Source organism: Mobula hypostoma, chromosome 12 (genome assembly GCF_963921235.1).
Source record: "Mobula hypostoma chromosome 12, sMobHyp1.1, whole genome shotgun sequence".
Lineage (NCBI taxonomy): Eukaryota > Metazoa > Chordata > Chondrichthyes > Myliobatiformes > Myliobatidae > Mobula > Mobula hypostoma.
Window position 1 is genome coordinate 75,573,318 of NC_086108.1, and position 288,358 is coordinate 75,861,675.

General features: G+C 41.6%; 3 protein-coding genes across 8 annotated transcripts; 1 reads left to right on the top strand and 2 right to left on the bottom strand.

The window, feature by feature from the left end:
- Positions 1 to 72,301: 72,301 nt before the first annotated feature.
- Positions 72,302 to 119,996, bottom strand: mutyh (mutY DNA glycosylase). 2 transcript variants are annotated; one of them, XM_063064424.1, is made up of 16 exons: positions 119,884 to 119,996; positions 114,473 to 114,590; positions 106,594 to 106,712; positions 106,428 to 106,467; positions 105,496 to 105,569; positions 105,358 to 105,399; positions 98,574 to 98,645; positions 98,017 to 98,130; positions 93,316 to 93,413; positions 82,104 to 82,248; positions 81,005 to 81,092; positions 80,267 to 80,458; positions 78,225 to 78,370; positions 77,694 to 77,861; positions 76,971 to 77,009; positions 72,302 to 73,999 (listed from the first exon to the last, which is right to left on the bottom strand). In XM_063064424.1, exons 2-16 carry the CDS (start codon positions 114,582 to 114,584, stop codon positions 73,868 to 73,870), a joined length of 1,581 nt encoding a protein of 526 aa, XP_062920494.1. In that variant the 5' UTR covers positions 114,585 to 114,590; positions 119,884 to 119,996; the 3' UTR covers positions 72,302 to 73,867. The 2 variants fall into 2 exon arrangements, with proteins under 2 accessions (XP_062920494.1, XP_062920495.1); XM_063064425.1 differs by having other exon boundaries at positions 119,757 to 119,890.
- An 81-nt stretch (positions 119,997 to 120,077) lies between these two features.
- On the top strand, positions 120,078 to 141,816 carry toe1 (target of EGR1, exonuclease). Of its 2 annotated transcripts, XM_063064427.1 has the most exons (8): positions 120,081 to 120,283; positions 120,975 to 121,147; positions 121,231 to 121,271; positions 121,718 to 121,814; positions 124,926 to 125,084; positions 126,613 to 126,872; positions 134,599 to 134,770; positions 136,380 to 141,816. In XM_063064427.1, exons 2-8 carry the CDS (start codon positions 121,037 to 121,039, stop codon positions 137,064 to 137,066), a joined length of 1,527 nt encoding a protein of 508 aa, XP_062920497.1. In that variant the 5' UTR covers positions 120,081 to 120,283; positions 120,975 to 121,036; the 3' UTR covers positions 137,067 to 141,816. The 2 variants fall into 2 exon arrangements, with proteins under 2 accessions (XP_062920498.1, XP_062920497.1); XM_063064428.1 differs by lacking the exon at positions 124,926 to 125,084 and having other exon boundaries at positions 120,078 to 120,283.
- A 143-nt stretch (positions 141,817 to 141,959) lies between these two features.
- tesk2 (testis associated actin remodelling kinase 2) lies at positions 141,960 to 233,406 on the bottom strand. 4 transcript variants are annotated; one of them, XM_063064422.1, is made up of 11 exons: positions 233,386 to 233,406; positions 206,975 to 207,263; positions 202,175 to 202,296; positions 190,854 to 190,902; positions 179,547 to 179,693; positions 173,345 to 173,424; positions 169,945 to 170,029; positions 167,549 to 167,632; positions 166,793 to 166,879; positions 162,380 to 162,518; positions 141,960 to 148,058 (listed from the first exon to the last, which is right to left on the bottom strand). In XM_063064422.1, the coding sequence occupies exons 2-11, from the start codon at positions 207,191 to 207,193 to the stop codon at positions 147,031 to 147,033; spliced, it is 2,040 nt and encodes a 679-aa protein (XP_062920492.1). In that variant the 5' UTR covers positions 207,194 to 207,263; positions 233,386 to 233,406; the 3' UTR covers positions 141,960 to 147,030. The 4 variants fall into 4 exon arrangements, with proteins under 4 accessions (XP_062920492.1, XP_062920490.1, XP_062920493.1 ...); XM_063064420.1 differs by lacking the exon at positions 233,386 to 233,406 and adding an exon at positions 232,303 to 232,391; XM_063064423.1 differs by lacking the exon at positions 233,386 to 233,406 and adding an exon at positions 232,265 to 232,318.
- Between the last annotated feature and the right edge of the window lie 54,952 nt (positions 233,407 to 288,358).

The window sequence follows — 288,358 nt, forward strand, 5'->3', positions numbered from 1 at the left end:
TTTAAATATACCCAATGACATGGTCTCCACAGCCATCTGTGGCAATGAATTCCACAAATTCACCACCCTTTGACTAAAGAAATTCCTCCTCATCACTGTTCTAAAGGAACATCCTTGTTTTCTGAAGCTGTGAATTGAAGGAACTAATGTGCTGTGCCTAAGCAATAATCAGCAACCAATTCATCAAAATTGCAATTTTCACATGCTTCCACATCTTCTATTGTCAAATCCATTTTCTCCTCACAACTAATTCAGACCTTAACTTCTCAGAAAGAGCTGAGAATATTCACTTAATGAACCACAAACGTATTTCTTAAGCCTTGCCTACTGCTGTTGAAATACACTATAGTCACAAGTTTATGACAGTGCCATGTTAGAGTCATAAAGGCATACGGTTCAGAGACAAAACATTCAGCCTAATTACTTCTTACCAACCAAGTGCCCATCCATGCCAGTCCTGTTGGTCCACCATTGGCCCACATCCTAAACATATCCTATCCACATGTACGATCCAACTGTCTTTTAAAAGTTGTTATTATAACCTTCTCAACCACTCCCTCGGGCAGCTCATTCCATAACATCCTCTGAGAAAAATGTTTGCCGCTCACGCTCCAATTAGAATTGTCCCCACTCATCTGAAACCTATGCCCTCTAATTCTTGATTCACCAACTTGTTTAAAACACTGAGTGTGTTCACCCCATCTATGCCCCTGATGATTTTATATACCTCTATAAGATCACCTCAGTCTCATTCACTCCAAGGTAAAAAGTGCAATAAGGATGAATTTCTGATCTCAGACCAGCTCATCGTGGTCCTTACACTTTATTTATCTACCTGCATGGCATTTTACGTGTAACTAATTGTAACATAACATTCTATATCCTGTTTTTATTTTTTTCTTTGTATTACTTATGGTTGGAATTTCTGTATAGATAGCTTGCAAAACAAAGTTTTTCACTGTATGTCCATCCATGTGACAATACTGAACCAATTATCAATTAGCAGTCAGTCTATCTTTTGCAAGTATGTTTATTCAGTTACATATGAATATCTTTGCTCCCTGTCTTCTACATCATTTCTACTGGTGCTCAAATTTCTGTATTTTTTTTACAATAGTCTTATTACAAACAATAACTTTGACCTGATTCTTTTTAGTGTTATCAAAGTGTCTCCCTTTTTCTTAGTATCAAAACATTAAATAGACCAGCATAATCAGTACCTTGTAACTTGAATGAGGCAACTTTGGTGAGATAATAGGTAAAAGTGAACCTAGATTTGATAAGATTTGAAGAGAAACTGATGCATGGTCATGATCACCATTTCATGCCATGTTAGTAACAGCATTTTCTGGTATAACTTTGCAGCGATCTTCCTTAGCACCACCACTAAAGCCAAGAAATTTGAGCGATAAGAAAGCTGGTAAAGCCAAATTCTTTGTCTAATTTCCAATTTGTTACATTCTGGAAGTTAATAATACTGAAACATGTGGGATATGCACTGTGGACATGAGTTCATTTGTTAAAGGGCAGATCATATCTCAACAAATTGGACTGAAATTTTTACCTTTTTGATGAAGGCAAAGCAGTGAATGTTTTATACAGGGTATTTGATATGGTCCCTCAAAGTAGACTAATACAGAAGATTAAGACAAATGTGAATTAGTAAATTGGTTACAAAATTGGCTTGGTCATCGAAGATAGAGGATGGTCGTAGAGGAACAATTTTGTAACTGGAGATCTGTAACCAGTATTGTTCCACAAAGATCAATGCCATTATAATATATGTTAAGGATTTGGATGAAAACGTAAGTGAACTGATTGGTAAGTTTGCAATGACACAAAAATTATTGGAATTGTGAATAATGAGGAAGATTGTGAAAGAATACAGCAGAATACAAATCATTTGGGAATTTGGGTAGACAAATGGCATGGGGAGTTTAATCTGGACAGGTGAGAACTGTTGCATCTTGTGAGGTCAATGCACGAAGAAGGAATACAATAAATTGCAGGACATAGGACCATTGATACTTGATGTGCATGTCCATCACTCCCTGAATGTGGTAACAGAAGTGGAATTGAAAGTAAAGGATGTATATGCCATGCCTGTTTTCATCAGTTTAAGTTGTTGAGTACAAAAGTTGGATAGTCTGAAAGGGAGTTGTTTACTCTGGAGCGTCAGAGGCTGAGGGGTGACCTGATTGAAGGCATGGACAGAGTTGAGTCTTTTTTTTCCCTACAGAGTGGAAATGTCAAAAATAAGAGGGCACAAGTTTAAGGTAAGAGAGTTAATGCTTAAAGGAAATTTGCAAGGCATTTTTTTTTCGCTACAGAGTGATAGAGGCCAGGAACACACTGCAGACATGATATCAACATTTAGAGACAGATGCATGAACAAGCAGGAAAAGAGGAATACAGACCATGTGCCGACAGATGGATTTTGTTTAACTTGGCATAAGGATTGCTGCAGTCAAAGTGGGCCAAAGGGCCTGTACTTTACTGTGCTCTGTGTTCAGAGTAATTATTTCATTTTTGTTTGTATTTCAGTCTTATTCAATAAAGTCAAAAATGTAATTTTAAATGAGAAGCATCATGTGGATTCCATCTGGCTTCACGAGTTACCCTGATATGAGTTATGCAAGATACATTGAATGCTCCCAAATGAATGGAACATTGATATATCAGTACTGGTACTTACAGTGATAGATTATCTCAATGTATTTGTTCAATGAACTCAAGGAGGAGTTGATAGCTGACTAATGCCTTGCATCATATTTTGACAAGAGACATCTCAGTTTATATAGCTTTGATAAATTATAAAACAACATGGCACTAATATAGACTCATATCTGCAGTGTCTTAGTTCACATTTCAATAGATATCACCAGCAGCAGACAAGACTTGAGAAATATATATGTGCTTTATTAAATGAAAATGTTCTTTGAAATATTATTTGTAGAACCTGAACCAAACTATTTCCCAAAATAAAACATAGAAAAGAGCAAGCTTCGAAGAAAAAGAAGAATATTTATGCATGAAGGCTATTCTTTTCTAATATATTGGTAAATGGGTTTATTATTGTCACATGTACTGAGGTACAGCGAAAAACTTGTCTTGCATAGTTAAATTCATTATAACAGTGGATTGAAGTAGTACAAGATAAAACAATATTAGAGTGCAGAATAAATTAACACACACAAAATGCAGGAAGAACTTGGCAGGGCAAGCAGCATCATTGAAAAAAGTAAATAGTCGTCGTTTCAGGCCAAGACCCTTCATCAAGGCTAACCAGTCCTGATGAAAGGTCTCGCCCAGAAACTTTGACTGTTTATTCATTTCCATAGATGGTGCCTGACCTGCTGAGTTCCTCCAACATTTTGTGTGCGTTGCTTTGGATTCCCAACAGCTACAGATTTTCTCGTGCTTGTGCAGAATAAAGTGTTGGTTACAGTGAAAGTGGAGTGCAATTAGACATTTATTTATTGATATCATAGCACCAAAAAAAAACAGCAACAAACAATTGCTCAAATAAATGAATAATAAGCAACCAGCAGAAAAAAGGAAAATAATAAGTAAATTATGATTTGAAAAGATTTTGAAATTATTTATTAAGCTGTAAAAAATACATTGAAAAACCAGACAATGGAAGAAAATAGGACTGTGAATGATCACAATACCTTTACTGTGCAGCAATCTTGTATTGTCATGCAGGGGTTATTGGAACCCAAGTTACAGGAGTTTCACGTTACAGTCTTGAAACTAGAAGTGACTGTATCGGCAGTGCACTGGTAAAAAGATATTGGTGTTCCATTATGGAATTGTAATAAATTATTACAGCCACTTAAACTAATCTGTAAAATTATTATTGAGACACAGGACCGCTAAGATTAACAAGTTTTAAAAACTATCAGCTTGGAAAGCTGATTAAGACTCATACAAAGTCAATACTTTTGATCCAGGAAATTGCTGCATGTTCTGCACTGTTCATTCATTTTGTGATGATCGCTGTGCTAGTTAGTAGTTGGTTTGTGGTGTAAGTAATATTGCTTCCAACTGATTGGATTGTGTGGGTGTTGGTAATATAGAACTGCATTCCTGAGACCATACTCTGATTGTGCAAGGTCATCATTGTTTTCTTCCTTTAATTCAGTAACCACTTCCATTCTATGTACAAATTTACCCATCTGGAGAAGAAGGGTGCTTATGTGAGAATGCTGTTCTTGGACTACAGTTGAGCATTCAACACCTTAGCTCCATCCAGGCTCGACAAGAAGCTCAGGGACCTCGGCCTTGACCCTACCTTGTGCACCTGGATCCTGGACTTCCTGCCAGATCGCCAGCAGGTTGTAAGAGTGGGCTTCCTCACCTCCACCCCTCTGACTCTCAACACAGGAGACTCTCAGGGCTGCATACTGAGTCCCTTCCTTTACTCCCTGTATGCCCATGACTGTATTACCACCCACAGCTCCAATCTGCTAGTTAAATTTGATGACAACACCACATTGATTGGCCTTCTCTCAAGCAATATCTAGGTGGCCTACTGGGAAGAAGTCATCTCTTTGACACAGTAGTGTCAAGAACACAACCTCTCCCTCAATGTTACAAAAACAAAGGAGCTGGTTGTAGAATGGAAACGGGCTAACCCCTATTAACATCAATGGATCTGGGGTTGAGAGGGTAAACAGCTTTAAGTTCCTTGGCATCCACATCACTGAGGACCTCATGTGGTCTGTACACACCAGCTGTGTGGTGAAAAAGGCAGAACAGTGCCTCTTTCACCTCAGATGGTTGAGGAAGTTTGGTATGGGCCCCCAGATCCTAAGAACTTTCTACAGGGGCACAATTGAGAGCATCCTGACTGGCTGCATCACTGCCTGGTATGGGAACTGTACCTCCCTTAATCATAGGAGTCTGCAGAGAGTGGTGCAGACAGCCCAGAGCATCTGTAGTTGTGAACTTCCCATGATTCAGGACATTTACAAGGACAGGCGTGTAAAAAGGACCCGTAGGATCACTGGGGACCCGAGTCACCCCAACCACAATCTATTCCAGCTGCAACCATCCAGGAAACCGTACCGCAGCATAAAAGTCAGGACCAACAGGCTCTGGGACAACTTCTTCCACCAGGCCACCAGATTGATTAACTCACACTGATTTGAGTGTACTCTATATTACATTGACTGTTCTATTTATTATAAATTACTATGATTGCATATTACACATTTAGACAAAGACACGACGTAAAGATTTTTACTCCTCATGATGTGAAGGATGTAAGAAATAAAGTCAATTCAATTCAAATCAATGAAAAACAATGAGCATTTCCTGATGAGTCTGATGACGAGTACAGAGGCACTATATATTCTGTTGTTTAATTACTATTATTTATAATCTATATAAATTACCTGCATGCTAAAGCCAACAGGAAACTTGCTGAGTTTATTGATGACAGTAGATGACAGTAGCCAGTACAGCTAATTATTTACAGATGTGTTTAGATCCACTGTGAGATTGAACAGTCAAATGAGAAGTTCAAATTAACATTTGAATGCAAAGCTGAAATCATGACATATACAAAAAAAAGGAATTGCATTTGCTATTTTCCAAACTAATGGAATCTTCCCCAAATAAAGGAAATATTGGGGAATTAAACACAACAGCAACTATCACATTAATCTCTTCTTTTACGAACTGAGAATTACGTACAGTACTCACGGATTTATAAACCCACAGCTCCAATAAGTTGCTCAGTACCACTACCCTGATGATTATAAATTTTTTGCATTCCTCCTGCTCTTCCAATTCATGATTTACAGCTTTGCTGGGATGTTATATTTTCTGTAGTGAACAACCTGACCGCTATCTACGACCGTCGCTTTCTCTTGCCCACACTACAAGAGAGTATGTGGATCCTGGATCAACCTCTACAGCCATCTGAGGACCCACCAATAGCCAATCCCTGAGGAGAACATCCTACTCAACTCGTGTGATCACACTACCAGCAGATCTTCTGTGGTGAAGCCTGACACAAAATACTTGTTTAATTCATTTGTCAACACACAGAAAATACTGGAGGGACTCAACAGGTCAGACAGTATCTATGGAGGGGAATGAATAGTCAATGTTTCGGACTAAGACCCTTCATCAGGATTGGAAAGGAAAAGCGCAGAAGCCAGAAGTGGGGGGGAAGAGCTCAAGTTGGCAGGTGATAGGTGAATCCAGGTGAGAGGTTGGAGGAGGGGTAAAAGAGAATGATATGAGAAGCTGGGAGCTATTGGGTGGAAGGGTCAAAGGGCTGGAGGAGACAAAGAAGGAATTTGATAGGAGAGCACAGTGGATATTGGAATATAGGGAAAGAGGCAGGGAATCAGAGAGAGGAAGGTGAAAGTGTTGGGCAGGTTGTTAGGATGAGGGAGAGGAAAGAGAAGGGGTAAAGGGGCCAGAGGAATAAGAGAAAACAAGGGGTGGGAAACAGAAATTAGGAAAATCCTAATTCCTCCAGTCTGTGTGTGGCCACAATGTGGCAGTAGAGGAAACCATGGACAGACATGCCAGTGTGGAAATAAGAAGTGGAATTAATATGGCTGGCCATGGGTAGATCCTGGCTGTTGTGGGGAACAGAGCAGAAATGCTTGGCAACGCGACCTTGTAGCTGTGTCAGGCCTCTCTGACGTAGAGGAGGTGCACCAAGAGCACCGGATGTAATAAGTTACACCCATGGAGGCGCATGTGAAATGCCGCCTGACATGGAAGGACTGCTTAGGGGCCTGAATGGCGGGAGGGAGGAGGTGTAAGGGCAGGTGTAACACTTAGCACAGTTGCAGAGATAAATGCCTCTTCTCTTTCCTCTATCCTGCCCTCATGTTACCTGCCATCACCTTTTCCTTCATCTGGTTCCACACTTTCTTCCCTTTATCCCATGGTCTATTATCCTCAATCAGATTTCTTCTTCTTCCACCCTTTGCCTCTTCCAACTCCCAACTTCTCAAGTCACTTTCTGTTAGCTTCCTTCCCTACCTCCTGCTCCTCCTTCTCACCTGAATTTACCTACCACGTGTCAGCTAGTGATCCTCCCTCTCTTCCCCCCCACTCTCTCTTTTATTCTAGCTTCTATGTTTCCAGTCCTGATGAAGGGTTTTGGCCTGGAACATCGACTGTTCATTTCCCTCAATTGATGCTGCTTGACTTGCTGAGATCCTCCAGCATTTTGTGTGACTTGCCCCAATTTCCAGCATCTGCAGCACCTCTTGTGTCTCTGTAGTTCATCCGCCAGCTCCTTGCTATCCGTTGTTAATTCCCCAAAGTCACTTCCTGCATTCACAGAAGTTCCTATTTTTTATATTTATTTCTGGATAGCATTATCTTATACCTAAAATTTTCATTCATTATTAATCTTCTAGCCATTCATTGTTTTCAATTATATTCTGTCCAATCAGTTCTGGCACGCTGATGACATTTTCTGTCACCTTCATCAATGACAGCATCAGATGGCACCTACAGTAGCCAGTGAATCTGGTTGGGTTGTGCTAGTGTTGAGAATGTAGAATTATAGGAGGAAAGACCATCTAGGCTTTTTACCGTGAAACACAGGAGTGTGAGGAGAAAGTTAAAAAAGCTAAAATTATGAGGAGAAAAGGATGAGCTGAATAGAAGGGATGTAGTTCCCTAAGTAGAAAAATCCACATAGAAACATAGATTTTAAATTATTATTGTGATGTTAATTATAGAATCTGAGGGGATTTGTTGAGAATATGGAAAGAACTTTAAAAATGCCATCCTTGCAAGATGAGAATAAACGTGTTGGTTCAGGTTTGTTGGACCAAAAGGCTCATTTCTATGCTCTACAACTCTGTGGTTCCATGACTTCAAGAAATGATCGCTCAAAGACCCAAAAAGTAGTGAGGTCTGGAACTGTCTAAAGTGATGATGGAGGCAGAAAAACTCATTATATTTTTAAAGTCCCTCAATTATCATTTCAAGAGTCATCACTTCCAGAGCAAGGCCTGGAAAGTAGGATTACCAATACCTATTCAGTCAATGTGGGCCCAGCGAGGTGAATACACCTCTTCTGTGCCATATATTTCTATGATTCTATGGACTTTTACAATATCTGTTACAATTTTCACAAATCTGTTTACAAATTATGAAAGGAAAAATGAATTTAACGATGTTAGCTATGCTTGGCCTAGTTCCTAGATGGTGAAAGTCCTTACCTACAAAAATGCCAGAAGTTCTGTTCAATCTGACATATTCTCCCAGAAATTATACAATTTAGGTCGAAACTGATGTGAAGCATTAGCTTTTCTGGGGCTGGAAACGTGATAGTGTGGGGCATGTGGAAGAAATTTTACTGTTTCATTAACCCATACCGACTCAAAATACAAAAATAAATGCAATCTAATGTCTCTACGGCCAATGAGGTTGCTTGTTAGTTCAGAGCAAAGTCGCAATATTAACAGGTAATCTTTCCAATCTTTTGAGCACTGATTTTTATGAAGTCCAGATTTTTCACCCTCATGCGTACCAAACCTTACTTTTTCCAGAGATTTACTTTCAGGTTTCAACTCTGTATTTTGCAGTGGATTTAGCAAAGCCTACCTTCAGAGGACTTTTTGATCTCTTGCTGAAGAGTTTGGCAGTGAATGTGGGATTAAAAGGCATAGAAACCACAATTTTGAGAAACTATCATGCGACATGACTAACTGCACATTTAGTGCTGGGAAGCAAGAGATTTGTGAGATGTATAATTTGACAAGTCATCAAAAATTTGAAATAAAGGACCAAATTTGTTGTGACTGATCACAGATTACTTGAATGTTCAGGAGATACAAGTTTGTCACAATAACATAAATATTGGAACAACCAACATGAGAAAACAGATGCTCCTTCCTTGCTGTCCAGAAATGAAACTAACATTACAGGTTCTTCCCCTTTCCTGAAGATGTCATTAGTGACCTTTCAAGCGTATATATCTTTCTCCCTACTGGATCTTGCATCTGTTCCCAGCTGGAGTTTGGAAAGATTCAAAGTTGTATGTATTTTCTCATTCACTAGCAGAGCTGTTCAGACACTTGATTTGAGTTACAGGTCATTGTACAAAAGCTGAATTGCTGAATTTAACTTAGTAAAGAGCCAGCACCTTCTCCAACCTCTCATAAGCTCACCATGTCTAGAGATTTGTTACATGATACAAATAAATCTCATACATATGAGAAAATAACCACATTTTAGTTATTCATGACAGAAGATGTTAATTATACAATAAGATGGACCTTATTTTTGAAAACTTGCAACAGCAGAATGAAGTATTCAAACGGCTTGAGTTTTCCATATGGCAGTCACATTGTACAATCATGTTCACTTCGGGTGAGTGCAGGCAATTATGACATCACTTTTGGAACTGTTTCTAGACTTTAGTTTACTTTATACGTCTTTATGCAAATCACTTATTTTGTTGTTTAAAAAGGGTCTTCAACTTACGGCATATGTTTCAGTTACAACTGATACTTACGTGGGTGCATGGTGTACACCAAACTGAAGTAATTTTATTGAAAGCAGCCACAGATGTGGTTGATTATAGACTTCTGCATTATGCTGGAGTACTTTATGGAAAGTGTTCAGAGAAACTGTGTAATTTTCTTTGTTTCCACAAAATACAACTTCTGGTGAAGTAAGTCATGTTAAACAAGCAAAGTACAGATTTTTCGGTAATAACACACAAGTGTGTAATTGTCTTCTCAGTCCTACTCCACTTCAAGCTATTGATTCTTAGCAAGAGCTCAGTCAAGGGAAAACATATTTGATCATGCCGCACATCTTCTGATACTGTAGCAACAAATAATCTGTGAGTGTCCAAAACAAGAGGGAAAAAAAGTTCTTGGCAGAAAAAAACTAAAATTGAAGAAAGTGAAATGAGATTTAATTTCATTAGTAGACAAAAAGGAAATTCAAAGAGCAAATATAAAATCTGATATATACAAGATTACAAAGATCAAAAAAAGTTCAAGGCTTGAGTTTAGTTGGCAATAAAGTTGAGAAATTCTGTATATTCTCAAAAACAATTAAGTTCTTACATTTTTCCCAGTGCCCTCAACTATCAGGCTCTTGAACCAGAGACAATAACTTCAATCAACTTCACTCACCCCATCACTGAACTGTTCTCACAACCTATGGACTCACTTTCAAAGACTCTTTATTTCACATTTCTGATATTTATAGCTTTTTTTTTGCTTTCTTTTTGTATTTGCACAGTTTGTTGTCTTTTGCACATTGTTTGCTTGTTTGTCCTGTTGGGTGCAGTCCTTCATGGGTTCTAACATGTTTCCTGTATTTACTATGATTGCCTGCAAGAAAATGAATCTCAGGGTTGATTATGGTGACATATATGTACTTTGATAATAAATATACTTTGAACTTTAGTGTTGTTTAATCAGATGAATCATCTGCAGCTCAACATCAGTAAGACAAAGGAGATGGTGATGGACTTTAAGTCGTCTAAGCCTGCATTGCTCCTTGTTACTTTAAGGCCATAAGACATAGGAGCAGAACTAGGCCCTGTTGTTGTCAGTACAATCTTTTATGCAGTGGTATGTTAGGGCAATGGCATCAACACAGGTGATGCCAACAGGCTCAATAAACTGATTAGAAAGACTGGCTCTGTTATAAGAGTCAAACTGGATACACTGGAGGCTACGGAAAATCCTGGCAATTCTGGACAATGTTCCACACCCTCTGCATGCCACCTTGGTTGAACAGAGGAGCACTTTTAGCAATAGACTAAGACAATTGTACTGCTCCAGAGAGGGCACTATGAGGTCATTCTTACCCCAGCCATTAGGCTCTATAATGAGTCAACCTGTGGCGGAGAAGTGATGACCCTCTCCTGTTAGACTGTTTGAGGTAACTTATTTTTAATTCTTTTTACTTCTCTTCTAATATTTGTATATCCATGCACTTGTAATGCTACTGTAACACTGTAATTTCCTTTGGGATCAATAAAGTATCTATCTATCTGTCTCTATCAAAGCCCTATAGTAGGAATAGGTGATTAAAGAAAGTTAATGGAAAATGCTTACAGTTGTGGTCTTGGAAGATCTGGTGGATTTAGATGCACAAAAATATTTTCTTGTTTTCTTCTGGACTGACTTGAATTAACTAAAGCTCCACAAAAGTCTGCTATTGCATCTGCTTTCTGAGATGAGTTTTCGGCATACAACAAAAATGCATAATGGTTATTCTTGAATTAAAGCACCATTACAGCTACATTCCACCATTTTATATCAGTCCAAAAATTCAGCAATAAGAACAAAACATAAAGCTTCATTTATTTCATCTTATACCTATCAAACTTTCTCAGGGTACTAATGCTTGAAACTACACAACATTTACTCGGCTCTGCACTGAACTGAGACTAAGACTGTGGCCTGCTCCAGCTACTCCGGGCTTCGTGACTATGGACTCACTTTTGTTTTGAATGCTATTTGCTTGCTTGTATTGTTTGCAAGATTTTGTTTTCTCTCTGCACATTGGGTGTTTGACAGTCTTTTTTTTAATGGATTCTTTTGGGTTTCTTTGTTTTGTGGCTGCCTGAAAGGAGATGAATCTCAAGGTTGTATAATGTAAATGTACATAATTTTATAATAAATGAACTTTGAGCTTTGCTTTAGTTGCAGAATTAATACTTATTTACTGAGTAGCAGTTGTTGGGAGTACTGACTGTACGCTCTTACATCAGGGAAGATGATCAGGGAAATTGGTAAAGCCCACATAATGTGAACCATATTTCCAAGAGTGATTTACAATTATCCCTGGAATAGTCAGGCTGGTGGAGCTGTTGATGCATAGTCAGTGCCTATGATGATCCAACTGCCTATGGATGTTGCAACGAACAAGGCCAACTCAAACACAAGACACAGGCACAGAGATTGAGTTAGGATGCAGACGAGGACATGAGCGTTGAATGGCAAGCAAGAGGGAGTGCAGGAAAGCAGGAGGTAGGCAGAACTTATTTTGACACAGAACGTAGAAGGGAAAATGGCAGACAAAACTTTTCTTAGCAGGAGAGACGGAGTTACACAGGTAAACCTCGGTGCTGCAGTAAAACTTAGAAAACTTACCTTGACACGGAGAGACTGAGTTTCACAGGTAAATCTCGGTACTGAAGCAAAACTTAGAACACACATTGTCGACTTCCACAATGAATTGGTGAGAGGGGTCAGGTTAGACCAGGATGGGAGTGGATGTGAAACGCCTCTTCAGCTCCGAGAAGGCTGAGTCCGTTTCGGGGATCCAGTGAAAAGGGGTCGTAGGAGAGGTAAGTTGAGTAAGGGGCGCTAACACCCGGCTGTAATCCCTGATGAAGCGACGGTAGAAGTTTGCGAACCCCAGAAATCGCTGGAGTCGTTTGAGCATCATGAGTTTTGGCCACTCTGCCACCGCCCGGATCTTTTCAGGATCCGCCCTCACTTGCCCGCTCTCAGTGATATACCCTAAGAAACTGACAGAACGGGCATGGAACTCACATTTCTCTGCCTTAGCGAATAGTTTGTTCTCCAAAAGCCTCTGAAGAACCTGACGGACATGGTAGGTGTGTTCCTGAAGACTACAGGAGAAGATTAGGATGTCATCCAAATAAACGAAAATGAAACAGTTAATAAAGACTCTAAGGATATCGTTTACCAGGGCTTGGAAGATGGCGGGGGCATTGGTGAGACTGAATGGCATGACCAGATATTCGAAATGACTGGGGGGGGGTGTTAAAAGCTGTTTTCCATTCATCTCCCTCCCTTATCCTGACCAGGTGATAGGCATTCTGTAGATCCAACTTAGAGAAAATTGTGGCTCCGTGAAGGGGCTCGAAAGCAGAGTTGATAAGGGGCAGGGGATATTTATTCTTTATGGAGATGCTGTTCAGGCCACGGTAGTCAATGCAGGGGCGTAATGAGCCATCTTTCTTGCCCGCAAAGAAGAAACCAGCACCTACAGGGGAAGATGAGGGTCAGATAATGCCAGCCACAAGAGAGAGTCATTTAGGTAAGCCTCCATTGCTTCCCTTTCTGGCCGGTACAGGTTGTACAGCCAACTGGTGGGTAGACGGGCTCTGGGGAGAAGGTCAATTGCGCAATCGTAAGGCGATGTGGAGGCAGGGAAAGAGCCCGTTGCTTGCTAAACACTTCTCCCAGATCGTGATACTCTACTGGAACCTTGGATAAGTCAGGAGGCTCAGAGGCGGACGAGGTCGCAGTGACCTCCACTGGGGAAAGGGCTGATTGCAGACAAGTGGAATGGCAGAACAAACTCCAGCTGACTATCTTCCCGGCAGACCAGTCGATGTGGGGGTTATGACGGCTTAACCAGGGATAACCAGGAACTATAGGGGCTTGAGGAGAGGAAATTAAGTTGAATCGTACCTGTTCTGTATGGTTTCCGGAGAGCAGGAGTAGCAGAGGTTCCATACAGTGTGTGACTCGGGCCAGGAATCTACCATCCAGTGCCCAGGTGTCCAGGGGTGGGCGGGGGGGGCACACAATGGCTCACAAGGAATCCCGGCTTGGAAGGCTAAGTTTTCATCCAAAAATTTTCCCTCAGCGCCAGTGTCCACTAGTGCTAACAGAGGCAGGGACTGGTCGTTGTGACACAGAGTGCTTGAAGCTGCATCCGGGGTCAGGGGATGGAAGGAAATGTTGTCTGGCTCACCAGGGTCCCCCTTTCTACTGGTGCCTTCCCTTTTTACCGAAAGGGAACAGATAGCACGGAAGTGGCCGGACTGGCCGCAATATAGACACTCACCCGCTCTCATTCTCCGGAGTCGTTCTGTGGGAGAAAGGCAGTTCTATCTCAGCTGCATGGTTTCCTCTCCCGGGGCGGTGGAAACAGCAGGGCTGGGAGCTACTCTGGGAGCAGAAAGAGGAGAGAGGCTTGTTCTAGCAGGAGATGGTAATGAGTGCCAAGGAGTGGCCGAAGATGGTGGACGACCAGTTCCTTCTCTATAGTGTTCTCGGAGACGATTGTCCAGCCTGGTGGCTAGGGAGATCAAAGAATCCAGGCTGTCGGTGTCGTCTCTTGCCACCAACTCGTCTTTCACCATGTCGCCGAGACCATTCAGAAATACCCCTTGGAGTGACTCATCGTTCCACCCCGAGTCAGCCGCTAACATCTGGAACTCCACGGAATATTCGGCAACACTGCGTGAGCCCTGGTAGAGAGTGAGTAGATGCTGGGTGGCGTCTTTACCACGGACGGGGTGATCAAAGATCTTTCTCATTTCCGTGATAAAGGTGGCAAAGGAAGAGCAGATATCCGGTTGGTTATCCCAAACTGTTATGGCCCACGCTAAGGCAGTTCCCCGCAGTAACCCCACGATATAAGCAATCTTTGACCTATCTGTGGACTGCTGTTCAGACACCAAGGAGCACTGAAGAAGGAAGGCCTGGCACTTCCCCAAATCTCCAGCGTAGTGCTCCGGTTCAGGTACATGAGGCTGCCTGGGCGGGTGTGTTGGTGATACGCAGGGGGTTGCTGCTACAGGATGTCTGGGCTGGTTAGACAGGGTTCCAGGAGTGGGTTAAGTAAAGTGAGTGGATACACAGTCCACCTGGTCACCGATCTGCGTGACGTGAGCAGACAGGGAACGGAGATTCTCCATGACCTCCTGGAGGAGTTGGTCGTGCTGTCCCAGTAGGAAACCCTGGATGGTGAGGGTTTGTTGAAGGGTGTTTGTGTCTGCTGGGTCCATGGTGGCCAGATCATTCTGTTGCAATGAACAAGGCAAACCCAAACGTAGGACACAGGCACGGAGGTTGCGTTAGGATGCAGACACGGCCGTGAGCGTTGAACGGCAAACAGGAGGGAGTGCAGAAAAGCAGGAGGCAGGGAGAACTTACCTTGAAATGGAGCATAGAAGGGAAAACGGCTGACAAAACTTTTCTTAGCACAGAGAGATGGAGTTACACAGGTAAACCTCAGTGCTGAAGTAAAACTTAGAATACTTATCTTGACACGGAGAGACTGAGTTTCACAGGTAAATCTTGGTACTGAAGCAAAACTTAGAACACACAATCCTAAGCAGCCGGGAGACGTTAATTACCACACAGGCAAAACCAATGATCTGGCAACTAGTGGTTGCAAAGTCGGGGTTCTTATGCTGCAGGTCTTGATGCAAGCCAAGTGTGCCACCATCAAAGGAAATTAGGAGAAAATGGGGAATTAACGGTCAGGATCGTGACAATGGATAAAAAGCTAGGCTCATGAAATTCCAGAATTCAGATGTGTAAAACATGTTCAAGCTATTGCATAGGAGCTCAGGATAGCTTTCACCAAATCTATCCATGATTCTTTCAAAGTGTAGTATATACTGTGCCTCCTGAGGCTGTTTGCATTCTATAAATTCAGATTTAGATATATCTATCACATGTATTTGTACTTCAGAACATACAGTGACATTTATCAATTGCATTAACAACCAACACACACAAGGATGTGCTGGGGGCAGCCCACAAGTGTCACCACACATTCTGGGCAACATTGCATTCCCACAATCTTTGGCAGAACAGCACAGAGCACAGCAAAACAGAACATACCAATCAGCAAAGCAACAACAGCAAAACTTGCCACCTTCTTCTCTTCCTCTGTCTCCAAGACAGCCATCTTCTTCCGCTTCCAGTGGACTCCTGGATTCATAGACACTAAGCCCCAGCTTCCCAATAGTCTTACAGAGATTCATGGAGCCCAGCTCCAACCAAGAAGCCGTGAGTTCTGGACTTCTCTTTGACCTTTAAGCTTTGATCTGGACCTCTGATCAACTTTTGGCTTCAATCCAGCCCACCAATTGACCTACAAGATTTGATCTGGACCTCTGATCAAACTTCGGGCTTTGATCCAAACCTCTGATCGATCTCTTATATATCACATTTTCATATCTTCATATTTTAAACTCAGCTGAGAAACAAAGAGAACCAAGACAATGCCTAAATGATTTATACAACAGTCAAGGAAAGCACTACTACAATAGAAAAGCAATTTTGCTGAATTGAGGAGTATATTTTACAACCTCTCTTTGAGCAACACAGTGGCCAGAATGCATTTGTTTTGCTTCTGGGTTCAAATCCAGGACAAATGTCTTTTATTTCTCATAGCCCAAGAATTATAAGCAAAAACATTCAAGCAGCCTTAATCCACTTCCAAGGTCACAACCTGATTTTAGCTACACCTGGACATTTTTTCAGGAATGAAAAGACATATATCAGAGTGCAATATGCAATACGACTGTAGAATCAAAAGACAACAAATTCTAGGAGGACTAACTAGGTCCCATTGAGGGTTGCATAGGTTACTAGATGTGTTACTGTTTCTTCAACTCAGATTTGCTTTGTATCCAGTCCAGATGGAAATCCTCCTTCCTCTGCAAGTCATAGAGTCCCAGGTGAAGTACATTTATCAGACTTTGAATAGATCCCAGTGCTACATGTCATCAACATTAAGCTGTCAGCATTTTGGCATAAGTTAATATACTTAGGCAAGCAAAGATAGGTCCATGGTTGGCTTTTCACAGAAATTTCACACTGTGTTCTAAGCTCAAATTTAGACAGAACTTGGCAGCAGGAGACGGCTCAGTATTTCAATGTGGTTTACCTAATCTTACAACAATCAACAGGGGCATTACAGAGCACCCATTGTACAAATACTAAATAACTTCTCATGCCTCCACAGTGTAGTGCAGACACTCAGTATGAAGAAAAGAATGCTCCTATCATACTGAAACAAATGAAATAATTAGCTTCTAACATCCACAGGTGCACTACGCATCAGATCATATGCAAGTTCAGATAAGGTTAAGTTACCTTGGAAAGCTTGCCTTGAGATAGCCAGAGCTGGCTGAACCTACAACAAGCAGATTTAAATGGGCTAATATGAATAGATTAATTATGACCAGCTAAGTATTTAAGATGCTCTTAAGCACAAGGGATTCTGCAGGTGCTGGAAATTCAGAATGACATATAAAATGCTGGTGGAACTTAGCTGGTCAGCTGCATCTACTGTATGGTGTAGAATAAACAGTCTATATTTCAGGCCAAGATGCTTCATCAGGTCCTGATACATCGACTGGTTATTCCCCTCCATAGATATTGCCTGACCTGCTGAGGTTCCTCCAGCACATCGTGTGTTGCTGTAAAATATTCCTTCTTGACTGTGGAACTAGCAAAAACAGAAATGCTCCTCCTCACCCAACATCTAAGATCACACCTACTACTGCAAACTGATCCATTTTCTGCAGTTACTGGAAATATTCATTCTAGTTAAGTCCTTTAAGTGCTCAAGATTAATGAAAATGTTGAAGTCTTGGATACTTAAAACTATTGTTTTGACCAGCTATTTTATTTACAGTTCCTCAGAAGTTCAAAATAAATCTTTCAAGACCATGATTTCAGTTGGAACTAAGTGCACGAAGAAAATGAAACCACTCACCCAATAGCACTGTGGGTCACATAGCTTTAAGATTTCCAGGTCACCTGAATAAACAATGCAATTGAAAGATATGTAAGATAGAAAAAACAATTCTCCTAGTAAAACATCTGGTATGAGTACAAATATAAAGTGATGAATAGTGCCCTCGACCAGCAAGGTAAAACAGTCCAAAGTAGTTTTCTGAAAGGTAAACAATAAACATGTAATTCAGAGCCTACAACTGTATGCCTTACCTTTAAGAAAACATATACAAAATAATTTCGTAGGCCATGATGCAGCTGTCAAAGTGATCTGACATGAGAGGTGATCTCAGTGAGAAAAATAAGGTTTCACAGCTCCAAGCAGGTCTATCGGTTCAGCAGACAGATTTGCTATATTTCCAGACACCATTTGTGTAGATGTTGGCTGCGTTGCCACAGAGTTGCTAGTTTTTCTTGACAATTTCAGTCTAATGCAATCAGTGAATCTGTTACAGTTCTGTCCATAAGACCATAAGGTATAGGAGCAGAATTAGGCCATTTGGCCCATCGAGCCACTTCATCATGTCTGATCCAATTTTCCTCTCAGCCCCAGTCTCCCACCTTCTCCACGTATCCCCTCATGCCCTGACTAATCAAGAATCTATCAACCTTTGCCTTAAATATACTACATCACTTGGCCTCCACAGCCGCCTGTGGCAACAAATTCCTAAGATTTACTGCTCTCTGGTTAAAGAAATTCATCTCATTCTATATGTCCTCATTTCATTCTAAATGGACATCCCTCTATTCTGAAACTGTGTCCCTGGGTCTTAGACTTCCTCACCATTGGAAATATCCACTCCACATCCACTTTATCAAGGCTTTTCAACATTCGAAATGTTTCAATTAGATCCCAGCTTATTCTTCTGAATTCCAATGAGTACACTGGAAACATCACTCCATTCTTTAGGAAGGGAGAAAGGCAAAAGAAAGGAAATTATAGGCCAGTTAGTCTGACTTTAGTGGTTGAGAAAGTGGTGAAGTCTATTACTAAGGATAAGATGTCGAGGTACTTGGAGATTAATGATAAAATAAGTCAAAGTCAGCATGGTTTCTGTAAAGGGAAATCTTGTCTGACAAATCTGTTACAGTTCTTTGAGGAAGTAACATGCAGGTTTGACAAAGGAGAGACAGTGGATGTCAGTTACTTGGATTTTCAGAAGGCATTTCATAAGGTACCACACATGAGGCTGCTTAACAAGATAAAATCCTATGATGTTACAGGAAAGATACTGGCATGGATAGGGGAATGGCTGACAGGCAGGAGGCAGCGAGTGGGAATAAAAGGGGCCTTTTTTGGTTGGCTGCCAGTGACTAGTGGTGTTCCTCAGGGGTCAGTATTGGGACTGCTGCTTTTCACATTATTTGTCAATGATTTGGATAATGAAATTGATGGCATTGTGGCAAAGTTTGCGGATGATGCGAAGATAGGTGGAGGGGTAGGTAGTGCTGAGGAAGCAATGTGATTGCAGCAGGACTTAGACAAGTTGGAAGAATGGGCAAAAAAGTGGCAGATGGAATACAGTGTTGGGAAATGTATGATAATACATTTTGGTAAAAGGAATAATAGTGCAGATTATTATCTAAATGGGGAGAAGGTTCAAACATCAGAGGTGCAGAGGGACTTAGGAATCCTCGTGCAAGACTCCCAGAAGGTTAATTTTTAAAGAAGGCAAATGCAATTTTAGCATTTCTTTCAAGGGGAATAGAATAGAAAAGCAAGGAGATCATGCTGAGCCTTTATAAGACACTGCCAGGCTGCACTTGGAGTGTTGTCAACAGTCTGGGGCCTCAAATCTTAGAAAGGATGTGTTGACATTGGAAGAGAGTCTAGAGGAGGTTCATGAGGATGATTCCGGGAATGAAGTGGTTAACATATGAGGAGTGTTTGGCAGCTTTGGGTCTGTACTCAGTGAAATTTAGAAGAAAGCAGAGGGATATCATTGAAATCTACTGAATGTTGAAAGGACTAGAAAAGATGGATGTGGAGAGGGTGTTTCCTATAGTGGGGGTATCCAGAACTAGAGGGCACAGCCTCAAAATTGATGGGCAACCCTTTAGAACAGAGGTAAGGAGAATTCTTTTTAGCCAGAAAGTAATAAATCTGTGGAATGCTCTGCCACAGACTGTAGTGGAGGCCAGGTCTGTGGGTATATTTAAGGCCGAAGTTGATCATTCCCTGACCAGTCAGGGCATCAAATGATATGGCGAGAAGGCAGGTGTATGGGTTTGAGTGGGATCCAGAATCAGCCATGATGGAATGGCTGAGCAGACTCGATTGGCTGAATGGCCTATGTCTTATGGTCTTATGATCTTATAGCCTCAGAACCATCAAACACTCGCCACATGTAAGCCTTTCAATCCTGGTATCATTTTCGTGAACCTCCTTCGTATTCTCTCGAAAGTGAGTACATCCGTTCTTAGATAATTTGCCCAAAACTGCTCACAATACTCCAAGAGAGGCCTCACCGGCACCTTATAAAGCCTCAACATTGCATTCTTGCTTTTATATTCTAGTCATCTCAAAACAAATGCTAACATTAGAGTTCCCTTCCTCACCAACTCAACCTGCAAATTAAATTTTAGACAATCCTGCACGAGGACTCCTAAATTCCTTTTTAACTTAGATTTTTGAGGTTCTTTCCCCACTTAGAAAATAGTCTACACTGTTATTTCTTTTAACAAAGTGCGTGACCTTACACTTCTCAACACTGAATTCTACTTGCCACTTATTTCCATATTCTCCTAATCTGTCTAAATCCTTCTGTAGCCTTTCTGATTCCTCAACACCACTTGCCCTTTTATCTACCTTCATATCATCCTTAAAGTTGGCCCCAAAACCATCAATTCCATCATCCAAATCATTGAAATATAACGTAACAAGAAGCAGTCCCAAAACAGACCCCTGTAGAATACCAGGAATCACTGGTGACCAACCAGGAAAGGCTCCTTTATTCCCACTCCTTGCCTCCTGCCAATCAGCCAATGATCTATCAATACCAGTATCTTCCCTGTAATATCATGGGCTCTTAATTTGTTAGGCAGCCTCATGTGTGGCACCTTGTTAAAAGCCATCAGAAAATCCAAGTACACAATATCCATTGATTCTCCTTTGTCTATCTTGCTTGTTATTGCATCAAAGAATTCTAACAGATTTGTTAGGCATGATTAGACAGATTAGGCAAGATTTTCCCATAAGGAAACCATGCTGACTTCAGCCTATTTTATCACGTGCCTCAAAGTACCTCGAAACTACGTTCTTAACAATCGACTTCAACATCTTCCCAACCACTGAGGTCAGACTAGATTAAGATTAGATTAAAGTCTGTCACGAGCCTTGTGGCCCATCAGGCTGGTGCTTATGCCGGTTTCCATGGCGTGAAGCGACTGAAAGTATGAGACTCACCCCCCGCCCCCCCTGATAGGACGCCAGTTTATTGCGAGGTTAACCCCCATCATTTTTGCTGGTACCCATTCTCAGCTGGGTAGACTGGAGCATTGTGTGGTTAAGTGCCTTGCTCAAGGACACACACGCTGCCTCGGCCGAGGCTCAAACCCACAACCTTCAGATCGCTAGTCCAACGCCCTAACCACTTGGCCACGCGCCACACTTCGAGGTCAGACTACCTGGCCTGTAATTTCTTTTCTTTTGGCTCTCTCCCTTCTTAAAGTGTGGAGTGGCAGTTGCAATTTTTCAGTCCTCTGGAACCATGCCAGAATCCATGGATTCTTGAAAGATCATTGTTAATGCCTCCACAATCTCTTCAGTCACTTCTTTCTGAACCCTGGAGTGTAACCCATCTGGTCCAGGTGTCTTACCTACCTTCAGACCTTTCAGTTTCCCAAGCATCTTCTCCCTAGTAATAACAACTTCATTCATTTCAGGCATATTGCTAGTGTCTTCCACAGTGAAGACTGATGCAATATACTCATTCAGTTTGTCTGACATTTCCTTGTTCCCCATTACTACCTCTCCAGCAACACACACAAAATGCTGGAGGAACTCAGCAGGCCAGGCAGCATCAATGGAAAAGAGTAAACAGTCAATGTTTTGGGACAAGACCCTTCATCACACCTCTCTACCTCTCGAGCATCATTTTCCAGCAGTCTGATATCTACTCTCACCTCTTTTACACTTTATATATCTGAAGAAAATTTTAATATCCTCTTTAATATTATTGACTAGTTTACCTTCATATTCAACCTTCTGCTTCTTTGTGACTTTTTAGATACTTTCTGTTGGGTTTTAAAAGCTTCCCAATCCTCTAATTTCCCACTATTCATTGTTCTATTATATACCCTTTCTTTGGTTTTTATGTTCGCTTTGACTTCTCTTGTCATCATCCTGCCTTTAGAATACTTCATCTTATTTGGGATGTATCTATCTTGTGCCTTCCGAATCGCTCCCAGAAACTTCTGCCATTGCTGTTCTGTCGTCATCCCTGCTAGTGTTCCTTTCCAATCAATTTAGGCCAGCTCCTATTTCATGCCTCTGTAATTCACTTTACTCCACTGTAATACTGACACATTTGTCTTTAGCTTCTCCTTCTCAAATTTCAGGGTGAATGTGATCATATTGTGATCACTGTCTCCTAAGGATTTCTTTACCTTGAGCTCTCTCTCTTTCCGGTTCATTGCACAACACCCAAACCAGAATAGCTAATCCCCTGGTAGGCTCAACCATCCGGTGCTCTAAAGAGCCATCTCGTAGGCATTCTAGAAAATCTCGTTTCCCCGTCCCCCACTTAGCATTCAGCACCAATCTGCCTGCAAATTAAAATCCTCCTTGACTATCATGAAATTGCCCTTTTGACATGCACTTTCTACTTCCCAGTGAAATTTGGGAACCACATCTTTGCTACTGTGTTGTCTGTAACTCCCATCAGAGCCTTCTTACTTTGCAGTTTCTTAGCTCTACCCATGATTCCACACCTTCCACCTCTTTCTAAGCATCTGATTTCATTTTTTACCAAGAGAGCTACACCACCCCATCTGACTACCTGCGGTCCTTTTGACATAATTTGTATCCTTGGACATGAAGCTCCCTGCTATAATTTTCTTTCAGCCACGATTCAGTGATGCCCACAACATCATACATGCCAATCTATAACTGTGTTACAAGTTCATCTACCTTATTCCATATAATGTGTGCATTCAGATATAACACCTTCAGTCCTGTATCCATCACTGTTTTCGATTTTGTCCCGTTTTACATTCCAACATCCCATTGACTGTAATTTTGCCCTACCATCAGCCTCTCCTTGCTAGCAAGACACTGCCTCTGTTTATAAACTAACTACCTCATTTTCAGCACTAACACTCTGGTTCCCATTCCACTGTCTAATTAGTTTAAACAATTCTGAACAGCTCTATCAAACCTGCCTGCAAGAATATTGGTCCCTCTCGGGTTCAGTTGTAGCCCATCCCTTTGATACAGGTCATATATTACCAGAAATCTGAACCTCTGCCCCACTCACCATTTCCTCATCCACATTTTCATCTGCCAAATCATCCTATTCTTATCCTCAATGACATGTGGCATGGGCAGAAATCCAGAGATTTTTATGCTGAAGGTCTTACTTTTCAACTTTCTACCTAGCTCCCTAAAACTCTCTTCAGGACCTCCTCACATTTCCTACCTACGTCATTGGTGCCAATATGTATCCAAGACTTCTGGCTGCTCACCTTCCCCCTTTAGAATGCCGTAGACCCAATCCAAGACATCCCTGACCCTAGTACCTGGGAGGCAACCTACCATCTGGGGCGTGTCTGTCGCTTCCACAGAATATTGTCTCTATTCCCCCAACTATGGAATCTCCTATCACTACTGAAGTCCTCTTCATCTAGTTCTGTCAAAAGTTCAGTCACTTGTAATGTCATCTAAGCCATTCGGCTTTATTTTCAGATTTTTTTATGTTTTTGATGTTTAAATACTATTAAAATTGTTTTAAAAAGTTGAAACAAATTTTAAAAAACCAAAAAAAATTAAGAAAATTAAAGAAAATACACAAAAATGTTATATTTCCAAGTGACGTGGAGAAAAGCTATTTAGTCCATTCAATCCATAATGGTTCAGAGTGCAAATACATTCCCAGTAAATTTATCAGTTACGCAAACAACAGGAATTCTGCAGATGCTGGAAATTCAAGCAACACACATCAAAGTTGCTGGTGAACGCAGCAAGCCAGGCAGCATCTGTAGGAAGAGGTGCAGTCGATGTTTCAGGCCGAGACCCTTCGTCCTGATGAAGGGTCTCGGCCTGAAATGTCGACTGCACCTCTTCCTACAAATTTATCAGTACGTTCTCTTCATCTCCTCTCAGATTCTACCACTCATCTACATAATAGTAAAGTGTAAGTCAATTTTACTACAGAGCAATTTAGGGCCTTGTAAATTGGCCGTAAATGTACAGGGCAATTTACAATACCAGTTAACCTACCACAGCACATGTTTTTTTGGGATATTGGAGGAAACTGGAGCAACGGGAGAATTTACAATACCAGTTAACCTAACACCGCACGTTTTTTGGGATATTGGAGGAAATTGGAGAAAAATCCGCCCCATCTCGAAAACCCATGTACAGATTTCACTGTAGATATGCCATTGAGTTACCCATAGATTCTGAATCTCTAGGTCAGGAGGCCCCTTTTCAAAAATACTGCTGACTACTATTGCTGGCATAATAATGGAAAACCACATACCCAGCAAGACAAAGCTTTGTCACAACAATGTTGCAGTGTGGTCAATGCACTGGCATCTGTAATTCAGCAAGTCCAAAACCTGAAAGAGAAGTTCCCTGAAACTTGTCAGCTACCTTCAGAAATGTGGGTACAGCCAACTCAATACTGCCGTCTATCTGTTGAACTGTAATATACTTGTGGATACCAAATTGTGCCTTTCTAATAAAATAGTGGGGGAAATGCAAACTCCTTTCTATTTTTCAAAAGTAGATTGGAATTTTCTTCAATGTCAGGAGAAATGGATGTATTTTGTGACAATTCATGACCCACAAATTAAATTGTGGACTTGCCTAACACAAGCATGGAGTAGCAATTGGGGGGAATTGGAAAATGTACACTCAGCCAGGAAATTTGATCCATTAGTGCACATGTTTTATGACAAAAAATGACTTAACAAAGGGTAGATCACACTAGTGATAATATCTAGAAAAAAGTTGCTCCCATCAGGAAGTTGGCAATTGCACTTGAAATTACCTGGTGTTTTCCCAAAGTAAGTCACACACTTAATGATGTTGTAGGGTGTACTCCACAGTTTTTCTTCCTTTATAAGCATAAATTTCAGTTTTTGGTTGCAATTTACGACTTACGTTGAAAAGTCACAAACACTAGGAGGACATTGTGCTGTGTTAGTGTTAGTTTATTATTGTTACGTGTACCAAGATACAGTAAAAAGTTTTCATTTGCATACCATCCAGACAGCATGTCATACAGAAGTACATCAGGAGAGAAGAAGGAAAAACAGAATGCAGAATACAATGTTGCAGTTATAGAGAAAGTGCAGTGCAGGAAGGCAAATAAAGTGAAAATCAAGTAATGAATTTCCACCTCTATGGTTTGCCTACAGCAAGCAAGAGAAAATCTGCAGATGCTGGGAATCAAAGTAATACACACAAAAATGTGGAGAAATTCAGCAGGCCAGGTAGCATCTATGGAAAAGAGTAAACAGTCGACGCTTTGGGCTGAGACCCTTCATTAGGACCGGAGTTCCTCTAGCATTTTGTGTGTTTTACCTACAGCATCTGTCAGCCTCAGTGTTTGATCTTCAGGGTAATTGAAATCTAATCACTAGTTGCTGTTTCTTTATATTACACACATCAGAGCTAGCTGCTGGAATCTCTACATCATTACTCATCCAGTACCTTGCAGTAGTGTGGTGCCAGGGCAAGTAGACACATGAAGGGTGCCTTCAAAGAAGACCCTCCTCATTTCCCTTCTCTAATAATTTCTCTCATCTCCATGGCAGCCTTTTATACAGCTGTTGTGTGGTTTTTGTGAACAAGTTCCTTTCATCTCTGATACATTCTCCAAAATAATAACCGAGAAAATGAGAGAAAACCCCAAAGCATAATAAAGCAACATTTTCAAGGATGAGGTGTGCCAGCTGGAGGCTCGTTACAATGCCACAAATTGGAAAACCAAAGCCAAAGATCCTTAGATAAAGAACCTATTTAAACTAAAAATGAGTGTGCATGATGCGTATCAAGTAAATCCTTTAAATGAAAATCAGGATAAGTACAGTAAGTTGAAAGAGGAAATGAGGAAAAAAATACAGGCAAAGATAGAATATCGAACAGAATAGTGGCTACATAAAGGGGGACACGAGTTCTTCTACCAACATGTTAATGTAAGCAGGTAGGAAGAGGCAGAACGGGACATTTTAGGGTAAATAAAAGGGGTGTATGCTTACAAGTGCAAGTCAGATCTTGAATACTTAATTGCTATTTTTTTATTGGTGTTTATTAAGGAAGATGATTCTGATAAAATGTTTAAATTCATATAAATGGTAGAGGTAATGGTTTGGAGTGAAAATAAATATGCAGGATATTCTAGAGATGGTAGCTATGGTTAGAATGTGTATTCCATGGGTATCCAATGTTCCTAAGAGGAGTTAGAATGGACTTGGTGGAACACCGTACCATAACCTTCCATTCTTTCCACGATAAGGAGAAATACAATGAGGCTCAAAAATGTTCAAGAAAGATTGTAAGATCATTCCTGGTAATCATGGGCCTTCTACTTTAGCATTGGTAATAGATAAATTATAGAAATATTAATTAAGGAAATTATTGGAGAGGCTTGAGTTAATTAGTAAGAGTTAGTAAAGATTTGTAAAAGATAAATTATGTTTAATTAACCTAATTGAAATATACAGCCCTTGTGATTTGATAGTTATGGGATTTAGCACAGGTGACACAATTTATAGTGGTACTTTTCCAGTTAGCATAGGCTGTGATTAGGTGAAGAACTTCCAGGTGGTGGTGTTTCATACGCTGGAAAACTGCAGAGCATTTTTGTTGATGATTCATACCGCTGCTACTATATACATGGGTGAAGACAATGAGTGTTTAGGATAGTTGATGGGGTGCCAATCCAGGATCTGCTTTGACCCGCATGGTATATAGATCTTTGTGTTGTTGAAGCTGCAATTACCTGAGTGTGAAAACTGTTCCATCCCATTCTGACGATTGTCCTGCCACTGATGGAATGGCTTTACTGAGTCAGGAATGAGTCACTCACCACAGGATGCCAGTCCTTTGATCTACTCTTGTAGAAACTGGTGTTATAGAAACATAGAAACATAGAAAATAGGTGCAGGAGTAGGCCATTCGGCCCTTCGAGCCTGCACCGCCATTTATTATGATCATGGCTGATCATCCAACTCAGAACCCCGCCCCAGCCTTCCCTCCATACCCCCTGACCCCTGTAGCCACAAGAGCCATATCTAACTCCCTCTTAAACATAGCCAATGAACTGGCCTCAACAGTTTGCTGTGGCAGAGAATTCCACAGATTCACCACTCTCTGTGTGAAGAAGTTTTTCCTAATCTCGGTCCTAAAAGGCTTCCCCTCTATCCTCAAACTGTGACCACTCGTTCTGGACTTCCCCAACATCGGGAACAATCTTCCTGCATCTAGCCTGTCTAATCCCTTTAGGATCTTATACGTTTCAATCAGATCCCCCTGCAATCTTCTAAATTCCAACGAGTACAAGCCCAGTTCATCCAGTCTTTCTTCATATGAAAGTCCTGCCATCCCAGGAATCAATCTGGTGAACCTTCTTTGTACTCCCTCTATGGCAAAGATGTCTTTCCTCAGATTAGGGGACCAAAACTGCACACAATACTCCAGGTGTGGTCTCACCAAGGCCTTGTACAACTGCAGGAGTACCTCCCTGCTTCTGTACTCGAATCCTCTCGCTATAAATGCCAGCATACCATTCGCCTTTTTCACCGCCTGCCGTACCTGCATGCCCACTTTCAATGACTGGTGTATAATGACACCCAGGTCTCGTTGCACCTCCCCTTTTCCTAATCGGCCACCATTCAGATAATAATCTGTTTTCCTATTTTTGCCACCAAAGTGGATAACTTCACATTTATCCACATTAAATTGCATCTGCCATGAGTTTGCCCACTCACCCAACCTATCCAAGTCACCCTGCATCCTCTTAGCATCCTCCTCACTGCTAACACTGCCACCCAGCTTCGTGTCATCCGCAAACTTGGAGATGCTGCATTTAATTCCCTCATCCAAGTCATTAATATATATTGTAAACAACTGGGGTCCCAGCACTGAGCCTTGCGGTACCCCACTAGTCACCGCCTGCCATTCTGAAAAGGTCCCGTTTATTCCCACTCTTTGCTTCCTGTCTGCTAACCAATTCTCCACCCACACCAATACCTTACCCCCAATACCGTGTGCTTTAAGTTTGCACACTAATCTCCTGTGTGGGACCTTGTCAAAAGCCTTTTGAAAATCCAAATATACCACATCCACTGGTTCTCCCCTATCCACTCTACTAGTTACATCCTCAAAAAATTCTATGAGATTCGTCAGACATGATTTTCCTTTCACAAATCCATGCTGACTTTGTCCGATCATTTCACCGCTTTCCAAATGTGGGTAACCTAATTACATTTCTGGTCAACAATAACCTAATGTGGGAGGAAATCTGCAAAAGGAATGTCACTTAATGTCAAGGTCAGGATGTTTAGACTCAAGTTGAAGACAACCATTATCTCACATTTGTATGCAGTGACTGTTCTTTGCCACTTTTCAGCTTGTTGAGGTCTTGTTGAATGTGGGTATTGGCTGTTTTATACCTGAGCAGTACTAGCACCCTCCACAACATGGTGATCAAGCTATTTTAACTTTTGCCAACAGATGTTGAGTAAAAAAAAAGGATGATCTTGTCAAATCCATTCAAGCAGGGCATTGCAGATTCTAACCACCATCTGCTTTCTCAGATCCCTTCTAAGTCTCTTTCCCCTTGCCCTAAACCTACGCCCTCTGGTTGACCAGAAATGTAACTGGGCTAGCTGTTTTATAAATGAGCAGTACTGGCTCACCTTTTATATCTGAGCTGTACTTGGGCTTCTCTTTGTTGAAGCTTATGACTTACACTTACAACTGTTTGGTTAAGCACAGATCCAATGTCATATTCAAGTTTACTGACAGCACCACTGTCGTAGGCCAAATATAAGATGGTGATGAATCAGCATATGAGGGAGATTGAAAATCTGGCTGAGTGGTGCCATAACAACAGTCTCTTACTCAATGCCAACAAGACCAAAGAGCCAATTATTGACTTCAGGAGAAGGAAACCAGAGGTCCATGAGCCAGTTCTCATCAGAGGATCAAAGGTAGAGAGGGTCAGCAACTTTAAATTCCTCAGTGTTATTATTTGAAGACTTGTCCTGGATCCAGCACAGAAGTGCAATTATGAAGAAAGCATGGCAGTGTCTCTACTCCCTTGAGAGTTTGCAGAGGTTTGGCGTGACATCTGAAACTTTGACAAACTACTACTGTATAGATGTGTAGCGGAGAGTATATTAACAGCTTGGTATGGAAACACCAATGCCTTTGAATGGAAAATCATACAAGTACCAGTGGATATGGCCCAGTCTATCACAGATAAAGTCCACCCCTCCACTGAGCACACCTACATGAAATGCTGTCTCAGGAAAGCAGCATCCATCATCAGGGACCCCACTACACAGATAATGCCCTCTTTCGCTGCTGCCATCAGGAAGAAGGTATGGGAGCCTCAGGACTCACAGCACCAGGTACAGGAACAGTTATTATCCCTCAACCATCAGCCTCTTGAACCAAAAGAGATAACTTCACTCAACTTCACTTGCCCCGTCACTGAACTGTTCCCACAACCAATGGACTCACTTTTAAGAACTCTTCACCATCTCACACTCTAGTTATTTATTGCTTATTTATTTATTATTATTATTTCTTTGTTCTTGTATTTTACAGTTTGTTGTCTTCTGCTCTCTGGTTGAATGTCCAAGTTGGGCTGTCTTTCATTGATTTTATTATAATTATTATTCTATAGATTTTTTGAGAATGCCCACAAGAAAATGAATGGTGACATATATGTACTTAGATAATAAATTTACTTTGAACCTTGAAATCTCAGTGCAGGGGACTTCTACATCACAAACCTTCTCCCTTCTCCACACAGAGTCATTGATTCTTCCAGCTCACTTTGTCCATGGTGACCATCAATCAGTCGGCAGCTACCCTTATCCCACACACTCATTTGGTCACAGCCTTCCATGCCTTGGCAATTTAAATGTTCATTTATGTACTTCTTATAAGTTGTGAAAGTACCTGCTTCCATCATCAACTCAGGCAGGGCATTCAAAATTCCAACCACAATCTGCCTCCTCAGAACCCTTCTGCCTCTTTCCCTTACCCTAAACCTGCGCCCTTTGTTTTTTGACACTATCATCCTCTTCCTTTTATTCCACCTCTGTTGGCAAGAGTTAAGTTGGCTTGATCGTCATATTGTAGAGGATGCAGCAAGCAACCATGAAAGCTTACCAGAGTGTAGTATAACGTAGACAATTGTATCAGCACACTAATAATCTTCTCAATGATATTATAAGAGCTAACATGATTTCCCCTTGTTTTCAGCTTTCACCTCAATGAAGAACTTGGATCATGAATACTACACTTCCCCAGACAGCCACCCACTGGTCTAGTGAGGGCATAGCAAACAGGTGCATGAGAAAAGCAATCTGAGGGCAGCCTAGATGTTGTGTGTTGGTCATTGTGACTTTCTGCAAATGCTCACAGAAAGATTTTACACCAAGGGTATGAAACCCCTTTTGGTCACAGTACTCGTTCCCATATTTAAGTGATAACTTCAAAGTCAATGTCATCTTGTACTAAGAGGCAATCCAGGCAAACCTAAATATAATAGTATAGCACATTTTATGATACTCTTTACGCTTAGTTCAGCCGAGGATTCACATTTAAACTAAAGCAAATAATTACTGCTGCAAATTAGTAGAAGAATACTATAAATATGTTTTATGTTCTTGTATGCAAATAGAGCCATCAATGATTTAGAAGTTATAGTGAATACTTACTTGATCAGTCCCAAAGGCTAAACATTAAAATCATTATGAGGTCTAGCTTGAAAGAGACATCATTCTCAAATAAACAAATGGAAAAGACTTCCTTTTAGCCACTATACCAAACTTCTTTGTCAAAGGAGGAACTAATCTTGATAACCTGAAGTATCTTCAGTTTCATTGTCTTGGCCTATTGTTCAAGTTTGCAAATAAGCTTTTTACTAAAGGCTGGATTCTCCTTGACCATCGCTATCATACTGTCACCTTCCGCCTTGTCATGCTCAAAATTTCACACAACCCTCTCCAATTCTGGTCGAGCCACAATCCATTTGAGTTAGTGCTACTAAAGTGCTGGCCATCACTGTGAAATGTTTTTATTTTCCTTATAACTTTATTTATTCTTTGAAGTGTCAAACTTGAAACAGTCCATTTTCATATGTTATTGGAATGAGCAAGGCATTGAGGGATATGGAATTAATGCAGTTAAGTGGAATTAGTACACATAGGCCTGATGGTTGGCATACACACAGTGATCCAAAAAGCCTGTTCCCCTGCTGTGTGCAATTCTATGACTCCATTTTATTTATATCTCTGTGACTGTATGGCTAAGAACAGCTCCAAAGCCATATTTAAGTTTGGTGATGACAACACTGTTATTGGCCAAATCAAAGGTGATGACAAATCAGCATATAGAGGGAGACTGAGAATCTAGCTCCATAGTGCCACAACAACAAGCTCTCACTCAATGTCAGCAAGACCAAGGAGCTGATTATTGACTTCAGGAGGAGGAAACCAGAGGTCCATGAGCCAGTCCTCACTGGGGGATCAGAAGTGGAGAGGGTCGGCTACTTTAAATTCCTTGATGTTAACATTTCAGAGGACCTGTCCTGCAATCAATCGCGGGGAGGGCACAACAGCACCTCTACTTCCTAAGAAGTTTATGAAGATTCAGGGTATCTAAGATTTTGACAAACTTCTTTAGATGTGTGGCAGAGAGCATATTGACTGGTTCAATGCCCTTGAATGGAAAATCCTCCAGAAAGTAGTGGATGTAGCCCAATCCAACGTGGGTAAATCCCTCCCCACCATTGAGCACATCTACATGGAGCACTGTCGCAGGAAAGCAACACCCATCATCAGAGACCCTTCCTCACCACCCAGTTCATGCTCTCCTCACACTGCTGCCATCAGAAAGAGAGTACTGAAGCCTCAAGACTCACATCACGAGGTTCAGGAACAGTTATTACCCTTCAACTATCAGGCTCTGAACCACTGGGATAACTTCACTCAATGTCTCTTGCTCCATCACTGAACTGTTCCCATAACCTATGTCAGGATTGGTCTCCTTTCAGATTAACAGGGTCATGGCGTGAACGTTCCTGACTGGGGTCGAGTCAGGAACATTCACGCCGTGACCCTGTTAATCCAAAAGGAGACCAATCCTGACATTACGTGCCAGACCAAGTGATCCAGTGGGTGGTAAAAGGATAAACCCTCGGCCCACTGGAAATCATGAAAATCGTTAGCCACAACATCGAAGGCTTCAGCCACAGTAAAGCAGAAATCCTAGCAAACTTAAAATCGGACATCTTGTGCATACAAGAAACTCATAGGCTGAACATCTAACCCTATACTCCAGGAATGCACTTGGCTATTGACACCCCTAGCCAAACTTATGGAAGTGCAATCTTTGTTAACGATAAATCTATAGTAATGAGCACAGCAAACATCCAAGCTGGTTCAATGGAACTTCTGAAGGTTGAAACAAAACACATAAATATCATCTCGGTCTACAAACCCCCTAATGAACTCTTCATGTGGCCACCTAACCTAGATCTCCAAGACAAAATGGACCTCATTTTTGGTGACTTTAATAGCCATAGCACCAACTGGGGATACGAAGATGATGTTGCAAATGGAGAAGAAGTTGTATCACGGGCTTTAAACAACAGTCTTGAGCTACTATATGAGTCAAAGGACCCTTACCTTCACAGTGCCAGATGGAGAAAAGGATACAACCCAGACCTTGCCATTGTTACCTCGGCAAGCTTCAACCTCTTCACACAAACAGTCCTCCAACATATATCCAAATTCCAACATCGTCCAGTCCAGGTAGAATCCCTTCCAGTTCTAAGACCTGTACCATCAAAGTACCTACCAAGATTTAACCTGAGAAAAGTGAATTGGACATCTTTCGCAGAATCCCTTGATCAGCTTATCGATACCATACCACCAGAACCTGATCATTATGATGAATTTGTCCGACTAATCTGGAAAGTAGCACAGCAGAACATACTTAGAGGCTGCAGAATCAAATATATTCAGGGATTGACTACTGATATCAAGCAAAGTTATGATGAATATAGTCATAGTCATAGTCATGGTCATAGTCATACTTTATTGATCCCGAGGGAAGTTGGTTTTCGTTACAGTTGCACCATAAATAATTAAATAGTAATAAAACCATAAATAATTAAATAATAATATGTAAATTATGCCAGGAAATAAGTCCAGGACCAGCCTATTGGCTCAGGGTGTCTGACCCTCCAAGGGAGGAGTTGTAAAGTTTGATGGCCACAGGCAGTACTCCTGTGCCCAACCGGTCCATTATGTAGTGGATGGGAGGAGACATTGTCCAAGATGGCATGCAACTTGGAAAGCATCCTCTTTTCAGAAACCACCGTCAGAGAGTCCAGTTCCATCCCCACAACATCACTGGCTTTACGAATGAGTTCGTTGATTCTGTTGGTGTCTGCTACCCTCAGCCTACTGCCCCAGCACACAACAGCAAACATGACAGCACTGGCCACCACAGGCTCATAGAACATCCTCAGCATCGTCCGACAGATGTTAAAGGACCTCAGTCTCCTCAGGAAATAGAGACGGCTCTGGCCCTTGTTGTAGAGAGCTTCAGTGTTCTTTGACCAGTCCAATTTATTGTCAATTCGTATCCCCAGGTATTTGTAATCCTCCACCATGTCCACACTGACCCCCTGGATGGAAACAGGGGTCACGGGTGCCTTTGCCCTCCTCAGGTCTACCACCAGCTCCTTAGTCTTTTTCATATGTCAACTTATACGACCAAGACCCGTTTGGTCAAGACACAATTGAAATGGGAGAGTCAGTTCTGTCCCTACTGAGCCAAGAGAGACAACAGCATTGGCAGGAACTGATAGAAAACACAGACATGACCAAGAATAGTAAGAAGGCATGGGCAACTGTTCGGAAACTAAGCTCAGACAATAGACCACCACAGAGAAGTGCTGCTGTAACACCCAATCAGGTTGCTCACCAACTAATACTAAGTGGTCGACCAAAAAACAAAGAACAGAGGCAAAAGAAAAAGCAACATCAGGAGATGGAGTCAGCTCTCTCGAACGGGAATAACAACTTCCCACCTCTCACCCTAGAAGAATTAAAAGATGAAGTATCACAGCCAAAATCCAACAAAGCTGCTGGCATAGCTGGTATTCTTAATGAATTCCTTAAACATCTTGGACCTAAAGCATTCCACTGGCTTCTGTCCCTTTGTAACTGTTGCCTAAGATCATTAAAAATACTTAAAAATTGTAGAAGAGCCAAAGTTGTTGCTCCCCTAAAACCCAATAAAGACCCCAATATTCCTAAAAATTACAGATTAATTTCCTTGCTCTGCACCCTCTATAAACTCTATGAGAGACTCATACTGAAAAGAATATCCCCCTTAGTCGAAGATCTTCTAACACCAGACCAAGCCGGGTTCAGGCCAGGCTGCTCTTGCTGTTGTCAAGTCCTGAATTTAACCCAGTATATTGCCGATGGCTTTGACATGCGACAAGTCACAGGGGCAGTAATCATTGACTTAACAGCAGCATACGACATTGTGAATCACAAAGGCCTTCTACTGAAATTATCTAAAATGTTAAAGAATGAAACCACAGTCAAAGTAACAAGAAGCCTCCTAGAAAATCGCAGATTTTATGTAGAAATGAATGGAGTCAAGAGGTGGCGTCCACAAAAGAACAGACTACCAGAGGGATCAGTCCTGGCACCTCTACTATTTAATGTTTACACAAATGACCAACCAACCTTTCCTAACACACGCAGGTTTATCTATGCAGATGACCTATGCATAGTAACACAAGCTAACTCCTTCCAAGAAGTTGAAGTACAACTTACAGCAGTCCTCGAAGCAATGAATCAGTATTATGAAAAATGGTCTCTGAACCCAAATCTATCAAAAGCTAAAGTGTGTGCTTTCCACCTGAGGAATCGAGAAGCAGCTCGGAAACTCAAGATCTTCTGTTGTAGGAAGGAGCTCGAACACTATCCGACTCCAATTTACCTGGGCGTGACACTGGATAGGACGCTCTCATTTGCCACCCACATCCAAAAACTCCGAGGGAATGTTGGCTCTTGCAATTCTCTCTTGAAAAAATTAGCAGGCACGAAATGGGGAGCTAATGCTCACACACTTAGATCAACTGCCCTAGCACTCTGCTATGCACCTGCAGAATACTGTGCACCTGTGTGGGGCAGATCAGCCCATACGAAGAAAATAGACCCGTTGCTTAACGAAGCCTGCCGAATAATCACGGGCACACTGCGCCCCACACCCATTAACATCATTTACAAACTTGCAGGCATTGCTCCCCCAGAGATCCGAAAACACACTACAACAAAAATTGAAAAAGGTAGACAGAACTCAGATACACGTCACCCACTACATCATCATGTGCCAGTTTCCAACCACCTAAAATCAAGGAAAAGTTTTGCTACAGTGGAGGAACTACCACACAGAGCATCCCCCCCAAACATACAGGATTGACCTCTGGCAACAAACAGAAGCCAGAACCCCACCAAACAATACAGTGCAAGACTCCACAGAAATGTTGACAGACGGGGCACTGCTTGACAGACGGAGGTGGTGCACTCTCAACAGAGCGAGAGCGGGAGTTTGTAGGACGGGAGACAATATGGCCTGCTCAACATCAACCAAACAACACTAGAGTGGCTGGCTGTCTGGTGTGACAAGCTATGATGATGACCTATGTACTCACTTTCATGGCCTCTTCATCTCACGTTCTTGACAGTTATTATTTATTTATTATTATTAGTTTCTTTTTTTCTTTTGTATTTGCACAGTTGGTTGTCTTTTGTGCACTGGATGCTTGTCACTTTTGTTGGGTGTAGCCTTTCATTGGTTGTATTATGGTTCTTGAATTTACTCAGTATGCCCACAAGAAAACTAAACTCAGGGTTAAATGGTTACATACCGTATATGAACTTTGATAATAAATTTACCTTGTACTTTGTGAAAAAGCTGAAAATCTACATAAAGATTTCACTTCTCTATTATGACTGTCTGGAAGTAACTGGGATGTAAGAACTGATACCACATAAACAAAACCAGGTAGTATCTCACAATCAAGACACATTGCTGACATTCGCACTTGTCTTTTATGTAACATCAACAAGGGAATCAGTGAGAAACAGCATTAACCTTGAGAACTCCTTTGTGGCTGAACCAAGCACCTTGGAAATTCCAACACAGTGGGAGTGCAGAATGCCGTCACAGGGACCCCCACTTCCATCAGCAAAGTGTTCAGAAATATTTTCTCAAGTTGATTGAAACCATTCCTTGAGTACTCTTGAAACATTCAGCTGCAATTCGCTGAGAGGGCTGAAGTAAGAACATACTGGAGCTCTAGCTCTGCTTTCAGAACTCCTAACCACAAGGATCCAGTAGGACAAAATGACTTGATTTGTCTCTGAGTCATGCTGAGATAAGCTGCAACAGATTATTTGAATGTTGCTAGAAGTTCTCTCACATTGATCAATTTTGTTATTTCTTTATGTTAATCACATGGACAACACTTTCATTTGAATTGCTATAGTGCTGGAAATGTCTTCCAAATGCGCTATCAAACCAAGGCTCCATTTTCCACTTTCCAACAACGGGTAAAGTGTTATAATAACTCATAGGTACTATTCAAAGAGGTTGAGTTCTTCCAGAACCCTGACAATCACTTCTCCCATTGCCAACATAACAGAAACAGATTTTCATTCATTATAATAAATACAGTGGTTAGATTGGCGTGCCTTTATCAGCTGACTGGACCTTTGATCTGCAGACATGAGTTCAAATACCATTGCAGCAAATGAAAAATATGAATTCAAGTAACTAAATAAATCTAGAATTTAACAGTTGGTTTCAATAATAGTTACCACAAAGTTTTGGGTTATTGTAAAAGCACAGATATCTCACCAACAGGCTTTTGGCAAGGATATATGCTATCCTTACCTGGTATAGTCCACAGCCACAGTGACACATCTCAAAATATTTCTATTCAAAGACCAGCAGATCCATTGGACAGTCAAATAAACAGACAAAGACTACATGGTTAAAATTTTGAACTGCTACAAACTAATACCTCCCTTTTCTTTTTAGTCCCAGTGAAGGACCTTGGCACGAAACATTGACTGATTATTCATTTCCATAGATGCTGCCTGAAGTGCTGAGTTCCTCCAGCATTTTGTGTGTGTTGGTTTGCAGTTCCAGCATCTGCTGACTTTCTGGTGTTCATACTTTGCACTTTTACCTCTTTCAAGGGGATTGCAAGTGTAGTGGTTTAAAGGTGTTATAGTAACACTGTTGTCTTTGTCAACGTAACTAGCACTTTTGCCATCATTATGTGCAGTCCTGGTCAGCCCATTACAGAAAGGACGCACAAGTTCTGGAAGGAGAGTGGAAATCTTCTCAAAACTCTCACTAGTCTCACCTTGAAGGGCATTAGTGAGCCAGATCTTACAGTTTCTGAGGAGTGTGAAGAAAAGTGAAACATTTTATTGAACTGTTCTCATTCATTCTTCATTATCTCAACTTGAAATTATCCAAAGCCCTGCTACCCACATTGCAACACATTCCACCCCTTTATCCATGCCTGCTGACCAACTCAGTTAAACAATAACTCAATTTTAAAATTCCCAAATTGGTCTCCTCCATAATTTTACCCCTCCCTGTATCTGAAATACCCTCCAAACCAATATACCTCCACAGTCCTGTTGTTACTGATTTTGCTGGATTTAGCCTCTCCAACATTGATGGCTGTTTTCAGCGTGGAAGGGTAAGTATGAGAATACTAGGGCACATGTAGGAATTGAATTTGCCAAGTGTTAGGAACCAAACATCTGGAACAGGCCACTTACCAGTTGCAAGTCGTTAATGATTACTTCCCAGTAAGAGCCAAGGAGAAGGAAGCCAATTTCAAAGATGCTCCTTTGAGGCAAACATATCTTGTCAGCGTGGAGTGAAATGGAGGTGGATCAAGTTTTTCTGGAGGAGATATTATGAGATGTCATTGTGTCAAGCTTGCATGAAATTGCACCATAGCTTGGTGACTCCACACATACAACAAACGGACATCCATGGTCAGCATATGGGAATTATCCTCAAAGAAAAACAGTGGTCACAGGCACTCTCTATTGGTCAGGGGTTAGTAATAACAATGACTACAATGGCTCTGTCTGTCTAAGTAGACAATGGATGCACCCGTTCCGGGGCGTAGACCTGGGCGATGAATATGGAGATCCTGGGCTGCCCAGACATCAAGATCCCCCTCTCGGCCTCGCGGATGTGGCCCAAAGGAATGTGAAGCAGTACATTTGGCATCAGCTTGGCTGCAGGAGCTGCTGGGAGGTGACGTGATACATCATCCAACCGCCTTAGGGGCTCCACTCCGGATTTGTGTAGGGTTTACTCCTTAGCTTTCTCTTCTCCCGAAGATACCCACAAGGCAGTGGGATCTGTAACCCTGGATAGGGGCCCATACCGGGTACTGTCAGCCGGAGCTGGCTGAGCCTGGGACTCGTGTAAGGCAGGGTCGTCACGCCCTGTAGTAGTGACATATGGAGCCACTACCCTCTACCTCAAGGGGTTAGTAAGGACACTGAATATCTGGTGTAGTCAGGATTGCAGGCTGGAGCTGCCCACCATTATGGTACAAACGTGCAAGGAACCAGTTTGTTTTCTGGGTGTATTTGTTTTCTTTAGGAACAGACCATTTCTTCTGCCTGGTTGAGAGCCACTCAAATATTCTAATCTCCACATGCTATCCAGCATTATTGGCAAGGCTATTTGACTAGTCCAGACAGTGTGGAAAGCAATATAGCAGCAAGGGGTCCAGATGGCTAAAGTTGCTTCTGACTATGTACAGGAGCATCTGCACTTCACCACAGGGTATTCCCCTGCCAAGATGCTGATGAGACATTGCTCATGAGTGTGGTTAAAATTGGGTCAGTCTCACCAGGCCAAGGGGGATTGTCGAGGTGAAGTTAAGGGCAGAATATGCAGTCAGGAATTATATTGTGAAATATAAGGGGGCAAGATTTTGGATGGGATCATGCCCAACAGGATACTGAGTGAGAACAGGATACAGAAGGCAAATGTGGAATTTAAGTACCGGAGTGGTTCCTCTAATGCAGCCATTGCAAGATTATACATTAGTATAATGCAAGATTATACATAGTAGGTCAATGAAAGGTCCAAACCAAGTGGATGTAGGAGGAACAGATTCCCCAGAGCTCAGGTCACCTGGAGTGGATATATCATGGATAACAAATGCACTTTTGCAAGAGCAAATATTTCAGAGGTTATGAAGTCAACAGATGGAGAGAATTTATAACTTAGAACTGCATATTAAACATATTGTATAAAAGTATATGTACAAATAGCTGATAGATTACATCATTTATTTTCTTTCTAAAGAAGAAAACTGTGTAGATGTATATAACATGTTTTATTTGTACTAAACACTGTATTTTAGCTGAGAATTTATCGCCTTTGATAAAAGGATGTTCTCCCAGTGGCCACACATTTTAATTCCACGTCCCATTCCCATTCTGATAAGTCTATCTATGGCCTCCTCTACTGTAAAGATGAAGCCACACTCAGGTTGGAGGAAAAACACCTGATATTCCGTCTGGGTAGCCTCCAACCTAATGGCATGAACACTGACTTCTCAAACTTCCGCTAATGCCCCACCTCCCCCTCGTACCCCATCCGTTATTTATTTATATACACACATTCTTTTTCTCTCTCTCCTTTTTCTCCCTCTGTTCCTCTCACTATACCCCTTGCCCATCCTCTGAGCTTTCCCCCTCTCCCTTTTCTTTCTCCCTAGGCCTACTGTCCCATGATCCTCTCATATCCTTTTCACCAATCACCTGTCCAGCTCTTGGCTCCATCCCTCCCCCTCCTGTCTTCTCCTATCATTTTGGATCTCCCCTTCCCCCCCCCATTTTCAAATCTCTTACTAGCTCTTCTTTCAGTTAGTCCTGACGAAGGGCCTCGGCCCAAAACATCGACTGTACCCCTTCCTAGAGATGCTGCCTGGCCTGCTGCGTTCACCAGCAACTTTTATGTGTGTTGCTTGAAATTCCAGCATCTGCAGATTTCCTCGTGTTTGTGTTCTGTTAGTGGTTCTACCTCTGTTATCTGCCTTATCGAACAGTAACACCAAAGAGCTTGCAGCCACGGTGTAGCCATAGATACATATTAATACATAAGCTTTAAACTGTGGATTTCTCAATGCCTTTCCTTCTCAACCTCTCTTTCCGCAATATGATACTCTTATAACCTGCCACTTTAAAAATACTGCGTCATCCGCTCTGGCACTTCCTTACATGTATCAGTGTCAAACTTTGTTTGTTGTTCGTCCTTCGTAGTCGACGATGACCATGGCTTCAAAGTCAAATGGGAGATTGGTGGCTGTGGGTCCGGAGCTGACTGATGAGGCCAATCCGGGCCCTGAAGGCTCGCCCACATGTGGGACACAAGTGGGTGGGTGCTGTCGTGGCAGTGGATGCTGCTCGGGCCTTGCACACAGCACGCTTTCGTTGCCCCTCGATGATGCGCCTGACTTCAGCTGCACGGGCTCCTGTGGTGATCTTGCTGCGCCAAGCTGGACGGTCGAGGGCAAGCGTCTCCCACGTGTTGATGTCAACACTCAGGCCTTTGAGGGACGCTTTGAGGCAGTCTTTGTAACGTTTCTTCTGCCCCCTGACTGAGCGCTTGCCCTGACATAGTTCTCCGTACAGCAGCTGCTTAGGCAATCGGCTGTCTGGCATTCTGACCACATGTCCAGCCCACCTGGCTTGGGCTTTCAGCAGGAGGGTGTAGACGCTGCAGAGCCCAGCTCGTTCCAGGATTTCCGTGTTGGGGACCTTGTCCTGCCACCTGATGTGGAGGAGTCTGCGGAGACAGCTCGGGTGAAAATGGTTGAGCTGTTTGGCGTGTCTGCTGTAGACAGTCCAGGTCTCGCTGGCGTAAAGGAGGGTGGTAAGGACCACTGCACAGTAGACCTTCAGCTTGGTGGTAAGGCTGAGTCCTCTCCGCTCCCAGACGTTCTCACGGAGTCTCCCAAAGGCTTTGGCAATCCTGTTGTTGACCTCAGCGTCTATGTTCACTGCGCGAGAGAGTATGCTGCCCAGGTAGGTGAAGTTGTTGGCTGCCTGGAGGTTCTGGCTCTTCACCGTGATGCGCGGCTCCTGGTATGGCTTTCCTGGGGCAGGCTGGTACATAACTTTGGTCTTTTTGGTGCTGATAGTGAGACCGAAGTTGTCACAGGCTTGTGAGAAGCAGTCCATTTCACGCATTTTACAGATGGCACAAAGGTTGGTGGAGCTGTGGATCGTATAGAAGTTGTCAAGGGTTACAAAGGGATCTTGATAGGATGCGGAGCTGGGACGAGAAGTGGTAGTTGGAGTTCAACCCAGAGAAGTGCCAAGTGTAAACACAAAAGATTCTGTAGATGCAGGAAATCCAGGACAACCCACACAAAATGCTGGAGGAACTCAACAGGTCAGGCAACATCTAATGAAATGAACAGACAGTTGATATTTCGGGCCAAGACCCTTCATCAGGACTGGAAAGAAAGTGGAAAGATGCCAGAATAAAAAGGAGAGAGGAGGGGAAGGATGACAAGCTAGAAGGTGATAGGTGAAACCAGGTGGGTGGCAGAGGGGGATGAAGTAAGAAGGTGGGAGTTGATGAGTGGAAAAGGCAAAGAGCTGGAGAAGAAGGAATCTTATTGGAGAGGACAGTGGGCAATGGGGGAAAAGGAAGAAGGGGGAGGATCAGGGGTAAGCGATAGGCAGATGAGGAGAAGAGACCAGAGTGGGGGATAGAAGAAGAAAGGGGGAGGGGAAAATATCACTGGAAGGAATAATCAATGTTCATTCCATCAGGTTGTAGGCTACATAGACAAAATAGTAGGTGTTGCTCTTCCACCCTGAGAGTGGCCTCACCATGGCAGAAGAGAACGCTATGCACTGACGTGTTGAAACAGAAATGAGGATAAGAATTGAAATGGTAGGCCACCTGAAAATTCTGCTTTTTGCAGATGGAGCAGAGGTCCTCAACAAAGCGGTCCCCCAATTTATGTCGGGTCTCACCAATATGGAATAGACCACGTAGAGAGAACCAGGCAGAATAAATCCCAACAGATTGGAAGGTGAAGTGTTGCCTCACCTGGAAGGTCTGTTTGGGGCCCTGAATGCAGGTAAGGGAGGAGATGAATGGGATATGTACCAGGAGGGTGATTATTGGGAAGGGACAAATGGACAAAGGAATCACAAAGAGAGTGATCCCTGCAGAAAGCTGAGAGTTGGTAGGGGGTGAGATAAAGATACATTTACTTGGTGGTAGGATCACACTGAATTTGTGGAGAATGACGTGTTGGAGGCAGAGGCTCATGGGGTGACAGGTGAAGACAGGAGGAACTCTATCCATGTTAAAGTGGCAGGAAAATGGGGTGAGCGCGGATGTCCGTGAAATGGAGGAGATGCGGATGAGGGCAACGTCAATGGTGGAGGGAGGGAGACCCCGTTTTTTGAAGAAGGAGCCACCTCTGATGTCCTGGGAAACAAAGCCTCATCCAGGGAGCAGATGCAGCAGAGACAAAGGAGTTGAAAAAAGGGAATGCTGCAGCTGAGACAAAGTGATTCACTTTGGAAAGTCAAACTTGATGGCTGAATACAGGGTTAATGGCATTGAGGAGGAGCAGAGGGACCTTGGGGGTCCATATCCATAGATCCTCCAAGTTGATAGGCCTGTTAAGAAGGCCTATAACGTGTTGGCCTTCATTAGTCAGGGGATTGTTGTGAGTCACAAGGTAATATTGCAGCCTTTAGACCACACTTGGAATATTTATTGTATTCATTCCTGGCTGCCTCATTATAGGAAAGAAGTGGAACCTTTAGAGGGGATGAAGAGGAGATTTGCCTAGATTGGAGGGCATGTCTTTTGACAATGGGTTGACTGAGCTAGGACCTTTCTTTTTGGGGCAAAGGAGGATAAGAGGTGATCTAATATCTAAAAGTGTTGCAGGTACTAGGGTAGGTAGTGGATACAGAAGAGAGGAAACTGTGTGGACTAGGTTAAGGCTGGGGCACTGTGCATTAAATAAAACATTGAAAATGATAGGGAAACACCAGACAGGATTGTGTGAGGAATGTCAGGAAGAGGAGTCAGTAGAACACTAGTTCTGAGTTGCAGGAAGTATAGGATACAGAGAGAGATGATGAGAATTAATCTAAGGGAATTCACATTAAAAGGGTTGCTGGGCATGGGTCAGAGAGCACAGGTCAGGGTATTTTTAGCTTTCTTAAGGGGTACAGGGGTTTTTTATAGGATATGATGGATAAGCAGGAATAAGGTACAAGGATGGCCAAAGATGGGAGGATAAAGTGAAGGTGAGGGGGTGTGTGTGTGTGTGAGAGAGAGAGAGAGAGAGAGAGAGAGAGATTGGGTGAAGGGATTTAGAATGTAAATCTATTGCACACTCAGGAGCAGAAGATGGCGGTAAAGCAGCATTAAACTGGGTGCCAACTGCCGTAAAACAAGACAGAGAAGAAGCAGAGAAGAGGTGACCTGAAATAGGTGTACAACAAAATAAGAGGCATGGATCAAGTGGACAGCCAGAGACTTACTTCAGGGCAGAAATGTGAGGGGGCATCATTTTAAAGTGAATGGAGGAAGGTATGGGGTGATGTCAGAGATATTTTTTTACACAGGGACTGATGAGTGTGTGGAACATGCTGTCAGGTGTAGTGGTAGAGTCAGATACATTAGGGACATTTAAGAGACTTTTAGATAGGCACATGGATGGTAGAAAAGTGGAGGGTTATGGAGGAGGAAAGGGTTATTAAGGAAAATTAATCTTAGAGTAGGTTAAGAGATTGGCACAACACTGGGGGAGGGGTAAAGGGCCTGTAATGTGGATGTGTTATGTTCTATCTTCTTTATTGTTATATAACAATGACAGTATTTCACAGCAATTCAAATAAACTTCAAATAAGATAATCGATCAGATAATCTACTCTTTGAATAGTGTCATGGGATCTGTCCACATGCACCTTCCTGTCAACTTTGGTTTAATAGCAACAGATTTGCCTCCCATTTAGAAGGTCATAAGTTCAAGCTCTAGTCCAGCATAGGTAGAAACAAATTAACCACATTTATTTGCAATCTGAAACCTTACATGCAGTAATCAGGTTATGATTTACTGCTATTGAGATGAAGCAGGTGTTGTTAAATGAGTTCGAAATGCATTCCTCTTTTGTTTTTTAATGGAAACATTACTTTTTTAAGTGTTAATGCTTCAGAAAATGTCATTTTAATGTATGAAATTATTGTCCAATAATATTGTCAATTGTGATTCCAGCACTAAAACTTCTCAAAATGTTCTCTCAAACACCATAAACAGCTGTAATGCAATGTTGTCTTGGTGTCTGGATATTGTTTAATGTCTTTCATCAAACTTCGATAAAAGGTTACTGTGTTGCGGAAAACCTGAGGCTATGGCACTAAAAGGCAAAAGTCTATGTCAGCATAGGTCTCTGCTAATTAACAAGAAATTTTGGCAAGCTTAAAAATATACGTACTTTCATTTAAGTTACCTATATTCTTTTCTGAAAAAGAAAGACATTGGTTGTAACTAGGGGTCATAATTATAGAAACAAAGACATATGAGGCAGCATATGTTTCCATTAATGTATATGCCTGTGGCCTCTGTGAGCATTGTGCATTTCTTTTGCAACAAGCCTAATGCAATTTTTAATTGAAAACACTGTTGAACTCTCTTTAAATCTGAATGCTTTATTATGCTGCCTTTTTTAAATTTACAACAGTGTGGCTGAAATTCACTGACAGATACTTTTTATTAGGCGTTTCACAGGGACTGCCAAAAATAAATGTAGGAACTCTCCCACTCAGAACAATGGGAAACAGGCACACTACTCTGAATTTCTAAAGCTTGAGAAGGGGGCAGGGTTATAGCGGTGGTGGTGGTGATTGAAAAGCAGCTTTTGGAAACAAAGGCATACTATAACCACAATTGTTCTTATGAAAGTTTTGTGGTATAAATTGCTTCTCTTTAAAGATTTCTTTTTCAAAAGATCAAAGCCAAAAATATGTTTTTACTTATTTTTTTGATTAGGTTTGTGCTCATTTCATGAACAACTGTAAAGAACCAAGAAAAATGGACATGCATTTTGATAAACTAAGGGAGAGAGAATTAGCACATCCAGGGCCCCGAACAGGACAAGGCCATTGGATATATTCCTGCCGTCTCTTAAATAATCCGTTCTCTATGAAACCCCTTACCTCCATGATTACTTTGTAAATTCTAAGAACTTGTTAATAATTCTCCTCCATTCTGAGCACAAAGCAAACCCCTATTTGTAAATTAAATGATATACATGCTATAGGAAAACAAAACTGAGATTCACAAAGATATTGCCAGGACTAGAAAGTTTCAGTTATGAGAAAAAGATTAGAAAAGCTAGTGTTGTCTCCTTAAGAACAATAAGGAATGAGGAGGGATATAACCGAGTTGCTTAAAGGAGGCCTATTTCTCTTAGCAGGGTAATCAGGGTGATCAAAAGAAAACAGGCAGCAAAGTCCTGGAAGGGTATAGCTTTAGGAAATAATTTTCACCAAAAGTGATCGGAAATTTACTGCGTGAAAGGCAGAAGCACTCATTGTATCTAAGCAGCACTTAGATATGTCGTTAAAGAGGTGACACCCTACTGGAAGATTTGGTAAGACTCTGCAGTTCCTACTCAACAGACACAATGGACCCACTGTAAATTATCTATGGTTCTATCAAGGTCTAAAAGAGACACTTCATTAAAGAACTCAATGCAGAGAAACACCATATAGTAAATAGCATTTTAGCTAATATAGTTAATAGCAAAGCACTCTCAAGAATGCTTGAAACATTGGATCAACCCATCAAAATTATATCAAAATCTAGGATCCTTTACTAAGGATGTAAAGTATTTTAAAATGTTACAGTGTCATTTAGTTAAGAAGGGTTTGGTGGTAGCCACTTGCATTAAGTTGACTTGCCTACCCTTAGCCCAGTGGCAGGCTGAAATGCTCTGCGTGCGATGTTGAATATAACTATCTCTGATTTAGTCCGTCCAACATATAAAAGTAGACATTCACTTAATCAATAACTGTGACAGCATCAGCAAAAAATATATTGAAATGAAGCAAAAGATGTTCTTTTGCCCATTGAGGGGAAATGAAAAAAGGAGAAATTCGTAAAAGGAATGAAATTTAATTAACCAATCACCTTCTGCAAGTTGACATGAATTACATTTCCTACATAATATGTTTGGTTTCTCTTTACCTAAAAGAAACAGATAAAATCTATAAACGTATAAATGCACTTTAACTCTGAGATCTCAAATTAATTGTTACACACATCGTGTGTATTTTATTATACATCTCAGCCTCAAAAGGAATTTATCATATTACTCTGAGTAAATATGAATTAAGATAATTAATAAATGAAGACATAAGGAACACAACCCATTATTCAAATGAATTGATTCATATTCTTATTAAATCAATTTAAATCAGTATTAGTTGACAACTGATGGCTTAGTTTAAGACATATTGAAAGTAATTTAACTTCATAGGTCAGGGATTCTATAATTTCAGTCCAACACTTATTGTTTGAAGGTTTTTTTGAAACAGTACAGGAGTAAGAATAGCTAGTCACCATGTTATGAAATATCTGATGTGTACTGATGAATAATGGTGTAGTCATGCTAATACGTGACGAGTGAAAGCAACGCACTGAGTTGAGCAGGGTCTGGTTGGACCGTTTACTGTTTGAATCGGTGCACACTAAAGTAACCCGCTCCCAGCAATCCCCGCTCTTTGCGGGGTGGAAGTGACATCAGCTTCCGGGCCGAGGTCTGCCCCGCACTCAGAGCCCTTTTGGTTGCCACTGGCTGCAGGCTCGCCGGCAACTGCTGGAGCCAGTTTGCTTGCTGCGTGGGCCAGCTGCCACAATGGATGTATTTATTCTCACCACTATTAATTGTTGTAGATTTTCTCCAAAGCAGAATTATTGTAGTTGTCCTCTATTTGTTAGGCATTTGAGTCAGAAATTAACACCAAAATCCCTGTGAAGACTAACTTCCTAACTGACAAGGACCTTCCACATCCTTAAACTCAGATTAGGACAATAGAAGCCATCAATCTTGGAAAAAGTCAGATCTCATCCTAGGATTTCATAGAAGGAAGCGCAGAACAGAACAGATGAACGTGGGAAGGATTGGTTAGATAATTGGGAAGTACGTTTGTATAAAGGTTGAAAGTGCTTATATGAGATAGTGGGAAGAAGGAGGATCTAATGTCAAAGCACATGATATTCATAGAGACATAGAGTAATACAGCATAGAATCAGGCCTTGCTTGGAGTACCTTGTCAAATGCCTTGCTGCATTTGACAGTTTTGAGCCCCTTATCTTAGAAAGGATGTGCTGAAACTGGACAAGGTTCAAAGGAGCTTCACAAAAATGATTCCAGGATTGAATAGTTTGTCATATAAACAGTACTTGATGGCTCTGGGCCTGTATTCATCGGAATTCAGAAGAATGAGGGGTGACCTAATGGAAACCTATTGAATGATGGAAGACCTTGATAGAGTGAAGATGGAGAGGACGTTTCCTATGGTGGGAGAGTCTAAGACCAGAGGACAAACCTCAGAATAGAGGACATTCCTTTTAGAATGGAGATGAGGAGGAACTTCTTTAGCCATAGAGTGATGAATCTGTGGAATTTGCTGCCACAGGCAGCTGTGGAGGCCAAGTAACTGGATATTCAAGGCAGAGGCTGATAGATTCTTGATTGGTCAGGGTACAAAGAGATACGGAGGAAGGCAGGAGATCAGGGTTAAGAGAAAAAATGGATCAGCCATGATGAAATGGCAGAGCAGACTCAATGGGCCAAATGGCCTAATTCTGCTCCTATATCTTTATGGTCTTATGGTCTTTATTTCATGTGACCTAAACTTCCAGATCAGCCTGCTATTTGGGACCTTGGCAAAAGCCATGAAGACAACATCCACCGTCCTACCTTCATCAATCTCCTTAGTTATCCCCTCAATTTTAAAAGATTCAGCAGACTTGACCTCCCATGAACAAAATCACACTAATTATTCCTGATCCGGTCTTGACTATGCAAATGATAGTAGAACTTGTCACTCCAGTATCTTCCCTACAACTGAAGTCAGACTTACTGGCCTGTAGTTCCCAGGCCTGTCCTTGCTACATCCCATAAATAATGGAACAACATTAGCCACCCTCCAGGTTTCTGGAACTTCACCAGTGGCTAATGACAAAGTAAGGGGTAAGAAGTATAGATCAAGTGGACAGCCAGAAGTGAAATGGCTTCCACAAGAAGGCATAATTTTTGAGGTGATTGGAAGAAAGTATAGGAGGGATATCAAAGGTAAGTTTTTTTTTACAAAGAGTGGTGGGTGTGTGGAACACACTGCCAGGGGTAGTGGTAATATATTTGGGACATTTAAGAAACTCTTGGATTGGCACATGGATGACAGAAAAATGGAGGTCCATATGGAAGGGAAGGATTAGATCAATCTTAGAGTGGGTTGAAAGGTTGGCACAATATCATGGACCGAAGGGCTGTATGCTACTGCAATATTTGATGTTCTATGTTCTAACTACCTCTACAAGGGGCTCTGCCATTTCATCCCTGGCCACCCTTAAAGTCCAGGGGTACACTCAGTCAGGTCCTGGGGATTTACCCACTTTAATGTCCTTCAATTCTGAAATGACTTTTCTCTTGTAACATACATATGATCCATATACATATGCTTATTACCATAATTTCTTTAACATGATATTTTCCTTTGTAAACACCCAGGAAAAACAGACATTAAAAATCTCAGTCATCTCCTGCGCCTCAGACGGTTGAGGAAGTTTGGTATGAGTCCCCAGATCCTAAGGACTTTCTACAAGGGCACAATTGAGAGCATCTTGACTGGCTGCATCACTGCCTGGTATGGGAACTGTACTTCCCTCAATCGCAGGACTCTTCAGAGAGTGATACGGACAGCTCAGTGCATCTGAAGATGTGAACTTCCCACTTTTCAGGACATTTACAAAGACAGGTGTGTAAAAAGGGCCCGAAGGATCATTGGGGACCCAAGTCATCCCAACCACAAACTGTCCCAGCAGCTATCATCTGGGAAACGGTACCACAGCATAAAAGCCAGGACCAACAGGCTCTGGGACAGCTTCTTCCACCAGGCCATCAGACTGGTTAATTCATGCTGATCCAGTTTGTATTTCTATATTATATTGACTATCCTGTTGTACATACTAATTATTACAAATTTCTATAAATTGCACATTGCACATTTAGACAGAGATCTGATGTAAAGATTTTTACTCCTCATGTATGTGAAGGATGTAAGTAATAAAGTCAATTCAATATGCAGCCCTGATGGTCTTTAAGAGACCTCGTCTCTCCCTAGTTACCGTTTTACTGTTAACTGAAGAAACTCCTGGGATTATCTTTAACCCTTCCTGCCAAATCTATCTCATCCCCTCTTTCTGACCTCCTGATTTCCCCCTTAAGCCTGGTCTTAAATTTTTTATATCCGTTGAGGGATTTATTTGTACCCAGCTGCCTAAACATGATGACGCTCTGTTCTTTTTCCTTACCAGAACCTTGATATCTCTTGTCATCCAGGATTATCTGAACTTGGTATGTCTACCCTTCATTCTAATGGAAACATGCTGCTGCTGGGATCTTGATGTGGCCTTTTAATAGTCTCCCACTCACTAAATGGTCCTCTGCCTTTAAGCAGAGTCTCCCAGTTAACCCCAGCTAGATCCTCCCTAATGCTCTCAAAGTTGGCCCTACTCCAGTTCAGAACTTTAACCTGTGGACCTGTTGTACTTCTTTCTATAACCACTCTAAAACTAATAAATTGTGACCATAGGACATAAAGAGCGTCCCAACTGCACCTCTGGGTGCCCCAGTCAATACCAAGAAAATGGAAATGTCCCACTGGTACTACTGCATTCTTCTCACAACTATGTGCAAATTCTTGACACATTTTCTCCTCAAGTTCCCTCTGACTATTGGGTGGTCTACATTATAGGCCTATCAAGGTGACCATTCCCGGCCCTGTAGTCTGTGTATTTTGGACCTCCGCACTCACATGGGGAAATAATCAGACAATGTGACAGTAAAATAAAGGATCACGAAGGTCTTGACAGGATGGATGCGGTGAGGATTTCCTCGTGTTGAAGAACCTGAAGCTAGGAGTCATACACTTAAGCTAGAAATCATGCATTTTTTTTTAGACACGGGGGGTCTCTGAGTCTCTTCTGTAAAAGGCAGCTGAAGCAGGATGTTTGAATACTTTTAAGGCAGAGGAAGGTGAAAAGTAAAGGTTAAATGTTATCTCACTTAGACAGGAATGTGGAATTGAGGTTACAGTCAGGTGAGTCATAATCTTATTAAATGTTAGAGCAGACTCAAAGGGATGAGTGCCATATTCCTGCTTCTAATTCACATGAAAATTTGCCGGAGAGAATACAGACTACTGTGGTATTGTGCAAAGCACTGGGAGCCAGTGTTTTTACTAGAATCAGAAACCAAACAAGGTACTAAAATATCAAAAATAAAGCCAGGTCTAGCACTACATCATGAATGACAATTAAATGTTTTGGAATCTAAAGTTTCCAGAGGCATGGGGAAGAAAGCAAATGTGTTCAGAAATGTTAACCACACACAATGCAGAAAGTTTCAGTGGCATGGCAAGGGTAAAATCTATTTGGATTCCACTGAAGTGGTGAAGAATGTGGCTGGCATGTTTGCCTTCATCGGTAGAGACGGTGAGTGTAAATTTGGTATTATATGTGATTAAGATAGAGGGGTTGCAGAAAAGGATCACGAAAATATTACCTGGACTGGACGGCTAGAGTAGTTAGATAGATTGAATAGTCTGGGACTTCTTTTCTGGAGCGAAGGAAGCCTAGCAGTGACTTAATGGAGAGTTATTAAATTATGAGGAGCATAGATAGGACAGATAATCAGAGTCTTTTTCCCAGAACTAGATTGTCTACAACTGGAGTACATTAGTTTAAGGTGAGAGGAGAAATACTTAAAGGACATCTGAGGAGCTTTTTTTTTTACAGAGAAGGAGTTGGGTAAATGGAATGAGAAGCCAGAGGAGCTGTGGGAGGCAAAGTTTAAAAGACATTTGGACCGGTGCATGGATATGAAAGGTTTAGAGGGATTTGGGTGAAATGCAAGCAAATGGGATTAGCTTAGAATCCTTAGACACCTTGGCCAGTGTGGTTGAGTTGGGCTGAACGACTTGTTCTATTACTCCATGAATTTATAAGTCATAGAAAAAAAAATTTAGACAATGATTATAATCAGCAGCTGGTCAATATCACGTGTTGTACATTACTGCCAAAATAAAATTTTCACTTAATATCACTGAAAAGAGTATGAAGCTTATAGGGGAAGCTGTCCAAACCGAACCTTTGTTAATTGAGCTAAAGAAAGGATAGATATTAATCGCAACACACAAATGCTGGAGGAACCCAGCAGATCAGGCAACATCTATGGAGGGGAAAACACAATTGACTTTTCGGGCCGAGACCTTTCGTCAGGGATAGTCCTAGTGAAGTGCCTCGGCCCAAAACATCAACAAGTATTTTGTCTGTGTTGCTCGGGATTTCAAGCATCTGCAGAATCTCTTGTGTTTAATATTAACAATAATGCTAGGAAAGTGTAAAAAGAACTTAAAGGATGTAATATATAAACAAAATAGAACATTTAAAACAGTTAAAAATAATTAAAATATTAAAGCAAACCAGGTTAATTCAAACCTTACCTTACAGACATTTTTCTTCCTTTAAACAAATAGACTCACTTTCCTTGCACCAGGTCTACCATGACACAGATCCAATGGGCAGTGTAACAGCTGGAGAATTGCAGAAGGTGTATGCACCATGGAGAACGAGAAGGCAAGTGGGTGAAGTTCAATGCCAAAGTACAACCGGCGAAGTCCCAGCACATAGCAGTCTAATGGTTTAGTACTTTCACATTCAAATGGAATCTTAAACTTACTGGTCTTCATGCTAAAAAATGACTGTATGGAAGTGCTGGCACTCCCAGCATGTTCTGGCCTATAACTCCACCAATGCTTGTTCTGTCCTACACCATAGCTTTCCAAATTTAAATCACTGGAGTGAAACTTAAACTCAAAATGTTCAGATCAGCTAGCACCCACAGCTGATACGTCTAGAGCCAAATGCAGCCCAAAAATTATAGAATACGTTCTTCTAGCTGATCTTTCAGACTGAAATGGAATTCAACATTTTTGGCATTTCTGTTGATACTTCATTGTGCTGAGATTCAAAGTAAGTGCTGAGAAAGCATTTTTTAGGGAATTAACGGAAGTCCTATGAAAACATATTTAATTCCTATGTTATCATAAGTTTTCGAAAATGATGATAGAGTCAGAACATTAGGCTTTACATCTGTCTCTAACAGGCTTATAGAGAAGCTAGTTTATTGATCAAAGCATTTTTATTTTAATGTCTTATATTTCTTCCTTCAGAGATGTTACTGAAAACTATGAGCTAAAAACTGCAAGCGCATGGAGGTCCGCCAGTGAGAACAGCAGGAAGAGTTTAAAAAGAAGACAGATTTATACAGCTGGCATCAGAGAAGCAGGCATCCAAGTAGAGGGAGACAGAGTAGGAAGGCTTTGGCTCAACGGGGGCTTTGGCAATAAAGGGTCGAGGCAAGGTAGGTTATCTGTGTAGAATACAGACAGAAAATATGTGTGTGAAGCCGGTTTTCTGTTCTCAGTGTCAAATGTAGGAGGTCCTGAAAACTCCCAGCCTTCCGGATGGTCACATCTGCACCAGGCGCGTCGAGCTGCAGCTCCTTAGGGATCACGTTAGGGAACTGGAGATGCAGCTCGATGACCTTCATCTGGTCAGGGAGAGTGAGGAGGTGATAGAGTGTTACTATAAGCAGGTTGTCACTCCGGGGCCCGGGGAGACAGATAAGTGGGTAACAGTCAGGAGAGGGAAGGGCAGGAGGCAGATGCTAGAGAGTACCCCAATGGCTGTCCCCCTTCACAATAAGTACTCCTGTTTGAGTACTCTTGAGGGAGATGGCCTCACTGGGGGAAGCAACAGTGGTCATGCCTCTGGCACAGAGTCTGGGCCTGGGGCTCAGAAGGGTAGGGAAAGGAAGAGGATGGCAGCAGTGATAGGGAGTCAGACAGGCGATTCTGTAGATGCAGGAAAGAAACACAGATGGTAGTTTGCCTCCCAGGTGCCAGGGTACAGGATGTTTCTGATCACGTCCACGATATCTTGAAGTGGGAAGGAGAACAGCCAGAGGTCATGGTACATATTGGAGGATGAGAGGTGACCTGATAGAGGTGTACAAGATAATGAGAGGCATTGATGGTGTGGATCGTCAGAGGCTTTTTCCCAGGGCTGAAATGGCTAGCACAAGAGGGCATATTTTTAAGGTGCATTGAGGTAGGTACAGAGGAGATGTCAGGGGTCAGTTTTTTACACAGAGTGGTGAGTGGCTGCGGGTGGCGGTGGTGGAGATGGAAATGAAAGAGACTCCTGGATAGGTACATGAAGCTTAAAAAATAGAGGGCTATGGGTAAGCCTAGGTAATTTCTGAGATAAGGATACTGTATGTTCGGCACAGCTTTGTGGGCTGAAGGGCCTGTATTGTGCTGTAGGTTTTCTATGTTTCTACTTTAGTACTGAATGATAAAAGTATCTGTGGAGGTTAAAGAAGACTGAATTTTAATATGGAACCTCCAAGTAACATTGGTGATATTGCCTCATCAATCAGTATATTTTTCAGACAGCCATCTTATTCTTCACATTCTCAATGCCAATTATTAACCAAATAGACTAACAGAGTGCCATTGATTGTGCTGATCCCATTAAGAACCATCTCAATGAGTGTGATTGGAAATCATATAACACCCAGCCACCATATGCAGTAAATACCTTGAACTTAACCCCCAACTAATAAGGGCAATACAGCTTTGTAACAACTCTATCAACTTGTGTGTCAACCTGTATTATCAGCAGATAATCAGAATTTTTAAGGGATCAATCTATCTTGAACATTTCTAAAACAACATGATTAAATCAAAATGATATGAAAGTCAGGAGGTATTACATCCAGAGAAACTTGGCTATGTGGATACAGAATTGGCTTGCCCGAAGAAAGCAGAGGGTGGTTGTAGGTGGAGCATATTCTGCCTGGAGATTGTTGAGCAGTGGCGTTTCACTGGAATCTGGTCTGGGACCTCTGCTCTTTATATGACTTGGATGGGGAAGGGGAAGTGGAAATGTGGGTTAGCAAGTTTACAGATGACACTGAGGTTGGTGGAGTTGTGGATAGTGTAGAAGGTTGTCATAGGTTACAAAGGGGTATTGATAGGATATGGAGCTAGGCTGAGAAGTGGTAGATTGAGCTCACCCAGAAAAGTGTGAAGTGATTTAATTTAAATGGTCAAATTTGAAGGAAGAATATAGGGTTAATGGCAGGATTCCTAGCTGTGTGGAGGAACAGAAGGATCTTGGGGTCCATGTCAATAGATCTCTTAAAGCTGACACACAAGTTGATAAAGTTGTTAAGAATATGTATTGCCCTTATTAGTTGGGGGTTAAGTTCAAGAACTGTGAGATAATGTTGCAGTTTCATAAAACCCTGGTTAGACCACAATTCATATATATTGTGTTCAATTCTGTTGGCTCATTGTGGGAGCTTTAGAGAGGGTGCAGAGCAGATTTACCAGGATGCTGCCTGGATTAGAGGGTATTCTTATGAGGATAGGTTGAGCACTACAGAACACTACAGAACCATAGAACACTATAGCACAGAAAACAGGCTGGGGCTTTTCTCTTTGGAGTGAAGTATGATGAGAGGTGATTTGATTGAAGTGTATAAGATGATAAAATGCATAGACTGAGCAGATAACCAGAGACTTATTCCCAGGGAAAAAATGGCTGATGCAAGGAGGCACAATTTTAAAGTGATTGGAGGAGAGTGTGGGGGGTGTGGTGGTTGTCATAGGTAAGTTCTTTACTCAGAGGGTGGTGGGTGTGTGGAACGCACTGTCAGTGATGGTGGTAGAGGCATTTTAAAAGGTCTTAGGCATATGGATGATACAAGAATGGAGATCTATGAAGGAAGGGTTAAATTTGCTCAGAATAGGTTAAAAGGTCAGCACAACATCATGGGCTGAAGGGCCACAATTGTGCTGTGATGTTCTATGTAAATCTGCTACCTTTTATTCATACAGCCTGATTTTTGCTCTCTGGGGAAGCTAATAAAAAATGAAAAGCAGAGAAAATTATACAGGCAACCAGTCCGATCAGTCTCCCTCTGTATACATCAGGTTAAAACTACCATCCTTGCTTAAAATGTCTTGATAGATTTGGTGGAACCCAGTCGCACAGCGCAGCAAGGGTATAAGAATAATTGTGGCCAGCTGTATGCTGCATTACAATGCAAATCGGGAGGGTTTAGTCCTTCCAGATGTAGAGCAGAATGATGAAGAGGAAGAAGGAACAGGCCCACCATTTCTGGATAATGATGTGGTTACCCAGGAGGGAGATGAGGTGTTTCACAAAAGAAAAGTGCCTGCAGCTAAAGAGAGATTCTAGGAAATTATTACCAACTGCTTTCAATAAAGCTAACTCATGTAAAATAGTTAAGCTTATGGCCCTCTGGGTAAGGCCATTGCATTGGAGAGTTAAGAACACTTCTCGCAAACTTTTAGACAGTGTCCCTTTCAGGAGTAGCAAGTTCCTCAATGCACAACCAGAAGCAACAGATGTCTTTAAACTCCTGCAGTTGGGTGAAATAATAGTCATTGTTTCGTCAGAACTTACCCTGATAAATAGAAGCAATGAGGAGGGAGTGGAGGGGGGTGAGGAGTGCAATTTATCTCAGTGAAGCTGATCTTCCATAGGGACCTGCTTCTGAATGGATCACTTTGCACTAGAAGGTGTTGCCAGGTTGTTCAAAAACCACTAACCTTAGAGTTACATTTCATAGCAGAACTCTGAAACATGAACACAAGCTTACCTCAGCCATTAGTCCTCCAAGACCTATAATACCAAAGATCCTCGCAACTGTGTTGGCACGTGGCCAAGTGGTTAAGGTGTCTGTCTAGTGATCTGAAGGTCACTAGTTCGAGCCTCAGCTGAGGCAGCGTGTTGTATCCTTGAGCAAGGCACTTAACCACACATTGCTCTGCAACGACACCAGTGCCAAGCTGTATTCCCTTGGACAGCATCGGTGGCATGGAGAGGGGAGACTTGCAGCATGGGCAACTGCCAGTCTTCCATACAACCTTGCCCAGGCCTGCGCCCTGGAAACCTTCCAAGGCGCAAATTCATGGTCTCATGAGACTAATAGATGCCTATATATAAAGCATCTCAACTAAAGGTTTGATTTCCTTTGCTCTCCAGGAGTCCTGTATGTCGATAGATTCTTCCAATCCTTCACCATTTAAACCAATCTCCATCTCAGGACTGAGATTTTTTAAAATCCTTTTTTTGTTTAAAACCTTACAGAAAAGGCAGCTGAGATCAGATACCCTGGACTTCAGACAGTCTGTTCCCCTATCCTCCAAATAGCAGTGGGCATAGTTATTAACCCCACCTTCCCCTTTCACTCTTCCTCTTTCACTCTTCCTCACCAGATTTATGATTAGATTGGTTTTATTTGCCACATGCACATTGAAGCATCGAAACGTGCAGTGAGATGTGTCATTTGCGTCGATGATTAACACAAGGGCATGCCAGCAAGTGTAGCCATGCTCCAGTGCCAACATAACATGCTCACACTGTACTAACCCTAACCCTAACCCTAACCCTTACGTCTTTGCAATGTGGGAGGACCCATGCAGTCATGGGGAGAAGATCTTTACAGACAGTGGCAGGAATTGAACTCCAACTGGTGATTGCTGGTATTGTAAAGCATTGTGCTAATGGCTATGCTATCGTGCTTCCTTACGTCAAGATACACTCAGCGCAACTTGATTAAGTCTAATTAAATCCTCTTGGGTGGGTGTACCTCTGCCAGCTGGGCAAGGGCCATGATGTCATTGCCCTGGCTTGTTCTGGCCTATCCAGCTAGAGGGACCAGGTCGCTCCTGAGGCCAGATGCCTTCTTGATGGGTGGGGAATATTTGTCACATATGAGTGAATATAAAACTGAGGAATGATAGGTATGCAGATGAATTTGAGATTGTAACTACTTACCACTTGCAGGTAATCACTGCCATAATCACCCATACCGAGCAGCTCACGTTACATTTCCTCATTTCTCCCTGCTTTCTGTGTACTTCTCTTGCGGAAATAAAGATAAGTTTTTCACTTGAGTTACTGGTTGCCATTCTTGCCCATATTTTTATTGACCTAGTTACTCTGACTTCAGCTTGAAATTTTTATACCCAATATGCCTTCATAATACAGCTGTCAGGATAGGACAGATGGCAGATATCCCAGAACATGCAAGGAAATCAAATAATAGCATTGACACGTCTACCCTTCAAGTGAATCTCTCAGCCAACATCTGCAGCACTGAGGCCTTAGTTTTACTTTGCCAGCTCTTTTGGGCAAGACACACTGTTCACACGCCCGACAACTGATTCCCGAAATAGATCCTCTGTCACAGGAGGACATTATCAATCAGACAGGGGGAAAGATTCCAGGAACAGAAAACAACACTCGGGAAGAGCTCATCTGGTCAAGCAACATCTGTGGAGAAAAAAGGCAGATGTCAACATTTCAGGTCAAGACCCTACATCAGGACTAAGAGGAAACAGGAAAAACTGCCAGTACGTAGCAGCCCTAGTCAGTGATAGGTGGAGGGTGAATTGAACTGTTGGGCAAGGAGAAGGTGGGAGGAGATGACAAAGATGAACAAAGGGAGAAAAAATCATAAGTGGACAAGTGAGTGTGTTTGGCAGCAGAAAAACCTCCATCTACATCTGCTATTTAATGCTGAGTTCTTCTGGCATTTTGTTTTTGGCTCCAGATTTCAGCATCTGCCAACTCATTTGTCTGCAAAATACTTAAGGAAGTGTTTAAAGCTTCTTTGAAGAAATGTATCTTCCCATTGAGTCCTAGGAACTTCTGATTGCTTAAAGTGGAGAAGGAGTATTCAGAATGTAATGAAAACTTTGGATCCATGTAGTAGGAGCCCTGCTTAAGTTGACTCCATCAATCAACTAAAACTAAGTGGAAGCTAGTCATGGTTTAATCTAGTTTATGATCTCAGGTTTAGGAACTGCATATCTCAGCGAAAACTATTTCATTGTAATTGGTTGAAGCATAACGCTGTTGCCAGTTGTGTTGAGAGATGCCATGGGTCGATTGCAGAGGGCAGCACACTAGATCAGACACCAAATTAGAATAAGCCTAAGCACTAAAAGTCTATGCTAAAAATCAAATTTCTTTTGTGACATAAACACAAAATCCCACTGTTTTGCAAAAAATGTCTAATTTACAGAGGGCCAGCATAGCAAGCATTGCTAATCAGCATTTAATGTTTCTTCTAAAAATGCTAGCAGTTGCCCTGGTCTCATTCTCTGCACATTTAGGTTTTCCATGACAAGCGCACATGCGGAGAACTCACCAGCCTGTAGGTAGGAAAGGAAAAGGAACAGTAAAGAAGAAAATAGGAGACAAAAAGAAAAACAACGATTAGAGTGTATCGGTAGGAAATGTGCAGAAAGAAGGAAAAGTAAGCAGAGAACTAAAATAGTAAAGCCACAGACATTGGAGGAGAGAAACGAGGATTGACAGACAGGAAACAAGTAGCCAGAAGCAGTGATTTCCCAGACTGTAAAATGTGCAAGATAGTTGAAGCATTTAAGCATGGGGGTATAAATACTGTATGTTCATGCATCGTATTTTGTAATGTGCTACAGATCTACATGTTTACACACTTCTTTTTTTTATATAATTTTTATTGAGTTTTCAAAGTGACACTTCTGACTGCACCTAAGTGCCTCACGTAAGTTGTCATAATGTCCCATGTGATTCTGTACTTGCACACACCTGATGCACACAAACTGTGCAAAAGTAACATCAATCGTTGTGCAAAGCTTATTTGATATGTCCTCTGCCACTATGTCCCACTTGTACACATAAGGTAGTCCATGCACAGGAAATCAGCGTGAGGCAGCAGGAAGAAGACTAGAACCATACAAATAAATCTTCAATTATTTGCAGATTGCTGGGGACTCACTTTCAGAAAAGTTTACTTTATACTTTGATCTGTATTTTAGAGCTGCTCATCACAGAAAATGTTTCCACTCAGTGACACGAAAGTACTGCATCTCCTCATGGAAGCTTGTTTCAGTGGTGTCTCTGTTGGGTCTTTAGCCTGATGAGGAGTTGGTGGAGGGGATTTAAACAGAAAGCTCACTTACAACAATTGCTCAGTGGAGGAGGGAGAAGACTGCTGATCAGGAAGGCTCAATCCCCAAGAGCCGTCCATGGGAACCATTCCAATATTGACATGACCAAGAAGCAATGTACACTAAAGTTAAGACTGATAGAAATTGGCGTGAGAAACTTGGTGAAAATTTGATAATATGCTCACTGAACTTGACCACATCTTGTACTGCAAGAAGATGGTGCCAGTGAAAATACAACCAAGGGCGTCATCCTGCAGACAGATCATGAAACTACTTCTTCTATGTCTTCTTTTCCTTTCAAGTGTGGTTCTGCTACTGTTGGAGCCTGTGATCTACGACTTGATGGTGTGTTTTTGGGCTGATTGAGTGATCTGGCACTTTGTTGTCTCCAAGGGGATTCTGAGGGGTGCCTAAGACAGACATCCCACCCTACAAAAACTCATTTCAGGGAGGTAGCACCATCAATTTGTGGGAGATTCCCACAACTCAGGAGAGGTGGGATGTCTGCAATAGAGTAGCTCCTTAGCAGCTGGCCAGCTAGTTTAAATAATGTTAGCTATGCTAATGAACGAATGACACCTGTTAAACTCACCTCAACATGTCTTTTACAGTCTTAACCCACCATGGGCAATAGAAAAATCACTGTTGCAAAGAGCGCAGCGAGCAACACCGTCATTATTTTTGATCCCTATTAGGCAGGGGTACACTTTAGTGTAGTCTGGGGTGACGTATGTTTTATATTTTCTTTTTTTGGAACACTCTGCATTGGCGCTCTCTCTCCCTCTCTCTCGCTCGCTCGCGCTCGCTCTCTCTCGCACTCCCTCTCACTCGCTCACTCTCAAAAAAATCAATTTCTGGGATATTGTATATAATTTGCGGGCATCAGGGAGCCACTATCAATATGCAGGAGACTCCCAGGAGAGGTGGGATGTCTACTAAGAAGACTGGAGATGGGGCACGAGCCCATGACTGTCTCCATTTCTTGCCGATCTCCCTGATTAAAGAGCCAAAGAAGATTGAAATCAGAGGCGTGCAGAAGGTGAGAGAGTGCTCAGTGCCATCTACCAATCTGTCCTCACTGCTGCCAGAGGAAGGTGTCTGGATGTGATGGCCTCTCTCTCTCTCTCACTCATTGCTCCCGGAGGAAGACCTCTGCGCTTGCATGGTCTCTCTCTCTCTCCTTCAATGCTGTCGGAGGATGGTGCCAGAGTTCTTGGTAAAGTTTAATCACTGTGGTTTGTGGATTGGACCCAGTATTTCACGTTACGATGTGTTTCTGGTTTCTGGTCATTCTTCTTTCTACTGTTATTCTGGATGACTTTGAATCGGGACGGCCTGCAGATAACAAAAATGCTGTACTGAATATGCCTGGACTTGGTTTTTTACATTGTGTTTCTCGCTCTTTTTTTTGTTGCTGGTTGCACGATTTGTTTTGTTGTTTATATGTGGTGGGGGGGAGGGTTTGATGTTTTTTTGAACGGTTCCCTGGTTTTCTTTGTTTCGTGGCTGTCTATAGGGAAGATGAACTCAGGGTTGTATACTGCATACGTACTTTGATAGTAAATGTGTGTTGAATTTGATGTATGAAGTCTTAACGTATTGACTCCACTTCTAAAGACATATCTCTGACCAGAAACCTGCTGCCTAGGTAATCTTCTTCATCATCACTTTCTTCTTCTTTTTCTCTTTCTGATTTTTTCTCACTCCCCACAGATGAGGCTATACTTTCTGCTTCAATTTGTTTCTTATTTTTTTCTTTTCTGTCTCCAGCTGCCAGTTAATAAAGGAATTGTTACCTTTATCAAATTAGGCACACTGATGACATTCCCTCTTTGCTCTCCAATTCCCCCTCTCTCTCTCTGCAATTAAAAACACACTTGTCCTTCTTGTGTTGATGAAGGGCCTTTGATCCAAAATATAATAACACAAATTTAACATTGGTCCTAAAGGCTTGACTTCCTTTGATCAGTGGATTCAGTTATCCATAAATAAAATAAAGTAGACTGGATTTTCAAAATCCTGAAAATCCAACTTGAATAATATTGCTAAAGTAGCAAACTCAGCTGCTTACATGATTTTCATAAAGTATCCACACTGGAAAATTCACATCCAAAGATGTAAAAAGATTCATATGTAACGTATACCTCAGGAGTTTTAAGCATGATGGAAAAGTTGAAAACTCAGGACTTAAAAGACTGACACCTGGCTGTGTGGGTTTTCCAAGTACTGGACAGCCTTGTGGTAACTGCTGTTACTGGACGGCTTGTGGACCGAGAGAAGCTGGTGTTCTTGCTTTTCGCCAGTGGAGCTTCTTCTCTGCAATCAGCCAATGCCCCAACACTGGACACCTCCCTAGAGTGTGGACATGCACAAGATCTGGGCCTCCACCTCCCAGCACAGGACACCGGATGGTACTTCATGACCTCTAGCAGCCATGGCTTTTTCTAGAACTGTACCCGCTAGACAGGGAACCAAGACCGTTTATTAGTCTGGCTTCTGGGCAGAGAACCGGTGGAAATAAGGTGCACAAAATACAGATAAACCTTTCCAGAAAGGTAGGTCTTCTGAGCTTTGTGATGAGACTCCTACATCCCAGTCACTTACTCAATTCTGCACTAGCACTACAAATTTTCCCAGGGTCTTATCCGATCTGTAGTGCAGCATGTTTGGGACAGTTTGCCCGATAATGCTCAGGACTTCGAAGAAACAATTCTCATCTGTGCTTAGCAACTACCATTGTTGTTTATTTAATATTTCAGTTGCATTTGAGTAGGATTGTGAAAATATTGTATGATTAGGCATTCTTGTTCATTTAAATAATTCATTACAGGTTATATGTAAAAATAAGTGAATTGCATACGTCATGACACTACCACATGATATTTGCACATTTCACTTAAAGTAAACACAAAGCTTGGCTCACACTTCAGGCTCTCGTCTTTTCCTAGTGTATTATGCTTGAACAAGGGAGGCTACAACAGGATGAGGGAGGAGTTGGCTGATGTGGATTGGGAGCACAGGCTATTTGGTAGGACAGTTGAGGAACAGTGGAATACTTTCAAAGAGATTTTTCACAGTGCTCAACAAAGGTATATTCTGGTCAAAAGTAAGGACAGTAAGTATGGGGAGAGCCAGCCTTGGATAACTAAAGAAATAAAAGATTGCATCAAATTAAAAGCTCAAGTGTACAAAGTTGCAAAGACTAGTGGGAGACTGGAGGATTGGGAAAACTTTAAAAAGCAACAAAGAACAACTAAACAAGAAATAAGGAAAGGGAAGATAAAGTATGAAAGTAAATTAGCGCAAAATATAAAAACAGATAACAAAAGTTTTTATAAATATATAAAGCAGAAGAGGGTGGCTAAAGTCAACATAGGTCCCTTGGAAGATGAGAAGGGAAAATTGCTATTGAGTGATAAGAAAATGGCTGAGGCATTGAACGACTATTTTGTGCCGGTCTTCATGGTGGAGGACATGAGTAGTATGCCAAAGAAGGATGTTATGGACGAAATGGGAGGTGAGGACCTTGATAAAATCACTGTCACTAAAGAGATAGTGATGAGCAAACTAGAGGGCCTGAAGGTAGATAAGTCCCCTGGTCCTGATGGGATGCATCCCAGGGTGCTGAGGGAATTGGCAGAGGTTATAGTAGACACGTTGGTAATCATTTACCAAAACTCTCTAGACTCTGGACAGGTCCCGGCGGATTGGAAGACAGCAAATGTCACGCCACTTTTAAAAAAAAAGGATGTAGGCAAAAGACAGGCAACTATAGGCCGATTAGCTTAACATCTGTAGTCAGGAAAATGCTTGAAGCTGTCATTAAGGAAGAAATAGCGAAACATTTAGAAAGGAGTGGTTCCATTAGACAAACGCAGCATGGATTCAGAAAGGGCAGGTCCTGTCTGACAAATTTACTGGAGTTCTTTGAGAACATAATGAGTACAGTGGATAGAGGGGAACAGGTGGATGTCGTATACTTGGATTTCCAGAAGGCATTCACTAAGGTGCCGCACAAGAGACTTATAAATTAGATACAGATGCATGGAGTCGGAGGAAGTGTATTGGCATGGATAGTGGATTGGTTAACCATAAGAAGGCAGAGAGTTGGTATAAATGGGTGTTTCTCCAGCTAACGGTCAGTGATGAGTGGGGTGCCGCAGGGGTTGGTGCTGGACCCGCAGCTGTTTACCATTTACATTGATGATTTGGAAGAGGGGACTGAGTGTAGCATAGCAACATTTGCTGATGATACTAAACTGAGTGGAAAAGCAAATTGTACAGAGGATGTGGAGAGTCTGCAGAGGGATATGGATAGGTTAAGTGAGTGGGCCAGTTCTGGTCTCCATACTTGAGGAAAGGTATATTGACTTTGGAAGCAGTGCAGAGGAGGTTCACCAGGTTGATTCCAGGGATGAAGGGGTTAACCTATGAGGAGAGATTGAGTCGCCTGGGACTATTCTCTCTGGAGTTCAGAAGAATGAGAGGGGATGTCATAGAAACATGCAAAATTTTGAAAGGGATAGATAAAATAGAAGTAGGAAAGTTGTTTCCATTGGTAGGTGATACTATAACTAGGGGACATTGCCTCAAGATTCAGGGGAGAAGAGTTAGGATGAAGATGAAGAGAAACTGTTTTTCCCAGGTGAATCTGTGGAGTTCTCTGCCCAGGGTAGCAGTTGAGGCTTCCTCACTAAATATATTTAAGAAACAGTTAGATAGATTTTTACATAGTAAGGGAATTAAGGGTTATGGGGAAAAGACAGGTAGATGGAGCTGAGTTTACGGACAGATCAGCCACGGTCTCATTGGATGGAGGGGCAGGCTCAGTGGGCCAGATGGCCTACTCCTGCTCCTATTTCTTACATTCTTATAAGGATTAGGGCCCAAATTTCTATACATCATATTCGAAACAACGGAATTGAATTTTGGTAAAAGCATTTTCTCTTCCATTACCATGAATGCTTGTAACAATGATTAGTTCTTTTACAGACAACACAAAAAAAATGGCAGAGTTGTGGATTGTGAGGAAGATTTCAAAAGGATTAAGAAGGATATAGACCAGCTGGAAATGTGAGCAGAAAATTTATGGAGTTTAATGTAGATAAATGTGAGCTCTGGCATTGTGGATGGTCAAATGCAAGAGAAAATGATACAGTAATTGACAGGACCCTTAGGAGTACTGATGGGAGATTTTGGAACACAAGTCCATAGTTCCTTGAAAGTGGCCCACAAGTAGATAGTAGTAAAAGCAGCCGATGGCATATTTGCCTTGATCAATCATGGTGTGGAGTATAAAATTGGATAAGTCTTGTTGCAGTTGTATAAAACTTTGCTTAGACTACAATTTGAATTTTTGCTGCATTGTAGGAATTATATGTAGTGGCTTTGGAGACAGTGCAGAAGAGGCTTACCTTGATTATAGAATACTAGCTATTAAGAGAGGATGGACAATCGTGGATTATATTCCCTCAGGTGTTGAAGGCCGAAGGGTGACATGATAGAAGCATGTAAAGTTATGAGAGGCATAGATAGTGTGGAAAGGCAGAGTCCTTTTCTCAGCGTGGATATGCCAAATACCAGAGGGCATAGCTTTAAGGTGAGAGAGGGAAAGTTTAAAAGAGATTTATGAGGAAAGTGTTTTTTTCACACAGAGCAATAGGTGCCTGGAATGCACTGGCAGGGGAGGTGGAAGAAGCAGATGTGATAATAATGTTTAAGAGGATTTTGGACAAGCATATGAATAGGCAGGAAATAAAGTGATACAGATATTTCTTGCAGGCAGATGGGATTAGTTAGATTAGCATGGTCAGCACAGGTAACGTGGACTGAAGGGCCTGATATTCTGTGTTATAATGCTATTCATCGCAATCAGTTCTGGCCAAATATAATCCTGCCTCTTGTGAGCTGCCAGCAGCATTGATCAGTTGAGAAAAGAATAACTCCATGTTTTAGAATCGTGCATCCCTCCTCCGTCAGAGAAAAGGCTGCTGAATTTTCCAGGCTTCACTTCCAAGGCTGGTGAGGTTTGTCACTGTGCATCGGGAGGTTTTTAAAAAGAGAAACAGTGGTAGCAAATCTAAAGATTCATCATACTTATTTGCATTAGTCTTTTAAAATGGTGTCATTTTACTAGAGGGTAGTTAAATTGTTGTATTTAAAAAAACTTAATAGTACCTAAATAAGCCAAAATGAAACTCATTGACAAAACTGACACTTTAGCCTCTTATGATATATAAAAAAATGAAAACAGATGGTGGTGAGTGTCAAAAAGCACTCTTGATAGGATTTATACCTGTGAGACAGGATCACAGCCTCCACGGTGCACTTAAGCAAGAATATTATACAGGGGTTTGGATGATGCTAACAACCATTGAACAAAAACAAATGCATTTTGAGGTTGCTCGCTGAAATGGATTACTACAATATTAACAGAACAGAGCACGTTCATACAAAATTCTTTCCAGAGATTTAGGATCAAGAGATACTTGGAATGAAGAGATAGAAGTTGCATTCTCTCAGTGCAGTGAGAAAGAATAATAAAAAAAGATTTTCTTTCATTTAAGTCAAAGGTCTGCCTATAGACAAGAGAGATGAGACCACAAGACATAGAGGCAGAATTAGGTCATTTAGCCGAGTCTGCTCTGCCATTCCATCATGGCTGATTTATTATTCCTCTCAACCATTCTCCTGCCCTCTCCCTGTTAATGTTTAACACCCTTACTAATCAAGAACCTATCAACCTCCACTTTAAATATTCCCAATGACTTGGCCTGCACAGCCACCTGTGGTAATGAATTCCAGATTCACCACCTTATGGCTAAAGAAATTCATCCTTTTTTCTGTTCTAAGGCTGTGCCCTCCAGTCCTAGGCTGCTCCATTACAGGAAACATCTTCTCCACATCCACTTTATCTAGGCCTTTCAATATTCAGTAGTTTTCAATGAGATCTCCCCTCATTCTTCTCAACTCCAGGGACTGCAGACCCAGAGCCATCAAATGCTTCTCATACTGTACGTTAACACAAAGCGTATATCCTTGGGATGACGCAGAAGAGGAACACCATCTCACTTAGTATCACATAACCAGCTTTTCAATCTTGGAATATTAGTACAAATCAGCTCTTTATTATAAGGTGTTTTCCACAGTAAAATTACACTCAAACCATAACCTATGGTACTCATTACCTATACCAAGATCATTGGATGGTGACATCTTCAGTGCAGAGGTACAACTTTCAAGGTGGATTTTGCAGTCAATGGTTGAAGGGTGCAATGCACTGCTAACCAACATAAAGCTTTCCTACCACAATAGAAGGGGCTCTTGTATATCAGTCTCCCTTATCTTGTCGTGGATTTGAACCTGCAGCTAGATTCAAGGTGTTTGTTTTGAGCAGCAATCGTGAAATCATCAAGTAGCTTAATCAGTCAAGAATGCAAAACCTACATAGGCAGCAATCGAGGAAGTAAAATGCATGATCTTGTTTCACTTCATAGCTGCTTTACCAAAACGGAAACAAAGATCATTCTTCCTGAGGGTAAACCCACAGAAAGCAACTGGCCCAGACGGTTCTCTACCCATGAACTTAGATCCTGTGCAGATCAGTGGTGGGGTATCTACAGACATTTTTAATCTCTCACTGTTTCAATCTGAGGTTCCCATCTGCTTTAAAAAGATTACTATCATCACAGTATCTATGATTAACAAATTAATGCCCCTTTATGACTACTGCCCAGTGGTTCTGACTTCCACCATCATAAAGTGCTTCAAGAGACTAGTCAATGTACCATTAACTCCAGCCTTCCTGACCCTTTGCAATTTGCCTACCACCAAAACAGGTCTATGGCAGACAACTTCTCTCTGGCCCTACACTCATCTGTGGAGCATATAGACATTAAAGGCACCTATGTTAGTCTATTGTTTGTTAGACTACAGCTCCACCTTCAATACTATAATTCCAACAAACGCACCTCCAAACTCTCAGACCTTTACCACTGGACCCTCGACTTCCTGACCAACAGATCACAATGAGCAAGGGTACGAAAGAACACCTCCATCATAACACTGATATCCACAAGGCATGTCCTCAGCCCCTTGCTCTACTCCCTATACACAACTACATGACCAGATTCTGCCATAACTCCAGTTATAAAATTGTCGATGGTAGTAAGCTGTATCCAAATCAAGTCAGAGTACTGAAAGGAAATAGAGTACCTAGTGACATGGTGTCATGACAAGAACCTTTCCCACAATGTCAGCAATACAAAAGAGCTGGTCAGTAATTCAGGAAGAGGGCAGTACACATGCTCTATTAGACATTAGTGACGCTGTGGTTGATTGGGTTGAGAGCTTCAAACTCCTCAGAGTGAACTTCACCAATAGTATGTCCTGGTCCAACCACATTGACACAGATGAAGAAAACTCACCAACTTGTCAACTTCCTCAGGAGGCTAAAGAAATTTGGCATATTCCCTTTGACCCTCACCAATTTATAATCAATGAGCTATATAAAGCATTTTATTGGGATGCATCATGGCTTAGTATGACATCTACTCTGCCTGTGACCACAAAAAAACTGCAGGAAGTTGTGGACTCAGCTCGGCACATTGTGGAAATCAACTTCCCCTCCTTGGACTCTGTCTACACTTCTTACTGTCTCAGTACAGCAATGAGCTAATCACACCCACGCCACCCATCAGACAGAAAATTCAAAAGCCTGAAAGTTTGTACCACCAGATTCAAAGATAGTTTTTACCCTACAGTTATAAAACTATTGACTGTTTCTCAAGTATGATGAGATAGACCTTAAAATTTACCTCCTTGGGACCTTGCACCTTACCATCTACCTACACTGAACCTTCTCTGTACTGTACCACTTTAGTCTACGCTCCGTTATTGTTTTGCCTTGTACTATCTCAATGCACTTTTGCAATGAATTGATCTGTATGGATGGTAAGACAAGTTTTTCCCACTGTACCTCAGTATGTGTCAATAATAAACCAATTTACTAATTTAATTTACCAATTTACAGAGAATAAAACGAACAGAAATACCATAAATATTTTTTCTTTATGTTTAAAACATTCAAACATTCTCCTGATGGAATGCCCACACCGCACTCACAAAATTAACTTCTCAGTTGTTTTCAAGGACTTGGTATTCTGTTAAAAACTCAGTTACACATTACTCAATAAGACTGAACATTTTAATGGTTTTTAAAAGCGGAAGTTGTTTATTTCAAACCAATGGATGTATTAATTATGTTTTCAAAGACTGAAATGTCAAAATGTGCAAGAGCAATGCATCACTGATAATATCTGTACTTCCATGTTCAACTGTGCACATGTAGACAAGAATATGAAAGGATTCTGCAGTTGTATGTAAATCACCAGGCTTGGCAAGAATAGAGCCTGGGCTGTTAAGGGAAGGAGGAAATCGCAGTTTCTGGCTTTTGTTTTCCAATTATTTCTGGCCACAAAGAAAAGCAGATTAGTTGAAGATTATGACCAATTTACTGATGTTTAAAAAGGATAAGAGAGATAATAATTGCAAGCTTTGGTGGAGGTCAGATTTCTGGGGAACAATATATATTATTAGTTAGAAAGATGCTGATTAATCATTGAGTTTCAGCAAGGGAAGATTGCATTACTGGAGTCACAGAATGACATAGCACTTTGGCCCTCCTGATCTGTCATCTAGACCCATTTACGATAACCCCATTAGATGTTCCCCACATTCTCATCAACTCCAAATCCCTAGATTATAATTCTGACCTATTCACTAGGGGCAACTTAAAATTGTCAATTTGTATCTTCTAACCAGCACCTGAATATGATGCAGGAGGGAAATGGATCATTGGGAGAATTTGAAAACTCCACTCAAATGTATCCAATGCAAGCATTGAACTAAGGACACCAAAGCCATGAGGCAACATACCTGCTGGCTTTGATAACACTCCAGAGGGTTATAGTCAATGAGTGTTTTGAGACTCATGTGCTACCTAGGTCCCTTCCTTTTTATGCTACACACAGATGCCTTAGACCACCATGTAAATTTTGCAAATAACATAAAAACTGTGTGGTTAGCATAGAATAGTGAGAAGAGTGGTTATGAGAAAAAAGTTGGTAGACTGCAGAAAGATATCAGTAAGGGCAGAAAACAGAATTCATAGCAGAGGAGCTTAAGGAATTACTTACTTTCCCAAAATGTAAGACAAAACAAACATATTTCATGGCAAGATAAAGACAAGATGCAAATCCACAAATCTCTAATGGGAGCTAGCATATGGGAATCCTTATTTTCTGGGGAGCAGGGGACAAAGATAGGATTTTTATTTTAGGGTTGTTAGTAATTCTACCATAAATAGACCACAGATAGACTGTCGTGTACAGTTCTGGTCTCTAACTTAGACGAACTGTATTAGACTGCGTAAAGAATATATTTACAAGGGTGTAACAATCCAAGAGATCAATAGTTTTTCCTTGGAACAAAACAGGCTGAAAGAATTGATATAATATGTTAAGGGCCTAGACAAAATAGATTGGAAGGTCCTACTTCTCTAGCAGACAGTTCAATGACCAGATAACAGAGATATCTGGAAATTGGGAAAAGAATTAGAGAATTGTTATGGGGTTTGGATATTGCTAACACTAAATATCCTCTAAGTGAATATGCAGTATATTTGCAATGGAGGGCAGCAAAGCATTGGAGAAAGGACGTTTTCAAAGTCGATCGAACCTTAGTCAGAATCCAAGAACATTTTTCAGAAATCTGTCATGTGTTTGTTTTACTTGGTGGAACAAAGTGGAAAGAACAAAACAGTTAACCACAATTTCACAATAATTATTGTCCCGAATGCCTCCCACAGCAAAGTCTTTAATCTAACCAAACTGCAGAGTTCTCAGCTTAGATCATCTTCAGTCATGTGGTGAACTTCACTGGTTTCCAGGTCACAACACACATCCATTTATTTCACAACTTGGAAACTCTCCATAAATGTTGCATAAAGTTTGTTATATAACAGTACCATCTAGTGCAAGTGCAGAGAATTGCATCTCAAGAAGCTGTCACCAAGGAGTTTTATCAAAACATTTTATTCACATATGATAAAGTAGTACAGAATATAATGCTTAACCAGTGAAAATATGTCAGAATCAAATCAAAATTGAGGCATAAAGTTATGGATTAAAATCCCTCATCACAAAAAATGCCTCATCCCAATTATTCACTTTCTATATCAATGATTTAGCTGAGTGAAACAAATACCTACTTTTACCAAATAGAAGTAATTTATTGGTTTATATCACTTTGGTTTCCCTAAAATACTTAAAAGATTATATACAATGCTGTCAGTTTAAAAAAAAACAGAATTTAATTAATACAGTCCCACTAAACCTTGGTGGCATTGCAAAATATTGAAACTGAATTTAATATTTTGCAGAGTATTCTTACCATCCTCTGTACCGTGAAAAATACTAAACCACACAGAACTCTGCCTATTGCAAAACTTATCCAAGATTTCTTCCAGTTTACAGATATATTAATACAAGCCAATTGACTAGGCTGAGTTTTGCAAACTGATTCCAACCTGTGCATGAAGTCCCTACAGCTTCTATCACGAGACCAACTTCTGTACAAAGGAAAATTACCGCCAATGCTGCAATATGAATAAAAATAGAAAGTAACAAAATTTTTTGACAGGTCAAGCAGCATCTGAGGAGGAGGAATGGGTGTTAATTATTTATGGCAATAACCCTCTATCAGAACTGAAAAGTTAGAAATTAGCAAATAATAACTAGTGGTGAAAATGGAAAGGGTAAAACAAAGGTAGAACAAAAAGAAAATCTATAAAAGGTCCACTGAAGTGATATATCAGATGAAGAGACAACAATAAACAAGTGTAGTGAAATGAGTCTGAATCAAACAGTTGTGGAGAGAGGAGGTGCCATTATTTGAAAATATTAAGACTGAAAGGCTGATATCTGCCTGGCTGGAAGATGAAGTGCTCTTCACTGAATTTGATTGAAACATAGAAAACCTACAGCACAATACAGGCCCTACAGCCCACAAAGCTGTGCCGAACATGTCCCTACCTTAGAACTACCTAGGCTTTACCCACAGCCCTCTACTTTTCTAAGCTCCATGTAGCCATCCTGGAGTCTTTTAAAAGACCCTATCATTTCCGCTTCCACCACCACCGCCAGCAGCCCATTCCACGCATTCACCACTCTCTGCGAAAAAAAACTTACCCCTGACATCTCCTCTGTACCTACTTGCAAGCACCTTAAAACTATGCCCTCTCGTGCTAGCCATTTCAGCCCTGGGGAAAAGCCTCTGATTATCCACATGGTCAATGCCTCTCATTATCTTGTACACCTCTATCAGGTCACCTCTCATCCTCCATCGCTCCAAGGAGAAAAGGCCGAGTTCTCATAAGGCATGCTTCCCAATCCAGACAACATCCTTGTAAATCTCCCCTGCACCCTTTCTATGGTTTCCACGTCCTTCCTGTAGTGAGGCGACCAGAATTGAGCACAGTACTCCAAGTGGGGTCTGACCAGGGTCCTATACAGCTACAACTTTACCTCTTGGCTCTTGAACTCAGTCCCACAGCTGATGAAGGCCAATACACCATATGCCTTCTTAAACGCAAAACAGATGATAAAAGGGAACATGGTGGCTAGACAAGAAAGTGGACTTGGTACACAGGGTCTCATGGAATAGCAAGGTAACTTCAGAGCATCTAATGAGCCTACTTAGATTGGTTTCATTATGCTTGGCACAGACTTTGGGGGCAGAAAGGCAATATTCTATGCTCCAAGCAACATACATCAAAGTTGCTGGTGAACGCAGCAGGCCAAGCAGCATCTATAGGAAGAGGCGCAGTCAACGTTTCAGGCCGAGACCCTTCGTCAGGACTTCTTCCTATAGATGCTGCTTGGCCTGCTGCGTTCACCAGCAACTTTGATGTATGTTGCTTGAATTTCCAGCATCTGCAGAATTCCTGTTGTTTTTGTTTTTAATATTCTATGCTCTATTATTTGAAGAGTAAGTTGGAATTTGGTTCAAATCCCAAAAGAACCACTAAACTAAAAGACATCTAATAGTTTGACTCCTCCTTTCTCAAAACTATGAATTTTAAGATGGCAATGAGGTATTATTTAAATATAAAATCCACTTTCTTTCTTGTTTCCTACTGTGCATCCTGCCCAATAATTAATAGGCTTCAGACTGCAAATTTTAAAAATCTACTTCAGAGCATTTATTTAGAAAACTGTTAATCATTAAAAAAGATACAAAATATTTGTCATCAGGTAAAACAGGTAAAAAGATGTTCCACACTCAAGTAACGGTACTTAATTTCTCTCAGAAACAATGACTGACATCTTACGAGAAGCAATAATTAAAGCAAGATGGCACTACACAGTACAACCAGTAACAAATTGCAGTCTACATATGCACTTGAGGTTACACAGGCTTTTATAAACACAGAGCTGAAATCTCCAAAATCAATATTAGTATAAAAATTCTCTAAACATTACTTTTATCTTGCCCTAATAGCACAACATATGATGGTAGGAGCTCCCATTGACACTATAGATTTATTGGATTCACAAAAAATTGAATTTATTAAAAGCCTCTATGAAAATACATTTTCTGTTTGATCAAAACATAAAAGGAAAATTATAAGCTAAATGAATACCATCTTAAAATATATTGCCAGATTTGGATAACTATTTTTATTTCTTTTTACCAAGTTATCCAGTATCTAAGAACTGACAGGGTAGAAGGTGACTTACTACAAGAACCTGGCCATTTTCTCAGAAGGCAGCCATCAGTTGATCACAAGTTACTGTATATAGATTTGGATGGAAATAATTCAGCCCGTGATCAAGCCTGCCTTCCTACAAAGTGAATGGGAAGGATATGGTCTTTATTTCACAATTCTTATTAACAGTTCTACTCCGATCATGGCAAGTTGTAGAGGGGGACACGGTGCCTTGTTCAAACCACCTGGTGATTTTACACACACCTAACTACTGAGACAAATGGAAAATATCAGTACAAAAGTCAACAGAATGAGTGAAATAGTGACTGTAGGTTATATATTAATGAAGAATTAAGTTATTAAGTTGTCTGAGACATGATCAATGATTACACAAATTCTTACCTTTACGAATTTCTGTTAAAAAATCTTTTTGAAATGCAGTATAAAATGAAAACAATTTATAAAAACTACAGAAATTATGTAAAACTTTGGCATTTGTTCTCCATGAGCAGATGAACTCCAATGGGCATAAATTAGTTGCGAATTTTACAAGGCAGTGAAGATATATGATCAAAAGATTGACTTTAACAAAACCAAATCCTTAGCGATGAAACAAATGTTTGGCCTTGATCTGAATTATCTGTAGATGTCAAAAAGTGAATGGTGAATGATTATCTGACATCAAGCCAACTATGATGGCTTAATCGGAGCAGGACGTAAAAAATTATCCATTGAGAGCTGTCGTCCACTCAAGTCTTTTGGTGCTCTGTGTTTCCTTCCATTTCGTTCCTTTCCAAGATTTTTCATGCCACACTTGCCACCCTGCAGAGAGATTAAGGTGCAAGTTGTACATTACATTTGACTGGAGGTGGACATTCTAAATTAGATGGAGATACAAAAGACTGAGTGTGCTGGAATCTAGAGCAAAAAAAAAACTGCTGAAGGAGCTCAGCTGGTCAGGCAGCAACTATAGAGCGAAGTGGTCAGTTGGCATTTGGGGCCAAGCCCTCTTACCTGGAGAGGAAGAGCAAAGAGCATAGGGTGATAGGCAGTTTAAAGAGGTGGGGGGGCAGGGGGAAGAGCTAGCCAGTGACAGGCAGATCCAGGTGAGGAGCAGTTGGTTGATAGATGGAGAATAGCAAAGGCCATCTAGGACTCATATTAATTTCTCCTACACTGACTTGTCTGTCTACCATCTCCTCCACTGCCAGTCTGAGGCCAAATGCAAACCGGAATGACAGCATCTCATATTTTGCCACAGTAGTCTACAACCCAATGGCCAAACACTGAATTCTTCAATTTCAGGTAACTCACTCCCCTTCTGTCCACTTCTCTCTCCTTCTGATCTACCCAGATTTTCCCACACACCCTTCTTTCTAAACACTCATCCAATCCACTAAGCCCCCCACCCGCTGTCTTTCTCCTTCCCCACCTACTCCATCTGCCCTTTACCTACTCACTTCTCCCCTCCTTTCATGACTGTGACCCCAACCCACACTGTTCCCACCTTCCTACCATACCCCTCTTATTTGCTGTCTTGAGGAAAATTAAAGTGGATAAATCCCCAGGACCTGACAGGGTGTTCCCTCGGACCTTGAAGGAGACTAGTGTTGAAATTGCAGGGGCCCTGGCTGAAATATTTAAAATGGCGCTGTCTACAGCTGAGGTGCCAGAGGATTGGAGAGTGGTTCATGTTGTTCCGTTGTTTAAAAAAGGATCGAAACGTAATCCGGCAAATTATAGGCCGGTAAGTTTAACATCGGTAGTAGGTAAGTTATTGGAGGGAGTACTAACAGACAGAATCTACAAGCATTTGGATAGACAGGGACTTATTAGGGAGAGTCAACATGGCTCTGTGCGTGGTAGGTCATGTTTGAGCAATCTATTGGAGTTTTTCGAGGAGGTTACCAGGAAAGTGGATGAAGGAAAAGCAGTGGATATTGTCTACATGGACTTCAGTAAGGCCTTTGACAAGGTCCCGCATGGTAGGTTAGTTAGGAAAATTCAGTCACTAGGTATACATGGAGAGGTGGTAAATTGGATTAGACATTGGCTCAATGGAAGAAGCCAAAGAGTGGTAGTAGAGAATTGCTTCTCCGAGTAGAGGCCTGTGACTAGTGGTGTGCCACAGGGATCAGTGCTAGGTCCATTGTTATTTGTCATCTATATCAATGATCTGGATGATAATATGGTAAATTGGATCAGCAAATTTGCTGATGATACAAAGATTGGAGGTGTAGTAGACAGTGAGGAAGGTTTTCAGAGCCTGCAGAGGGACTTGGACCATCTGGAAAAATGGGCTGAAAAATGGCAGATGGAGTTTAATACAGACAAGTGTGAGGTATTGCATGTTGGAAGGACAAACCAAGGTAGAACATACAGGGTTAATGGTAAGGCACTGAGGAGTGCAGTAGAAGAGGGATCTGGGAATACAGATACAAAATTCCCTATAAGTGGTGTCACAGGTAGATAGGGTCATAAAGAGAGCTTTTGGTACATTGGCCTTTATTAATCAAAGTATTGAGTATAAGAGCTGGAATGTTAAGATGAGGTTGTATAAGGCATTGGTGAGGCCGAATCTGGAGTACTGTGTTCAGTTTTGGTCACCAAATTACAGGAAGGACATAAATAAGGTTGAAAGAGTGCAGAAAAGGTTTACAAGGATGTTGCTGGGACTTGAGAAATTCAGTTACAGAGAAAGGTTGAATAGGTTAGGACTTTATTCCCTGGAGCGTAGAAGAATGAGGGGAGATTTGATATAGGTATATAAAATTATGATGGGTATAGATAGAGTGAATGCAAGCAGGCTTTTTCCACTGAGGCAAGGGGAGAAAAAAACCAGAGGACATGGGTTAAGGGTGAGAGGGGAAAAGTTTAAAGGGAACATTAGGGGGGGCTTCTTCACACAGAGAGTGGTGGGAGTATGGAATGAGCTGCCAGACGAGGTGGTAAATGCGGGTTCTTTTTCAACATTTAAGAATAAATTGGACAGATACATGGATGGGAGGTGTATAGAGGGATATGGTCCGTGTGCAGGTCAGTGGGACTAGGCAGAAAGTGGTTCGGCACAGCCAAGAAGGGCCAAAAGGCCTGTTTCTGTGCTGTAGTTTTTCTATGGTTTTCTATGGTCACCTTCCTTTCTAATCAGATTTTATAAACTGCTTCCCTTTACTGCTCCACCTATCACCTCCTGGCCTTTACTGCTATGTCCACACCTGATTCTATTTGCCTGTCAATCCCTCCTCACCTGGATCCACTGATCACTTCCCAGCTCTTCCCCACCCAACTCCTCCTTTCATCACCCCCTGACTCTCCATCCAGATGAACAGTCTCAACCAAAAATGTTAGCTGTCTATGTCCTCTGCAGATGCTGCCTCAGCCACTCGTCTCCTCCAGTAGCTCAGCTTTTTTTTGCTCTTTTAGCTAAATCAGCTGCTGATGAAAAGCTGAATGGCCATTATGTGTGTGTAAGTCTACCAGGAACAGTTGGACATTTGGCTAAATAGATGTCAAATCCAGTATTCATTCAATATCCACACAGAAGGTGCAGATCAGAATAATATTCCTTCTCTCCAGGTTACGTACTGTGCCACAAACCAGACAGTGAACCACAAATATTCCTGAATTGGATAATTCAGATTATCGTATGACAAACCCAGACAATCAGAATAAAACCTTTTGAAGCCATAGCAACTGACTTAAATAATAAACCATGATGGACAGGCAAATCTGCCTGTCTAAAGCTTATATCAAAAGAGTAGAGAGCAAATGCCAATATAATTGCATCACCTACCTTCTCCATCACACTTGAGTGTTTAAACAAACGAAAGACCTGTAAATATTTTGAAAAGAGTTAATACAGTGAATTCCAAGTTCCGATGCAAAAATGTAAATCATTTCATGACAAGAAATACATTGTGTCAGTGCTCCACTGTGCTGGGCCAAGGCTATAATTGTACAAATAGCTCACTTCTCCCCTCAGCTATGCCAATATACTGAGTAAAAATTGGACCCCACTCTTATACCATTCAGGAGAGCTAACAATGGGCCTCCAGCCCATCCTCTCAGATTTACAGTACTGTGCAAAAATCTTAAGCACATATATATATATATATATATAACTAGAGTGCCCAACTTAAAACAATTCTGAGCACAAATTAAGAAAGACCACACAGCCTTGTTTGTCCCCACATTCAGTACGTATACTGACGAGTTTCAGTTTTCTCTCCTCGCCACCTTGCTTGGTTTCAATAATCACCCTTCCACTGATTCTATAATGCAAAAGAAAGCTTTAACCTCATGGAATCTGCAACAACTCTTTCAAAGAACAATATACTTAAACCAAGCAGTTAATTTGACAGAAGCATTGTATCATGATGGTGAAGACTAATGTCACTCAATTTGAACTTAGCTGCTCAAGACATTAGCCTGGAGTCTAAAACTGTACAACACCGTAAAACCCAGTACCTCCTGCTTCAGTTTAGTGACTTCGTATCTGAACGACCAGAATATTCACCTTCTTCATGGAAGTAGGAACAGCTGATTGAAAAAATTCAGCCTCAGTAACCCAACGGCAAGAAGGTTGCTCCAGGTCCTCTTGCTTCACAGTATCACCAGTCGTGTCATGAAATAAATTACTGTACACAAGATAGGTTTGATGAATATGAGAAAAGATGTGTACTACCTATATAAAAAAAAAGAAAATCCTGATTTAAAAGAGTGAACATTGGCTACTTCGTATTACTAGAACACAGTTAAGGCAATGGTGTTATACTTTTACTTAATTTTATTTAAAGTTAAAGCACAGTTAAAGGCTCTTTAGGCCCAATGAGTCAGTGCCGCCCGCCCAATCACACCAATGTGTCCTACCATCCTGTACACCGTTGGAATGTGGGAGGAAACAAGAACATCCGACGAAGCCCACGTGGTCACGGGTAGAACATACAGTGGCAGAATTGAACCCGGGTTGCTGGTGCTGTAATGGCATTACACTACCAAAGTGCTACCCTGTTGTCCTTACACAATTCAATCACATTAAACAGCTCACCTCCCCAACGTACTGCACATGTGTACTTGTAACAAGATTTCCTGTTAATTCTGTGAGCCGATCAGAAATCATTTGCTTCAGCTTCTTTTCTTTCACTTCAGTGTCCAATAGAACACTAGGGAAGTCCCACATTCCAGCCAAGAGTCCTGACAATCAAAAGGTTACAAGACACTGAATGAATGGATCAAAATCACCAGTTTCTTGGAAATGACAAAGAAAAGGAAAACTGGGTTACAGTTATTCTGGAAAATATAATACCCCAACACCTTGTAAACTTTCAATGACTCATTTAAGACAACCCATTAAGACCTCAAGACATAGGAGCAGAATTAGGCCATTCGGCCCATCAAGTCTGCTCTCCAGTCCGTCGTGGTTGATTAGTTTCCTCTCTCAACCCTATTCTCTTGCTTTCTCCTTGTAACCACTGGTGCCCTTATTAATCAAGAACCTATCAATCTGCTTTAAATATATCCAATGACTTGGCCTCCATAGTCACCTGTGGCAATGAATTCTACAGATTCACCACCGTCTGGCTAAAGAAATGTCTCCTCACCTCTGTTCTAAAGGGATGCCCTTCTATTCTGAGGCTGTGGCCTCTGATCCAAGACTCCCCCTCATAATGGAAACATCCTCTCCACATCCACTCTTTCCAAGCCCTTCAATATTTGGTATGTTTCAATGAGATTCCCCCCTCGTTCTTCTGAACTCCAGCGAGTACAGGTCCACAGCACTCCTTAAAGTTAACCCCTTCATTCCTGGGATTATTCTCGTACAGCTCTTCTAGACCTCCTTTCTTATATATAGGGCCCCAAACTGTACACAATACACCAAGCATAGTTTAAACAATGCTTTAAAATGTTTCAGCATTACGTCCTTGCTTTTATATTCTAATCCTCTCAAAATGAATACTAGCATTGCATTTGCCTTCCTTGCTACTGACTCAACCTGCAAGTTAACTTTCAGGACTCCCGACGCCCTTTGCTCCTCCAATTTCTCAATTTGCTCCCTAGTAAGAAAACAGTATATACCTTTATTCCTTTTACCAAAGGACATGAGCAGACTGCATTTCCCACTGTAATTCCCACTGCATTACATCTGCTACTTCTTTGCCCATTCTCCTAATCTGCCCAACTCCTTCCTGTTTCCTCAACACTACCTGCCCCTCCAACTATCTCTGTATTGTTCACAAAACTATCAATTCTGTCATCCAGATCATTAACATTGTAGCACACCCAACACTGACCCCTGCAGAACACCACTAGTCAACAGCAGCCAACCAGAAAAGGCCTCCTTTATTCCCACTCTGGGCCTCATGTGAGGCAGCCAATCACCTGTGCACACTAGTATTTCCTGTAATACCACAGGCTCCCATATTGTTTAGTAGCCTCATGTGCGGTACCTTGTCAAAGACCTTCTGAAAATCCAGTAAACAACATCCACTGACTCTTCTTTGTCTGTCCTGCCTGTTGTTTCTTCAAAGAATTCCAGCATATTTGTCGGGCAAGACTTCCCCTTCAGAAAACCATGCTTGACTTCGACCTATTTTATCTTGTGCCTCCAAGTACCCTGGAGTGAAGCCACAAATTTGCTGTTTTCTAATAAATGTAAGCTTCCTATTCTGGAAAGTTTTATCTGATGAGCTATTCTCTTAGCTAAACATTTACTTGCATTCATCTAGCTACATTGCAACATTGGTGAATATTTCTTTTGGAGCTCCAACAGACTCTCAAATATTTTCCCACAACTGGAAAGGGCACTGATCCCAGAAACAGGGTGCATAAGCAATTTCTGTCTTTTATACAACTGTTAGAATGCTCAGGAGAGGTGGACAAGTATCATTGCTTTGAAATGCAACACCAGACAATAGCTTTAAATAACAGTCCCGCTGGAACCGTATTTTAGAAGCAGTGTACCAGTATAAACACACTAACATATAGAACATCTTGTGTAACTGACTGGGGATGAATTATAGACAAATAATTTCTCTCTCCTCCATTCCCAGTCCCCAGCTTGCCGAATAATTTTCAGTTGACGATAGATACCAGTGCTGGGTCTCTGAACAAGGAAATACTCCTCTGCATCTTTGTTATCCCTCTTCCGTGTCACCACACAGGTCAGTGTGCGCTCTATTCGTGGAGGCTTTTTTGTAGGTTTCCTTGGATAATTCATAACTCCAAGATCGCTGTCCCAGGGTTCTTTGTCAGGCAAACATAGAGGGCAGTTTCCTCCACCACCTGCAACGTTAGGCAGAAACACTCATCTTACTTTATCTGATATTCACAAAAGCCCTGTTTTGCAGCAGTATTGGACACTAATGTCCTCTGACACAAACTTGTAGGACTGAGGGGTGGGAGGGTGGATCAAAGTCAACCACATTGCCAGGGCTTGGACCAAGCAACAGAAAGCTGCCTCAGAAAGTGTTTAATTCAAACAATTCCTGCCATCCTTGCTCCCAGAGTTGTGAAGATTGTGTGCCAATGCTTTCACTCCCACAGAACAACATGGAGGGATCTGCAAGGATAATTTCTTTACAATTCTCCAACTGTTGCATTTTTGATCTGTGTCTGAATAAAAAACCCACAGGATTTTCCTCTAAGTAGAGAAAAAGAATATTTGAAATTACAATCAGAGGACAAAACAAACACTTCTTATGTCTACAATATTTGTGGAGGTGATAAAATATTTATGAAATGCAATAACCTCATCTCCCACAATCCCCAATGCATTGTCAATCTAATAAACTGTACATCATTTCTGGACTAATTACTGATAATTCTTACCACACTCTTCAATGTCTGGGGTGGAGGAGGTCTTTGAAGCAGTGATACCTGGCAGTTTCTTTGAGACCATTTCCTGTTCCTTTATAACCTGAAAAGGGCACATATGCCAATGATAAGGAGACCTAATGCACCCTCAACTTCCCTTTACTGACCAGCTTTCTCAGATTTAGGACATCTTTCAGCATTTTACAACTATTTTACTACTTCTGAACTTTGGTTACCATTGTAATGCAGGAAATTACAACATAGTGGTAACTACGCTGCAGCAGTCCATGGCATTTCCTATTCACTATTAATTATTTTCCACCTCTCCCTGCCTACCTCGTTGTACACTTTTAGAAAACAATAGTTTCCCTGAGGATTTTAAGCAGCTTAGAGTTTCAAAATTTTGTTTTCACATGGATCACTAACCTGTGCAAACCTAAAGGTCAAAGCTGCTCAAAGCTAGGAAATGGACAGATTTTCAACTTTTTTGTCCAGGAATAATTTTAATTCAGGGTTGCTGCTTTGTAGAGGTAAACGCCAATGTCCGTCAACTGTACGAATACTGAACCCCACTCTCAGCAATTCATCGACACAACACATCAGACTGAGAAACTATTAACACTTAGCTTAGCCACTTGGATAATTGTATCATTCGCAGTTTTTAAGAACCCAAAATAAAGTGGAAGATGGATGTATCAAGAAGGCAAGTTGTATCAAGGATAGGAAGCTGGGTCTGCTGTGAGATTTAGCAAGTTTTGAAGGTTATGTACGGCATTGGGAGGAATTATTTCAGAATGTGGGAATATTAGAAAGGGCAGGCTGATCCAGAAGGAAATATCAAGCCTGACAGAGATAAACGTCAGCTGCAGTTGAGATGAAGAAACACTGTGAGATGGGGCTGGGTAAAGCTGGATGAGAAACTGGTTGAAGGATATGGTGGCAGCATCAACATTTGAATTACGCAGGGATTCTTCAGCTGTATTGAGTTGATATTAACACTCAAGCTTACAAGTGCCTACAGTTGTCAACCAGCTGATTATATATAATAGTTCTTCACATGCTGTTTATCTACCACTGTCAAACCAACCATCTTTATCACATACTCAAAACTTACCTGTTGGTAAGCTCTACAGTAGGTCTGAACAGGGCACTCTGCACAAAGGGGAGCTTTGGGAGTGCAGACAGTCGCTCCCAGCTCCATCATAGCCTGGTTAAAGTCTCCTGGTCTAACCAAATCCACCAAGGTATTAGCCAATATCCTATAATGCAACAATACAAAGATGAACGCATTTCAGATATATATATTTTGTGCCTTCTCTACTGTGATACAATCTTTTACAGAGTGGCTAATTTTTCAAAAACTGTTAATTTTTTTTCCAAACACCTAAGATTTGTGCAGTCTTAGTCTGAATTACTGGCCGAGTGTTTTTCAACCAGTTTCCAAACTAAATAATATGACAGCACTACAGTTGTCGCCACTTCAGTGCTCCGTGGACTCCTAACTTCAGGCAGCGTCTGTGCAGAGCCCACTCTCAGTGTAGGATTCCCCTGGCACTGGGTTTCCTGACACGTGCCAAAGATGCACAGGGAGATAAACTGGCTCCTGAAAATTTCTCCTTAATGGAGCTTAGTGGCAAGGAGAATCAAAAGGGAGTTGATGGGCATGTGTGAGATAGAATAAACTGCAGAAATAAAAGGAGGAGCACTGAGACTAATAGATAATGCGCACAGGAGGCAGCTTGGGCCCAATGGAACAAATAGTCTTCTAGAGGACAAGTTAAGTTGATTTGAAACATACAAAATGCATAATTGGTTCTGTTAAACTCATGAACCAATTTAGTTTATTCTGACCCTTTTCAAGGGAAGTCAATTGAGAAAATAACTGCAAACACTTGACCCTAAAGAACTTCTGCGACTGATCTCCAACAACAGCCATTGTGATGAGTTAGGCTCCAGCCGCTATAGATTTTTTTTTCTCTGATCCCAATTAATATTTTACCCATGATGCAATCAACTAGATGCTTTCATGATATTAAGGCTGTGATACCCACCTACCTCTAGAATGCAAGTTTGGATTAAAACTGGAACAGGGATATATTCTGAATAGCCTTTGCAGAACCCAGGCTGAGCAACTAGTGACCGGTTTATGCATGGAGAACTGAGAATTACTAGATAGTAAGCTTTACCACTGCTATAAACATTTCACTGCCACATTACCAGAGCTTACCCAAATTTCATGACAATCATAGATAGTATGGAAACTCAGCCTTCACCCAAGAACAGGAACGCTGGTTGCTCTTAAGTCTTAGAGGAAGTTTTAGGGCAAAAGTTTCAGAGCAAAGTAGTTAAAAAAAAATTAAATGCATCTCAGGTCTCACAGACATACAGACGGCACACCAGAGTACCAGATGGAACAAATGATACTGATGGATGTGTGCCCTCTCCAGGATCTCCCTTATCCAGGCTTCACCCCATCTCAATACTTGCCGCCATCAGTTTTTGAATTAGAGATGCAGCATGGCAACAGGCCCTTCAGCCCAACAAGCCCGTGCCACCCAAGTACACCCACGTGACCAATTAACCAACTAAACCAAACATCTTAACAACACAGGAGGAAACTGGAGCACCTAAAGTGAACTCACACGGTCACGGGACAAATGTATGAACTCCTTACAGACAGCAGCGAGAATTGAAACCGGGTCACTGGCGCTGAGAAGCATTACATAGAAACATAGAAAACCTACAGCACAGTACAGGCCCTTCAGCCCACAAAGCTGTGCTGAATATGTCCCTACCTTAGAACTACCTAGGCTTTACCCACAGCCCTCTATTTTTCTAATGTAGCCAAACAAGTGTCTCGAAAAAGACCCTGTTGTTTCTGCCTCCATCATCGCCGCCAGTGGCCCTTTGCACGCACTCCCCACTCTCTGTGTAAAAAACTTACCCTTGACATTTACTCTCTACCTACTTCCAAACACCTTAAAACCATGCCCTCTTGTGCTAGCCATTTCAGCCCTGGGGAAAAGCCTGACTATCGACACGAACAATACCTCTCATTATCTTGTACATCTCTATCAAATCACCTCTCATCCTCTGTCACTCCAAGGAGAAAAGGCCGAGTTCACTTAACCTATTCTCATACGGCATGCTCCCCAATCCAGGCAATAGCCTAGTAAATCTCCTTTGCACCCTTTCTATGGTTTCCACGTCCTTCCTGTAGTGAGGCAACCAGAACTGAGCACAGTACTCCAAGTGGGGTCTGACCAGGGTCCTATACAGCTACAACATTACCTCTCGGCTCTCAATCCCATGATTGATAAAGGCCAATGCACCGCATGCCTTCTTAACCACAGAGTCAACCTGCACAGCAGCTTTGAGTGTTCTATGGGCTCAGACCTCAAGATCCCTCCGATTCTCCACACTGCCAAGAGTCTTACCATTAATGCTATATTCTACCATCATATTTGACCTACCAAAATCAACCACTTCACACTTATCTGGGTTGCACTTCATCTGCCACTTCTCAGCCCAGTTTTGCATCCTATCAATGTCCCGCTGTAACCTCTGACAGCCCGCCACACTATCCACAACACCCCCAACCTTTGTGTCATCAGCAAATTTACTAACCCATCCCTCTACTTCCTCATCCTGGTCATTTATAAAAATCACAAAGAGTAGGGGTCCCAGAACAGATTCCTGAGGCACACCACTGGTCACTGGCCTCCATGCAGAATATGACCCCTCTACAACCACTCTTTGCCTTCTGTGGGCAAGCCAGTTCTAGATCCACAAAGCAATGTCCCCTTGGATCCCATGCCTTCTTACTTTCTCAATAAGCCTTGCATGGGGTACCTTATCAAATGCTTTGCTAAAGTCCATACGTCTACTGCTCTACCTTCATCAATGTGTTTAATCACATCCTCAAAAAATTCAATCAGGCTCGTAAGGCATGACTTGCCTTTGACAAAGCCATGCTGACTATTCCTAATCATATTATGCTTCTCCAAATGTTCATAAATCCTGCCTCTCAGGATCTTCTCCATCAACTTACCAACCACTAAAGTAAGACTCACTGGCCTATAATTTCCTGGGCTAACCTTACTCCCTTTCTTGGATAAGGGAACAACATCCGCAACCCTCCAATCCTCCGGAACCTCTCCCGTCCTCGTTGATGATGCAAAGATCATTGCCAGAGGCTCAGCAATTTCCTCCCTCGCTTCCCAAATTAGCCTGGGGTACATCCTGTCCTGTCCAGGTGACTTATCCAGGTGACTGATGCTTTCCAAAAGCTCCAGCACATCCTCTTCCTTAATATCTACATGCTCAAGCTTTTCAGTCCACTGCAAGTCATCCCTACAATCGCCAAGATCATGTTCCGTAGTGAATACTGAAGCAAAGTATTCATTAAGTACACCGCGATTTCCTCTGGTTCCATACACACTTTTCCACCGTCACACTTGATTAGTCCTATTCTCTCACGTCTTATCCTCTTGCTTTTCACATACTTGTAGAATGCGTTGGGGTTTTCCTTAATCCTGTCTGCCAAGGCCTTGTCATGTCCCTCCTGGCTCTGCTAATTTCATTCTTAAGCTCGTTACTGCTAGCCTTAAAATCTTCTAGATTCCTATCATTACCTAGTTTTTTGAACCTTTCGTAAGCTCTTCTTCTTGACTAGATTTACAACAGTCTTTGTACACCACGGATCTTGTATCCTACCATCCTTTCCATGTCTCATTGAAACGTACCTACTCAGAACCCTATGCAAATATCCCCTGAACATTTGCCACATTTCTTCCGTACGTTTCTCTGAGAACATGTTTCCAATTTATGCTTCCAAGTTCCTGCCTGATAACCTCATATTTCCCCTTACTCCAATTAAACGTTTCCCTAACTTGTCTGTTCCTATCGCTCTCTAATATTATGGTAAAGGAGATAGAATTGTGATCACTATCTCCAAAATGCTCTCCCACTGAGAGACCTGACCCCTGACCAGGTTCATTTCCCAATACCAGATCAAGTACAGCCTCTCCTCTTGTAGGCTTATCTACATATTGTGTCAAGAAACCTTCCTGAACACACCTAACAAACTCTACCCCATCTAAACCACTCGCTCTAGGGAGATGCCAATCAATATTTGGGAAATTAAAATCTCCCACCACAACAACCCTGTTAATATTACACCTTTCCAGAATCTGTCTCCCTAGCTGCTCCTCGATGTCCCTGTTACTATTGGATGGTCTATAAGAAACACTCAGTTATTGACCCCTTCCTATTCCTAACTTCCACCCACAGAGACTCCACAGACAACCCCTCCATGACCTCCTCCTTTTCTGCAGCTGCGACACTATCTCTGATGAACAGTGCCACTCCCCCACCTCTTTTGCCTCCCTCCCTGTCCTTTCTGAAACATCTAAAGCCTGGCATTTGAAGTAGCCATACCTGCCCCTGCACCATCCAAGTCTCTGTAATGGCCACAACATCATAGCTCTAAGTGCTGATCCACGCTCTAAGCTCATCCGCTTTATTCATAATGCTCCTCGCATTAAAACAGACTCATCTCAAACTATCAGTCTGAGTGCGTCCCTTCTCTATCACCTGCCTATCCTCCCTTTTGCACTGTCTCCAAGCTTTCTCTATTTGTGAGTCAACCTCCCTTTCCTCCGTCACTTCAGTTCGGTTCCCACCCCCCAGCAATTCTAGTTTAAACTCTCCCCAATAGCCTTAGCAAACCTTCCTGCCAGGATATTGGTTCCCCTCGGATTCAAGTGCAACCCGTCCTTTTTGTACAGGTCACACCTGCCCCAAAAGAGGATCCAATGATCCAGAAATCTGAATCCCTGCCCCCTGCTTCAATCCCTCAGCCATGCATTAATTCTCCACCTCATCCTATTCCTATACTCACTGTCACGTGGCACAGGCAGTAATCTCGAGATTACTATCTTTGAGGTCCTGCTTCTCAACTTCTTTCCTAATACCCTGTAGTCAGTTTTCAAGACCTCCTCCTTTTTCCTACCTATATCGTTGGTACCTGTATGTATCACGACCTCTGGCTGTTCTCCTTCGCACTTCAAGATATCGTGGACCCCTGTATCCAGCTCGGCTGAGAGTCTTTTACGACGAAGGGACAAAAACTTACGCTACGGTGGAGGAGGCAACGTCGGACCTGGCGGACCGGGGACTACCTATTAAAGTTATCACCGGAGTCGCTAGTGGAGGGGATTCGGCAGAAGTCGTGGCAGTTAGTGGGGCGAGGACGCTCCACTCGAACCAGAGTGTCAAACTACAAGGAAAAGCTGCAAATATTCAGACGCGAATGTACAGACAATACAGATTAATTAAGAGAAATGACTGAAAAGAGTAAATCGGACTTAAAAGTAAAATGAAAACTGGTAACTGAAAATAATCTAGGCGGAATAACTTGAATGATAGCAATATGGTCGAGACATAAATAGGAGAAAATTCTCTATGATTATTCAAACTGCTGAGGGCCCTCTAACACAGGGTGAAGATAGAGGTTATCCCTCTGAACTGAGGCGGGTCGGTGCTCAGGCCTCACTGTGGGAAGTCGGGAAAAATTTTCAAATGTTATACGTTCAGAAATGTCTAGGGTGTGGTTATATGTCTTGGTTTACTGTTGAGAAGGGATTGCTTACTGTTTGGTTAGAAAAGGAGAGTGCTTTTTTTCTACTAGAGAAAAATGCAAACTGAATTGGTAAAAATAATTTCCTATAATGTTAATGGGGTTTTGAATCCAATTAAAAGAAATAAGATTATGTCTAAATTGAAAAAAGAGAGGGCACAAATAGCTTTCCTCCAGGAAACACATATGAGCCAATCTGAACATGGAAAATTAAAAAGAATGGTCTTTAAGCATGTATTTTATTCATCATATAAATTGAGTCACAAAAGAGGGGTAGCTACTTTAAATCAAGTACTGTTAATTATGAACATATTTCAGAGACTAGAGACAAAGAAGGATGGTTTGTAAAAATCACAGGAAGAATAGAAGGTACAGAAATAACATTGCTGAATGTTTATGCTCCTCCAGGTAGTGAATGGTCATTTTATAGACACATTTTTGACCTAATGGTCAGTTCTCGAGGGGTAGTAATTTGTGGAGGGGATTTTAATATTAGATTAAATCCTATATTAGATTCTTCAAGAATAGTTACTCAGAATAAACCTCTGACTCGGAAAGTGAATTCATTGATGGAGGAGTTGGGAATTATAGATGTCTGGAGGGAATTACACCCTACTAGTAAAGATTATACATATTACTCTTTCCCTCTTTCAGCCTATTCAAGGATAGACTATTTCTTTATCTTTAATACAGATAGACTCAGGATAAAAAACTGTAATATTGCAACAATTGATCTGTCGGATCATAGCCCAGTCTCTATGTCTCTAATCCTGGAAAGGAAAATGAGGAAAACACTATGGAGGCTAAACTCACATATACTTAATAACCCAAAAGTAATGGAGAGATTAAGGGGAGAAATCAAAGAATATCTAGACCTTAATGACACGGGAGAAACATCACCAGTGATTTTATGGGATACATTGAAAGCTGTACTGAGAGGGAAAATTATTTCCATTACTACTCACATGAAAAAAATCAATGCACAAAAATTAGCAGACCTTCAAGGAAAATTAAAACAACTTCAAGTTGTAGATAGCAACAAAAGTAATTCAAATCGAAAACAGGAAATTAGGAAATTGCAAAGTGAAATTGATGATATTTATACGTTGGAAACTCAAAGAAATTTTCTTTACCTGAGACAAAAGAATTATGAAGTAGGAGGTAAATCAGCTAGATTATTAGCATATAAATTACGAAAACAACAAGCAGACAATACAATTCATAAAATAAAGAATCCAAAGACAAAGCTTGTGGAGAGTACAATAGGGAAAATTCAAGAGAGTTTTGAAACGTATTATCGAGAGCTGTACTCCCAACCCCGGGCCCCCAATGAGCCCTATATAGACAGTGTATTGAATTTTTTAGATCTACCTAAACTTACAGATTTACAAAATGAAAGTTTATTAGAACCAGTAACTGTCAAAGAACTGAACGTGACCATCTCTAGGTTAAAGGCTGGAAAGTCCCCGGGTTCTGATGGGTTTACCTCAGAGTGGTACAAGTCCCTGAAGACACAGTTAGCCCCATTACTACTTAACACCTTTAATTGGAGCTTGCAGAGAGGAGAAACTCCACCTTCCTGGAGAGAAGCGATTATTTCAGTTATTCCTAAAGAGGGTAAAGATAAACTAGAATGTGGCAATTATCGGCCAATTAGTGTTCTTAATTTAGATTACAAACTATTTACATCTATATTAGCGCACAGATTGGAAAAGCTTTTACCTGGCCTAATCCATTTAGACCAGACTGGATTTATTCAACAAAGACAAACACAGGACAACATAAGGAGAACTCTGCACATATTAGAACAGGTTAATAAGAACGAGACAGAGACAATGGTAGTAGGATTGGACGCTGAGAAAGCTTTTGATTCGGTTAGTTGGGCATTCCTATACAGAGTGTTAGGAAGATTCGGCTTTCAAGAAAGGTTTATTAAAGTAATTCAGACTCTGTATGACAGCCCAACAGCCCGAATTAAGATAAATGGGGACCTCTCTGACTCCTTCATTATAGAGAGGGGCACTAGACAGGGATGCCCAATTTCTCCTCTCCTTTTTGCGCTATATATTGAACCACTTGCCCAACTAATAAGACAGAGCGAAATCGTAAAAGGTATCAAGGTGGCAGGGATTGAACAGAAAGTGGCGTTATTCGCAGATGATGTTTTGGTCTATCTGAGTGAACCAGAAAAATCATTTATAGGATTGGTTACACTGTTGGATGACTTTGGGAAAATATCAGGTTATAAAATAAATGTAAAGAAAACGCAGGTTATGTCCCTAAATTATACACCATCCAAAAAATTGCAGGATACATACGATCTTAAGTGGGAAGCTAAATCATTAAAATATTTAGGAATAACCCTGCCGAAGGATCTTTCAACACTGTCACAGGTAAATTATGGGCCATTAATCTCAGAGATAAAAGCAGATATGCATAGATGGAATCTTATCCCCTTTTTAAGTTTAAATTCAAGGATAAATACTATAAAAATGAATATTCTTCCTCGGTTATTATATCTTTTCCGTACTTTACCAGTGGAGGTGGATGATAATCAATTCAGGGAATGGGACAAATGGATTTCCCGCTTCATTTGGCAAGGAAGGAAATCTAGAATTCGATATAACACCTTACAGTTAGGGAAGGAAAGAGGAGGTATGGTTCTTCCTTGCCTGAGAAACTATTTTTATGCCTCACAGATAACCCCTCTGTTATATTGGTGTAATAGGGAATATAAGGCTAGATGGAAGGAAATAGAATTTGGATTAGTTGACAGTTTTCCTCTTCAGGCCTCAATAGCTGATAAAGGATTGATGGCCCAGTTGGAAAAATTTAATAATGCTTGGATAAATCTTACATTAAAAGTATGGCAGAAGGTGGTTAATTCATGTGGAATTAATAACATGCTAAAACTCTTTAGATGGTGTGCATATGATACTGAATTCCTTCCCAACAGAGGAGTAAAAGATTTGAGCTATGGATAAAGAAAGGTCTTACAACCTACCTCTCATTTATAGATAAAAGAGTATTACAAAGTTTCCAAATCCTGCAGGACAAACATGGCCTAGAACATAATGACTTTTTTAGGTACCTTCAAATACGAAACTATGTTAACCAGAGTTGTAGATATACAGACCTATCAACAGTAGAATTAGAATTTTTCAAGATTCTGAATTCGGCTTGCAGTTCAATACCTAGTAAATCAGTTTCTCGCCTATATAATGCACTCTCCCATGCTAAAAATGTAAATACACTGTATATTAAAGAGAAGTGGGAGAAAGAAGCGGAGTTGGTACTTTCAGAGGAGGCTTGGGGGAAAATCTGCAGCTTTCAATGGTCCTCGACTAATTCTTTGACTTGGAGAGAACATTGTTGGAAAAACATTATAAGATACTTCAAGACCCCATATCAGGAAAAATATAAAGATACAAATGTGATGTGTTGGAGAAGGTGCGGCTCCAAGGAGGCAAATCATTTTCATATTTTCTGGGATTGCCCTAAATTAAGTCTATTTTGGGAAGGTATTCATAGAACATTAGTTAAGGTATTAAGGTCCCAGATACCTCTGAACTTTGAGACGCTCTATTTGGGGCATGTATTGTTCCTTGAACAGAAGGAAGATATAAAGTTGCTGCAGGGAAATCAATCACTAGAAAATGGCTAAATCCAATACCACCTACATTAGAAGATTGGTACGAAATTATCTTGGAAATATTTAAAATGGAAAAGTTGACCTACTCCCTGAGAACTCAAAAAGAAACATTTTATCAAATCTGGAATAAATGGATTGAATATATAACCCCAATGCGAGCAGACTTTAGATGACTCTCCTAATGATTTATATTGCTCTTCTCATCAACACAGTAATATTGCTAACGTAAGCACCCCTAGTCTAAATGTTTGTTGTTTTTTTTTGGAAAATAGAGAATTAACACAAGTAAAGGGAAAGATTTGGGAAAGGGATAAAAAAAAAATGAAAAAATTAAGTAAATAAGTACATAGGGATTGGATAATTATGTCTGTGGGCAGGAACAAATTGGGATATAAACACCTACAATGGTTGGTATATAGGCTTGTATACAACATTTTGGACCAGTGGAAATGGTCCAGAAGGGTTGTATGGAAACTATTATTACCATTTTTCTTAACAACTAATTTCATTACTTAGCCTAATAGGTTAGATTTACCACAGTACATAATTATCTATTTAAATGTTTATTTTGCTTTTATATCATCTCAATGTGTACTTAAGAATGTATAAATAATTGTAGTTTTATACATATAAAAAAATGGAAAAGGTTATATGTGTGAAAAAAGTACATGATAATTGTGAACTCCTTATCCAAATAAAAATAAAATTAAAAAAAAAAGATATCGTGGACACGATCAGAAACATCCCGCACCCTGGCACCTGGGAGGCAAACTACCATCCACGTTTCTTTCCTGCATCCACAGAATCGCTTATATGAGCCCCTAACTATAGAGTCCCCTATCACTGCTGCCATCCTCTTCCTTTCTCTACCCTTCTGAGCCACAGGGCCAGACTCTGTGCTAGCAGCACGACCACTGTTGCTCCCCCCCGGTCGGCCGTCCCCCCCAACAGTACTCAAGCAGGAATACTTATTGTTAAGGGGGACAGCCACTGGGGTACTCTCTAGTACCTGCTTCTTGCCCTTCCCTCTCTTGACTGTTACCCACTTCTTTGTCTCCTGTGGTCCTGGAGTGACCACCTGCCTATGGCTACTCTCGATCACCTCCTCACTCTCCCTGACCAGACAAAGGTCATCGAGCTGCATCTCCAGTTCCCTAATGCGGTCTCTAAGGAGCTGCAGCTCGACACACCAGGTGCAGATGTGGTCGTCTGGGAGGCCGGGAGGCCAGCAGTCTCCAGGACCTCCCACATTTGACACCGAGCGCAGAAAACCAGCCTCACAAATACTTTCTGTCTTTATTTTAAACAGATAACCTACCTGGCCTCGACCCCTTATCGCCTAAGCCCCGTTGAACCAAAGCCTTCCTACTCTGTCTCCCACTACTCCGTCACCCACTCCTCCAATGCCCGCTCTGTAAATCTGTCTCCCTTTTAAACTCTTCCTGCTGTTCTCACTGGCTGACCTCCAGGCGCTTGCGCAGTCATGCCCCGTTCAAACCGCTGAAGAAATAACCTACCATGCCACATCAAGATCCATGCTGCAGGACTGAAGGACCCACCGTACTCCAAGAACAGGTTGAACAAGGGAGCTACAGCACAAAGTTTAGCAGTGAGGTCTATAAACAGATAATGAACACTGACGGAAGCACCAGTGATATAGATACGAATACCTGTCTGTTGAAAATTCAAGGCTGAGTCCAAGACATCATTATTCCTTTATCTCGTTGTGTGATCTACTTGTAGATTTTCAGTGACAGATCAACAAACATTGTAGTTTGCCTCTCAAAAGATCCTTCTAATGCCAGCAATGGAGTAAATATGATCCACGCTGAAACAATGTATTCATCATGTTAAGTGTCCCGGTCAGTTTTCTGATGGGCATGATTTTACCCCAAAATGATCGCTACTGCAATTTGGCACAAGTAAAATAACTGCTACACATAATCTGTGCAAGTAGATCCAATTTTTAGACTTTTGCCCTTTAACCCCCTTACTATGCTACATGAATAGCTGAAAGAAAAGTGCACTTCTTACCAAAGGGATTCAATCACTGATGGGCTGGTGCAGTCTGCTCCAATTGCTCTCATACGACACAGAACTCGTGTTACATTCCCGTCAACCACACCAGTTACCTATAAGCAGCAAAAAGCTAGTCATGACTAAAACAATCATATTTCAATCTATTAAAAGAATACATAATATATAATGATTTGGAATCATTGTCACTGGATTTTCTATTCTCTAAAATGCGATTTCAAAATATAAATTTTCTTCTCAAGCATTTTCAAGGTCTTCTTGTGCACATTGTTCTTATATTTAGATAATCTTAAACTTTTGCTCAGTTGACTAGAACTTAAAAAAAAATTCTGGACAATTATTCTCCTGGCCTTATCTTTGAAAAAAATTAATTTGAAGCATAGCAAATAAGCACCTATGAAACAACAATCATGCCAACTAAAATATTACCCTCATTTCTCTTTTCTTTCCTCTACCATCTCTAGTTTCATCCTCAACTTTAATTTTGAGGCCCTTAGGGGAAATAAAACAACCAAACAGCTTAATGGTTATTGTCTTCTCGTACTGTGTGAATCAACACAACGTTCTACAATAATTTACTTAATCAACACAGACTGTGCCCAGATTACAACAGGGTTCCAATCCTGAGAACTGTTCAAAAACTGAACTCTCTGTAAGTTGGAAATGAACAAATGCTGGTTATGGGTGGGGGGGGGGGGGGCAGTCATGAAACAATTGTGACAGGAGAGCAACCAGGCTTGAAAAGAGCAGCTGGCAGCCACTAACACAATGAGCGAGCAAGCAAATCCACTCAGCTCTACTCGGCTCAAACCAGCCCCTGACTGTCGTGGCTCAGTGGATGGCTCACAGAAATACCCCATTCTCACCCAGCAGAAAATGACAGCAGCCTCACAGCAGCAAGCAAATACATTTTTCCAGTCCCCCAAACATCTGTTGTTTTTCCATAAATAGGATGTTCGGAGCTTTGGGAGGGCTAGTTATTGAAAATGGAATTGATCACTTCTGATGAGTTCATGGCAGAATATTGCTCCATCTCAGAATTCGGAATATGCCAAGTATGCCCGCAGGAAAATGAACCTCAGGGTTGCGTACAGAGACATATACGAGGAGTGATTGATAAGTTTGTGGCCTAAGGTAGAAGGAGTCGATCTTAGAAAACTAGCACATTTATTTTTCAACATAGTCCCCTCCTACATTTACATACTCAGTCCAGTGGTCGTGGGGCATACAGATCTTGGACCTCCAGAAAGTGCCCACAGCACGAGTGATTGATAAGTTTGTGGCCTAAGGTAGAAGGAGATGAGTTATACAGCAAACATGAGGAAATCTGCAGCTGCTGGAAATTCAAGCAACACACACAAAATGCTGGTGGAAGGCAGTAGGCCAGGCAGCTTCAACAGGAAGAAGCACAGTCGACGTTTCAGGCTGAGACCCTTCATCAAGACTAACTGACGGAAGAGATAGTATGAGATTTGAAAGTGGGAAGGGGAGGGGGAGATCTGAAATGATAGAAGACAGGAGGGGGAGGGATAGAGCTAAGAGCTGGAAAGTTGATTGGCAAAAGGGATACAAGGCTGGAGAAGGGAGAGGATCATGGGACGGGAGGCCTAGCGAGAAGAAAGGGGGAGGGGAGCACCAGAGGAAGATGGAGAGCAGGCAAGGAGTAATTGTGAGAGGGACAGAGAGAGAAAAAAAGAGAGAAAAAAAATAAAAAATAATAAATAATAAATAAATAAGGGGTGGGGTGAGAATGGTAGGAGGGGCATTAACGGAAATTAGGGAAGTCAATGTTCATGCCATCAGGTTGGAGGCTACCCAGATGGAATATAAGGTGTTGTTCCTCCAACCTGAATGTGGCTTCATCTTGACAGTAGAGACGGCCATGGATAGACATATCAGAATGGGAATGGGACGTGGAATTAAAATGTGCGGCCACTGGGAGATCCTGCTTTCTCTGGCGGACAGAGTATAGGTGTTCAGCGAAACGGTCTCCCAGCCTGCGTCAGGTCACGCCAATATATAGAAGGCCGTACCAGGAGCACTGGACATAGTATATCACACCAGCTGACTCACAGGTGAAGTGTCGTCTCACCTGGAAGGACTATCTGGGGCCCTGAATAGTGGTGAGGGAGGAAGTGTAAGGGCATGTGTAGCACTTGTTCCGCTTACAAGGATAGGTGCCAGGAGGGAGATCGGTGGGAAGGGATTGGGGGGGAGGGACGAATGGACAAGGGAGTCGCATAGGGAGTGATCCCTGTGGAAAGCAGAAAGGGGGGGGGAGGGAAAGATATGCTTGGTGGTGGGATCCCATTGGAGATGGCGGAAGTTACGGAGAATAATATGTTGGACCCGGAGGCTGGTGGGGTGGTAGGTGAAGGCAAGGGGATCCCTATTCCTAGTGGGGTGGCGGGAGGATGGGGTGAGAGCAGATGTGCATGAAATGGGAGAGATGCATTTGAGAGCAGAGTTAATGGTGGAGGAAGGGAAGCCCCTTTCTTTAAAAAAAGGAAGACATCTCCTTCACCCTGGAATGAAAGGCCTCATCCTGAGAGCAGATGTGGCGGAGGTGGAATTGCGAGAAGGGGATGGCATTTTTGCAGGAGACAGGGTGGGAAGAGGAATAGTCCAGGTAGCTGTGAGAGTCCGTAGGCTTATAGTAGGCATCAATAGACAAGCTGCCTCCAGAGACAGAGACAGAAAGATCAAGAAAGGGGAGGGAGGTGTCGGAAATGGACCAGGTAAATTTGAGGAAAAGGTGAAAGTTGGAGGCAAAGTTAAGTTAATTCAACGAGCTCAGCATGCGTGCAGGAAACAGCGACAATGCAGTCGTCGATGTAGCGAAGGAAATGTGGGGGACGGATACCAGAATAGGCTTGGAACATGGACTGTTCCACAAAGCCAACAAAAAGGCAGGCATAGCTGGGACCCATACGGGTGCCCATGGCTACACCTTTAGTTTGGAGGAAGTGGGAGGAACCAAAGGAGGAATTATTGAGAGTAAGGACTAATTCTGCTAGACGGAGCAGAGTGGTGGTAGAGGGGAACTGGTTAGGTCTGGAATCCAAAAAGAAGTGGAGAGCTTTGAGACCTTCCTGGTGGGGGATGGAGGTATATAGGGACTGGACATCCATGGTGAAAATAAGGCGGTGGGGGCTAGGGAACTTAGAATCATTGAAAAAATCCAGAGCGTGAGAAGTGTCACGAACATAGGTAGGAAGGGATTGAACAAGGGGGGATAAAACAGTGTCGAGGTATGCAGAAATGAGTTCGGTGGGGCAGGAGCAAGCTGAGACAATGGGTCTACCTGGACAGGCAGGTTTGTGGATCTTGGGTAGGAGGTAGAAACGGGAAGTGCAGGGAGTGGGAACTATGAGGTTGGTGGCAGTGGATGAGAGATCCCTAGAGCTGATAAGGTTGGTGATGGTGTGGGAGACAATGGCCTGGTGCTCCTTGGTGGGGTCATGATCGAGGGGTAAATAAGAGGAGGTATCCGCTAGTTGTCACTGTGCCTCAGCACGGTAGATGTCAGTACGCCAGACTACAACAGCGCCCCCCTTATCAGCGGGTTTTATAGTAAGGTTAGGATTAGTGCGGAGGGAGTGGAGAGCAGAGCATTCCGAAGGAGTGAGGTTGGAATGGGAACAAGGTGCGGTGAAGTCGAGACGGTTGATGTCCAGTTGGCAGTTAGCAATAAATTGATCCAGAGCAGGCAGAAGACCAGAGCGGGGTGTCCATGAAGAGGAGGAGGGTTGAAGACAGGAGAAGGGATCATCAGTGGGGGTAAGAGAGTCCTTCCCGAAGAAGTAGGCTCGAAGACGGAGCCGCGGAAGAAGAGTTCAGCATCATGGTGTACGCAGAACTTGCTGAGGTGTGGGCGAAGGGGGACAAAGGTAAGGCCCTTACTGAGGACACAGCGCTCTGCCTCAGAGAGTGGGAGGTCAGAGGGGATAGTAAAGACCCAGTGCGGGTGAGAGCTGGGAGCAGAAGGGGGAAGGGGGAGGCTGGCGGTGTCAGTGGAGAGTGGAGGGTTGGGGTGAGAGGAAGATAGAGCCTCTGAGGGCCCAGGAGTTGACGATGGGATCTGAGGGAGACGGGAGTCACAATAGCAGCACGTGAAAACCCAGCCTGGAGTTGCAGTTGGAGGTTGCGCAATTGCTTTGAAAGTGTCCATGGTTGTTGGAACCCGCATTATCTGAGGGAGATGGGTGTTTGAGGTTAACAACTCATCAGTTAATAACTTATCAGGGGTGATTGATAAGTTTGTGGCCTAAGGTAGAAGGAGATGAGTTATTAACTTCAAACTTTCTGCATAATCACTCAAAGAGTTGAACTACACGTGCATGTAATGAGAGCTGTATAACTCATCTCCTTCCACCTCAGGCCATGAACTTATCAATCACCCCTGCTGTGGGCACTTTCTGGAGATCCAAGATCCGTATGCTCCACGACCGCTGGACTAAGTGTGTAAATGTAGGAGGGGACTCTGCTGAAAAATAAATGCGCTAGGTTTTCTAAAATTGACTCCTTCCACCTTAGGCCACAACCTTATCAATCAATTCTCCTATGTACTTTGATACCAAATTTACTTTAACATTTGAATTAAAATACAAAAAAATTAAACGATTAACAAGGAGATGCATATTTAAAGAATACACTATAATAAACACTGGAGTCTGGCAACACACTTAGCTTCCTTACCTGCCCAAATGCAATTGAGGCAATAGCAGCAGCTGTGTATCTCCCAACCCCAGGCAGCAGCTTTTGCAGCTCTTCTGCACTCTTTGGCATGTCACCTTTGAACTCAGACAAAACCTATGAGGAAGGGATGGCACTTAAAGGTTCCATTGCTCTGAGAAAAATCTACAAATACACTTCTTTCCTCTAGCAAACAAGTACCAAGGATTGCTACAAAGAATGGGACAGACAACACTTAGATATTTCCACAATTCCCTGTACTAAAGTGGTCCAGTCAGTGGTGCTCCAACTGGAGAAGAGCAGTTTTAATTTTCACCACTTCCTAGTGATGACATGCCTTGTTTTTACAACCAGATAATTATTGATCTGAAGCTCACTGCACAGGGAACTATTGACAAACTTCCTACATCAGAACTCAGCTGTACATGCGACTGCAAAATTCCTTATTTTTTAATACATTTATAACATCTACTTGTGCTCAATTACCATTTTTTACTAAGAATAAAGCACAGATGAAAAGATATCAACTGTGCTATAGCACAGCAATAATGCAAGGTTACCTTTTGTGCTCCTTCATGCAGTCTTCTTCCCCGGGAGTAATATCCAAGACCAGACCACATTTCATTAACTTCCTACAAGACAACATTAAGGGAACAATTTACTATAATGCATTATAAAACATCAGAGTAAATACAGTGGATTGCAGTTAGTTGAACTATCAGTTAATTGGGGCAGCTGCTTATCTGGGGCAACTTGTACAGAACAAAAACTAATCAAGAAAATAGCTGGGATTCCCTTCATTTTATTTGGAACACTATGCTGCTTAATTGGGACAGGAGACTCTTGCTGAACAGTTCCTAATTGGTGTTAGTTGTGTGGCTGTTAGACACTATACCATGCTTAGAGCAAACAGTTTTTAAGTAGTGTCAGTTGTATGTGTTTAGAGTTCAAAAAGCAATGATTTTTCTCACTGATAGTTAGCTAGAAAAAAGCTGTAAGACAATTCAAAGCTGTTTTGCTCACTGCAGTTTCAAGCATTCAGAAACAACGGAGTGAAAACGAAATGATTTCACTACTTCAAGTTAGGAACTACGAAGAATCGACAATCATCTTGAATGTTACAATGAAAATGAAGATTTGGAGGACACAATCATGAAAAGCATTGTATGAAGGCAGTCCATTATCTACACAAGGTGTCTGCACTGATTTTGTTCATTTACAGTCAATCAAAAGAATGATGAATTCCTCCATTGATACCTATTAGGAACTAATACACAGTTTTATAGTAGTATTGATAGTATTCTAATTTTTTTTAGATTTAGATTAGATTTATTTGTTCTATATTTAATTCAAACGCTTAATTTGTTACTCAGTTAAATGGTAGTTTGTCTTTTTTATACTTTTTAACTAGTTCCATGAAATTTTGGCTAATTGGAGCAGCCACGTAATTGGGCCAAAATGCAGTGGTCCCCATGTGTCTCAATTAACCAGAATTCTCAGTATTTTGAAAGATCAATCTGAATTTTACAGATGATATCTCAAAGTCACATTATAGAACACAGAACATAGAATAGTAAAGCACTGTACAGGCCCTTCGGCCCACAATGTTGTGCCACCCCTCAAACCCTGCCTCCCATATAACCCCCCCACCTTAAATTCCTCCATATACCTGTCTAGTAGTCTCTTAAATTCCACGACTGACTCAGGCAGTGCATTCCACGCACCAATCACTCTCTGAGTAAAAATCCTTCCTCTAATATCCCCCTTGAACTTCCCACCCCTTACCTTAAAGCCATATCTTCTTGTACTGAGCAGTGGTGCCCAAGCGAAGAGGCACTGACTGTCCACTCTATCTATTCCTCCTAATATCTTGTATACCTCGGTCATGTCTCCTCTCATCCTCCTTCTCTCCAAAGAGTAAAGCCCTAGCTCCCTTAATCTCTGATCTTAATACATACTCTCTAAACCAGGCAGTATCCTGGTAAATCTCTTCTGTACCCTTTCCAATGCTTCCACATCCTTCCTATAGTGAGGCGACCAGAACTGGACACAGTACTCCAAGTGTGGCCTAACCAGAGTTTTATAGAGCTGCATCATTACCTCGCAACTCTATCCCACGACTTATGAAAGCTAACACCCCATAAGCTTTCTTAACCACCCTATCTACCTGTGAGGCAATTTTCAGGGATCTGTGGACATGTACCCCCAGATCCCTCTGCTCCTCCACACTACCAAGTATCCTGCCATTTACTTTGTACTCTGCCTTGGAGTTTGTCCTTCCAAAGTGTACCACCTCACACTTCTCCGGATTGAACTCCATCTGACACTTCTCAGCCCACTTCTCCATCCTATCAATGTCTCTCTTCGACAATCCTCTACACCATCCACAACACCACCAACCTTTGTGTCGTCTGCAAACTTGCCAACCCACCCTTCTACCCCCACATCCAGGTCGTTAATAAAAATCACAAAAAGTAGAGGTCCCAGAACAGATCCTTGTGGGACACCACTAGTCACAACCGTCCAATCCAAATGTACTCCCTCCACCACCACCCTCTGCTTTCTGCAGGCAAGCCAATTCTGAATCCACCTGGCCAAAATTCCCTGGATCCCATGCCTTCTGACTTTCTGAATAAGCCTACCGTGTGGAACCTTGTCAAATGCCTTACTAAAATCCATGTAGATCATGTCCACTACACTACCCTCATCTATATGCCTGATCACCTCCTCAAAGAACTCTATCAGGCTTGTAAGACACGATCTGCCCTTCACAAAGCCATGCTGACTATCCCTGATCAGACCACGATTCTCTAAATGGCCATAGATCCTATCTCTAACAATCTTTTCCAACAGCTTTCCCACCACAGACGTAAGGCTCACTGGTCTGTAATTACCCGGACTATCCCTACTACCTTTATTGAACAAATTATTGTACAGCGTTATTTCTGAAAAGCAGGAGGAAATTTGGAGATGGATTAAACTCCAAGGTTTCAAAATAAAAGATTATTTTACAACAGATTTTCTCTGTTCACATTCCATTTCTTAGCATGAAAATTGGAGTCCAAAAATTAGGTTACTGCATTTTATTGACCAAAACTCTGTGCTGTGTGTGAAATGAACACAGTTTAATAAAGCTTCATTAGCACTTGGATCTTTATTTGCAAAACAGCACTATCTGGGCTCCCTGTGCAGCACTCACATGCTAGCCCTTTGATCCACTGAAAGATCTCACAACTGTCAGCACTTTACAGTAGCACTTTTTGCTGCCATCCCTTATAAAGAATATATACAAGTACAATAGTACTCTTCCAATCACTCCATAGCACCAAAACTTAATGAATGCTGCAATAGCAGGAAAGAGTGTGGAAGTGTTCTTCCAAAGGGTCAGGCAGATCTTGACAGTCTGTGCAAAACGGTTTTAACAAGATGCAGAATCACTAGGTTCTGGAATGGTTCCAGAAGAATGGAAAATTGATAATGTCACTCCACTCTTCAAGAAGGGAGAGAGACAGAAGAAAGAAAATTTTAGGCCAGTTAGTCTGACCCCAGTGGTTGGGAAGATGTTGGAGTAAATTGTTAAGCATGAGGTCTCAGGGTACTTGGAGGCACATGATAAAATAGGCTGTAGTCAGCATGATTTCCTCAAAGGAAAATCTTGCCTCACAAATCTGCTGGAATTCTTCGAAGAAATAACAAGTAGGGCAGACAAAGGAGAACTGTTAGATGTTGTGTTCTTGGATTTTCAGAAGGTCTTTGACAAGGTGCCACACATGAGGCTGCTTAACAAGCTACAAGCCCATGGTATTACAGGAAAGATTCGAGCTTGGATGAAGCAGTAGCTCATTGGCAGGAAGCAAAGAGTGGGAATAAAGGGAGCCTTTTCTGGTTGGCTTCTGGTGACCACAGGGTATGTGTTGGGTTATACGTCGATGATTTGGATGATAAAATTGATGGCTTTGTTGCAAAGTTTGCAGACGATACAAAGATAGGTGGTTTTGAGGAAATAAAGCTACAGAAGGGCTTAGACAGATTAGGAGTATGGGCAAAAAAGTAGAACATGGAACAGTGTCCGGATGTGTATGGTCATGCACTTTGGTAGAAGAAATGAAAGGGTTGACTATTTTCTAAATGGAGAGGAAATACAAAAAACAGAGGCACAAAGGGACAGGAGTCCTTGTGCAAGGTCCCCTAAAGGTTAATTTGCAGTTTGAGTCTGTGGTGAGAAAGGCAATTGCGATGTTAGCATTCATTTTAAGAGGACTAGAATACTGTACAAAAGCAAGGATGTAATGTTGAGACTCTATAAAGCACTGGTGATACCTCACTAAGAGTATTGTCCCTTGTCTTAGAAAGGATGTGCTGAAATTGGAGAGTGTTCAAAGGAGGTTCCCAAAAATGATTCCAGGATTGGATTGCTTGTCATATGAAAAGCATTTGAAGGCTCTGGGCCTGTATTTACTGGAATTCAGAAGAATGAGGGGTGAACTCATTGAAACCTATCGAATGGTGAGAGACCTTGAAAGAGTGGATGTGGACAGAATGTTTCCTCTGGTGATAGAGGCTAAGACCAAAAGACACAACCTCAGAATAGAGGGGCATCCTTTTAGAATGGAGACGAGGAGGAACTTCTTTAGCCAGACAGTGGTGAATCTGTGGAATTCATTGCCACGGGCAGCTGCGGAGGCCAAGTCTTTATGTATATTTAAGGCAGAAGTTGGTAGATTCTTGATTGGTCAGGGCATGAAGGGATGTGGGTGGCGGGGGGGAGGAAGGCAGCAGATTGGGGCTGAGAGGAAAAATGGATCAGCCATGGTGAAATGGCAGAGCAGATTCAATGGGCCAATTAGCCTAATTCTGCTCCTATATCTTATGGTCTTTGGGCATTGCACTTCTGACAGATGACGCCAGGGGCCCTCTGTAAGAAGTAATACTACACAAGCACCGAATGCTCATTCTTTGTGGAAACCTGCAAAGCAAATTGCTTTGGGACAGTCTTCTCCCTTTGGACTTTGGGTGACATCGCTAATGCACAGCAGTGAGCAGTGAATTCTTGAGTGATAGCAAAACTCATTAGCAATTGCCTGGAATGATCCTTAAAGTTTGTAACCCTGACTTCCATGGAGCAAACAGTGTAGGCACACGTGTGAACCTGCGTTTATTATTTCAGTGAGGGTTAAAGATTTAGTTTGGCTGCTGTCCCTTTGAATGGCATCAATTCAGGGGAAGCAGTTATGAGAGAGTAAGAGAAAAACTTAAGACTGGAGGGGTTGAAAAAATACCAGAGATGAATTTTGTTGGCAATATTTAGGACATGTTTTATACCAGAGAAATATTTACAGAATTAACAAAAATCCTGCAGGAAGATGAGGGACAAATTTCTAGCCATGGTGCCAAAAGGATCAGAAACAAGATCATAAATGTTTTGCTCTGCATTAAGCCCATTTTCAGACATACAACAGATTTCCCCCAACCCACATTATCCTTTCCATAGTCATTTCCCAACTAAACACCAAGTTACATAATAAATTTCCATTTCAAGTTATTTTAAATGTTACAGTTAAAAAGGTTTCCTGGCTGATGGATGTATGGCTGTACAGAAAGAACCAGTTAATTAATAGGGTGGATTGTCCAGAAACACACATCTGTTGACAAATGGCTACTAAGCAGACCCATGCACTAGCCTTAATTAAATTACCTTTTAATGAAGCATACCAAGTGAACCAGTCACTACAGGTGGCTATTAGCTGACTGTGGTGTATATTAACCAAAGTAAGCTAATAGCCACCTGTAGTTCACTGTTGATTACTCACACAAGGAAAAAGACCATGAATGACCATAAATGAATAAACATTCTTCAAGAAGGCATCTGATTGACAGGTATTAATGATCTGAGGTGACTTGGTTGAAAACAAAATCCTCTACCTAACTCCAGACAACAAATGGACCCATTGTCCAGCTTGGGCAAGCTATGCCAAATTACTTTCTATAGAAGCTTTAATTTTATAGAAAACAGGAGCCTCAGGAACTGGCCTTTCATGTTAACCAGAAGTAAACAAGGAAGGTGTAATAATGCAACGCAATTCATTGTGTCAAGCACTTCTAGCTACGTATTGTACAAAGAATCTATAAAATGCTGTAGAGTACTGAAATTCTACATTCCTTTTAGAACACCCACCAAGAATACTCCTATAAAAGGCACACCCCATGCTCAGCAGTCAGACACCACCATAGAAAACGTCAGTAACACCCAAGGCTGAGTCTGTGTGAGAGGGGGGAGTGGGAGGGGGCCCAAAATATTTCAGCTGGCTGCAAATCACTGCTATATGTGAATTCGGGTGTGCAACGGGTGTGGTAGAATGGAGACACAATCATGGAGTTTATGTTATTGAAATATTGAGGTTAGTATCTGGCTGATTGCAGATCATGGGGGTGAAGGTGATGAGGAATCCAGAAGGCTAGATAGTAAATAATTAGGATTATTATTATAAGGGGTCGAAGCGCTCGGCAGAGGATGGTGCTCAGAGAGGCTGTGTCGAAGGGGCTGGTTGGAGGCTCGAAGTTTTCGGACGGACTCAGAGTCCAATATGGTCGGGTGCTTCCAATGGTGCTGCATTGGCAAGTTGGCGGTGCTTGGAGGTTCATGGCAGGGAGAGTTTCTCCCTTCTGCCGCCTGCGTAAGATGATGAGTCTATCGGGACTTTGAGACTTTTTTTTAAAGGTGCCCATGGTCTGCTCTTTATCAAATTATGGTATTGCTTTGCACTGTTGTAACTATATGTTATAATTATGTGGTTTTGTCAGTTTTAGTCTTGGTTTGTCCTGTGTTTTCTTGTGATATCATTCTGGAGGAACATTGCATCATTTTTTTAATGCATGCATTTCTAAATGACAATAAACGAGGACTGAGTGTCCTCATAATCTAATCTAATCTTAGTAAGTCTAAGCCAGAGTAACATTATCAAATCCTGTGCATCCATTCAAGTGTCCAGTGATAAGACTAATTTTTCTGGCCTCTCTTTGTATGAGAAGTGATATTATGTGAGGCTTACCTAGCAAGCAAATTGCACATAGAAGTGTTCAATTGAATTTCTGGAGTGAGGCGAAAACTCAAAAACAGTTGTGGCATTTCACTACAGGGTAAGTCCAGGCTTCATTGCATTGAAGTGGTACACAAACAACATCAGTCTACATTAGTGAAGCTCACCAAATTAAAGAAGCATTCTAAACAAGTCAAATTGTAGCATATGGTCAATAAAATACTAAAATGAAAAAAAATCAGAAGTATTAATGATTTTCAGAGGTTTTACGGAAATTAGTACAAAGTGTGACTCACATGTCTTTTACCTCAAGAGTGGCTTTAGACAGGTCCTGCAGGTTTGACCACCTCTGAAATTAAAAACAGTAGCAGGATGTGAATCTTGTACCGCCTGCAGTAACTATACTACCTTCAGAATGAAGCCAATTAAAAGCACTTTTTTTTACCTGCATCCATTTGTTATAGTAGTTAATCACAGTGGCAACTTGTGTTTGCTGCAACATTATCTCAGATACCCAAACTGTGAAGAAGCACAAGGTGAAGAACAATATAAAACATTTTTATTTAAAGGAAAAAGGGTCTGTCAGACAATAAAAATAACACAGTTTATCTAATTTGCCTTCTAATATCCTGGTACTTCCATCAAACACCGTAAAGTGAACTAAAAACAGCAATCAATTAATTAGAAACTGGTGATGACAAGAGGAAAACCCACTGACGCCTATGATTTCAGATGATCTCAGCACCGTTATTAAAAGAGGTGCTGACAGTATGCCTTTCCTTTTCCATAAAAAGAGAAAAATCAAAAGCTCCAATGATTAAGAAATTATAACATTTTTTTTGGCAACCAAAATAGCTCTGGCAGTGCCTGGGTAACATAAGCAAAGGGAGAAAATGCATAACGAACTACAAGGTAAACATTTCAGTATTTATGGTGGAAGATTTGGAGGAGTGGAAACCAGAAAGCGGACTTGCTGCTGGTTAAAATAAGAATTAATTGTTAAATTCAATGGACAAGGAATAATAACTAACCAAACCTCTCTTACCTTTATAGGAAAAGAACAAGGCAAAAATTATAAAGATAACAATGAGGGGAGCCATAAAAAATTAGTTACCTCAGCATCTGACTATGAGTTTGTTTAGACATAGAAATATTACCTTGCATCAATATAGGAGTGTGGAGTTAGTTTCATGACAAAGATTTGATCAAAACTCACTTGAGTATGATCAGAAGTCAGATAACCACTCTCTCTTGATCCTGTTAGAGAAATAATCTCCAAATGTCACCAGCCTGTCTTCCTGATCCGGGAAAGGTGATTTAAAAATAAAGAACACGTGCAAAGGGAAGGACTAAAAACATTAACAGACTTCACAATACCTGCATAAGCCCTTTTGTTCAAATTGGATTCTGTCATAGCCTAGGAGGAAAATAGTACATTAATCAAATTAAACACTTATGGAGTCACAAATCTTTACTTAATCTTCAAACAATTTAAGTATGGTGGAGAGGGTAAGGCGAGAGAATATGGATCTTTTGATCTTACCACTGTCCTCCAAGGTAACTCCCTTTTGCTTTTGTCATACCAGGACAGTAGTTTTTCCCTAATGGAGTAAATCTCACCAGGATCCTTAAAAGAATGATAATCATTTTCCTTTGGAAACTCTGCAAAAATAAGAGTAACAACAAAGCAAATTAGCAAGTAGACAGTGTTGAAACCTACAAATACCAATGTTACATGCAGTGAATAAATATAATACTATAGTCAGGAGATATTCGGACTGAGATACACATTCAAACATAGGGATACTGCTTATAATTCCATCCACGCCTCTGCAAGGCAATTCCACAACTGCCTTCCCACCACCTCCCCCAGTGAGGAGAAATATGTAACAAGAAGACAGAGTACATTAATATCCAATGTGAAGCTAATGACTCTCAAACAAGCAAGTCTTGACTAGTTTATCAAGCAGCTTAAGGTTGGATTTCTTTAACAAGCTATTAACTTTAGTGACTAGTAAACATGGGCCATTCAGTAAGCAGTATTCTATGTAACTCTCCACCCAAGTTCAACATTATGCACCTCCAAATTTGGTTTTACAAATCCAATCGTCAAAATGGGAACATTTTGTCCACTCTGGACAATGATGATGATGATGATGATGATGATGATGACGACGATGACGATGATGATGATGACGTCGTCGAATCAGGTCTGAGGCCAGCGTCAGGTATTTTCATGCCTTACAAGGCGCGGATCGGAAGGCTGTGTGGAGCGCCACTCCTCGCACAGGCATTTCACAGTATTTTTCTTTATTTTACGGGGTCGAGTTGCAAACTCAACACTCAACCCGGCACGGATGTAAAGCGTTCTTGGGAGCGGCCCGACTGGATTCAAACCCGGGAACCTCCGTTCCGGAGTCCAGCGCTGATGTCACTGGACAAGATACAATGTAAAGGCTTTAAAGGTGTAAAGGAAATTTGTCAAAATGATTCCAGGGGAAACTTTATCATGTTGATAGACTCAAGGAGCTGCAAGATTAAGGAAAAGTGACTTTGAAGAATGTGACCTACAGATCCAGATAAAACTTTTGCTTTACAGAGCAGTCATCCTTCCAACGTTACCGTATGGAGATGAACCCATAATGTTGTCCACAACCTAATGTTGTCCCTCTCTTCAAGAAGGGAGGAAGAAGGAAAACTGGGAATTATAGACCGGTTAGCCTGACGTCGGTGGTGGGAAAGATGCTGGAGTCAATTATAAAAGATGAAATTACGGCACATCTGGATAGCAGTAACAGGATCGGTCCGAGTCAGCATGGATTTACGAAGGGGAAATCGTGCTTGACTAATCTTCTGGAATTTTTTGAGGATGTAACTATGAAAATGGACAAGGGAGAGCCAGTGGATGTAGTGTACCTGGACTTTCAGAAAGCCTTTGATAAAGTCCCACATAGGAGATTAGTGGGCAAAATCAGGGCACATAGTATTGGGGGCAGAGTACTGACATGGATTGAAAATTGGCTGGCTGACAGAAAACAAAGAGTAGCGATTAACGGGTCCCTTTCGGAATGGCAGGCGGTGACCAGTGGGGTACCACAGGGTTCAGTGCTGGGACCGCAGCTGTTTACAATATATATTAATGATTTAGATGAGGGAATTAAAAGTAACTTTAGCAAATTTGCCGATGACACAAAGCTGGGTGGCAGTGTGAAATGTGAGGAAGATGTTACGAGAATGCAGAGTGACTTGGACAGGCTGGGTGAGTGGGCAGATGCATGGCAGATGCAGTTTAATGTGGATAAATGTGAGGTTATCCACTTTGGTGGTAAGAACGGGAAGGCAGATTATCTAAATGGAGTCAAGTTAGGAAAAGGGGAAGAACAACGAGATCTAGGTGTTCTTGTACATCAGTCACTGAAAGCAAGCATGCAAGTAAAGCAGGCAGTGAAGAAAGCTAATTGCATGATGGCCTTCATAACAAGGGGAATTGAGTATAAGAGCAAAGAGGTCCTTCTGCAGCTGTACAGGGCCCTGGTGAGACCACACCTGGAGTACTGTGTGCAGTTTTGGTCTCCAAATTTGAGGAAGGACATTCTTGCTATTGAGGGAGTGCAGCGTAGGTTCACAAGGTTAATTCCCAGGATGGCGGGAATGTCATATGTTGAAAGATTGGAGTGACTGGGCTTGTATACACTGGAATTTAGAAGGCTGAGAGGGGATCTTATTGAAACATATAAGATTATTAAGGGATTGGACACGCTGGAGGCAGGAAGCATGTTCCCGCTGATGGGTGAGTCCAGAACCAGAGGCCACAGTTCAAGAATTAGGGGTAGGCCATTTAGAACGGAGTGGAGGAAAAACTTTTTCACCCAGAGAGTGGTGGATGTATGGAATGCTCTACCCCAGAAGGCTGAGGAGGCCAAGTCTCTGGATGCTTTCAAAAAAGAGATGGATAGAGCTCTTAAAGATAGCAGAATCAAAGGTTATGGGGATAAGGCAGGAACTGGATACTGATTGTGGATGATCAGCCATGATCACAGTGAATGGCGGTGCTGGCTCGAAGGGCCGAATGGCCTACTCCTGCACCTATTGTCTATAACCCTGGACCACCTACAATAGGCACCTGAGAGTCCTGTAATAATACCACCAAAGACCCTTACTGTAACAAATGGATATAGGTTAAAAAAAAATCCTCTCATTGGTTCATTCTGAAAATACCATAGTTACAAATATCACTTCAATACAGTTGGAAACAGCTCTGCTAGAAACAAAGTTGATCTACAAGACCTGCCAATGAATCTAATCTAATGAGTTCATGAAAAGAAGATTAAAGATAAAGGCTACCTTTAGTTGTCAGAAGTATATCAAAATATTCAAATATAAAATGACATCGCCTTCTGTGTCAAATTAAATCAGTGAGGATTGTGCTGGGCAGCCCACAAGTATAGCCATGTTTCTGGTACCAACATAGCATGCCCACAATTTACTTACCCTAACCATATATCTTTGGAATGTAGAAGAAACTGGAGCACCCAAAGGAAACTCATATGGTCATGTGCAGAATGTACAAATTCCTTACAGGCAACAGTGGGAATTGTATCCCGATTGGTGAAAGCTGGTGCTGAAAAGCGATAAGTTAACCTCAACTCTACCATTCCGGCCATAATGGACATAGCTAGCAAAAACAGTACAATTAGAACATAGAACATAGAATAGTACAGCACAGTACAGGCCTTTTGGCCCACAATGTTGTGCCAACCCTCAAACCCTGCCTCCCATATAAGCCCCCACCTTAAATTCCTCCATATACCTGTCTAGTAGTCTCTTAAACTTCACTAGTGTATCTGCCTCCACCACTGACTCAGGCAGTGCATTCCACGCACCAACCACTCTCTGAGTAAAAAACCTTCCTCTAATATCCCCCTTGAACTTCCCACCCCTTACCTTAAAGCCATGTCCTCTTGTATTAAGCAGTGGTGCCCTGGGGAAGAGGCGCTGGCTATCCACTCTATCTATTCCTCTTATTATCTTGTACACCTCTATCATGTCTCCTCTCATCCTCCTTCTCTCCAAAGAGTAAAGCCCTAGCTCACTTAATCTCTGATCATAATGCATACTTTCTAAACCAGGCAGCATCCTGGTAAATCTCCTCTGTACCCTTTCCAATGCTTCCACATCCTTCCTATAGTGAGGTGACCAGAACTCGACACAGTACTCCAAGTGTGGCCTAACCAGAGTTTTATAGAGCTGTATCATTACATCGCGACTCTTAAACTCCATCCCTCGACTTATGGAAGCTAACACCCCATAAGCTTTCTTGACTACCCTATCCACCTGTGAGGCAACTTTCAGGGATCTGTGGACATGTACCCCGAGATCCTTCTGCTCCTCCACACTACCAAGTATCCTGCCATTTACTTTGTACTCTGCCTTGGAGTTTGTCCTTCCAAAGTGTACCACCTCACACTTCTCTGGGTTGAACTCCATCTGCCACTTCTCAGCCCACTTCTGCATCCTATCAATGTCTCTCTGCAATCTTTGACAATCCTCTACACTATCTACAACACCACCAACCTTTGTATCGTCTGCAAACTTGCCAACCCACCCTTCTACCCCCACATCCAGGTCGTTAATAAAAATCACGAAAAGTAGAGGTCCCAGAACAGATCCTTGTGGGACACCACTAGTCACAATCCTCCAATCTGAATGTACTCCCTCCACCACCACCCTCTGTCTTCTGTAGGCAAGCCAATTCTGAATCCACCTGGCCAAACTTCCCTGGATCCCATGCCTTCTAACTTTCGGAATAAGCCTACCATGTGGAACCTTGTCAAATGCCTTACTAAAATCCATATAGGTCACATCCACTGCACTACCCTCATCTATATGCCTGGTCACCTCCTCAAAGAACTCTATCAGGCTTGTTAGACACGATCTGCCCTTCACAAAGCCACGCTGACTGTCCCTGATCAGACCATGATTCTCTAAATGCCTACAGATCCTATCTCTAAGAATTTTTTCCAACAGCTTTCCCACCACAGACGCAAGGCTCACTGGTCTATAATTACCCAGACTATCTCTACTTCCTTTTTTGAACAAGGGGACAACATTCGCCTCCCTCCAATCCTCCAGTACCATTCCCATGGACAACGAGGACATAAAGATCCTAGCCAGAGGCTCAGCAATCTCTTCCCTCGCCTCATGGAGCAGCCTGGGGAATATTCCATCAGGCCCCAGGGACTTATCTGTCCTAATATATTTTAACAACTCCAACACCTCCTGTCCCTTAATATCAACAAGCTCCAGAACATCAACCTCACTCATATTGTCCTCACCATCAGCAAATTCCCTCTCGTTGGTGAATACTGAAGAGAAGTATGCATTGAGGCCCTCGTTCACTTCCACAGCCTCCAGGCACATCTTCCCACCTTTATCTCTAATCGGTCCTACCTTCACTCCTGTCATCCTTTTTTTCTTCACATAATTGAAGAATGCCTTGGGGTTTTCCTTTACCCTACTCACCAAGGCCTTCTCATGCTCCCTTCTTGCTCTCCTCAGCCCCTTCTTAAGCTCCTTTCTTGCTTCCCTATATTCCTCAATAGGCCCATCTGATCCTTGCTTCCTAAACCTCATGTATGCTGCCTTCTTTCACCTGACTAGATTTTCCACCTCACTTGTCACCCATGGTTCCTTCACCCTACCATTCTTTATCTTCCTCACCGGGACAAATTTATCCCTTACATCCCGCAAGAGATCTCTAAACTTCGACCACATGTCCACAGTACATTTCCCTGCAAAAACATCATCCCAATTCACACCCGCAAGTTCTAGCCTTATAGCCTCATAATCTGCCTTTCCCCAATTAAAAATGTTCCTGTCCTCCCTGATTCTATCCTTTTCCATGATAATGCTAAAGGCCAGGGAGCGGTGGTCACTGTCCCCCAGATGCTCACCCACTGAGAGATCTGTGACCTGACCCGGTTCATTACCTAGTACTAGATCTAGTATGGCATTCCCCCTGGTCGGCCTGTCCACATACTGTGACAGGAATCCGTCCTGGACACACTTAACAAATTCTGCCCCATCTAAACCCTTGGAACTAATCAGATGCCAATCAATATTAGGGAAGTTAAAGTCACCCATGATAACAACCCTGTTATTTTTGCACCTTTCCAAAATCTGCCTCCCAATCTGCTCCTCTGTATCTCTGCTGCTACCAGGGGGCCTATAGAATACCCCCAATAGAGTAACTGCTCCCTTCCTGTTCCTGACTTCCACCCATACTGACTCAAAAGAGGATCCTGCTACATTACCCACCCTTTCTGTAGCTGTAATAGTATCCCTGACCAGTAATGCCACCCCTCCTCCCCTTTTTCCGCCCTCTCTATCCCTTTTAAAGCACTGAAATCCAGGAATATTGAGAATCCATTCCTGCCCTGGTGCCAGCCAAGTCTCGGTAATGGCCACTACATCATAATTCCATATATGTATCCAAGCTCTCAGTTCATCACCTTTGTTCCTGATGCTTCTTGCATTGAGGTACACACATTTCAGCCCTTATACCTTACTGTCTTTACATCGTTTATTCTGCTTCGCTTTCCTCAAAGCCTCTCTGTATGTTAGATCTGGCTTTACTCCATGCACTTCTTTCACTGCTCTATCGCTCTGGGTCCCATCCCCCTCACAAATTAGTTTAAACCCTCCCGAACCATGCTAGCAAACCTACCTGCAAGGATATTGCTCCCCCTCGAGTTCCGGTGCAACCCATCCAATTTGTACAGGTCCCACCTTCCCCAGAAGAGATCCCAATGATCTAAAAATCGAAAACCCTGCTCCCTGCATCAACTCCTCAGCCACGCATTCAACTGCCATCTCCTCCAATTCTTACCATCTCTGTCACGTAGCACTGGCAGCAATCCTGAGAACGCCACCCTTGAGGTCCTGTTCTTCAGCCTTCTGCCTAATTCCCGAAACTCACACTTCAGGACCTCATCCCTCTTCCTGCCTATGTTGTTGATCTCAACATGTATCACGACTTCTGGTTGCTTTCCCTCTCGTACCAGGATGTCGTGCACCTGGTCAGAGACATCCCTGACCCTGGCACCCGGGAGGCAACAAACCATGCAGGTGACCTTCTCACGTCCACAAAATCTCCTGTCTGCTCCCCTGACTATAGAGTCTCCAATGATGACAACTCTCCTCTTCTCCGTCCCACCCTTCTGCACCACAGAGTCAGACTCAGTGCCGGAGGCCCTGCCACAGTGGCTCACACCTGGTCGGTCGTCCCCGCCAACAGTATCCAGGACAGTAAACTTATTATTCAGGGGAATGGCTACAGGGGTGCTCTGCACTACCTGTCTGCTCACCTTCGCTTTCCCCCCTCTGACTGTCACCCAACGACCTGCTTCCGACAGCCTAGGTGTGACTACCTCCCTGTAGCTCTCAGAACTCCTTGGAATATGACAATAATACAGGTGTGCGCCGCTTAATGTCCATTTGGACAACGTCCAATCGCATATACATCTGTAGTCCCGATCGGAGAACATGACGTAGCGGACGTAACCAACCTTGTGTATTGTGCGTCTCTTGAGTGCAGTAGCGTTACCTCTCTGTTTAATTTTCTTTTGAAAATATTACCGTAAAGTGCATCATGGCTTCCAAACGCAGGTTATTCGACCTGAAACTCTTCCAGTGGAACACAATGAGGAAGTTGAGAACAGTGATATGGATGATCCTGAATCATCTTTGATAAATTGTGTTGATATAGGCTAAGAAAGTGTTTACATAAAAGTTTAAAAAGTGAATAAAATTAAAAAGGTTAAAATGAAATAAAAAATTATAGTGTACATATGTATTATAGTGTACAGTATACAGTTTTAGTGTAAGTTCTTGGCTATTTAGTCAATACAGGTACACTACAGAAGCGGTCGCCAACCTCCGGGCCGCAGACCGATACATTGCCACAAAGAATGCAGTGGTGCAGCAGTAGTCGGAACGCGCGTCGCCTCTGATCTGGGCCGACATTTACGTGCTGGGCGGCACCCAATTAATTAGCTTGTTTATTTCGGCTTTTTTTCTTAAAGATGTGCTGGGTGCATTCCAACTACGGCTGCACCACTGCATTCTTCGCGGCAATGTATCGGTCCGCGGCCCGAAGGTTGGGGACCAGTACACTACAGCACTCCATATAGGTTTGCTAAGTATATAATATGGCGTTCGCACAACGTCCAAATCACATAACGTCCGATTTCACATAACGTATTGTGGACGTTAAGCGACGCATACCTGTAATTGCAATGTCCTTCAATAAACATTTAAAATCAAAGTCTACAAAAATGAGTTAAATCAAAACCATAAGTGAATAAGATTACAAGGACAATTAAATTATTTTTCAGCAAACAATCTCAAATCTTCTTGCCTACCTTCTTTGATCTGATTGAAGCATGGTTTCTTCTTTTGAGAAGACATTATGATATTTTCTTTTCTCTTTAGTGACGCTTTCCTGCTTTTCACTGAGGTTTTCATTTTGTTCATTATATTCTAAAAAATATATAATTAAGAATTGAGTAAAGTAGTTCAGGTATGAAGGAAACAGCATGAGGAGAAAATATAGTCATAATCATACTTTATTGATCCCAGGGGAAATTGGTTTTCGTTACAGTTGCACATTAAATAATTAAATAGTAAAAAAACCCATAAATAGTTAAATAGTAATATTTGCTCCTTTGTTTCCAGAAATAAACTTTATTTGGATAGAAGAGAAAATCAAAAACATTTCAATGTATTTGCAGGCATATTTTTCATAAGTACCAAAACATATCCTTTAAGCCCAAAATAAGCTACAAAATCAATTCTATGGGAATGGAGGTGGGGCCTTTTATGTCAAAGACTCATCATAGGGACCACCCTCATTTACATCATGGAAGTAGTTCAAATGCTCTCCTTACACTGACTACATTACAGACAGGAGAATGGGGTTGAGAGGATAATAAATCAATCATGATGAAATAACGGAGCAGACTCGATGGGCCAAATGGCCTAATTCTGCTCCCAGGTCTTACGATCTTATGGTTTTCACTGCAATAGTGACCACACATCAAAGGTGGTTTATTATTTAAGTATACTCTCACAGTGGTCCCCAACCTCCGGGCCGTGGACCGATACATTGTCGTGAAGAATGCAGGGGTGCAGCGGTAGTCGGGACGCACCCAGCACATCTTTAAGGAAAAAGCCGAAATAAACAAGCTAATTAATTAGGTGCCGCCCGGCACGTAAATGTCGGCCCAGATCCGCCTCTGATCTGGTATACCCCATGATAGATGTATACAAGATATTAAGAAGAATAGATAGAGTGGACAGCCAGCACCTCTTCCCCAAGGCACCGCTGCTCAGTACAAGAGGACATGGCTTTAAGGTAAGGGGTGGGAAGTTCAAGGGGGATATTAGAGGAAGGTTTTTTACTCAGAGAGTGATTGGTATGTGGAATGCACTGCCTGAGTCAGTGGTGAAATTTCAGAGACTACTAGACAGGTATATGGAGGAATTTAAGGTGGCTGGTTTTATGGGAGGCAGGGTTTAAGGGTCGGCATAACATTGTGGGCCGAAAGGCCTGTACTGTATTGTACTATTCTACGTGCTATGACATTGGTGTTTCCATACCAGGCTATGGTAGCCAGTCAATATGCTCTCCACTACACATCTATAGAAGTTGGGCAAAGTTTTAGATGCCATGGCAAATCTTCACAAACTCCTAAGGAAGAGAAAGCACTGCTTTGCTTTCTCCATATTTGCACTTAGGTGCTGAGCCCAGGCCAGGTCCTCTGAAATAATGACACCAGGGAATTTAAAGGTGCTCATCTTCTCCACCTCTGATGCCCTGATGAGGACTGGCTCATGGACCTCTGGTTTCCTCCTCCTGAAATTAATAGTCAGCTCTTTGGTCCTGCTGACATTGAGTAAGAAGTTGTTGTGATACCACTCAGCCAGATTTTCAATCTCCCTCCTGTGTCTGATTCTGGGCACGTGGCCAAGTGGTTAAGGCGTTCGTCTAGTGATCTCAGGGTCGCTAGTTCGAGCCTCAGCTGTGGCAGCATGTTAGTGTCCTTGAGCAAGGCACTTAACCACACATTGCTCTAGTATCTGTGCGAGGAGTGGCGCCCCACACAGACTTCCATTCTGCGCCTTGTAAGGCATGAAAATGCCCGACGCAGGCCTCTCATGGTCTGAGTCGACGTTCCCCTCCCTCCTGTGTCCGATTCATCACCACCTTTGATTTGGCCTACAACAGTGGTGTCGCCCACAAACTTAAACATGGCATTAAAGCAGTGCCTAGCTACACAATCGCAAGTGTAAAGCAAGTACAGCAGGGGGCTAAGCACACAGCTTTGTCCTGGAGATTGTGGAGATGTTGCTGCCAATCTGAACTGAATGGAATCTGCAAATGAGGAAATTGAGGATCCAATTGTGCAAGGAGATACTAAGACCTTAATCTTATTGATAAATTTTGAGGGGATGATGGTATTAAATGCCGACTTATGTCAATAAAGAGCAACCTAATGTATGCATTTTTGCAGTCCCGGTGTTCCAGGGTTGAGTGAAGAGCCAATGAGCTGGCATTTGCTGTGGACCTGTTGTGACAGCAGGCAAATTGGAGCATATCCAAGTCGCTTCTCAGGCAGGAATTGATATTTTTCATCACCAGCCTCTCAAAGCACTTCACCATTGTGGATATAAGTGCTACTACCACTCTCCAGCTTCTCCTTAAAGCCACTGTCAAATCAAATTTACTACCTCATCTTGAATGCCAAGTGACTGAAACTCTTGACCAACTTCCCATGTGGGACCTTGTCAAAGGCCTTGCTAAAGTCCATGTAGACAACATTCACTGCCTTTCCTTCATCAACTTTCCTGGTAATTTCCTCAAAAAACTCTATAAGATTGGTTACACATGACCTACCACACACAAAGTCGTGGTGACTATTCACATACTTATATATCCGGTCCCATAGAACAGGGGTCCCAACCTTTTTTGCACCACGGACCGGTTTAATATTGACAATATTCTTGCGGACGGGCAGACCGGGGGGGGGGGGCGGCGTTCAAGTAGGTTAAACTCACCTCAACATGTCTTTTACAGTTAGGGTTGCCAACTTTCTCACTCCCAAATAAGGAACAAAAGTAGCAGTCAAATCCCGGGACACTTTACCCCAGGAAAGACCACCATGACCATGAAGCCTTGCGCGGGCACCTGTGTGCGCATGCGTATCGTGCGCATGTAATGTGTGCATGCGCGTACGTGCTGATGTTTTTCCGATTGTTTTGCCTTCATCTTCCCGACTACACTGTACATACATTATTTCTTCTTTTATAGGTTGTGTAGTTATATCATTCCTGCTTTTACTATATGTTAGTGTTATTTTAGATTTTATGTGTTATTTGGTATGATTTGGTAGGTTATTTTTTGGGTCTGGGAATGCCCAAAAATTTTCCCCATATAAATTAATGGTAATTGCTTCTTCGCTTCACGCCATTTCGGCACGAAAGGCTCCATAGAAACGCTCTACCTTAGCGGGGGAAATACGGGAGAAGAGCGGTCCCGTATGGGACAAATCAATTTAGCCCAATATACGGGATGTCCCAGCAAATATGGGACAGTTGGCAACCCTATGTTCAAGTTCAACAGTGCGTGACAGGGAATGAAGAAAGGTGCAGCTGACTCATATCGTTTCCTCACGGCCCGGTAGCACATGCTTTGCGACCCTGTGGCTGGGGACCACTGCCATAGAATACCTTCCAATAAATTAACCACTACTGATGTCAGGATCATCAGCCTAACCTTATTCTTAGAGCCTCTTTAAACCGCGGAACCCCATTAGCGATCCTCCAATCGTCTGGCACCTCACCCATGGTTAAGGACCTTTTAAATATCTTTGCTAAGGTCCTGGGTATTTATCCACCCTAATCTGCCTTAAGACTGCAAACACCTCCTCCTCTGAAATCCGTATATAGACCATGACCTCACTCTATATATTCTGTCCACCTCCCAAGTACAATTGCAAAAAATCAATTTAAGATCGCTCCCATCTCTTTCAGCTCCACACATAGATGATCACTCTGATCTTCCAGACGACCAATTCTGTCCCTTTTGCTCTTAATATATCTGGAGAAGCCCTTAGGATTCTCCTTCACTTTGTCTTTTAGAGTAACCTTATGCCTTCTTTTCACCCTTTAAGCACTTTAAGAGAAAGTCAGCAGAGGTAAAATGTGTTGAATAATATTCTTTCTTGTTCACACTAGGCACATGTCAGGAAACAATGAAATATGAGTGCAGTTCCATCAATACTCAGGAGTCTTAACACTATTCCAGACAAAGCAGCCCACTCGATTGGTATCTGATCCACCAACAAAATACTTAAAGCTTTAACAATTACTGCCCAGTGACTGCTGTGTACATTCTATAAAATATTCCACAGCCACTCGGCGAGGTTAGTCCCAGCCTTGCCAAAACCTGCAACCTCTATCGCTAAGGCCATGGATACACTTTGCTTTTCCTTTATTCATTTGGCCAAAATCCCAACTCAGCAGTGTTCTGAGTGCATCTACAGTTGTTCAAGTAGGTGGTTTACTCCCACCTTCCTATGGGCAATCAGGAACGGGCAACAAATCAACAAAAAGAGAAAAAGTCTATTTAATTACACAATATGTTTCCCAATTTGATATTCTCTAATCCAGAAAATTCTATAATTTTAATCAATATCTTATTAAAGCAAAATCTGCAAATGTTAGAAATCTGAAATTTAAAAGAAACAGAAGCTTTGATTGGGCACCAATCTCCATTTACAAGGATGACTCTGAACTTCCAGTTACCTCTCACTTTAAATCTCTATCCATTCCATTCTGACTGTAATGGCTTTGGCTATTCCAAGAAAGCCCAACATAAAGCTCAGAGAGTAGTACCACATCTGTCTTCTTCCATCTAGACATGTTACAGACCTTGGGACTCAATACTGAATTCAACAATTCCACATAACTATGTTTTCGAACAATCTGCTTCACCATCATTGTTGTGCAATATTAAAGAAGCCCCCTCTCCCTTCCCCCCATTCACGGGCAACTTTAACACAGTCCCCTTTCCACTCCCTCTCCCCACAGATGTAGCCTGATGTGTTGAATACTTCCAGTAATCTGTTGTTTCACCTCTCCATTCACTGGTGTGCTCTGCATCTCATTATTCTAAGATTGCATTTGTTATCTCTCTACCGTCTTTCGGTTCATCATCTTGTCTTTACTCTCCTCAGGATAACTCTTTTGCATTTAATTAATCTTGGATGACATCAAGTGCATTTATTTAACCTGAACAATCTCGGTCTTCATACTTTCATTCACTCATTTTGTTCTCTCCACCAACCCCTCTCTGCAACTTAATTCACATTTATTTTCTCACTTTTCCAGTTGGGAGGACCTAGAACAAATAGTTCAGGAGTCCACCATTATACACGTGTTGACTCCTCAGCATCAGGGGTTTATATTGTGTTTGCAGATGAGCTCCACAACCACATATGTAAATCCAACCTAGGTTCCTGTATTGAAGGATACAGGATACGTGAAATTACTGAGCGTTTGTGTTAAAAGTTGTCAAATTATTTTATATCTCAGCTGCCATTGAAAATAACGAAGCTAGAGAGCCAGTTGTGCAGCACAACGTACCTTGCAGCCGTGCCGAGTGAGAAATGCTACAAGTGGGTAACACCACCGACTGTATTCAAGGGGGATTTTCGTTAAAGAATGACCCCCAAAGAGCAGTTTATTCGTTCACCAGTAAGAGAGTACTTACGGGTTCCGCTACCCTTTTGGTCGGGAGAAAGGAAAGGAAAGGAGAGGTCGTCAATCTTCCACACAAAGCTGCTAGGTTGACTTTAGTTTGCCGTCGCGCCGAAGGCTGAGCCTGCGCTGTTCCTCATCAGAGCGCGACCGGTGGAGGAAAAGGACCCGAGCGCCGGTAAGCTGTGCGAGGGCTGGTTGTTTCCTGGCGACCATGCAGGGTGAAGTGAGGCTGGAAGGGGAGTCCGTTCTTTTTCTCGTATCTCCCACCTGGTAGTTGTTATTGCCAGATCTGAAGAATTCATCATTCGGTAGTTGTACAGTGCTGACGAGAGAAGGAGGAGCAGCGGAAGGAAAGGTTTGGGAAAAGTGTAAACGGGAAAGAAAGGACAACTGCTAACAGAAAGTTGAAGGTGAGGAGAAGGGCAGGTGGAGTAAAGTGGGAAGGAGGGGAGGAGATGAGAGTGAAGGGAGAAATAGGGAAAAACTGGAAAATAGGAAGCAGACAGCAGTGAAGCAAGAGGAGAAGGCATTTAGTCTACGTTTTATGTTAACACACTTGTGCATTTGAGCTACACGCAATGCTAAAAGCGGTTACCTACGTTTGTATTTTCTGTAATTGTTTAAAGGATAGAATTGTACAGCTAACATAAACTTACTTAATAAACGGGTTTGCTGCAATTGCGGAAGATTATTTTAATTTCAAGTTATTTTTGAGTTTATATTTAAGGAAAAGTACTTTGATATGAACTGTTTCACCTACAGAGAATAAATGAGGCCTCCTAAAACACTAATCACTGCGTGGTATTGACATAAATTTTGAGGTTATTTAGAATAAAAAGGATCATTCACTAAATTTGAATCCTGAGAAAATATACTATGTATGTATTATACTTTGGGGGCCTGAATTGGTAAAGGGAACAAAGTTGAAGCAGTTTACAGTGACAGTAGTTGCTCTTTGTGTGGAATTAAACAATATAGAATTAAAGTTAGATTTTCTTAAATAAAAATGCTGTAGTTCTAAAATGGACAAATTGCTTTGTAACAGATTCTAATAGCATAAAAATTAACACTTAACTGTTTATCTTATTTAACAATTTCTAGGTTTCGATCCATGAGGAAAAGTGCATTTAAGTATAACATTTTTGTCTGAGCATCTGCTAAAGATGTCCTTAATGCAAATTCCTGTCGTTGATGTTCACATTGATAATTTTAAAGAGATATGGCCATCTATGCTGCTTGCAGTCAGGACAGCGAGTTTCATAGCCCTTGATACTGTGAGTGCTGCATTTATTGTTTTAAAGAGTTTTGCAATAATATTTAAAATAAAAGTATTTATATTTGTATGTTCTCCACCCAGGAACTTAGTGGACTTGGGGCACGAAAAGCTTTACTGGCACAGTGAGTAGAAAATTGAGTTATAATTAATAACTCTGAGCTGTGGTGTTGTGCTGGAGATGTGCTTGAGTGTTATGAAAAAGGTTGGTGGCTGCTGAGAAGAGGATTAAGCCATTCCCAATTATTTGCTGTACATCAGGTTACCTGAAAATGGAGCATAACTGATCCAGGGAATTTTATTGGGTGTTGCATCCCTTATTTTCACCAAAATTGTTCCTTAGTGGTTGTTAATCATCTTAAAAATCCCTCATATTAAAATAAATTATCATAATCAATCAATGTCAAGCCAAATCATTGATTACTACTTCAACCCCTCACCAAGCTGGATATAATCAAATCTTGCACTCCGTAGCATAAAGGGAGAGGGAAATTCCCCATAACTTGGTTTTTCTCTTGTAGAGGGTGAAGTGTCTATTTCTAATGATAGATCGAATGATTTGTGTTCACAGATCAGTTGAAGATCGATATAAAGCAATATGTCAGGCTGCCAGAACTCGTTCCATTCTGTCTCTTGGGGTTGCAAGTTTCAAAGAGCTTTCAAACAAAGTAAGGGTCTTCTATTTTATGACTTTTGGTTCTTCAGAGAAGCCCTGAAATAAGTTGTTTTACCGGAGGATTGGCGTATTGCTCATGTTGTTCCATTGTTTAAAAAGGGTTCTAAGAGTAAACCTAGCGATTGTCGGCCTGTGAGTTTGACATCAGTGGTGGGTAAATTGATGGAAAGTATTCTTAGAGATGGTATATATAATTATCTGGATAGACAGGGTCTGATTAGGAACAGTCAACATGGATTTGTGCGTGGAAAGTCATGTTTGACAAATCTTATTCAATTTTTTGATGAGGTTACTAGGAAAGTTGACGAGGGTAAAGCGTTGGATGTTGTCTATATGGACTTCAGTAAGGCCTTTGACAAGGTTCTACACGGAAGGTTAGTTAGGAAGGTTCAATCGTTAGGCATTAATATCGAAGCAGTAAAATGGCTGGATGGGAGGTGCCAGAGAGTAGTGGTGGATAACTGTGTGTCAAATTGGAGGACAGTGTGTAGCAGTGTGCCTCAGGGATCTGTACTGGGTCCAATGTTGTTTGTCATATATATTAATGATCTGGATGATGGGGTGGTAAATTGGATGAGTAAGTATGCAGATGATACTAAGATAGGTGGCGTTGTGGATAATGAAGTAGGTTTTCAAAGCTTGCAGAGAGATTTAGGCCATTTAGAAGAGTGGGCTGAAAGATGGCAGATGGAGTTTAATGCTGAAAAATGTGAGGTGCTACATTTTGGTAGGACTAATCAAAATAGGACATACATGGTAAATGGTAGGGCATTGAAGAACGCTGTAGAACAGAGGGATCTAGGAATAATGGTGCATAGTTCCCTAAAGGTGGAATCTCATGTGGATAGGGTGGTAAAGAAAGCTTTTGGTATGCTGGCCTTTATAAGTCAGAGCATTGAGTATAGGAGTTGGGATGTAATGTTGAAATTGTATAAGGCATTGGAAAGCCCAAATTTGGAGTATTGTGTACAGTTCTGGTCACCAAATTACAGGAAAGATGTCAATAAAATTGAGAGAGTACAGAGGAGGTTTACTAAAATGTTGCCTGGGTTTCATCTCCTAAGTTACAGAGAAAGGTTGAACAAGTTAGGTCTTTATTCTTTGGAGCGTAGTAAGGTTGAGAGGGGACTTGATAGAGGTGTTTAAAATTATGAAGGGGATTGATAGAGTTGACGTGGATAGGCTTTTTCCATTGAGAGTGGGGGAGATTCAAACAAGAGGACATGAGTTGAGAGTTAAAGGGCAAAAGTTTAGGGTAACATGAGGGGGAACTTTTTTACTCAGAGAGTGGTAGCTGTGTGGAACGAGCTTCCAGCAGAAGAGGCAGGTTCGATGTTGTCGTTTAAAGTTAAATTGGATAGATATATGGACAGGAAGGGAATGGAGGGCTATGGACCGAGTGCAGGTTGGTGGGACTAGGTGAGAGTAGGAGTAGAAGGGCCGAGATGGCCTGTTTCCATGCTGTAATTGTTATATGGTTATATGGTTACTTTTCACCACATCGTGAGATGAGGTCACCTGAAATGTCACTTGTTTGTGTTTGGTCACTGTTGTAACATATCTAGATCTTGGCTTTATTGTGTTTTCAAAGCACATTCATTATCTCCTATCCCTTAAAAGACCTGGCATTGATTGGGAGTTTGCCATGACCCCAATGTCTGCAAAAATAATACAAATTAAAAACCTTAAAAATAGCGATCTGTCTCCATTTTTATAATGTGAGAATTGGTCAATTTGTGGGACATTTATTGGACAGGAAGAGAAAGCAATGGAAAGGAAGATGGAAAATGCAGGGAGGTCTCCCAGATGTCCATATGAACTTAGGTTATTGTAGAATTGTGCTTCATTTCACCTTGGCCCTGAATGATGTGAGGGTATCTTTAACAAGTGTTTGTGGGTAACAGTTCTGAGTTAGGTCTGTTTTCTCAATTAGGAAATGGAGAGCAAGGAAGAGAGGATGGATGACAAGAGCAACCAAAGCTCAAACTCACCTATTTTTATTTTAAACTTTACCACTCTGGTTTCCATTTTGCTCTCATTAATTGATATGTAAAAGTACCTCTCCATTCTGGCCAGATTGTGGTGATCCTCACATTTTCCTTTGCAATGTTGTTTTGTTCTTTGGAAATGGCTAAAGGTTTGGAGTTGTGTATTGTCCATATGCACAAGACAGCTACAGAATATGGGTCAAGATAGAAGGGTTTGTGAATGGTTGAGGGGAGAATTTGTGAACGAGCCAGTACTGGTGATGGGAGGGAGGGGATGGTGGTGGTGCCAGTAGTGGCATGAGACTATGTTCTTGGGGCAACCTTGGTCAAGTGATCAGATGTTTTCTACTGAAGTGACTTGACAGTGGATCATATCAAGTGAAGGATTTATGTTGCACAAAGTAAATTTGTGTTGGAAAGAGGAATTGAAAGAGGGTATTGATCCATGGCTGCTGATTAAGATATTGAGGTTCACAATGGTTAGGCTGATCCATCATGGCCAGAGCTGTAAGCAGCTACCATTAACACTCTATGGAGGTAGCTGGTGCTGTTTTACCAGCTGTTATTGGGATTTGAAAATCACACACTATAGTGTTCTCTTTTGTCCATGGCCTTCTGTCCTCTCCTATTAGATTTCCCCCTTTCCAGCCCTTTATTTCTTTCACCAATTGACTTCCCAGCTCTTTACTTCACCCCTCCCCTTCTCCCAGTTACGGGTAACACCTACTACCTTGTACTTATTCCTCTGACTTCTAATTTCTTTTCCCCATCCTGATGAAGGGTTTCAACCCAAAACATTGACTGTCTGTTCATTTCTGTTGATGCTGTGTGGCCTGCTGAGTTTCTCCAGCGTTTTGTGTATATTATTTTGATTTTCAGCACCTGCAGATTTTCTCTTGTTTGTGTCCAAATATAGTGTTGCCAGCACTTGTCAGATATTTCCAAAGTGTCAGGATTTTCATGATTCAGTTTCCCATTATTTTCTGTAACAGAACTTTACAATGTATTTTAAAATGGAATATTTGCACCAGGGTGATGTTGTAATGTGGTTATGGATATTTATAATCCATATTGTATGTTAACTAATCGGCTAATTCCCACTATAATTATTTCAGCCAGGTAGTGCATATTTGAGCCAGGTATACAATCTCACGCTGCTATGCATGGATGAATATATAATTGAGCCACAATCTGTTCAGTTCCTGGTCCAGCATGGCTTTGACTTCAATAAACAGTATGCTAAAGGGATTCCATACCAGAGGGGGAATGACAAGGTAACAGCAGACTTCATTCAACTCTTATTTTTCATCTGTGCAACATTTAATGTTTCAGAATTTGTTTCTCCCACCTTTCTCCTTCCATGCTGTTTCAATTGCATTGCAAGTGTAGACTTCACCGATTTCTGTGAAATCTACTTATTGCTGCATTTGATGCTGGTTAGATGGAAGTCTTAAGCAGTCCCTTGGGATCAAGGATGACATGCTTCGAAGTCTGGTTTTGTAGTTTCTGAGAGGCCAATGAGGTTATTGTAGGAACAAAAGAACTTTTTCATAAATGGAGCAGGTTGATGGGAGCAAGTAAGTCTGTAATTTGTGACCTGGACTCTGTGTACTCCCAGTGCATGACCTCTGTATTCTCAGTGTCATTCCTAATGCCCCTTCTCCACTTTGAGTAGTCATGGGCCAGAAATACTCATGAGTAGGTGACAATGTTACATTTCTTCTGCGAGGTTTTGATCGTATCCTTGGATATTTTCCTCTGTCCACCTGATAAGCTTTTTTATGAACTCAGAACAGTGTGTCTGATTCAAACATTGTGTAGGGCATGCAACGGAGAACGTCGGCTGAACAGAACGTAAGCAGGGCCTCAATACTGGGATGTTGCCCTGGCCAAGGGCACTGATTTTGGTTCTGTTATCCTTGTGATGAATTTGGAGGATATTTGCAGAGAGAGCATTGCTGATATGTTTCCAATGCCTTAAGCATGCATCTTGCAAGTGATCCCAATCTTAGCAATATAGGAGGGTAGATATCACTGCCTAATAGACCATGAATATTGTGACAAGTCTGTGGTATTGATTCTTCAAATGCCCTTCCCCACGACCGAAGAGTATGCTGGGTCACAAGGTGGTAGTGAATTTCACTGACTGCTTTCATCTGATATATGAGGAGAAGTGGTCTTTGCTTCCCAGGGTTTAACTTTAAATCTTTATTATAGAAGGACAATGTGATATGGCGGAGGCAGATTGACATAGGACTTATGTTTTTTATGCTTTCACTGAAACATACAATGGTTGGAGCTTGACACAAATACAAATATCATCTACATACTACAGCTTGACCAAAGCTTGGGTAATTATAGGTCTCGAGTGCAGTTCTGAGGATTAGCTCCATTCTGTAGTACAGTGCAGCTCTATATAATCCCATTGTCATTTACCAGACTTCCTTAGAATGTATCCCACTTCAGATACTGTTGTCAGTTGTGATCAATCACTAAGCTAAACCATGCTTACGTTCAAAGTTCTGCATTCTTTGGGCTGTGGCATATTGTTGGAATGAAGGATCTCAAAGAACGTGTCTGAGACCCATTGACTATTCGTAGTTTTTGAAGGTTTGTGAAGTTATAAACAGACTTGTAACATAACGCTTAGGTCCAGGGTGCTGTCCAAATAATATCTATAAAGGGTCCATTTAACGATAAAAGTAAAGGATCCCTTCATTCCAATAAGTGTGCAGACTTGAAAGTAAATAACTTAACTCAATTGCTTAAACAATTGGTTACCTTTTTACATTTCATTTACAGCTTAATGAATGTCGTGGTCAGAACATCAGAGCTCTCTTTCTAGAAATCATTCAGGCAAAGAAGCCTTTAATTCTTCATAATGGACTAATTGATTTGGCATTCCTGTACCAGTGTTTTTATGCTCACCTACCAGACCAACTTATGACCTTCACAGCTGACCTATCTGAGATGTTTCCAGCTGGGATTTATGATACCAAGTATGTCTCAGAATTTGAGACTCGCTTTATGTCGTCCTACTTGGAATATGCCTACAAAAAGTGGTAAGTAGTATGAGATGTTCTTAAAACATAGAACATAGAATAGTACAGGCCCTTTGGCCCACAATGTTGTGCCAACCTTCAAACCCTGCCTCCCATATAACCCCCCCAACTTAAATTCCTCCATGTACCTGTCTAGTAGTCTCTTAAATTTCACTAATGTATCTGCCTCCACCACTGACTCAGGCAGTGCATTCCACTCACCAACCACTCTCTGAGTAAAAAACCTTCCTCTTATATCCCTCTTGAACTTCCCACCCCTTACCTTAAAGCCATGTACTGAGCAGTGGTGCCCTGGGGAAGAGGCGCTGGCTGTCCACTCTGTCTATTCCTCTTAATATCTTGTATACCTCTATCATGTCTCTTCTCATCCTCCTTCTCTCCAAAGAGTAAAGCCCTAGCTCCCTTAATCTCTGATCATAATCCATACTCTCTAAATCAGGCAGCATTCTGGTAAATTTCTTCTGTACCCTTTCCAATGCTTCCATATCCTTCCTATAGTGAGGCAACCAGAATTGGACACAGTACTCCAAGCGTGGCCTAACCAGAGTTTTATAGAGCTGACACATAAAAGTTGCTGGTGAACGCAGCAGGCCAGGCAGCATCTCTAGGAAGAGGTGCAGTCAACGTTTCAGGCCGAGACCCTTCGTCAGGACTAACTGAGGGAAGAGTGAGTAAGGGATTTGAAAGTTGGAGGGGGAGGGGGAGATCCAAAATGATAGGAGAAGACAGGAGGGGGAGGGATGGAGCCAACAGCTGGACAGGTGATAGGCAAAAGGGATACCAGAGGATCATGGGACAGGAGGTCCGGGAAGAAAGACAAGGAGGTGGGGGTGACCCAGAGGATGGGCAAGGGGTATATTCAGAGGGACAGAGGGAGAAAAAGGAGAGTGAGAGAAAGAATGTGTGTATAAAAATAACTAACAGATGGGGAACGAGGGTGGGGTGGGGCATTAGTGGAAGTTAGAGAAGTCAATGTTCGTGCCATCAGGTTGGAGGCTATCCAGACGGAATATAAGGTGTTGTTCCTCCAACCTGAGTGTGGCTTCATCTTTACAGTAGAGGAGGCCGTGGATAGACACGTCAGAATGGGAATGGGATGTGGAATTAAAATGTGTGGCCACTGGAAGATCCTGCTTTCTCTGGCGGACAGAGCGTAGGTGTTCAGCAAAGTGGTCTCCCAGTCTGCGTCGGGTCTTGCCAATATATGAAAGGCCACATCAGGAGCACCTGACGCAGTATATCACCCTACTTTCACAGCTATCTGGACTATTCCTCTTCTCACCCTGTCTCTTGCAAAAACGCCATCCCCTTCTCGCAATTCCTCCGTCTCTGCCGCATCTGCTCTCAGGATGAGGCTTTTCATTCTAGGACAAGGGAGATGTCTTCCTTTTTTAAAGAAAGGGGCTTCCCTTCCTCCACTATCAACTCTGCTCTTAAATGCATCTCCCCCATTTCACGTACATCTGCTCTCACTCCATCCTCCCACCACCCCACTAGGAATAGGGTTCCCCTGGTCCTCACCTACCACCCCACCAGCCTCCGGGTCCAACATATTATTATATTATTCTCCGTAACTTCCGCCACCTCCAACGGGATCCCACCACTAAGCACATCTTTCCCTCCCCCCCCCCCGCATTCCGCAGGGATCGCTCCCTATGCAACTCCCTTGTCCATTCGTCCCACCCATCCCTCCACACTGATCGCCCTCCTGGCACTTATCCGTGTAAGCGGAACAAGTGCTGCACATGCCCTTACACTTCCTCCCTTACCACCATTCAGGGCCCCAAACAGTCCTTCCAGGTGAGGCAACACTTCACCTGTGAGTCGGCTGGGGTGATGTACTGCGTCCAGTGCTCCCGATGTGGCCTTTTATATATTGGCGAGACCCGACGCAGACTGGGAGACCGCTTTGCTGAACTCCTACGCTGTGTCCACCAGAGAAAACAGGATCTCCCAGTGGCCACACATTTTAATTCCACATCCCATTCCCATTCTGACATGTCTATCCACGGCCTCCTCTACTGTAAAGATGAAGCCACACTCAGGTTGGAGGAACAACACCTTATATTCCGTCTGGGTAGCCTCCAACCTGATGGCATGAACATAGACTTCTCTAACTTCCGCTAATGCCCCACCTCCCCTTCGTTCCCCATCTGTTACTTATTTTTATACACACATTCTTTCTCTCACTCTCCTTTTTCTCCCTCTGTCCCTCTGAATATACCCCTTGCCCATCCTCTGGGTCACCCCCCCCCCCCGCTTGCCTTTCTTCCCGGGCCTCCTGTCCCATGATCTTCTGGTATCCCTTTTGCCAATCACCTGTCTAGCTCTTGGCTCCATCCCTCCCCCTCCTGTCTTCTCCTATCATTTTGGATCTCCCCCTCCCCCTCCAACTTTAAAATCCCTTACTCACTCTTCCTTCAGTTAGTCCTGACGAGGGGTCTCGGCCTGAAATGTCGACTGCACCTCTTCCTAAAGATGCTGCCTGGCCTGCTGCATTCACCAGCAACTTTTATGTGTGTGGCTTGAATTTCCAGCATCTGCAGAATTCCTGTTGTTTGCGTTTTATAGAGCTGCATCATTACTTCGCGACTCAAACTCTATCCCTCAACTTATGAAAGCTAACACCCCATGAGCTTTCTTAACTATCCTATCTACCTGTGAGGCACCTTTCAGGGATCTGTGGACATGTACCCCCAGATCCCTCTGCTCCTCCACACTACCAAGTATCCTGCCATTTACTTTGTACTCAATGTGGGCACGTGGCCAAGTGGTTAAGGCATTGGACTAGTGACCTGAAGGTCGTGAGTTCGAGCCCCAGCCAAGGCAGCGTGTTATGTCCTTGAGCAAGGCACTTAATCACACAGTGCTCTGTGACAACACTGGTGTCAAGCTGTATGGGTCCTCATCCCTTGGACAACATCGGTGTCGTGCAGAGGGGAGACTTGCAGCATGGGCAACTGCCGGTCTTCCATACAACCCTGACCAGGCCTGTGCCCTAGGTACTCGCAAGACTAACGGATGCCTTAACTTTATACTTGGAGTTTGTCCTTCCAAAGTGTACCACCTCACACTTCTCTGGGTTGAACACCATCTGCCGCTTCTCAGCCCACTTCTGCATCCTATCAATGTCTCTGCAATCCGCAACAATCCTCTACACTGTCTGCAATACCACCAACCTTTGTGTCATCTGCAAACTTGCCAACCCACCCTTCTACCCCTAGGTCGTTAATAAAAATCACGAAAAGCAGAGGTCCCAGAACCGATCCTTGTGGGACACCACTAGTCACAACCGTCCAATCTGAATGTACTCCCTCCACCACTTCTGCAGGCAAGCCAATTCTGAATCCACCTGGCCAAACCTCCCTGGATCCCATGCCTTCTGACTTTCTGAGTAGGCCTACCGTGTGGAACCTTGTCAAATGCCTTACTAAAACCCATGTAGATCACATCCACTGCACTACCCTCATCTATATGCCTGGTCACCTCCTCAAAGAAATCTATCAGGCTTGTTAGACACGATCTGCCTTTCACAAAGCCATGCTGACTGTCTCTGATAGACCATGATTCTCTAAATGCCCATAGATCCTATCTCTAAGAATCTTTTCCAACAGCTTTCCCACCACAGACTCACTGGTCTATAATTACCCGTTGCTTAACGAAGCCTGCCGAATAATCACGGGCACACTGCGCCCCACACCCATTAACATCATTTACAGACATGCAGGCATTGCTCCCCCAGAGATCTGAAGACACACTACAACAAAAATTGAAAAAGGTAAACAGAACTCGGATCCATGGCACCCACTACATCATCATGTGCCAGTTTCCAACTGCCTAAAATCAAGGAAAAGTTTTGCTACAGCGGAGGAACTACCGCACGGAACATACAGGATTTACCTCTGGCAACAAACAGAAGCCAGAACCCCACCAAACAATACAGTGCAAGACCCCACAGAAATGTTACCAGACGGGGCACTGCTTGACAGACGGAACTGGTGCACTCTCAACAGAGCGAGAGCGGGAGTTTGTAGGACGGGAGACAATATGGTGAAGTGGGGTTTAAAGACCAGCTAATCCTGTGAGTGTGGCGAAAGGGTGCAGAACATTGAACACGTTCTGTGCAACTGCCCACTCTCACCTGATTTAGCTGACACTGACCTGCTCAACATCAACCAAACAACACTAGAGTGGCTGGCTGTCTGGTGTGACAAGTTATGATGATAAATTACCCAGACTATCCCTACTACCTTTTTTGAACAAGGGGACAACATTCACCTCCCTCCAATCCTCCAGTACCATTCCCATGGACAACGAGGGCATGAAGATCCGAGCCAGAGGCTCAGCAATCTCTTCCCTCGCCTCGTGGAGCAGCCTGGGGAATATTCCGTCAGGCCCCAGGGACTTATCCATCCTAATATATTTTAACAACTCCAACACCTCCTCTCCCTTAATATCAACATGCTCCAAAACATCAACCTCATTCATATTGTCCTCACTGTCATCAAGTTCCCTCTCATTGGTGAATACCGAAGAGAAGTATTCATTGAGGACCTCGCTCACTTCCACAGCCTCCAGGCACATGTTCCTACCTTTATCTCTAATCGGTCCTACCTTTCCTCCTGTCATCCTTTTGTTCTTCACATAATTGAAGAATGCCTTGGGGTTTTCCTTTACCCTACTCACCAAGGCCTTCTCATGCCCCCTTCTTGCTCTCCTCAGCCCCTTCCTTGCTGCCTTATATTCCTCAATAGACCCATCTGATCCTTGCTTCCTAAACCTCATGTATGCTGCCTTCTTCCACCTGACTAGATTTTCCACCTCACTTGTCACCTGTGGTTCCTTCACACTACCATTCTTTATCTTCCTCACCGGGATAAACTTATCCCTAACATCCAGCAAGAAATCCCTAAACATCAACCACATGTCCATAGTACATTTCCCTGCAAAAACATCACTTCAATTCACACCTGCAAGTTCCAGCCTTATAGCCTCATAATTTGCCCTTCCCCAATTAAAAATGTTCCTGTCCTCTCTGATTCTGTCCTTTTCCATGATAATGCTCTAAAGTCCAGGGAGTGGTGGTCACTGTCCCCCAGATGCTCACCCACTGAGAAATCTGTGACCTGACCCAGTTTGTTACCTAATACTAGATCTAGTATGGCAATCCCCCTAGTCGGCCTGTCAACATACTGTGACAGGAATCCGTCCTGGACACACTTAACAAACTCTGCCCCGTCTAAACCATTGGAACTAATCAGGTGCCAATCAATATTAGGGAAGTTAAAGTTCTCCTGAGTTAAAGGACTAAAGATAAAGATTTAAAGATTAACTTCGTTTATCGCATGAAAAAATAAATATACAATGAAATATATCGTTTGCATCAAATCATATCAGGGAGGATTGTGCTGGTGGGAGGAGAGGGGGCAGCTCACAAGTGTCACCACACATCTGGTGCAACAGCATGCCCACAGCTCATTAACCCTGAACTTGTATGTCTTTGGAATGTGGTACAAGATGGTAGCACTCAGAAGAAGCACATGTTGTCCAGGAACAACATACAAACTCCTCATGGACAACGGTGGAGGTGAACCCCACTCTTACAGCTGGTCCTGTATTAAGAAGATAAGAAACAGGAGCAGGAGTCAGCCATCTGGCCTATCAAACCTGCTCTGCCATTCAATAAGATCATGGCTGACCTGACCATGGACTTATCTCCACATACTTGCCTTTTCCCCATATCTCATAACTCTCCTACTATGCAATAACTATGTAATAATATTACACTAACTGCTATGTTACTGTGCTGGCTACAGTAGAAAAATAATGGGAATCTTGTATGTTTAAAAACCATTTTTGATCTATTTGGGTGTGATGTGGGGGGGGTGCAAGCATGAATATTTTTATAAATTGTGGAAAAGCTGGAGTTAAAATATATTGCTAATTGCTGCAGCTAATGCATTCAGCATGCAAAATAATCAAACAAAAGAGTCACATGTACCAAGTTACAGTGAAGAAATGGTCTTGAATGTTGTTCATACAGATCAATTGATTACAGCAGTGCATTGCAGTAAAGCAAAGTAAAACAAAAGTGCAGAATAAAGTGTTACAATTACAGAGAGGAGTGTAGTGCAGGTTGACAAGGTGCAAGGTCAGATCGAGTTAAATTGCAAGATTAAGAGTTTATCTTGTACTGGGGAGCCATTCAACAGTATTATAGCAGCAGGATAGAAGACCATAAGATATAGGAGCATATTTAGGCCATTTGACCCACCATTTTGTCATGGCTGATCCATTTCTCTTTCAGCTCCAATCTCCTGCCTTCTCCCTGTATACCCCTTCATGCCCTGACTAATCAAGAATCTGTCAACCTCTGCCTTAAATATACCCAGTGACTTGACCTCTACAGCCGCCTGTGGCAATGAATTCCACAAATTTGACAGAAGCTGTCCTTGAGCCTGGTGCTATATGATTTCAGACTTTTGTATCTTCTGCGTGAAGGGAGCGGGAAGAAGAGAGAATGTCTGCGATAAGTGGGGTTTTTGTTTATACTGGCTGCTTTACTGAGGCATCAAGAAGTGTAAGCAGAGAGGAGGCTGGTTCCTGTGATGTGCTGAGCTGTGTCCACAACTCTGCATTTTCCTGCACTCACAGGCAGAGCCGTTGCCATAAGCCACAGTTCATCTAGGTCGGATGCTTTCTATGATCCATCAACGAAAATTTGTAAGGGTCTACGAGAGCGTGCTAGATTTCTTTAGCCTGCTGACAAGGTAGAGGTGCTGGTGCGCTTTCTTGGCTGCACTGTCTATATGGTTAGCCCATGAGAGACTATTGGTGATATTAACTCTTAGGAACTTGAAGCTTGCAACCTCAACACCATTATGTATACAGCAGCATAGGCACCACCCCACTAGTTAACGACCAGCTCTTTTGTTTTCCTGACATTGCGGGAAAGATTGTTGTCATAACACCATGTCACTAGGCTCTCTACCTCCTTTATGTACTCTGATTCATCTTTATTTGAGAACCAGCCACTAGGGTGCTATCATGCAAAGTTGTAAATGCAGTTAGAGCAGAATCTGGCCATGCAGTTATGAGTATACGGAGAGTTGATCAGGGGCTGAGGATGCAGACTTGTGGGACACCACTGTTGAGCATAATCATGATGGAGGTGTTGCTGCCTATTCTTACTGTTTGCAGTCTGTTGTTCACAAAGTCAATTATTAATTTGCAAATGAAGATACTGAGTCCCAGATCTGGGAGTTTGGAGATCAGTTTGCTTAGAATTATAGTCTTGAAGGCAGAATGTAGTCAAAACAATAATCTAATGTGGGTGTCTTTACTGTCTGGATGCTCTCAATGAGTAGTAAAATTGTTACACTCCCACAGACACATGATATGAGCTATTATCAATAAATAGTAAAATATTAAAGGGTCTGACCAGAGGAATGTATTTTTGAAAAAGCTGTTGCTCCAAACTCTCATATGTTCTACACAGTATTTTTTGGGTCAATTTCTGCAAAACAGATATTTCCACAAAATAACTTGCACAGTTTCAATGAAAATCTCAGGAGTGGTACAATGCTAGTTGTTTTGAGTTTTGTATAGCTCTTTATTGACCTCTAGTGGCTTGTAGATTGTTTGTATACGTACCCTATTTTTTATTTATTATTGCCTGAAATCCTAAAGAATTAAGGATGCAAGGTTTATTTGTTTCAATTTACAGCAGAAGAGAGAATACCAAATTAACTGATGCAAATAACAGCCATCTCTTCATTGAGTTCTGCAATTACCGACAGGGATTTGTGGATTATATTGATTATCGCTACTGCAACCTCCCTGAGGCGGACAAGGATGTAACAGAACAGAAAAAAGTCGAAATATGTGAACAGTTTTCTGTGAGTATAACGTCTTTGGTGAAATTTGTACCCTTTTCCATAAAATTCCTCCCTTGAAGTGACTTAGACCAGGGGTCCCCAACCTTTTTCGCACCACAGACTGGCTTAATATTGATAACGCAAACACAAGGAAATCTGCAGATGTTGGAAATTCAAGCAACACACATCAAGGTTGCTGGTGAACGCAACAGGCCAGGCAGCATCTCTAGGAAGAGGTACAGTTGATGTTTCGGGCCAAGACCCTTCGTCAGGACTCACGAAGGGTCCTGACAAAGGGTTTCGGCCCGAAATGTCGACTGTACCTCTTCCTAGAGATGCTGCCTGGCCTGCTGCATTCACCAGCAACTTTGATGTGTGTTGCTTAATATCGATAATATTCTTGCAGACCGGCCAACGGGTGGTGGGGGTGGGGGGGGGGTGTTCAAGTTCAACGGTGCGTGACAGGGAATGAGGAAAGATGTAGCTAACTCATATCGTTTCATATCACCAAATCATATTGTTTCCTTGCGGCCCAGTGGTTGGGGATCACTGAGTTAGACCATAAGTGGTTTACTCTAAAATTTCTGAATACAATCCCTGAAACAATCAATCCATGGGAACAATAGCCAGATATCTTTGTATATGTTTTTCTGATGGTTATGAAGAATTGGGGATTATATGTTCAGAATAGCATAGCATGACTCTTGTAGCAGACAATATGGGTATTAATTTAATAATTGGTTCCTTGAAGTTGTTATAGCCAGGGGGTAGTTGGGATAAGCTCCCACTGCTTACTAAATGTGCCCAATGGCATGCGTCTCAAATAGCCTCTGACAACTGAAGTTCTGGTCTTCACAGTAGAACGTTTCTACTGACAGGAGAAGGGGCAAAGATGAGTTACTGGTGCCTTAAAACCTATTGCTTCAGGTAGATGGGGGTTGGCAGGTCATCTAGGAGAAGGAAAACTCTGATCTCAAACCCCCTCTGCCTTGTTGATATACCCACCCATGGGGAAGGCTACAAGAGTAAACTGCAAGAAAAACTGGAGCTGGAGTCCCTAATGCAGTCCCACATTGAGCTTAGTACAGGCAGCTCCTGCGACACCACGGGGGTGGAACTGGTTGTTTTGTGAGCAGAACTTAACTATTCAACACCAACATTCTCCAGAACAAAATGATCTCATTAAAGCTTAATAAATTATGCAGCGTGATGGCAGATGTTGGGATATTGTTTCTTAAGGTTGCACACTCTGCCATTGAAGTTAGGCCTCAGAATAAAGGCTTGGCTATGCAGAAACAAAATGAGAAATTTCTTCACTATGTTTGCAATTCTGTACTGACGGAGGCTCAGTGAGTAAATTCAAGACAGATTAGATTATTTGTGATCTAATTTGGTTAGTATAGGAAGGCAATGCTGAGGTACAAAGTCAGACACTTTAGTTGGGTAAAATAGGGCCAAGTAGCTCACTACTATTAATGTTCACGTAAGCAACGCACACAATGTTAAATGTCAACTGTATTCTTTTCTAGCTGGCCTGCCGAGTTCCTCCAGCATTTTGTGTGTGTTGTTCAGATTTCCGGTAGCTGCAGACTTTCTCTTGTTAATGTTCTTATGATATGTCTTTTAAAAGGCTTATGGATGGTGTCGTAATGGAATGAAATGCACGCTGTCACACAATATTGACCTCATCATTGACGAAGATGAACGGATCAAGGATGTTAAAAGAAAGAGGAGAAAGGCTAGAAGACGACGGAAGCAGCAGGCAGTGGATTTGAGTGATAGTGCTGTGGAACCAGTGTCGATAGATAATGTGACTCCTAACGATGGCCCTCCACAAAAGTTACTGTGTGGTAGTAGCGATGAGCAACCAGAAAAAATGGACACTGGGGAGGTTCAGGCTAAGCTTTTAAGTGATGTACAAGCTTCCAATGGCTCCATTTACGAAAAGAACACTGAAGATGATCTCTGTTCAGGAACAGATATGCAGGACTTAAGCAACAATAAAAAGGGGAATAATCCTGGGAATCAATTGTGTCCAGCAAATGAAACTGTTGTGGAAAGGAACAAAATGGAAAAATGTGATGGAGGTACGCACCGTGCTGGATTTGATGCATTCATGACTGGATTTATAATGGCTTATATTATGATGTGGAAAAATAGTGAAAATAGCACAGCCACAGATCCTTGGCTCCCAGACTGCCGTAATAAACTTTATCTGAGTGGGAAATCCATACCCTTACAGATTTCTAAAAGCTCTTTTTCAAAATCTTCAAAAGCTCACAAGGCCAAGATTGAATTGGTGTGGGGCAAACACTGAGATCTGGGCCACAAAGTTTATGGCAAATAGTTTTAAAAATAAATGATTTCCAAAACTCCCTTCAGTTTACTTTTATGGTCTTACTTAAAGTAAATGGTAAATTTCTAAAAATGAGATAGCTACTTTAAACTATCTGGTCTTTAAGCAAATATCACAATTCTTTCCCTTTTAGTTTACCTTTAGTTTATGTTTTGGAAAGTGCTTAATAGTACAGCCTCAAATTGAAATCTGATAAAGCATAAGTATTGATAGACTGCCTTTTTCTTTGAGGTACTCTGGATATTAAAGATTTAATCTTCCAGTTATTTATATTGCAGACAGTCCATTGCTTGCAGTTTGAGTAGTTTTTTAAATAACTAATGGAGAAACTCAGCGGGTCAGGCAGCATCTATGCAGAGGAATAGAGTTGATGTTTTTGACCAAGAGTTCCTCAGTATTGTGTGTGTATTGCTGTCGATTTCCAGCATTGCGTGTGTTTTTGAAGTCATTTGATCATAAAGCACTTTTCCTGTAATTAAAAATCTCATTGGATTTCTTTGATACATAGCAGCATTTTTAAAATTTAAGTGAGTCCAAGTAATTTCCTTAAATTCCTACTCCAAATATGTACTCAAGACATAAAGCAATAGTTATTCTTCAATCAGGTTATTGTGAAGCTTAAAATAAACAAGGACACTCCAGCCTGTATGTTCGTATCTTATCACTTAGTATTGGTTGTGCCTCGTGCTGGTGGGGGTAGATGGCATGTGGCTTAAGTAGGCTGCTCTAAAGGTCACATCATCAGATGAACTTTGCTGGGGAATTCAGTTGTCATTTGTGGGTTATATGGTGGAAATATTTGATTCACAAGGTAAAGTATACCACAGAATAGTTAGCCATATTCATACAAGCTAGTTAATGGTAACTCAAGATGTCAATGCCTTGATTGTATTGCTAATTATCAAGCAGTGGTGGTTACATTGAAGAAAATAGAAACATAGAAAACCTATAGCACAATACAGGCCCTTGGGCAAACAAAGCTGTGCCAAACATGTCCTTACCTTAGAGCTACCTAGGCTTACCCAAAGCCCTCTATTTTTCTAAGCTCCATGTATTCATCTAGGTGTCTCTTAAAAGACACTGTCGTTTCCACCAGCAGCCCATTCCACGCACTCACCACTTTCTGCATTTTAAAAAAAAAATTGCCCCTGACATCTACTCTGTACCTACTTCCAAGCACCCTAAAACTATGCCCTCTCATGCTAGCCATTTCAGCCCTGGGAAAAAGCCTCTGACTATCCACATGATCAATGCCTCTCGTTATCTTGTACACCTCCATCAGATCACCTGTCATCCTCCGTCACTCAAGGAGAAAAGGCTGAGTTCACTCAACCTATTCTCACGAGGCATGCTCCCCAACCCAGGCAACATCCTTGTAAATCTCCTCTGCACCCTTTCTATGGTTTCCACGTCCTTCCTGTAGTGAGGCAACCAGAATTGAGCACAGTACTCCAAGTGGGGTCTGACAAGGGTCTAATATAGCTGCAACATTATCTCTCGGCTCTTCAACTCAATCCCACGATTGATGAAGGCCAATGCACTGTATGCCTTCTTAACCATAGAGTCGACCTGCACAGCAGCTTTGAGTGTCCTATGGACTCAGACCCCAAGATCCCTCTGATCCTCCGCACTGCCAAGAGTCTTGCCATTAATGCTATATTCTACCAAAATGAACTACCTCACACTTATCTGGGTTGAACTCCATCTGCCACTTCTCAGCTCAGTTTTGCATCTTATAAATGTCCCACTGTAACCTCTGACAGCCCTCCACACTATCCACAACACCCCCAACCTTTGTGTCATCAGCAAATTTACCAACCCATCCCTTCACTTCATCTCGGTCATTTATAAAAATCACAATGAGTAGGGGGTCCCAGAACAGATCCCTGAGGCACACCACTGGTCACCGGCCTCCATGCAGAATATGACCAGTCTACAACCACTCTGCCTTCTGTGGGCAAGCCAGTTCTGGATCTACAAAGCAATATCCCCTTGGATCCTATGCCTCCTTACTTTCTCAATAAGCCTTGCATGGGGTACCTTGTCAAATGCCCTGCTAAAATCCATATACACTACATCTACAGCCTACCTTCATCAATGTGTTTAGTCACATCCTCAAAAAACATTCAAATCAGGCTCGTAAGGCACAACCTGCCTTTGACAAAGCTATGCTGACTATTCCTGATCATATTACGCCTCTCCAAATGTTCATAAATCCTGTCCCTCAGGATCATCGCCATCAACTTACCAACTACTGAAGTAAGACTCACTGGTCTATAATTTCCTGAGCTATCCCTACTCCCTTTCTTGAATAGGGAACTACATCCGCAACCCTCCAATCCTCTGGAACCTCTCCCGTCCCCATTGATGATGCAAAGATCATCGCCAGAGGCTCAGCAATCTCCTCTCGCTTCCCACAGTAGCTGGGGTACCTCACATCCGGTCCCGGTGTCTTATCCAACTTGATGCTTTCCAAAAGCTCCAGCACATCCTCTTCCTTAATATCTACATGCTCAAGCTTTTCAGTCCACTGCAAGTCATCCCTACAACCGGCAAGATCCTTTCCCATAGTGAATACTGAAGTATTCATTAAGTACCTCTGCCATCTCCTCCGGTTCCATACACACTTTTCTACTGTCATTTGATTGCTCCTATTCTGTCACATCTTATCCTCTTGCTCTTCACATACTTGTAGAATGCCTTAGGGTTTTCCTTACGAAGTCCTGACGCAGGGTCTCGGCCTGAAACGTCGACTGCACCTCTTCCTAGAGATGCTGCCTGGCCTGCTGCATTCACCAGCAACTTTTATGTGTGTTGCTAGGGTTTTCCTTAATCCTGTCTGCCAAGGCCTTCTCATGGCCCCTTCTGGCTCTCCTAATTTCATTCTTAAGCTCCTTCCTGCTAACCTTATAATCTTCTAGATCTCTATCATTACCTAGTTTTTTTTTTAAACTTTTCATAAGCTCTTTTCTTCTTGACTAGATTTACAACAGCCATTGTACTCCACGGTTCCTGTACCCTACCATCCTTTCCCCGTCTCATTGGAACATATCTATGCAGAACCCCACGCAAGTATCCCCTGAACATTTGCCTGGGGATATTTTTGGCAAATGTGCAAAAGTGCTCACTGTTAGGAACTTGAAGCATAAACTTGATCTCGGAACACATGCATTTCCTCAAAAAACTTGCTGCATGCAACTGAGTAACTTTGAAGATATGTCCTCAACTTCTGATGAAAGCAGCATATTGTTTTATAGATAATTTGATATAAGGTGTATACAATTTGCCCAAATCTAATGCAAGAGTAGTAATTCAAAGAAGTGTGAAATAAAACATTAAGCATGTCATGTCCATCACCCTTTCACTATTTGTGACTTGAGAAATGGCCTCAATTGCTGGAAACCATAATAGAAACAAAATTTTCACTTCAATTTAAAGTTTTATTATAGAGTTCTGAATTTTAAGACATTTATCAAATATCTTCATAAATATGAAAATAGATCTACAATAAACATTTTCTTCCCATTGCAAAAAATTGCATAAAATGTAGTGACAATGTAAAGGCATTATTACAAGTGCAAACAATCTAGTTACTTAAGTATCTAATAGAACCTGTTAAAAGGATAATCATAGGTCATCATTTAAACTTGCATATCTCAAAGTAAATGATACAGTACTGTGCAAAAGTCTTAGGTGCTTTCAAAATAATCAAAAAATTTACTATAAAGAGCAGTAAACAGTTTTTAAAAAACTAATTTAAGTCACCATTTGGTGTGACCACACTTCAAAACTGCATCAAATCTGATACACTCATGCAGTTTTAAACGAAAAATTGGCTGTTAGGTTGTTCCAAGTACCTTGGAGAACTTGCCACAGTGCTTCTGCAGACTTTTGCTACCTCGCTTGCTTCTGTCTGTCAAGGTAATTCCAGACAAACTCTGGTGTTGAGATCAGGGCTGTACCATCTGAAACCATAAAAATCTAGGGTGCCTAAGACTTTTGCATAGTACTGTACAAGAATGGTCATGAGATGTACTGAAACAAAACAAATTGCATTCTAAATTTAATCAATAACTCCACAGTAGACACAAAACAGCTTTCAAGTTTCCATTGAAGAACATCCTTTTCAGGGACTTTGCCCAGTTTAACATTTCTTAGAACCAACAGTTTCATAATTTCTGAGTCATTCGACGTCATTAATGAATTTTTCTTAATAAATTGGAAAGGATCACTTCATTTCACATTCTGACTCATAAACATTGTACAACTATTTGAGTTGTCTTCTTTTTGCAACCACAGTACTCCAGTTATTTATTCAATGTATACTGTTGTAATTAAACAACTTTCTGGAAAATGTACAATTAAGTTTGATTAATGAACAAATTCACATTAATATTGCTATTCAATGTCAACACTTGTGGGTTGAATTTCCACAGCATCCGTTGATACTCCATTCTTCACAGAGATTCATTTTCCATAATACAACCTATGTGACCAAATAAATCCAAATATGTACAAGGGCAAAATTACTTGTGGCAATTCTTACAAAATTACAAACCGTACAGTACTTCATTTAAAGGTTTTCCATTACAACTAGATCATTTGCAGTGGTAAATATACCAAATAGTTCAAAGTCTACAACTTTTCCATAATCATTACAAAAATAATTTTCCTAAGTCTCTAGTAGGCTTCAACATCCTATACAGCCCATTAATAAAAACAGCAAAACCGACATAGTTCCCCAAACCATATGATTTGCCTCTAGAAAGTGTTTACATTTGGTTCTGTTATGATTCAAAGTAGACTTTCATTCTCCAAATCCAATGTCCTTATGTTACATTTTGTTGCCAGATTGATTTGTTCTTCAAACAAGCTAATAGTTTTTTCTCCCCCATGACTGCAGCAGATGGAAATTACAGACTCCAAATAACCTTAGTTGACTGAATTCATACTTCACTTGTCATTCTACAACTAATAATCACCAAAAACAACCAGTTGGGCTCTGTGCTGATTTCTACATAGAGCCAAGCACCAACAGTTTTTGAAATCAAGACTTGATAAACAAACGAATTCCACGTCCATTAATGGTTGCTTTGTAGTTGCTTTGTAGTCTGATAAAGATGACACTTCCATTGGTATGGCGTGGTGTTCTCCATTTTCATACCATTTCAACAAGTATGAACTATAAAGAAGTACCCAGAGCCCATTTACTGTTCTACAATAAACTTAAATTTTCAGATGAAATCACACTTGTTAGACATTTGATAAAATAGCTTTAGCTGCATTGAATAGCTATTTGGAGCCTGGAGTTTCCCTTAAAAATCCAGATTAATTCATCATAAAAGCACAGCCAGGAAGTTATTCAAATGATGGAAATGTGAATATTAGCTGCTTAAATACATTATATTTCCCCCCACTAGGAAAAATGTGAAGGAAATTAATTATCAAATAGCAAACTATCAAGTACAACTTAATTTTTTCCACTTAAATGTATTTGCTAACAAAAGTCTCACAGTGAAAAATTCCTTAATGGAAGACCAATTGATAATCAAAGTCCTTTACAAACATTTTTAAATGGAGTTCAAGTAACAATTCTTTCTAAACCTTGACAATTAAATCTAGAATTAAGAATTTAAAACTTTAAGAAATTGATTTCAAAAGTTTTATTGCCAAAATTGTTTCCCAATTTGCCAATTTTAGAAAATAATGCATTTCCAAAACTAATGCCCAATGCACGTTATAATACTGTACATTTAACTGTTAAGTTCACAAACCAGGAAACCATTTATCCTCAATCAGCATAGACAAAAATTCTGCTGAATTTTTCCAATTAGTGGTTTTCAAATCATAACTTAAATAACCTTGAATTAGAGAGTTGAAAATTGATGGACTTGCTTGTGAATTTGAAGTGGTGGATAAAGCTTCTGAGAAAAGTAGTTTCCTCTCTATCCACAGAAAATACAGGTTTCACAGCATCTATTAGGAGCTTCCAGACAGATCACAATGCTTGGGTGATCATTAGTTTGAAAATTAATAAAATTCTACTTAAAGCAAAATAGTCTTTTCTGGGCACATCAAGCTCACTGGATTACCTGACCATTTTAGATCGGCCATTATGCTTCTCAAAACTCTGTGTTTTAGTTATTTAAACATACACTTCATCTGAAGTTGCCTGCAAAGCCCACAGCCACATGGTAGACTGACTATTGGTCAATATTCTCCTCCATCTTCCTATCTTCATTTGAAACATTGATATATGGTTTCACAGTGCATGTTCCAGATCTCCTATATGGAGGGTCCCAAGTACAGCTAACCAGTTATACTTTAAGGATCCATGTAGATGTAGCAAAAGCATGGTTATGAAAGCAGCTCAAAAATAGGCAAGTGAAAACACCCAATTAAAAATGTAATCCACACCTCAGTACCAGATGTAGCATGTCCCTCTGTTCAGAAATGAAGGTAGTTAATCATTAAATGAAAAGCAATGAACTCTATAGAAAAAAGTTGAATAATTTCTGAAGCCTTTTTTTAAAGCTACTATTTTGAATAGTTTAGAAGCTTGCAGATTTTCTTGCAGCCATGGGATAAATTCCAGTATTGCACACTAAAAGGGCACTCAGCTTTCTCCATTGTACTATTGAGAAAATAGGTGGTAGGCAGAAATTTGAAAATAATGTAAGGTACATTAGTCATATGCAATTTTTTGTCACCTATTTTCTGCGAGTCCCAGCTTATTTTCAGGTCATTATGCTCCTAGTTACTTTAATAACTAATAACCATATCACATTCAGAAACAAGACTTTCTGGAAGATGTTACTCAACAAACTATTCCTAAAACTACCTGTTTTCTGCTCAATTACAGCCATGTAATAGACAAGTTTTGGTAAAGAGCAACTCAAAATAGCACTAATTAAGCTATATTTGGCTGTACATAGACTAAAGAAAAACAGAACTGGATTTAAAATGTAATCCCACTAGTTTTCTGTCCTTTAATACCTGGTTCTGTTTAGAGAAAGCAAAGTAGCAAGAATACTCAATTCAGAAATGGAAAATTGTAAAATTTGACCGTTCAGATCAAAATAAGGAACTCCTTACACTCAAATTTCTGTATAATTTCTTGATGGATATAAGAGTAACTACAGAATGGGATCCAATGATTGAGGGAGATGGGGAGCTGTGTTCATTAAAGAGGGTCAAGTATGATTGGTACAGCAATCTAAGTTCCAGCAAAAAAAAATTAAACTGCAGATGCTGGAGATCCAACCAAAAACAATCAGCAGGTCAAGGAGTACCTGCAAAAAGAGAAACCATTAATATATCAGCTCTGTGATTCAACTCTTTCCACAGATCCAACCCAGCCTGCTGATCATATCCAATATTATGATCCAAAATATTTTCCATTTTCAAAGAAAAATAGTTCGTATGTTTTTGCTGTGCAACTACCCGCCCCCCCCCCCCCGCCATTGTTGATTTGGATGGTTATAAATCAGTACATTGTATATCTGCCCACTTGGTATCAGTAATTAATTTATGTAAAACAGTGTGTGAAACTAAAACTAAGTAGAAAGAATCAACACAAAGTTTAACCAAACCAAAAGAAAGAGGTATTCTAGTTTAAAAATACAAAATCACATGGATTGTCACTTGAACAATATAACATTATAACAGTAACCCAAACCATGGCCAATTGGTGGTCAAAGATGATGTCAAGCAATGTGTTACCATCTTCAAAATAAAGCTCATTAAAGTACAGTACAAGATAATCTCTGCTAAAAACACTTATGCAGCACTTACAATCTCAGCCAAGATTTCAATCTTAATAGAACGAATTACGTAGTGCAACTTATTTAAACATCTTCATAAGAAATGATAAACTGAGCAGAAGCGAGGAAGGACTTTTTCTATTCTGGTATTAGATTACATGGGTCATACCTCAAAGTGAATGCAAGTCATTTTCTCCATAGAATTATGCATTGCTTGCACACTTCTGGTACAGAAAATAGAAAAATGTCACCAAGATATATTTTTTTTTATATAAAGTTCAGGAACCAACTTCTTCAAGATTTAACAGTTCATCCCATCAAGGAATCCCAAAAGCACATTCAAACAAAGAAACCAAGAAAAATCCAAGGGAATTTCTAAACCAAACAAGCCTCAATGCAAATAACGCAGCTAGCCAAATTAACGTAGGATTCAAACGCACTTCAGTTTTAATTAAAAACTAGAGAGCATTAAGTAAATGGTGCAATTTGATTAACACAACTGTCTTCACCATAACACTGTAACTTGGATGGTCAAACTGAATGTTATTCAAAAGAAAACTGGTCAAATCACAAGAAAATAAATAAACATACATAAAAACGTAAAACTAAAATAACGCAATTTAAAGAAATTAGAAGCAAATGCTGATCAATTAATTTAATTTGATGGGTCTAAATAGTGGGCGACATCGCACATCTGTTGACTACATCAAATTCGACTGGGGGTACAAATTGACAGATTATCAACAATACAATAAAATGCATAGTAGGAAAATCTGGAATAAGTTTGAAAAAAAATGGTCAAGATAAACTGAGGTAACTTTACCATTAGTTAAGGTGCAAATTATATGGTCTAATTTACCTTAATGAATATTTCCAATCTAGATTAAATCCAGACTTCGCTTAAACAAAGATGTAAAAATAAAAATTCTGTAATTCACATCCATTAGTAAAACCTTAACTAATTGATTAAATAAAAAGCATTCTCCACAAGGAGTAGTAGTATGCATCTCGATAAGAGGAAGGAAGCAGAAAATACAAAATCTACACTTAAATCATGGCACAACAGCCAATTACAAAGAAATACGAAAGAGTTCACATTTTTTGAGATCAAGAGAAGAAAGCTAATTTGAACAAAATCTCAAAATAATGGAATTGATTGCACAGTAAAAGATAAATACACCATCGATTTTCTTTTCTGCAAACTTGAAAATCTTTGCACTAATCCTGTGAGTTGACCCATCATAGATGATTACAGACATGGCACCTTGTGGCAATACATCCAACTCTGTTACAGTAGTCCAGGTTGAAATACAAAATATACAGTAGTAACATCTTTCAAGCTATAGGAAAGTGATGAAGTGCTTGTCTTGTAGTAAGAAATCTTTATGGTCCACCTTGTTAATTTGAGTATAGCTTAAATTTAGTCAAAAATTACATCATTCATGTGGACACAGAAAGTATTGATAAACACAGTTTACTGTGTACTGGTACGCTTGGATTTGCAGGCTATCCTTAAAGGTAACACAGTACTCTTACCTCGCACAGATTTATGTAGAAACATGAAAAAAACAATGAAATAGATTTTTAAATAATTCGTAAAATATAGATGTAATTTTTTGAGAGGAGTCTCGACTAGCCCACAAATAAAAAGTTGGTTATTTTTCCCAATAAATATCCCAGAAAATTTTAACTGCAAGTCCAGCTATTAAAGACCATAGATGATGCAACAAATCATTTCCAATAGAGGAAAATTGGAAAATATTTACTTGTTTACAAGCCGAGGAAAACTAGTCATCAAACTGATACCTCACAAATACTGAAAGGCGCTGGGGTACATATTGCATGCATGCAGGTGATATTTAGTAGAAGTTACCTTTGGCTGGTTTATAAAGCTACTTCCATAAAATATATGAATCAATTAGAAATAAGATGCAAAAGGTTTACCCAAATAAGTCAATTTACCATACTGGCCAATCACCAAATATCAAATTAATCAGAATAGACTGTGATCCATGGTACCTGCACCTCAAAGTTTGAAAAGAGCTTTGGAATTCTAGACTTTCATATCATTCCTGACCAGATAAAAATAACTGGATTTTTTTTTTTTTAATCAAGCAGAAAGAAGTTGTTAAAAGTAACCAACACAATTTATGAATGTTTCTTCAAATATTGCATTTTGACTGAAGGTGGCAAGGATTTGAATTCATGCATGGATTCAGCACCACAGAGGAATGCCCTTCCACGTCAGATGCTTCAGCACAATTACCTGGGTCTATTTCATCTCGCTCCAGTGCAATACTGACACTAAAAGATGACTTGTGTTCTGGTATTGCTAATTTTGACATGTCCCTCTGCATTTCTCGCTCCTTCACTTCTTCACTGGAAATTGAGCTATTCCAGTTGCCGCAAGATGTACCATTTAAATTTGGCTCATTGCCTCCTGTTATACAATTACAATTCAAGCTCTCTGGAACGCGGAGACTGTAGCTTTCTTCAGTTTTTAAGATGTTTAGTTGTGTCCTGCGCTCTGTACACAGGTCATTTCCATCCGGTATGTCTTCACTTCCTGAACAGTCCATAGCATCAAACTGTTCTGATGAAAGAGATTGCAGAATTGGAAGTTTCTGTTTAAATGGTGGAATCTCCGAAACAGAATATTTGGAAGTGTTCAACACTTTCTGTCTCACATCCGTTCCCAACTGCACCGGGTCACATTTCCCCAATGTTAATGAAAAGGGCCCAAAACTATGACATTCTTTTGTTGGCAAAACAGGTGAAACTGGAAGGGATCGATATCGTCGCTCAGAGACGAAAGTTTCCTGAAAATCCCCAGTAAGGTTCTGTTTGGCTTGGGTTGTTGAAATGAACGAGCAGTCTGCAGAATCAGGTGAAGGCAGGTCAAATGCTAGAGATATTACCGATTTACTTGGTGTGTCTACAAATTTTATTTTTCCACCTTTCAAGTCCTGCCTTGCAATGAAAGGATTAATTTTGTGTGACGTTCCCTTGCTAGGAGTATAGTATGGATCTTGGACATTAATCTTCCGACTAACTTTTCGGGTAAAGAAATCAGACCGACTGCGAGAAAGCCATATATTACGACGTGGCCGAGGCGATTTGGGTGGAATCTTATCACTTGGACATACCAGAGGACTGCATCTTTTTATTGCCTGTCCTTTCTCCCCAGCACCTATAAATGATCATAAAATAAGAACATTACAACCAATTTACAACTTAAAGAAATTTAAACCTGCAATACTTGCTAATAATATTTCTAAGCCACAAGGACTGAGCTACTTTGCATAAAACCAGAAGACAGCAACACTACTAAAAGAAATGTTAACAGTCCTCTTGTCAGTGTATTAAAACTTTCTTGAGTTTAACCATGAGCAATCCAGATAAACATTGAGTAAAATTAAGTAAAGATATAACAGTGCTAGTACACACAAAATTTCATGGCAGGTCAACTTTAAGTACATTCAATGGCCACTTTATTAGGTACACCTGCTTGTTAAAGCACATATCTAATCAGCCAATCGTATGACAACAACTCAATGCATAAAAGCACGCAGACATAGTCGAGGTTCAGTTGTTGTTCAGACCAAACATCAGAGTGGGAAAGAAATGTGATCGAAGTGACTTTGACCATGGAATGATTATTGGTACCAGACAGGGTATCTAAGTATGTCAGAAACTGCTGATGTCCTGGGATTTCTGTGTGCAATGATCTCTAGAGTTTACAGAGAATGGTGCAAAAAAAAACACACAAAAAAAGTGAGCAGCGGTTCTGTGGGCAAAAATGCCTTGTTAATGAGAGATGTCAGAGGAGAATGGCCAGACTGGTTCAAGCTGATAGGAAGGTTGATCGGTGCCTGAGAAGAATGTGGTAACCTGTTGCAATGACTATCATCCAGAAGCATTTACATCCACTATGATGAAGTGCTTTGAGAGGTTGATGATGAAACACATCAGCTTCTCTAAGAAGTGACTTACAGCCATGCTTATTTGCCTAACATCACAACAGGTCAACAGCAGGTGCCATTTCATTGGCTCCCCACTCAACACTGGAACATCTAGACAGTGAAGACGCATACATCAGGATGTTCTTCATTGATTACAGCTTGGCATTCAATACTATCATCCTCTCAAAACTAATCAATAAGCTTCAAGACCTAGGCCTCAATACCTCCTTGTGCAAATGGATCCTCAATTTCCTCACTTGCAGATCCCAGTCATTTCAGATTGGCGACAACATTTCCTCCACAATCACCATCAGCACAGGTGTGCAAGGCTACGTGCTTAGCCCCCTGCTCTACTTTTACTTGCTTTATACTTATTTCTGTGAGGCTAAGCACAGCTCCAATATCATATTTAAGTTTGTTCACAACACCACTATCGTTAGTCAAGTCAAAGAAGGGGTGACAAATCAGCATTTAGGAGGGAGACTGAAAACGTGGCAGAGTGGTGCCACAACAACAACCTCTCACTCAGTGTCAGTTATACCAAGGAGCTGATTATTGACTTCTGGAGGAGGAAATTGAAGTCTTCAACCAGTGATCAGAGGTGGAGTTGATCAGGAACTTTAAATTCCTTGTGTTATCATTTCAGTGGATCTGGCTTGGGTCCAACATGCAAGAACTATTCAGCAAAAAAAAAAGCACAACAGCACCTCTAACCTTAAAGAAAAGCCTACAACAGTAGTGGATACAGCTCAGTCAATCACAGGTAAAACCCTCCCCACCACTGAGCACATCTACATGGAGCACTGTCACAGGAAAGCAATACCCATCAAAGACCCCCACCACCCAGGCCAACAGGAAAGAGGTACAGGAGCCTCAGGACTCAAAGCACCAGGTTCAGAAGCAATTACCACTCGTAATCAGGCTCTTGAATCTGATGGGATAACTTCACTCATTCCTTCACTGAACTGTTCCCACAACCACTGCACTCATTTTCAAGGACCCTACAACCCATTTCCACAATATTTATTATTTATTTTAAAATTTTTTTTTTCTTTTTTTTTCTTTTTGTATTTGTAGAGTTTGCCTTTTGCACACTGGTAGTCTGTCCATTCTGTTTGTTGGGGTCTTTTCAGGGAATCTATCATGTTTCTTGTATTTATTGTGAATGCCCACAAGAAAGCAAATCTTGGGGTTGTAAATGGTGATATAATAATATTAAAATATTATATACATCCAGCTGCTGAATAACTATACTACATGCCTTTCTTTAAAAAAGAAAAATGCAAGTTTTGAAGGCAAAATCCATTTCTTCACAATCTAAACTCAAACCCAAACAATCATAAATATTGATATTAAAATCAATCAGGTGAGGGTTCAGACTGGGGTGGGGTGGTGAAAGAAATCATTTAATACCTGAGAACAGGACCAAACCAATCATTTTGGTGGCAGACGCAGTGTGCTAATGTCCTATTTTGGTGAAGCAAAATTTCAATAATCACATTTTAAAAAGGTTGAGATTGAAATTAACTACTGCCCACTTGCTTTCCCAGTGTTTTGGGGTCACAGTACAAACAGATATCTAAACAAAGTACACTGGAAAGATTGTGAACAAAGGGAATAAAAATCAATTGAAGCAAACCATTAGGGTAGAGTTGATTGAACCTGATATTTGTAACATAACTTATATTTGCAAATTATTTAAAACTCTAGATGCCCCCAACATTGGATAAAGTCTATTCATTTTAGCAATATTTAAACCATCACCAGTCCAAAATACAGGGGAAAAAAGCAGCTTCAAATGGTTTATTTCTCATCAGTGATACAGACAAGTGCTGGACAACCACCAAACTAGTATTTCTCCCCTTTAACAATCACATTTACATTATAAATCTGCACCTGGCAGCAAGAACATGATAAGGAATCTGTTTCTCTCATTAATTTTCTTAATCTCAGTGCAAATGAGGACAAAGCAAAACCACTCGTCCCTAAACAAAATACAAAAAATGCTGGAGATAGTTAGCAGGTCAGACAGCAACTATGGAGAGGAGTAAACAGTCGACATTTCAAGCTGATCCTCCTTCATTACGGCTCGAAAAAAAGGAGGAAGGTGGTGGAAGGAGGAAAGGCTGGTCGGTAAGGACAAGGAAAAATGTTATGGCAGCAGAAGAATGTGGTAAAGGGCAGGAAATGGAGCTGACAGGTGAGACCAGGTGAGTGAACCATGGGAGAAAGGGAAGATCACAAGCCACTCCGCCATGAGCTAAACTATTCTCCCATCTAGACAAGAAAGAGGTGGGGAGGGGGGGGGAACCAGAGGGAGGTAATGCGCAGGTTAAGAGAAATGGTAGAGGGGAACCAGAATGGGGAATGGAATAGTGGGAAGGGTGGGGGGGAAAGAGAAGTTACCAGAAGTTAAGAGAAATTGATGGTCATGTCAGAATGGAAAGTTGAATTAAAATGGATAGCCACTAAGAAACCTGCACGTTTACAGCAGTGTGTCAGGATAGACATCAGTGGGGAGGGTTGTCAGCACTTGAGAGTCATGTACAGAGCGATCCCTAATGAAAGCAGAAAGTGGAAGGAAGAAAAGATGTGTTTGGTAGCAAGATCCTGTTGAAGGTGGTGGAAGGTGCACAGAATGGTGTGTTAGGTGCGGCGGAGGCTTGTAGGAAGATAGGCAAGGACAAGGGGAACTCTATTCCTGTTATGACAGCAGGAAGGTGGGGCAAAGGCATATGTCCAGGAAATGGAGATGCAGCTGAGAGCAGCATTAATGGTAGTGGTGGTGGGGTGGGGGGGGGGACCCTGTTCTTTGAAGGAGGGCATCTCAAATGTTCTAGAATGAAAAGGCTCATCCTGGGAAGAGATGGAGGAACTGAGAAAAGGGAATAGAATTTTTACAAATGACAGGGTGGGAAGAGGTTTAGTCAAGTTATTTGAGAGGGTCAGTAGGTTTAGAAAAGTTAAATGTAGACAGTCTGTCTCCAGAGATGGAGACAGATTGAGAAAGGAGAATATAAGAGATGGACCACAAGTAAATTTGAGGACAGATTGGAAGTTTGAGGCAAAGTTGATTAAATAGGGCTCAGCATCAGTGTAGGAAGGAACAACAATGCAGTCGCCTATGTTAAGAGAGGAAGATCTTAACCTCTCCACAAAGCCACTAAAAGGCAGGCATAGCTGGGGGCCATGCAGGTGCCTATGGCTAGAGTTTGGGTTTGGAGAAAGTGAGAGGAGCAGAAAGAAATTGAGGGCAAGGACGAATTTAGCTAGACGGAGGATATTGGTGGAGGGGCAAGTTAGGCTTATTGTCTAGAAAAAAAAAAGATTTAAGGCCTTCCTGATGGGTATAAAACTGGACACCTTTAGTGAAAAATGAGGTGATCTGCGCCAGGGAATAGCGATTGAAGAGAGAGTGTGTGAAGTGTTACTGATGTAGATAGGAAAGGACTGAATCAAGGGGACAAAATGGAGCTGAGGTAAGCAGATACAAGGTCAGTGGGGCAAGGATCAGGTAGAAATAATGGGTTTACCCAGACATTCATGTTTATGGATCTTGGTAGGAGGTAGAAACAAGCAGTGCGGGGTAAGGGAACTGTGAGATTAATGGCAGTTGATGGGAGATCTCCAGAGTTGCTGAGGTTGGTGATAGTGCAGAAGACAATGGCCTAATGCTCCTTAGTGGGGTCCTTTTCAAGGGCTATATAAGAGGATACTGCCTGGCCTCTGCATGGTAGATGTCAGTCCCCCAGACCGCAACATCACCATCCTTGTCTGCAGATTTGCTTATGAAATTGGGATTGATGTGGAGAGAGAGTGTAGAGGGCAGTGCTTTCAGAGAGAGTGAGATTCAAATAAGACAGGAATTGATGTCTCTTTGGCAGTCAGAAATGAAAAGATCAACAGCAGGCAGTAGACCAGAGCAGGCTTGTCCAAGAAGAGAATGTGGGTTGAAGACAGAACAATAGGTCATCTGTGCGGGAGGGGAATCCATACCAAAGAAATGGGCTCTGAGGCAGAGGCAACAGAAGAGCTCGGCATTGTGGCAGGCAGGTGCAGACCTCACTGAGCTGTGGGTGCAGGGAGCAATAAAATATAAAAGGGGGACAGTAATAAACTATGATGGGAGCACACCACTGCAATTTTATTTCGCTAGAAGGCAATGGCAAACCACTGCTGTAACTTGCCTTGTACACAGTTCCCCACTACGTCAGAGAGGCATGGTGGGAAATCACCCACAAACCGGAGAAACTCCGGATGCGACGTACCTTTCCTTTTTCTTAAGAAGATACAACGCTTGCAATTCCAATAAATGCTAGTAACTTTCTTAGCTTAGTTATATGCCTGTTCTGCTTGCATAAGCTGAGTTGGTGGTGCCTGAGCAGATGACCAAGGACAATTTCAAAGGCAAACCCAGCCAAACTGTCTTTCATGGATATGCTTTGCATCAGAAGTTGTTGAATAATCAAGGGTCTTTACTTTTCCCTTCTTGCAGCACAAAAACTTGTGGGGAACAATTTTAGCTGTAAGAAGTCATGTAAAATTCAGCCATATACTGTATTTCTCATCCTGGTACATTACAATCAGACATAGAACATGGACCCTTCAGTTCACTGTTCCACACCGACCATTAATCACCCATTTACAAAAATTCCACTTTTTCCTCTTAGATCCCACACCAACTCCACTTTCCCAATTCCCTTGCCACCACCTATCCTAGAAACAATTAAGGAGGCCTTGTAACCTACCAGCCAAAAGATCTTTGATATGTAAGTGGAACTAAAGCACCAGGGGAAACACACATGATGATCGGGAGAATATGCAAGTCCTATAGACAGCATTCAAGCTTAGAACTGAACTTGAGCTTCCGCTAAGACAACAGCACCATCCCAAGCCACTGTGCAGCAAGCTATTGAAGTCAATCTGAGAATAACTACTGTATATGCTTTAAGTCCACTGCCCACCTTAACTTCTGTCCATGTACAGCAAATCCATTTGCTTACACTAGGTCCTTCTCTGCCTTGTCTATTTAAGTGCCTGCCTAAACATCTCTTAAATGTAGTGACTGAGCCAATACCATTCCTCTTCTGGCAGGCAGCTGCATACACGGCAGATGTTGCCTTTGAAATGAGAGTGGTAGCTTGGATTGGCTGCTTTCTAGAGTTATTCGCTGAGCCCGGAGGTTAGGCGCAAACATTTCAGTTGAGGTGACGTCATCAGCGCGCAATTGAGTGTCCACATTTATGTTGGTCCGACATGTTGATCTGATTGGTTGGCTACTGCGCTAGCCACTAGTCTCCACTGGGTCCAGGCCAAATGGACAACTGAGTGATCTCTGCTAGCCCGTATCCCTGGTTATCAGTCCTTGTGAGCGTTGGTTCTTCAGGTGCCAACAGCTCACCCCTCAGCCCCGATTCCACAGATGCATTGGTTCATAAATTGAATTCAGTTCAATATGCTTGTTAATAGAGTCTTCAGTTGAGAACCAAGCTTCTAAGAATTATCTTGATTTCTTGTTTTGTACTTCTTCCAGGATTTTTGTAGTTTCCCAGACAAATCCATGTCCTTCTTGGTCTTCATGTACTGGGATGAGTGACACATCATTGTGTGATTGTGTGTTCTTTCGGCTAGTGGATAGTTTTCTCATCTGTCCTACGGAGTGTTTAGGGTAGTCTCCCTATCAGATTTGGTATATTACATTTGTTCTCTCCATATGGGTGTTAGATCTATGGGTTTCAAATGAGCATTTGATGATTGGGTTGGGTTTGTATACTGCTATTATTCTGTGTGGTTGGAGCAGTCTTGCCATCATTTTGGAAATATTCCTGATGTATGGTAGGGTTAAGTCTCTTTCTTTACTCAGTAGGAGTTAAAAGGTTGTTTCTCTGGACAAGACATCTTTTGATGAAGATTTTTTGGATAACCATTGTCTGTGAATACTTTGAAACGGTGATTTTCTTCTTGAGGTCTTGAGCTACTGCAATATGTTTCCACCCAGTTGAATAGCTTTCAGACAATTTAGTTTGTGGCATTTGGGGTGAATGCTGTGACAATTGAGAATTTGGTCTATATTCGTTCTTTTCTGGTAAACAGACGTTTCCAAACTTCCATCCATATTCCTCCTGATCAGCACGTCTAGGAAAGGGAGTTGATCATTTGTTTCAATTCTCACGGTAAAGCTAGTATCACTGAATATGTTGCTGATTCGGTTTTGTGCCTCTTATCTGATTGCATTCCTGACAAACAAGATAGCCCACCCTTAGTTTAGGTCTGATCACTGGTAATACTGTCCCTCTCCAGATTTTGCAGTACAGCTTCTACAAAGAGCCAAGATATAGGAGATCCCATTGGTGTTCCTTTCAACTGTTTGTAGAGTTGTCTGTTAAATTTGAAGTATGTTGTTAAGCACAAGTTAAGTAGCTCGCATATACTTTGGGGTCTCATCCTCTGGGTCATTTGTTTTTTTTTTTATAAAAAGTGTTCACATATCATTTATTTCGCCAAGCTGTGGTCGATTGGCATGAAGAGCGCAGTGACATCAAATGAGACCATTATTTTATCATCATCCAGCTAGATGCTCTGCAGCTTCTGTGGAAACCATCATGCATTGCTTACTTAATAGTCCGACTGAGTGACAAAATGCCTCAAGCATATCTATAGTTCTTTCGCTAGTTTGTAGGCTGGGGTTCATGGTAGCAAAACGCTAAGTCACAGGGGAATGCTTTCTTTGTGGATCTTCAGTAGTCTGTAGAATTTTGCAACATTCACATTGTCTGCCTTCATTCTGAGACATTTCTGCTTAGTTGTTTCCTATGCAGCTTCCAGCATGCGTAAGCTTGTGTTGATATGTCTGGTGAGATTTGAGGTTCGATCATTGTCAATTGGTCAATATATGGCAGTGTCTCCGAGTAACTCTTTGGCCTTTGTGATGTAGTCAACTTAGTCTAGCATGATTGTCATGCGTCCCTTGTCTGCTGGCAGTATTACAGTGTCCTTGTCCTTGCTGGTTATTGAGTGCTTCTTGCTCAGTTTTGGAGAGCATATTGAGTTGTTAATTTCAATTCATTGCTGGTCCAACAGTTTGCATTATTTGCTATTGTACTATTTCTGAGAATTTGTTGGACTCCAGGAAGTTTTCCATGGAACACAGAACATAGACATCTACAGCACATTACAGGCCCTTTGGCCCACAATGTTGTGCCGACCATGTAACCTACTCTAGAAACTACCTAGAATTTCTCTACCACATAGCCCTCTATATTTCTAAGCTCCATGTACCTAAGAGTCTCTTAAACGATCCTATTGTATCCGCCTCCACCACCGCTGACAGTGCATTCCATGCACCCACCACTCTCTATGTGAAAAATTTACCTCTGGCATCCCTCCTGCAGCTACTTCGAAGCACCTTAAAACTATGCCCCCTCATGAGGCAAGATGTTGGCTTCTTCATTCTATCTACCATAATGCAATGTAAAAGGGAACTATAGACTTGAACCCCAAGTCCCTCTGTTCATCAAGATTTCTTGGCACCCTACCATTTACTGTAAACATCCTGACCCCCATGACTTCTCAGTCAGAATTAAAATTCAATCTGCAAATGCTTTTTATCTGATCTATATCATGATCCAGCACTGGACAACCTTCGTTATCCACCACACCATCAATTTTCAGGTCATCTGCAAACTTACAATTATTCCTCTTACATTCACATCCCATATTAAAACCAAGAGGTCCCAGCACTGATCCCTGCATAACACCTCTAGACACAGACTCACAATCAGAAAAGCATATTCCATCACCACCTTGTCTCCTTTCACCAAGCCAATTTTGGATCCAATTAACCAGCTCATCTTGGATCCCATATAGTCCGTGAGCCAGGACCCCAAATTTGGGCCACCGGTACCATCTGGAGGGAATAATTCTTAGTGATTTTTGGCAAGGTATACACCCCTAGTGCTAGAAAATATGTGATAGCATTGCAGCGGTGGTAGCTTTCTGTGATCCCATGGTGCTTTGCCTATGATAAGAAGAATTATGCCAGGTACCTGTCCCCTTACTTTGCTCAGATAATGGACCTCCCAGAGAAGAATCCTATGTATGAGGCCTTCAAGACAGGCCAATTCTCAGTGCAGCTGTGAAGTAACAACCCCTTTGGGCAGATCCCTGTGGACCAGGCTATGGAAGCCACAGTGAACAAAGACACACTGACTCCTGGAGGCACATCACGGTTCAGCCTGAATGCTGGAGCTATCAAGCGTTACTACATAACAGCTGAGCACCGCAGTGTATTCCTGGGAGTTATGGGAGATGGCGCAAGGCAACTAATCAGAGCTTTGCCATGTGGAGCTACAGCAGCCAAGAATTCAGAAAGAGGAGGAAGCAGTTTCAGCAGTGGTTAGCCTCATACATGAATGGGTTAACCCACTTGCAGAGAAGTAGAACCTCATTAGCATCTCTATGGCAAAGGCAGCCCCCAAGGACATTGCCTCCGACCTGACGAAGGCATATGAGATTGGTGAGCAATGCTAAGCAACCTTCAAGGATGAGAGACTAGAGGAAGACCCACCAGCAAAGAAATTCCATGATCCAATGAAAACCAACAAGCTGAAAATATTCAGTGATATGTGTAAGAGAGAAGTGAAATCAAATGCGAGGGCAAACACGAGGAAATCTGCAGATGCTGGAATTTCAAGCATAAAAGTTGCTGGTGAATGCAGCAGGCCAGGCAATGGTGTGGCTCATCAGCAAAAATGATGAAACTATGTACAGGGAGGAGGTCAAACACCTAGAGAGCTAGTGCAGGGATAACAACTTGACGCTTAATGTCACCAAAACCAAGGAGATGATCGTCGATTTCAGACGGCCTCAGCCTGAGCACATACCCCTCAGCATCAGCGGCTCCACAGTGGAGAGAGTGGAAAACATCAAGTTCCCTGGGGTGCAGATCTCGGACAATCTCATCTGGTCCAGGAACACCACTGGGATTGTGAAACGGGCCCAGCAGAGATTGCACTTTCTGAGGAAGCTTAAACAAACATCACTCCCCACTAACATCTTAACTACATTCTACAGAGGCATGGTTGAGAGTGTGCTGACCTTTTGCATCACAACCTGGTACTCCAGCTGCAGTGCTGTCGACAAAAGAGCCTTGCAGAGGGTGGTTAGGGGAGCAGAGAAAGTTATTGAGGTCTCCCTACCTTCTGTCCAAGACCTCTTTCAGAGTCGATGCCTCCAGAAGACATGGTACATCATTAAAGACCCCTCACACCCTCTCCATGAACTGTTTGTTCTTCTACCATCAGGCAGAAACTAAAACCACAAGGCTACTAAACAGCTTCCTCCCACAGGCAGTCAGACTGCTAAATAGCTGCTCCACCTGACTCTGCTTTGAACACTATTAACTTGCACTGGATACTTATAACTGATTTTAACTGGCTGTTGTGTTTTACTATTTACTGTTATGTTTATTATTTAGCGTTGTGTGTTATGTTATGATTGCACTGCCCCTGAGAAACGCTGTCTCATTCTGCCCTGCAGAGCTGATGTATGGTTAGAATGACAATAAAGTTTTTTGAATCTTGAATCTCTAGGAAGCGGTACAGTCAACGTTTCGGGGTACCTCTTCCTAGAGATACTGCCTGGCCTACTGCGTTCACCAGCAACCTTCATGTGTGTTGCTTCAAATGGGAGGGCGATCATCTTGAAAGCAGACAGGTCTTGGTTTGGACGCATCATAGTGATGGCACAAGGGCGCAGTCTACGTATGGAGGATATCCTTTCTCATCCCCTTGGACCATTGCCCTGGGCCCTGTCCAAACCAGAAGGATCGCTGAGAAAGACAAATAAAGCTACTTTAGCCAAAACCTTGCAGAAAAATGTAGCAGTAGAAGAGCAACTCCCAGGAAAATCTGCTACATTGGTTGATGGAATGAACTTGGTCCAAAGAGTGAAAGGTGATCAAGTTTCAGAGATGTTGCCACAACAGTTCTGGGTATGGCTCTGAGAGAAGGCAGTCAGAGTAGCAGGATAGATGTTGTGTTTGACACATAAGGAGAACTCTATCAAGAATAGTGAAGGATCTCTATGGGGTGAAGAGACTGGTCATGAGTTGCAAGGTATCACAGGCACACAGATGGTGAATGGAGGAAGGCAGAGTACAGAGCAAAGCTACAGGAGAAGATTCTGTGAATGACAAATGTTACAGAATCACATCTCAAGACAGTGAGGTGGTGTCAGCTCTTCAGTGTCAACAAGAAGCAGATGGCTGCCTACTTCTCCATGCTGCCCATGCCACAAGAGAGGGATACCAATCTGTAGTGATCTGCTCAGAAGACACAGATGTCTTTATCATGTCTTTAGCATTTTGTGACAAGACTGAAGCCCCATTGTTCCAGACATGAGGCACTAGAACCCGTATAAGGCTTGTAGACATCAGGAAGGTTGCCGCCACTGTTGGCATAGAGGTTCATAGGGCTCTCATCGGGTTGCACACATATACAGTATGTGACACTAAGCGCTTTTGCAGGCAAAGGGAAGACAAGTGCCCTAAAACTTCTGACCAGCAACAGGGAAACTCAGGACACATTCTTGGAGTTGGGTCAGGAATGGGACCTCTCTCCAGAACTGATGGACAAACTGGAGGCATTTACATGTCTCCTGTATGCCCCAAAAGCATCAACCATCAAGGTCAATGAGTTCAGATATCACCTTTGCTGTGCCAAAAAAGGTGAAATCGAAAGTCATCAACTCCCACCATGCAAGGATTGCTTAACAAAACATGTACAGCGAGCCAACTACCAGGCTGGTACAGTGCACTGCAAAAGTTTGGGCACCCCCGGTCAAAATGTCTGTTACTGTGAAGAGCTAAGCGAGTAAAAGATGAACTGATTTCCAAAAGGCATAAAGTTAAAGATGACACATTTCTTTAATATTTTAAGCAAGAAAACTTTATTTCCATCTTTTACAGTTTCAAAATAACAAAAAAGGAAAAGGGCCCAAAGCAAAAGTTTGGGCACCCTGCATAGCAGTATTTAGTAACACCCCCTTTGGCAAGGATCACTGCTTGTAAACGCTTTTTGTAGCCAGCTAAAAGTCTTTCAATTTTTGTTTGGGGGATTTTCGCCCATTCTTCCTTGCAAAAGGCTTCCAGTTCTGTGAGATTCTTGGGCCGTCTTGCATGTACTGCTCTTTTGACGTCTATCCACAGATTCTTGATGATGTTTAGGTCAGGGGACCGTGAGGGCCATGGCAAAACCTTCAGCTTGCACCTCTTGAGGTCGTCCATTGTGGATTTTGAGGTGTGTTTAGGTTCATTTTCCTGTTGTAGAAGCCAGCCTCTTTTCATCTTCAGCTTTTTTACAGACAGTGTGATGTTTGCTTCCAGAATTTGCTGGTATTTAATTGAATTCATTCTTCCCTTTACCAGTAAATGTTCCCTGTGCCACTGGCTGCAACACAAGCCCAAAGCATGAACGATCCACCCCCGTGCTTAACAGTTGGGGAGGAGTTCTTTTCATGAAATTCTGCACCCTTTTTTCTCCAAACATACCTTTGCTCATTGCGCCCAAAAAGTTCTATTTTAACTTCATCAGTCCACAGGACTGGTTTCTAAAATACATCAGGCTTGTTTAGATGTTCTTTTGAACCTTTTGAATAAAACTTTTTGGTACTTTTTTGTTATTTTGAAACTGTAAAAAATGGAAATAAAAAAGTTTTCTTCCTTAAAATATTAAAGAAATGTGTCATCTTTAACTTTATGCCTTTTGGAAATCAGTTCATCTTTTACTCACTTAGCTATTCACAGTAACAGAAATTTTGACCGGGGTGCCCAAACTTTTGCATGCCACTGTATATGGAGAAGGTGTTTGGAGAAGGACCCACAAGTGCCAAGCCCTGTTGGCACAGATGGAAGATGGAGAGAGAAGAGGAAGCTGAACAGTTCTCACAGTGTAGACTGGCAGACTGTGAGAACCAGGCATCCACCTCAGAGAGTGTGGAAAGTTCAGATGAAAATGTGGAAAACGTGGAAGACTTGGGAAATTATGATTATTAATCATAAATTATGAAAATTATGATGATAAAGCTAGCACTGATGCAATGCTAACACATATTTTCTAACTCTAGAGATGTATACCTTGCCAAAAATCACTATGAGCATTATTCTCCTCAGATGGTACCGACCAACCCTACTGGCTCACGGACTAATATGCCTTAACTTCCTGGACTAGTCTACCATACAGGACCTTGTCCAATGTCTAAGAGTCAACACGGACAATGTCTACCACCCAGTATTGAATTCTCTATACTCAAATTAGTGAGGCAGAATTTCCTTGCACAAAGCCATACTGGCTATACCCGAAACATTACCTTTCCAAATGTATTGCTTAGGATTTTCTCCAATAGTTTCCTACTGCTAAATGCAAGGCTCACATCAGCAAAGGAAAATGCAAGATAATTCAAAAGATAGGCACATGATGAGAAGAGAAGGGACAAGAGGGTAACCAGAATGAGGAACAGAAGCGAGGAGGGGGATTACTGTAAGAGAAAGAGATTACTACAAGTTAGAGAAATCCATGTGCATACCATAAAGTTGGAGGCTACCCAGGTGGAATAAATATGAGGTGATTCACCTCCAGCCCAGGTTTGGCCTCATCAAAGCAATAGAGGGGATCATGGACAGATGCTAGAATAGGAATGGGAGGTCGAATTGAAATAGGTGGCCACCAGGGTTCCTGCCACTTGTGGCAGACAGACTGAAGATGCTCAACAAAACAGTCCACCAACCTGCATTGGGTCTCACCAATGTAGAGGAGCCTGCATTGACAGCACTGAATATAATAAATCACCCCAACAGACTCACAGGTGAAGTATCATCTCATCTGGAAGGACTGTTGGAGGACCTGAATGAGGACAGAGGTGTAGCAGTGCGTATACTATGTAATGCAGGGATAAGTACTAAGAAGGAGATTAGTGAGGACAAGTGGGCAAGGGAGTCATGTAGAAAGTGATCCCTAAGGAATGCAGATGGGGGTGAAGGGGAGGAAAATATATGCGGAGTGGTAGGATCCCACTAGAGATATCAGAATCTGAGAGAAGGGAATAGCATTGCTACAAGTAACAAGGTATAGAGAAGATAAGTATGAGAGTCAAAGGTTTGTAAGTTTCCAGTCCTGATGAAGGGTCTCTGCCTCAAAACACTGAACATTTATTCCCCTCCATAGGTGCTACCTGACTTTCTGGGTTCCAACAGCATTTTGTGTTGCTCAAGGTTCCAGCATATGCAGAATGTTTTGCATTTATAATTCAAGAGATGTTCATTTAAGAAAATAAACCATTTTGTGCATCCAAAAAAAATTTTATATATAATACTTGAAATCAACAAAACAATGTTACTCTCTAATCACTCTCAACAGGGACAGTAAACATGACTTCAGATGCATCATCTGCAGGTATCTAGCAGTTCCACCCTTCATTTACTTCATCTCCTGGAGACTAGGAAAGAAACAGAAGCTTTAATTTACAAGTCTGCTAATTAAAAAGGCATGCTTACTTTTTTGTAGGTTAATTGGCTTTGTCTCCATACTTTCTTCATTGTTAATGCTTCTATTTTCTTCTTCTTGTAGTTGTGATATAATGTGTTCTATCACATTTACTATTTCTGAGAAAGATGGGCGAAGCTTTGGATCCATCTGGAAAAAATGTGCAGGTATTCTTTTCTTCATTTAATCATTGTTGTATTGCAATTTAAAGCATTCTATAAACAATATAATTTTATTTAAGCTATTTCACAGAGAAACCAGACAAAAAATGCTTAAAGCATTACTGCCGAAAATAGAGGATTTTCAACAAACAAGGTTGTGCCAGCAGTTATTTTAACTTTCCACATGTTGACTGGGACTCCCATACTATAAAAGAACTGGGTGGTGTAGAGTTGTCAAATATGTTCAGGAAAGCTTCCACAAGACCATGAAACAAAAGCTGAATTAAGCCATTTGGCCCATCGAGTCTGCTATGCCATTCAATCATTGCTGATTTCCTTAATCTATATATAGAGACCATAACTAGAGAGAGTGCAATACTGGATCTCCTATTAGGGAACAAGACAGGGCAGGTGACAGAAGTGTGTGTCGAGGAACACTTTAGATGTAGTGATCACAATCCTACTAGTTTCAAGATAATTATGAAGGATAAGACAGTCCTTGTGTTGAGATTCTAAATTGGAGAAAGACCGTTTGATGGCTTCAGAAGAGTTCTGGCAGGTGTGGTTTGCAATAGGCTGTTTTCTGGCAAAAGTATGCTTGATAAGTGGGAGGTATTCAAAAGTGAAATTTTGAGAATAGAGTTTTTAATGATCCTGTTAGAATCAAAAACAAGGCTAACAGGTTTAGGAAGCCTTACTTTGAGGGGTATTGAGGCTCTGGTTAAGAAGGAGGGGCATAGCAAGTATAGGAAAGCAAGGAACAAATGAGGCGCTTGAGTATAAGAAATGCAATAGAACACAAGAAGGAAATCAGGAAGGCTAAAAGATGATACGAGGTTGCTCTTGCAGACAGAGTGAAGAAGAATAAGTGGTTTCTATAGTATATTAAGAGCAAAAAGATCAGCAGGGACAATATTGGTCCACTTGAAAAATCAGCATGATCATTTATGCACGGAGATGGAGAAGATCTGAAATGGATTTTCTGCATCTGTATTTACTCGGGATGTAGACAGAACTGGGCAAAAGAGTAGTGAGGTCATGGACTGTAGTAAGGTGACAAAGAGGAGGTGCTTGCTTCTTGGGGAAAATTAGGGTGGCTAAGTGCCCAGTGCTGTACAAGGTGTCCTCTCAGACCTTGTTGGAGGCTAAAATTGCAGGGGCCCTGGTAGAGGTATTTAAATTGTCCTTAGCCACAGGTGAGATGCCAGAGGACTGAATTATAACTAATGTTGTTCAGTTGTTTAAGCAAGGATCTAAGAATAAGCTGGAAATAATAGGCCAGGAAGCCAGGCATCAGTAGTAGGTAAGTTATTGGAAACTATTCCAAGGGACCGGATACAAGTATTTGGATAGACAGGGCCTGATTAGAGATAGTCAACTTAGCTTTGTGCATGGTGCATTACGTTTATCCAATCTTAAAGAGTTTTTCCAGGTGGTCACAAAGGAAACTGAAGGCAGCAAGGCAATGAATGTTCTCTATATTGACTTTAGCAAGCCCTCTGACAAGGTCCTGTATGAGTGGTGAAGAAGGTTCAGTTGCCTGACATTCAGGATGAGGTAGTAAATATAGCTTTAACATTGGCCTCATGGGAGAAGCTAGAGAGTGGTAGTAGATCAGGGATTCCCAACCTTTTTTTTGTGCAGTGGGCCAATACCATTAAGCAAGGGGTCTGTGGACCACAGGTTGGAAACCTCTGTAGTGAGATGGTTGCTTATCACACTGGAGGCCTGTAACTGGGGGCATACCAGAGATTAGTGTTGGATCAGTTGTCTTTTATCATCTTAATCCAGATCATTGATATAATGTGGCAAACAAGATCAGCAAATTTACAGATGACACCAAGAAAGACCAAATTTTGCAGCGGGATATGGACCAGCTAGAAAAAATGACAGATGGAATTTAATGTTGAGGTCCTGCACTTTGGGAGGACAAACCAAGGTAGGACTTACAAGGTAAGTGGTAGGGCACTGGAAATTGCTGTAGAGCAGAGGAATCTGGGAATACAGATTCATAATTCCTTGAAAGTGGCAAACACAGATAGAGTCATACTGAAAGCTTTTGACACTTTGGCCTTCATAAATCGAAGTATTGAGTGCAGGAATGGCATATTATATTTAAGTTGCACAAGACATAGGTGAGGCCAAATTTGGAGTATTGTGTACAATTCCTGTCAACTATTTACAATAAGATTGGAAGAATACAAAGAAAATGTATAAGGATGTTGCCAGTACTTGAGGAGTTGAGTAAAAGGGAAAGGTTGAACAGGTGAGCACTTCATTCCCTGGAACTTAGAAGAATGGGTGGAAATTTGACAGAAGTATAAAAAAAATTTATGAGGGGCATAGATAGGATTAGTGTAAGCAGATTTTTTTTCCCCATTGAAGTTGGATGAGACTAAAAGTAGAGTTCATAGGTTAAGGGCAAAAGGTTGAAATATTTAAGGGGAATCTGAGGGAAAACTTCTTTACTCAGAGGGTAGTGCAAGTATAAAATGAGCTGTCAATGCTAGTAGTAGATGCAGGTTCATCTGCAACATTGAACCAAAGTTTGGATAAGAAAATGGATGAGATGGGTATTGAGGGCTATGGTCAAATTGTGAGCCAATGGAACTGGACAGAACAGCACAGAATAGGTGGGCCAAAGGGCCTGTCTGTGTTGTAGTTCTTTATGACCCAATAGGCCTTGTCACTAGAAAATTCCTCTCTTCAACACCTGTTTGCATTTAGCATCTGAAGAGGATATATGGCATCTGCAAACAGGCCAAACAGTAAAGAGTAAACACATGAAAAAGTCCGCAGGTGCTGGAAATTCAGAGCATCACACACAAAATGCTTGAGGAAATCAGGTCAGGCAGGCAGCATCTCTGGAAATGAATAAACAGTCAATGATTCAGGCCGTGACCTTTCATCAGGACTGGAAAATAAGGGGAAGAAGCCAGAATAAGAGATCGTGTCTGTGTCCTTGTCTGTGAATAGGCAGGTTTTGTGCACGCAGGATGAGGCAGTAAATGAGAGGAGTCAAAGTGGGGGAATGGAAGAAAAGGAGGAGGGAGAAAAATTACTGTAAGTTGGACAATCGTTGCATGTCATCAGGTTGGAGACTACCCAGATGGAATGAGGTGCTGTTCCTCCAACTTGAGTGGCAGCCTCTATTCCCATTCCATCATGGCAGTCCAGGGCCTCCTTTACTGCCACAATGAGGCCACTCACAGGTTGGAGTCACGACATCTCATACTCCATCTGGGTAGCGTCCAATCTGGTGGCATGAACATCAATTTCTTTAACTTCCCCTAAATTCCCCTCCCCCCTTCTTCCATCCCCCACTCTGGCTCCGTTCGCTCCTCTCCTGTTCTCTTCACCTGCCTATCACAGCCCTCTGGTGCCCTTTCTCCTTCCCTTTCTCCCATGGTCCACTCTCCTGCCTATCACCTCCCCTGGTACCCCTTCCTTCCATGGTCCACTCTCCTTTCCTATCAGATTCTCTCTTTTCCAGCCCTTTACCTATCACTCCCCTGCTTCTTACTTTCTCCCCCACCCCACCCAGCACTGCGTGTGTGTTGCTCGAGTAGTAAAGAGGCTGCTCTACCAGATTCAAGAATTCATTCTGATACAAGCAGGCAGAGAAAGCAAAAGGAATAAATAATTTAAATGCAGATCATTGATCAGGAAACAAGACAATCACATAAGATTAAAGGAGAAAGAAGTATTTTTCAAAATTCTACAAAATTTAGCTGCAAAGCTGCATATTCAAATTTTCAGAAACATGTACAACTTACTAAATTATTAAAAATTGTATTACTGCTGATTCAACAAATTACCTTTACCCATTTGCATTTGACCAAAAATAGTGTACAAACAAATGCCATGCCTTGCCTCAGTGATTTCAGAGCAAACCCACTAGCAAAATTAAACAATACACCGCTGTTGAGAGCAGGATGTCACAAAATAATTTTCAGATTGCCATGTTTAACCGTATACATGCAGACACCAGGAGCTGCTATCTAATGTTCCCAGTGATATCGAGTGCAATAGCCTCACCATTACCAAACAAACAATATTTAAGCTTTTATTTGTTTTTGTTTTTTGGTTTTTCTTCCATCTGTATGCAAAATCTAAAGAAAACGTTACATTCCCGCCCGCCCCACTCTTGCCTTATCCAAAACTGAAAAACAACTGAGAGCAAATTTTTACTGGTGAAGATATTACCCTTCCATGTTGATAGGATTACACAGAAATAATTCACTCTGACTGCATTTTACTCACATTACAACAATTGAACGCAAGTTGAAGGAAGCTGGGTGGGCAATCCCCTACCATGTTCTGAAACGCATCATAATCTAATCCAAAGTTCTAAATTTTGTGCAAAGAGAATCAGAAAAGAAAATTATTTATTAATTGTATCATGAGTACATATTTTAGCAGCATTATAATAGTATGAAGCATACATAATAAAAATAAATCTATGAATTTAAATTATGAATCTATTTTGGTTTGATATCAAACTAAAAACATGTTACTTATTCATATTACATCTGTAACACCCAGTTTAATTGGCAGATACTTCCATCACTGAATTTGCTCAAATTGTGGGCAACTGATTTGAAAAATAATTTTAAATAGTTCCACATATAAAAGTAAACAGCCCTTTCTCATCTAAAGATTTCTTAAATAATTTTGTGAGTGCACAGAACCCAATGACAGAAGGTGATTTACCAGTTCCTCAGGGGCACACACAGTCAAAAAAAGCCACACCATCATGCAAAGAATATATAAATATAAATTTGGAATATTAGATAAATTGTTAAAATGTACCAAATTGTTTACAAGATAATCATGTTAGGAAACAGCATTCCTTTTAGAATATTGACCTACATATATGACCACACCAAATTAAATATTTTTTTTAAACTATGCATCTACACATTTTTTTCTTAAATGATGCATTAATCAGTAATACAATTTAGTTTGTTAAACCACAGATTTTTCCTTATCTTTTTAAAAGCAAAGCAAATTTCTCACCACTGTTCGAGGGAGATAGTCAGGGTCAGCTTGCACCCGAGCTATAATTTCACACATAATAATACCATATGAAAATACATCAGCCTGTCATTAGATAAGAAACAGTGTTAGGAACTATGGCCATCCAATTAGAAAAGTTATTTATTAAAATTCAAAGAATAACTATGTAATGATAAGGAGTTTCATGTTCTCAGGATCCCCCAAAGTACTTCACATCAAAATTTTTATAGTTACTGTTATTCAGGAAAAGACTAATACCAGATCACATATAGAACCATTGCAAAAAAAATAATAAAAGTCAATTATTATTTTGGGGATATTAATAGTGGAAAAGATTACCTGAACTCCCTTTCACGCTTCCAAATCACTTTCGAACACATTACCTGATGCACTAACATCAAATACTGCAGCATACCCAGTATAGCATAGAGGAATTTCTACCCCAAACACCATGAGGCAGACTTCCTTTTACTTCAAGTAGTATTGGTAATGTTCCAAAGAGACCCCAACTCCCCATCCTGACTCAGATGTTTAATGAATCTAACCATGTTGACTGTTTAAGTCATCTAGGAACATCTGACAACCACAAAATAGTCACAAAAAAATGTAATATTGGAAACATTTCTGTCTCAAGTATTACATTCAGAACATCCAGCAAAGAAGTTGCAAGGAGACATGATTACAGCTTCCTTAAATTTTTTTTTTAAATAACTGCAAATGGGCTATTTTTCCCAGAGCTTGGTTTTCAACATAACAGTTTCTGAAGCTCATGTGTCTGTTTCAACAAAATCACAGTTTTAAAATTTCTCAACAGTTCAGTCATTAAAAATGTTGCCAAATAAATTCTACGCCACTTGTTTTTAATTGGATATATAAAAAGCAATAATCTTAAAACACACTGGTAACTAGCCAGAAAGATAAAAACATCAGATACAAGAACACTGAAACACAAGGTGTTGAAATAAAAGTAGGATTTTTTGTCAATCGTCACTGCTCAATCATGCAGCAAAATCATGTTTCATCTTTTGTCTCTGCACCATTTCCTGAACTGGTCCCATATCCTGTAATATTTCAAAATCAATCCACCTACATCTTGAATGTTCAATGTCTTGAACCCCCATCTTCCTCTTCAGTTCAAAATACCAAGATTCACTACCCTCTCGGGGTAAACAAACAACATCTCAGTTGTCCAGAATGCACTTAATTTGAGACAATAATAAACTACAGCTATAATAATAGAAACTATAGTTCTGACCCACTCAGGAAAAATATTAACTCTTGTGTCTATTCAATTATTTGGTATTGTGAGGAGAAGATGGCAGTGCGACGCAGCGCGCAGCAGCCACTCTGGTGAATGATATCTGTCATCTGTCAAGTAGGGTGCCGTGCACAATCCTGATTTGATGGAGACAGATGTGAGAGCACAGAGGAACATCTGGAGAAACTTCTGAAATGCCTTCTTCGTTGCCGCTGCTACTGTGTGATCCAGAATCTCCGGAGGCGAAGGCTCCCGAGTCCTCGGCTTTGCTTGTTGCTCGGAGGCCGGGGAGGGGTCAAAGTGCTCGGCGGCCGGGGCGGGGTCAAAGCGCTCGGCAGAGATGGTGCTCGGTGTCAGAGGGCTGGTTGGAGGCTCGAAGCTTTCGGACGGACTCAGAGTTGGCTGTGGTTGGGTGCTTCCAATGCATTGGCAGTTGTCGGTGCCTGGAGGTTTATGGCAGGGAGAGTTTCTCCCTTTTGCCGCCTGCTATTGGGGACTATCAGGAGTCGATCGGAACTTTGAGACTTTTTTTTACCGTGCCCATGGTCTGCTCTTTATCAAATTATGGAATTGCTTTGCACTGCTGTAACTATATGTTATAATTATGTGGTCTTGTCAGTGTTAGTCTTTGGTTTGTCCTTTTTTTGTGATATCACTCTGGAGGAACATTGTATCATTCCTTAATGCGTGCATTTCTAAATGACAATAAACGAGGACTGAGTGTCCTCATAATCTAATCTAATTATTTCCTTCAGGACAAATAAAGTTTTATTTTATCTTAATCCATCAAGTCCCATAACAATCTAGCACCTATCAATGAGATTACTTCTCATTCTTCTGAACAAAGGACAATTTTGCATCAATATACTTGATCAATATCTGTCCTTGTATGACAGATCTAGCAGGCCAATTCAGCCCAACCCCAAAATAAGCACAATCCTGAAAATGTGTAAATAAAATACATTTTTTTGCTCAGTGATCACTGCCAGATTCACTAAAAATACCAAGGCAACATCAGAGTACAACAAAGTGCATTTTAAAAAAATACATTGAAACTGGAAAAGTAGAAATGACAAACAGAAAATTAGGCATGTAAATTAATTTTCCCCAAGTCTCTGATAAAGAGGAGAACACAAACCTTTTCATTATAGGGCTCACTGCGTAGCACTTCTGGAGCCATCCAAAATGGTGATCCAACCACCGATAGCCTTTCCGTAGTCTCACTTTTGGGATGAAAACCACATGGATTAGTACTTGTGTAAATAGGGGGAAAACTGCTCTTGTTCAGTTAGTATAGCATCGAGAAGCTAGTGGACCAGAAGTTGAATTTAAATGCATGACATTTGGACAAAATATATTTTTTACAATGTAACCATATCAACCAAAATTATCAAGATTGCATGCTTATACGCATTACCTAATCTGTTGCAGATCACCATTTGGCAAAGTTGCATCATAATCATGATTACCTATCAATTGCATTCATAATACCCACTAGTCATCTTAACACCAATTTGGGATCGCCTTTTTTCCAAATAAACCAAGCCCAACTTCCACGGGTTACTCTACATCACAATTTCTACAAGAAATTGACTTAATATAACCAGTGACTATACAATTCTACTGATCTCACTCAATTCAGAATCCTCCCGCTTTGGAGGAGACTTGGTATGTCACCAAAGACTCAAGCAAATTTCTGAAGATATATCATAGAAAGCATTCCATTTTCCTCACCACCTGGTACTGCACTGGATCAAAAAAAGACTGAAGAGGGTTGTAAACTCAGCCAATTCCATCATGGACACTAGCCTCCCCAGCATCAAGGACATCTTCAAAAGGCAATGCCTCAAGAAAGGAGCATCCATCATGAAGCACCCTCACCATCCAGCACATGCTCTCTTCTCATTACTACCATCAATGAGGTGGTATGGAACCTAAAGACACACACTCCATGTTTTAGGAAAAGCTTCTTCTCTTCAACTACTTCTGTCACTCTTCGCCTTTACTATCAGATTTCTGAATAGTCCATGAAGCCTTCCTAACTATTTGGCTCTCTTTTTGCAGCTAATTTTTATATATTTTGTTTTCATAATTTTAAGCATTTTTTATGTATTGCACAGTGGTTCTGAGGCAAAACTGTTGGTGTTCAAACAACATCACATGGTAATAGTCAAAAGATACTAGGCATCTCTCCAGTAACTCTGAACCTGATTGACAACAAAAATATGCATAAATTGCTTGCATTACTGCTTCATGTGTCACCACCTTATACTTGCTGGATCGTGGAACTATAGTATAAACTATCCTAGAGATGAAGTGATTTCAGAGGGTTAGCAAGTCAGCACAAGTATTTATTTTCTTTAAAAGGGAAACCAAAAATATCACCATGCTTAAAAAGTTGAAGATAAAATTACTGAACAGAATTGCAAGTTTTAAATATTAGATTTCCTAGAGGCAGCTAATATGGAAGGTGAAACTATCAACAATTGAATAATATGCTATTAAAGTACAGTTTTCACAGAAAAGATGATTAGTATATAGAATACAGGAAGAAGACTTATCACTGTGTGCAGCCTGTAGCAGCTTGATTTAGGACCAACTGGATAGTCCCTTTTCAAAGCTCTCATGGCGAAGCAGTACAATACCCCTCCACCCATCTTCATATTGTCTACAAACTTTGCGACAAAGCCATCAATTCCACCATCCAAATTATTGACATATAACTAAAAAGAAATGGTCCCAACATAGACTCTTGTGGAACACCACTAATCACTGGCAGCCAACCGGAAAAGGCTCCCTTAATTCCCAATCTTTGCCTCCTGCCAATCAGCCAATGCTTTATCCATGCTAGTATCTTTCCTCCAATACACTGGAATCATAACTTGTTAAGCAGCCTCATGTGTGGCCCTTGTCAAAGGCCTTCTGAAAATCTAAGTACACATCATCACCCAATTCTCCTTCATCTTACTTATTATTTCTTCACAGAATTCCAACAGATTTGTCATCCAAGATTTTCCCTTGAGGAAACCATGCTGACTACAGCTTATTTTATCATGTGCCTTCAAGTACCCCTGAAACCATATCCTTAACAATCAACTCCACATCTTCCCAACCACTGAGGTCAAACTAACATGCCTATAATTTCCTTTCTTCTGCCTCGCTATTTGAAGAGTGGAGTGACATTTGCAATCTTCCAGTCCTCCGGAACCACTGCAAAATCTAGTGAGTCTGAAACGTCGACTGTACTCTTTTCCATAGACGCTACCTGGCCTGCTGAGTTCCTCCAGCATATTGTTTATGTTGCTTGTATTCTTCACTATAGGTTTGTCACATGCTTGTCTCTGGATTCTTTCTTGGACCCAGGCACTAATGGCATGAGAACAAAAGACCAAAGAATTTATCTTTCCGTGCTTGTGGATTGAACCCCTATTTATTAAGACACCTTTCGCTCAGTTCTTGGGACTTCAAAGATGCCTAGGTGAGTTCCCATCACAAGTCCTGATGAAGGGTCTTGGACTGAAACATCGACTGTTTACTATTTTCCATAGATGCTGCCTGGCCTGCTGGGTTCCTCCAACATTTTCTGTATATTACTTTGATTTCCAGCATCTGTAGATTTTCTATTGTTTATGAAACAGACTGGGTGACCATTTTGCAGAACACTTCATCCTAAAAGAGCAACCTGAATTTACAGTTCAAAGTCAACCTAATTCTCTATTCTAACCTTGACACATCTTTGAACTCTCGCGCAATTCCAACAGAAACTAGAACAGCATTTTGTCTTCCAGCCAGATAAAATGTGTTCAGAAAATCAGGTCTTGCCAGTTTGCATCAAAGCTAAAGTGGGACTGGATGAAAAAATTCTATAAAAGAAAACTAAGCAGGTCATCCTTGCAGATTGATTAGCTTTGTTCTGTAAAGCAATCACCAACTGCCAGGATAGAGACATTGTGCATACTGAAAGCAATTCAGATGAAAAGTTATGATCTTTACTCTCACTACAAATACTAGCCTGTTGAATATTTCCAGCATTGTTTTATTTCACGTCTTTAATGACTGTGGTAGTATGTAATGCAGTAAAAGGAGTCCTCTCCCACACTGCCTCTGCCTCCATTTCACCCCTATCATTTCTAATATATCTCTCAAATTTCCTTCTCTTCGAAATATATCTGCTGAAATTAACAAACTTCACTCTCTCAGCCACTGTCACCAAAATTTAATCAAAAATCTAGAACATTCATCAATCCTATCAACCACCAATGCTGCCACGTGCTTGCACCTTTTCTCTGTATTTCAGATTTCTAGTACAGTACCTGTAATTTTTGACTCACTAATGCATCTAATTACTGTATCAATAAAACTGCTTAACAAAATAATAGAAGCAATTATAAACATTGATTCATTAGAATTGTGCATTCACTTCACCTTGTACTTCAAGATGTTTGATTAACTGTCTTAACAATTAAAACAGAATAAGTCTACAAAATATTTTTTGCCACAGTTACAAATTTAATAGTAATTTTAAAAGATTAACTTACTTGTCAGGGATTTTCTCAGCCAGACCAAAGTCACCCAGCACTCCAGTGTATCTACCTTCTTCCATTTTAATTAAACAATTCTGTAAAAGATCAGATCACAACTTTAAATGGAAGTTGCGGTCATTACGTTCATTATCCCATTACGGTGAAATATATTGGTGCATAATCTTTGATCTTTAACCAAGTTAAGCTAACAGGATACGTTGTAGAATTAATGATGAATACTCAGCTCACCAAGTCTAAACTGACCATGTACAGCAATCCCTGTCTCCCATTCCTTCCTTATAGTACTGCAAATTACTTCTCTCTTGGCTTACCCAATTCCCTCGTGAACGCAAACGATCCAAGAAAACTGAAATGCAACACAAGATGCTGGAAATTCTCAGGTCAGGAAGCAGTTGTGGATAGAGAAACAGTTAACATTTTAAAATTAGGTCACCAAGCTAAAACCTGCCACATGCTAGGCAAGCCATAACTCTGCTTCTTTTAAAGGAGGCAGTTGATTGGGTCATTCATTCTGCAGAAAAAAAACGAAGCAAGCCTACATTGTAAGCTGCCAGGAAATGGGTCCAACATAGAAAGTGATCTCATCAGTCACATAGTCTCAAAAAAAAACTGAGCCTGTTCAGTTGAATTCTGAATGTATTTTACTAAAATTCTGTTATGTGCAACATTAGGCGCAAAATGCTCCAGACAAATTCAACAAAGCTTAATTTTCTTTAACTTATCTGCATCTTACATTTTATGCTCGGCTTCCACACATACTTTGACTGTTTACTTTTTATAACTGTCTAATGTACAATACAGAAATCATTTTACTTGATAGCCTGTACAGGGTCTTGACATTTTGAAAATAAAATATAAATTCTATATGGTGGCCATATAAACAATTCAGTTTTGAGTATTGTCTCTGCAGCAGTTCGTTCAGTTTCTATTTTAAAAGAAGAAATAAAACAATTTTTCTCCCAAGAGGAGATACAGGAGTGCTCCTTCTTAAATTAAAACCAAGAAAAAAAACAAATACCGATCATAACTTGGGTCAACCCACTGACGCTTTCTCCATTACACTTCACAAGCTCTATTGTCAGGTGATGTTGTCAGTACTTCGAAAGGAAGTTATTAATGGCACTCATTTTTTTTCAAGTTTGATATGGCAAGTGATTTATCCACAAATGACTTACTACAAATTGAGTCATTCTGACCATAACATGATCAGTCATTCAGCATGGGAATAGGCCCCTAGACCAACCACCCAATGAGAAATTTCACACGCATATGCAAATAGAAACTCAAGTCATCAGGCTGGTTCATCTGGAGAACTTTGCAATACTTATTAAGCAACATCATATTTTTCCCCCAGAGTACATCAGGTCAAGTTCCAGGTGCATGTTAATTCTTTAACCAAATACAGTACTAAGATTCTAAAATAAGAAACATAACTTGGAAATGAGTTTACAGTGTAAGAGAAGCCAATAATCTAAGAAAACTTTTCAAGATGACCAAGCTTCTTTCCAAGAGAAATGTGCCGAATTCTATTCTAAATAATATTCAATGCCCCAGTAAAACAAGCACACTTAACTCTGTGAGGGGAAAAAAATTCTATAATACCACATGTACTCAACTGCAAATTTTTAAAGCTGTTTTCCAAAAGGAAACAAACACATGCTTTGATAAATGAAGTGTTCTGAGGTAAAGAAGTGAACCACTGAAAAATAAATTTCCAGCAAAGATTTAACACATTCTGACAAAAAGGTTCAGAATATATATCAACTGTGCAACCCACTTGCAAAAGCATGCAACTCAAGTAATACCAAATCGTAAATATTTAGGCTCCAGTAAGGATTTACAGAGCAAACAAACTAGAGTTTATAAGATTAGCTTTACTTGTCACATGTACTTCAAAACATACAAATATGTCACCTGCATCAAATTAAATCAGAGAGGATTGTGCTGAGCAGACTGTAAATGTTGCCAGAATTGTGGCACTACATAGCATACCTACAGCTCACCACCCTAACATGGGAGGAAAACTGGAGCACCAGGGGAGAACATACAAACTACTTCCAAGCAGCAGCAAAGATCAAACAGTGATCTTACAGCTTGCACTGTAAAGCATTGGGCTGCTCGCTAAGCTTTGTTGCTGTTCAGTCGTTTAGTCGAGTTCAACTCTTCGTGACCTCATGGACCATAGGGTCTTCATGGCAAGACATGGAAGAGATTACCAGACTTTTCTTCTGAGCAGGTACTGCTGATGCCCAGCCAGATTGGCTGGGTTTGAACTCAGGACCATCTGCCTTGAAGTCCAGTGCTGCTGCCACTACACCACTAGCTGGCCCGCTAAGCTACCATGCATCTAACCATTAGAAAACCACCACTAGCACAAATAACAGCAGATGCTCAGAGAGAATCCAGTAATGATCACTAACAATATTAAAATAATTCAAAGCCATTCTTAGACAAGTGGAAAATGTTTTGGCAATTCATGTTTTAAAAAGAGGTTCATGTAGGTAGGTCATGCCTTTTAGAGTACACTATTTGATAATGCATCAAAATATACAGACAGAAGATTAAGTCGTCTAACACAGCTATGCAATAGAGAGAAAGGTACAGGCCTGTTAATGTTATGACAGCAGTGGAGGCATTAATAATTCCCTAGTAAACAAAACATACCCTACACTCACGACCGTGTGGGTCAGCACAGCTCAAAAGCCAAGTATAAATTTACCAATGATATCATTGTTGTTGGCAGAATCTCAGATAGAGATGAGGCAGCATACAGGAGCAATATGCATCAGCTGGTTGAGTGGTGCCGCAACAGCATTGCATTCAATATCAGCAAGACTAAGGAAATAATTATGGACTTCAGGAAAAAGTTGGGAGAAAACACCCCAATCCTCATTGAGGGATCAGCAGTAGAAAGGATGAGCAGCTTCAAGCTCCTGGATATCAACATCTCAAGAGGATCTATCCTGATCCCAACACATTGATGCAATCACGAAGAAGGCACAGCAGTGACTACAGTTCATTGGGAGTTTCAGGAGATTTGGTATGTCACCAAAGACTCTAGATCTCTACAGATATACCATGGAGAATATTCTGTCTTGTGGCATCACTGCTTGGATTGAGGGATCCAATGCACAGGATCAAAAGAAGCTGCAGAGATTTGTAAACTCAGCCAGCTCTATCACAATCACAAGCCTCTCCACCATCAAGAACACGTTGAAATGGCAGCAACTCTCACCATGCAGAACCTGCCCTCTGGAGGAAGTACAGGAGCTTGAAAATTTGCATTCAACAGGTATGAAAAGCCTCAGATTTCTGAACAGTGCAGGAACACTACCTCACTATTCCCCTTTTGCACTAATTATTTATTATTGTAACCTATGGTAATTTTACGATCTTGCACTGTACTGCTGCCACAAAACAAATTGCACAACATTTGCAATAATAAACCAGAATTTGGTAACACACTTTTGATAGCTTGCTAGATGGACATAACTTACTTGAATTCAACTCCATGCACAATCCCTATACAAAGGAGATGCCAATTCCTTCAGGTGCTCTCAATCAAACAGGGTCTACTCAATCGAGCCACCACATAGACAACATCTATTATCTCTCACCACACCATCGGGAATGGGGAATCTTCTTGCATTCAGTCAATAAGTGACTCCAGGTGATCCAGACTCCAAGATTTATTGATTGATTTATTTTTAAGCACACCAAGGAGGCAAGACAACCTGGAATGAGCAAGAAGTCAGGAAGGAATACATTCTCTAGCTTGGTATGGAATTTGGAGACAAAGGAGACTGCAGGTGCAGGAATCTGGAGCAACACAAATGCTGGAGGACCTCTGTGTCAGGCAGCATTAACGGAGAGCATTAACAGTCCATGTTTCAGATAGGGACCCTTCTTCTGTATTTAAAGACATAGGGGAAGATAGACCAATGTAAAGAGGCTGAGGGAAAGAGTAGAGCAAAAACTAGTGATAAGTAGATTCAGGTAAGACAGGGCAATATGCAGATAGAGAAAGGGAGAGTGGAAAATTCAATCTGGAAAATGACAGGCAGAAGCAACAAAGCTGAAGATGATGGGATCTGATAGGATAGGAAGGTGAAGAACATTAATCAAAGGAGTGGCAAGCAGATGGGAGTAGTGGGGGTAGGGATCCAGTGGGAAGAGTGTGGTGGTGTGCAGGAGCAGAAAGAAACAGGACTATGGGGGCAGTGATGAGTGTAGGGCTGTGTAGATCAAGAGGAGAGAGAAAGGGGTCAGAGTGGATATACTTCCAGAAACTTTAAACTTATATTTTAAATATTTAAAATAAGTCCTTCCTCCCAAATTTGGAGTAACAAACATTTGGCAAATATCAGTATTAAATTTTGATAAGTTGTATTTCATCTCCAGTACTGTGCAAGAGTCTGAGGCATATGATATTTTCTTGGAATGGCGTGGGGGGAGCACTGTGGGAGGGGTATGGGACAAGTGACAGAGAAGGAGTACCAGGGATGGGGGTGGCACAGGTACAGACACCAAGCAAGGTCATTTGATTCCAAACAATTGGTTTATTAATCATTAAAGAATGTCTTTCTGGTGCTTCCCTCTCCCTCCCCTCTTCCTTTCCCTTCCCCTTTACCCAACCACAATTACCCTCCTCCAGACCCCTTCCTACTCTCAGTCCACAGTAGACAGCCACATCAGAATCAGGCTTATCATCACTTGTGTCATGAAATTAGTTTTTTTTTTGCAGCAGCAGTACAGAGCAATACATTAAATTACTACAGTAATGTCAAGCCTTAACCACCCTAGCTATATACATTAGTCCAAGACTTTTGCACAGTACTGTACTTATCAATTAAACTATGGTGTATTTATATAGACTAGCATAATAACAGTCACTTGGCCCAAGAAACTGCACCAGGTATGACGCTAACCTAACTAAACCCTACTGCCTGCACATCGTCCACATCCTCAATCTCCTGTACATGTGTCTGTCCAGATACCTTTCCAGCAGTACTATTATATCTGTTTCTACCACTTCTCCTGGCAATTTATTCCAGACACCTATCCCTGTGGAAAAATACTTGCCTTTCAATTTCCTTAAAACATTCACCTTCTGTCCTTAAACCTATGTGCTCTGGTATTTGAGATTTCCACCTTGAAAACAGACCATTTGCATTCTCAAATGCATATACCAGAGAGGCTCTTTAGCTTCCAGTGCTCCAGAGACAACAATCCAAGTCTGACCAACTTCATAGCAAATGCACTCCAATCCAGACATCATTCTGACAAACCTTTTCTGCTCCCTTGCCAAAACCTTCAATCCTTCCTGGAATGTGACAACCAAAGCTGCACACAGCACTCCAAGTGTGGCCTAATTGAAGTTTTATACAGCTGCATTGTGATTTTCCAACATTAATACTTAATTTTCCAACCAAGGTATTTATTTGGATTAAATTGGGCAATATTTTGCCCAGTTCACTATACTGCCAATCTAGTTATCAAAGGTGAACAACAATGAGGAATAGCAGCCACAGACTTTCTGCTATATTCTTGCTTTTTGACTGTGAATTGGTTACAGTCTAACAGCAAGATGGTTATTACCAAATATCAATCACAACATTATTCGTGGTTCACTTTACTGCTTTATTCATGGATGTCATGAAAATAACATGTTTGTTGACATTTATTATGAAGTCTAAATCAAACCCATGAATTCAAGTAATAAAAGGAGAAAATACAGATCTAACCCATTTGATACTATTTTCACAAAAATGTAAGTAGTATTTATTCTAAAGTACTCCAAAGATGGGGAAAAAAAGCTGGTATTTTGCCTTCCCTAAAAGAATACGAGAATGTGAGAATCAGGGCAGGCTGTGTCTTGGGACAATGTGATCCTGCAATAATGCTTAAGATTGCTATACAATAATGGAGGATGTAGGCAGCATCACTGTGATGACAATACAGGTTTGTGTACAAAAGCTTCTTAAAGTCAAACTACAGTGTTAAACAAATCGATGTTCAACTTTAGACAAGTATGGATTTGCCTATCAAGTAATTCTGCTCCATTAGTTAATAAGTCATTTTAAAATAAACTTAAAACAAATTTATTTGCATAAGTAACTCATGATTGAAACAGGATCCAAGGGTGGGGGGGGGGGGGGAGAAGGAGAATTAATTCATTCCTCTTAACATACTATACCTTAGAAGTCAGATCCCGATGAAAGACACCTTTGGAGTGCAAATAACCGAGTCCAGAGGCAAGATCATGTGCTATTTTGACCCGAATAGGCCAGGAAAGATGTTCATTGCTGTCCAACAACTGTTCAAGATTCCCTCCATTAATATACTGAAAAGAAAGCAAACAAGCCAGGAAGTCAGTATCAAGCAACCTCATACGACAATTTAAAATAAATGTAAAGCACTTAACCACTCTACTGGCACTGTTTCATTTTCCAAATAATTTCAGGGATGCCTACTTCAGCATCCTTCACTTGGATGAGCTGTATTAAGTTGTCCCTGGGACAACTTTTAAACAGATTATCATTACATACACATCTTAAAAATATCACAGATCAACTTTTATTTATGACAATCCAAGTCTTTTAATTAGTCTTTTGCTCAAACTTTGAACTTTGCATAGGCATCAACTTCCCTTTGATTGTTCAAGCCATTAGCCAACACTAAAGGGTAATTTAGGTTAATGAGCTTAAGCTGAGAATCACTTAGTCCAGCAGCAAAAATCATATCCCATTATACTACCCCCATTTCCTATATCAAGACTTCATAAAGGTTCCAAGATAGTTCAAGTAGCTAAATAACTACAAAGTCCTACATTTTCCTTTTAATAATTAAAATCCTCTTTTCCCAAGCCCACAACTTAACTTCAGACCTACATTAATCTTTCACTTAAATATCATCCAACTAAATACAACTTTAACATACATAAACAAAAAATTAAAATACAAGTAGTTCGATATGTACTTGAGCTACAAGCTTCAGGAGTAAGATTAGGTTGGGACCCAATACCTCGACTCTATTTTATCTGCCTTCATTCAGTCCCTTGCCACCTAAAACTGCAACACTTCACAAGCTCTCAATCTCAACAACTTTTAATTCCCTGTCCTGATTACCGCATTTTCACCATGGATGCCCAGTCCCGACACACTTCTGTCCTCCATCAAAAAGGCCTTGAAACTGTCTGCTTCTTTCTTGACAACAGATCCAACCAGTTCCCTTCCACCACCAGCCTCCTCCGTCTGGCAGAACTGGTCCTCACCATCAACAACTTATCATTCAGCTCCCTCCGCTTTCTCTAAACTGAAGGGGTAGCCATGGGCACCTGCATGGGCCTTAGCTATGCCTGCCTTTACATTGGCTATGAATAGTCCGTATTCCAAAACTTCCTTAGTAATGCTCCATAACTCCATCTGCAGTACATTGACAACTGTATTAATGCTGCTTCATGCACACATACTGAGCTCGTCAACTTCATTAACATTCCCTCCAACTTCCACCCCGCCCTTAACTTCACTTGGTCCATTGTTAACATCTCTCCCCTTTCTCAATCTATCTGTGTCCATCTTTGGAGACAAACAGTAAACCAGTATCTTTTCTAAACCAACCAATTACCACAGCTATCTTGACTATAATGTGAGTAACGTGAATAATGTGTGCTGCCTTAATGACCATCCCCTGGTAACACTCACATCTACAGTAATGAAATGCTTTGAGAGGTTGGTCATGACCGGACTGAACTCCTACTTCAGCAAAGACCTAGACCCATTGCAATTTGCCTATCGCACAATAGGTCAACAGCAGATGCAAATCTCAATGGCTCTTCACACGGCTATAGACCACCCAAACAACACAAACACCCATGTCAAGATGCTGTTCATCAACTATAGCTCAGCATTTAATACCATCATTCCCACAATCCTGATTGAGAAGTTGCAGAATCTGGGCCTCTGTACCTCCCTCTGCAATTGGATCCTCAACTTCCTTACCGGAAGATCACAATCTGTGAGGATTGGTGATAACATCTCCTTGCTGACTATCAACACTGATGCACCTCAGGGGTGTGTGCTTAGCCCACTGCTCAACTCTCTATATACCCATGACTGTGTGGCTAGGCATAGCTAAAATACCATCTATAAATTTGCTGACAACACATCCATTGTTGGTAGAATCTCAGATGGCGACAAGAGGGCGTACAGGAGCGAGATATGCCAACGTGGAGTGGTGTCGCATCAACAACCTGGCACTCAGTGACAGTAAGACGATTGTGGACTTCAGGAAGGGTAAGGCAAATGAACACATACCAATCCTCACAGAGGATTCAGAAGTGGAGAGAGTGAACAGTTTCAAGTTCCTGGGTGTCAAGATCTCTGAATTGAATTGAATTGACTTCATTTCTTACATCTTTCACATACATGAGTAAAAATCTTTACTTTACGTCTCTGTCTAAATGTGCAATCATAGTCACTTATAATAATTTATAATAAATAGAACAGTCAATGTCACAAAGAAATACACTCAAATCAGTGTGAGTTACTCAGTCTGATGGCCTGGGGGAAGCTGCAGCTCCAGAGATCATTGGTGCTAGCTTTCATGCTGCAGTCCCGTTTCCTGGATGGTAGCAGCTGGAATAGATTGTGATTGGGGTGACTCAGGTTCCGAATGATCCTTCGGGCCCTTTTCTCACACCTGTCTTTGTAAATGTCCTGAATCATGGGAAGTTCACAACTACAGATGCACTGGGCTGTCTGCACCACTCTCTACAGAATCCTGCGATTAAGGGAGGTACAGTTCCCATACCAGGCAGTGATGCAGCCAGTCAGGATGCTCCCAGTTGTGCCCCTGTAGAAAGTTCTTAGGATTTGGGGGCCTATACCAAACTTCCTCAACCGTCTGAGGTGAAAGAGGCACTGTTCTGCCTTTTTCACCACACAGCTGGCGTGTACAGACCACGAGGTCCTTGGTGATGTGGATGCTGAGGAACTTAAAGCTGTTTACCCTCTCAGCCCCAGATCCATTGATGTCAATAGGGGTTAGCCCATCTCCATTCCTCCTGTAATCCACAACCAGCTCCTTTGTTTTTGTGACATTGAAGGAGAAGTTGTTTTCTTGACACCACTGTGTCAGAGGTGACTTCTTCCCTGTAGGCCACCTCGTTATTGTTTGAGATAAGGCCAATCAATGCAGTGTCAGCAAATTTAATTAGCAGATTAGAGCTGTGGGTGGCGAGACAGTAATGGGTATACAGGGAGTAAAGGAGGGGACCTAGTACACAGTCCTGAGAGGCTCCTGTGTTGAGAGTCAGAGGGGTGGAGGTGAGGGAGCCCACTCTTACCACCTGCCAGCAATCTGACAGGAAGTCCAGGATCCAGCAGCACAAGGCAGGGTGAAGGCTGAGGTCTCTGAGCTTCTGGTCCAGCCTGGATGAAATTATGGTGTTAAATGCTGAACTGTAGTCCAAGAACAGCAAACTCACATAACCATCCTTCTTCTCCAGATGTGTAAGGATGGTATGTAGAGCGGTGCCTATTGCGTCATCTGTCTATCAATTTGTTGGTAGGCAAACTGTAGGGAGTTCCAGTTTGGGTGGTAACAAGCTGCAGATGTAATCCTTGACCAGCCTCTCAAAACATTTGTTTATTATTGAGATGAGTGCGACAGGACGCCAGTCTTTCAGGCATGTTACTTTGGTCTTTTTTTTTGTACAGGGACAATGGTGGATAATTTGAAGTATGAGGATACTCTACACTGGGAGAGGGAGAGATTAAAAATGTCTGTAAACACACCTGCCAGTTGTGCTGTGCACATACTGAGTACTCGCCCTAGGATGTCGTCTGGTCCTACAGCCTTGCGACTATCCACTTGTTGGAAACATCTACATATCTCAGCCTCAGAGATGACCAGGTTGCAGGTTATAGCGGCGGCTCTCCTCAGAGGCTCAGAGTTAGCGACATCGAACCAAGCATAAAAGCATTTGAGCTCACCTGGGAGAGAGGCCGTGATGTTGGCGGCACCACTACTTTTGGCTTGGAAGTCTGTGATGGAATGCAACCCTCACCACAATTCACATGTGCTATTCATTATGAATCTTGACTCCATCTTGTCCCTGTATTGTTGTTTTGCAGCCTTGATAGCTTTGCGCAAATCGTAGCTGCTTTTCTTAAACTCCTACTGATTGCCAGCAGCGTAAGCTCTGTGTCACGCGTTAAGTGCTGCTCACACGGAGCTATTGATCGAGGGTTTATCGTTCAGGAAGACACTGACTGACTTCTGGGGGACAACATCATCGATGCACTTCCAGATGAAGCAAGTGACCCCATTCGGGAACTCGGAGACATCCTCATCACGGAAGACATTCCAGTCAACGTCATCGAAGCATTCCTGCAGCATGGAGATCGATTGGTCGATCCAACAGTGGATGGTTTTAATCTGAGGACCTAATCTGGTCCCAACAGATCAATGCAGTTATAAAGTAGGCAAGACAGAGACTATACTTCAATAGGAGTATGAAGAAATTTGGTGTGTCAACAAATAAACTCAAAAACATCTACAGATGTACTGTGGAGAGCATTCTGATAGGCTGCATCACTGTCTGGTATGGGGGGGGGTCTACTGCACAGGAGCGAAAGAAACTGCAGAGGGTTGTAAATTTAGTCGGCTCCATCTTGGGTACTAGCCTACAAAGTACCTAGGACATCTTCAGGGAGCAGTGTCCCAGAAGGCAGCATTCATTATTAAGGACCTCCAGCACCCAGGGCATGCCTTTTTCTCACTGTTACCATCAGGTAGGAGGTACAGAAGCCTGAAGGCACATACTCAGTGATTCAGGAACAGCTTCTTCCCCTCTGCCATCCAATTCCTTAATGGACATTGAACCCTTGAACACTACCTCACTTTTTAAAAAAAATATACATTTGTTTTTGCAAGATTTTTAATCTATTCAATTTACATATATTGTAATTGATTTACTTATTTATTATTCTATCTTGTTTTTTTCCTTCTATATTATGTATTGCATTGAACTGCTGCTGCTAAGTTAACATATTTCACAACACATGCCAGTGATAGTAAACCTGATGCTGATTTTGATTCCTATCCTATCTGCTGTGCCTTTTTCCAGTTCCTTTGCCTCCATGTCTGGTCCCAGCATGACGCTTTCCTTTCCAGGACATCAGAGATGTTCTCCTCCTTCAAAGAACGGGGTTTCCCATTCTCCACCATTGATGCTGCCTTCATCTGCATCACCTCCATTTCCTGGATATCCGTGTTCACCTTATTTTCCTGCCGCTTTAACAGGGATAGAGTTTTTCTTGTCCTCACCTACCACTGTGTGAGCCTCAGCATCCAATATATCATTTTCCCCAAATTCTGCCACCCCAACAAAATCCTGCCACCAAGAACACCTTTACCTCCCCTTCCCATGCCCCCATCCTCTGCAGGGATTGTTCCCACTGTGGTTCGACTGCCCATTCATCTCTCCCAACTAAGTTCCCTCCTAGCACTATCCGTGGAAACTGCAGAAGTGCTACACCTGCCCATTCACCTCCTCTATCATCTCCATTCAAGGCCCTAAACACTCCTTCCAGGTGAGGCAACACTTCACCTGCAAATCCGCTGGGACTCACCTACTGTTTCTGGTGCTCTCGATGCAGCCTCCTCAACACAGACTGTGGAACCACTTTGTCGAGCACCTCCACTCCATCCACAAAAAATGGAATCACCTGGTGGCCAACCATTTTAGTTCCTATCCCCATTTCCATTCCGACATATCAGTCCAAGGTCTCCTCTTCTGCCATAAAGAGGCAAATCTCAGGTTGGTGGAGTAACACCTTGTATTCCATCTAGGTAGCTTCCAACCTGATGGCACGAACATCAATTTATCTGACTTCCTGTCATTTTCCCCCTTCCCCAATTCCCTACTCTGCTTTCTTGCCACTTCTCCTCACCTGCCTCCCAACAGCTTCTGATGCCTCTCCTCCTTCCCTTTCTCGTATGCTCCACTCTCCTCCCGTCATATCCCTTCTTCTCCAGCCTTTAATTTTCTGACCAACCATTTCCCAACTTCTTATTTTTCCTCACCCGCCCCCCCCACCCCAAACAGGCTTCACCTATCATCTTCTAGCTTGTTATTCTTCCTCTCTCCTATTCTAGCAACTCCCCCTTCTTTTCCAGTCCTGATGAAATGTCTTGGCCGAAAATATTGATTATTCATTCGTTTCCATAGATGCTACCTGGCCAGCTAAGTTCCTCCAGCATTCTGTGCCTTTCTTTGGTGGGGACGCTCCTTTTTTTTTACCTCATTGCTATACAGACACTGGTGAAAAAGCTTGTTTCTTTGGCATAAATTAACCTTTAGTTCAAAGTTTTCTATAGTTGCATAATAAATCAATTTTCTAAAGCCTTTTTGTCAAGATGAAAAGCCCAAACGTTTATTACACAATTTTTACTCATGCCACAATACCTCCACTCCAGCAGCATTATGGCATTTCTTGCCCAAAACATTTTCAGCACTGGAATGTCTACTTAGCATTACAGCAGCTGAGAAAGGACAAAGCATCCAAGGTGTAAGGTGTGACAACCCCAAGGCCGGGACTTCTGAACACCTTACTACTACCCAGTACACATTATTTATTACAGCACCAACATCATACTGTTGTATATTTACTCACATGTTGTATATGCACTGTCAATTTGTCCTTCATTTGTTAACATTGTGATAAATTATTTTATATGCTGTACGTGATAGATGAACAGTATTTTACACCTTGGTCCCCTAGGAATGTTATTTTGCTTAGTTGTATACATGCGTATAGTCGAGTAACACTAAACTTGAACCTGTGTGGTCAGGTCAATGCTGAACATCACATCCTCAGATCTATAATTTACAGAACTTAGTTATATGGTTCAACAGTCTGATGGCTTGCTAAACTGCTTCAAATCAAAATAAGGCTTTTTTAATACAGCATCTCATCCTCCACAGTGCTGGAATCTTTTAAAGCCATCCAATTGACTTCAAGGAACAAATGATGCATGATAACTGAATTGGCAGTCGATAGATAACTGGTTTACTTGCAAAATAGATATTTTCTGTCCTATGTTCGTTATAGAACTAACATTTGCTGCATAACACAGGAAAACAGAGAGGGCCCAGAGGCCCTTTGAGCCTGTCCTGCCATTTACTATGATCACAGGTGATCTATGTAGATGTTAACTCCTCTTCTGTGACACTTCTTCATACCCCTGTTCCCTGGTCCATCAAATATTTATCCACCTCTACTTTAAATATTTACAATGATCCAGTTTCTACCAGCTGCTGAGGCTGAGCATTCCAGAGATTCACCACTATGTGAGAAATTCTTAATATATACTTTATTCTTAAATGACCAGCCCCTTGTATTGTGAACTCATGTTCAAGACCATCCCACTACTGAAAACATTTCAACGAATACCCTGTCAAAGCTACTTCAGATACGTTTGAGTAGAGTCACCCCTCATTCTTCTCAACCTCAAAGAACCACTTTGTCTCTCTTTGCAAGGTAACCGTTTCATCCCAGGAGTCAGCCTGATGAAACTTGTTTGTACCATCTCTAACACTGAACGATGGCCAAAATGCCATGTGTCACCTTAATGACTTGGTATACTGCTTGCTCACCATCACAAGTCTATGTACTTAACCACCTGCTTTATTCACTTGATACCCATGATTGTATGGCCAAGTATAGCTCCAATGCCTTATTTAAGTTTGCTGATGTCACCACTGTTGCCAGCCAAATCATAGGTGGTGACAAATCAACATATATGATGGAGATTGAATATCTAGTTGAACGGTGCCACAACAACCTCTGACTCAATGTCAGCAGAACTAGAAAGCTAATTTTCAGCTACAGGAAGAAGATAGAGGTTCATGAGCCAGTGCTCATTCGGAGTTCAGATGTTGAGAGGGATGGTAGAGAGATCCTTGGCGTCATCAAACACTAGTGAAGTTTAGTGCAGATACACTCGTGAAGTTTAAGAGACTACTAGACAGGTATATGGAGGAATTTAAGGTGGGGGCTTATATGGGAGGCAGGGTTTGAGGGTCGGCACAACATTGTGGGCCAAAGGGCCTGTACTGTGCTGTACTATTCTATGATCTATCAAATCAGAGGATCTGTCCTGAGACCACCATGCAAGTATTATCACAAAGGCAGCAAAACAGTGCCTCTACTTTCTTTAAAAATTTGCATGTATTTCACATGTCATCAGTAACTTTGACAAACTTCTATAGATGCATAGTAGAGAGTATCCTAACTGGTTGCATCATGGCCTGATCTGGAAATTCCAATGCACAGGAACTGAAAAGTCTACAGAAAGTGGCAGATAAAGCCCATCCACCACAGCCAAAGCCCTTCCCACCACTGAGCACATTTACATGGACTGCTGCCAAAAGAAAGCAACATCAATGACCCCCACAATCAAGGCCATGCCCACTTCTCACTACCACCATTAGGCAGGAGGTACCACACCACCAGATTATTACCCTACAACCATCAAGCTCCTAAACTGGTATGGACAAGACCATAAGACAAAGGAGCAAAATTAGGCCATTTCACCCTCAAGTCTGCTCCACCATTCCATAATGGCTGATTTAGTATCCCTCTCAAACCCATTCTCCTCATAACTTTTGATACCCTTAGTAATTAAGAACCAATTATCTTCTGCTTTAAATATTCCCCAGGTCTCTGTACCTCCCTCAGTAACTGATCATTGACTTCCTCATCAGGAGGTCACAGTCATTGACAACACTGATGCTCCTCGGGGATGCGTACTTACACCACTACTCCACACTCTCTACACCCATGACTCCATGGCAAGGCACAGCCCAAACCCCATCTACAATATAAATTTGCAGATGTCACAACTATCGTTGGCAGAATTTCAGATGGCAACAAGGAGACCTTGCACTCAACATCAGTAAGACAAAGGAATTGATTGTGGACTTCAGGAAGGGGAAGTCAATGGAACACACACCAGTCCTCATCAAGGAATCAGCAGAGGAAAGGGTGAGCTGTTTTAAGTTCCTGGGTGTCAATACATCTGAAGATCTATTCTGGGCTCAACATACTGATTCAATTACAAAGATAGCACGACAGCAGATGTATTTCATTAGGAGTTAGAGGAGACATGGTATGATACAAAAGACTCTCAGAAATTTCTACAGATGGAGAGCATTCTAACTAGTTGCATTATTATATGGCATGGAGGGGCCATTACAGAGGATTGGAAAAAGCTGCAGGAAGCTGTAAACTCAGCCAGCCCCATTATGAGCACTAGCTTCCCCAGCAACAAGAACACCTTCAAAAGGTGATGCCTCAAAAAAAAATGGCATCCATCATCAAGGAAACTATCACCTAAGAAATGCCCTCTTCTCACTGCTATCACCAAGGTGGTACAGGAGCCCAAGGACACACACTCAACATTTCAGTAACAGCTTCTTCCCTTCCACCATCAGATTTTTGAATGGACCATGAACCCATTTATACTTCCTCACTATTTTATTTTCTTTTCCTCTCTTTTTGGACAACTTATTTATGTTTTTTGTTTCCTCCTGTAATTTATAGTTTTTATTATGTAATGTACTGCTGCTGCAAAACAAAATTCATGGCATACAGTATGCCAGAGATACTTAACCCAGTTCCGATTCCAATGATGTGAGCAATGAATTGCAGATTCACCACCCTCTGAATAAATACACTCACAACTACGAACCGAGAACCGGCTCACTTTCAAGGATTCTTTACAATCTATGTTCTCGACATTTATTTTATTATTTGTACAGTTTGTCTTCTTTTGCACATCAGTTGTTTGTCAATGTTTATAAATTTTATTATATTTCTTTAATTTCTTGTAAATGCCCACAATAAAATGAATCTCAAGGTACTAACATGTGTATACTGTGATAATGAGCTTTACTTCAATTTAGCTAGCATTTTGTGATTCATGCTCCAGAACAACTCTATACCCCGCTACTTCACTCGCCGTCTCTCTCCATTTAGATTAATTTGGCTCTTGTTTTCTCTTACTGAAATGCATGACCTCGTACTTGCCAACATTAAACTCCATGTATCAGTCTATGACTGCCTCAGTACAACACAGAAATGAGGATTTTATAGCCCCGCTAACAACTCTGGGAGTCTTAAACAGTCACGATACTGTAGGTATCTGAGCACATTTACTACAACCGCAATTTTGTTCATTCCTTGAATCAACATCTATGCAATGAATAAACTTTGCTACATTAAAAGAGATGTGCTATAAGTACTAACAAAATGGATCACAAACTGTCCCACTATTTACTCATTTCAACACCAAGCACAAAACCACATAGTAGTTCCACATGCTCTCAATACCAACCAGCTTGCTTCATAAGAGAACAGATTAATGGAACTAAGTCTCCTACTTGAACAGCTCTAGGAGGAAGAACTCAGCCATGAGATGCAAATAGATACAAGCAGCCAAAGAAATAATTTGCTGTTGATCATTACAAGGTCACCATAAAAATGTCAAAAATCTGCCAAATTACCCGAGATTTTCTAGCTTCCATATGGAGGTTGGGAAGAAGGATGTAGATCTTCTGTTTCAAGCTACTCAGCCCACATCACAGGGTGAAATTTTTAGATCGATGGCTGAAGTGCCAAATATTTGTACTCTGCAGGTTCTTTTGTAGGTTCATGTGGAAGGAGCACAAATTTAATAGTGCTGGAAGTTATAGTTCAAATGAAAACAAATGAAGTGTAAATAATTTTTTAAAAAATATTTTCTTAAGTTAAGTGTTTGCAATCTAGGAATAAAGTAAAGGCATCCGTTAGTCTTGCGAGACATGGATCTGCGCCTGGAAAGTCTTCACTCTCCAGGGCACAGGCCTGGGCAAGGTTTTATGGAAGACTAGCAGTTGCCCATACTGCAAGTCTCCCCTCTCCACGACACCGATGTTGTCCAAGGGAAGGGCATTAGGGCCCATACAGCTTGGCACCAGTGTCGTCGCAGAGCAATGTGTGATTAAGTGCCTTGCTCAAGGACACAACACGTTGCCTTGGCTGGGGCTCAAACTCACGACCTTCAGATTGCTAGTCAAATGCCTTAACCACTTGGCCACGTGCCCACACAATCTAGGAATAGCCTGCAATAAACTGTCAAAATAAATTCTCCCAGGTTTAGATAAAGCTCTCAAACCTAACTGCGTACAATGTTTTTAACCTGACTATATTTTTAACCTAACTGCGTAAAATGTTGAGCTTCTCACAAAGTTGGGCTGCAAAGAGTAAAGACACAGCCATTCCCCAGATGGGAAATCTGTCTACAGAATCCAGATGTTGTTTAGAGGCAGCATCTCAATTCATTTGAATGGAGAGAAATTACAGAAGCAAAAGGTAAGCTTTACATAAAAAAGTTAAACAGAGTTAAAAAGAAATGTATTGTGATACCACTACCAGCTACTGACTTAGTAACTTACTTCAGTTAATGCATGCAGTTGGCCTTCATGAACACAAACACCCATAAACCTGCAAAACAAAACAAAAAAAAAACATCATATTTCACCCATTTCATAGTGAGGAATCATTCAGTACACCTCTAGGCTAAAGTGAATAAATTTTGAAAATAATGGAAAACAGAACAACTTAAAATTATTAACCACTAAAAAAAATGTCATGACTAGTCAGAAGCACCATTTCCAATTTCTTTGTGTATTTTCCCAAATAATGTTTGCTCATGTCTTTACCTCCATAGTGACAAGAGTTTGAAAAATGACCACTTTCATTTCATACGCATGACATACCCATTGTTCCAGGTTAGTATATCCTCTAACGCATTACAAGTTTTGTTACCAACTGCTTAAATTCTTTTTTTTAATCTGAAGACCAAATCTGAGCATCTTAAAGATCAGATCCTAAATTGAAACATGCATGTTGATATAAATTCACTACACAGAATAACCAATTTATATTCTGGATTATCTTACATTAAGTAACCAAAGTTTTAAGGAAGGCCATTGTTCTACCATTAGAATTTTATTTCCTTGAATGTGAACAAAATAGTGACAGCTATATTTAAACATAATGAAGGGTTCTCGTTAACCTTCACTTACAACTCCATGAAGAATTTGTAAAGGCTTCATATTGTAAGTCAGTACTTTGAATTATCATTTAGTTCTGAGACCCTGGGTTCCACAAGGGCTACTTGTTTACAAATCCTGATCCAAACACTGACTTAAAAGCAGAAGTCTCTAAAACTAATTTGGTAAAGCACAGCAAAAAGAAAACCTATGGTAAAACAAAAATTGAGAACCAAGAATATTGGAGTCACATCAAGGACAAAGATGGCTGGATTCAGTAGTACAAACTGGTCCTGCATATTTCAAACTGGTACCACTAAACGTTCCAAAATAATAAGTTACAAGGCAACAGGAACAGTAAATCATTCAAAAGATGATCTCAACTTCACTTCTGGGTTTCCATTCAATTTATTTAACGACTGAGCATCCATACCACTCCTAGGATAGAAAAAAAATTAGACACAACCCTTAAATTTCACATTTCTAACCTTACTCTTATGGTGTCAACTTTCCTTTTGAAGGTCCTGATCAGCAATCTTAGTTCTATAGACTACTCGCACAAGTCGAAGAATCCTAAATGTTGAGTTAATTACCCTTATTATCCCAATTTTCAGATTCACATCATGGAGTTCAGAACTAAGAGCAAGCACAACGCTTTATTAACTGGTATGTGATTCTGTGCCAAGTTTAATACCATCAGCAACAAGGAGACTAAACAGATACCTTGGACATTCAATGGCATTACCACCCTCAATTTTTCAACTGTTAGTCCGAAACCAAAGTGATGCAGCCATGCAAATGAGTTGGCTAATCAAATCAGAAGCAAGACCTCTGCTGGTAAATCACTCATCATCTGACATCCCAAGCCTTACCACCACAAGGCAGACTAGGAGCACAACAGAATGTGAATACCAGGATCTGATAGAGCAGTGCAGAAACGGGGTGGAGTGCAAGCTTATAGAGGTGGAGTGTAGAGGTTTTGCTGGTTCATTGTTGTCACGGACCCCGTGACGGGGATAAAGAACCAGCAGAAATAGAAACCACTTTGGAGTCTCATATTGCTATAAACTTCTAATATTTATTAGTAACTATGCAATACAGTAATATAAATGTAGATAAATCAAACAGGTTAGCAATGATTATATATAAAAGTAAATGTGGAATATATATGTACAAAAACCAAGCTTCTTTAAGTTTAAGGGGTAAAAAGATACAGTCTTACGATGTTGAGTACAGTTTGTGGTATTTAGTTGAGTAGCGATGGAGAGAGTGAGAGAGAGAGAGAGCGATAGAGAGTGTTGAGTCTTCAGGTGAGCTGATACCATCAATCTTCTCGTCGTCCTCCAAAATCCTTCACAAGTCACCGACTGTGACTTTAACCAGGGGAGCCAGTCTTCCTGTGGTGGAGCTATCACCCAGGTGAGGGTGGACACATAGACAACTCCCCACCAGTTAACCCCTTCTCCTTCAAACTGGAATAGCAATTTGGATCGATCCGCCTGACTGATCCTCCAAAATCCACTTTCTCTGCGGGCATAACAATGCTCATTCGGTGTCCAGATCATGTGTCCTGAGGTCTGTATCATCTGACCTCCCATTTATTTCTCTGTGCTGAGCATCACCTGTCATTCAAAGAGTCGCTCCCTCCTTTGTCTGTAAAGGAGTACAAGCAGGCAACAAGTCCTTGGAAGTAACATCATCAACCTGCTGAAAATCATAACATTGAGTGTCCACCGCCTTCGGTCACCATAGCAACTTACGAGCTGCTTGGTGCTGTCTCCAACTCCAAACTCAGTAAAAATCCAGTTACTCCCAATGCCTTAAAGTGACAGTCCAACTGTTAAATCTTCGTCTCTCTCTCTCTCTTCAAAAGCAACATATCGGTGGTAAATAACTGTCTCTCTCTCCTTTCCAAAAAAACCATCAATGATAAATGTCTCTCTCCAAACAGTTAATAGGGGTACTCCAGGATCCCCTCACACTGTGTAGAACCTACTCTTTCCTTGGCATTACAGGGCTGCAAAGAGCCAGAAGCTGCTGTACGAGCCTCCAGATGGCTATGGATCAAGAGGTGCGACCCATGGACCAATGCTGCTGGGACACAAGCCAGGGCCTGATCAACCCTGGCTGGGTTACCTGAGTGAGGGCATCTGAGTGAAAGATCTGAAACACCCAATGGCCCCAGGTTACATCACTGATGTGACCAATACATCCTAGGATGCATCTCATCCAAGTATAATTCTGTTCACAATTGCACACAATAGCTGGAGATTCATCAAACAGCAACACTCTCAGAAGCTGCAATTTTTACCAGCTGAGAGAAAAAGGAAACAAAGCATACAACCTGCCAAGGAATAATAAATGCTGATTCCATTCCTTTATCTGGAGTCATAGAAAGAAAAAGGAGGCAATGCAAAAGATTCCCTTCCTTGACATTAAAAAGGTTTTTAAATGATAATTTGATAGTTTGTACTGATTACTAATTTTATTAATCTAAATTTAAATTCCACAGCTGTCACATGGTGGAATTTGAATCACCAATCCAGATCCAAGTGCTGCACAACCATTACAATAATACTGAACTATACAATGTACCAGAATCTACAGCGAAGTATATTGCATCGTCACTGTAATAACGTTGGGCAAACAGGCCAATAATTTCATACCTAGCAAGCTCCCACAAACTACATTATAACCGAAAAACAGTATTCTGAGACTTGAGAACAGACCAATACAGCACAGTACAGGGTCTTTGGCCCATAATGCTGTGCCGACCTTTTAACCTACTCCGAAAATCAGTCTAATCCTTCCTTTTACAGAGCTGTCAATTGTCCTTTTATCTATGTGCCCAAGTGTCTTTTAAATGGCCCTAATGTATCTGCCTCTACCACCATCCCTGGCAGAGCATTTCTCACACTTACTATTCTGTATAAGAAAATCCTCTCTGATACCCCTCTTCCCCCATGCACCCCCCCCCACATACTTTTCAACAATTATCCTCAAATGACGTCCTTGCATATTAGCCATTGCCACACGAGGGAAACAGGTGCTGGCTGTCCACTCTGTCTATGCCTCTTATCATATACACCTTAATCAAGTCACCTCTCATCCACCTTCACTCTAAAAAGAAAAACTCTGGCACATGCAACCTTTCCTCACAAGCCATGTTCTCTATTCCAGGCAGCATCCTGATAAATTATCTCTGCATCCTCTCTAAAGCTTACACATCCTTTCTGCAATGATGCCACCAGAATTGAACACAATACTCCAAGCGTGGTCTAACCAGCGTTTTACTGAGCTACAATGCGACCTTGCAGCTCTTGAACTCAATCCCCCAACTAAAAACTCAGCCATTAACCTTGTACTCTGGTCTCAAGTTTTTCCTTCCAAAATGTATCACTTCACACATTTCTAGCTTGAACTCCATCTGTCACTTCTCAGCCCAGTTCTGCATCCTACTGTGCTGTCGTAATGTACAGTATGAATTCCTACACTATTCATAACATCACCAACATGAGCTGAAAGACTGGCCAAGACATCATTCTCTCTCCTAGCTCGTTTCTAATACTGCCATGGGATCTTTTACACTCAGCTCCAAGAAAAGGGCTTGATTTGAAATCTGAGAGATGGAACCTCCAATAATGGCCCTCTCAACTTTGCTAATATGCATTGCTATGCAAATTTCTTAGATGGGGCACAAACAAAATCTCCTAGTTTCTCTACAGTTGAGAGTCAGTAAAAATAGAAACTAAAATATAAACCAGAAATGAAGATTTTGGGGAAATTGACCAAATCCTTATTTCATACAATCATTTGGAACTCCTCATGAAGATAAACCATGCTACTCCTGTTTCAAATAGACTAGAGCCAAGGGAAAAAAAATCAAATTATTTCAGGTGATTTCTAATAAATAGTTCGTAATTTTTTTTCCTGAAAACAGAGGAAATGTAAGACCTGTTTCATGAATTATTTGAACACAACCTTTATAAGAAATTACTGTGCATGAAAGAGGCAATTTTAGTCCAGAACCAAAATGGGTAATCCATATTAAACAGCAAAAAAGCTTCTACTCAGTTCATAATTTTTTTAGTTAGGAGGCGTGCAGGGTGGAGGTGCAGGATTTGAAGGGTCAATCCCAGTGCTCTGCACTTATTGAGCATTACTTACTACAGTTGCTGTAACAGTGAATGCAAAGCCATAAGAGTTATATAATACTGAAACAAGCCTTTTGGCCTATATTGGCCATACCAATATGCTCATTTAAATTGGTTGTTTGCCCACACTATGCCCACAACTTTCCCCTTTCACCTTAAATTCTAGATATTTGGTTTACTTTTCCTGAGAGGAAAAAAAGACTTGTAAGGTGGTAACAGCACATCCAAGCAATTTCCTCATTGCAAAGCAAAATTTTAAACTGTTATTGACACAACATGGATTTTTTTTAAAAAGAAAATGAAGGATAAAGAAACTGAAACAAAAGCAATACATAAATTCCAGTCACAGCAAAAAAAATGAATAGCCAAAGGAAATACGAAAAGGTAAAGCAACAGTTGCTCAAGTGACAAAGGAATTACAAAATTAAATTTGGAATTTCGAAAAGAAAAAAAACCAGGATGAGAAAGGGCTGTGATCTACGGCTTACAATGAACTCCCTGGGCGCTACAGCCAAATATTGTAATTATAATTGTTTCATCTTTGACTTTTATTAATAGCCCAAGTAAACAAGAACTAGCTTTAAATATAAAAGCAGAATGAGAGACAATTTATGAACCACTCAAATATACATAATATTGTCCTGGATCTTAGTGGTTCATATTCATTCATGTTAATAGCTCGGAAACAGAAAAACAGAGTCACTACTCTGGATCTTTTCAATGATTTCAAGTTCCCTGGCCCCTGTCATCTTATTTTTACTATGTGAGTCGAGCCCCTGTACACCTCCATCCCCCATGGGAAGGCCTCAAAGCTCTACGTTTCTTTCGGGACACCAGAGTCAACCAGTTCCCCTCCGTCTAGCAGAACTTGGCCTCACGCTTAATAATTTCTCCTCCGAAGGAAGTGGGAGGAGCCAAACAAAAGGTATAGCCACAGGCACTCACATGGGTCCCAGCTATGCCTGCCTGTTTGTTGACTATGTAGAACAGTCTGTGTCCCAAGCCTACACTGGTGGCTACCCTGCCTCTTTTCCTACACTACATCAACGACTGCATTGGTGCTGCTTCATGCACCCATGCAAAGCTCGTCGATATCATCAACTTTGCCTCCAACTTCCACCCTGCCCTCAAATTTGCCTGCTCCATTTCCAATACCTCCCTCCCCTTTCTCGATCTGTCTATCTTTGGAGACAGCTTATCTACTGGCGTCTATTATAAATTCATGGAATCTCATAGCAACCTGGACCATACTTCTTCCCAGCCTGTTAACCTGTAAAATCGCTATCCCCTTCTCTCAATTTCTCCGTCTCCACCGCATCTGCTCTCAGGATGAGGCTTTTCATTCCAGAACTAAGGAAATGTCCTACTCCTTCAAAGAAAGGGACTTCCCTTCCTCCGTCAACACTGACGTAAACCGCCATCTCTTCCATTTCACGCATGTCTGCTCTCACCCCATCCTCCTGCCAACATACCAGGAATAGAGTTCCCCTTGTCCTCACCTACCACCCCACCAACCTCCACATCCAACACATAATTCCCCGCAACTTCTGCCATCTCCAACAAGATCCCACCACCAACCGCATTTCCCTCTCCCCCACCCGCCCAACACCTTCTGCTTTCTGCAGGGATTGCTCCCTACACGAGTGACTCCCTTGTCCATTCATCCTTCCCCACTGATCTCCCTCCTGGCACTTATCCTTGCAAGCAGAACAAGTGCTACACCTGCCCCTACACCCTCTCCCTCACTACCATTCAAGGGCCCAAACAGTCCTTCCAGGTGAAGCGACACTTCACCTACGAGTCTGCTGGGGTCGTATACTGTGTCCGGTGCTCCCAGTGTGGCCTCCTGCATAATCGATGAGACACGGCGCAGACTGGAAGACCACTTCACCGAGTACCTACCACCAGAAAAAGTGGGATCTCCCAGTGGCCACTCATTTTAATTCCACTTCCCATTCTCATTCCATGTCTATCCAACAGCCTCCTCTACTGTCACAATGAGGCCACACTCAGGTTGAAGGAACAACAACTTATATTCTGTCTGGGTAGCCTCCAATCTGATGGCATGAACATTGGTCTTTCGAACTTCCAGTAATGGCCCCACCCCTGTCCTTCACCATTCCCCATCCCCTTGTCCCTCTCTCACCTTATCTCCTTGCCTGCCCATACTCCACCCGCTTCTTTCTTCCATGGCCTTCTGTCCTCTCCTATTAGATTCCCCCTTCTCCAGCCCTGTATCTCTTTCACCAATCAACTTCCCAGCTCTTTAATTCATCCTTCCCCCTCCCGGTTACACCTATCACCTTGTGTTTCTCTCTCCCCTCCCCATCCTTTTAACTCTACTCATCTTTTTTTCCCTCTAGTCCTGCTGAAGTGTCTCAGCTCAAAACATCGACTGTATTCTCTTCCATAGATGCTGCCTGGCCTAATTAGATTTTCCAGTATTTTGTGTTTGTTGTTTGGATTTCCAGCATCTGAAGACTTTCTCTTGTTTGTCACTACTCAGATTAGCATTATCACGCCATTGGAGTGCCAAACCCATTGTGATTCCCATATTTTAAAAAAAGGGCAATACAACAGTCCAGGACACAATCTTAGTGACAGGTAACGGAACACCCCCTCTAAGATGCAAAAGAAATTCAAGACAAAAAGCACAGAGCAATCACTTAGCTTTAAAAATGACATGATCAGACATTTTATTGAATTCTTTCAATAACAATGTGTAGGTCAAAAAAATAGGAAATCTGAATTTTTGATTTTTGAAGTTATCTTCCTTTAGACATTGCTCAGTAGATTCATAGTCATAGGATGAACATACAGAGTCAAGACAACAGAACAGATAACAAGTTAGATTCATAATAGAGGCAGAAGAGAATAATTCATGAAAGAATCAGTGTTCCACAAGGATCAGAGCTAAAACTTAAATTTCGTATAAACAATTTGGAGTTGGAATCTGAATGGTAATTTCAAAATTTGCAGATATCTTTGAAGAGATGAGAGAGAAGATGTAATAGAAATGCAGAAATTTTCTTGCAAGTTATCACTAAATCAGAAGTGAAAACTAAGAACATTTTAGTACAAGAACAACATCACAAATTTCTTGACATTTTTGAAATAAATTAGGGAAGTGGACATATACACAAATCACTGAAGTAGCAGAGTGGGTAAATATAGCCATAATACAATATTCAAACAGACCACTGATCAGTTCTGGGCTCAATATCACAAGGATATAGATCCATTGATTCATTAGGAAAGACTGCTAGAACTCCACTAAATAATAAATTCTTATTTGGGACAACTCTTAAAGAACAAAAATAAACTGAGAAAATAGGCAGGATTCTCTCCCCACCCCCTTAGTCTGTCATCTCATCTTTTTCCACCCCAGTCCTAATGAAGGGTCTTGGCCCAAAACATTGATTATTCACTCTTTACCATAGATGCTGCCTGCGAAGTTCCTCTAGCATTTTGGGCACGTTGTTTAGATTTCCAGCACCTACAGATTCTCTCATGTCTGAGGATCCCTTCATTTATTTGGGACACTATGCCGCTCAATTGGGGCAGGAGACTATTGCTGAACATTTTCTAACTAGCACCAGTTGTATGCACATTGTGTAGCCATTAGGCACTACACTATGCTTACAGCCAACAGTTTTAATGTTTTTAAAATAACGTAACTTGCAAATTTGTGTTCAGAAAGTAGTTATTTTTGTCACTGGTTGGTGGCGAGGAGTGAAAGTGAAACTATTTCACTACTTCAAAAAGTTAGGGACTACGAGGAATTAATGTATTGACAATCATCTTGAAAGTTACAATTAAAATGAAGATTTGGAGGATGCAATCATTGAAAGCATTGTTTGAAGGAAGTCCACTATCTGCAATAGGTGTTTGCGCTGATTTTGTTCATTTACAGTCAACCAAAATAATGTAGCAGCATACACTGGATGCATTCCTCTGTCGATAACTATTAATAACTATTAGGAACTAACACAGTTTTATGGTACTGTAGTAGCTTTGATAGTGTTCTAATTTATGTCGTATTTCAATTAAATGGTAGATTGTCTTTTTTTATCTCCGCATATAACTTTTTAACTATTTCCATGAAACCAGCTAATTGGGGCATCCACTTAATTAGGCAAAAATATGGGTCCCCAATGTGTCCCAATTAACTGGAATCCACTGTACTTATAAGACCATAAGACAAAGGAAAAGAATTAGGACATTCAGCCCATTGAGTCTGCTCTGCCAGTCCATCATAACTAGTTTATTATCCCCCTCAACCATATTCTCCTTCCTTCTCCCCAAAACTTTTGACACCCTTACTAATCAAGAACCTGTCAACCTCCACTTTAAATATACCCTATGACTTGGCCTCCATTAACATATATGGCAATGAATTCCACAGATTCATCTCCCTCTGGCTAAAGAAATTCTTTCTCATCTCTGTTCTAAAGGGATGTCTTTGGATTCTAAGCCTGTGCCCTCTGGTCCTAGACATCCTCAATATAGGAAACACCTTATAAATATCCACTATTCAGGCCTTTCAATAATCAAAAGGTATCAATGAAGTCCCCCTCACCAGTGAGTACAGGCCCAGTCAAACACTCCTCATACATTCACTGTCATTCCTGGGATCACTCCTGTGAACCTCCTCCACCTTCTCCAATGTCAGCACATCTTTTCTTAGATAAGGGGCCCAAAACGGTTCTCAATTCTTCAAGTGTGATCTGACCAATGCCTTATAAAGCCTCAATTAGCTCCTTGCTTTTATACTCTAGCCTTCTCAAAAAAAATGCTAACATTATATCAACATTATGAAGCTGATGGGAAATTCTGACGAAGTCTTCAAGTGACTGATTGTTGGTGATTCAAGAGATCGTTAACATTAAAAAATGTCTACATCTACTCTATTAAACCTTTTCTAGTTATTAAAGAGTGCAGAACTATGGCCCCAAGGTGCCTATTAATAAACCCAATAGAAATTTAGTCTCAAAGTGAGAAGTTGCACATTCAAATCAAAGATCAGAGAGACAAGACTCAATTGAATTAGTGCATACAGCACCACGGGGGTTGGGGGGGGGGTGAAAATCTATGGCTGATTATGAATGATTGAGGCCTAATATTTATTGACTGAAAACAATTAAGCCATTAACTATCTGGCACAATCTATAACAAGCAGAACAAATAATATTGACAATCTGCCCAAACTCTATTTAACAGAAAATTAAGAACATTACACTTTCTGCAAAACATATTTGTTAATTTGACACATTTTATTAACTTGCCTTCTAATTTTCCACATATTTGGCATAAGCACTTATACACAAAGATTTACATCATAGCAGTGGAGCTATAGAAACCAGAAGAAAATTTACCCAACCCATATATTTTTGGGGGCACAGTTTTAAAGTGCTTGGAAGTAGGTACAGAGGAGATGTCAGGGGCAAGTCTTTTTTATAATAAGGGTGGGGAGTGCATGGAATGGGCTGCAGGCGATGGTGGTGAACACGGATACGATAGGTACATGGAGCTTAGAAAAATAGAGGGCTGTGGGTAACCCTAGGTAATTTCTAAAATAAGTACATGTTCGGCACAACATCGTGGGCTGAAGTGCCTGTATTGTGCTGTAGGTTTTTCTATGAATATAAATTTTCAAATATTGGAGCACCAATAGCATCTCAAATCCTCTTCAACCGCTTATTTGTAATCCGACCTAATTTTCTCTTACTGCCACACAATTACTGGATTTGGAATTTTATCTCAAAGTATTTTCCCACAAAAATAATAAATACAACCAAATCTGAATCTGAGCTCAAATAAGAAAAAAAAATACCATCCATAATTTAAATAAAATGATGAGAGCAAATCTTGCCCTCTTTCAGCAGGTTCTTTGGAACAGGTTCTTGCATTTATCATATTTCTTCTGAGCTTGTATAGCTTTTCAACATTTCAAAACGAAAACCAAAACTGTGTTAGAAAATTATGCACGTTAAAACCTCCCTCTGGGCACATCATTTATGTTATGAAGGGATTATCAATGACATGTATTCTATCTCAATTACACCACATTGAGCTACGCACAAAATTTCTCAACTATTTAGCTACTCGCCATTCCCACTGAATATCCAAATACCCAACAAGAAAAAAAAACCTGAATGAATAACTGACAGGAATAATTTGATTTTTTTCTAGTTTTCTGAGGCATAAACTATTTGGCTCAACCATCAGGCTCATGAATCAAATGGGATAACTTCACTCAACTTGCCATCATTGAAATGTTCCCACAACCAATAAACTCACTTTCAAGAACTCATCTTGATATTTATTTATATTGTTGCTTCTTTTTGTGTTTGCCTTCTGCACTCTGGTTGAACGTCCCAGTTGAGAGGTGTTTCATTAATTCTGTTACAGTTATAATTCTGCAGATTTATTGAATATGTGCATGGTGACATATGTACTTTGGTAATAAAATTTACTTTGAACTTTAATTGAAAATAGCAACTCTTTTACAAGCACAACTTTATCAGAAAGGTAATTTTCTTCTGGATTAAAGGCTTCACCATTTACCTGAGAATGTTGGGATGAGAAAGACGATTCATTAATTGCACTTCCCGCAGCATGTTTGCTCTATTGCTGATCATTTTGTTCATCTTCAGTGCCATTACTTGTCCCGAAGTTCTGTGACGCACCTGTAAAATTTCAGATAGCATAGAAAGTTGCCATTAAACAACATGTGGATTGGAGTAGCCCGAGTTATCTGGCTTTGGGAGACATGGGCACAACATGTTTTCGAAAATAAAGTTTCCTCATTTCTATTGTGCCTTGGTACATCGCAATATACTTCACAAAGAACAAATTAATTTGGAACTGCAGTTAACTTCAAGAGAAGAACAAAATGAAGCCAACTGTATTTTGTGCAAAGGCACAAATGAGGTCTCAAAAGCATCAAATATGATACTGACCATTTGTGATAGAAATAAGCACATTAACGGAGCTAGAATAAATTATTCAAGAAACTAGGAGAAGCAATGAACATTGAATTACAAAAGTATCTCTCTTAACTACTAAAAAGAAACTTGTGCTTGTCCTATCTGAAGATTTTGCTCATTTAGTCCTTAGTTGCAACTGGAACCCACAATCTTGTGAAGCAGAAGAGCATAATCAATTGAACTATATTAGTAGTTGCAAGTGCAAATTATGTGGCTTTGAGAGTGAGTAAAGACATTAAAAAGCAGGAAACAATATGATGCTAGCTGTAGAATAACAAAGAAAACTTTAAAAATAGGCAGCCCACGAAAATGTAAATCAAAGCTCACTCATTTCAGATTACCTGAATCCCAGTTTGCCAAGTACAGGTGAAAACAATGAAAGTTCCAGCTATCAACTTCCAATTCTTTAAGTATATTGAGGAAATAGCTGATTAAAGTGAGTACTAACATTAGATCAACACTCCATTAGATTCCAGGAAGAGACATGTTTGAACAGCGAAGATGGATGAGAGATGACTTGATAGAGGTATACAAGATAAAAGGCACAGATAGAGTCGACACCCAATGTCTTTTTCCCAGGCCGGCAATGAAGAAATAACAAGCAAGAAAGACAAAGCCCATGGTATTACAGAAAATATACTATGGATAGAGCATTGGCTGATTGGCAGAAGGCAAAGAGCAAGAATAAAGGGAGCCTCTTCTGGTTGGCTACCTATGACTAGTTGTGTTCCAGGGGTGTCTGTATTGGGATCGCCTCTTTTTAGGCTATATATCAATGATTTGGATGAGGAAATTGATGACTTTGTGGCCAAATTTGCGGATGGTACAAAGTTAGGTGGAGGGGTAGGTAGTTTTGAGGAAGTAGAGGGGCTACAAAAGGAATTAGAGATTAGGAGAATGGACAGAGGTGGCAGAAGGAATATAATGGTGAGAAGTGTACTGTCATGTACTTCTTGTTAGAAGAAATAAAAGTATAGAATATAAGCATAGAGAAAAAAGTCAAAAATCCGAGGCGTAAAGGGACTTGGGAGAAGTCCTCATGCAGGATTCCCCAAAGGTTAATTTGCAGGTCGAGTCAGTGGTGAGGAAGGTAAAAACAATACTAGTATCAATTGCGAGAGGACTGGAAAATAAAAGCAAGAACGCAATGACGACAATTTAAGGTACTGGTGAGGCCTCACTTGGAGTATTGTGAACAATTTTGGACCCCACATCTAAGAAAGATGTATTGACACTGGAGAGGGTTCAAGAGGATGTTTATGAAAATGATTCCAGGATTGAAAGGTTTATCATAAATTTCAATGAGATCCCCCTCATTCTTCTGAATTCCAGTGAGTAGAGGCCCAGAGCATTTGATGGCTTTGGGCCTCTACTCACTGGAATTTTGCAGAATGAGGGGGAATCTCATTGAAATCTATCAAATGTTGAAAGGCCCCAGCAGAACGGATGTTGAGAAGATGTTTCCTATGGTGCGTGAATCCAAGACCACAGGACACAGCCTCAGAACAGAGGGACCTCCATTTAGAACGGAAATGGGGAGGAATTTCTTTAGCCAGAGACTGGTGAATCTGTGAAATTTGATGCCATAGGCAACTGTGAAGGCCAAGTCATTGGATATATTTAAGCAGAGGTTGTTAGATTTTTGATTAGTCAGGGCATGAAGGGAAGAAGGCAGGAGATTAGGGCCGAGAGGGAAATAGATCTGCCATGATGAAATTGGTGGAGCAGACTCAAAGAGCCAAATGACCTAATTCTGCTCCTAAATCTTATAGTCCAAAATGAGAGGACATACTTTTAAGGTGATTGGAAGCAAGTATAGGGAGATGTCAGAAGTAGTAGTTTTTTTTTTAAAAACTACACATTGTGGCAGGTACATGGAACACTGCTGGGAGTAGTAGTAGAGGCAGATACATTCTGAATATTTGGGAGACCCAGAGAGCCACATATCTGAAAGAAAAATGGAAGGCTATGTGGGAGGGAAGGGTTACATTTGATCTTGGGAGGTTAAAAGACTGGCACATCCTGGGCTCAAGGGCATTTACTGTTCTGTACCATTCTAAGTTGTATGTTCAAAACAGCTCATTTAAAAATGTTTACACAGTTATATGGCTTCATCTGTTTTCACTGATTCATGGAACCACCATGAACTGCATCTTTGCAAGTATATAAATTTATATCTATGGTTATACATCTTTATACCAAAACAAAGCTAATTTTGTTTAAAAGGTAGCTTAAAGTACATTTGTGTACAAAACAGGTGCAACGTTTAGGCATAAACACAGCAATCCTGCTTGTCGACTATTTCAGCAAAGTAGTTAACAGAAGTGACACAAGTTATCAGCACATTTCAAAACATTTACAATAAATCCCATAAAGATGAAAGAGTTAAAACTCAAATGATGGAACTCAGATGCTTGTCACTTCACTATGGAGATTTGGTAAAGTCACTGATACATTTGTTAACAGTTCAAATGTGCATTCAAGTTTTCCAGAAATATCTGTACCAATCATTTGTATTACATACCATTATGAAGTTTGGAGTTCACTGAGCAACAAACAAGCTAATATGGTTCGAGTGATTATTAGTGGGATGTTCTGAATTATGCAATGAATTATGATTGAACAATAGTGATTATAGATTCATTTTCAGACCAATTTTTACAACTCCTACGTGCCCCTAAATTGTAATGAATAAGGAACAGAAAAACATGCATAGTTGAAAAAGAAACTTAACAGATCTTTTGTTTAGGTTTACAGAAATAGTTAACACAAAAATATACATCAGCAAATTGTTTAAGGAAAGCAATTAATTCCTGTCCCTTGATCTATTAAACAACTCCCACAGCATTTTAAGTTTGCAAGGTCAAATTAACAGACCAGTAACTAATGAGCGCTGTAAACCAAAGATTGCATACTTCAAGCAAAGGTAACAAAACTAAACCACACACAACAATATTATTAACATGGGATCCAGGGAAACTTGGCTGTGTGGATTCTGAATTTGCTTGCCCCATAGAAGGCAGAGGGGTGTCGAAGATGAAGTATATTCTGCCTGCAGATCAGTGGAGTTCCAAGGAATCTGTTCTGGGAACCCTTCTCTTTGTTATTTCTATCAATGAGTTGGATGAGGAAGTAGAAGGGTGGGTTAATAAGTTCACAGCTAATACAAAGGTTGGTGCAATTGTGGATAGTGTAAAAAGTTGTCGTAGGTTACGAGACATCGACAGGATGCAGAGCTGGGCTGCAAAGTGGCAAATGGAGCTCAAACTGGAAAAACTTAAGTGATTCATGGCAGAAGGTGAATTTGAAGGCAGAGTACAAGATTGATGGCAGAATTCTTAGGAGTGTGAAGGAGTCCACATCTATAGATCCCTCAGAGTTGCTGCACAAGTTGATAGGATTGTTAATAAGGTGTATGGTATGTTGGCAAGGTAACGTAATAAAAACCTGGTTAGACTACTGTTGGAATATTGTGTTCAGTTCTGGTCACCTCATTATAGGAAGGATGTGGAAGCTTTAGAGGGTGCAGAAAAGATTTACAAGGACGCTGCCTGGATTAGAGAGCATGTCTTGTGAGGATAGGCTGAGCAAGCTTGGGCTTTTCTCCTTGGAGCAAAGGTGGATGAGTCATGCCTTAGAGTTGTGCAAGGTAAAAGACAATGGATCAAGTAGATGGCTAGAATCTTGTTCCCCAAGGTGGAAACGACTGATACGAAAGGCCATAATTTTAAGGTAATTCAAGCAAGGTGGAGGATATGTCAGAGGTATTTTTTTTTAAAAAAAGAGTGGTGGGTACATGGAAAGCCCTGCCAGGGATGGTGGCAAAGTTAGATACATCAAGGGCATTTTTTAAAAAAAAACTTTGATAGGCACATGAATTATAGAAAAATGGAGGTCTATGTAGGAGGGAAGGACTAAATGTTTTACATTAGGGTATAAGGATGACACAACATTGTGGGTGAAAGGGTTTGTACTGTACTGTGCTGTAGTGTTCAATGCTCCATGTAGTAAAGCAATACTGGCTAGATCACAATACAAAGCAGAGGCAAGTAGCAACTCAGAAAAACAAAGGGTACAAGAATTTCCTCAGTGAATCCACAATAAAATTTTAGTCATACGTTTTAAATTCAAATTGTATTGTTCCAAGTCAGATTTCCAAACTATTTTGCCATTAACAAAGCAAGACATCATTTTACTTGAACAAAACATTGCACAGCAAACCACCAGTGAGCATACAAGTGCTCTTTGCATCACCTATTTTCTTTTAGTCAGCTCTGTAAAGTATTGTAGGGTTACAACAAAAACCAATAAAGCTCAGTTTGAAAATTCACATTTCTGTCACAATATTTTTTAAAACTCTGAATAATCACACACTGACCTTGTAGACTTCAGAAAAAAATCCAGATCCAATTTTTTCACAGATAAAGTCATCAAGCCTAGTAAGTCTGGAGACAGCACTACTTAAGGCTCTGTATGATGAAGGAAACACTGTTGTTGATTGACCAATGGCACTACCATCCCTGCCGCCATCAAACTCTTCCAATCGCTCATGTCTTAATGGTAAAACTGCTATTGAATTTCTTTTATTTCGATCCATTCCAAAGAATTCAGCCAGTGTGACTTTCACATTTTAGCATCCAGAGCTTCTTTACTTATTTGGACTCACACTGAAGAGAGAAAAAAATTTTTTAGTAATTCAGAGGGCTACAATTTACTCTCATGTAATAGTCAGAGCACAGCATTTAAGAGTTCTGGATGGCAATTCAAAAATTTAAACAAGGTCTTATCTAAAACTGAGGGAACATTTCCGTTTGAGACTAGCAATGTGTGCATAAGGCATTGGAAATCAGTTTGCAAACAGTAGTCCTTTTCTTTAGTTATATTATAATTAAGCTCCATAGCCAAGTCAAATGCAATTCTGAACATTGTTGCATTTTCTCAACAACTTAAGAAATCTCCCTATATTTCTAGTTCATAAATATTTTTCACAATTGCAGCTGCAGATTCATTTTTCCACTGAATTTTTTTTTTTTAAAAAGGCACAAGTCTACAAAATTCCACTAGAGCTGGTACTGAGCTCCGACATTTCCCATCAGGAATGGCCAGGATATATCAGTGCCAGAATTGTACAACTGGCAACCAATGTGAAAGCAGCATAAACAGAGCCACGAGAGAATGTTCCTGCTTTATCAGCAACTGACTGCTTTCCAATTCCAATAGAATATTATCCCTATTCCAACCTACATACTTAAAAGCTAGGCTAGATCTGCCAACGATTAAGACTTTGAAAGTACGACTAAAAAAAAACAAAAATATACTTGAGTTAAAGAAGTTTCAGTGAGATAAAAACTTTCAATTTCAGGCTCAGTGTAATAATTAACAATTCCCAATCCAGCATCTTGTCCTGTAGAGCACACTGGTTTCCCCACCCCCACAAGTATAAGTAACCAGAGAATACAGATTCAAGGTAAAAAAAAACAAATAAATTTGAGAGCTACAAACTGGAAAGGAGCTGAGCTATTCAGCAACACAATCTATATACTACTAAAACCCTCATGCTCTGTTTGTTTGTGACCTCCAATTAGCGCAAACGGTGCATTACAGCGGCACTTTTTTTGGGTTAAATCGAATTAAAATGCGCTAACTTTCAGAATGCAGCCACAGTTCAGGGTTATATACTCGTATAAAATTGCTCATTCACAAAAATCAACAGGCTCCCTTTCAACCCGAAAGCCGATCCGCCATCATGGAAATTGGGACGCAACAGCCCGACGCATGCACACGGCCAGCCTCAGCAGCGATACCAACCGGAGCAAAAGGGCAGGGCAGCTCTATTTTGAGGGGTCACATTCTGCTAATCACCATCAGCATGTGCAGGATTGGGACAGATCTAACTGCCACCCATTAATAAGAGATAATTAAATCTCATTATAATGACATACTTCGAGACACCCATAAAACCCTTTGCTGCAGTCAAAGGACAGCGGTGACTATATCACGTCCATTTAGGAGAGCACCAACCACATCATCAAGAATAATCAGCATCCTTTGGTGTTACTGCTTCGTATCTTCTATCCAGCATTAGGGTAAAAAAAATGGTAAGCCTAATTACGCTGTGTGGAGGGGGAAAGGGGACATTATGGTCAAGAGATGATGCCAAATGTCATTGAGAAGCAGCAAGGAGAGGGAGAGAACAAGAATCAGATAGAGCCAGGTCCGCACGACTCCAGGATCAAAGAGTCAGGACAAAAAAAGATGAGAGAAGAAGAGACAGAGGAGGAGAGGCATGTGCGTCTCCAGGATCAGAGACAAACAACAAACAGCAGAAGAGATGAAGAGACAAGGGATGAAAAGACTGCACGTCTCCAGAATGACAACAAGAGGCACAAGGGTGGCAGATAAACACGAAATGATGCCATCAAAAGTGTCCTTCGTTAAACGAGGAGGAGCTATATTTGTTTTGCTGCATGTCGTTCTTCTTTAATAAACTGAGGTTTTCTATTTCAGTGTCCAAAGCAAAGCGATACCAATAGCATTCAGCAAAATTTAATGTTCATTCTGGTCACATCAGACTGCACTACACTTCTCTCAAAGGGTGCCCCAACAGGTCACCCCGTTGTCTAGTGTTTCCCTAAAACTGACTTAAAATATATCTATCAGAAACTTAATTTAGCTGCCTTTATTCCATATCCACTAATACTCTTAACCAGCACAAATTTCAAAACCTCAAATCAGTTCAGCATCCGATGACATTCCCTGTCTTAACATTTTGAAATTATGCCCCCTTGTTCAAAAACTCCCTAACTCCCTTGCAAAGGGAAAATGGAAGCTATTATCAATAACGTTTATGATAAAAATTCTGGAAAATCCCTCCGTGGAATGAAATCTGCAACTTTTACTATTTTGGCATACATGCATCTTATAATCCAAATGTGAATGGCACAGAAATGCTCTCCGCAATGACCAAAAAGGCATTTAGGGAAAATTAGCTATTAGGGAGTGAGGAGATAATTGATCAGAGTTACAGGGAAATAGTCGCCCCGAAGTTGCAGGAGGCAAGTAACTGGGTGATTGTCAGGAGGAATGGAAATATAAATAGACAGTTAGAGCAGAGCACACCTGTGGCCATTCCCCTCAAAAATAAGTATACCGCTTTGGATACTTTTGTGGGGGATGACCTCCCAGGGAATGCCACAACAACCAGGTTACAGGCACTGAGCATGGGTCCATGGTGCAGGAGGGAAAGAGAGAGAAGGGAGTGGTAATGATAGGGGACTCAATAGTGAGGGGAACAGACAGGAGGTTCTATGGACATGAATATGACACCTGGATGGTATGTTACCTCCCAGGTAACAGGCTCAGGGACATCTTGGATCACGTCCACAACATTTTGGATAAAGAGGGAGAGCAGCTAGATGTCCTGGTACATATTGGTGCCAATGAAATAGGAAGGAAAAGCAGAGAAGTCCTGAAAAGAGACTTTAGAGCTAGGTAGGAAGCTGAGGAGGAGGACCTCCAGGATAGCAATTTCTGGATTGCTGCCTGTGCCACACGCCAGTGAGGGTAGAAACAGGATGATTTGACAGATAAATGTGCGACTGAGAAGCTGGTGCAGTGGGCAGGGCTTCAGATTCTTGTATCATTGGGATGTCTCCTGGGGGAGGTTGTTCAAAAGTGACAGGTTGCACCTGAACCTGAGGGGAACCAATATTCTCGCAGGCAAGTTTGTTAGAGCTGTTGGGGAGGGTTTAAACTAATTTGGCAGGGGGTGGGAACCTGAATGATGGGACTCAGGACAGGATGGATGGTAAGAAAGTAAAGAGAGCGTGCAGTCAGACTGTCAGGAAGGGTAGGCAGATGATGGGACACTGTCTCATCCAACTGATGGAATGAAGGGATAGGTAAATGGGGGAAAAACAGAGGACAATGATTATAAGTTAATCAATCACCTTGTAAGCGCCTTAGCTTACTGCTTTGGACAAGTCAGAAAGAAGCTTCACTCTGCAACAGGTGACATACTGGCCATTATTGTCTAAAGATAGGCATAGGGTTAAATAAGGAACTAACTGATGATGCAGAAGCATCTCAAGGTACAGCTAAATATGGGAGGGATGAGGTAAGAGCTAGAATGTTCTTGAGAAAAGGGGAAGGGGCCCGAATGGGGAACTGATGGGCTAGCTTTGGCTTAATTATAACTAACTGACCAATGATTATCTTGCAACTAATTGCATCTTAGCATGTGATTGAAATGATTCTAATATTGTCTACACTTGTAATCATAAGGTTTCCTGCTACCTGATCAATGTTATAAATTGTGGAGAATTGTGTAATTCGGGGGCAGTGCCTGGACTGGCTCTTTTGGGAGATCAGTCTGTAACTTCCCCCATAGCATGCTATGAGTAGAGAATAAAGGTTTGAAAAGAATTACGTGTCAGTGTATTCGTGGTACAATTGCTCTTGCATTGGGTCCAATCGAGTACGACACAACAGGGTGAGTATCAGTACATTAGGGATGCAAAATCAAAAAGGATAGCAAATACTGTACTTAAGGTGTTGTATCTCAATGCGTGGGGTATAAGAAATAAGGTGGATGATCTTGTTGCACTATTACAGGTTGTCAGGTATGATGTTGTGGTCATCACGGAATATTGGCTGAAGGATGGTTCTAATTTGGAGCTGAATGTCCAAAGTTACACGATATATCAGAGGGATAGGAAGGTAAGCAGAGGAGGCATAGCTCTACTAGTAAAGAATGGCATCAAATCAGTAGAAAGATGTGACATGGGATTGAAAGATGTTGAATCCTTGTGGATTGAGTTAAGAAACTGCAAGGGTAAAAGGACCCCGATGGCAGTTATATACAAGCCTCCCAACAGTGGCTGGGAGGTGAGCCACAAATTACAACAGGAAACAGAAAAGGTGTGTCAAAAGGCCAATGCTACGATAGTCATGGCAGAGCAGTTTGTCGTTGAGCCTACTAGGGGATCAGCTATACTGGTTTGGGTGTTATGTAATGAACCAGAGGTGATTAGGGAGCTAAAGGTAAAAGAACCTTTTGGAACCAGTGATCACAATATGATTGTGTTCAACTTGAAATCTGACAGGGAGAAAGTAAAGTCTGGCGTAGCAGTATTTCAGTGGAACAAGAGAAATTACAGTGGCATGAGAGGTGAGTTGGTCAAAGTAAATTGGAAGGAGCTGCTGGCAGGGATGTCAGCAGAGCAGCAATGGCGTGAGTTTCTGGGGAAAATGAGGACGGTGCAGGACATGGGTATTCCAAAAATAAATAAATACCCAAATGGCAAAATAATACAACCATGGCTGACAAGGGAAGTCAAAACGAATGTAAAAACAAAAGAGAGGGCATACAACAAAGCAAAAATTAGTGGGAAGATAGAGGATTGGGAAGATTTTAAAAACCTACAGAGTACAACTTTAAAAAATCATTAGAAGGGAAAAGATGAAGTATGAAAGCAAGCTCACAAATAATATCAAAGTGGATAGTAAAAGCTTTTTCAAGTATGTTAAAAATAGAAGAGATGAGAGTGGATATAGGACCGCTAGAAAATGAGGCTGGAGCAATAATAACAGGAGACAAGGAGATGGCTGATGAACTGAGTATTTTCCAACAATCCTCACTGTGGAAGACATCTAGCAGTGTGCCAGATGTTGTAGTGTGTAAAGGAAGAGAAGTGAGTGCAGTAACTATTACAAGGGAGAAGGTGCTCAAAAAGCTGAAAGACCTAAAAGTACATTTATGTCACCCAACCAGATGAACTGTGCCCTAGGGTTCTGAAAGAGGTAGCATTAGAGATTGTGGTGGCATTAGAAATGATCTTTCCAAAAATCATTGGACTCTGGCATAGTGCCATAGGACTGGAAAATTGCAAATGTCACTCCACTTTTTAAAGGAAGGAGGAAGGTAGCAGAAAGGGAATTATAGACCAGTTAGCCTGACCTCAGTGGTTGGGAAGATGTTAGAGTCAATTGTTAAGGATGAGGTGATGGAGTACTTGGTGACACAGGACAAGATAGGACAGAGTCAGCATGGTTTCCTTCAGGGTAAATCTTGCCTGACAAACCTGTTGGAATTCTTTGAGAAGATTACAAGTAGGATAGATAAAGGGAATGCAATGGATGTTGTATATTTGGACTTTCAGAAGGCTTTTGACAAGGTGCTACAGATGAGGCTGCTTACCAAATTAAGAGCCCATGATATTACAGGAAAGTTACTAACATGGTTAGAGCAGTGGCTGATCGGAAGAAGGCAGCGAGTGGAAATAAAATAATCCTGGTCTGGTTGGCTGCCAGTGACTAGTGGTGTTCGACACAGGGTCAGATTTGGGACCACTTCTATTCATGCTGTATACAAATGATTTAGATGATGAAATAGATGACTTTGTTGCCAAGTTTGTAGATGATACAAAGATTGGTGGAGGGGCAGGAAGTGTTGAGGAAACAGGGTGGGATGCAGAAGGACTTAAGGCAGATTAGGAGAATGGGCAAGGAAGCGGCAAATGAAATATAAAGTTGGAAAACGCACGGTCATGCACTTTGGTAGTGGAAATAAATGTGCAGCCTATTTTTTAAGTGGGGAGAAAATCGAAAACTCTGAGATGCAAAGGGACTTAGGAGTCCTTGTGCAGAACACCCTATAGGTTAACCTGCAGGTTGAGTCGGTGGTGAGGAAGGCAAATCCAATGTGAGCATTAATTTCAAGAGTTCTAGAATACAAGAACAGGGATGTGATGCTGAGGATTTAAGGCACTGATGAGGTCTCATTTTGAGTATTGTGCAGAGTTTGGGCCGCTCATCTTAGAAAAGACGTGCTGGCATTGGAAAGGGTCCAGAGGCGGTTCACAAGGATGATTCCAGGGATGAAAGAGTTATCATACGAGGAACATTTGATGGCTCTGGGTCTGTACTCACTGGAATTTAAGGATGAGGGGGGATCTCATTGCTACCTTTCGAATGTTGAAAGGCCTAGACAGAGTAGATATGGTCTAGAACAAGAGGGCACAATTTCAGAATGGGGGGGGGCGTCCATTCAAAACAGATGAGGAAAAAATATATTTAGCCAAAGGATAGTGAATTTGTGGAATTTGTTGCCATGTGCAGCTGTGGAGGCCAGGTCGATGGGTGTATTTCAGGCAGAGATTGATAGGTTCTTGACTAGACATGGCATCAAAGGTTACGGGGAGAAGGCTAAGAAATGGGGTTGAGGAGGAGAGGGGAAAAAAAAGTATCAGCCATGATTGGTGGAGCAGACTCGATGGGCCAAATGACTTAATGAAGCAGTGTTCAAAAGCTAACCCTGCTCTCCTTGACTAGATGCCATTTGACATTGCTCAAGTTTGCTTTCCTGAAGTAGTTTATTATCAAGTCAAATTACAAGTCCCTTTGTCATAAACCATTACTAGGAATTCTATGGCAGCCATTAACCAATAACATGCAAGTGATAATTCCATGCAAGTGAAACTCACACACGAAAAATGCCTGTATTCTTCCATACTACTTTATAAATACATTAAAATTACTCATGTACTGTGAATAAGTTGAATGAATTGAAATCACATGCAGAATAGTTTCATATTCTACAATGTCTAATTTTGAAATCCCTGTATCTTGGTGAAATTTATTACTTTAGCTAAGTTACAATTTCGCTATTTAAATTGCTGTTTTTGTCACCAACAGATATAAAAAAAAATCTGGTCATTGCCTTACAGCTTGTCCATACATACAAACATTTGGTGTTTCATGTTGGAGAAACTTAACAGTACATGGACACAAAAAGTGCATTCTCCACCACCACCACACCCCCTCCCCACTTCCAACGGCATTGCTTGGGAATCTCAGTTAATTTTCTTCGCAATATCAATCTGCAATAGCATTCACCAAACAAAATCTAAAATCAATGGTTCACCCCTAAAAAGCTTTCCTTAAGGAAAAAACACTTCCTCATCATGATGTACAATGATGCAAGGCTTAAGCACACAAGATCATCTTATACATCATGACAATAACGTATCTAAGGCACTGCAGAATCCTGCTGCCTCCACATACAAGAATACTAGTAGGTTATGAATTCTACTATACAAGTCAGATAGCTCAGTGAGGAGATGAATGCTGTATATTCCAATTACATTTTTTGCAATGGTGCTATAAAAATATTAACACCATGACAATGCTCTATTTAAAATACAACACGGTCTTATAAATCAAGTGGCACAGAGTAACAGTCAGATAGCCTTAAGAAAGCCAAGGTATTCCCCTTCTTTACAGTTTTCATTGTTTTACACCATCGAATCACAGTGGATTCAGCTTGTATTTTTTAACACTGATCAACAGAAAAACTCTTTCAAGCCAAAGTGAAAACAGATCTCTACAAAGTAATCAAACTTAATTCCAAATATAAAACACAATGTAATTGATTAAATAAGTAGTCACTCCCTTCAAGTCAGTTTTTAGTAGAGGCACCTTTGGCAGCAATTACAGCCTTTGAGTCTGTGTGGATAGGTGTCTATCAGCTGCTCCATCAGGTTGCACGGGGATCATGAGTGAACAGCCTTTTTCTAAGTCCAGCCACAAGTCCTCAATTGGATTGAAGTCTAGACACTGACTTGGCCACTCCAGGACATTAACTTTGTTGTTTTTAAGTCATTCCTAAGTAGCTTTGGCTTTATGCTTGGGGGTTATTGTCTGGCTGGAAAACAAATCTTCTCCCAAGTCGCAGTTCTCTTGCACACTGTATCAGGTCTTCCTCCAGGATTTCCCTATATTTTGCTGCATTCATTTTATCCTCTGCCCTTTACAAGCCTTCCAGGCTGATGGCCAAAAAGCTCAATTTTGGTTTCATCAGACCATCGAACCTTCTTCCTGCTGACTTCAGTCTTACATATGCCTTGTGGCAAAAACTAGCCAAGATTTCAAGGTAGTTTTTCTTCCCCCACCTCGCCCCCCAACAGTGGCTTTCTCTTTGCCACTCTCCCATAAAGCTGCGACTGGTGAAGCACCAAGGCAACAGTTGTATGTGTAGTCTTTCCCATCTCAGCCACTGAAGCTTTTAATTCCTCCAGAATTGTCACAGATCTCTTTGTGGCCTCCCTCACTAGTCCCCTTCTTGCACGGTCACTCAATTCTTTGAGGACGGCCTGCTCCAAGCAGATTTACAGCTGTGTCATATTCTTTCCGTTTCTTGATGATTGACTTAACTGTACTCCAAGGGATATTCAGTGACTTGGAGATTATCTTGCATCCATCTCATGACTTTCCAATTACCTTTTCACACAGTTGCTTGGAGTGTTCTTTTGTCTTCATGGTGTAGTTTTTGCCAGGGTACTGACTCACCAGCAGATGTATTTTTTTTCCCCCCATTTGAAACACCTTGACCGCACACAGGTGATCTCCATTTAATTAATTATGTGACTTCTAAAACCAATTGGCTGCACCAGTGATGGTGTGATGAGTCATTAAAGGGATGAATACCTATGCAATAAGTTTGTCAGTAATTTACATCACTTTGTCAAGATCTGTTTTCACTTTGACATGAAGTCTTTCTGTTGATCACTGCTTTTAAAAAAGCCAAATTAAATCTGCAAACACGAGGAAATCTGCAGACGCTGGAATTTCAAGCAACACGCACAAAAATTGCTGGTGAATACAACAGGCCTGACAAAGGGTCTTGGCCCGAAATGTCGACTATACCTCTTCCTATAGATGCTGCCTGGTCTGCTGCGTTCACCAAATTAAATCCACTGTGATTCAACGTTGTAAAACAATAAGAGATCTTCCAAGGGGCTGAATTTCTTTTTATAGGCACTGTACACAATCCAAATGAATGGCACAACAGGCTCAAGGAGCCAAATAGTTTATTGCTGTTCCCACACAAGGCAGAATGAATTCAACACTAATTCATCTCATAACCTGAGACGATCTCACATAACAAAAGAGAAGAAACAGGTATTAAATGTCCTATAAAGTACAACCCATTCATCATTGTGAAGAGTGAAAAGCAAAAATTTAAGAGCACCGGCAATATGAATCTTGTAGGCAGCACAGTAAGACAGGAATAAAACAAGGAGTACTCAATCAGAAAGACATGATAGGAATCAATGTGGCCTCATGGAAAAGCCACATAAGTAACACCTGTTATGGTCTCAATAAAAAAACCTTAGAAATGACTAGCAAGATTTCTAGTGTCTGATATCAAGATCATTAAAAATTAGTTTCACTTTGAGTTAAGCTTTCAGGGTTTGTATGGATGCAGTCTGACTCCAAATTGTTCCTTTTCAGATACTCCAACTCAATCTGAAAGCATTATAAAAAAGGAACAAAAATACTTTCCATATTTTCTCACACCAACAAAAAATTGCTGCAGCAGTTAAATTAACAATTCTGTTCCTGTTTGCCAACATAAACAACCATTGTCAGAGACAATTATTTTGTTTTTCAAAATTCCCTATCTCAAAAATCATTTTGAATGGCAAATGAAACTAAAACTACTTGTACTATAAAATGTACAAGCCAAAAATCACAAGTCTAGAAGGATTTAATTTAAATTGAATGAGCTACAATTCCTTGTCTTGCCCATTTACTTCAATGGTAAAGTAAGTTAAACCAGCAACACTTTATAATACAAACATAAATAAAAGGCTTATTGGGGTGACTGAAGAATGCATGGAGAATGCCATTTTATATCCCAGTTAAATATGACATCTCTTTTGTTAACTATTTGAGGAAGTTTCATCTTAAAGTAAATGAAGCCCCTCTTTAAAACACAGAGCAGTGTTACTTAAATAATTTCATATGCACTTTTTTCTGAAACTTGAATTTCCTCTTCACCTTTCCTACTTCTGACAAACTTCTTGCTAAAAATGAGGTGCATGAAATGTATTTGCACTTATAAATTGCTTAAAATAACATGCATGTTACAAATTACTAAATTATGCTCAATCCCTTCATTACTGAGTTTATTATCCTAACTCTCAAATTCCAGTTAAAGCTGTACAAGATAAAAATAGTCCATTTAGACCATTGTATCGATACATCATGTCTGTCTTAACTAATCCTACTTGTCTGCACAAACCCCTCTATGCCTTACTCACTCAAGCACCTGACAAGATGCCTCAAATGTTACTGTTCCAAACTCCATCACCTCATCTGGCAGCTCAACCTGGAAATCCAACTCCCCAGTGTGTTTGAAACCCTTTAAACTTCCTCCCTCTAACCTTATATATATGCCTTCTGATTTTAGACTCTCCTACCATGGGAAAGAAACTGACTATCATATTTAAGCCTCTTAATTTTACTATGTTTTATCAAGTCACCTCTCAGTGATGTCATTGCAGCATGGATAAGTGGGCAGAAAGGTCAGTTTCTGTGCTGTATGACCTTGACTCGTCTTCCCATCCTCATGAACCTTTACTGCATCCTCTTTGGCTTAATTGTATCCTTCCTGTCGTGTGGTAACCAGAACTGCACACAATACTCAGAACAGCTTGACAAGCACTTTCTACAGCAGTAACATGACATCCTGTAACTCTTCTACTCTATGCCTCAGCCAAAGGAGGTAAGCATGTTATATGCTTTCGCCAATACCATCTACCCAATTTGCCACTTTCAGGAAATTAGGAACTTGTATTTCCAAGTCAATCTTTTTGTTCAACAACACTGCCTAGGACCCTGCCACTTACTATGTGCATCCTGCACTGGTTTAACTTCCTAAAATGCATCACTTTGCACTTGTACAAGTTAAAATTTCATCCAACATTCCTCAGCCCACATTTTCAGTTGAACTATATCATGTTGCAACCTTAGACAACCTTTATCACTGTAACCTTACATAAATTTTTGTATTAGCTGCAAATTTGCTAATCAATCATTAATATACATGACAAAGAACCCAGCACAGCAGTTGTCACAAGCCTCCAATCTGAAAAATCACTTCTATGACCATTCTCTGCCTCCTACCACAAAGTCAATTTTGTATCCAAATTGCCTGATCACCCTGGATCCTACAGAGTAGGCAGGAAGGTTAGAACATCATGTGCAACCTTCTCAACGGCCTTACTAAAGAGAACAGCTTCTGCCCTGGTCTTATCAATGATCTTAATCACCTCTTTAAAAAGCTCAAATTTGAGAAACATTATTTCCTATGCGCAAAGCCATGGTAATCATTCCTAATCAGTCCTTGATTTTCAAAATGTATACAAACCCTGCCCCTCAGAAACTCACTAACTTTCCAACCAGTGCTGCAAGGCCTACAGGCCTGGTTTCTTTGCTACCCTTCTTAAATTAAGACAGCATTAGTCTTCCCAGTGGAGGTCAATTATTCTTTATACATATCAACATTAATATAGCAAAATTATGAAAAATCATACTGTCTCACAGAAAATCTGTGAAAAACAAGCAGAAAAGGAGCAATTTTCAGTTGGTTAAACAGTTGGGTCTTCTAGTAAAAAATATAGGGCAATGTCAAAGTGGCGGGAGGAAGTCCATGTTATATTGTCTTGTAAGATGAAGATAAAACCTTTAATGATGCTGCAGAACACAAGCTAAAGCAATACATACAGTCTCTTGCCATTCAATAAAAGCATTGTTTACCTTTTACTTCAAAAGCACCTTCCCACAGTATGTGCATATTGATTAATTCTAGTAATATCAAAGAATCATTTGTACTACCTTGGGTATATCATGGGTCTCTTGGCTAAAGAACTCCAAGAATTCACTCTGCTCAAGCTGAATCAACTTCTCATCTCAGTCTTAAATGTCCAATCTCTGAATCTGAAGAAATAGCTTCTGGGAGTGAAAATGACTGTCAGAATAGTGTCCCCACATCCACCCTTCAATACCAAATAGAATGTCATTTCAATGTGATGACTTGTTCTAAAAGCAATACAAGATTGATCTAAAACAAGAGAAAATCTGCAGACGCTGGAAATCCAAGCAACACACACAAAACACTGGAGGAACTCAGCAGGCCAGGCAGCATCTATAGAAAAGGGTACAGTTGATGTTTAGAGACGAGACCCTTCAGCAGGACTGGAGAAAAAAAGACGAGAAATCAGAGTTTAAAGGTGGTGGGAGGGGAAGGAGGAACACAAAGTGATAGGTGAAACCAGGAGGGGGAGAGGTGAAGAAAAGATCTGGGAAGTTGATAGGTAAAAGAGATACAGGGCTGGAGAAGGGGGAATCCGATAGGAGAGAGCAGGCAGCCATGGAAGAATGAAAAAGGGGGAGGAGCACCAGAACAAGGTGATGGGCAGGCAAGGAGATAAGGTGAGAGGAGGGAATGGGGTGGGAAAAGATGGGGGGGAGGGGAAGAACCCATTACCAGAAGCTCAAGAAATCGATGTTCATGCCATCAGGTTGGAGGCTACCCAGATGGAATACAAGGTGTCACTCCTCCAACCTGCAAGTGGTCTCATCACGACAGTAGAAGGGACCATGGACTGGCATGTCACAATGGGAATGGGAAGTGGAATTAAATCTGGTAGCCACTGGGAGATCCCATTTTTTCCTGACAGAGTGTAGGTGCTCGACAAAGCGGTCTCCTAATCTGTATCAGGTCCCAATGATATACAGCAGACCGCACCAATAACAGTAGATGACCCCAACAGACTCACAGGTGAAGTGTCACCTCACCTGGAAGAATTGTTTAGGGCCCTGAATGGCAGGGAGGGAGGTGGTGTAGGGACAGGTGTAGCATTTGTTCCACTTGCAAGGATAAGTGCCAGGAGGGAGATCAGTGGGGAAGGACGAATGGACAAGGGAGTCACTCGCGTAGGGAGTGATCCCTGAAGAAAGTGGGGGGGGAGGGGGGGAATGTGCTTGGTGGTGGGAATTGTAACATTATCTGAGCTTCCGCTCTCCAAGGACAGTGCCTGATCCAAGTATTTGCACTGCACTAATGTGCCTTTGGTTTCAGCAACGGCTCCGACAAGCAACTCACAGCTTTTATTTATCCATTCTTTCTCTCAGATGTCCTCATTACTTTACCAGCCAGATCTTCAGCATCCATGCCTTTGGTGTGCCACCCTAGACTGTCCCAAACAGAGTGCTTTCCTAAGACCGACGCATCTCTACAACTAAAAGCCAACATGTTTTTTTTTCCTCAGTTACCCAATTCTTAAGTTTGTTCTCCCACAGATACTGCCATACTGCTACTTCCTATTTTTTTTATATTAGGCAAAACTGGTTGGTAAACAAGAGAGCAGCTTGACAGACATTATTCAGTCGAGACTAATTAAGCTGTGCATACCTAACAACAGATATTCATGATACTAAGGCAAGTATGAGGAACTAGTAGAAAACACTACACTGTGACACAGGTAGACAGGGTGATGAAAATGGTGCTAGGCACACTTGCCTTCAGCAAGGCACTGAGTACAAGAGTTGGGACATATAGTTACAGCTGTAAAAGACATTGTTGACACTACACTTAAAGAGTACTGTCTGCAGTTCTGATCACCTAGCTACTATAGAGAAGTGTCATTAAGCTGGAGAGGGTGCAGATTCTACTCATTTGGAGGTTACAGTGATGCAGTATGGCACCAAAGACACAAATTTCTATAGGCGTGCAGTGGAGAACATTCAGACTGGTTGCAGCACAACATTTCAAGAAGCTACAGAAGTTTACAGATACAGCCAGCTCCATCACCATCATCTGCAGATTTTCTCTTGCCTGTGATTCCGTCAGCATCAAGGTCTTGAAGAGGTGGTGTTTCAAACCAGTGGCATTCATCATCATTTCACCATCTTGACATGTCCTCTTCTTTATATTACAATCGGAGAGGTAGTATGGGAGCCTGAAGATTCAATCAATGATTCAGGAACAGCTTCTCCTCTACCATCAGATTTCTGAATGGTCCGAGAAAATTACCTCATTACTACTAGCAACACACATAAAAGTTGCTGGTGAGTGCAGCAGGCCAGGCAGCATCTCTAGGAAGAGGTGCAGTCGATGTTTCAGGCCGAGACCCTTCGTCAGGACTAACTGAAGGAAGAGTGAGTAAGGGATTTGAAAGTTGGAGGGGGAGGGGGAGATCCAAAATGATAGGAGGAGGGGGAGGGATGGAGCCAAGAGCTGGACAGGTGATAGGCAAAAGGGGATACGAGAGGATCATGGGACAGGAGGTCCGGGAAGAAAGACAAGTGGGGGGGGGAACCCAGAGGATGGGCAAGGGGTATAGTCAGAGGGACAGAGGAAGAAAAAGGAGAGTGAGAGAAAGAATGTGTGTGTAAAAAATAAATAACGGATGGGGTACGAGGGGGAGGTGGGGCATTAGCGGAAGTTAGAGAAGTCAATGTTCATGCCATCAGGTTGGAGGTTACCCAGACGGAATACAAGGTGTTGTTCCTCCAATCTGAGTGTGGCTTCACCTTTACAGTAGAGGAGGCCGTGGATAGACATGTCAGAATGGGAATGGGATGTGGAATTAAAATGTGTGGCCACTGGGAGATCCTGCTTTCTCTAGCGGACAGAGCGTAGGTGTTCAGCAAAGCGGTCTCCCAGTCTGCGTCGGGTCTCGCCAATATATAAAAGGCCACATCGGGAGCACCGGACGCAGTATATCACCCCAGCCGATTCACAGGTGAAGTGTTGCCTCACCTGAAAGGACTGTTTGGGGCCCCGAATGGTGGTAAGGGAGGAAGTGTAAGGGAATGTGTAGCACTTGTTCCGGTTACACAGATAAGTGCCAGGAGGGAGATCAGTGGGGAGGGATGGGGGGACGGACGAATGGACAAGGGAGTTGCGTAGGGAGCCATCCCTGCGGAATGCAGAGGGGGGGGAAGGGAAAGATGTGCTTAGTGGTGGGATCCCGTTGGAGGTGGCGGAAGTTACGAAGAATAATATGTTGGACCCGGAGGCTGGTGGGGTGGTAGGTGAGGACCAGGAGAACCCTATTCCTAGTGGGGTGGTGGGAGGATGGAGTGAGAGCAGATGTACGTGAAATGAGGGAGATGCGTTTAAGAGCAGAGTTGATAGTGGAGGAAGGGAAGCCCCTTTCTTTAAAAAAAGGAAGACATCTCCCTCGTCCTAGAATGAAAGGCCTCATCCTGAGAGCAGATGCGGTGGAGATGGAGGAATTGCGAGAAGGGGATGGCGTTTTTGGCGGAGACAGAGGAATTCCTCCCTCCCCACTGATGTCCCCCCCATCCCTCCCCACTGATGTCCCTACTGGCAGTCCCCCCCCATCCCTCCCCACTGATCTCCCTCCTGGCAGTCCCCCCCATCCCTCCCCACTGATCTCCCTCCTGGCACTTATCCGTGCCAGCGGAACAAGTGCTACACATGCCCTTACACTTCCTCCCTTACCACCATTCAGGGCCCCAACCAGTCCTTCCAGGTGAGGCAACACTTCACCTGTGAGTCGGCTGGGGTGATACACTGCGTCCGGTGCTCCCAATGTGGCCTTTTATATATTGGCGAGACCCGATGCAGACTGGGAGACTGCTTTGCTGAACACCTACGCTCTGTCCACCAGAGAAAGCAGGATCTCCCAGTGGCCACTCATTTTAATTCCACATCCCATTCCCATTCTGACATGTCTATCCACGGCCTTCTCTACTGTAAAGATGAAGCCACACTCAGGTTGGAGGAACAACACCTTATATTCCGTCTGGGTAGCCTCCAACCTGATGGCATGAACATTGACTTCTCTAACTTCCGCTAAGGCCCCACCTCCCCCTCGTACCCCATCTGTTATTTATTTTTATACACATATTCTTTCTCTCACTCTCCTTTTTCTCCCTCTGTCCCTCTGAATATACCCCTTGCCCATCCTCTGGGATCCCCCCCCTTGTCTTTTTTCCCGAACCTCCTGTCCCATGATCCTTTCGTATCCCTTTTGCCTATCACTTGTCCAGCTCTTGGCTCCATCCCTTCCCCTCCCCCTCCAACTTTCAAATCCCTTACTCACTCTTCCTTCAGTTAGTCCTGACGAAGGGTCTCGGCTTGAAACGTCGACTGCACCTTTTCCTAGAGATGCTGCCTGGCCTGCTGCGTTCACCAGCAGCTTTTATGTGTGTTGCTTGAATTTCCAGCATCTGCAGTATTCCTGTTGTTTGCCTCATTCCTACTACTTCTTTTTGCACTATTTCTGTAGTTTATAATAATTTTATATATTTGCACTGTATTGCTGCCACAAAACATTTCACCTTATTTGTCAACGATAATAACCCTGATCCTGAGTAATCAAAGGATGTTGGAAGTCACACAAAAGTACATTAAACAAAGAACTTTATACAGAAAAAACTATCAATATAACAGTGCAAGACCAAATTGCAACACCTGGTTCTTTTAAGCATGTACTTCCACAACTTAATACAAACTGCACTTAATTTTCAATTAACTTGTTTAAATCCCAATTTCCAATGACTTAATATTGTCTCTTAATTCTACCTTTAACTAGAAGAAATTATAAGCAAATTTAAGAAATTTATATTACAGTGGGTGCCTCTTCCCAAGAAGACTCTGAAAGCAATATTTTTACAACTGTCCATTACACTGTCCTGATGGTCAATAATCCTTTTCTGAAACCGCATATGCTTCCTTTGCAGTTTTAGAACTTACTTGATAAAGAAAAGTCTACCTTCCTGGCCTGAAAATGAAGCACCATTGGCCGTTAACATTCATTATTCACTTACAACTCTTTGCAAAATGGAACAAAATTAACCACTTTAACCTACAGGAAGACTAATAAAAGATCCAAGCAAACATCTGCTGAACTGAGAAATTCTGGCCAAAATCAGACATAGATGACAGGAAATCCTCTTGATACAAGTATCTTTCAGATAATATCAGCAGAGAACCCATTAATTTGATTAGATTTGGAAAAAAAATCTTTGCTTTCAAATTGCACACATTAAAAAATCCAAGTGTATTACTGCATTATGACAAAAACTAAATGGACAAAAAAAAGCTGCGTTAGAAAGCAGCTTGCATGGACACAGTACCAAAAAGAGCTTCTTTTGCAATTTTAGAACAGTACCTTTCAAAATATAGAACTTTCTCCAGGATGTTTCATGTAAAATAACCATTTTCAAATGCACTGCTAATTTAATACATCATAGAGATCATCATTTCCCAAAAGCAAAAACATTACTTTACAAAATATCTTATAAAACAGACTAACTGCATGGCAAATATTACAACCATCAAGATTAAAAGAAACAAGATTGAATAAAGAGTTAAGGAGAAACCAATGCTAAAAATAAGTCCCATTGGGGGGTTATGGGAGCAGATACGCATCTTTTAGAATCAAGTCATGAACAAACCTTTAACCATCAAACATCATTGGACTATCTGAAGTTAGTTGAGCAAGAGCTGTTAATTGGAATCTATTAAGATTAGATCAGAATAGATTAGATTCAACTTTATTGTCGTTGTGCCGAGTACAGATACAAAGCCAATGAAATGCAATTAGCATCTAACCAGAAATGCAAAGAATACTGTTATTTACAAAATAACTGCAAATTAAAAGTAGGTGCTACAGCACACAAATATAAAAGTACTGAGACAGTACAATATGGGTGCAATGCTGCTTAGTGCTGTGATGTGAGGTTCAGCAGGGTCACAGCCTCAGGGAAGAAGCTCTTCCTGTGCCTGCTGGTGCGGGAGCAGAGGCTCCTGTAGCGCCTACCGGATGGGAGGAGAGTAAAAAGTCCACGGTTAGGGTGAGATGCATCCTTGATAATGCTTTTCTCCCTGCCCAGGCAGCGTTTATGGTAGATATTCTCAATGTTGGGCAATTGGGTGCCGATAATCCGCTGGGCTGTTTTCACCACACGCTGGAGTGCTTTGCGGTCCGATACGGGACAATTACCATACTACACCGAGATGCAGTTGGTGAGTATGCTCTCAATGGTACAGCGGTAAAAGTCCGTCAGTATCCTGGGACAGAGGTGAGCTTTCCTGATGCTCTGCAGGAAATAAAGGCGCTATTGCGCCTTTTTGATCAGGATGGAGGAGTTCAGGGACCAGGTGAGATCCTCGGAAATATGGACACCAAGGAATTTAGAGTCTGAATATCTAAACATTTGGCTGCATAAAAGAATTCCGGGGGGGGGGGGGTCCTCCAATCCGTGTCTTACCTTCACTTGGCTGGAGAGAAGGCTGTAGATATTGTGGTAATGGGAAGTGGAATTAAAATGGCTGGCCACAGAGATCTTGCCTTTTGTCCACCTTCCAGCTACAATGGGCCCTTTCCAGTTCACCTGCCACTCAAACCAGTGCACTGACAACTCCAAAGCCTCACTCCTACACTCAGTCCTGTCCCACCTAGGGAACAATTCCTCCAACATCAGGATGTTCTTCATCACCTTCAGCCTGACATTTAACACGATCATCCCTCAGAAGTTGGTCTGTAACCGGATCAATCCGAATCAGAACTACCCACATGCAGACTATTGCACCTATCAAAATCCTGATAAGAGATGGCTGCAAGGGGATCTAATAAGACTCTTAAATTACATAAAACTTTGCGAAGAGTAATCATAAAAGATCACATACAAAAAAGGGCATTAGCCAAGAAACCTTGCATCAAGAGACAAAAAAATGAGATTCTGCAGATGAGCGAAATCCAAAGCCACACACACAAAATGCTGGAGGAACTCAGCAGGACAGGCAGCATCAATGGAAATGAATAAACATTTGATGTTTCGGACCGAGGCCCTTCTTTGGGAGTGGAAAGGGAGAAGATGCCAGAATAAAAAGGTGGGGGGGCGGGAGAAGAAGAAAGAGAGCTAGGTGATGCACAAAGCCAAGTGGATAGGAGGGCAAAAAGGCAAAGGTGACAACCTAATGAAATTTGAGAGAATGCTGTGCCCTCAGAATGCTAAAAAGCAAAATAAGAGAATTGAGAGCAGAATTTAACCACATGTTAGCTACTAAGAGAGAATCAGAAAGATAAACATAAATTGTAAGTTCTCAACTTGTAACAAGTAACCAAATCAGAGAGAAAAAAAATAAACTATCTCCTCGACCAATAAGATAAAAAGGAGAGAAAAGAGCAGATGATAATGATGGTGTGCAGCATATCCCTTTATGGAAAGAAGAGAACATCAAAAGGAGAATTGTAAAAAAATAAATAGGCAAAATAGAAGTGCCTATTTTACCCAGACAGCACTGAAAACTAGAAATTATCATAGGGATTAGTGGAAACCGAATTCTACAGAAGAATTTTAAGGAGAAGCTGGATAAACATGAGGGGGAATAACAGAAGATTGTTTTCAAGGGATTAAATGGGAAGAACAGGATCAAATGGCCCAAGCATGCTGAATATAAAATCATGTCTCAACCCAAATGTCAACTGTTTATTCATTTCCATAGATGCTGCCTGACCCGCTGAGTTTCTCCAACATTTTGTGGGTTCCTCTGGATTTCCATATCTGCAGAATCTCATGAGTATACAAAATGTGCCTTGCAATTCTACAGATTCAATAATTTTGCAGTACTATGAATATAGTAAGTGTTTCAGCTGATGATTCACTATAACAACTTGATTTAATGGGTGTGGGTCCAATGATGGCTCAAAGGTTAATTCACTGCACAGTATGAAGAGATACTGAATAAGTAGTTCCAAGTTCAAGTTTTTCCTCAGATAGGGTGGCTTTAGGAATCTCTCAACAGCCAAGAATATTCCTATATCAGGTTATGTGAGAATCATGCAACACAAGTGGCAGCCTTTAGCTAATAGTACTGCTTAAAGAAACCTTTTCAATTATTTCTTTTCAAATGCATGTCCAATATCCTGTTGATAATCACAAGCAAATCTACTTCCAAGCAGTTAACATCACATTGGCCCCAACTGTGCAGTCTTCAGCCAACTGTTCCCTTGAAACTGTTGGTATTCAGCTATTCAAACTGAGGTCTAAAAGCAGAAGTTCAGGTCTCACTGACGCATTCAGGCAGGGAGATGAATCTTGTTCACCACCTTGTTGGACGCCAGCCATAGAGAACTGTAGCACACCAATAGGCCCAATTGGTCATCTGGGCTGTGCCAACCTGCTTTTCTGTCTAGTTCCATCTATCCACACCCAGACATAGTCCTCCATAACCCTCACTCATCCATATACCCATCTAAACTTCTCTTAAATGTTGCAATTGAACCCACATCCACCACTTCTGCTGGCAGCTCATCTATATTTGCACAAGACTCAAAGAAGCTCCGCTTCAGATTCCTCATAAATATTTCACATTTCACCCTAAAGCTACGACCTCAGTTGAAAAAGCTTACCCATATGTACTCCTCAATTTTACACACTTCTATATGATCTCATTCTCCGAGGGTGCATGGAGTAATGTCCTAACCTATTCAACCTTTCCCTACAACTCAGGCCCTCAATCCTGGAGACATTATAGAAACATAGAAAATAGGTGCAGGAGTAGGCCATTCGGCCCTTTGAGCCTGCACCGCCATTTATTATGATCATGGCTGATCATCCAACTCAGAACCCCGCCCCAGCCTTCCCTCCATACCCCCTGACCCCTGTAGCCACAAGAGCCATATCTAACTCCCTCTTAAACATAGCCAATGAACTGGCCTCAACAGTTTGCTGTGGCAGAGAATTCCACAGATTCACCACTCTCTGTGTGAAGAAGTTTTTCCTAATCTCGGTCCTAAAAGGCTTCCCCTCTATCCTCAAACTGTGACCACTCGTTCTGGACTTCCCCAACATCGGGAACAATCTTCCTGCATCTAGCCTGTCTAATCCCTTTAGGATCTTATACGTTTCAATCAGATCCCCCTGCAATCTTCTAAATTCCAACGAGTACAAGCCCAGTTCATCCAGTCTTTCTTCATATGAAAGTCCTGCCATCCCAGGAATCAATCTGGTGAACCTTCTTTGTACTCCCTCTATGGCAAAGATGTCTTTCCTCAGATTAGGGGACCAAAACTGCACACAATACTCCAGGTGTGGTCTCACCAAGGCCTTGTACAACTGCAGGAGTACCTCCCTGCTTCTGTACTCGAATCCTCTCGCTATAAATGCCAGCATACCATTCGCCTTTTTCACCGCCTGCCGTACCTGCATGCCCACTTTCAATGACTGGTGTATAATGACACCCAGGTCTCGTTGCACCTCCCCTTTTCCTAATCGGCCACCATTCAGATAATAATCTGTTTTCCTATTTTTGCCACCAAAGTGGATAACTTCACATTTATCCACATTAAATTGCATCTGCCATGAGTTTGCCCACTCACCCAACCTATCCAAGTCACCCTGCATCCTCTTAGCATCCTCCTCACTGCTAACACTGCCACCCAGCTTCGTGTCATCCGCAAACTTGGAGATGCTGCATTTAATTCCCTCATCCAAGTCATTAATATGAAGGAATTATCATACATTTTCTCTGCACTCTTTCAAGCTTACCAATATCTTTCCCTATAGGTAGGTGATCAGAATACTACAAATTCAGCCTTGCCAATATCTTGTACAAGTTCATCCTTGCTCCTATACTCATATATGAAGTCCAAAGTAATTTATGAAGACCAAAGTGGTAAAAGCAGTCAGTGTTCAGAGCTGGCACAGGATCTAAAACTTAATTGATTTCAATGGAATATATGGAAGGCAAGTAAATTTTTAGTAAATAACATGCTTCCACATATTTCTAAGGGCTTTTGAGTTTATTTTTATCTTCCGTTCCACTGTTCAAGTTTTTAAATGCCTTTTGAAGTCCAAAATGCTTAAATTGGTAAATTCATACAAAGCTTGCATTTAAAACAAAGCTCTGCCCCCAGCATTGTCATCTGTCAGAATTGCAAAACAGACTCAATGGGCCAAATAGCCCAATTCTGCTCCTGTATGTCTTATATTTCAGGGACAGAGCCTCTGCAAAATACTTTTCATGGCTGGCTGCTGGCCATAGAGGGCAGAGGTACAAGTAACTTCAGCTGTAAATTGAGACCACAAACAACAGTGCCAGGTTGGGATTTGCTGATCATTCCAATAACACTTAACACTCCATTTTAAAATTTATTCATAGGAGTAAGCAGGGCAGGGGTTTGTCAAAGAGAGAATGGCAGTATTACTGAAAACGCCAGCAGCCAAAGTTTCTGGAGTTGGTTATAGAAGTTCCAGTAATAGTACCACTACTTACATTTTAATATAAATGTCATTGCTTGACACTTATGTTATGGCATTCATTGGCTTGTTTCAGATGCTACTGAAAGTGGGGACTGGTTGCTTCATTATCCGTTCAGTAGTGAATGGAAACTGACAGGGCAATTTATTGAATACCGTAGAATCATCAGCAAGCATCCTCATTTGTGTAAAAGACCAGTTCATTAATATGCAGCTGAAACTGCTAAGATCTATGACACTCTAATTACACTTGGGACTGGGATACCAGGGCAGCATGGCAACGTCGTGGTCAGTACAACTTTACAAAACAGGCGACCTGGGTTCAACTCCCACCGCAGTCTATAAGGAGTATGTACATTCTCCCCGTGACCACATGGATTTCCTCCAGGTGTTCCGGTTTGTCCCCAGTCCAAAGACGTAGTTACCAATAAAGAACATTGTAAATCGTCCTGTGATTAGGGGGTTGCTGGCCAGTGCGGCTTGAAGAGCCGGAAGGGCTTATCCAATGCTGTATCTCAATAAATAAACTACCGAACAACTACACTATGTGCTGCGATGTTGGCACAATTCTATTAGTGTCTTAATTCTCAGAGTTCTGCAGAAGAACACAGTGCTGGTCTAGCTCCTTGTTATCTATAAAGGAGAGAACGTGAAATTATTAAGTAAACAGTACAAGACCTCTTAAGCACATCTCTACTACAAGGACTGACAGATAGCTACCCCAGAATTAATCCAGAAACAAATTGATGTGGCTCAAATATGAAGAACTTCATGTCGGCTGCAGACCACGACTAACAATGAAAAGAAGTGTCATTGCATACGAAAAATTATCACAAGAGGGCACCCTTTATAAAAGTGTTTCCAAATGCTATATGCAATTGTCAGAAACACTTATTCCTCTCAAACATAGAGGCAGTGGAAAAGTTCAACAGTCAAAAGACATAAAACAATGTCCAAAGTCTTAAAAATGTTACAGTCAAGGCCCAAAGTAATGATATATTGTATGTTAATTGGTTACTCAAAGTTATTCCTTCAGGTAAATGACTGCAAAACAGTATAAAAAAGGAGAGCACATCACAAGTGTACAGGAAAATCAGAAGGAGAGGGATAGGCAGATGGGAATGTTTTTCTGTGATCTTGCATGGACCACTTAGATCGATTGACCTTCTCCCTGGTGTTAAAACCAAAAAAACTACCTGGAATAAGAAATAACAAATTTACTTATAATGATGGCCATTATGTGTGACTTCAAAATGTATAATTGGGGGCTACACACCACACCACTGTGCTTTACATAGTAGTTTCTGGGACACCCTTCTAAATTTTATAACCTGTGGAATAAGTTGTATGAATTTCAGAAAGGGTATCTTTTCAGTAAACTAACAGCACCAGCAGAACACCCAAAACCACCAGTGAGCTCCAAAGAAACAACTAAGTTGAATCCTGCACACCACGTAATACTGAAGACAGTACTGGAATTGCATAGGACTTGTTGAGTCTTGAATGGACAACAATTTTAACTAATTTCTGACCTAAATTTGGGATAGGCACACTAATAAAAACCATTTCAAACTTCAAAAAAAGCCAACCTTAAAATCTATCATGAAACAAATGGCCTAGGTTATATTGATATTTTAATTTCATTGCATTACCCCAGAGAACTATAATGTTACCTGCAATGTACCCCGAGTGGACACCTCAATAAAATACGGACAAATTAAATGTCGACAAATTTCCTGCTACCGTATTAGCACCACCGTTATTAAATCGGTTGAAATTTCTATTTCCTCTGATAAACCACATCCAAGTGCCAAAAGAGCTTTAAAAAAATCTCACTCAAAAATGTAAGCATAATCTGTCACACTGGAAGAATTTTTTCTATGCAAATATTATTCGTAAGACTTCACAGAAACGATCGAAAATATGTTAAGACAACACGTAGTGCTCATAAATCACACTAAAAACATCAAGTGTAGAAAGATATTATCTTAGTGTTTAAGCTAGACAAAATAAGATTCTGTTCAACGTTTCCCCTTGTGCGCCAAACTTAAGTGACAAGTTATAATCTTCACCGATCGTAGAAAATCTCCATCTATACATTACCTTTAAATGGAAATTTGCATTAAGGAAGAAGGGGGTCCAAGAAAACAGCTATTTGATTAAACGAACTCGCTTAAATCGCAATTACTACATACCATAATGGGACTTCGAAACTGTAATTTTTGTTCAGCAAGTTAGTTGATACATTTCCTGTTTTAAATGTTGCAAGGCGCAGTCATTGTAAACAAACATCGTAATCCTTGAGGTGGAGCTGGCTCTCAACTCACAATTCGGAGATCGAGAAAACTCCGGTCAACATCAACACCACCATTCCAACCCAGTCCTGCCTCCAGTCCTAATACAAATAGGAAACGTGTCACGCCCCTACTCCACCAGTGTTTAACTACGTTGGTCCACGTTAATCGACTAGAGTGCGCGGCCCGGTCCAACAATCGGCCACATTCCCAGGTTCCACACAGTGCATTACAGAAATGACTCCCCCTCAACCAATGCCAGTGACAAGCAGCCCGGACTGACTCACCACCTCCCGTTTAACTGAGCCGCCAAACTCGCACTTACTGAGTGCTCAGGCGTCCTGGCCGTTCCCCAGTTCCTTTTGTCGCCCAGCTGCCCAACTACGTCGCTCTAGTGGCGCAACGGAACGACGGTGGAGAGTGACAGCGGGTTTCCACCACTCAGCAGCCGAGTGGGCGGGATTACTCAGCACCGCGTGACGGGGAGCGGCAAACCCCACAGCTGCCTTGTGCTTCTGCGCATGCTTGTGGCTGCCGGCTCTAACTATGGAAACACCCGCCTAGCCACGGAGCGGCTTTCGTTTATCGATGGTAAACTTGACATTATCCAGAGATTTGCTAAGAAGTTACCTCTTTCACCCCGATGACTTGTTTTCGTTCCACTTCAGTTTTAAAATTCTCACCCTTTAACTTTAGTTTCAATTCCTCCATGGGTCTAAATTCCCCTTTGCCAGCTCAGTTACCCGCTGGTTCTGGGATCTTACTCATCTGTAAGTGTAATGAATTCTTCAAACTGTGCGGATGCCCGAATCTCGAGAATATTCCCCTTGAGTAGTTATACCTCTACCTTGTTTCCTTCGAACCAGTCTCTTCCTCCGCGCTTTTGGCTAGCTGCCCTGGAGTATCTTGGCAACTTTATTAGGGTGTATTTATACTAAAAAAAAACTACGTAAACAAGTTGTTATTCAGGTAATAACAATAGTAAAGACATTTTAAAGCGTTTCCCTGCCACATTCTCAGACAATTTCGCACATACGAAGTAGTGGAATGTTTGTGTACAAAATTGAAGCTCAAACGAAACAGAACCCTTGATTAAACTAAATATTTTGCTACCCGACACGACAAAAATTATCAAGCTTTGCAGACTTTCACTTCGTCCAACACGGAGAACAGCCACCCATGGATCTATGTGGCTATTTTTAAAACTTTTTCGTCAACACTTATCGATTAGCATGTTTGTTTATAAAGAGCCACCAAACCTGGTCCAATCCTAAATGGACAAGCACTACAATTCTTCGTACCAACGCACGAATTCAACTCCCTCACGGCTCGACAAAATAGCCAAAATCCACGGAAAGACGAAAATGTAATTTAACCAGAGGAACCGCAATGTTTAGGGTAGACTCACCATCACCATCTTCAGGGCAACGAGAGACAGGAAACAAACTCTGACTTCGGTCGGACCGTTTCCAATACTTATAACCAACGTACAGGAACATTGCTTTTTGCTTTGCAAGTTAAAACCCATTGCTGCTTCTTTACCACTTGTCTGCTTCTATTTCTCTTTTTCTTCGCCCTTGACTTTTTTAACCTCTTCTGCTTCGCTCGTGTATTTATATTACAAGAAGCGTGGTTGGGAAGATTAACTATTGCTTCTTTCTTTATTGTTTTTTTCTGGAGGAAAATATCTCCCATCTCTCATGAAATCGCTTATGTAAAATATCAAACAAGATCTGGATGGTCTTCCTTTGTCTGTCTGACTCTTCCTTTGTTTCATATATCAGCAATTAACATGTTTACATTTTCATTTACCAAGTAAACCAGTGAGAAAATTGGAAACTTGGTTTCATTCAAAGTTTTTTTTAAATATTAGCCAAAATATGTTTTTGAAATTTTGGAGTATTATTTAAAATTCATTTTATACAATGTAGGTTTCATTATGAGACCAGATCTATTACCCATCCCTTATTCTCCTTCAGAAATGATGGTTAGCTACCTTTATTTTAGCCAGAGGATAGTGAATCTGTGGAATTCATTGCCACAGACAGCTCCAGAGGCTTGGGTATTGGTTGATAGATATTTGAGTAGTAAGGGCATCAAAGGTTACAGGGAAAATCAATGAGCCATGATCAAATGATGTCATGGGCTCAATGGGCCAAATAGCCTAATTCTGTTCCAATGTCTTATGACCTGTAGTTTATAGTCATTTTATGCTGCAGCAATATTCATAGACTTATTAATCATCATAGGATGTAGATATCACTGACAGTTCTATCTATAAGGAGTTTGCACATTCTCCCCATGACTGCATGAGTTTCCTCCAACTGACCATAAGATATAGGAACAGAATTAGACCATTTGACTCATTGAGTCTGTTCTACCATTTCATCTTGGCTGATCCATTGCCCTTTCAGCCCCAATCTCCTGCCTTCACGCCCTGACTAATTAAACCTGTGTGAATTTTCTCCCACAGTCTAAAGATGTTCCAGTTGGTAGGTTAATTGGTCGTTGTAATTTTTTTATTATTTCAAAATATACTTTATTCAAAAATAAATATGTACAATAAACCATTCAATAACTTTTCATCCTTTACATACGTTTCCATTATAGTCAGTACATATCCGTATTTATAGCCACCCACGTGGCACTCCAGTAGTTCAGCTTACCATATCATTGTTGAGGGGTATACTCCCCGCCCACCGACCACCCCCCCCCCCACTCCCACGGGTGGAGAAACTCATACTGTGGTCCTTCCCCACCGGGCCCTTGCGGTGGCTGCACCGAGTTTCAGTGCGTCCCTCAGCACGTACTCCTGCAGCCGAGAATGTGCCAGTCGGGTGCTGGTAGAGCATCAAGTTTCGGGCCGACCAAAGAGCATCTTTCACCGAGTTGATGATCTGCCAGCAGCACCGGATGTTGGTCTCCGTATGCGTCCCCGGGAACAGCCCGTAGATCAGAGAGTCCTCTGTTACGCAGCTGCTGGGGATAAAATGTGACACTAGCCCGTCCATCCTCCTCCACACCCTCTTTGCGAACTGGCAGTGTGCAAAGAGGTGGGTCACAGACTCCTCCTCACTGCAGTCCTCCCGTGAGCAGTGGGGTGCGGAGACGACGTTCCGGGCGTACAGGAGGGCTCTGACTGGGAGGGCCCCTCTCACCGCCAGCCAGGCGAGGTCTTGGTTCCTGTTGGTGAGATCTGGCGATGAGGCATTTTGGCAGATGAACTGGACAGTCTGCTCAGGGAACCACCCCACTGTGTCCATCACGTCCTTCTCCTGCAGTGCCTGTAGGACACTACGTGCCGACCACTGCCTGATGGCCCTGTGGTCAAAGGCGTTCTCCTGGAAGCACTTTGTAAATTGCCCCGTGATTAGGCTACGGTTAAATCAGGGGTTGCTGGGTGGGTGTGGCTTGAAGGACCGGAAGGACCTAATCCATGCTCTAGCTCAATAAATAAATAAAAATAAATTTCAGCATTGAATATTAATCTTTAATTGTCCTTGGGAAGGTAATGATAACCCACCCTCTTGAACTGTTGCAGACTTGTGATAAAGGTATATCCACAGTGTTATTACAGTAATGCAGAACTCCAGAATTTGGAACCAATTAAAATAAAGGACTATCTAAATGTACAGGAGTGAAGCTTGCATATAATGATATCATAAGTCCCAAGTGTCCCTCCCCATGGTGCCCATGAAACCTATAGGATGTCTGTCAAGCCTGCCTTCATATACCATTCAAGGCACTCTGCCTTGTCTTCTTGCCTGCCTGTACGCACAATGCTACCTGTACCAGAGGCCCTGCAAACTTGTTTCTAGCCCATGAAGTTCCATGAAGCCCTAAATTTGTGAAATTAGCTTTCCAGTCTTAATTCAAGATTACTTAATGTCATTTCCAGTACACAATTGTAAAGGAGAATGAAATAATTATTACTCGAGATCTGATGCAGCAAAAAAAGAACAGTAAGATGAACACAGTAATAAAAAATGCAAGAAATATAAATACATAAGATAGCTTATATACATAGCTTGATTGCATGTCTACACATGTCTACAAAGTGATGCTAGGCACAAAGTGTCTGTACATAGGTGATTGACAGGAAATGATAAAGTGGTGGTGGAGGGGTAGGTTAGTGGGTCGAGGTGTTGATCAACCTTACAATTTGGAGAAAGTCATTGTTTTTGAGTCTGGTGGTTCTGGCTTGGATGCAACATAGCCTCACACTTTGTAATGGAAAATAGAAGATAGAAGGTGCTTGTCCCATGGGCCAAGCCCTTCGGTCCACAATGTCATGCTGAAGTAAAAAACCAATGAATCCTAATTAATTTAATTTCTTTTCCCCACACATTGACCATATCGCTCCCTTCTCTGCATTGTTATGTACCTAAGTGTCTCTTAAATGCTCCTGTGCTATCTGCCTCTACCACCACTCCTAGCAACCACTCTCTGTGTACTTCCCGAGCAGGCTAAAGAAATTTGGTATATCTTTATTGACCCTTACCCATTTTTATCAATGCAGCATAAAAAAGCATTCTACCTGGATGCATAAAAACTTGGTAGGGCAACATGACCGCAAGAAACTGCAAAGTGTTGTGGACTTCATGGAAACCATCCTCCCCTCTATATCTATTGCCAGCTTGTACTTCTTACCCTCCCCCGCCTTATTATTCTGACTTTCGCTCCCTTCCTTTCCAGTCTTGATGAGGGGTCTTGGCCCAAAACATCATCTATTTATTCTCCTACATAGCTGCTGTCTGAGTTCAAAGTTACAATTTAATGTCAAAGAAATATATACAATATACATCCTGAAATTCTTTTTCTTCACAGCTATCCACGAAAACAGAGTGCCCCAATGAATGAATGGCAGTTAAGTGTTAGAACCCTACAGCCCTCCCCAGCTCCCCCCTCCCACCCATAAGCAGCAGCATTTTGTGTGTTCTTCCCCTCTGTGGACTCTTATCTACACTTCTTGCAGCTTCAGTAAAGCAGCTAGTATAGTCAAAGACCCAATCCATCCTGGACGTTCTCTCTTCTCCCCTCTCCCATAGGGCAGAAGACTCAAAAGCCTGAAAGCACATACAACCAGCTCAAGGACTGCTGCTTCTATCACACTGTTATTAGACTCCTGAATGGGCCTCTTGTATAATAAAATGGATTCTTGACTTCACAATCTACATTGTTATGATTTTGCACCTTATTGTTTGCAAATATTGCAATTTCTCTGCAGCTGTTACACTTTATTCTGCATTGTTATTGTTTGATCTGTATGAACAGTATGCATAACAAGCTTATTACTGCATCTTGATAAATGTGACAATAATAATCAATATAATTTGCCTAGCACAATTCCTTTCTCCTTCCCCCTTTCACCTTAAAAGCATGCCCTCTTGTACTAGATACTTAAATCCTGGGGAAAAGATACTGGCTATCTACCAATGCCTCGCATAATTTTATAAACTTAAATCAATCCCCTCACACTCACTGCTCTAGAGAAAACAGCCCCAGCTTTTCCAACTTCTCCTCATAGTATGTCTTCTAAAGCAGACACCATCCTGGTAGACCTCCTCTGTATCCTCTCCAAAGCCTCTATATCCTTCCTATAATGAGGAAACCAGAACTGGATGCCATCTCTAAATGTGACTTAACCAAAGTTTTACAAAGCTGCAACAGAACTTTCTGGCTCTTGAACTCAGTGCCACAACTAATGAAGGTAAGCATGCCGTGTTCCTTCTGTCAATCTGTGTGGCCAGTTCTAAGGAGTCATGTACCTGGACCTCAAGATCCCACTGTAAAGGGTTCAATCATGAACTGTGTACTCTCTCTTTATGTTGGATCTCCTAAAGAGCAATGCCTCATTCTTGTCCAGAGTAAATGCCATAAACCACTTAGCCCATCTCTATGACAGATCTCAATCCCAATGTATCTTTTGACAATCTTCTATTCAATCCACAATGCCACCAATATTTCTGTTGTCTTCAAATTTACTCACCTTCCCCCATATTGTCATGCAATATAAGGTACCAGTACAGATCCCTGTGGAACACTATTAGTCACAGACCTGCATACATTATATTGTCATTGGACAGAGTCCAGAGGAGGTTAGAGGCTGATTCCAAGAATGAATGGGTTAACATACGAGGAGTGTTTAGCAGCTTTGGGCCTGTACTCACTGGAATATATAAGAATGTGTTTATAAGATTTCATTGAAACCTACTGAATGTTAAAGGGACCAGATAGAGTGGGTGTTGGAGAGGATGTTTCCTATTCAGGGGGTATCCAGAACTAGAGGACACAGCCTTAAAATTGAGGGGCAACCTTTTAGAACAGAGGGAAGGGAGAATTTATCAAGCAGACAGTAGTAAATCTGTGGAATGTTCTGCCACAGACAGCCATGGAGGCCGAGTCCATGGGTATATTTAAGGTAGATGTTGAGAGTTTTCTGTTCAGTCATGGCATCAAAGAATATGGCAAGAAGGCAGATGTATAGGGTTGAATGGGATCCAGGATCAACCATGAGAGAATGAAGGAGCAGACTAGATGGGCTGACTAGCCTAATTCTGCTCCTATGTCTTATGGTCTTATGCAGAATAAGGCCCATCTCTTCCATGGGTAAGCCAATTTTGTTTCCAATCAGCAATGTCACTCTGGATCCCATGATTTCTAATTTTTGATTGAGCCTACCACCATGGGATCTTGTCGAATGCTTTACTAAAATCTATTTATACAACATCTACTACTTTACCTTCAAATACCTTCATTGCATCCTCAAAAAACTCAACCAGATTAGTCAGGCATAACCTGCAGAGGCATCAAGACTATAAAACTAGGACACAGTATGCAGCTTGCTTTAGAGCCTCCAAAAAGCCCTGAGATCTCTGATTTTTAAATGGACCATTCAAATTAAAATCCAGATAACTCAAAAAGGAGCCCAAGGACCTGTGAACAAAATGAAGAAGAACCCAGTGGACAAAATGGTAAGAATGGTGGTCTGTATCCCTTCCAAGCTGTCTAAAATTATCAATATCAGATTATGCATGAGTTTGGGTTTCTCATGAACCGCCCTCAAAAGTGATTTACATTGTAATTCTAGCCCTCTTTGCAAAAAGTTAGACACCGCTCTTCAGGGCAGCAGATGTTGTTGGTTTGGATTGATTTTCAGAGGATCTGTGGCAAGTTGATATAGTGCAGTTGTGGATGGCACAGAGTTTGTTGTGACATTAGTAATGAATTGACAAGACAACGCAGGGTCCCAATCAAGCAGACTTCTTTATTGCAGTTATCAAAGTATTTGTTCATATTCACAACAGCATGGTGGAAAGGTTTTGGAGGTAATTGAGTCACTTTCAACACAACATTTTGTCTTTGACCTGTTCTCATTGAAACTGTTCATATGGATGATAAGGTTAAGCTTTGAGTGATGTTAATCCCTCTAATTATCAAAAGAAGGTGTTTAGACTCTTTCTTGCACCTGTGGCATGAATAATGCTGTGTATTACCAACATGTTGCGTGATAAGATCGTCTGGTGGGATCATTTTTTAAACAAGTGCATACATGCAGGTCTGTACTTCCTTACAAATGGAGAGGATGGAAAATTCAGAAAATAGATGACTTTAAGTGTCCCACACAACTGAGTTATAACATTGGCATCAACAAAAAAACTATAAGAGAAAAATGGCTAGATTTTTTTCCATATAAAAAGTATACAAGGAAAAAAATCGATTTTACTTAAATAGATTGTGACAATATTATCTGAATTTCCCATCTATTGCTATTTTGTATGTCTATCTGTCTAACACATATTTTGTATGTTTCCACACTATTACAAATGCATTCCTTTGCTTTTCCGGTACTGGAGACAATATTACAATTGCTGTTAGTCTGTAGCTAAACAAAGATCCAGAATAGTTCCTTTGTCTTGGGTGCACCGTTGTTTATAAATAATATTCTTTGCTTTAGTGGAAGCTATCTACAATAAACTGAAAAATATGTAGGAAAGAAATCTTTTCCATGAAATGTAACAGTAAGTTCAGATTTAAGGGATGGCAGGAACATCAAGCGCTGGCATCAAATTGTAATTTTGCTTTGCATTAAATAGGTTACAAGATCATAGATGTACAGTTGAAGTCAGAAGATTACATACACCTTAGCCAAATACATTTAAACTTAGTTTTTCACAATTCCTGACATTTAATCCTAGAAAACATTCCCTGCCTTAGGTTGGTTAGGATCACTACTTTATTTTAAGAATGTGAAATGTCAGAATAATAGTAGAGAGAATGATTTATTTCAGCTTTTATTTCTTTCATCGCTTTCCCAGTGGGTCAGAAGTTTACATACATTTTGTTGGTATTTAGTAGCATTGCCTTTAAATTGTTTAATTTAGGTCAAATGTTTTGGGTAGCCTTCCACAAGCTTCTCACAGTAAGTTGCTGGAATCTTGTTCCATTCCTCCAGACAGAACTGATGTAACTGACATCAAAGTTGCTGGTGAACGCAGCAGGCCAAGCAGCATCTATAGGAAGAGGCGCAGTCGACGTTTCAGGCCGAGTCCTGACGAAGGGTCTCGGCCTGAAACGTCGACTGCGCCTCTTCCTATAGATGCTGCTTGGCCTGCTGCGTTCACCAGCAACTTTGATGTATGTTGCTTGAATTTCCAGCATCTGCAGAATTCCTGTTGTTTGATGTAACTGAGTCAGGTTTCTAGGCCTCCTTGCTCGTACACACTTTTTCAGTTCTGCCCACAAATTTTCTGTCAGATTCAGGTCAGAAAATGATGTCAACTCTGGTTTATCCTTGGGAGCACTTTCCAAATGCCTGAAGGTACCACGTTCATCTGTATAATCAATAATACACAAGTATAAACACCATGGGACCACGCAGCTGTCATACCGCTCAGGAAGGAGACACATTCTGTCTCCTAGAGATGAATGTACTTTGGTGCAAAAAGTGCAAACCAATCCCAGAACAACAGCAAAGGACCTTGTGAAGATGCTGGAGGAAACAGGTAGACAGGTATCTATATCCACAGTAAAACGAGTCCTATATCGACATAACCTGAAAGGCTGCTCAGCAAGGAAGAAGCCACTGCTCCAAAACCACCATAAAAAACCCAGACGACAGTTTGCAAGTGCACATGGGGACAAAGATCTTACTTTTTGGAGAAATGTCTTCTGGTCTGATGAAACAAAAATTGAATTGTTTGGCCATAATGACCATCGTTATGTTCGGAGGAAAAAGGGTGAGGCTTGCAAGCCAAAGAGCACCATCCCAACCATGAAGCATGGGGGTGGCAGCATCATATTGTGGGGGCTTTGCTGCAGAAGGGTCTGGTGCACTTCACAAAATAGATGGCATCATGAGGAAGGAAAATTATGTGGATATATTGAAGCAACATCTTAAGACATCAGCCAGGAAGTTAAAGCTCGGTCGCAAATGGGTTTTCCAAACGGACAATGACCCCAAGCATACCTCCAAAGTTGTGACAAAATTGCTTAAGGACAACAAAGTCAAGGTATTGGAGTGGCCATCACAAAGCCCTGACCTCAATCTGATAGAAAATTTGTGGGCAGAACTGAAAAAGCGTGTGCGAGTAAGGAGGCCTACAAACCTGACTCAGTTACACCAGTTCTGTCTGGAGGAATGGAACAAAATTCCAGCAACTTACTGAGAGAAGCTTGTGGAAGACTACCCAAAATGTTTGACCCAAGTTAAACGATTTAAAGGCAATGCTACCAAATACTAACAAAATGTTTGTAAACTTCTGACCCACTGGGAAAGTGATGAAAGAAATAAAAGCTGAAATAAATCATTCTCTCTACTATTATTCTGACAGTTCACATTCTTAAAGTAAAAGTAGTGATCCTAACTGACCTAAGACAGGGAATGTTTTCTAGGATTAAACGTCAGGAATTGTGAAAAACTGAGTTTAAATGTATTTGGCTAAGGTATATGTAAACTTCTGACTTCAACTGTAGATCTCCAGGAGCAGCTGCTGATTAATTTTCAAGCCTTTCTTTATTATTTCAAGTGAAGTGTATTTGGGATATTTAGGGAATATCTTGTAATTAGCATTACTCTGTAACGTATCTGGAAGTTCAACTATGTTTTACATTTTTTTAAACTTTAAAAATGAATGAAGTTTTTCATTTTTCTACTTATCTTTCCATTCAGTGATTACTTTGCTATTTTTCTTTGAATGTAACAATGTAGCAAATTCTTAATCTGCACTGCCAAACCTGCCTCATGAATTTTTCTGCAGGTGTGACACCACTTGAATCCAGCTAGTTTTATCAATTAATTGTTGTCACTGGAACTTGTTATTTATCTTTAGTCTGAGTATAAAACAACTATGACTTCTCTTATGTCTTTGTTTCTTCTTTGTTTAGGCTTTATACCCCACTCTCGACTTCTAAAGAACTTCAGGATCAATATCACTAGATCTAGCATACCTCATAAGACTATTCTCAGTTCCCTAATTTACTCCTTAGAAAACCGACAAATGCATGGCTAGATTCTGGTTAATTTATTTTTGTAACAATTTGGTTTATGTGCTGTGTGTGATATATGTTTTTATGGGTGCACCGTGGTCTAGAGGAGCATTGTTTCGTTTGGTTGTATACAGTATATATACAGTCAGTTGACAATAAACTTGAACTTGAAATTCAATCTGTAGAAGAATTTAGACAGATTCGGAAAATGGGCAAAGAAGGAGGAGGAGTTTAGGAAAGACAATTGTGCCTCATGGCAACTCCTTTGATTGTATCTTCAGAAACAGCTCTATTTCTTCAATATCTCTATTTTTCCCTTTCAGGGTTCTTTTGAAGACCCTGACCTGGAGTTACACGCTGACTTCGGTTCTTTGCGGGAATGGGACTCGCTCTCAGGGTCTCACAACTGGCTGTTATTCGATATGCCAAGGACGCGGCCTAGAAGATTAGCTCGCTTTTGGAGTTTCGGGATGTCATGTCTCTGGAGGTGAGCGGACCCGAGGTCGGTGCCTCTGCAGGAAATCGTTGTGTCAAGGGAGATGGAAGATCGCTGGCTGTGTGCCCAGAGACCCGAGTTCTTTGGGCACAGAGCTCAGAAAAAGCAACACAATGCACTTTTAACATTGTAAATCAGAAGTTGTTTGTTATGTCTCCCCTCTCTGTGTGTAACAGAGATACCCCTTTTCCCCTTATTAGGGAGAGAGAGAGCCTTTGGTATGTCGAATACCAGGTGAACGAGTAGTCTTTGGGGTACTGCAAGTCTGTGTCTTTATTGATGCTTTGCTGCACGCTTGAATGCTCAGTAGGGAGGGCAGATGCTTTTTTTTGCTGTTGGGGAGGGGAGAACGTTGGCTTGCTGCTGCTTACACGTGGGAGGAGGGAGCTGGGGGGCTTTGGGGTTCTAACATTTAACTGTCATCCATTCTTTGGGGCACTTTTCTGTTTTTGCGGATGGTTGCAAAGAAAAAGTATTTCAGGATGTATATTGTATACATTTCTCTGACATTAAATGTACTTTTGAAACCTTTGAAGTGGCAGACTGAATACAGTGTGGGAAGTGGATGCTTATGCATTCAGAAGAAGGAATAAATGCATGGACTATTTTCTAGACCGTGAGTAAATTCAGAAATCAGAGGTGTAAAGGAACTTGGGAGCCCTTGTGCAGGAACCCCTAAAGATTAACTTGCAAGTTGAATCAGTGGTAAGGACTCAATGTTAGCATTCATTTTGAGAGAACTAGAATATAAAAGCCAGGATGTAATCTGAGATTGACGAGAATTATCCTGGGAGTGAAAGGGTTAACATATGAGGAGATCAGTCTTCTATGGTGATTCTTTTAAAGGCAAATCTATACAGTATTACAAAAGATTGCTTCAAAAGTAAAATAAAACCCACAGGAAACATGACATTGAAGAACTCACAATGCTAAGAGGTGGGTTCTTCTAATAGACACTGAGTTTAATTGTTAATATTGCCATATTTCATATTGTTATATATTGCAATATTTAGCAGAGTTCGGTTCCTTTTTAGTGCTTTGTTATTGATTATAAGATTTGTGTGTCTCAGTTTTATGTTTTTTTTAACTGTGTCTCATGCAGACAAGGAGGGAAGGCTGGGTTGGATACTTATTTGAGATACTTCTTCCAAGTTTCAGTGTCCTGTATTAAGTAAATAGAAAAAAATAATTAACTATGTCATTGTCAAAGATTACTAGCAATTCAAGGAACTGCAGATACGTATTCTCTATTCTACTTCTCCAAAGGCCAATGAAATACTTATTGAAATACTTTACCCATATCAGAATTAATCTCTCAGCTGAAAATTTTCCACTATTGTGTCAGAGTTTTTCTGGTTATGATGTCTCATCTCTGAGGTGTCCTTCAGGCTTGAAGAACATTGCCTGCTCATCCTTCAATTGTAGATGGGATAATAAGCAAATAAATTGGAGAGGTAAGGAAGAAAAATGATTGAGTTAAAGCTAACTCATTGAAATATAACAGCATCTTAAGTTTTCTACTTTCATTTAGTCACCACTTCATTTTTGATGAAATGAATACTTGGCAATATCTTTATTATTGTATAGATGCATTGTTCTAACCTCTGGTTACTTATCTATTTAAAAAGAAATTTTTTAAATGGAACTGAAGAAGGGTTGGTTTTATAACATTGCGGTGATTGATTTGTCAATGCAACAAATTTATGTGTTCCCTTGTTCTGAAAGTTCAGAATTGAATTTCAGTGGTCACCTTCATTGTCAGAGGATTCATGAAGTGTCTCTTTAGGTAATAGAGTACCTCTCATTCAATATGAAACTCACAGTGGGAAGGATGGTAATCCTAGTTCCCTTAATGTAAATTGCCACAATACACAATACACAAACACTTCTGTTGTTCAGATTATTATCCATTCATTTAGATTTCTCAATGGGGAAACTCACAAATTATGTAAAATGGGGATTGTAGCTGCCATTTCACAATGGATCTTGATTATTTCTACATTTAAATTGGGCCTAGTCAGCTTCACCACAACTCTGAGAACGTAATGTGCACATAACAATAAGAAAATTCCACAGTAGTTCATTTATCATCTTCGTTATGTGCCATGTCATGTAACATGGGTGATCATGGTCTTTTCATGACCATGATTGCTCTTGGTAAAATTTTCTACAGAAGTAGTTTGCTATTGCCTTCTGGGCAGTATCTTTACAAGATGGGTGACCCTAGCCATTATCAATACACTTCAGAGATTATCTGCCCGGTCAGTGGTCACATAACCAGGACTTGTGATAAGACCGTAAGACGATATGCACCTACTGCTCCTACAACCATCCACCCCCTGCTCCCATGGCTTCATGTGACCCTGAATTTTTGGGGGGGGGGGGGTTAAGCAGGTGCTACACTTTGCCCAAGGATAACCTGCAGGCTAGCAGAGGGAAGGAACGCCTTGCAAATCCTTTGGTACAGATTTTAATCTCCACCCTGCCACCCAGAGATCATTAGTACAAAAATCAATAACATTCTCAAAATAAATTCCAAGCATTGTATGTCTGAGAAACAAAAGAAGGTCCTGAAAGATTATCAAGTGATATTAAAGGAAGCTAATTTGGTTACATATATTGTTATGTTTTCAGCAGGAATAGGACATCATCAAACATTTCTAAGTGTATTGGAGGAATTTCAACAACGCATTTGTCCCAGTAATTGTAAACCAAAAAAAACTGCAGATGCTAGAAATCTAAAATAAAGATTAAAAATACTGGAAGTGCTCAGCAGAGCAGACAGCATCCATGAAGAAGGAAAAAAGATTGAAATTTCATATGGATGATCCAATCTTGATGGAAGTTTACAACTGATAGTTATTATCGGTTAAATCTATCCTTCTATCTGCAGATTCTGCCTGACCTGCTGAGTACTTGCAGTGATTTCCATCTTCGTTTGTTGTGGTAAACTTACACAGGTTTACAGCCAAAGGTCTTTATTACTGTGGAATGATACAAGATCTGCTGGATACAGTGAGTTGATGCTAGCTGTGTACATACATCTATTGATGCTTCTGGACACATCTGCAGTGATGTTCCTGGAATTATCGGGTGTTTCGGGTCTTTCAACATCATACAACCTCCTCCAGGTGACCCAGCCGGAGCTGATCAGACCCCAGCTTGTGTCCAGATGGCTAGCTACCTATGACTCCATGGCTCCCCTCTCTTGAGCCACAGCCATCTTGAGGCCCTCAAAGCCTCAGCACGAAAACTAAATAGAGAATTTGACAGATATCACTTTTGAACAGTTCTCCTACACCTCATGGTGGATGACGCTAGAATTACATTAGGACAAATCAAGGAGCAGGAAAGGTGCCAATTAGAAATAAATGAAAATAATCAATTTAAAATGGCAACAAAACATCATTAAGTTCAAATTAGTGATCTGATCAATCAGCTTTAAGTCATTAACGAACAGTATATTGAATTTCCCTTTGCTGGCTGCTATACACAAAAACATACAAGGAAATAGGAGCAGGAATAGGTCATTGTCCTTTGACATGCCACTGACTTCAAAAAGACCTTGGCTAATCTACTTAACAGCATTTTCCTGCTTTGACCCGTGTCCTTTGAATCCTGTAATAACCAAAAACTTATCAGTCTAACTGAATCACCACATCCCCTGAGTAGTGTATTCCTTTGATTCACCACAAACTGAATGAAAAGAATTCTCCTCAGCTCAATCCTAAATAGCCAGCTGCTTATTTTGAGATTATGCCCACGTTCTGGACCCTCATATGTGGAACAATATTCCACCTGCATCAGCCAAATGATGTCCCGTAAGTCCCTAAACTGTGGACCCTTTCACTTACCTTCAGTATTCCCAATCAATGTTTCCGGTCAAGATGGCACTGGCATACTATGCTCCCATGGTCGACATCTTCCGGATAGACCATGAATCCATATATTTTGCCAATTCTATGTTTGTTTTTGTCTTGAATGTGATTCTGGAATGGTTGGAGCCTGTGATTTGCAGTTTGGAGATTGTTTGGGTGTTTCAGCGCTCTGCAGTTTCTGAGTGGATTCTGAGATACAGGGGCAGCGTGCATGAAGTTTGTGACTTGAATGCGGGATGGGGTGCAAGCCAATGTTTGACTCTATTTCGCCGATTAAACCTTCCATTTGATTAAAGCGACGAGGGAGAATGAAACATCGCAGCGAATGCAGAAGGTGAGCGTCAGCAGCCTGCATTTTGATCGCTGGTGTGATCGCTCTGCTACCGAAGAGGGAAGAGACTGCTGCTGTGCCCAGAGAATGTTACCCAGGTTTTCTGCATCTTAGGGTACAGTCCATATCTTGGTTTACCACGTCTGAATGGCCATTGAACTGTGGGTGAAACCCAGAGGAATGTCTCACTGTTGCCCCAATCAGTTTGCAAAATGCCCTCCAGAAACAGGATGCAAATTGTGGACCACTATCTGACACAATGTCTACCAGAAAACTATGGTTCCAGGAGACCTGCTGCAGGGTAATCTCAGCCATCTCTACGACAGATGGAAATCTGTCCAAGGTGATGAACTTGCAGGCCTTTGAAAAAAAAATGATCCACAATTACCATGATAATGGTCTTTCCATTGGAAGGAGGAAGACCCATGACAAACTCCATGGAGGTGTGAGCCCATGGTCTTTCCAGAACAGGGAGAGGGTGAAAGGGACCTTGAGGTTGGGTGCAGTGCTCCTTGTTCCGGGCGCACACCTCGTATGCTTGCATGGATTGACGGATATCCCTTGCCATTCCAGGCCACCAATATCTTCTCAGTGAACTCGAGGGTCCTGGCAATCTCTGGGAGAGATGTCAATCTCGATGCATGACCCTACTGAAGAACCTGAGACCAGAAGGGACTGGGAACGAATAGCTGACCCAGAGGGCCATTCTGAGGAATCTTCCCTTGCACCTGGGCCTTACAAACACTTGTGTTGATCCCCCAGTGATTGGCGGATCAAAATGGTTTTAATCAGTTTTGGCTTGGGACAAAATGGTAGCAGGCTTTTCTCATTCATGTTCATCAAATTGACGAAACAAGGCTTCTGGTTTCTGGTTCTTAGATCCCGGTCGATAGATGAGGGTGAAATTTAAATGGTTAAAGAAAAGAAATCACCACCCGCCTGGAATTCAGTCTCTTGGCCTCCTGAATATAAGCCAGGTTCTCGTGGTCCGTCCATGCAATAAAAGGGTTCTTGACCTCCTCAAGCCAGTGACGCAATTCCTTCAGAGCCAATTTGACCATAAGCAGCTCTTTATTTCCAATGTTGTAATTCACCTCTTCCAGGGATAGTTACCTGGAAAAGAACACGCACGGGTGCAGTTTATTGTCCAAAGATGTCTGTTGAGACAACACTGCACCCACTCCAATGTCTGAGACAGCCACTTCCACGATGAAGGGAAGGTCCAGTTTGAGTGCAACCAAAATGGGAGCTGATGTGAATTGCTGTTTGAGCTCTGCGAAAGTAGCCTCCGCCTTGGTAGTCCAAAGAAAAGGGCCCTTGGATCTCTTGGTTAATGCCATCAGAAGTGCCGCCCCTGAGCTGAAGTTTCTGATAACCTTTTGATAAAAGTTGGCAAATCCCAGAAATCGTTGGACTTGCTTCACATTGGATGTTTGTGGCCAATCTTCGACAGCAGGCATCTTACTAGGGTCTATCTTGAAATTGCCATTAGAGATGATGAAGTCCAAAAAAGAAATGGTGGATATATGAAATTCAGACTTCTCCAGCTTGATGATCATGATCAAGGAAACTCTTTAGGATATCTCTGACGTGAGCAATGTGCTCCTCCATGGATTCAAGAAAATTAAGAAGAGCTTATGGAAAGTATCCCAGAACATGTACTTATGGAGAGCATCCCGGATCACGTCATTTATAAAGGCCTGGAAAATTACTGGTGCATTCACAAGGCCAAAGGGCATGACCAGATACTCATAGTGCCCTGTTGGTGTGTTAAATACCACTTTCCACTTGTCACCCTCCTATATACAAATCAAGTTGGATGTGCTCCGCAAGTCCAGCTTCAAGAATACTCTTGCCCCTTGGAGAATCTCAAAAGCTGTGTTCATAAGTGGAAGAGAGTAACGATGCTTGAGCATTTTGCGATTCTACCCCCTATAATCAATGCAAGGCTGCAGACTCCCGTCTTCCTTCTGTACAAAGAAAAAACCAGCTCCAGCTGGAGAGGTGGAGGGTCAAATCAATCCCAGGCAGAGCCTCCTTAATATACTCTTCCATAGCACTTCTCTCCAGGTCTGAGAGTGTGTATAATCGACCCCTTGGAGGACACATACCTGGCAGTAGATCTATTGCACAATTGTAGGAATGGTGTGATGGGAGGGTCCCTTACTGAAGACCTCTTCCAAATCCTTGCAGAGGGAAGGGATTTCTACCAGCTTGGGTGCTGTAGTTACCCCTGAACCTTCCTCTGAGATGACTTCTGAGACTCCATTGGTAGCGGGGGTGCTTCAGCAGACCCAAGTCTCCCCCGTAGCTGCCCCATTAGCTTTTGTTTTCGGAGAAAACAAAAGCCAAATCACAGTCCAAATCCTTATCTATGTGCTCAGACATCAGCAGCGAGGTGCAACAAATGGTCCTTATGTTCCTGGAACTAGGTTCCAAGAATCTCCATCTTGAAGCCCCTGAGACGGGACCTGGCAACTGGAGCCCTTTGACTTAGCTGCTAGGTTTCCATACTGCGCGGGCATCTCCTTGGTTTGCTCCTGAACTAGAGATCTCGCTCCAGCGCACCCCTGACTGAACTGTCGGGACTTGCACAGGCCTATTGGCTGGAGCCGGCTTGTCTTCCCTTGAAGGTAGGGCTGGGTCTCCTGTAGGCTGCAGGATATCCTGAGCAGAAGTCTGTCCCCTCGCTAGCTGCTTGTCTCAGGAGAGTCTGTGGATTGGAACACCAAGCTGAAAACAAACCCTCTTACACTGGCTGGACCAAGCAGTGATTCTCCCCTCTCTTCAGTCCACAGATGGTTTATGCTGAGACAGCCAAGGGTACCTGAGGATCAGGGGTATGAGCGGAGAGTCAATAATGTAGAAACTAATGTCTTCCACATGATCCCCTGTCCTCATCTGCAATTTCACAGTCTATTGCTGGATCTGCCCGGTACCTAGTGGGCAGCTGTCCAAGTCAGTTACGAACAAGGACTGTCTCAACTCTCGCATCAGGATGTCAAACTGATGGGCGGTTCCTCTATCCAGAGAATTACCCACTGCCCCAGAGTCCACAAAAGCCTTCAGCTGCCTCAGGTTCTTACCCCAGGTAAACTCTGCCTTCTGCACAAAACCAGAATCCGTAGGGTTGGGCATAGTGGCTGCTACCATCACAGTCCTTCCAACGCTGGACAGCCTTAGCAGTTCCTCGGGTGGCTGCAGCTTCAGACATTTGGCCTACAGGTGACTTGCTTCCCCAAAGTAAAAGCAGCAACCTTGATGCCCAAATCTGGGACCTCTCCTCGGCGGAGAAACTCAGTTACAGAGAAAGGTTGAATAGGTTAGGACTTTATTCCCTGGAGCGTAGAAGAATGAGGGGAGATTTGATAGAGGTATATAAAATTATGATGGGTATAGATAGAGTGAATGCAAGCAGGCTTTTTCCACTGAGGCAAGGGGAGAAAAAAACCAGAGGACATGGGTTAAGGGTGAGGGGGGAAAAGTTTAAAGGGAACATTAGGGGGGGCTTCTTCACACAGAGAGTGGTGGGAGTATGGAATGAGCTGCCAGACGAGGTGGTAAATGCGGGTTCTTTTTTAACATTTAAGAATAAATCGGACAGATACATGGATGGGAGGTGTATGGAAGGATATGGTCCGTGTGCAGGTCAGTGGGATTAGGCAGAAAATGGTTCGGCACAGCCAAGAAGGGCCAAAGGGCCTGTTTCTGTGCTGTAGTTTCTATGGTTCTATGGAGAGTCTAGTGCAGCCAACCTGCTTGGGTTCAACTGGATCTTGAGTAGGCAATGGGCTGGTCATGGCCCGAGGATGGGGAGTGGAACAATGATGCGTTGAGTCCAGGCTAGGACGAGCCCACCTCGACATCATAAAGTGGTCCCACCTTTGCTCTGCCAGACAATTATCAAAATGGATGGACTGGTCGATGAGAACATTTAAGTCCTCTGCTGGCTCTCCCAAGGCAAGGGAATCCTTCAGTTTATCTTGGAGTCTGTGGCGCTATAGCATGGCCAAAGCCTTCCCATTCTAACCATTCTCCTGAGCTAGGGTCCGAAATTCGATTGCATAGTCAGCTGCTGACCGTCCCCCTGTTGAACCTTCGTCAGTTGGTCTGAGGTTTGGCTGGCTCCAGCAGGGTGATGAAACATTTCCCTCATAGCAGCCATGAATTCGTCCAAGTCCAAGCAAATCTCTGACCTGCATTCCAAATGTGCGATGACACAGGCCAGGGCTCTCCCAATCAAAAGAGAGATAATGAAGGCCACCTTTCCATACTCCAAAAGGGAACTGGGACAACTGGAGCTCAAACACAAATGAGCACTGGATGAGGAAGCCGTGGCAAGAACTCGGGTCCCCGTCAAATCTCTCCGCTGTTGCAAGTTGTTCTGGTTCTGAAGCGGGACCAACTGGTTCTCCCAAGCAACCCTGGCCTCCTCCTTGCAAAAGTTGACTGATGGCTACCTGGAGATCATGTATCTCCAGGCTCTGTTGGGAAATATCTTTGCTGCAGCTGGTCACCAGTGGACAGTAGACTCTGATGCCCTGCTGGGCCCATACTGACTCAATCGTACTGTGACGAGAGTCCTTGACGAGGATGGCTTGGACCCAAATGCTGGAGTATCCAAGGTTAGGATCAAGACATAACTTCAAAATGGATCAAGAATCTGAGCACAATTGTGAGTAGGCCTACAACTGAGCACCGAACTTCAATTCAGGTGCTCCTTAAATGCTCAATCCTTGGCGCCTAAAATATGATTGCCAAGAAGGACTATCCTGAATCTTTAAAAGGGCTGTGCTGGCTATCCATACTCCAGGGAGTTAGAGCATCTAACTCTCGGAAGCTGACGCAGCTGGGTATGTGTCATAACAAATGTGATATTGATCATCCTGATTTCTCTACTTCTCTCTCATGCTTTAGCCTACTGCCTTCTAAACATGCTGCACTTTATTCACTGAGAAACCAATCTGTGTCATCATCAGATCCATTGATGAGGATGGTACAGTTGTCGTATGTCAAACTGACCTCTGTCTCACAGAAGCCAGGTATCAGATCTCAGACACCTCATCGTGAGGATCATAATTATCACCCGGGTGACCAAGGACTTCATTTCTTTGGGAGGTCTTCCCTCCACAGCTTCCAGTTTTATAGAATCTAAGTCCTGTGCAGCCCGCCTCCATCTCCTGCCCAAAATCCACAGGCAGAACTATACTGGCAGATACTTGTTTCAGCCTGTTCTTACCCTACCGAATTTATTTCTGCCCACCTTGGCTCTATCTTTTCTCCTCTTGTCCACTCCCTTCCTACTCGTATCCATAACACCTCTGGTGACCCCATCATTTTACCTTTTCCAGTTCTTTGTCCCAACAGACTCATCTTTACTATGGACATATAATCCCTTTACACCTTCATTCCATATCAAGATGGTCTGCTTCTTCCCTAGGAAGCCTCCTGGACTCATACTGAATTCTACAACTTAAGTTAACTTGATTTCATTGTCTGTATCAGTCATTCATCTGTACTGTTGGCTCAGCTTGTTTCTTTTTCTTTGAGAACATAGATCATGATCAGCCTGATCTGTCGATTTGTCCTCCTGTTCTGCATTTCACCATTCCCATATTCTTTATTTGACCAGATTCTTTTGACTATATTCTCACTCTCTGTTTCCATTCACTCACTGACCAGATAATCTTGTTGACAGTTTTTCCTCATGGTCACCCTGATTGCAATAAATCAAACACACCTTTTCACAGTCTCTGCAGCTACACCAGTTTTCTTTTTGTGTTTTTTTTCTCGTAGTACCAGACCCATCATCCTGAGAACCAATCTTCTGTCCCTCTATAAGAAAAAATATCCTTTCTCAGGAAAGGAGACCAAAATTGCTTATAATAGTTAAATGTCCTCTCTTAATCTCCTGTTTAATTGTAATAAGATGTCCTTCCTTTTGTACTCAAACTCCTTTTCAAATGAAGCTAACATAACTTTTGTTGAATTATTGGCTTCTGTACCCACAGGTTAGCTTTAACTGTCTGGTGTACAAGGACACCCAAATCCCTTTTCTGATTCTCACCATTTAAAAAAACACTTCCTAAATTTTTTTTTTCTTATCGAAGTGGATAACTTCATATTTTCTACATTACACTGTCTACCATGGAGTTATACACTCACTTAGCTAGTCTTTATCCCTGTGAATCACCTTGTCATCATATTCCTCCATTCACGTTCCCACTTGGCTTGATGTCATTGGCAAATTTAAAAATGTTACATCTGATCTGCTTAGCCAAATTATCGATAAAGGTTGTGAATCAAATCTCACTATCACAGCCTGCCTATTGAGAGAACCACTATTAATTCCTTCTCAAACACGAGAAAATCTGCAGATGCTGGAAATTCAAGCAACACACACAAAATGCTGGTGGAACGCAGCAGGCCAGGCAGCATCTATAGGAAGAAGCACAGTCGACATTTCAGGCTGAGACCCTTCGTCAGAGCTAACTGAAAGAAGAGATAGTAAGAGATTTGAAAGTGGGAGGGGGAGGGGGAGATCTGAAATGATAGGAGAAGACAGGAGGGGGAGGGATAGATCTAGGAGCTGGAAAGTTGATTGGCAAAAGGGATACAAGGCTGGAGAAGGGAGAGGATCATGGAACTGGAGGCCTAGGGAGAAAGAAAGGGGGAGGGGAGTGCCAGAGGAAGATGGAGAGAAGGCAAGGAGTAATTGTGAGAGGGACAGAGAGAGAAAAAAAATGGGGGGGGGGAAATAAATAAATAAGTAAATAAGGGATGGGGTGAGAATGGGAGGAGGGGCACTAACGGAAGTTAGATAAGTCAATGTTCATGCTATCAGGTTGTCTAGGACAAGAGAGTACAGCCTCAGGATAGAGGAGTGTCCATTTAAAACAGAGATGTGGAGCAAGAAGGCTGCGAGTGAAAGGCTGATTTTAGGAGCCAAGGCAGTTTTTACCACTTGGGGTAAAAGAGAGGCAAGACTGCGCAGGCGCGTGACATCAGCCAGTAGAGTGAGAAAGGTTTGAAAAGAAGACCGCCATATCCAGTGGGCAGCGGAGTGAGAGGCAGCAGAGTGATAGGGCTTTGGCTCTACAGACTTAGGTGGTAACGGGATGAGGCGAGGTAGGTTTACTGGTGTTATTTGCTGAAAGGAGGAAATATGTGTGTGAGGTCAGTTTTCTATGCTCGGTGTCAGATGTGGGAGGTCCTGGAGTCTCCCAGCCTCCCGGATGGCCATATCTGTACCAGGTATGTCGAACTGCAGCTCCTAAGGGACCCAGTTAGGGAACTGGAGATGCAGCTTGATGACCTTCGCCTGGTCAGGGAGTGCGAGGAAGTGATAGAAAGGAGTTATAGCCAGATGGTCACACCGAGGCCACGGGAGACAGACAAGTGGATCACAGTCAGGAGGGGGAAGGGGAAGAGTCAGGTACAAGAGAGTACTCCTGTGGTTGCACCTCCTGACAATAAGTACTCCTGTTTGAGTACTCTCGGGGTGGACAGCCTACCTGGGGGAAGCGGCAGTGGTCATGCCTCTGGCACAGAGTCTGGCCCTGTGGCTCAGAAGGGTAGGGAAAGGAAGAGGAAGGCAGTAGTGATAGGGGACTCTATAGTTAGGGGGTCCGACAGGTGATTCTCTGGACGCAGGAAAGAAACTTGGATGGTAGTTTGCCCCCCAGGTGCCGGGGTCAGGGAAGTTTCACATCACATCCAAGATATCCTGTAGTGGGAGGGAGAACAGCCAGAGGTCATGGTACATATTGGTACCAATGACATAGGTAGGAAAAGGGAAGCGGTCCTGAAAAAATAATACAAAGAGTTAAGAAGGAAGTTGAGAAGCAGGACTGCAAAGGTAGTAATCTCGGGATTGCTGCCTGTGCCACGCAACAGTGAGAATAGGAATAGAATGAGGTGGAGGATAAATGCGTGGCTGAAGGATTGAAGCAGGGGGCAGGGATTCAGATTTCTGGATCATTGGGACCTCTTTTGGGGCAGGTGTGACCTGTACAAAAAGGACGGGTTGCACTTGAATCCCAGGGGGACCAATATCCTGGCGGGGAGGTTGGCTAAGGCTACTGGGGAGAGTTTAAACTAGAATTGTAGGGGGTTGGGAACTGAATTCAAGAGACTGGGGAAAAGGAGGTTGGCTCACAAATAGAGAAAGCTTGTAGACAGTGCGAGAAGGAGGGTAGGCAGGTGATAGAGAAGGAGAGAAGGGACGCGCTCAGACCAAAGGTTTGAGATGCGTTTATTTTAAAGCAAGGAGTGTTGTGAACAAAGGCGGATGAGCTTAGAGTGTGGATCAGTACTTGGAGATACGATGTGCTGGCCATTACAGAGACTTGGATGGCTCAGGGACAGGAATGGTTACTTCATGTGCCGGGTTTTAGATGTTTCAGAAAGGACAGGGAGGGAGGCAAAAGAGGTGGGGGCATGGCACTGTTGATCAGAGATAGTGTCACGGCTGCAGAAAAGGTGGACGCCATGGAGGGATTGTCTACGGAGTCTCTGTGGGAGGAGGTTAGGAACAGGAAGGGGTCAATAACTTTACTGGGTGTTTTTTATAGGCCACCCAATAGTAACAGGGATATCCAGGAGCAGATAGGGAAACAGATCCTGGAAGGGTGTAATAGTAACAGAGTTGCCGTGCTGGGCCATTTTAATTTCATAAATATCAATTAGCATCTCCCTAGAGCAAGGTGTTTAGATGGGGTGGGGTTTGTTAGGTGTGTTCAGGAAATTTTCTTGACACAATGTGTAGATAAGCTTACAAGAGGAGAGGCTGTACTTGATTTGGTATTGGGAAATGAACCTGGTCAGGTGTCAGATCTCTCAGTGGGAAAGCATTTTGATCATATTGGAGTAAGGGGAATTATGAGACTATCAGGCAGGAACTTGGAAGCATAAATTGGAAACAGATATACTCAGGGAAACATACGGAAGAAGTGTGGCAAATGTTCAGGGGATATTTGAGTGGAGTACTGCATAGGTATGTTCCAATGAGACAGGGAAGTTATGGTAGGGTACAGGAACCATGGTGTACAAAGGCTATAATAGACCTAGTCAAGAAGAAAAGAAAAGCTTACAAAAGGTTCAGAGAGCTAGGTAATGTTAGAGATCTAGAAGATTATAAGGCTAATAGGAAGGAGTGTAAGAAGGAAATTAGGAGCGCCAGAAGGGGCCATGAGAAGGCCTTGGCGGGCAGGATTAAGGAAAACCCCAGTGCATTCGACAAGTATGTGAAGAGCAAGAGGATAAGACGTGAAAGAATAGGACCTATCAGGTGCGACAGTGGGAAATTGTGTATGGAACCGGAGGAAATAGCAGAGGTACTTAATGAATACTTTACTTCAGTATTCACTATGGAAAAGGATCTTGGTGATTGTAGTGATGACTTGCAGCAGACTGAAAAGCTTGAGCATGTAGATATTAAGAAAGAGGATGTGCTGGAGCTTTTAGAAAGCATCAAGTTGGATAAGTCGCCGGGACCGGATGAGATGTACCCCAGGCTACTGTAGGAGGCGAGGGAGGAGATTGCTGAGCCTCTGGCGATGATCTTTGCATCATCAGTGGGGACGGGAGAGGTTCCAGAGGATTGGAGGGTTGCAGATGTTGTTTCTTTATTCAAAAAAGGGAGTAGAGATAGCCCAGGAAATTATAGACCAGTGAGTCTTACCTCAGTGGTTGGTAAGTTGATGGAGAAGATCCTGAGAGGCAGGATTTATGAACATTTGGAGAGTTATAATGTGATTAGGAATAGTCAGCATGGCTTTGTCAAGGGCAGGTCATGCCTTACGAGCCTGATTGAATTTTTTGAGGATGTGAGTAAACACATTGATGAAGGAAGAACAGTAGATGTAGTGTATATGAATTTCAGCAAGGCATTTGATAAGGTACCCCATGCAAGGCTTATTGAGAAAATAAGGAGGCATGGGATCCATGGGGACATTGCTTTGTGGATCCAGAACTGGCTTGTTCACAGAAGGCAAAGAGTGGTTGTAGACGGATCATATTCTGCATGGAGGTCGGTCACCAGTGGAGTGCCTCAGGGATCTGTTCTGGGACCCTTACTTTTCGTGATTTTTATAAATGACCTGGATGAGGAAGTGGAGGGATGGGTTAGTAAGTTTGCTGAAGACACAAAAGTTGGAGGTGTTGTGGATAGTGTGGAGGGCTGTCAGAAGTTACAGCAGAACATTGATAGGATGCAAAACTGAGCTGAGAAGTGGCAGATGGAGTTCAACCCAGATAAGTGTGAAGTGGTTCATTTTGGTAGGTCAAATATGATGGCAGAATATATGGTAAGACTCTTGGTAGTGTGGAGGATCGGAGGGATCTTAGGGTCTGAGTCCATAGGACGCTCAAAGCAGCTGCGCAGGTTGACTATGCAGTTAAGAAGGCGTACGGTGTATTGGCCTTCATCAATCGTGGAATTGAATTTAGGAGCCGAGAGGTAATGTTGCAGCTATATAGGACCCTGGTCAGACCCCACTTGGAGTACTGTGCTCAGATCTGGTTGCCTCACTACAGGAAGGATGAGGAAGCCATAGAAAGGGTGCAGAGGAGATTTACAAGGATGTTGCCTGGATTGGGGAGCGTGCCTTATGAAAACAGGTTCAGTGAACTCGGCCTTTTCTCCTTGGAGCGACGGAGGATGAGAGGTGACCTGATAGAGGTGTATAAGATGATGAGAGACATTGATTGTGTGGATAGTCAGAGGCTTTTTCCCAGGGTTGAAATGGTTGCCACAAGAGGACACAGGTTTAAGGTGCTGGGGAGTAGGTACAGAGGAGATGTCAAGGGTAAGTTTTTTACGCAGAGAGTGGTGAGTGCGTGGAATGGGCTGCCGGCAACGGTGATGGAGGCGGATATGATAGAGTCTTTTAAGAGACTTTTAGATAGGTACATGGAGCTCAGAAAAATAGAGGGCTATAGGTAAGCCTAGTAATTTCTAAGGTAGGGACATGTTCGGCACAACTTTGTGAGCCAAAAGGCCTGTAATGTGCTGTAGGTTTTCTATGTTTCTAAATTTCTTTAGCCAGAGGGTGGTGAAATTGTGGAATTTGTTACCACGGGCAGCTTTGGAGGCCAGATCGATGGGTGTATTTAAGGCAAAGCTTGATAGGTTCTTGATTGGACATGGCATCAAAGGTTACAGGAAGAAGCCCGGGGAACGAGGTTGAGGAAGAGAAAAAAGGATCAGCCATGATTGAATGATGGTGCAGACTCGATGGGTCAAATGGCCTAATTCTGCTCCTTTGTTTTATGGTCTTATGGTCTTATCTTGGTCTGTCTGCATTTTGCAAGATAAGTGAATCATATTTGCTGCCTTCTAAGCTACAGGAAACATTCCAGAGTGTTAAGAATTTTAGAGTTTGATAACCTGAGTAATTACTATCTCCACTGCAGATTCGGGATGTAGGTCTTTGGGATTTATTGGTTTCTATTCTTTATATTTTTATTTTTCTTCCTTTGTAATACCAATTTCTTTAAATCTTCCATCAGACAGGGCCTTTAATATTCAACTTTTCTTGGAGTTTTTTTGGAATCTTTTTTAATGAAGACAGATTTTGTTTAATTTCTCTGCCAGTTCTCTCCTTTTGTGTAATAAACAGCTGTGCAATTGGGGATTTCTCATTCCTTAGGCATTGCTGGGATCCAGCATATCAATGGAGAAAGTGACCTTAAAGAAGTTTATGAAGTGCAAGCCTTTCATCCATTGCTGTGTTTCGAGGAGGCCCTGCTGTTCTTGTTCAGAGGCAAATTGGTATTGTATAAATGAGGTGTCATTTATTGAACCTCACAAACTCCAGCAAGGGCAAGGATGGAAGGAACTAGTATGTGTAATGAGTAGGATATGGCCAAGAATAAATTGACCAAATCTTATCCATGTTTTCTATCTTTTGCATTTAACTAGTGCTAATAAATGCAATTTATTAAATTAAAACACATTCACACACTTATTCTTAGTATTTCAGAAGTTGCAAACTGCCGCAGTTTTCTTGTTCCATCTTACAATCATATGGATGGCCTATTTTGGACATACTGAAAAGCATAGACTTGCACAAATCTGTGCCACTGTTGATAGTTGCTCTTGGAACTAATTCAATGCCATGAATTTGTGAGGCTGTACAACAGACCAACTTACTAAAAAATGGTGATTGCCAAGAACATTATATCTAGTAAGCCTAAGAAAATATCATTTGATATGGCACATCCCTGGTGGAGGAGGCCAGGAAGCAAGAAGTGGGGAATGGCAGGTGCCCCATGGTGACTTTACTGATTCGGCTAAATGGGAAACCCACAGAATCTATGGGCAAGAATTAAGGGAGGGGGTGAATTCCCAAAGCTGACACCTAGTCTAGAATGGATCTGACTTGAATACTTACTTACTTCTTGCAATTAGGTAAAGTAAACGTGGATGAAATGAATTTAATAATTGACACAAGAGTTCACCAGAACCAAAAATAAGATATGAAAGTTAGACTTCTTGAAAAAGAACATAGAAACTAAAAACTAACTAACCATTGAGAAGCACAGAAGGAGGTGTGTTCTTCTATGTAGTTTAGTTTTTTTAGTCCAACGCTATGTTATGTGTCCACGTCATAAACCACTGCTCATCTAACACTGAGTGACAAAGGAAAGGTACGTCTCACCCTTAGTTTCTCCGGTTAGCGGACAATTTCCTTCCACGCCTCTCTGATGTCATGGGGAACCGCGTACGAGGCAAGTTACAGCAGTGGTTTGCCATTGCCTTCTGCCGAGTGAGTTTCCAAAGTGATTACCAGCTCATAACCCAGCACGGATGGAAAGCATGCAGGGGAGCTGGCTGGATTCGAACCCAGGACCTTTCGTCCCGAAGTCCGACGCTGATGCCACTACGCCACCAGCTGGGTCAATACTGAGTGAATTTCACCAAAGTAACTGTAAACAATTTCATTGTGAAACAAGGGGTAAATCTTACAGTAATTATGTTGAAATGTGACTCAAAGAATTTCAGAATATATAGTTTTGGTGAAGCTGGAAGAAAATTTAATTTAGTGCTTTAATTCATTATCATTGATGTTCAAGATTCTAACAAAGTAAAGCTTCCAAAAGCATGCAGATTAATATGGTGTTTAAGAAGTAAATGTTAGGATATCCATCAAATTCTAAATGACCACCAGGGGATTGAAACATTTTTTTGTGGAAGTGCCTAATAGAGCCACATGATGAATGGAAGTTCAGAAAGAAAAAGGGGTAAATTTTAAATTTAATCATAATTGATCAGTAAAGAAACATAGAACATAGAAGCAAAAAGGGACATTCAGTCCTTCAAGGCTTTTTAACATGATCAGGACCAATCATCCAATATATATATATACAGTTGAAGTCAGAAGTTTACATACACCTTAGCCAAATATGTTTAAACTCAGTTTTTCACAATTCCTGACATTTAATCCTAGAAAACATTCCCTGTCTTAGGTCAGTTAGGATCACTACTTTATTTTAAGAATGTGATATGTCAGAATAATAGTAGAGAGAATGATTTATTTCAGCTTTTATTTCTTTCATCACATTCCCAGTGCGTCAGAAGTTTACATACACTTTGTTAGTACTTGGTAGCGTTGCCTTTAAATTGTTTAACTTGGGTCAAACATTTTGGGTAGCCTTCCACAAGCTTCTCACAGTCAGTTGCTGGAATTTTGTTCCATTCCTCCAGACAGAACTGGTCTAACTGAGTCAGGTTTGTAGGTCTCCTTGCTTGCACACGCTTTTTCAGTTCTGCCCACAAATTTTCTATCAGATTGAGTTCTGAAAATTATGTCAAGTCTGGTTCATCCTTGGGAGCAATTTCCATATGCCTGAAGGTATCGTGTTCATCTGTACAAACAATAGTAGGCAAGTGTAAACACCATGGGACCACGCAGCTGTCATACTGCTCAGGAAGGAGACGCATTCTGTCTCCTAGAGGTGAACGTACTTTGGCGCAAAAAGTGCAAATCAATCCCAGAACAACAGCATATCCTAAGGCCTTTGATTCTAGACTCTCCATCTATTGGAGCATCCTTTCTGTATCTAGGCTATCTTGTCTTGTTGGAATTTATGTGTTCCTATGGGATCCCTGCTTACTCTTTTGTACCGCAGAAAATACAGGCCAAACTAATCTGATCTCTGATTGTATTACTCCTACCTCTGCAGCAATTATCCAAGTAAAATTCTGTTCCACTTTCTTCATGGCAAGAACACCCTTCACAGATTTCTAGATGGAATGTTATCAAGATCTAGTACAGTTGCAAGACATCATTGCTCTGGTATTCAAATACTTCTGCAAAGAAGGTCAATGCTCCATGTGCCATCCTAATTTTTGCTACACGTGAATGTTTGCTTTAAGCAGATGATGCACAAAGGCACTTTTTGTTACTCCATGTCTTTTTCAAATGTGTCACCATTTAGATACGAATCTACTTTTCTGGTCTTCAAATCAGTGTAGGTCATCTCAAATTAATCTAAGTCAAACTACATCAATCATACATTTGCACACTCACCCAATTTTCCTAAATCATGTTGTAGTCTCTTTGCATCTTCCTCACAGCTCAAGAAAGCTGCACCTCCCAGGACTCCATGGCTCAGAGCAGATGGTCATGCAATATGGGAAGGTTGGCCAGTCTGGTCAGGACTACTACTCAGAGTTAGAGAAAAATTTAGGCATTGGCAGAATGCATTGTCAAAGTTAGTACTGAAGCAGTGATAATGTCAATTCTTAAGGCTAAATTGTATAGATTTCTGAAGGAAAGGAAGGTAAAGGAATACAAGAATGGTTATATGATCTTATTAAGATTACGTTCATTCCTCAACTACTGATTTGTATCATTGGATCATTACAATGGGTAATTCTTTTTAATTCTAAGTGATAACATTGTTTTCATATTAGTTATTTGCAGTAGAAATTGCCTATTCTATATTTTTAAAGATATTCAGGTCAGGTTTAGCATAGAGAATCATGAATTATTCAGTATAGTTTAATGGACTGTGGGAAGCATATTAAAAAACTAAGCTCAAATTTTCAGAATGTTCTTAGTTATCAGAAGACAAAGGGTGTTGTGTATTTAATATTTCAGTAATATTTGAGTAGTATTGTGAGCATATTGTTTGATTAAGCATTCTTTGTTCTTTAAATAATTCAATACAGTTCATATGTAAAAGTACGTGAATGGCATACATCATCATGCCACCACATCATACATGCATACTTTACTTCAAGTAAAAGAAAGCTAAGATATGCATTCCCAGCTCCATATTTTCGTTTCCAATTAGTTTTGTGTTCTGGGGTTTCAAAACATAACAGATGGAACGCAGTTACAGTAATGCCAAGTGCTAAGGTTTGTAAACTAATTTGAATAGAATAAATAAAAATGGTAGTAATATTTACTAATTCTATGCACAGATGGAGGGAAAGGACAGGATTAATTGAAATGCAGTTTTTATTCTTCTGTGAAAAACAAAATCAAAATATACTTAACTTTAGGAATGGTTTAAAACTTGCCGACAAATTAGCATGTTGGTAACCAGTGCTACGGTGTTTCTCTCCATAAAATCCATTCAATGACACGGGTATTTCTTTCATTTTAAACTGCTAAATCAACTTTTGTAAAACTATCTGAGAGGCGATTTTAATTTTTTTTAGATTAACTCTCTAAAATAATAAATCAACATCAAACAGAAAGCTCCAATGTACAAGAAGAGCACATGGTCATATCATCTTCTGTTGTGTAAAAATAGAAAATACTGGAACCACTCAGCAGGTCAGGCAGCATATGTATGGGGAGAAACAGGGTTAACATTCTAGATGAGAAAATCTGCAGATGCTGGAAATCCAAGCAACACACAGAAAATGCTGGAGGAACTCAGCAGGCCAGGCAGCATCTACAGAAAAGAGTAAACAATCGACATTTCAGGCTGAGACCCTTGTGTGTGTTGCCTCACGTTCTAGATAACAATCATTCAGATTTTCAGTATTTGTATTTCCATTTGTTTTCTGAGTCTCTAATGTGCATAGTTAGATTTCAACATACTTCTTACTTGCTTTTTCATGGGACTCTTCTCTCATAGCAAAAGCAGTAGAGTCCTTTGTCCACATGAGGACAAATTAGACTCATTTAATGCTACTAATAGTATCATTAGGAGAGGTTGAGATAAATTGTTTGAAGTGATGCGCTTCTATTTCACCATGTCATGAAGTCAAATGTTACATGTGTTTTGTCAATGAGCTTGATTACAAGAGTTGCATTAGCAACTCTTTTTTACACAACAAAAAGAGACCATTGCATGCAGCTTAGTGTTATTATATCAATCTAAGGCTCTGCCACAGTCTTGCTCTATCAGTGATTCTTGGTTCAAATTTTAAACGATTTAAAGTTAACATTTTATTTTTGGAGCACCTATGGTCACTTATTTTTGTAGCACAGGAGTTATCTGGAATGTCCTGCTCCCTGCCACTTGGATTCTTTATCCCATTCCCATTCTGACCTACCTGCATATGGCCTTTTGCACTGCAGTAATGTGTCCAAAGCTTGAGGAACTTTGGATACAATCATCTTCTGTCAGATCACAGTGCAACCTTCTGGAGTCAATATGGAATTCACCAACTTTATGTAACTCATTCTTTCAACCCATCTGTATCAGAAATGGCCACTTCTGCTTTCATTATTTTGGCCGTGATTTCCTCTTGGTATTAGTATAGTGTGGCCTGCTTGCCTAGTCCCACAGCCCAACTAATAGCTATACAGACAAATAAGTGTACTGAGCTCTGCCACACTAAATCATCTGAGCTCATCTCTATGTTTGCTACATTCCTACTCCATGTTCTTCGTTACTGAAAACTAACCTGTTTTCTTTCTTCACAATCAAGAAAAAATCTGTAGATGCTTAAAACCAAAGTAATACACACAAAATGTTTTCTCCCTTTCCCAGTTATGATGAAGGGTCTTAAAGGTCTTAAAAATGAACATTTTCTCCATCAGTAGATACTGCCTGAACTGCTGTGTGTTCTCAACATTTTCTGGTTTTTATTTCAGATTTGCAGCATATGCAGAATTTTTGCTGATCATTCTGTTTGGAAATAAGATGAAGAAAGTTGTGCTACAAAACAACAAGAATCTCATTTGTCCTCATTTTTGTAGCAGGAATTAATTTACTAATTTCTAAATAAATACAATTAAGTAGAAAATTTCTGCACTAGGTGGCAGTCTATTCTATAGCAACAACTTGTGTGAAGTTACGTTAATCTTGGCTTGAATCTCTATTACCAAATAATTGCGCCATTTGGGACTTTGATTTGATTCAAGTTCTTCCTTTTGGTTTTTTTCAATTTGTTCATTATATAAAAAAACTTTAATTCTTTTACTCCCAATTCAAAAATGGTTTTGATTCCATGGTCTTATCATTGTTTAATTTCATTACAGAGGCATGAGAGAGGAACTGGCCAAAGTTAATTGGGAGGGGACACTAACAGAGATGATGGCAAAACAGCAATGGCTGGAGTTAATGGGGGCAATTCAGAAGGTGCAGGATAGATACATTCCAAAGATGAAGCAGTTTTCTAAATGGAGGATGAGGAAACCATGGCTGACAAGGAAAGTCAAAGAAAAAGAAAAGGCATATAATATAAGGGGTTGCTCCTCCACTCTGAGAGTAGCTTTGTCATGACAGAGGAAGAGGCCATGGACCGATATGTCGGAAGGGGAATAGGGATAGGAATTAAAATGGTTGGTCACCAGGATATTTCACTTATTGTGGATGCAGCGGAGATGCTTGACAAAGCAGTCCCCCATTTTAAGTCCTATCTCACCAATGCAGAGGAGGCCACATTGGGAGCACTGGATAGTAGGCAATCCCAGCAGATTCACAGGTAAAGTGTTGCCTCACTTGGAATAACTGTTTGGGGCCCTAATGGATGTCTGGGAGGAGGTGAATAGGCAAGTGTAGCATTTCTATCACTTGAAGGGATACATGCCAGGAGGGAGATTAGTGGGGAGGGACAAATGGACAAGAGAATCACAGAGGGAGCGATTCCTACAGAAAGAGGAAAGTTGGGGGGGGAGGTAATGGTGTGTTTGGTGATAAGATCCCACTGAAGATGGCAGAAGTTGCATAGAGCGATGTGTTGGATGTAGAGGTTCATGGGGTGGTAGGTGAGGACAAGAGGAACTCTATCCTGGATTGCAACACACACAAAATGCTGGAGGAACTCAGCAGGCCAGTCCTGATGAAGGATCTCGGCTTGAAACATCAATTGCTTACTCTTTTCCATAGATATTGCCTGGCTGCTGAGTTCCTCCAGCATTTTGTGTGTGTTGCTTGGATTTCCAACTTCTGCAGATTTTTTCATGTTTGTACTTCTACCCCTGACAGTTTGTTTCCTGAGATGGAGACAGATAGATTGAGAAAGGGGGGGGAGGTGTCAGGTTTGGACCAAGTGAATTTAAGGGCAGTGTGGAAGTTGGAAGCGAAGCTGATGAAGTTGATGAGCACAACATGGGTGTATGAAGAAACATAAATGCAGTCCTCAATGTAGCCCAGAAAAAGTTGGGGAGCATTACCGAGTAAGGATAAGAATATGGACTGTTTCATGTAGCCAACAAAAATGCAGGAAAAGCTGGGGCCCATGCACGTGCCCGTGGCTACCCCTTGAGTTTGGAGAAAGTGGGAGGAACAAGAGGAGATGCAGCGGCTGCTCAAACAAACTAAGCATTTGGAAACTATGCACGGGAAGGTTAATCCTGTGTGATGCATCTTCTGATCCAATCTAATAATAAGGTTTCAAAAGTCGAAAGTATTTAATCTTTTATTGAGAAACTAGCAAAACAAACAATCTTGAAGCAATAAAACTAATGCAACTAAAACTGGCGACATAACAAAATATATAGTTTTAGCTTATTAAACCTACTTGTTACATACAACTTTTAGGACACATTCTCCAGATACTTTTTAGGTAACTGTAGCCTTCAGCCAGGAGCAGATATCATCAGGTGGTTCCCAACCTTCACAGAGTGTTTCGACCATTAACAACGACACTCCAGTTGGTGCGCTGACAGTGGTGGCCAAATCACTGCCCAACTGCTCCTGGCTTCCAGCTTCCCTCTTCTCGCCCACTCCCAATCCAACGAGAGGCTCGTTCTGCCTCTTCCCCCATCCTACGAGCTGCTTGTTTTTCACTCCTTTCATCCAGGCCGAGCTGACAACAACCGCCATGCTGATTTGACTGGGAAACCTCTGCAGCCGATCTCCACAGGGAACAACCATGCCTGCCTACCCAGAAGAAGTTTAAATCTTCCCTTCGTTGGGAGTTCAGTGGGACCCTTTCTCACTGCTCCCCCTCTGTGATCTCCGCCTCTCTCCAACTCTTCGACCAGATCCTGACCCAGACCCGCTACCACAGCCACGTCCCCTTCCTGGGCACTGGGCACTGGGCACCTACCAGCCTTCTCCTTCCTACCCTCCCCCCACCTTCTTTATAGGGCCTCTGCTCCTTCCCTCTTCAGTCCTGATGAAGGGTTCCGGCCCGAAACATTGACTGATCATTTCCACAGATGCTGCCCGACCCGCTGAGTTCCTCCAGTGTGTTGTGAGTGTTGCTTTGACCCCAGCATCTGCAGAGTATTTTGTGTTTACATGCCTGCCATTCCTTGTCTTTGCACTCCTGCACTAAGGGCTGGTACTTCAAGGCCTTTCTCTCGTGGGCCTCTTCCCATCCCTCCTCCCACGGCACAGTCAGCTCAACCAGAATTATTTTCCTCTCTTCAGTTGACAACAGTACAATGTCCGGACGTAGGGTTGTGTGCACCACATCCGGGAACTGCAGCCTCCTTCCCACATCGACCCTTATCTCCCAGGACCTGGCCGTTAGCAGCAGATTGGGCTTTTGTTGTTTGGTTATGAAAGGCCTGGCTCCCTCTTTGATGAAGGTGATGGCCTTCCTCAGATCTGTGCCAGCCGTCCTCTTCTTGCATCTCTCTCGTTCTGGTGTGTCAGCAAGAGCCAGAAGCACCTTATCATGGCGCCACCTATACTGTCCTTGAGTTAGAGCTGTTTTGCATCCAGACTGTATATGAGCCAATGTCCCCTTTTGACCACAGAGCTTACATTTTGGGTCCTCCCTCATCCCCCATGTGTACAGATGTAATGGTAAAGGAAAGGTGTCATACACGGATCGCAAGAGGAAGGAGATACGGAAGGGCTCCAGTCTCCATAACTCTGCCCATGAGATCTTGCGCTTAGGCAGATCCCATTTTGTCCAGGCACCCTGGGACCCTTGTTCCACTGCCTTTGACATCCGCTTCTCTTCCTCAGGGATCCATACTTCTGCCTGTATCATGTCTCGCCTGTTCCTTATGCTTGCGTTTCCCCACTGCTGGAAGTGAACTGAGCTGAGGCCTTGCCGCCTGATGCAGGGGTTGCCGATGATATCTCACAGCTTCAGAGAACACACTGCCTCCTCCACAGCTGCGTTGGCTGCCTACTTGCGCCCAGATCTGGTTGTAACGCCTGCTTGCTTTACCAAGACATCATTGGAATCTCTCAAGCTTCATAAGGTTCTGCATTTTGCCACCTTGAATTCCACCACAACAGACGACAGGGAAAGCTGCAGTTGCCCAGATCGAATATAGAGGCCCACGGAAGAGAAGCTTGGGGGAACTCCCAACCATCTCCGCAGGTGCTTGTTGGTTTTCCTCTCGATGCCCTCAATGGTAGTCATGGGGAACTCATAAAGTGTGAAGACCCAGAGAAGCCTGGGCAGAATGCCGAATTGGTACAGCCAGGTCTTGAATTTACCCAGAAGTTGGGATTTGTCGATCTTCTTCAGCCATTCATCTGTCTGCTTCACGGCATCGGAGACATTGGCCCCATCTGTCAGTGACACATTAAACCACTCTCGCAAGCATTTTATCGGGTTATCTTCGATGGAAGGGATGACCTCACCCTGAACTTTGAGGCTAAACTTGCTGGTAACTTTGCCCTTTCTGATCACCATATACCTGGACTTCTTGGCCTTGAAGGACATCCTCACCCAAGTGGCTACATTACCCAGGGTTTCCAATACCCATCTTGCTTGGACATGTGACATGGTTGTTATAGTGATGTCGTCCATGAACCCTCGTAGAGCCGGCTGAACAATACCCGACTCCAGTGTCGGGCCGCGGGTGACATCTTCTGCTGCTGATAATAGGAGGTTCATTCCCATAATAAATAGGGTGGGGGAGATGGTGCACCCTGTTGGAATCCCCTTCTGGAGGTCCTGCCGCCTAGTTGTGAAATGGGCTGATGCAAGTCTGAGTTTGAATCCTCCTAGGTAGCTGGTGATCACGTCTCAAATAGCCACTGGGATGTAGTAGTGGTCAAGTCCTTCTAGGATGAGGTCATGTGGAATAGACCCGTAGGCGTTCACGAGGTCGAACCAGACAACTGTTAGGTCGCCTTTTTTCTGCTTTGCCTCACAGATCAAATGGCTGATCATTGAGGTGTGTTGCAGACACCCTGAAAAGCCTGGAATACCGCCTTTCTGGATGGATGTGTTGATATAGCGGTTCTGCATCATGTAAGAAATCAGCCTTCTTGCGAGCACAGAAAAGAAAATCTTACGTTCGACATCTAGGAGAGAAATTGTCCTAAACTGGGCAATTGTGGAAGAATCCTCTTCCTTTGGAATAAAGCATCCCTCTGCCAATTTCCAACATGATGGAATAGTACCTTTGGCCCAGATCTTTCTCATGACCTTCCACAGCCTCCGAAGAAGCTTTGAGCATTTCTTATACACCTTATAAGGTATGACACTTGGACCTGGGGTAGCTGATGCTTTAGCTTTCCAGATGATGTCCTGGATTTCCTGCCATGTAGGCTCCTTCACATTCAGCTCAATTGATGGTTTTTCTGGTCTACGCACAGCCCAATTGCTTCCTAGTCCCTGACCCCTCTGTGGGTTACTGTGTGCCTCCTGCAGAAACTCCTCTACCTTTGGCTTCGAGCTGAATAGTATACCAGATTTTTGTCGGCCGAGATTAGTCCTGGTGAAGCTGAATGGATCTCTCACAAACTGCGCTCGCCTTTTCTCTTTCTTCCTTCTTTGCTGTCGTAGATGTTGCACAGCTTTTCCCACAGCATACTGGTTAAATCCTCAATACCCTCTTTTCGACCGGTGAGCTGGTTTTAAACCTCTTCTTAAGTGCCTTTAATTCGCCTCTCAAGCGACGAACCTCCTTTTCCCTCCTATTTGGTTGCCGCGGTAACTCGGGCTGGCTTCTCCACTCCATTGAGCCAAATCATTCCTTAGCTAGATTGTACGCTATGGCCGTGAGTGAGTCGATCTTTCTGTGTACTGGACCTGCTGAGGCAACTTCCAGGATGCCGTCTAGATCATCATCGAACTGCATCCAGGCGACGTTGTCTGACGATCTAGGCCATTTGATCCTGTCTTTCCTTGACGAATGGATTGGGGTAGCCGAAGAGGAACTCACTTGGTCTGTTGTTTGGTGCTGAGGCGACTCAAGTGTGGAGAGATCTTCAGCTCTGTGGGGTGCTTCCCGGCTGGAATTCTCCTTCGTCTCACCACACACTAAGTCTGTGCGTTGTTCTTAGGTCACCATTGATCCACATCTAGATCTGCTCTTGAGCCCTGTGATGCTTTTGCAGACTTTCCCACAATGACACCTTACCATGAATTCCCCTCCGGTCAGTGTTGTTTGCTTTAGTTTCCTCGTAGTCGTGTTTCCTGTTCTGGTCGTTGCCGGTATGACAGTCCCGTTGAGTCTCTCATCCTCCCCCCTTCTTGGGAGACTCTGGGAGTATTGCTCTTCATGTTCAACTGTAGCTTGAGTGGTGCCCTCTTTCGAGTGCTGCCCACAAAGTTGCTAGTCTTGTGAGCCCGTGCCAGTCTTTCCTGGAGATCAGCTGTCTCTACAGCGTCACTGACCTTCCTCAGTTGCCATCCAGTCTTTCCTGGAAGTCACTGGTACAAACCAGAGATTACTTCTTACATACACCTGTTAGGGTGCATTCTCCAGATACCTTATAAGGTAACCGTGGCCTTCAGCCAGGAGCAGATGTCATCAGGTGGTTCCCAACCTTCACCGAGTGTTTCGACCCTTAACCTTTCTTCAACATAATTAAGCATAATTAAACCACTTCAAGTGGTGAAGCGATTTTAAGTGAAATTAAGTAGTCAATAAAAAAGATATAATTCCCGGCTCACTCCTCAGCTCAAACTCTAACTAACCTAAAACCAAAAGCATGAATACATAACTAAAAACTCTTCTTTTTTTACCTCGCTCCCCACTACTATCGTGACATAACAAGCGCACAACGTAAAATACAATGCAGATATAAAATAGATACATTTTACTCCTACAGGAATAATTGGTGTGGGTAAGGACCAGTTCCGCCAGATGGAGGAGGATGGTGGTGGAGAGGAACTGGTTGGGTTTTTTGTTGAGAAAAAAATGGAGAGCTTTAAGGCCTTCTTGATGAGGGATAGAAGTGTAAAGAGACTGGACATCCGTGGTGAAAATGAGGTGGCCAGTGCCAGGGAATCGAAAGGTTTTGAGGAGATCAGGAGCATGTGAAGTGTCACAGATGTAGGTGGAAAGGGACTGAACTAAGAGGGATAGAATGGAATCAAGGTATGCAGACAGGAGTTCAGTGCAGCAGGACCAGACAGAGACAATGGATCTACCCAGACGGTCAGATTTGTGGATATTGGGTAGGATGTAGAAATGAGCGGTGTAGGGTAAGGGAACTGTGAGATTGGTGGACGTGAATGGGTAATCTCCAGAGTTGATGAGGTTCGTGATTTTGCAGGAGACAATGGTCTAAAGGGATAAGTAAGAGGAGGTGTCTGAAAATTGCCTCAGCAAGGTAGGGGTCAGTACACCACACTACAACAGCACCCCCTTTGTCTGGGAATCTGCTGGTAATGTTGGGATTGGTGCAGAGAGAGTGGTGGACAGTGCATTCAGCAGAGCTAAGGAGAGAGGAGGGCTGAAGTCAAGCGGGTTGATGTCTCATCAGCAATTAGAGATGGAAAGATCCAGAACAGGCAGAAAACAAAGTGATGTGTCCAAAAAGTGGAGGAGGGTTGGACACATGAGAAGGGGTCATCAGTGCAGGGTGGGGAATTCTTGCCAAAGAAATGAGTTCGGAGATGGAGGCAATGGGATAGAGCTCAGTGTCATGCGGGTGTGGATCTCACTGAGATGCGGGTGAAGGGGGACAAGTGAGGCCCTTGCTGAGGATAGAACACTCCAAATCAGAGAGGGGAGGGTTGGAGAAGGATGAAGACACAGGAGACCGGGCGGAGGGTGCCTGTGACAGCTAGGAAGAACATGGCCTGGAGGTGGAGGTGGCCAAGGTAAGTGCTGGAGCCGGAGCTAGAGGCTGCATAATTCACGGTCTGAAGATGTCTCAGGTGATTGGAACTGAAACTAGAGATGGTAAGATCTGCGGTCTGGAGCCACCTGGGGTCACTGGAACTGGAGTAGGTGATGGTGGTATCTACAGTCTGGAGGTATCCAGGGCAATTGTAACCAGACTTGAGGTCAGCAGGATCTGCAACCTAGAGTCATCTGTTCAAGTCAAGATCTGAGGGACCATGGTCTGGAGGCAGCCCCAGCCATAAGAAATGAAGTTGGAGATGGCTGAATCCACAGTCTGGAATGGTCTGATAGAATCGCAGTCCAAGCGGTAAGTGTGAGGGGCAGCATGGTTTCCTTAAGGGGAAATATTTCCTGACAAATCTATTGGAATTCTTTGAGGAAATAACAGGTAGGATAGACAAAGGAGAATCAGTGGGTGTTATTTACTTGGATTGTCAGAAGGCCTTTGACAAGGTGGCACACATGAGGCTGCTTAACAAGATAAGAGACATGCTATTATAGGAAAGTTACTTGCATGGATAGAAGATAGACTGGTTGGCAGGAAGTAGAGTGGGAATAAAGGGAGACTTTTCTGGTTGACTGCCGGTGACTAGTAGTTTTCCAAAAGGGTCGATATTGGGACCAATTCTTTTCATGTTATATGTCAATGATTTGAATGGTGGAATTTATACCTGTTGCCAAGTTTGCCGATGATACCAAAATAGGTGAAGGAGCAGGTTGTGTTGAGGAAGCAAAGAGTCTGTAGAATGACTTAGGCAAATTATGAGAATGGGCAAAGAAATGGCAGATGGAATATAAAGTAGGGAAGTATATGATTATGCAGTTTGGTAGAAGGAATAAAGACATAGACTATTTTCTAAACAGGGAGAATATTCAAAGATCAGAGGTGGAAAGGGACTTGGGAGTCCTTATGCAAGATTCCCTAGAGGTTAACTTGCAGGTTGAGCTGGTGAAAAGGAAGGCAAATGCATTGTTAGCACTCATTTTGAGAGGTCTGAAGTATAAGAGCAAGGATGTAATGCTGAGGTTTTATGGGCCAGACTGCACTTGGAGTATTGTGAGCAGTTTTGGGTCCTTTATCAAAGAAAAGACTTGCCAGCATTGGAGAGGGTCCAGAAGAGGATCATGAGAAAGAGTCCGAATATGAAAGGGTTAATACTTGAGCGTTTGACAGCTCTGAGCCTGTACTCACTGGAGTTTAGAAGAATGAGGAGGGATCTCATCAAAATCTAACAAATGTTGAAAGGCCCATGTTATGTTTTGTAACTCCAAAACATTATCTAATTGCAAGAAAAAGACAGGAGACCAAGAGAATGGGTCTTAATTGCTTTTATTTTTACTTTAAGCAAGGCATGCATGAATCACATGGTGGTATGACATATGAAATTCACTTATGTTTACATATAACCTGTAATGAATTATTTAAATGAACAAGAATGCTTAATTGAACAATATATTTACAATATTACTTAAATACTACTGAAATATTAAATACACAATACCCCTCGCTGCTTAGCTATCAACTCCAACTCAATATTTATTTATTTATCGAGTTACAGCGGAGAATAGGCTCATCCGGCCCTTCGAGTAATACTGCCCAGCAACCCCTGATTTACATCAGGGTTCCCAACCTTGCTCATGCTATGGACTCCTACAATTAACCAAGGTGTCTTTGCAGGTTGGGTATCCCTGATTTATAATGACCATGAACCTGCCAACTGGTACATCTTTGGACAGTGGGAAAAAAACCAAAGGACCTGGAGGAAAGCCACATGGTCACAGGAAGGACATACAAACTTCTTACAGAAAGCGACGGGAAAGGAACCTGAGTCACTGGTACTGTAAAGCATTAGAATATAAAATGTAGAACGCGTTTCAACTATATACACAGTATACTATATAATACAAGTACTATGCAGACATCCACAGCATAGTAAATTTTTTAATTGCCCCTTTCAGAGCATGGTTCATCTTTGGTCCAATACATTTTCTAACCAGAGGCACAGAAGTTTGGCAGCAACACCTGTCTGTCCTCTATTGGACAATGGTTCATGGTGTACAGCATAGAGGGAGTTTTGGCATCATCCAGTACCTTTCTTAATTTGGATTCAGTTGACTCTGTTGCAGGGAATGTGGCATGCAAATGGTAGTTGTCTCAACCACTCACATCCCCACAATGCTGATCTCCCTGTTTTACCACATACAAGCGCAATGTTGTTTGTTTGTTGTTGCTTTGCACTGTTACAAATGTCATTCCCACATGTTATCGTTTCTCCAATGTAAGTACTTAGTTGGATATCTGCAAACTACAGTTCAACATCTTGGAAATGCCATTTAAACTCATTTTGTAGAATGAATAGAACAGCTGAGCAAGAGTCCAATTCCATTGTAATTAATTTTACTTCTGGTGTGAGCCATATCGCTTGTCTGTTGTTAGTTTTCACACCGTAAATCTCAAGTTGACTTGGTCCTGTGTCATTCTCATCATTATTAGATTTTTCATCAACAGTGTGCCGTTCAGTGCTTTTTTCTAACTGCAGCTTGACTTTTTATCTTTTTTCTACCCTTGTGCAAAGCAATTATTTTTATCTATTGAACATGCTCTTTGTGTGTGTCCCCATTTGTTATGTTTACTGCAAGTTTCATGTTTAAATCTGCATTTGTCTGGTGTATGTGAGCCCCTGTCACAATTGGAACACAATATGTTTGGCCAGGCAAGCTTACATCTAGACACTGCAATTTTTTTCACACTCAATTTCATTCCTGACTACATCTCAATTGCATCTCTGTCTGCTGTTCCCATTGGTATAGCTATTTCAACTCCTCTTTTAACTATAAGTTGTGCTTCTGTTAGTAGCCATTTTTGAATGATTTTTTTGTAAGATTCCACAAACTAAGTGATCACTCAGTGCACCATTTAGCCCATTATGAACAGACAGTGCTCAGACAATCTCTTCAATTCAGACACATAGGCTGAAATGGACTCCCTTTCCTTTTGATTCCACTTATGAAGACCAGAAGATCATAAGACAGAAAAGCAGAATTAGGCCATTTGTCCCATTGAGTCTGCTTTGGCATTTCATCATGACTGATCCATTTCCCTCTTAACCCCAATTAAACCCAAAGCATTCTGCAATCCACAATAGTTTTGATTCTAAATGTTCCTGCACTACTTTCACAATACCAGCAAAACTCATTTTGGCTGGTTTGGTTGGAGGGGTTAAATTTCTAAGCAAACTGTATGCCGTTAAATCCAATGCACTCAGCAGAATTGTGACTCATTTCTCATTGGCTATTTTATTTGCTTTAAAGTACTATTCAATCCATTTCATATACAATATACAGTAACCAGTTGTGCTTTCAAGCGTGTCATTCCTTTCCAATGCAGCTAGCCATACTGCTCTTTTTTGATGATTATTATCACTCAGTACTCACTGTTTATGAAAATGTGAATTCTTCCATTTTTTGCCCTTTTTTTACTTGTTTGTCTTTCTTCATGCAAAGAAAACTTACTGCTCCAGAGGGGGTGAAAACCTGTTGCATTTTTTAAAAATAGGACCATTTCTTATTACGCTTTTCTAAAAACTCAAACACCTCACTGCATTTGAACAGGTAGGTAGTCACCTTGGATTCATTTTAAAAATACCTCATCACCCCTGTTATGTCTTGTAACTCCAAAACATTAAACTGTTTGCAGGAAAAAGATGAGAGCCCAAGAGAATGGGTCTTAGTTTCATTTTTTTTTACTTTAAGCGAGGCGAGCTGGTATTAATTGGTGGCGTCATGATATGTACAATTCATTTAGTTTTACATGTAACCTGTAATGAATTATTTAAATGCACAAGAATGCTTAATCAAACAATATATTTATGACTTTATTCAAATACTACTAAAATATTAAATACACTGCAACTGAAATAGAGTTGATACAGAGCTAATGTTTCCTGTAGTGGGGAGTCTAGGGCCAGATGGCACAGAAACAGAATAGAGGAATGTCCATACAGAACAGAGATGGAGAAAGAATTTCTTGAGCCAGAAGGTGGTGAGTCTGTGGAATTCATTACCATGGATTGCTGAGGAGGCCAAGTCATTGAGTGTATTTAAACCAGAGGTTGATAGGTTCTTAATTAGTAAGAATGTCAAAGGTTATGGGGGGAAGGCAGGAAAATGGGGTTAAGGAGGTTAATAAATCAACCATGTTGGAATGCAAAGCATACTCAATGGGCTGAATGGTCTTATTCTACCCATATGTCTTATGGTCTTGTGGTCTTATGGTCAAGTCATATTGTAGTTCTTAACCATGGAAATAATTACTGGAAAATGCGACATCAGAATAGACTATTGACCACAGCCAGATCTGCTTTTGGTTCATTTCAGGAGATGAATGCATGAAACACTACAGGTCTGGTGATGGATTCACATTCTAATGCCACCAGAGAAGTTGTTTCTTCTATTTTGTTTTCAGTTTTGCTGGTCACTTTTTTGCCAGTTTTGATATGGAAAGGTCATATCCAATAATGATGTGTTGAAGAAAATAAATTTCACGACACCTTCCACGACTTACATGTTAAAAATATGGAAGTATTTGAATGGCTATCCATTGGAATTCCTGGTTTTGTTATTATCAGGAAGAGAAAGAACATGTATGCAACAGAAAGACCATTGCTACAAGTGGGTATGATTTCACTTATACAACGATAGAAAGAGAACAGGTGCCAATTTTTCGCTTGTTTTTTGATATGGCTGTAACTGGTAAGGGCAGCATTTGTTGCTCATTGCATCTGAAGTACTTTCAAAGCAGCTGTATCTTTGAAGTCTGTGCTCCACCATGGAATCAAATGTCCACCTCTGGAAAATGCACAGATCTAAAACCACAGTCTCCCTCCTTGTCAGTGATAATAAAGAAGACAAATGCGCTCAGTTTCAGCAGTTTCGATCCTTTCCGGTTATGCCCTGGAAAATCAGCCAAGGAGCTGTAAAAGCCAGCCATGACGTATTGCTAGATGTGGTCTTTGCAGAAAATACAACCATCAATTTCTACAGTAGGCTGGGTGACTACTTATTTATTATATGGTTACAAATATTTTAATCCAAGCAATGACATCTACGATGACCAAATTTAGCTCTTTGAGTCCATGATTCAATATGTGTCACAGCTTGGTTTGTATCACAACTCCAGCTCGGGCTGTTTTGGAGTTCTGAAAGTTACTAGTTGACTGCAGAATCAGAATCAGGTTTATTATTACTAACATATGTTGTTTTGTGGCAATAGGTCAGTGCAATACATAAAATATACAATCAATTATACGTTTGAAATAATATATATAGAAAAGAAAAACAAGGAGAGCAAAAGCAGTGAGGTAGTGTTCATCGTCCATTCAGAAATCTGATGGCAGAGGGGAAGAACCTGTTCCTAAAATGTTAAGTGTGGATCTTCAGGCTCCCGACCTCCTTCCTGATGGTGGTAATAAGGAGAGGTCATTTCCTGGGTGGTGTGCATCCTTAAAGATGGACGCCGCCTTTTTGAGGCATCAGAAAGCGATATAACCATAAGATGATAAGACGCAGGAGCAGAATTAGGCCATTCGGCCCATTTAGTCTGCTCCACCATTCAATCATGGCCGATACTCTTTTCTCCTCCTCAAACCCATTCCCTGGTCTTCTCCCCATAACTTTTGATGTTGTGTCCAATCAAGAACCTATCAAGTTCTGCCTTAAATACACCCAACGACCTGGCCTCCACAGCTACATGTGGTAATGGATTCCACAAATTCACCACTCTCTGGCAAAAGAAATTTCTGTGCATTCCTCTTTTAAATGGACGCCGCTCTATCCTGAGGCTGTGCCCTCTTGTACCTCCCCCTACACCAATCTTCATATCATCTGCAAACTTGGCAACAAAGCTATCTATTCCATCATCTAAATCATTTACATACAGCATAAAAAGAAGTGGTCCCAACACCGAACCCTGCCCTGATCTCTGGCAGCCAACTAAACAAGGATCCCTTTATTCCCACTGACTGCTTCCAACCAATCAGCCAATGCTCTAACCATGTTAGTAACTTTCCTGTAATACCATGGGCTCTTAACTTGGCAAGCAGCCACATACATGGCACCTTGTCAAAGGCCTTCTGAAAGTCCAAACATACAACATTCACTGCATCCCCTTTAAATATGCTACTTGTAATCTCCTCAAAGAATTCCAACAGGTTTGTCAGGCAAGATTTTCTCTTAGGGAAACCTTGCTGACTTTGTCCTATCTTCCCTATGTCACCAAGTACTCATTAACCTCATCCTTAACAATTGACTCCAACATCTTCCCAACCACTGAGGTCAGGCTAACTGGTCTATAATTTCCTTTCTGCTGCCTCCTTCCTTTCTTATTACACAACACAGATGTGTATGTGAAATTTAGATGGCTAACATAATGTTTGTGACTGAACCAGCTGTTGGTATAGATGCCAATCTTCCTGTCACAATACCTGCTACCTCCTATATTGCATTGAGGTGTTTCAGTCTCGGCCAAGACATGGTGAACTGAAAAGAACAGGTTGGCTCATCTTTTCATTGATGCATTCCTGTTGCAATCACTTTCTTAATGTGAGGAATGTTTTGGCTTACAACTTGGACAAACAGATATGGTACGGTTTCCCAATGAACCTTTATTATATGAAAGATTCAATGGATGAACCCGCCACTTCAAAGAACAAGAAACATTTGTATTAGTCACGATGGCAGAGAATTTTATTTTTATTTCTTCTACCAAAGTGCATGACATACACTCCCCGATATTGTATTCCATCTGCCACTTCTTTGCCCATTCTCCTACTCTGTCTAAGTTCTTCTGTAGCCTCTCTGCTTCCTCAACACGACATGCACCCCCCCACCTATCTTCATTTCATCTGCAAACTTACCCACCAATTCCATCATCCATGTCATTAACATATAAAGTAAAAAGAATGTTAATATATGCATATTTGTTTGTAATCAAAGCTGAATTGGCAGTGGAAGTAGAGTTTTCCTACTTTTTCAAAATATGGGCTTTGCTGTCAGACATTGAGAAAGTGATGGTGATCCATCTACCTGAAGCACAGCACTCTAAGATGAAGATAGTCCAGGATATAGACTCAATGATGAAATATCTTCAGGTCAGGAAAGTGTGTGACTTGAAAGTGAACAATAGATTGTGGAATTATCATGTGTCTGCTACCTTCAATGTTCTTGGTGATAAAAGTCATAGAGGTGGGAAGTGCTGCTAAAGAAGTCTTTGTATGTTGTCACATTGCTACTTGTAGTTGATATAATCTGCAGTCATGGGGAGTGGTCCTGGACTACGCAAATGGATTGGATGCTGTATCATGTACCAACCAAGCTGGTGACCCAGAGTCATAGAGTACTACATAGGTCTTTTGGTCCATCCAGTCCACATAACTTATTCTGCTTAGCCTCTTCAACTCGCACCTGAACCATAGCCCTCCCATTCATGCACTTAACCAAATTTCTCTTAAATATTGAAATTGAACCCACATCCACCATTTTTGCTGGCAGTTGGTTCCACGCTATCCCCACCCTCTGAGTGAAGCAGCTCCCTGTCAGGTTCCCCGGAAAGATTTCACCTTTCACTCTTAACCTATAACCTCTAGTTTTAGTCTCACCCAACATCAGTGGAAAAAGTCTGCTTGTATTTTCTCTATCTATACCCCTCTTACCTCTATCAAATCTTTCCTCATTCTCCTAAGCTCCAGGGAATAAAGTCCAAAACTATTCAACCTTTTCCTTCAACTCAGATCTTCAAGTTCCAGTAACATTTTGTAAATTTTCTCCATATTGCTTCGATTTTCAATTTCAATATTTTGTCCAAGGTGGATTGTTTCTTGAGTGCTCTTGAAGCTACACTTGTCTGGGCAAGTCTATAGCATTCCATCACACTCCTGAAAGCTGAGAGACCCTTCAGCTTTCTGGATGGCTGAAAAGTTTTGGACAGATGAGTAAATAGTCACAGGATACTTGCTCACCTGTCTCTGGCCAGCACCAGTAGACATGGTACTTAGGTGATTATACAACTTAAACTGCCAGATTCAGGTAACAAAATATAACAATACTCACCCTCACAGCATTCAATCACGTCATCAAATCATAAGACTATAAGATATAGGAGCAGATGTAGGACATTTGTTCCATTGAGTCTGCTCCACCATTCAATCACAGGCTGATCCAATTTTCCAGTTATCCCCACTCCTTTGCCTGCTCCCCATACCCTTTTATAGGCATCCGTTAGTCTCTTGAGACCATGGATTTGCGCCTTGGAAGGTTTCCAGGGCGCAGGCCTGGGCAAGGTTGTATGGAAGACCGGCAGTTGCCCATGCTGCAAGTCTCCCCTCTCCTCGCCGCCGATGTGGTCCAAGGGAAGGGCACTAGGGCCGATACAGCTTGGTACCGGTGCCATCGCAGAGCAATGTGTGGTTAAGTGCCTTGCTCAAGGACACAACACGTTGCCTCAGCTGAGGCTCGAACTAGCGACCTTCAAGATCACTAGACCGACTCCTTAACCACTTGGCCACACGCCCTGGCTAATCAAAAACCTATCTGTCTCTGCCTTAAATACACCCAGTGACTTGGCCTCCACGGCCACTCATGGCAACAAATTCCATAGGTTTACCACCCTTTGACTAAAGTAATTTCTCTGCATCTCAGTTCTAAATGGACATCCTTCAATCCTGAAGTTGTGCCCACTTGTCCTAGAATCCCCTACCATGGGAAATTACTTTGCCATATCTAACCTGTTCAGGCCTTTTAACATTTGGAATGTTTCTGAGATCGCCTCTCATTCTCCTGAGCTCCAGGGAATACAGCCCAAGAGCTGCCAGACTTTCCTCACACAGTAAACTTTTTATTCCTGGAACCATTCTTGTGAATCTTTTCTGAACCCTCTCCAATGTTAGTATATCCTTTCTAAAATAAGGAACCAAAAACTGCACACAATACTCCAAGTGTTGTCTCACGTGTGCCTTATAGCGCCTCAATATCACATCCCTGCTCTAGAAATGAATGCCAACATTGTATTCACATTCTTCATAACATTTAGGGTATCTTGCACAAGGACTCCCAAGTCCCCCTGCATCTCTGCGTTTTGAATTCTCTCCCCATCTAAATAATAGTCTGCCTATTTATTTCTTCCACCAAAGTGCATGACCATACACTTTCCAACATTGTATTTAATTTGCCATTTCTTTGCCCATTCCCCTAAACTATCTAAGTCTCTCTGCAGGCTCTCTGCTTCCTCAACACTACCCGCTTCTCCACTTATCTTTGTATCATCGGCAAATTTAGCCACAAATCCATTAATACCGTGGTCCAAATCATTGACATACACCGTAAAGAGCAGCAGTCCCAACACCAACCCCCGTGGAACTCCACTGGTAACCAGCAGCCAGCCAGAATAGGATCCCTTTATTCCCACTCTCTGTTTTCTGTCAACCAGCTAATGCTCCACCCATTCTAGTAACTTCCCTGTAATTCCGTGGGCTCTTATCTTGCTAATCCAAGTACACCACGTCTACTACATCTCCTTTGTCTACCCTGCTTGTAATTTCCTTAAAGAATTGCAGTAGGTTTGTCAGGCAGGATTTTCCTTTCAGGAAACCACACTGGCTTTGGCCTATCTTCTCATGTGCCTCCAGGTACTCCATAATCTTATCCCTAAAAATCAATTCCAACAATTCCCCAACCACTGATGTCAGGCTAACAGATCAATAGTTTCCTTTCTGCTGCCTCCCACCCTTCTTAAATAGAAGAGTAAAATTTGCAATTTTCCAGTCATCCGGTCCAATGCCAGAATCTCTCAATTCTTGAAAGATCATCGTTAATGCCTCTGCAACTCTCCAGCTAATTCCTTCAGAACCCAAGGGTGAATTCCATCAGGTCCAGGAGATTTATCCACCCTCAGACCATTAAGCTTCCTGAGCTCCTTCTCACTCGTAATTTTCATTGCACAAACTTGACTTCCCTGACACTCTTGAATGTCCAGTATACTGCAGACGTCTTCCACTGTGAAGACTGATGCAAAATATGCATTCAGTTCCTCTGCCATCTCTGCATCTCTCATTACAATATCTCCAGCGTCATTTTGTATTCGTCCTATATCTACCCTCAACTCTCTTTTACCCTTTATATACTTAAAAAAGCTTTTAGTATCTTCTTTGATATTAGTCGCCAGCTTCCTTTCATAATTCATCTTTTCCTTCCTCATGACCTCCTTTGTTTCCTTCTGCAAGTTTTTAAAAGCTTCCCTATCCTGTATCTTCTCACTAGCCTTGGCTTCCTTGTATGCCCTCTCTTTTGCTTTTACTTTGGCTCTGACTTCACTTGTCAGCCACGGTAGTGTCCTTCTTCCCTTTGAAAATTTCTTATTTGGAATATATCTGTCTTGCACTTCCCTCGTTTTTCGCTGTAACTCCGGCCATTGCTGCTCTGCTGTTCATCCTGTAAATGTCCCTTTCCAGAACCTTCTGCAAGGATCGGTCCCTCCGCGACTCCCTGGTCCACACATTCCTCCGCACAGATCTCCCACCTGGCACTTATCCCTGTAAGCGCAAGTGCTACACCTGTCCCTACACCTCCTCTCTTGCCACTATTCAGGGCCCCAAACAGTCCTTCCAAGTGAGGTAACACTTCACTTGTGAGTCTGTTGGGGTCATCTATCGCATCCAGTCTCCCGGTGAGGCCTCCTCCACATCGGTGAAACCCGACGCAGATTGGGGGACCGCTTCGTCGAGCACCTCCGCTCCGTCCGCCACAACAGACAGGATTTCCCAGTAGCCACCCACTTCAACTCTGCTTCCCACTCCCATTCAGGTATGTCCATACATGGCCTCCTCTACTGCCATGATGAGGCTAAACTCACGCTGGAGGAGCAAAACCTCGTAAATCGTCTAGGTAGTCTCCAGCCCCTTGGTATGAACATAGAATTCTCCAACTTCCGGTAATTCCCTCCCCCTCCCTTCCCCTATCCCTATGTCACTCTGCCCCCTCCCCCAGCTGCCTATCACCTCCCTCATGGTTCTGCCTCCTTCTACTACCCATTGTGTTTTCCCCTATTCTTTCTTCACCTTTCCTGCCTATCACCTCCGTGCCTCCCCTCCCCCACCACTTTATCTTTCCCCTACTGGTTTTTCACCTGGAACCTACCAGCCTTCTCCTTCCCACCCTCCCCCCACCTTCTTTATAGGGCCTCTGCCCCTTCCCTCTACAGTCCTGACGAAGGGTTCCGGCCCAAAACGCCGACCGATCTTTTCCATGGATGCTGCCCGACCTGCTGAGTTCCTCCAGCATGTTGTGAGTGTTGCTCTATCCCTTTGGTTACCACTTTGAAAAACTCCAGAAGATTTTTCAGACATGACCTCCCACATACAAAACCACACTGACTATTCCTGAGCAGATCTGGACTATCCAAGTGAACGTAGATCTCAACTTTCAAAATTCCCTCAAGTTACTTGCAAACAATTGAAGTCGGACTTACTGCCTGTAGTTCCCTGGTCTGTCCTTGCTCCTCTTCTTGAACAATGGAACGACGTCAGCCACCCTCTAGTCTTCTGGAACTTTGCCACCGGCTAATGACAAAACAAATATTGATTAGCTTTATAGATTAGCCTATTTGTCTCATGTACATCGAAACATAGAGTGAAATGCATTCAATTTTGCATCAACAACCAGCACAGTCTAAGGCTAGTGCTGGAGCATCCCACAATCTGGCACCAACATGACATGCCCACAATTTACTAACCCTAACCCATACGTCTTTGGAATGTGGGAGGAAACTGAAGCACCCAGAGAAAACGCACACAGTCACAAGGAAACATACAAACTCCTTACAGAGAGCAATGGGATTTGAGCCCTAATTAGTGATCGCTGATGCTGTAAAGCAAATGCGCTAACCACTACGCTCTCATGCCACCCCAATCTCTACAAGCACTTCCACAATTCCTTCCCTGACTCTCGTAATGTTCAGGGGTGCAGTTGATCACATCCTGATGATTTGCCCAGCTTAGTTCACTTCTAGTCACATTGTCATGGCAAAACACTTCATTAAAAAATTGTTAGGAACTGAGTTTATGATAGTCAAGGATGCTGTCAATGGAAGAAGATGTCTGTTTTCCAATGTATTTTTTAAGGAAAGGGGATTCAAGAAAATGCAGAACTGTCACTTTTCAGACAGGATTGGAGAAATGGAATTCAAATTTGTTTGCCAACTTCAAAGAACAAATTGATTTTTAAAAGATCATATGTGACGATGTATATTAATTGCAATGAATGCACAACCTTATTAGACAACTGTGCTGCATCTGCCATGACGCTGGCAATATTTATCACTGGTTTTCCAAGCCTGATGATGAGATCTATTGCAGATTCAGCCCCTATAATAGCAAATTTCACAACCAGAAGATGTACTCAGACAGCTAATTTAGCATTTGAATACCAATGGGAACAATTCAGGCTGAAATGACAATTAATTTAAAATGCATCGGTGGCTTTATGCTAAATTGCAGCACAAGTTGTCTCTATGGGGTCACGATTTGTCCTTATGACCACATAGATTTCTGAAGCAGGTTTGCGCTTTGGAATTTAAATTTGCCAATTTAGTAAGGGCCTCTGCAAATGTCCTTAATGCTCTTAGGCAAACCTGTGCATGTGAGTCCATGATCTCACATTATCCATTTATATCTTAGACAATGATTGAGCATGTATGTGTTGGGAAAGAGGGTGGAAGTGGCATGGAGAGGTAGGTGGCAACATGTTACTGCTTGCACCCCTTTCCACATTTGCACATGCCCCTGTCTGTTAGTGAAAGGAAGGTTCCTTGGAGACTGATTTGTTGCTTTTGTTGATTTTAGTTGATTAATATTTATATCCACAAATCCTCAGAGATTAACATGACAGATTCCTTTGGCTCTTTGGCTTTGTGAGATAAAAAATAAAGTAGCTAGTCAATTATTTGGGAAGATGACATTATTCAAGAGTTGTTTAAATTAATGATCAAACTGGTTGCTGGCAAAATGTCAGAGAACAATGACTTGTTTATGTGCTTATGTGAGTCCTTCCTTTAATATCAGGTAAAATGTAATTGATTCATAGTGTATAATGTATAGGACATTATACTGTCAGTGAGGAATCTGTCCCCATTGCTTTAATAGCCCATTATACATAAATGACTGGCAAAAAGACCATTGGAAAAATTGATTAATTCTGACCTCCAGATGGTCAATAGTCAGACTGAACGTGCTCACAAATCTGCTAAAGCGCAAACAAACCAAACATTCTTTACCAATAATAGAGAACAAGCTATCAAAAGCACCAGCCCAGTAATGGCTCTTTGAAACAAGCATAAAGATGTTGGGCTTATCAGGACCTGTGTGGGGCAAAAAAGAACTTATTAGTCAATAAATGAATAACCTGATTTGTCTAGACACTGGTGGGTTATTTGTGAAGTGACTGATACCTCTCCTGATTTTCTGAATTGGGAATAGAATTAAGGAGATTTTTTGAAAAATTATATAGGATGACAAGTATTCCACACTAAAACTCTGTCTTTAGCTCTTTCCTCTAAAGCTGTTAGTTTAATACTAGTCCCTTTTAGTAGTTCTTAGTGCAGAGATTTTCTAATGGAAACTTCAAGGCATTTTGCCCAGTTTACACAAAGACATGCTTCTGTTAAAATTATGAGTGCTTTTTCAACAAAGAAAGAATAATCTTACAGAAATTAATATTTTATGGTTATACCAACCAGAGACAGAGTTTGTCATTAAAGTGTAAAGTTTAAATGCCATTAATTATTTTGTCCCGCTCAATATACCTTTTCAAAGGGTGAATTGATTCAGACGCAGTTACCTGGGGGTAAATGATAAGTTATATAGAGAAGTTCATTATTCTGTTATTTCAGCAAAGAATTGTTGGAATTGTACTGTGGACTAGACAATGGGAATTAGAAGAACAAACGAGCAGAGAGATTGTGGATATTTGTAAGGACAATAGGGTTGTCATAATAGGGTATTTTAACTTTCCGAACATAGAATGGGATTGTCATACATTTAAGGGCTGAGATGGAGTGAAACTTGGTAGTTTCCTTGGGCAATGTAGAAGAATACAGAGCAGGAGAGGGCAAACCTCCACCTTGCGTAATAGGGTGGGACAGGTGACTGAGTTTGGAGTGGGGGAGCACTTTGAGACCAGTAATCATAGTTTTAAGATAGTTATGGAAAACAACAGATTCAAGTTTTAAATTGGGGCAAGATGAATTTTGACTGTATAAGACAGGAGGTTGCAAAGTTTGATTGCTATGGTTGTTTGAGGGCAAAGGGACTGCAGGCAAGTGGGAGACCTTTAAAGGGAGATGGTGAGAGTTCAGTGTTTGCATGTTCATGTGAGAGTGAGGGGTAAAGCTGGTAGGAGTGGGAAACCATGGATAACAAGGGATATAGAAGCCTTGGAAAAAAGGCCTCTATAGAGCAGGTACATGCGGATAGGATCAAGTGAATCCCTGAAGGAGTATATGGGGTGCGGAGGTGTGCTAAAGAAGGAAATCAGAAGGGCAGAAGGGGGCATAAGAAATCCTTGGCAGAAAAGATTAAGGATAATCCAAGCAACGCACACAGAATGCTAGAGGAACTCCGCAGGCCAGGTAGCATCTGTGGAAAAGAGTACAGTCAACGCTTCAGGCCGAGACCTGAGCTGATAGGAGTGGGAAACCATGGATGTGTTGCTTGAATTTCCAGCATCTGCAGATTTTCTCTTGTTTGTGTAAGGATAACCCAAAGAGATTTTGTAAGTATATTAAGGGAAAGGGAGTAACTAGAGACCCCTCAAAGACCAAAGGGGGCATTTTTGTATGCAGCCACAGGAAATGGACAAGGTCTTTTATGAATATTTCTTTTCTGTTTTTGCCATGGATAAAGGCATGAAGAAGTTGGAACTTGGAAAATTAAATAGGGAAGTCGGGGTTATTCCACATTACGGCAGAAGAAATTCCAGACATCTTAAAACATAAATAAATCTCTGGGGCCTAACCAAGTACTGTATATCCAGGAATACTGTGGAAGGCTAGAGAAAAAATTGCAGGAGTCTTGGCTGAGATATTTTCATTATTGTTTGTCACAGGTGAGGTGCCAGTAGGCTGAAGGGTAGCAAATGGTGTGCCTATATTTAAGAAAGGCAGCAAAGAAAAATCTGGGAAATATAAATCACAGACATCCCACCTCTCCCGGAAGTTCCGGGAGTCTCCCGCATATCGATAGTGGCTCCCTGACGCCCGGAAATTATATACAATATCCCGGAAATAGATTTTTTTGAGAGGGAGAGGGAGAGGGAGAGCGAGAATCCTGATTGGTCTCTCTTCGTGCTAAGAGTGGTCCCCAACCACCGGGCCACGAGGAAACGATATGATTTGGCGATATGAAACGATATGAGTCAGCTGCACCTTTCCTCATTCCCTGTCATGCACTGTTGAATTTTAACACACGCGAGGTCATCAGTGACCCGAGACGTGCAAAGGAACGGGTCCATGACCCATTTGTGAATGTCCCCGGTGAATCTTCCATGTCAGCGCAGGAAAAAGATCAACTCCTGGAGCTTGCAAATGACGGTGGGCTGAAAAGTATGTTTGACATAACATCTCTGCCGGCATTCTGGATCAAAGACAAGGCTGAATATCCTGAGATAGCCACGGAAGCACTGAAAACGTTGCTTCCATGTCCAACATATCTCTGTGAAGCGGAGTTTTCTGCAATGAATGCAATGAAAACTAAATTGCAGAATAGACTGGACATAAGGAACCCCCTTCGAGTATCGCTGTCTCCCATCACCCCTCGATAGGACCGTGCTGTTGCAGGAAAACAAGCCCAGGGCTCCCACTGATTCAGCGATATTGGTGTGTTGCAATGATTTTATATGTTCATACAGGGAAAATATGCGCTGTGTGTTTAATATCCAAACGTTACTTAAAATGTTATGATGTGATTGACTTATCACCTATATTCCGGTTGTGATTAACACCCCCGCCCCCGGTCCGCCGGTCCACAAGAATACAGTCAATATTAAACCGGTCTGCGGTGCAAAAACGTTTGCGGACTCCTGCTAAGTAGACCTATCAGTTTTCTCTGTGGGCGGTCTTTACAGTCGACCTCAAAAATAATGACAATGTTGCTCGCTGCACTGTTTGCAGCAGTGACTTTTCTATTGCCCATGGTGGGTTAAAATGTAAAAGACATGTTGAGGTGAGTTTAACAGGTGTCATTCATTCATTAGCATAGCTAAGGTTATTTAAACTAGCTGGCTAGCTGCTAAGGAGCTAATCTATTGATGTCCTGCTTGATGAAGCCAAACTCCCTGTAGACTTGCTTAAAGTTGTAATAGAATAAACATGATAATACAATACAAGTACATATTTTAATGTCACATTTTCTGCATATATCCAACTTGGTTTACAGATTAGACAAAATCACTAAACAAAGTATTACATACACCCTTGGAGATCGACCATGGGGGGGGGGTTGTGATATGGGGTTGCGGGGGGTGGGGGTGCTACCTCCCTGAAATGAGTTTTTGCAGGATGGGATGTCTGCAATCAGTACGTGTAAGTCTGACATCTTAGATAGGTAAATTACAGGAGAGGATTCTGAGGGATAAGATATATGTAGATCTGGAAAATTGGAGGCTGATTAGGGATAGTCAACATGGCTTTGTGCAAAGGACGTTATGACTTACGAACTTGATTTAGTTTTTTT

Coding starts and splice junctions, on each gene's coding strand:
- mutyh (XM_063064424.1), bottom strand. CDS start 114,584: ATGAACAAAATGAAAACCTCAGTGAAAAGCAGGAAAGCGTCACTAAAG. Junction 98,646..105,357: donor TGTCTAAAGCCACTCTTGAG/GTAAAAGACATG, acceptor GTTGTCTTGTAG/GAAGTTAATGAAATGTGGTC. Junction 77,862..78,224: donor ATGTGCAGTACGTTGGGGAG/GTGAGCTGTTTA, acceptor TTTTTTATATAG/GTAGTACACATCTTTTCTCA.
- toe1 (XM_063064427.1), top strand. CDS start 121,037: ATGTCCTTAATGCAAATTCCTGTCGTTGATGTTCACATTGATAATTTT. Junction 121,148..121,230: donor GTTTCATAGCCCTTGATACT/GTGAGTGCTGCA, acceptor TTCTCCACCCAG/GAACTTAGTGGACTTGGGGC. Junction 134,771..136,379: donor AAATATGTGAACAGTTTTCT/GTGAGTATAACG, acceptor GTCTTTTAAAAG/GCTTATGGATGGTGTCGTAA.
- tesk2 (XM_063064422.1), bottom strand. CDS start 207,193: ATGGATCGAAATAAAAGAAATTCAATAGCAGTTTTACCATTAAGACAT. Junction 166,880..167,548: donor ACTATCTCCCTCGAACAGTG/GTGAGAAATTTG, acceptor CACAAAATTTAG/AACTTTGGATTAGATTATGA. Junction 162,519..166,792: donor TTGCGTTCAATTGTTGTAAT/GTGAGTAAAATG, acceptor CATTTTTTCCAG/ATGGATCCAAAGCTTCGCCC.